This window comes from Melopsittacus undulatus, chromosome 8 (genome assembly GCF_012275295.1).
Source record: "Melopsittacus undulatus isolate bMelUnd1 chromosome 8, bMelUnd1.mat.Z, whole genome shotgun sequence".
Lineage (NCBI taxonomy): Eukaryota > Metazoa > Chordata > Aves > Psittaciformes > Psittaculidae > Melopsittacus > Melopsittacus undulatus.
In genome coordinates, this window is record NC_047534.1 from 16,949,322 (window position 1) to 17,219,082 (window position 269,761).

At 55.2% G+C, this 269,761-nt stretch overlaps 20 protein-coding genes across 38 annotated transcripts; 13 read left to right on the forward strand and 7 right to left on the reverse strand.

The window, feature by feature from the left end:
- Positions 1–235: 235 nt before the first annotated feature.
- LOC101868039 (septin-12) lies at positions 236–9,306 on the forward strand. 2 transcript variants are annotated; one of them, XM_034065256.1, is made up of 11 exons: positions 236–301; positions 2,180–3,175; positions 7,080–7,268; positions 7,611–7,739; positions 7,895–7,976; positions 8,072–8,209; positions 8,316–8,433; positions 8,511–8,606; positions 8,693–8,789; positions 8,980–9,031; positions 9,133–9,306. In XM_034065256.1, exons 1-11 carry the CDS (start codon positions 247–249, stop codon positions 9,275–9,277), a joined length of 2,097 nt encoding a protein of 698 aa, XP_033921147.1. In that variant the 5' UTR covers positions 236–246; the 3' UTR covers positions 9,278–9,306. The 2 variants fall into 2 exon arrangements, with proteins under 2 accessions (XP_033921147.1, XP_033921148.1); XM_034065257.1 differs by lacking the exons at positions 236–301; positions 2,180–3,175 and adding an exon at positions 3,364–4,719.
- A 943-nt stretch (positions 9,307–10,249) lies between these two features.
- Positions 10,250–11,396, forward strand: LOC101867875 (myeloid-associated differentiation marker-like). Its single transcript, XM_005150759.3, has one exon. The coding sequence runs from the start codon at positions 10,283–10,285 to the stop codon at positions 11,147–11,149; it is 867 nt and encodes a 288-aa protein (XP_005150816.1). The 5' UTR covers positions 10,250–10,282; the 3' UTR covers positions 11,150–11,396.
- Positions 11,397–13,002: 1,606 nt separating this feature from the next.
- LOC101867705 (cytoplasmic phosphatidylinositol transfer protein 1-like) lies at positions 13,003–19,412 on the forward strand. Of its 3 annotated transcripts, none has more exons than XM_034065264.1 (10): positions 13,003–13,060; positions 14,159–14,264; positions 15,295–15,443; positions 16,450–16,538; positions 16,712–16,719; positions 17,112–17,183; positions 17,279–17,374; positions 17,455–17,610; positions 17,687–17,750; positions 18,583–19,412. In XM_034065264.1, the coding sequence occupies exons 2-10, from the start codon at positions 14,217–14,219 to the stop codon at positions 18,846–18,848; spliced, it is 948 nt and encodes a 315-aa protein (XP_033921155.1). In that variant the 5' UTR covers positions 13,003–13,060; positions 14,159–14,216; the 3' UTR covers positions 18,849–19,412. The 3 variants fall into 3 exon arrangements, with proteins under 3 accessions (XP_033921155.1, XP_033921157.1, XP_033921156.1); XM_034065266.1 differs by lacking the exon at positions 18,583–19,412 and adding an exon at positions 18,141–18,577; XM_034065265.1 differs by having other exon boundaries at positions 13,029–13,060; positions 14,180–14,264.
- A 229-nt stretch (positions 19,413–19,641) lies between these two features.
- On the reverse strand, positions 19,642–22,520 carry MSS51 (MSS51 mitochondrial translational activator). Its single transcript, XM_005150757.3, has 6 exons — positions 22,428–22,520; positions 21,991–22,146; positions 21,646–21,770; positions 20,903–21,466; positions 19,940–20,033; positions 19,642–19,858 (listed from the first exon to the last, which is right to left on the reverse strand). The coding sequence occupies exons 1-6, from the start codon at positions 22,499–22,501 to the stop codon at positions 19,642–19,644; spliced, it is 1,230 nt and encodes a 409-aa protein (XP_005150814.3). The 5' UTR covers positions 22,502–22,520.
- A 3,704-nt stretch (positions 22,521–26,224) lies between these two features.
- Positions 26,225–49,227, forward strand: CFAP70 (cilia and flagella associated protein 70). Its single transcript, XM_031050213.2, has 27 exons — positions 26,225–26,337; positions 28,434–28,620; positions 28,958–29,053; positions 29,448–29,527; positions 30,522–30,698; positions 31,094–31,276; positions 31,699–31,790; positions 32,843–32,942; positions 33,858–33,992; positions 35,526–35,678; positions 35,909–35,992; positions 36,467–36,558; positions 37,970–38,030; positions 39,368–39,559; positions 40,177–40,308; positions 40,921–41,046; positions 41,592–41,725; positions 41,801–41,916; positions 42,054–42,179; positions 43,609–43,716; positions 44,399–44,487; positions 45,120–45,272; positions 45,788–45,949; positions 46,586–46,675; positions 48,016–48,117; positions 48,388–48,435; positions 49,147–49,227. The coding sequence occupies exons 1-27, from the start codon at positions 26,230–26,232 to the stop codon at positions 49,225–49,227; spliced, it is 3,207 nt and encodes a 1,068-aa protein (XP_030906073.2). The 5' UTR covers positions 26,225–26,229.
- A 169-nt stretch (positions 49,228–49,396) lies between these two features.
- On the forward strand, positions 49,397–97,260 carry LOC101881532 (mitochondrial Rho GTPase 2). 3 transcript variants are annotated; one of them, XM_031050212.2, is made up of 60 exons: positions 49,397–49,441; positions 50,096–50,271; positions 50,359–50,535; positions 50,820–50,943; positions 51,281–51,451; positions 52,516–52,639; positions 53,935–54,002; positions 54,096–54,199; positions 55,074–55,286; positions 55,495–55,557; positions 55,809–55,877; positions 57,995–58,105; positions 58,199–58,344; positions 58,628–58,685; positions 60,474–60,592; positions 60,761–60,922; positions 63,131–63,249; positions 64,444–64,560; positions 65,104–65,339; positions 66,067–66,206; positions 66,714–66,844; positions 67,983–68,113; positions 68,673–68,834; positions 69,113–69,241; positions 70,180–70,313; positions 70,410–70,447; positions 71,016–71,135; positions 71,547–71,729; positions 73,213–73,313; positions 74,168–74,270; positions 75,321–75,442; positions 75,972–76,131; positions 77,515–77,705; positions 78,111–78,279; positions 78,591–78,702; positions 79,344–79,515; positions 80,226–80,348; positions 80,546–80,726; positions 81,164–81,294; positions 82,019–82,162; positions 83,405–83,524; positions 83,963–84,047; positions 85,550–85,608; positions 86,448–86,529; positions 86,621–86,664; positions 87,695–87,748; positions 88,116–88,168; positions 88,665–88,773; positions 89,708–89,809; positions 90,174–90,272; positions 90,722–90,830; positions 91,101–91,221; positions 92,039–92,123; positions 93,000–93,145; positions 93,233–93,333; positions 93,407–93,537; positions 93,922–94,002; positions 94,139–94,261; positions 94,363–94,565; positions 95,836–97,260. In XM_031050212.2, the coding sequence occupies exons 1-60, from the start codon at positions 49,432–49,434 to the stop codon at positions 95,951–95,953; spliced, it is 7,269 nt and encodes a 2,422-aa protein (XP_030906072.2). In that variant the 5' UTR covers positions 49,397–49,431; the 3' UTR covers positions 95,954–97,260. The 3 variants fall into 3 exon arrangements, with proteins under 3 accessions (XP_030906072.2, XP_033921151.1, XP_033921152.1); XM_034065260.1 differs by lacking the exons at positions 49,397–49,441; positions 50,096–50,271; positions 50,359–50,535; ... (37 more) ...; positions 83,405–83,524; positions 83,963–84,047 and adding an exon at positions 85,246–85,330; XM_034065261.1 differs by lacking the exons at positions 49,397–49,441; positions 50,096–50,271; positions 50,359–50,535; ... (37 more) ...; positions 83,405–83,524; positions 83,963–84,047 and adding an exon at positions 85,276–85,330 and having other exon boundaries at positions 85,555–85,608.
- A 2,038-nt stretch (positions 97,261–99,298) lies between these two features.
- RHBDL1 (rhomboid like 1) lies at positions 99,299–104,006 on the forward strand. Of its 2 annotated transcripts, none has more exons than XM_034065262.1 (8): positions 99,299–99,379; positions 101,238–101,396; positions 101,577–101,801; positions 102,218–102,366; positions 102,455–102,567; positions 102,784–102,884; positions 103,213–103,273; positions 103,724–104,006. In XM_034065262.1, exons 1-8 carry the CDS (start codon positions 99,341–99,343, stop codon positions 103,993–103,995), a joined length of 1,119 nt encoding a protein of 372 aa, XP_033921153.1. In that variant the 5' UTR covers positions 99,299–99,340; the 3' UTR covers positions 103,996–104,006. The 2 variants fall into 2 exon arrangements, with proteins under 2 accessions (XP_033921153.1, XP_033921154.1); XM_034065263.1 differs by having other exon boundaries at positions 99,326–99,379; positions 101,238–101,369; positions 103,724–103,995.
- Positions 104,007–105,277: 1,271 nt separating this feature from the next.
- On the forward strand, positions 105,278–109,309 carry STUB1 (STIP1 homology and U-box containing protein 1). Its single transcript, XM_034065267.1, has 7 exons — positions 105,278–105,522; positions 106,084–106,282; positions 106,392–106,557; positions 106,728–106,818; positions 107,731–107,787; positions 107,966–108,082; positions 108,422–109,309. Exons 1-7 carry the CDS (start codon positions 105,334–105,336, stop codon positions 108,545–108,547), a joined length of 945 nt encoding a protein of 314 aa, XP_033921158.1. The 5' UTR covers positions 105,278–105,333; the 3' UTR covers positions 108,548–109,309.
- Positions 109,310–109,420: 111 nt separating this feature from the next.
- Positions 109,421–111,192, reverse strand: JMJD8 (jumonji domain containing 8). The gene is made up of 9 exons (XM_034065271.1): positions 111,077–111,192; positions 110,916–110,999; positions 110,716–110,764; positions 110,498–110,594; positions 110,352–110,420; positions 110,156–110,275; positions 109,993–110,060; positions 109,724–109,858; positions 109,421–109,636 (listed from the first exon to the last, which is right to left on the reverse strand). The coding sequence occupies exons 1-9, from the start codon at positions 111,163–111,165 to the stop codon at positions 109,556–109,558; spliced, it is 792 nt and encodes a 263-aa protein (XP_033921162.1). The 5' UTR covers positions 111,166–111,192; the 3' UTR covers positions 109,421–109,555.
- Positions 111,193–111,406: 214 nt separating this feature from the next.
- On the reverse strand, positions 111,407–119,098 carry WDR24 (WD repeat domain 24). Of its 2 annotated transcripts, XM_005150676.4 has the most exons (11): positions 119,037–119,098; positions 118,496–118,630; positions 117,685–118,384; positions 116,863–117,040; positions 115,338–116,013; positions 114,958–115,073; positions 113,485–113,606; positions 112,848–112,952; positions 112,425–112,762; positions 111,864–112,048; positions 111,564–111,732 (listed from the first exon to the last, which is right to left on the reverse strand). In XM_005150676.4, exons 3-11 carry the CDS (start codon positions 118,163–118,165, stop codon positions 111,564–111,566), a joined length of 2,370 nt encoding a protein of 789 aa, XP_005150733.1. In that variant the 5' UTR covers positions 118,166–118,384; positions 118,496–118,630; positions 119,037–119,098. The 2 variants fall into 2 exon arrangements, with proteins under 2 accessions (XP_030906075.1, XP_005150733.1); XM_031050215.2 differs by having other exon boundaries at positions 111,407–111,732; positions 117,685–118,630.
- Positions 119,099–121,311: 2,213 nt separating this feature from the next.
- FBXL16 (F-box and leucine rich repeat protein 16) lies at positions 121,312–124,598 on the reverse strand. The gene is made up of 5 exons (XM_005150677.3): positions 123,894–124,598; positions 122,495–123,003; positions 122,071–122,155; positions 121,680–121,743; positions 121,312–121,460 (listed from the first exon to the last, which is right to left on the reverse strand). The coding sequence occupies exons 1-5, from the start codon at positions 124,587–124,589 to the stop codon at positions 121,312–121,314; spliced, it is 1,503 nt and encodes a 500-aa protein (XP_005150734.1). The 5' UTR covers positions 124,590–124,598.
- A 14,105-nt stretch (positions 124,599–138,703) lies between these two features.
- On the forward strand, positions 138,704–141,334 carry METRN (meteorin, glial cell differentiation regulator). Its single transcript, XM_034065270.1, has 4 exons — positions 138,704–138,805; positions 139,716–140,137; positions 140,223–140,282; positions 140,795–141,334. Exons 1-4 carry the CDS (start codon positions 138,720–138,722, stop codon positions 141,100–141,102), a joined length of 876 nt encoding a protein of 291 aa, XP_033921161.1. The 5' UTR covers positions 138,704–138,719; the 3' UTR covers positions 141,103–141,334.
- Positions 141,335–145,860: 4,526 nt separating this feature from the next.
- On the forward strand, positions 145,861–149,918 carry ANTKMT (adenine nucleotide translocase lysine methyltransferase). Its single transcript, XM_034065380.1, has 6 exons — positions 145,861–145,936; positions 147,086–147,408; positions 147,479–147,583; positions 148,210–148,350; positions 148,866–148,916; positions 149,453–149,918. The coding sequence occupies exons 1-6, from the start codon at positions 145,861–145,863 to the stop codon at positions 149,642–149,644; spliced, it is 888 nt and encodes a 295-aa protein (XP_033921271.1). The 3' UTR covers positions 149,645–149,918.
- A 489-nt stretch (positions 149,919–150,407) lies between these two features.
- CCDC78 (coiled-coil domain containing 78) lies at positions 150,408–164,526 on the reverse strand. The gene is made up of 15 exons (XM_031050225.2): positions 164,492–164,526; positions 164,103–164,231; positions 163,826–163,912; positions 163,380–163,559; positions 159,837–159,977; positions 159,699–159,749; positions 158,968–159,056; positions 158,284–158,362; positions 157,080–157,205; positions 156,213–156,424; positions 155,418–155,580; positions 154,711–154,754; positions 152,640–152,706; positions 151,314–151,414; positions 150,408–150,680 (listed from the first exon to the last, which is right to left on the reverse strand). The coding sequence occupies exons 1-15, from the start codon at positions 164,522–164,524 to the stop codon at positions 150,575–150,577; spliced, it is 1,608 nt and encodes a 535-aa protein (XP_030906085.2). The 5' UTR covers positions 164,525–164,526; the 3' UTR covers positions 150,408–150,574.
- A 6,500-nt stretch (positions 164,527–171,026) lies between these two features.
- Positions 171,027–173,919, forward strand: IGFALS (insulin like growth factor binding protein acid labile subunit). Its single transcript, XM_005150749.3, has 2 exons — positions 171,027–171,077; positions 171,629–173,919. Exons 1-2 carry the CDS (start codon positions 171,062–171,064, stop codon positions 173,440–173,442), a joined length of 1,830 nt encoding a protein of 609 aa, XP_005150806.2. The 5' UTR covers positions 171,027–171,061; the 3' UTR covers positions 173,443–173,919.
- Positions 173,920–174,836: 917 nt separating this feature from the next.
- NUBP2 (NUBP iron-sulfur cluster assembly factor 2, cytosolic) lies at positions 174,837–179,450 on the reverse strand. Its single transcript, XM_013129451.3, has 7 exons — positions 179,379–179,450; positions 178,226–178,344; positions 177,380–177,578; positions 176,921–177,075; positions 176,595–176,705; positions 176,246–176,315; positions 174,837–175,727 (listed from the first exon to the last, which is right to left on the reverse strand). The coding sequence occupies exons 1-7, from the start codon at positions 179,395–179,397 to the stop codon at positions 175,582–175,584; spliced, it is 819 nt and encodes a 272-aa protein (XP_012984905.2). The 5' UTR covers positions 179,398–179,450; the 3' UTR covers positions 174,837–175,581.
- SPSB3 (splA/ryanodine receptor domain and SOCS box containing 3) lies at positions 178,812–188,827 on the forward strand. 3 transcript variants are annotated; one of them, XM_031050219.2, is made up of 7 exons: positions 178,812–179,004; positions 181,410–181,558; positions 184,041–184,218; positions 184,918–185,105; positions 186,940–187,042; positions 187,431–187,556; positions 187,816–188,827. In XM_031050219.2, exons 1-7 carry the CDS (start codon positions 178,956–178,958, stop codon positions 188,160–188,162), a joined length of 1,140 nt encoding a protein of 379 aa, XP_030906079.1. In that variant the 5' UTR covers positions 178,812–178,955; the 3' UTR covers positions 188,163–188,827. The 3 variants fall into 3 exon arrangements, with proteins under 3 accessions (XP_030906079.1, XP_030906078.1, XP_030906080.1); XM_031050218.2 differs by lacking the exon at positions 178,812–179,004 and adding an exon at positions 179,757–179,835; XM_031050220.2 differs by lacking the exon at positions 178,812–179,004 and adding an exon at positions 179,779–179,795.
- Positions 188,828–193,586: 4,759 nt separating this feature from the next.
- On the forward strand, positions 193,587–198,479 carry NME3 (NME/NM23 nucleoside diphosphate kinase 3). 3 transcript variants are annotated; one of them, XM_031050222.2, is made up of 5 exons: positions 193,587–194,572; positions 195,026–195,156; positions 195,961–196,062; positions 197,171–197,283; positions 198,081–198,479. In XM_031050222.2, the coding sequence occupies exons 1-5, from the start codon at positions 194,497–194,499 to the stop codon at positions 198,196–198,198; spliced, it is 540 nt and encodes a 179-aa protein (XP_030906082.1). In that variant the 5' UTR covers positions 193,587–194,496; the 3' UTR covers positions 198,199–198,479. The 3 variants fall into 3 exon arrangements, with proteins under 3 accessions (XP_030906082.1, XP_030906084.1, XP_030906083.1); XM_031050224.2 differs by lacking the exon at positions 193,587–194,572 and adding an exon at positions 194,731–194,747; XM_031050223.2 differs by lacking the exon at positions 193,587–194,572 and adding an exon at positions 194,766–194,947.
- Positions 198,480–209,743: 11,264 nt separating this feature from the next.
- On the forward strand, positions 209,744–235,445 carry UBN1 (ubinuclein 1). Of its 8 annotated transcripts, XM_031050300.2 has the most exons (19): positions 209,744–209,778; positions 210,132–210,548; positions 212,444–212,530; positions 213,489–213,584; positions 213,875–214,009; positions 214,525–214,628; positions 217,014–217,452; positions 220,637–220,707; positions 221,989–222,118; positions 222,349–222,467; positions 222,949–223,077; positions 223,963–224,106; positions 227,065–227,115; positions 228,275–228,317; positions 228,630–229,847; positions 231,382–231,634; positions 231,929–232,018; positions 232,731–232,929; positions 234,447–235,445. In XM_031050300.2, the coding sequence occupies exons 2-18, from the start codon at positions 210,309–210,311 to the stop codon at positions 232,886–232,888; spliced, it is 3,507 nt and encodes a 1,168-aa protein (XP_030906160.2). In that variant the 5' UTR covers positions 209,744–209,778; positions 210,132–210,308; the 3' UTR covers positions 232,889–232,929; positions 234,447–235,445. The 8 variants fall into 8 exon arrangements, with proteins under 8 accessions (XP_030906160.2, XP_033921167.1, XP_005150731.2 ...); XM_034065276.1 differs by lacking the exon at positions 209,744–209,778 and having other exon boundaries at positions 209,793–210,548; XM_005150674.3 differs by lacking the exons at positions 209,744–209,778; positions 232,731–232,929 and having other exon boundaries at positions 209,794–210,548.
- Positions 235,446–237,802: 2,357 nt separating this feature from the next.
- On the reverse strand, positions 237,803–264,778 carry PPL (periplakin). Its single transcript, XM_034065741.1, has 22 exons — positions 264,648–264,778; positions 255,177–255,276; positions 254,520–254,674; positions 253,881–254,001; positions 253,326–253,451; positions 253,017–253,058; positions 252,740–252,901; positions 252,089–252,196; positions 251,466–251,561; positions 250,324–250,446; positions 249,242–249,388; positions 248,299–248,450; positions 247,681–247,778; positions 247,231–247,388; positions 246,079–246,257; positions 245,837–245,975; positions 244,834–245,027; positions 244,045–244,195; positions 243,676–243,759; positions 242,613–242,729; positions 241,879–241,971; positions 237,803–241,394 (listed from the first exon to the last, which is right to left on the reverse strand). The coding sequence occupies exons 1-22, from the start codon at positions 264,707–264,709 to the stop codon at positions 238,710–238,712; spliced, it is 5,292 nt and encodes a 1,763-aa protein (XP_033921632.1). The 5' UTR covers positions 264,710–264,778; the 3' UTR covers positions 237,803–238,709.
- Positions 264,779–269,761: the final 4,983 nt, after the last annotated feature.

The following is a 269,761-nucleotide window of genomic DNA, read 5'->3' on the forward strand; positions in this document are numbered from 1 at the left end:
CCAGGCAAACGCCGCAGCAGCGGGGAGGCCCGGGCTGGTGCGATGGGAACAGGGGCAGCGGGGCAGGGCCCCGGGGGTCCGGTTGGGGCGGGGGCTGCAGCAGCACCTCCCCCTGCCCTCCCCCCGCTCCGGTCCCCTCCCCTTCCCTCCCTCCGAGGGCAGCCGGCGCCGTCCCGTCCCGGGGCTCCGCTGTGCTCCCCCCGGCGCTGCCGCCCCCCCCATGCGGGCTCCCCCCTCCTCCCCGCCATGGCCCGGCTCTCCGTTAAGGAGCATCTGGACGGGATCCTCTCCGACTTCGAAGGTGCGGCCGGGGCTGCGGGACCTCCGCGGGTGGGGGGGACACCCCCGCAGGCTGGGTATGAGCGGGGGGGAGGTGATGCCGCTTGTGCCAGGCAGCTTGGGGGGGATGGGATGCATCGTGGGGGGCTGTGCGTCGGAGGCAGACGGGCTGTCCCCCCCAGTCCCTCTCGATGGGACACGGTGGGGGCTGTGATCCCCCGCCCGAGGCTGGGTATGGTGGGGAGGGGAGGGGTGCTGCGCCTTGCGGGGTCGTGTTGGGGTGCTCATGGGAGGGTTGTACCCGACGGGACGCACGCTGCGCGGTGCCGGGGGGGGCTGTGGGTGTTGGCACCCCCGTGCTCGCGTTGTGCGGGCGGGCCGGGGGCTGCGGGGTGGGGGGTCCCGGCACGGGCTCGTCCTTCTCCCGCCCGCGATGATCTCCCGGCCGCTTCCCGGAGGCCGAGGCGGGAGGAGCGGGGAGCGCGGCCGGGGCGGGCGGCGAAACCCGACCCGGGGCCGGTGCTGCCCGCGGCGGGCAGGAATGTGTGCACCTACCCCGCACCTTAACCCCGGCTCTGCCGGGCTGACCCCCACCCCCTCCGCATCTCCTCCACAACCCCCTCTCGCCCTGCGCCCCTCCCTGCCGTCTCCCATCACTCCGGACACGGCCTGAGGTCTGGGTGAGGATGGGTCAGGGGCCAGGGGCAGGTTTGGGGTGAAAAGAGGCGTTTTGGCGTGTCTTGGGCAGTGAGATGGATGCGGGGAGGGGGACGCCGACCCCATGGCCTCCGGCAGCTCTGGCCGGGAGGTGGAGCAGGGCAGGACCGGCGACAGAAATACCTGCCCTGGGGAGGGCTGTTATTAGCAGCACCCGTGCCACGGCCCCTGACCCCTGCCCAGCCCCGGGCACAGAGGTGAGCAGGGGAGGGGACCGGGACGGGACCCCCACCGCCCCGCTGCCGCCAGCACCGTGGCCAAGCTAGGGGGACAAGGAGGAGGAGGGTGAGGACAGCTTCGTGCTGTTGGGTGCTATGCTGGGGCAGGCTGGCACAGAGTGGGGATGAAGAGCCCTCCACACAGCAGGCAGCCACCCGCTGCTTGGAACAGGGTAAGGAACCTGCTGCTGGCACCAAAGGTGCCATTCAGCAGAGCTGCTGCACGGCAAAGGAGCGTCCTTCCTGCGGGGGCTTCATGTGAGTCCCGGCTGCTCAGAGCTGCCGGGGGGGGTGCCAGGCAATGCTGCACGGGGGAGAGAGGACCCCCACCACAGCCAAATGTCCCATGACTTCTCTGTCATGAGGCTTTGAATGGGAGCCTGCTGCTGTGATACCCATCAGGTGGGTGGGGGGAATCCATGTGGGGGTCACATCCCCACCAGCAGACCGGGGTGATGCCTTGGGCTTGTGGTTACCACTGCTGCTGTGAAGCTGCATGGGAGCCATGGCTGCAGCCTCCTGCATGGACTGTGACCGTATGGCTGCATGTAGGGATAGCTCCGGCCATCAGCAGGCGTCAGGGTTAATGCCATGAAAGAGGGTAGGAATCCTCCCAAGTTTGGCTGTTGGGATGGATGTAGAGGGAGAAGGTCTGTGGTGGAGGATCCGGTTACTCGGGAAGGATCCCTTACAGGGGAATAAAGCAAAGGATCTCTTACAGGGGAATAAAGCGGGCAGTGTGCGGCACCGGCCGGCCCGGCACAGATAAACCGGGGAAACAATGCGGCAGTGCTGGGAGGCCGCCGGCGTCGGGCTGGTTTCCCATGTGGGGTGGGCTCACAGCGCACCCGGCTGCACGGGGGCACCTCCATGTGCTGGCACCGCTGGGGAGGGGGCAGAGCCCAGCCACGGGTGCCCTCGGGTGCCACCCTCATGCCACCATCTCTGTCTCTCTCTGTCCCCAGCGCTCAAGAAGTCGTTTGAGGCAGAGGATGGGGACGAGGCGCCCTGCTCCCCGCTGGTGTCCCCACTGCCCTCGGGCACCGGCGGGAGCCCCCGGCCGCTGCAGCCCGGCCACCTGCCCTGCTCCGGCAGCGCCGCCAGCCCGGCCCCCAGCCCTGTGCTCCGCAGCCGGCTCAGCACCGGCCCCGCCACCAGCACCGGCGGCCCCCGCGTAGCCTCCTTCCAGCCCTGCCAGGGCTCCTCGGCAGGGCCGGGCAGCGACGGCGAGAGCCTCCGCAGCTCCTCCTCCAGCCTGGAGAGCCCCGCACCCACCGGGCTCCCCCCGCCGCCCCGCACCCCTCCTGCCTCCGGCTCTGGCCTGAAGAAAGTCCCGTCCCACAGCAGCGTCTTCCCGGTGGAGCTGGAGCATCCCCTCGGCGGGGCCACCACCAGCCACAGCTCGCTGCCAGCGCTGGACCTGCACATCGCCGAGGAGCCGGGGATGGGCACCCTCCCGCCAGACCCCCTGCTATGGGGCACTGCGAGCCCTTCGACCCAGCCGCACACCCGGCAGCCTTCCTCCTCCTCCTCCTCCATGGCCCCAAACGATGGCATCGAGGCAGCGCTGGGGCTGGCCAAGGGGCCAGGGGGGTGGGATGTGGCCCTCTGTGCGCTGCCCCGGCCACAGCCGAGGGTCAGCATTGGTGCCAGCCCCATCCCATCACACCGGTCCCCACCACTGCCCCAGGGCCAGGGTGGGACAGCCCCGGCCCCTGCTGCTGTCTCTTCCCCGGGGAGAGCCGAGGGGCCACCACCAGCCCCACAAGCAGCCACCTTCAAGCTTGTGTCGCAGCCGCAGACAGTGCAAGTGAGCTCCCAACCTGCCTTCCTCGGGGGTCTGGTGCTGGTGCCAGCACTGGGGACCCCAGCAGTGCCTGGTGGAGTCGGGATGACCTCCCTCAGCGCTGGGCTGCGTGGACCCTGCATGGTGGCAGAGGCTGCAGTGACGCCAGAGCACGGTAGGACTCGCTCCTGTCTCCTTTCTCCACCAGGACTCCCTTGCTGGGCGCAGTGTTCCCCTGTTGAACCAATGTGGGGGTGAGGGTTGGTGCTGGGTGATGGTGATGCTGGGGACAGGATGATCACCGCCAGCTCCGGGGGGCCGTTGGGTGCATGGTGCATGGCGGGGGGGCTGTATGTGTGGAGCCAAGTGCGGTGCTGGCAGCGCTCCCGGCCCTGCGGTGCCTGGCGAGCTTCCCGTGCCGCCCTGGCACTGATTGTTTTCCCCAGCGCAGGGAGACAGGTCAGGACACATGTGGCCCATCAGCAGCAGCGCCAGGCCTCGCGCGTGCCGGCTATCACCACGATCTTGTCCCACGTCCAGCACTTTCTTCCCTTCTCATCCCTCTCCTCACCTAGGCACAGGGATGTATCTTGTTACTCCCTGTCTGGGGGGCAGAGGAGGTGGCAGGGGGCCAAGGTGCGCTGGGGCATGCTTGGCACACACCAGGGGGAAGATGCTCCCTGTGCAGCCGTGCCCTTGGCTCCCACCATGCCGGTGTGGGTGCAGCCAAGCCAGTGCCCTCCCCACATGTGGGGCATGGGACCCCCCCCGTGTCCTCCTTCCCGGTGGCTGCTCTGGGGAAGGCTGGGGGACGCCAGGGTGGCAGGAGACAGTGCTTGGGGCTTCTTGGTGTCATAAGAGCTGCCGTCGCCGGGCTCTAAGTACTGACGCCAGCAAAGGCATCCATACATCTGCTCCGGGCTGGTGTGAATCATCTCCCAGCAATGCCCGTGGCCGCACTGCCCAGCCAGCCTGGCTGCCCTGCCGACCGACCGGCACTGCCCGTGGCACCAGCCAAGTGCATGGACAGAGCTCAGGATGAGCTGGGGTGATGGGGACATGGGAGGACAATGCTCAGGACTCAGCTGGGGTGATGGGGACATGGGAGGACAATGCTCAGGGCTGAGCTGGGGTGATGGGGATATGGGAGGACAATGCTCAGGGCTGAGCCGGCATGATGAGTACATGTAAGAAAATGCTCAAGACCAATCCTGGGTGGTGGGGATGATGTTTGGGGATGAGCTGCATCGATGGAGATGATGCTCAGGGCTGACCCATGATGATGGCGAGGTGGCTGAGCATGGCATAGAGCGGGCCATGAGCCATCAAGCAGCATGTGGGCACCGTCTGCCTTGCAGATGGCATGGGGTTGGCAGGCACTGCTCGGGCATGGCAGTTTCCCTGCCAGGAAGAGGTGTGGATGCACTGCTTCCTCTGTGGGGACCAGAGCAGCCTGCAGCCAGTGCCACCCATGGTGTCCGTGTGGCACGTCAGTCCCACGACCCGTGGGAGGATGCACAGGGTGAGCCACCGTGTTTCACTTCCACACGGAGCGAGCCTGGGTCACCCACACAGGGCTCGGGGCGAGGAGGAGGAGGAGGAGGAGCAGAGGAGGAGCCGTAGGCTGCAGCCGCCCTCCCCGCCTGCACCCCAGGAGTCATTTGGCCTTGGTGACCAGGTCTTGGTGGCAGCAGCCCCGGCTCCGGTCAGCTCACCCAGGTAGGAATGACATTGGGCAGGGCGGCAGCGGGCAGGGCAGGGTGAGGGTCCCCAGTCCCTGGTGAGCAGGCGGTGCTGTGGGGAGTAGGGTTTCACTCCGTGGTTCACTTCTGCTTCTGCTCACCACCGGCACCCGGCGGTCCCAGCCCCGTGCTGTGCTCCCACAGCCAGGCAGGCTAGCTACGGGTCCGGCTGCAGATGGGGTTTGTCACCACTTGTCCCCTTAGGTTGTGCTTGGTACTGGAAGAGGCACAAGAGTGCCTTGGTCATGCTGGTGGGCAGAGCTGTGGTGAGCTGCTCACAGATGTGGTGGGCACCACTCCCTAAGCATCCCCAAATCCTCCATCCCTTTGCCAGAGGGCTCAGCTCCTCGTGCCCACTTGGTGGGAGTCATGCTTTTCCCATCCGATGTCCTGTTTGGTGCAGCAGCGAGTGGCTGGGATGGGAGCTCCTCTCCCAGCACCCTCCACCCCAGAGACTTATTACAGGGCAACCGGCCAATTAGCCCTGCATCAGTCATTAAATCCATGGAGGACACCATGGACCTGGGACTGCTTGTCCCTGCCTGGAAAACAAGAGCATCCTTAATGAGTCCTGGAACAGGTCTGGCTGCAGGAGCCATTAGCCCTGGAGGTGCGTGGGGATGCCAAAGAGCTTCCACGTGGCTGTGGCTGCCAGCCGTTGCCGATGGGGCTTTTCAGCAGTGAGGGCAGGGACATGGGGGGCTCCAGCCCCACAAGAGGAGGTAGCTGTGGGTGCTGCACTGCGGGGGGCACCCGGGGGAGCTGGAGGTATGATGCAGGCACCACATCCTGCCTGCGGTGAACGGCCTTCTCTGAGTGGCTCCAGGCAGTGGCTGCATCACTTGGGTCTGGATGTGTCCTGGCAATCGTTAGGGGCTGGCAGGAATCAGGGTGGGGGTACAGGGCACTGGTGTCCCCTGGAAGTGGTGGCATGCCCAGGTCAGCGTCAGGGGGGTCCTACCTCCCTGCAGAGCATCCCAGCAGCACCGGGTGGGTGCTTGCCCTTGCCCCCCCTGCTGGGCGTCACCGCTGTCACGAGGAGGCCCCCAAGTATTTCACCACTTCAGAGGAACACCCTGACCCACAGAGCATGGACTGGGGAGCCCCAGCCGTTCCCATCCGCATCCCTGTGCCAGGCTGTGGGTTTGTACCCACCAGCGGGCACAGGGTGCTGGGTGCCTGCTGGGATGCTATTGCCAAGGCAACGGGCATGTCCAGCTTCATCATCTGGTACCCTGGGCTGGCTCAGGCTGGACCCTGAGCATGTGCTCTTGTCCCTGGGTTGCATGGCACAGGGCCGCGGCCTCGGCAGGGTTTGGCTCCTTCGGCCTTCATCAAGCTGCCACTCGAGCCTCGCCAATGCTGGGAACTGACTGGCACATATGTGGCAGGCTGCAGCGTGGGGGGACGCAGGCGCCATGGGGCACTGCGGCAGCGCCACCGCCCCACACCTCACCTCACCATGCCGGGGTTACTGCTTGGGAGGCACAGGGTGCTCCCTGTGACAGAGTGACAGTGGGGATGGGTACCCACAGCCGAGCGCTCCCGTGCCCCTTCAGTGCCACCCGTGGGTGTGCTGAGTGCCATGTGGTGGGAGGAGGCATCCCCGTGGTAGGGTGGCACCGGCAGAGTCAGCGCAGGGGCTCAGCTGTGAGGGGAGGGAGGGAGCAGGGAGGGATGTTGCCATGCTGGTCATGCGTGGGAGCCGCAGCCTCGCCGGAGCTGGGTTTGGTGCCAGCCGGAGGAGAGGGGGCCGGGCTGCGGCGCTCATGGGCACGGGGATGCTGGTGGCACGCAGGGGACACCCGCTGGCCATAGCGGGGTGCTGAGAGAGGGCACCGCCGCGGCGAGGTAGGACTGAACAATGGCTGGGTCGGGCAGCAGCAGGAGGAGGAGGGGGATGAAAGGGCTCGGGGGGCCCCTCAAGCTGCTGCACAAAGGGCTGGGGCGGGTGCGGGGCTCTGGCAGTCCCCAAGCTGGGCACAGTAAACCACGCATGGCCCCGGGGTTGTGCCGGTGCCTGCGCTGTTCCTGTCCAGCACCCCCGGCACCACAGGCAGGTGCCCCTCTCCACGGCAGGCACCGGTGGGTATGATGGGGGGTGGCAGGTCCTGCCCCACGCCCGAAGCCCCCGGGTGGGCAGCCGGTGGGAGGGGCAGGGTGGCGCGGCCACTACGAGGATACTAGTGTGCCACATTCCCGTCCCCCTCTGCCCGTGGGCTGCCCGTTGCCATGCCGAGCCTCGCCGACTGCCAGGAATGTGCCGGGGCGGCTGCTGCCGGGACAACGGCGCTGGCAGAGGGGTCTGGGCTCACCCGGCTTTTGCCACCCCTGCAGGGAGCAGCCTGGAGCCTGAGGAGCGCAGCATGGAGCCGCCGGCTGAGCCGGAGGAGGAAGTGCCCATCACCACGGCACCCGGCCCGGCAGGATGCCAGCTCTTCGGTTACGTGGGAATTGAAGCTGTGCTGGACCAGATGAAGATCAAAACCATGAAGACGGGCTTCGAGTTCAATATCATGGTTGTGGGTGAGCACCAGGCACGGGGTTCATCCTGGCTGGGGCAGGAATCCTGTCTCTGATGCCACCGTGCTGGGGGGAATTGTTCTTCTAAGGGATTTGAAGGGGTTTAAGCAGCAATAAATTGAAGAGGAGCAACATCCCATACCCCATAATGCAGTGATGCTGGTGGGTGAGATCAGCTCAAACTCTGGGATGCTCCCAAATGGGTACCAAGGGGTTATTGCCTTGGGAATAAATCTTTTTGGGGGATAGACCTGAGCTATCCCAACCTCTGGGATGCTCCCAAATGGCTCCAAAGTGGGATTAATTTCTCATGGGGGACAAACCAGGGCTGCCACATCCCTGCAGGGCAGAGTGGGCTGGGGAAGTCGACAATGGTGAACACCCTCTTCAAGTCCAAGGTGAGCCGCAAAGCCTCGCAGCCCGGCCAGGAGGAACGCATCCCCAAGACCGTGCAGCTGCAGTCCATCACCCATGGTACAGTCACCACCACGGAGTCGTGATCAGCCAGCCCTGGGGAGAAGCAGGGGATGCTGTGTCTGAGGCTGCACCCATGGCCTCAGAGCCTCCACCACAAATCCCCTGCTGCTCCCCATGTTTGGTCCTAGCTGACCTACATCTCTGCCCCATAGTCATTGAGGAGAAAGGTGTGAAGATGAAGCTGACGGTGACAGACACACCAGGGTTTGGGGACCAGATCAACAATGAGAACTGGTAGGATCCACTGGAATGCAGTATCCCAGCTTGGTGAGTGGCAGTTTTGGGTGAGGGTTGAGCTCAGATACTGTCTCCCAACTCCTCGTCCTCAGCTGGGACCCCATCATCAAATACATCAACGAGCAATATGAGAGATACCTGCGTGAGGAGATACTCATCACCCGCAAGAGGAAGATTCCGGACACCCGGGTCCATGGATGTGTCTACTTCATCCCTCCCACAGGTCACTGGTGAGTCCCCTCTCACAGGACCCATGTGTGCTCCCTGCTTGGTGTTGTGTGTCACCCCGGCCTGATGGTGGTGGGGTCACCCTGGGGTGATGGTGGCCCTTGCCAGGCTGCGCCCACTGGACCTGGAGTTCATGCGGCGGCTCAGTAAGATCGTCAATGTGGTGCCGGTGATCGCCAAAGCAGACACACTCACACTGGAGGAGCGAGCAGAGTTCAAGCAGCAGGTGAGGACGGGACCACAACTTGCTCCCAGGGTGCCCCATGTGCCCCTCAGCCCCATCTCTAGCTGTGTATCCCGCAGATCCAGGAGGACCTGAAGACCCATGCAATCAGCGTGTACCCCCAAGAGGACTTTGACCAGGACCCGGATGACAGGGTGCTGAATGACAGGATTCGGGTGAGTGCTGGGATGCTGGGACTGGGGATGCCAACCCCTGGGGACTACAGCAGGGCTGAGCACAGCACCCTGCTCTGCACCGGCAGGAGAATATCCCCTTTGCTGTGGTGGGAGCAGACCAGGAGCACCAGGTCAACGGCAAGCGGGTGCTGGGCCGCAAGACCAAGTGGGGCATCATTGAAGGTGAGTGGAGCCCCTCACATCTCCAGGCATGGGGGGTTGTCTGCTGGGGGTGTGAGGAGCAGCACCTATGGGTGCATCCCTGCCGAGGGGTGCAGCATGGTGCTGTGCCAGTGCTCTGGTGGTACCCAGAGCCTGTGGGATGTGCATCTGGGGATCCCTCCACCCACTGCCCCTCTGCCTTTCTTTGCAGTGGAGAACCCGACACACTGCGAGTTCCCCCTCCTGCGGGACCTGCTGATCCGGTGAGCAGGGGATGGAGTTGGGGGTGCTGCACCCCACGGAGGGGACAGTGGGGCAATGGGGCTGTGACCTGATGCTCTCCCTCCCTGTTGCCGCCCCGCAGGTCCCACCTGCAGGACCTGAAGGACATCACCCACAATGTCCATTACGAGAGCTACCGCGTGCGGCGGCTGAACGAGAGCAACTGCCCAGTGCTGAGCCCCCTCAATGGGCTGGCCAGCAAGGGCGAGGCTGGCAGCGACCTCTGAGCCACCGCGTGTCCCCCTGGAGCCACCCCTGTGCCCTGCCCGGGGTAAGAAGCCCCCCAGCAGCACCAGCCTGCCCTGGGCAGGGTCCCTTGTCCCCCAGCACAGACCTCATTGGACCCTGCATAATGGTAAAGCGCAGCCTGGAGCTCTCAGCCTTCACCATCATCCTCCTCCTGCTGGACTCCCCACCTCTGATGTGCCACCACTCTCCTGTGCTGCTCTGGCCACTGGGACCCTGGGGCAAGAGACAGAGCCCCCTCAATGTGCTGCTGGGGTGTGGGGTGCCAGCACCAGCCAGGCACCCTGGGGCAGTGGCAGTGCTGTGGTGGTGCCATGGGTGGCTGGGTAGCAGGTCCCCTCCCTGCCCTGCCCGGTGATGGCAGCTGCCATGGCCGGACTTTGAGCCACTTATCGGTGGCGGAGGCTCCGAATGGGTGCGGAGGTGCCAGGAGGAGTGTGAAGGTGCCACCCGCAGAGGTGTGTGGGGCTACACCCAGCTGCTGCCTGCTGGGACACCCCCTGCTAGGGCACCACCATGGGGTGCAGCCCCCCAGCCCCTCAGGTGGACCCCAACCCTAGCACAGTGTAGGGTTGGGGGTGTCAGGGGTCCCCCCAGTGCTCTGGGGGTGCATACGAGGCTCCTCTGTGGCTCCTGCTGTGAGTGCAGTGTCAGGACAGTGACACCCAGTGGCTCCCTGTCCCCCCCTGCCTAGGCCCCACCGCAGGGCTCAACGTCACACACCCTTCGTCCGGCCCCATGTTAATGATCCACCCGCCTGTGCTGCCGCCAGCAGCCACACCCGCGAGCGCGCATGGTGCGGAGCTGGAGCTGGTGGCAGTGCTGGTGGAGGTGGGAGCAGAGCCGGGCTCTGCAGCACAGGCAGCTCGGGGTGCCAGCGGCTCCCTGCCCCACACCTCACCCTCCATCCCGCACCCTAATAAGAGCAGACACAGGCAGCACCCACTTCCCAGCACGCAGCGTGGCTGGGAGAACTGGTTGGGACCATGGCGGTGGCCACGGTGAACCTCAACGCCATCACCTCCTGGGTGGGCATTGCCCGGCTCTTTGCCATCGTGTTGTCCTGCATCGCCTTCAGCTTGGTGGCCTCCACCCAGGACTTTGGGAATCCCTATGGGACATGGTGCATGTTCACTTGGTGCTTCTGCTTCGCCGTGACGCTGCTGGTGGTGCTGCTGGAGCTGCTGGAGCTCTACCCCAAGCTGCCGCTCTCCTGGGATGACTTCACCTCGGCTTTCTCCATGCTGGCAACATTGATGGTCTTCACCACCTCCGTGGTCTTCCCCTCCATCTTCATCAGCAGCCCCTGCAGCGGCAGCAAGTGTGCCCGGCAGGCCGTGGCCACCACCGTGTCCTGCCTCTGCTTCCTTGCCTATGCCATTGAAGTGGGGATCACCCGTGCCAAGCCAGGAGACATCAGCAGCTTCCTCTCCACTGTACCTGGGCTCCTCAAGGTCTTTGAAGCCTACGTGGCTTGTGTCATCTTCTCCTTGCTGGATAACTTCAGTTCAGAAGCCGGCCTGCAGTGGTGTGTGGCTGTCTACTCCATCTGCTTCATTGTCACCCTCCTCATCATCATCTTCACTATAGGCCGGTGCCTCGCCTATATCCCCTGCCCTCTGGAGAAGATGCTGGTGGTGTACAATGCCCTGGCCCTGATGATGTACATCACTGCCACCATCCTCTGGCCCCTTTACAGCTTCAGGGGGAGGAGCCGTCCCCAGAGCTGTGGCAGGGACTGCTGGTGGAACAAGCACCTGGGGGTCACCTTCCTCACCATCTTCAACCTCATCGCCTACCTGGTGGACCTGGTCTACTCCACCAAGATGGTCTTCATCAGGGCACCGCCATAAGGCTGCAAGGTGGCCATGCTGGGGCGAGGGTGGTGGGATGCGGCTGGGTGCCAGTGGAGCTGAGGAAGAGGCCGAACACCTTGGAAAGCTCCTTCTCCCCATGCCGGAGTGGAGAGCCATGGGTGCTCCAGGGGGTGTGCTCAGCTTGGGGACCCCCACGCTGTCCGGGGGTGGGGAGAGGACACACCAGGGTGCTCCCAGGACCCTGGAGCTGGGGGCTTTGGGATTAAATTGCATCATTTTTCAATTGCTTCTGCTTCCTGTTTCTTCCCACTTCCTGTTTTTGCGCAGGACTCTCAGCAGCATGGGGCGCTCAGAGGTACTGGGGGGACAGCGAGGGTTGTCAGCAAATCCTCTTTTTAGCTCCTTGTTCCCTTGGAGCCAGAGGAAAGCAGGGCATGACCAGGAAAAACCTAACCCAGATGCCTTTACCTTGGCACCCACCCAGGTGGAACGGGTTCCAGAGGAATGTGGCTGCTGGAGGGGGCTGAGAGCCTGCCAAGTCCTTGTCACTAGCATCACCAGGTCCTGGTCACCACTGCTGTCCCCCAGCAAGAGCCCCACTGAATTTGGTCCTGGCTGTGCTGGTGGGAGACCTGTGTTTCCTGCATTACCCTTGGGGAACTTCCTGGGGGACATGGGAAAGGGATGGCTGTCACCCAGTGCCATCAGAGCTGGGATTGGAAGCACGGTGGCACCACAGGGTGGGAAACCAGGAAGAAGGCAGCAGCATGGTGCAGGCAGATAGCAACGGGTGCAGGCAGGTAAGGTGTGCCCGCAGGCATTGCTCCTGGCATGGCACTCCCGGATGTGGGATATGTGCCCATGGGGCACCCCAGAGGGTTTTGGAGCCACTGTCCCCAGCTCTGCTGCTGCTTGCTCTGGTTCTTCTGCTGAGGCTGAGTGCTCATCCCCACCAGCTCAGGCTGCTGAGTGCTATAGAGCAGCATCACCAGACCATGAGATGGCACAGACCAGCTGCCCAGTGGTGGTGAAAGAGCCCAGGCCCAATCTTTGTCACCACAGGGCACTCACGGGTGCCATGGTGCCTGAGCAGTACCACCTCTGTGTCCCATGCCAGAGCCACTGTGGTAGCACCGGCTGCAGGGTGGCCTGGTGGGTGTCTGCATAGTGGCCATTGCCGGGTGACTGTGGCACCCTGGCACAGCAGCAGCCGGCAGCCAGGCTGGGGTGTGCCGCGGTGCCACGTTCACACTGAGTGGCGTGGCTGGGCTGTTGCTGTCACTGGATGGGAGTTAAGTGTTCGGCTCTGGCTGACAGTGCCGGCATATGGGGCGCGATGGTGCTGGGTGCCGGTGCTGAGCTGGCAGTGGGGTGTAGGGGACTGCAGTGCAGGGGGAGGTTTGGAGAGTCCCAGCTCCCTGCACCCGGCTTGGGACCCCAGAGCATCTCCCTGCCAGGGCACACGGTGACTGCCGGGGGACCCCGGGAGCAGCCAAGCCCCGGTGGGTGCAGGGAGCCCCGGTGCCGGTCTGGGTTGTTCCACGGAGCCCCGGTGCTGTGCCGTGTCAGAGGGCCTCCCGCTGATGGTGCCCTTGTAGGGTGATGCTGGTGCAGGTGTGGTGCTTGTGCCGGTGCAAGTGCAATGCCAGTGAGGTGCCAGAGCCTGTGCAGCATCCGTGCAGTGCCGATGCAATGCTGGTTCAATGTCAGTGCAGTGCCGGTGCTGCGCGGTGCCAGTGCAATGCCGGTGCCGGTGCCGTGCCGGTTCAATGCCGGTGGGGTGCCGGTGCATTCCTGCCCCTAGGGGTCGGTGTGCCGCCGTGCGGGGGGCGGGGCGGGGGGCGGCCCGCGGGGCGGGGCGGGAGGCGGCCGGGTCCTGCGCACGGCCCGGGACGGCCGGGGCACGGCGGCGGCGGCGGCGGGGAGCGGGCACCGCCGCGGGTCAGGGTGAGTGCGGGCGGAGCGGGGGCCGAGGGAGCTTCAGTCCCGGGAGGGATGCGCGGAGAGGCCGAGCCGGAGGCGAGCGGTGGGGAGGGGGCGGCGGGCAGGGAAAGCGGTGCCGGTGCTGCCGGTCCTCGGCATCGCCCAGCGCGGCCGGAGCCCCGGGCGGTTTGTCCGTACCCGCTGCCCTCGCAGGCACAGCCCCTCCCGCGCCGGCCAGAGCCGCTCCGGTGGCGGGGCGGCACGCGCAGCCCGGCTCCAGCCCTCAGCCCTCCTCCCTGTCAGCAGGGTGCTCCCGAGTCCCACAGGGATGCCCCCGTGTCTCCCCGTGTCCTCCAGGGACGCCCCTGTGTTCCCCAGGGATGCTCCTGTGTCCCCAGCCGGACAAGCTGCCCTCAGACAGACTCAGTGTGAGAACCCATGTGCCCCCTCCAAAGCCTGATACCCAGCTCAGGGTGATTCCCCGGGGTGGTCATGTCCCCTCCCTGCTCCATGGAGCTGCAGATCACAGCTAGGAGCCCCCAGAGCTGTTCCATTATCCACCCTAAGCATCCCTGGGATGTATCCCTGGAGCGGGGACCAGGGGGGTGAGCAGGGCAGCCTGGAAATACTAGGTGTGACGGGTGCTGGGGGGCAGCCGTGGGGGGGCTGGGGAGCGCCTTCCTCGGGAAGGGACCTCCCACAACAGAGACATGAGCACGGGTGCTTCCCAGGAGCCCCGGATCAGGTGGGTGCCCCCGGGATAGGTCCCCATGGGCATCAGCATGTTGGATCCCATGCCGGTATCCCTGCTGGCTACTGGCTGGGTGTGGATGTGGCACCCCGAAGGCATGGCACCGTATGTTGTGGGGAATACGGGTGCTCCAAGACAGATGTATAGGGAGGGGAGGGGAGTGTGTTTTTGCCCGGCAGGAAAGAGGTTAACGCCAGGGGGTTCGGGGTGTCCCCAGCCGGGTACACCCAGACTCATCCTCGCACTGGTGACCTCACGCCACTGCCATGGCAACGGCTCATGAAGTCGCCAATATCCTCTATCATGGGGTGATGGGATGGGAGCGTGGGGAAGCTGCCGCGTGCTCACCACCCGCCCTCGGGCCCCCCCAGAATGAGCTGTGCCCCCGCCAGCACCCCAACCTCCGCCTGACCCTGTGACCCTGCCACCATGCTCGTCAAGGAGTACCGCATCTGCATGCCACTCACCACCGAGGAGGTGAGGAGGGATGGGGGGAAAGGGGGTGTCAGTTGGGAAGGGGGGTGCAGTGGCAGGGGGTCTCCAAGCCCCTCACTGCCCAGGATCCACCGATGGAGAGGGCTGTGGGTGAGGTTACCTGCAGCAGTGGGGTGACTGCTCAGAAAGGGGCTGGGGGACACGGTGGCCCCTTTCCCATCTCCTCATGGTGTGACTTTTGGCAGGGACCTTGGCTGAGCCACGAGGGTCAGCTTTGGCCATGGCTGCTGGGCTTGGGATGCTCCATGCATGTGTTGAACCTTATTTTGGGGTGCAGAGCAAGGACATCCCATCCCTGGGCACAGTGATCTTGGGACATGGAGCCCAATGGCAGCACCAGGGTCTGCTTGAGGCAACCCAGTCCCAGGACCACGGAATGAACCAGTGGGTGAAGGGCACCGGGGTTCGGGTGCTCCGATGAGGAGCACTGTCTCAATCACTGCTCCAGCAGGGAGCTCAAATTCCCAACAGCAAGTCAATAGCTGGCAGCCGCAGCATTCCTGGACAAAGGATGCTCCTGAACACTGACGGCTGTTTTGGGGATCTGTAGCCATGGTGCATACATTGAGCAGCACCAGCTCTCCCCAGGCATGGGGCTGTGGTCACACTACAGGGAGGTTTTCAGTGGGGCAGGGAGGGGCTGGTAATGGAGGAAATCTTCACCAGAACAATAAAGCACTCATTGCACAGCCGCATCCTCAAATACACACACATACATATCCATATCCATACCTAGGTGTAGTTTTCCCTGGCTGCCAGGTAGCTTGCTGAGCACAAAGCCTCCAGGCATTTTGCAAGGCACCTGAGCGGTGCAGAGGAGCTGGGTGGGTGCAATCCAGCTTCACCTAGGCACTGGAGCAGCCATTGGGCAGGGGTGCTCGAGAAGGGTGCCCCTGCCTGCTGCACAGCACTTGGTCTGTCACCCTTTGCTCTGTGCCTCAGTTTCCCTGCTCGGTGGTGTCTCTGGAGGGTTCCAGGTGGGGTGGCACTGAGCCGGGTGCTGTGGTTGCAGTACCGCGTGGGGCAGCTCTACACCATCAGCAAGCACAGCCACCAGGAGAGTGAGAAGGGTGAGGGCGTCGAGGTGGTGAAGAACGAGCCCCACGAGGACCCCATCCACGGTCACGGACAGTTCACTGAGAAGCGTGTCCACCTCTCCAGGTGAGGCCCTATCCCTCCTTCCTCCACAATTCTCAGGAATATCCATTCTGGGTGCTTGGCACCCTGCAATGGGGCTGCACCCATCTCCCACGGGGGCATCTACATCCTGGAGTACACCCATCTTTGGGGCCTGCACCCAACTTTGGGGGCTTCCCCTGTCTCTCAGAATATGTCCATTTCCTGGGGTGCACATCTGCTGGGGGCTGCACCCACCTCCTGGGGTCAACCCATCTCCCAGGCATGCACTTTGCCATCTTTGGGGCTTACACCCATCACTCAGAGTGAACCCATCACCCAGGGGGCACCCATCTTGGGGGCTACCCTCCGGGGTGCACCCATTTTCTGGGGTGCCCCCCTCTCTGGGGTCCGCACTCACCTCCTATGGTGTGCCCGTCTCCGAGGCACACACCCCTTCTCGCAGTGAGCCCTCTCTCCGGCGCCAGAGGGTGCCTCGGCTGCGGTGCAGGGCTCAGCGGGGATGCCCCAGCTGGTGCTCAGCTCACCCCGGGGTTGTCCCGGTGTCCCCTGGGTGCCCGCTGGCAGCCCGTGTCCCCCCCGCTCTGCGGCACACCACGGCGCGGCACCGGCAGCGCTGCCGTGACTCGGGCTATTTTTAGCGGCGGTGCTCACGATTCCCCTCCTGGGGATGGTATTTATAACGCCTGCAGATGAATCAAACCACCGCCCAGCTCCCCGGGGCCCGATCCTACCGGGGGGGCAGCAGCACACCGGGGTCCTGGCCCTGGCCGTGGAGAGGGGGTAAGGGTGCCTGGGGAGGAGATGGGGGTCCTGGGAAGAGGATAGGGGTGTGGGGGTGCAGATGAGGGTGCTGGGGACGTGCTAGGGTTCCTTGGGGTGATGGGGTGTAGGTGATGGTCCTGGAGGGATCCTGGAGTGGAAGTAAGGGCAATCCCAGATGCAGGGCTGTGTCTGGGGGAGCAGGGCTGGGTGGTGCTGTGGCCACATCCTGCCCTGAATGGACCCCCATATACTGTGATTCCTGCAGCAAACTGCCGAGCTGGGCACGGGCAGTAACCCCTCGTATCTTCTACATCACAGAGAAGGCCTGGAACTACTACCCCTATACCATCACTGGTGAGCCAGGGCAGGGAGAGGGGATGGGCACCCCCAGGCACTCTGCCCCTCTCCATTAGTGGCCATTGGGTGCCAGGAGAGACCGGCTATAGCCACTGCCCAGTCTCACCTCTCCCTCTCTCCCGCATGGTGCCACCCCCTGATGCTGCTGATGTGCCACGGTGTCCCTGCAGAGTACACAGTAAGGAGATGGCATGGGGGGACCTGGCCCTTTCCCCAACACCTGCCCTGACTGGGGAATGGGGCACTGGGGGAAGCATCCCCGAGGGATGGGTGTTCCTGGGGTCAGCTGTTTCAGGGGTGGGGTGTCCCTCGAGGTGGGTCTCCCTTGGGGTGAGTATCCTTGGGTTAGGTGTCCCTTGGGTTGGGGCATCCCACGGGGTGGGTGTTCCTTGGGACTGGTGTCCCTGGGGCTAGGTGTCCCTTGGGACTGGGCACGCCCTGGAGCTGGGCATCCCTTGGGGTGGGCATGCTTGGGGCTGGGTGTCCCTCAGGATGGGTGTTACTTGGGGTGGGCATCCCTGGGAGTGTGTCCCCCTGGCTGGGGGTCCAGCTGACTGCTGGTCCCTGCAGTGTTCCTTCCTGCCCAAGTTCTCCATCTACATTGAGACCAAGTACGAGGACAACTGCGGGGACAGTGAGAACGTGAGTCTGTGCAGCAGCTGAGACCTGGCAAACTCCTCACCAAGGAGGACATGTGGTGCTGCACCGGCACCTCTCACCCTTCCTCCCCTCCCCAGATCTTCCACAGTGACAAAATCCTGGGTGACCACGAGGTCTCCTTCCTGGACATCGCCTTCGACGAGATCCCCGAGCGGTACTACCGCAGCCCAGAGGTAACACGGAGCTCCCAAGGGCCACCCCCTTGTCCCTTGTAGCAGGTCTGGGGGCTCACAGCCCTGCTGTGCTCTCCCAGGACCCCCGTTTCTTCAGCTCGGCCAAGACAGGCCGGGGGCCACTGCGGGAGGGCTGGCGCCAGCACACCAAACCCATCATGTGCTCCTACAAGCTGGTGAGCGTCAAGTTCGAGGTCTGGGGGCTGCAGACGCGGGTGGAGCAGTTTGTGCACAAGGTGAGGGGGAGCTCCAGGCCAGGGGAGGACAGTGGGGGGACAGTGACAAGGTGCTGACCTCCATGGTGCGTCACAGGTGATCCGGGACATCCTGCTGATCGGGCACCGGCAGGCGTTCACATGGGTGGACGAGTGGTGCGGTGAGTCCCCCCAGCGCTGCTGGTGGCGGGGGACATGGGCCTGGGGTGGCCCCAGACCCTCAGGGTGGGAAGGGGCTGCGGGTTTAACTGTAATGCCACTAACCGCATGGGCAGCTCCCACTCTTCCTCCAGCTCCCTGCATCCTGCTGCCTGTGCTGCTCTACTCCCTGCCTTCGCCCCTGCCTGCACCCCAGCACACTGCCTGTTCTTGCTGCATGCCTAGGGAGGCTTGGCTGATGTGAGGGATGGGGAGCAGAGCCCAAGCACCCCTGCCTGCACCACCTGCACCCTGGTCTGGCAGCAACACATGCTGTCACACATGGACACGGGGATGGGAGCCCCTGGTTTTGGCAGTGGTGCCATCCCGGCGAGCGGCTCTCTGCCTTCCAGACATGTCCCTGGAAGAGGTCCGGGACTTCGAGACTCAGATGCAAGTGGCCACAAACCAAAAGCTGGGGAGCCAGCATCCCTAAACCCCTCTCACATGCTGTCTGCAGGGCACAGGGACCCTGGACCCCACCACACTGCCTGTGGGCGGGTGCAGGCAGGGGGGCTTGTGCATGGTGCACGCTGAGCCCCCCCTGCACCCTGGGGCAAGGGTCCCCTCTCTGCCCTGCCTGCGCATCCCCTTGCCTGCGTTGCCTGCCCGTCCTTTCCCCACTGCTGCCTGGGCTGGTGCCGGAGGCGGGGGCAGCATTCCCTGCCCTGCCAGTCCCCCTGTCCCCAGCACCCAGCTCGGTGAGGAGCCGGTGCACAGGGCGCAGGCCGCCCCGCGGTGTCGGAGCGCAGGTTTGTCCGTGCCGAGCGGCTCCAAGCCCGGCTGTGCTCGCAGGGATGACGATGGAGGAGGTGAGGCGCTACGAGCGGGAGACGCAGGAGGCCACCAACGAGCTCGTCGGGCTGGTGGCTCCCACCATCGCGGTCAGCGAGGTGGGGCAGCTCACGGCCACGCACTCGGCCCCCGCCAGCGCCCCCTCCACCCCGCTCAGCGACGACTCCCCCGACTTCCTCGCCCCCCCCACAACTCGTCCGCGCAAGAAGTCGGCGCCGGAGACACTGACGCTGCCCGCCCTGCGGGAACGCACCGGCGCCGAGTGATGCCGGCGGTGCCGCGCCGGACCGAACTGTGCCGGCCACGCTGCCCACCGCAGCCACGGGGAGGAACCCGCCGCTGGGGCGCAGGGAGCCCTGGGGAGGGTGCTGCCACCCGGAGCCATCGCGGGTGCCCGTGCAGGCCATTGCCACCATCCAGCGCCGCTGCCTGCACCGGGAGCGGGCCCAGCGCCATCAGGCAGGAGCCGGTTCGCTCAGCGCCGCCCGTCCCGGTTACCGCAGAGGCTGCCGAGGCTGCTGAGTGGCACCGCGAGGGCAGCCGGTGCCCATGTACCCAGTGAGTGATGCTGGAGCACCACGCTGCAGGATAGGCACCGGCGCAGGCACTCAGCATGTGTGATAGTGACAGGAACCACCGGGTGCTGTTGGGGGCTCCCCTCAAGACCCCCAGGCACAGCAGGTCCTGCAGTGGGGTCCCCTTTGCCATCCCTCCAGAGGCCGTGGCTGCCAGAGGAGGGCTCAGCTCTCCGTTTTCTTTGGGAAAACACAGGCCTTTTTGGAAATAAAGCTCAAGACACGCCAGCCAGCTGCTGGTGGAGGTTTATTCGATTCCATGGAGGGGTGCCATGCCTGTGACAAGGTGCTGTGTGTCCCGGAGCTGGATGTGTGCAGTGAGGAATGACTGAATCACCAGTTCTGGGATGGGGAGATAGGGTCCTGTGATGGGGCAGCGAGGGGCTGGAGATCCAGTGAGCAGGATATTGCTGGCTGCACTGGGTCAGACCAGCCCCGGGGTGATGCCCCCAGCAGCACCAGCAGCACTGGGCTCCTCTCCCAATCAGCCATCACCATCCTCCAGGTCTTCAGCACCTGGCACACCCGATGTCACCGGCCCCAGCAGGGTGATATAGTAGGAGCTGCAGTAGACGGGTGCCTTGTTGGGGCTGGAGTAGACCTGCTCGGGCCGCAGCGAGGCGAAGGGGTTGGTGGCATAGCCCATAATGTGCATCTCGAGCTCCACCAGGAGCTGCAGGGAGGACTTCAGCTCCTGCTCACTGCCAGGAGAGTAAAGGCCAGGCCCTGTTATGGTGTACCCATGGGGTGCCAGCACACCAGGGCAGTGGGGCTGTGCTCACCTGTACACAGTGAAGAGGACGGGCAAGCGGTAGTCCCGCAGCAGCAGCAGGGTGGGCAGCCAGCCTGCCAGCAGGTCTGGGCAGGCATGGAAACCTGTGGGGACACAGTGGTGAGGGTCCCACCTCTTCCTGTGCCACCCTGACACCAGATCTAACACCACCCATTCGTGCCAGGGTGCACAGTGACACTGGTAACAGTTTGTCACCCTTGGCAAGGCGGATACCATCTCCTCAGCAGCATGGCTCTGAGTGCCTGGGCTGAGCCACCACATTAAGAGCCACAGATAGGGACCCCTTTGGGAGCTGCTTATGTGGCAGGTGGGTGATACAGGCAGGACACTGAGCACCCTGAGAGGGGGACAAGACAGCCAAGCCCCAGGGCATCACTGGCTGCATGGTTGCCTGTTGTAGCTTGTTGTAGCCCTGGATATGTTGCAAGCCACCAGTAGGCACTGCTGGGGTGCCGAGGGCCCTGCATCCTTCTGGGGACATCCTGCTGCTAGTAGTGGGGTGGTGAGGGTCCAGTCCCCTCCACAGAATCATAGAATCACAGATGGTTTGCATAGGATCATCTTAAGATCATCTAGTTCCAGCCCCCTGCCATGGGCAGGGTCGCCTCACCCTAGACCATGTTGCCCAAGGCTCTGTCCAATCTGGCCCTGAATGCTGCCAGGGGTGGAGCATTTGCCACTTCTTTTGGCAACCTGTTCCAGTGCCTCACCACCCTCACAGTAAAGAACTTTTCCCTTATATCTAACCTGAACTTTACCTGTTTAAGTTTTAACCCATTATCCCTCATCCTATCACTACAGTCCTTGATGAAAAGTCTCTCCCCAGCATCCTTTCAAGTGCCCTTCAGATACTGGAAGGCTGCTATGAGGTCTCCACGCAGCCTTCTCTTCTCCAGGCTGAACAGCCCCAACTTTCTCAGCCTGTTTTCCTACAGGATGTACAGGAACTCACCCGGGTGAAAGCCCACCACCAGGTCAGGGCGGGCAGCCAGCTTGGTCTCCACGTGGCTTTCCCAAAAGTCATGGTAGAGCCCCTTGTAGCTGCTGAGATAGACCCTTCCCTGGGGCGCTGGGGTGGCCAGGGGTGGCCTCATGACGGGTCCATCGACCACATCCACCCCCACCATCACCACCTCCATGCCGCGGTGCCCTGGGAACATGCGTGTCAGCTCATCGTAGTCTGTCAGCCGGGCGTTGAGGGTCTCCACATGGGACGCTCCCACCACATGCACGGTGAGGGCCTTGGCGAGCGGCTCGATGCTGAAGAGCCGTAGCCCCAGGCCGATGGTGAGTGGCCGTGAGTGGAAGTCAGTGACCAGGCGTCGGACAGAATCACGCAGCTCCCTGTCCTCTGGCCGTGGCTTCCCAGCATTGGCCCACAGAAGGGTCATATACCGGCCAGCCAGGATGGCTCCCAGCTTCTCCTCCAGCTGCTCCTGCATGGAGAACCAGTCTTCCCAGCCCTCCACATCCCAGGGGGGCTTTGTCCAGGTCTCTGAAGGAAAGGGGATGTCTCCTGGTGGGGATAGAGAGAAGCACTGGGGGTCACAATGGTGGCCCCACAGCCCAGGCTGCCTCTCCCACCAGACCCACAAGCCAGGAGGAGGGACTCCCCCATCCCTCCAGGGGATGTGTGCAGCATTGTGTGGGGGTCAGGCAGGCCTGGAGGGGCACACACAGCACCCCCTGCCCCACCTGTGAAGACAAGCCACTCCACCAGCCGATCCAGGGCCACCAGCTTCAGCTTCTTGCAGAATTTCTTGTGCAGTGGCCAGTTGGCACGCTGGCATGCCACGCCGCAGTAGTACACGTTCTGGCACCTGGGGACACAGGCAGCGTGCCCAGACATGGCAGGGGAAAGGATTCTGCCTGCCAAACCAAGGCCCCCTGACACCCCCCCTAGAGCTGTGTCGCTGTTGTTTGGGGGATGCCCTGTAACTGGAGGTGGGTGTTGGGACAATACTCCCCTGCCTTCACCCTGCTTGGAAGCAAGGGTATGGATTAATCCCTGTGCCATCAAACCACATCCCCTTGCCATACCTCTTGCATCGCCGGAGGCTTCTGGGGTCTGGGAGAGCATCGGGGAGCTTCCTGCACTCAGCACAGAATCTGAAGGTGTCCTCCATCTTCTGGAACATCTCAAAGTAAGTTCGGATGCCGAAATCGCTGCCGCTTTTCCTCCCGTCCATGGCAGACCTGCACATGTAGGGGGAGTGAGAAGGATTCAGTATAAGCTGCTCTGCCATCACAGTGAGGCCAATGTCCTCTCTCCAAGGCTACCAGGACTTTTAGCTCCAGCCAGTAGCATCCTGTCCCAGGATGGAGAACCGGGAATGGACAGATGGAGGGGTGTACCCAGGAGCCCCATCAGAGCACCCACATACAGGCTGAGCCAGGGGAGATGTTCCAGCTGCGGTGACACACACGGGATGCTCTGTCCGTGGGGGGAAAACACGCACCCACGGGTGGTCACTCACTTGTAGTCCTCATAGCTCTTCATGTTGAGCTTCTGGAGGATGACGTTGGACAGCCCCGGCACATTGCGGTCCATGGCTTTGGAAGCCCAGCGAGTCCACGTCGGGAGCCCTCGTCGTCGGCTCCTTGGCGGGCTCCTTGGTGCGGCCGGGTTTGGGGGCAGCGCCTGCGTTTCTCTGGGTCACGGCGGTGGCTGTGGCAGACGGGGGTGCTGGTGCAGGGGCCGGTGCGAGGGTCCCCGGGTGCTGCCGGGGGGGCCCCCGCCTCCCGCCGCCCCCGCGCCGCCGGCCGCCCGCCATCCTGCTGCGCTCAAATGTCAGCCCCGAGGAAGGAGCGAGGAGAAGCCCTCCGGGATCGGGTAGCGCAGCTATTCTGGGCATCCCCTCCCCGGGAACCGGCCAACCCGAGCAGGGGCCTGGCACCCGCCCCAGCTCCACCGGGGAGGGTGGTGGGGTCTGCCCCGGAGCTGCTCCCGCACTGCACCCAGGGGGTGGCTGCACAACCCCTGCGATCTGTCCCCAGTGTTCCCAAGGGACCCCCCTCCGTGAGGCCCCTTCCCCTGGGCCCCTTGGTGCGGTGGAACTGGGTGGGCACCATGGTGTGTGCTAAGCAGGGCTGGGGGGCAGGAGTGGGGCTGGGGCCCAGCAGGCGTGAAGGAGGGACATGGTGCAAGTCCTACACCTGGGCTGGTGCTAGCAAACACATCTACAGGCTGGGCATAGAAGTGATTAGGCCCTACCCTATTATTATGGATCCTCATTCTACTATCCCAAAAGCAATCTTTCCATGCACCTTGAGTTTTTCCATTTCCCTGATAGTTTCTTTTCCCTCAGGCTGCAATGGTTGCATGAGTAATTGTTCAACTTCCTTTTTGCCTTTCATTACTGTCTCAGCTGCAGTACACCCTCCATGCTTCCTCAGTCAGCTTTTCCATATCTCTCTGGTCCTCTGCTCTAAGTTTTTGTAGTTTCTTTCTAATATCATTTGAGGATTGTCCTAGAGAGGTATCAGCTGCTGCTTTCCCTGGTCTCCAGAGGGGTCCATGGTAGGATATTTACGCATTGCTCCCGTAATTTATCAAAAAATTCTGTGGGAGTTTCACTGTGTTCTGTTTGACAGTATATAAAGCTCCCCAGTTCACGGACTTAGGAATTGCGTGCTCCAATCCAAATGCAATCCATGTTTCATATCTTTTGAGAAGTTGATAATGGTTGGGGTTATTATAATCCTATTGTGCTTTAGCTGTAGAGGCATAATCATCTGCATTTCTCTGCAACATTTCTGCAGCCATTAGTGCCTGAACATGGGTTCTGGCAGCTTTAAGTACTAGTTCCTTTTCAGTGCCTGTGATTGCATCTAACATTAAATCAATATTGTCCTAATCCGGGTCTAGGGCTTTAGTGAAGGTTTTGAACATTTTTGCTGCTCCTGCAGGATCACCTCTATAGGTCCTTGCTATCGATTTTCAACTTTCTAAGTCTCCCATAGGGAAATTAACCGAGTCCCATGGGTCTCTCAGGTCCCACAGCTTCCCTAAGGGGGGTTTGTATCACGCCTTATATCACACCCTTATCTTTTACTCTGGCTGAGCCCGCAGCTTGGCTCGTGTCCTCCCGCTTAGCAGTGAAAGAAACGGGAGCGCTCAGGAGAAGGGGGAGGAGCTGATGCTTTTTCCCTGGGGTTAACAAAATCTTCTAGCATTTGCTCAGCCCCCAGACCCCTTTTGTGTCTCATCACCTCTGGCCTATAGGGCACGATGAGCAGCACCGCTTCAATTGCTCTACTCCACGCTTTTTACTCTCTTTCCAGAGTTAACACAAATGGATCCTTGGGTGCTGTGTTTATCCCACTCTTTCTGCCACTCTGGATGCTCCCAGAGCGTGAAAAACATATCTGCATGAAAGACTTCATCCCACTTTTCTTCCCTTTGTAAGAAGGGCATCAACTCTAACATTGTATTAGAGATTAAAGATCGGTTTTCCGGCCACTTTTCTCCCCCACCCAATTTATACAACTGCCACCACTGGTTACAGTATTTCATCAAGGTTTTTTTACTTGTGATTCCTCCTGGGACATCCCCAGTTTCTTCTCAGTGCTTTAAGATGCATCCCAGGGACTTTCAAGCCTTGTGTTTTAACTTTTCCTGGTTTCCCATGTTTACTCGCCTTGCTGATATTTTGTTTTCTCAACCACAACATATTTAATTACTCCCACAACCTATACTGTTCAGGCCAAATTCTGCTCCCCGTGCAGTAAAAACCCCATTCCAATTTTACCCAGAGCTTTTCTGTTACCCTGGGTATAACTGAGAACGCCATCTGGCTCACATTCATTCCCGGGATGAAACAAACACACCTCAGCCTCAGGGTAACACATATTCTCCTTTTTGGCTCTGTCCGTCTCCGGCTGTTTCCCTCTCGGGAGAGCAGAACCGCGGATCAGAGCTCTGCACTCGCTTGGTACTTAACTGTTCACCTCACACACACTTCACACGGTGTGGGGCCGGATGAGCTTCCACCTCCCTTCCATCAAACCCCTCTGTGACTGCTGCGAGCCGCACACCCACCCCACAGCCCCATAAACACGTGGTGCAGTGCTGCCATCTCGCGAGACTTCACGGGAGCAGTGGCGTCGCCCTGGTTACCGGACGCGGGGCCCTCCCGTTGAGGCCGGTACCCCGAGGTTCGCTGCCCGGTGCCGCGCACCCCCAGCCGTGAGCGCCCTGACCTGCTGACCGCGCAGGGCGGTGCGCTGAGGCGGTTGCCAGCGTCGGGGTGGAGGCCAGTACCTCTCATCTGTCTGGGGGGGGGGCTGGAACGGGGGGGCGCGAGGCTGTGGGGTGCTGTGGGGTGCTGTGGGGTGCTGGGGTCACAGGAGTGCCCTCGGCCCAGCCGTGTCTCCAGAGGGGTGGAAGTGCTGCAGACAGGCCCATGGTGCAGGATGGAGCCATGACCTGGGGCTGCGGGAGCCCTGTGGAGCTGGGCCAGGAGCTGAGGCCTTTGGCCCCACAGGCTCCACTGTCGGTCAGACGAGAATCACAGACTGGTTTGGGTTGAAAGAACCTTAAAAATCATCCAGTTCCAGCCCCCTGCCAAGGGCAGGGACACCTTCCACCAGACCAGGTTGCTCCAAGCCCCATCCAGCCTGGCCTTGAACACTGCCAGGGATGGGGCAGCCACAGCTTCTCTGGGCACCCTGTGCCAGCGCCTCAGCACCCTCACAGGGAAGAACTTCTGCCTAAGAGCTCATCTCAGTCTCCCCTCTGTCGTTTAGATTGGGTATAAGGATGAAGGTCTTTACTGTGAGGGTGGTGAGGCACTGGAATGGGTTGCCCAGGGAGGTTGTGAATGCTCCATCCCTGGCAGTGTTTAAGACCAGGTTGGATGAAGCCTTGGGTGATATGGTTTAGTGTGAGGTGTCCCTGCCCATGGCAGGGGGGTTGGAACTTGATGATCTTGAGGTCTTTTCCAATCCTAACTATTCTATGATTCTGTCAGGTTAAAGCTGCACCAGGGTGAGCCTGGCTGAAAGCAGCAGTCACACTGAGCCCTCCCCGTGTGCAGGAGGAGCTGGGAGCTGCCACTCGGTTCCTTTTACTGAGCATCATAATTTTGGCATTACATGTCCTCCCTATGCTCCTCATGAGAGCTTCCTCACTGACAAAGCCCCGTGCTTTCAGTGGTGTCTTGACAGCCAAGCCTAAAATAATGCCAACAGCCATGGCTGCTGGGCTCTGCAGATGCTTCTGGGAGAGGAATTGAGCAGTTTCATATTTCTTTTCCACAGTCTTTTTCCTGCAGAGCCATGGAGGTCTCTACGGGGCTGGATTCCAGAAAAGAGTCCACTGTATCTGTTCCCAGTGAGTCACAGCCGACACCAGTACAGATCACAGTGCTGAGAGCGCAGGACCTGGTAAAACTCTTCTGGAAATGGTTTAATAAACAAAGCTAGAGTGATGTGGTGTGCTGTGATCCTGTTTGAGAAGAGCTGTGAGGTGATAGGGATATTGGAAGGATTGGTGGGAATATCATGGATTCAGCTATGCCACACTGTGACTTTCTCCTCCCCACTGGGAGCTTGTTTGCACAGAGTAAAGGCTTATGATTCATGTAGGCTGGGGAATGCACCTCCTCAGCAATGCTCCAGAGATGGGTTGAAATCTGTCTCTTCGCCTTCTCCACCTATCTGTGTGTAAATGGCAGCTTTTTAAAGCAAAACAGAGTGAAAAATATGTATCACTGAGACAAATGCCTCTCCAAAGATCTCACTTTTATGTAAATTTGGCTTTTCATCCCAGCTACAGCAGTTTATACCATGTTGAAACCAAGAGAGTGGCTCTAGTTTTAAGAAAACAGTGGCTCCAAGGCAGTTAGAGGAAAGACTGTGAGGTGGTTCTGATCAAACCATGACTCCTGCAGTTTCCATGTGCAGCATGATGCACCCTGCTGGCCTTAAAGTCTTCTGGAGGAACGAACATTTAGGAGGGAATGCAGAGGAGAAGCTCAGCTAGAAAATGCAAACCCCTGCTTCTGCTCTAGCAGAAGGTAAAACCAGCAAACCAAAAGCAACTCCGTGGGCTGTGGTTTTGAGTTTTTTATACTGTAGGTTTTGAGCACCTCTCACACAGACAGATTCAGCAAACAGTGTCTTAGGTGAGAAGTATGAGGTATGAGGAGGAAAAACAATGCTAGAAAGGACAGACCCATGGATTAATTGAACCTGGAGTGTTGCTTTGTGGTTTGTTATTGCTCCATCTTGAGAAACGACTCTGGCAAAAGGAGGGAAGGTTACAAAAGTGTGATAGTAAGAACAACAATATGAGAAAAAAAATCCAGCTGTAAGAAGTGTGGAATCTGCTTAATTAGAGGTAATGGGGAGAAGCATGAGAGAGGAGCCCAGGATAATTAATGGGACAGGGAAAGGTTAATTGGATTCTTCTGTTTAGCCATTCATAGACTGTATGCTCAAGGAGAATGAGAAGGACTGAAAATTAAAACCAAGTGAATAAAAGCTCCTTTTGTGCAAGAGCCAATACGGAACTCATTACCCCACTGACAAGGAGGGAGGCTGCTGAGGGTGGAGGTCAGGCATCCCTGTGGCTCAGGACTAAAGAAAAGTGGGGTTTGCATATGACAGCCTCATGTTCAGGGTGGTGGCTGCTGCTCCCTGCATGGAGAAATCAACCATGTTCCTCCTTGAAACTGAAACCTCCTCATCCCTGCTTAAAGCAAGTGGTATGAAGGTGGTGTAGCAACATATGGCAGAGCTCCCCAGAGAGCTTGCTGGAGCCCTTCTGTCATTTCAGGCCATTGGCAGCCATGTGATAGACACAAATGACCTCTCAGCTCAGCCGTGTAGCTGAGGAGACTACAAAAGTCTTGAGCTTCCTGGAAGCACAAAAACATCAGAATCATTCAGATTCCCAGACTGGTTTGGGTTGGAAGGTGTCTTAAAGCTCATCCATTCCCAATCCCCTGCCATGGTCAGGGACACCATCTACTAGATCAGGTGGCTCCTGTCCAACCTGGCCTTGAACACTGCCAGGGATGGGGCAGCCACAGCTTCTCTGGGCACCCTGTGCCAGCGCCTCAGCACCCTCACAGGGAAGAATTTGTTCCTCATATCTAACCTAAATCTCCCCTGTTTAAGTTTGAGCCCATTGCCCATTCTCCTATCAGTGGGGTATTTTAGGATTTGTTTCAGCTGTGTCTTTCACTGCTTCTCCTGCAGTGAAGCCTGGACCTCTCCCTCTCTGCTGCTGCAGATTTTGATAACCCCCAGGGTGTCACAGTGTAGTGGAGCAGGAAAGTTCCCTCCTAAAAGACAGGGAAGGCTGAGGTCTCACCATGGCCAAGCTCTGCTCCTGTTCCCCATTCCTGTAGGGAACAGCCAAAGACCCCACTGGAGAACCCTGTTCTGCGCACGGAAGTGAGCTGCCTTCCAGAAGCAACTTTGATCCTAGAGCTGTTGCCTCAGAGCCAGCTGCTTAATGTGCATTTTCTTGACAGAAAACTCTCAAAAGCGACGTGTCAGTCACTTCAGTGTGTGTGGAGTACAACGGAGTGATCCTGGGAGACTCCTCCAGGACTAATGTCCTGCCAAACGGGACAGCAGACTACAATTTCACAACCAGCTTTGACTACAGCCCCAATGGGCCCAACTCCCTGGATGACATTGCACAAACCCCTGTGCTCTGTAAGTACCTGAATGTCCCTGGTTGGAGGTGGGAATCACCAGCTGCCCTGCTCTGCTCTGCTCTGCCTGCCTGCTGCGGCTCTGACTGCAGGAGTCATACATTAAGAATAGCGCTGCAGTGGTGACAGGGTCTCAGAGCTTCTGTCCCCATCTTTTCCAGCTGGAAGGGTCTCCTTTCATGTTGGCCTGTGCTCCTTGGCTTCACTGTTCTTGTCAGCCTTGGGAGATGGAGTAGAAGCACATGCCAGAGCTGACACAGACCCTTTGCAGACACTGAACTGCTGGTCTGGAGCTGTCTGAGAAACTCTGTCACCTCCTCTCTTTTTCATCTCTCTAGTGACAGTGATAGAAATGTTGCAAAAGGACAAGAAACAGAAGGACAGGACCGTACCTCTTGGCCAAGCTGTGGTGGACCTTCTACCTCTACTGCAAGGTACAATACTGACTTCCAGTCTCTGTAACCATTTCTTACTCCCTGGCACTTTTGGATCTTTGCTTATGGATCCTTGGCAAAGGAATGGAATCATAGAATGGTTAGGGTTGGAAAGGACCTTAAGACCAGTTCCAGCCCCCTGCCATGGGCAGGGATGTCTCACACTAGGCCATGTCACCCGAGCCTCTGTCCAACCTGGTGCTGAACCCTGCCATGGATGGAGCATTTACCACTTCTTTGGGCAGCCAGTTCCAGAGCCTCACAACCCTAAGTACTTCCCTCCTTTTGACAAAATGCACTTCCTAGCATTGGGGAAGATGGGGTGACATCAGTAGGCCATGATTTCCCTACAGAGGGTCTCACTCTGTGCTCTCTCATTCCTGTTTCTTTCCAGGACAGTGTTCATTTCAGGTCACAGCTCCTTTATATGCAGTGTCTACCTCTCCATCAGAGAGCCTTCACCCAGAGGCCAAGGTATGCGGAATCTGGAACTGTTTCTTTGCTCCTTCAGCTCTCTGCTGCTTTTTAATGGGAAAATGAGCATGACTCAGCCACCTGGCTCATCACGGATGTTACAAACTCTATATGTTCCCAGCTTGGAGGTCTTTCCTTCTCCTCTTGACGTGGGTCCCTTGTTGCTATGACAGGTGAAGTCGTGCTAGGAAATGTTGATGTGTGCAGCCACCAAATCACTCTGCAAAAAAACATTTAGGATGGAAAGCCCAGTACTGAAAACCCAGAAAGAGAACAGCAGGATTAGCTGCCTGGCTTGATTAGTCTTCCTCTCTGTGGATAAAATATCTCAGAGTCTGTTATTGTACCAGCTCTGACTGCCTTCCCCACAAGGTCCTTTTTCATTCAGGTGGTTGAAAAGTACCTGGTGAAAAAAGCATGAGACTGAGAAAATGTGTTTCATTTTGCTTGGAGCCTGCCTGCAGCTAGCACCACCAGCAAATTGAAGGGGAGGGGATTGCACTAGCTTCTCTGTATCTAAGAGGTGTTACACAGTATGTATGAGAGGGACTCACATTAGGGAGGAGAGATAATAAATGCTGAGCAGCTGGGTTTCGCTGCACACCATCTATTGGATTGGGACAGGTAATTAAGACTGAGATAGGACAGGGTCAAACTGTGGCCCTGGCTCAGCATGCTCTGAATCACTGGGCGAAAAGTGATGTTCTTTTGCTGTGGCTCATTTTATGAGACCCTGACTTTCTCCCTGGCTCATTTTATGAGACCTGTGGAGCATGTGCCCTGCCTCAAGCAGGCTTCAATTTAAACTGACAAATCACAATTCAGACAAACCCATTGTGGAATTTCCTTCCTAAGCTGGTCTGTTCTCTTTCATATTTGAGGTGAGGAAGAAGGCATTATACATTCTGGCCTTGAGTTTCTGCTGGCTTCTCCTTCAAGAGCAGGAATGTTATAATTGTCAAGTTACTGGTTCTACTTTACCCTTGTTTCCTAGGGTGGCCTTGAAGTGACAGTGAGCACCAAAGAGCCTTTGGTTTCTGCCACACAGCTTTCAGACGGTAACTTCCTGAGCATCACACTGGAGGCAGCTTATTCTATCCCTGAAGCATTTGCTGTCACAGAACCTCTGCAAAACTACATGGCTTGCTTGCAAGTACCAGCAGCTGGGGAGGTGAGAAACAGTCCTGGCATGGTGAAAGGAGTTTTGGCTGCTTCAAAGTGGAGTGTTCTCCCACACTATGCAGCATGGAACAAGGCCATGGGGTGTATAGCTCCTGTGCTTGTGCAACAGCAGCCTTTGCTGTGGGTGCTTGGGGTCTCTGTGATGTGATATGTCTCTTGAACACAAAACAAGGTCTGCTCAGCAAGATTTGGATTGAAATGGCAGGATCTTTTCCATGTGGCTGTTTGTTTGGCTTTTCTCTGTTCTTTGTGTGTGGTGGAGTCGGTTTTCCAAGCCAGGCCCCTGCACTGCTGCTTTGCTTTGTTATACCCAGCTTTGTGCAGCTGGCACTTGCTCCTGCTCATGTTGGACATGCAGGTCCATTCATTCTCATGTTTCTCTAGAAAGAACTTCCCTTACTCTTCAAGAATGGCATCCTGAAGCTTGCTGGTGAGAAAGAGCCATTACCCCGCCCCAAAAAGTGGCCCCTTGCTAACATCGTGGCCCCTGGTGCTCTGAGCATACCAAACTCCTTCATTGTTGGTGGTCCCTATGAGGATGAAGATGGAGAGCTCAAAAAAGAAGAGGTGAGGAAGGACTGGCAGTGTCATGGCTGGGAGAGAACCAGCAGGTCTCACTGAAAAGACTGAGAAAGACTTGCAGAGACTTGTTACGGGAGGAAGTAGGAGGTCGGTGCTCTGCACAGTGTGCAGACACACAGATGGGTGCCCTAGGACAGCAGAGGAGAGTTCTGAGGGACCATGGGGCAGGTCTGGTGCCCAGAAAGTCAACCAGCCTTCAGCTGTTGGGCTGAGAGTTGTGTCATTTCCTTGTGAGCCAGGCTCCCAATATGAATGGGTTCTGGTGTCTGCAGGAAGGATGGCTCACTTACTGTGCTATGGTGATGGTGAGTTGGACTCCTCTGTCCGACTTCCATTCTCTCCCAGGGAACATTTTGGGAATGATGTAGATTGCTGTCCTAGCTCTGACCATGTGCTGTTTCTCATAGGACAGGGAATTTAGGATCCAAGCAGAAAGCATGAAGAGAGTTGTGTGGGACATGGAAAGTCGTTGTTACCTGGATCCTGCTGCAGTAATCACGTAAGGGACCTGAGAGCTTCCCTTCCAGCATGGAGCAGTGGGGATAAACCACCCCAGAATGCAATCAGTTGGGTAACCTAAGGCAGGGAACAGCAACATGCAGGTACTATCACATCTCTTACATGATCAAAGCGTGGCTCTGCCTCACTTCCCATGGCTCCTGCGGCTCACTGTTGGCCAGAGGTGTTCACACAAGCAAGGGAACAGTTATATGCCTTTAACTGCTGGAGCAGCTTAGTTCTACAGTGGGAGAAGATGAGCTGCCTGTAGCTGCTGTCTCCAGCTCATGCTGCCAGTAACTGGAGGTGGTGACTGCTCCCTCTGCTTGAAGGAAAGGACAACAGAGTTATGGAGGAGAGTGGCCCACACAGCTCTCCTCTGAGCTGCTAATTAAGTTTTGCTGAATTCCCAGTACATTAAAATCCTTTCACTTGGTGTAGGCACTCTTCATGTTCTTTTTTATTGGATAAATATTACTTTTAAAGGTCTGGACATGCTCAACATCAAGATGAGCACCCAATTTCTCTTTGAATCCTGGTTTGTTCTTGGCCTCAGCTGCATTGTGGCTGTGAGTTTCACAGCCAAATTAGTTCTCGTGTGGAAATACTCCCTTCTATCTGGTTTGCTATTTAATTCCTTTCCCCCTACACTTTCATCAGCCTGCCTGCTGATTTCAAAGTTACCAAGCACATTGAATGGGAGCTCAGGGTCTGCTTGCTCTGAGCAATTCAGGATTTATACCAAAGTTCATGATGTTTCTTCATATTCATTTCATTTCTGAAGTAGCCAGAGGAGAGAAGAAACCCAGCCTGTTAATCTTATGATTGTTTTATAGCTGCTTGTGCCATAAATGCACACAGCGGTGGATGGAGAAGAAAATGTTCCGAGCTTGCCCCAAAGGACATACGTTCTAGTGGCCAGAGGGTGTTTGCTGTGTCCCATGGGATCAGGTGGAAACAAAACCAAGGGGGGATGTTTGGGGCCAGAAAGGAGGGTGGTGTGGCTCACCAGCTTTGTTTCTGCCTCTTCTCAGTGCCCTTCTTTGTGTTCAGTCTGCAGAAGCGTATTGCAGAGTGCCAGTACTGGCCCGTGGAGATCTGCAGGGTATGTGCAGCCTTACCCAGCAAACGGAAAACCAGCAAAGCTGACAAGGTAAAGTGGCAAGGGATGTGTTGTTCTGGTGTGTGGAGCAGCATTGTGTTATTGAGCATTTTCCTTTCAATGCCTTTGTAATACCAAAACCAGCCTTGAACCAGGCAAAGCGAGTCAGAGAGCTACAGGCTTTGTGAAGGGATTAATCAGCCTTACAGAGCTGTTAAATAGACAAAGGATCATATTTTTTCCATATAGCATACAGAGCTCTGGCTGATGGTCTGTGGCAGCCCAGTGGGAAGGGGTCAGGGAGAGGGAGCTTTCTGGGAATTAAGGTAATTCACTGGAGCTGATGGGGTTGGAACATCTTGAAGAAATTCATGCCTGCTCTCTTGGGTGTAAATAAATTATGCTTTTGCACAAAAACTGGGGTGGTTTAACAAAGAAACAGCCCTTCAGCTAATGGTTCTATTCGTGGCAGCTGGTTGTGTGAGGGGTCCTAACCTGTTCCAAGGCAAAGTCATTTAAGTTTGTCTAAATCCCTTTCAGCACTCACTGATGTCAGAATGGAGACCCTTGTCCCTTATCCTCACCAGTCTGCTGCTACCTCAGACACTAAGACCTCCTTAGCTGCCTGATTCCTATCAGGGATGCACACCTCTGATAGGGTTACTAGGATTTCTAACCATAGAGTTGATAATCTTACGGTTGTATCTCAAAAAGACCATCTTAAGGAATCTCTTGAGAGAGAAAAGCTGCCCTGCATGCACTGAGATTGAACTGATATCCTACATATTGAATGACTCCAGTGTATTTGGCCAGATCGTGTCAACTGTGTGCCAGCAACAGAGAGCCACTGCCTCATCAGTGCAGCAGTTTGCTCTGTGGCCTCTTCTTAATGGGATTGCTGGCCTTGTTTCCTTATAGAGAATCACAGTCCATTCAGTGTCTCAGTCCCTTACTCTGTGTTTCCAGGGAGATGAGGAAAAGCAGATTTCCTTCCATGGTGTGGCTTATGTCAACATGATGCCTTTGCTCTGCCCTGGTGTGAAGAAGATCAGAGGTGCTTTTCGTGTCTGTGCCTACCAAGACAACAAAGTGTTTGAGAAGGTGAGAGCAAACCAGACAGCCAGGCTCAGCCTCAGCTCTGCAGCTGGGTTTGCACATAGTGGGGTTGGGAGCAGGCAGCACAGGCAGTGTGGTGTTTGAGAGCAGGCACATGGGCAGTGTGGTACTCAGAGGCTGACTCTGAAACTTCATTGCCTTTCTGGTGATGGAGAAAAATAAAAAGAGAAGCTTTTAGGTGAAGAATCCTCAAAGGCAGGGGATTTCTGGGCATGCATGAGCAGGTTTGGGGGCTGGGAGAGGCTCTGAATCTCACTCTACTCCTTTCTCTGCCAGCAGCTGAGCAGGAAGAGCTGTAAGAATGCTTCTCTCTCCCCAGTCTGGAACATGGGCAAATGAACTGTGCTGCTGGGAAAAGCAAACAGTGGCTCTAAAATGATGGCGTTACCCCAGGCAACAGCCAAAAAAAGCTGTCACTGGAGTTCTTTCAGCTATAGCTCATGGAGGTTTATTTGTCTTTGCCTTTCTCCCACCTCTGTTACTAAGAGTGACGGCTGCATCTCTGTTTTCCCCAGCACTCCCAGAACAGACCTGAGCTTGTTTCAGGAGATGCACAGACCTGGTTTTTCTGCCCACATTAACTGGAGTGCTGCTGTCCAGGCCACAGGAGCTGGGTGAATTACAGCCCTTCTTGCCTCCACTGCTAGCTGTGACAAAGCAGAGCTTAGCACACAGCTCTCTGCTGCTCTCTGCTTCATCCATGTGAATAATGGCCTTGTGGCTTTGTTGTTCTACTTGTCCTGGAGCATTTATCTGTCACAGTGAAGTGACACTCTGTCACTCTCATCCTCTGGTTTTGTGGATGCTTCAGACTGCTCCTTGAGTCTAGGCAGTCTCAGTACAGCTGCTACATCTTCTTCCCAGGAAGTTCTTGCTAGCCAGTTCACATAACAGTGATGGCTGGGAGGGAGCAGCCTGTCTGTGGTCAAACAGTGTGTAAACAATTTGCCAAACCTGCTCCTTGACATGCGTCAGGGAAGCTGCTCCATGCCAGAAGGTGAGGTGAGAGTCATTGCAAGGCAGGTTGGGGTACCCAAAAAGTTACAGAGCAGACCTGAGAAGTGTAGTCACATTCATCCAACAGTCTACACCATCAGGCAGGTCCATAGCTGTGAGGCAGGTCCAGGTTCAAGCGAGAAATTCAGGCCAGCAGATCAGGATCGGGGCAGCCCAGGGCTGGGTTCCAGCCTAACACATAGCTCAAGCAAGAATCAAGTGCCTGTGCTCAGTAGAAATGCAGCTCTTGAGAGAAGACAGAGAGTGCCTACAGAGATGTTCTCAGGCAGCTCATTTCATAGTCTGACCTGAGGCTTCACAGCTATATGGTATCAGAGCTGGCCCTGAGCACCACAGCTAAACTAGGAGGGGAGGATGAGCTTGTGTAGCTTTTTAATGCCTTTAGGACACTGACAATGTGTTTCGTGATGTGAGAGGTTAAGGCAAAGGGGTGGGGAAGCCCTAGTCTGGTCCTTGAATCTCTCTGTTCCTTGAATCTCTCTGTTCCTTCTGTTTTTGCAGACCAAAAGACAGCACAGTGTTTTCCAGGATCTTAGGGGGCAGCTCAGTGTGACTCGGAGAGGCTCAGGGACCTCAGAAATCGGTGCTCCTCTTAACCGAGCTGCTCCCAACAAGACTCAGAAGGAAGACAAAGAGAAAACCACCAACAAGAAGGTAAGGTCTAGAGAGGCACACTGCAACATGGTTGCTCCATTTCCCCACCAGAGGTAGCTGGAGGAACCAGGGACTGATGCTGGGGTGCCTCAGCCAACTGAGAGATTATCTTTGGGAGATAGTGTTATCAGTACCTGCTGTCCAAAATGTCAAACTCACACCCTGGACATGTGAAAGTATGAGGCTTATTACATCTCAAACAAGACACATCTCTTCTTTTTCTTCAACAGATGTCCCACACACCCAAACTTCAGTTGCCAAATGGCACAGGAGAAGCGGAAAACGCCGTGCATCTCAACAACCTTGAAGGACAGGTGATTATGTACCTCCAAAGAGAAGGAAAGACTTGCCAGACCATCATCACGCTGGTGTCTCACACCTTGCATGCAGTTAAATTCTTCAAGAGTGAGCTGGACCAGGGATGTTTTCCATCAGTGCTGTCCTGGAGTCCTCCCAGTGATGTCCAGCTGGAGGGCAGTCTACCACTGGGCTAGAAGGTCTCTCTAAATTTAAAAGGGTTCCTTCAAATTCTGGCTTATTCCTCAGAACACTGAGAAGGCAGCTTCATTCTGCAAGCAGATTGATTATCTGGGCCTCCTCATTTTTCCTAGACTGGTTTCTTGAGCTGAATTTTGCTGCAATCAATCATTCTGATGTTATAAAACAAGCTGTATCTCTGCAGCTTGAAGGGGATTTGCTGAAGATCTGTAGCTATATGCTCAGTCTTCCATCATACTGTAATGGCTCTAGACAGCACGACACTGAGACAGCAATATTTATCTTTATAGCAATACACTGAAGCAGGAACATTCCTGGTGATGGAGATAAAGCTGCATAAGGCCTTGGTACCAAGAAGACTGCGAGAGGAGCTCACCAAACAGTGCGTAAAGCCCTGCTGTGACGCTGAGGCTGGCAACTCCTTTCTGCAGGGTAGAAACAGGGCTGCACAGCAAGCTCCCCCTAGGAGAGCTCCATACAGACCATACGAGGGCCTGAGCCAAAGCCCACTGGAATCGGGGAGGATTTGACCAGACTCTTTAAGGGGTTGTATCTGGTGTGTTGGGAAAACACTTATGTTCATCCCAGCTGGCATCTCCCTGCTATTCCTCTCAAAAGCAGAGACACCAGAGAAGCACAACAGTGCCTGTGTTCCCATCAGGGCTTTGTTTCCCACTAATCCCTGTGTGCTTGCCTCTTGCATGTGCTGCTTGGTCAGGACTGGCCACCAGTTTGGACTCCCCTATGTAGCACTGCTCTGACTTCCCCATAGCATTCTAACTTTTGGGTTTACCTTTACAGGAGGTTTTCTTTTTCCCCAGTCTTCTACCCATTCCTCAACTCTTCTGTTAGTTTTCAAGTTGAACCACTGCAGAGCTGTTCTCATCTCTGCTGCTTTGATTCAAACCCTATCTATCTGATTTGAGGCAGTTTCTTCCTCTCCAGGGGTAGCCCTGCTGTGTTTCAGTCTAGGAAAGTTCTAGCATGTATCATTTTATTGACTAAAACAGAGAAAATGCAGCAAATGAATAAAGTATGACAAGTGCAGGTGGTATGTCTCTCTCAAACAGAAAGCAGCAGCCATTCCTTGCAGAGAAAGTGTGTGTGCCATCTTCCATGCTGCCTCCTCTCTCCTAGGAAGAACAGGTTGAAGAAAGTGAACCACTGTAAAACCTTCTCCTGGCCCTTTTTTCTACCCAACTGGGACTCACTTGAATTCAGTGTTCCTCCACATTGACCTGCCATGAAAAATCCACCCTCCTGAGTTGTGGGAAGGACTCTGAGTCTTGGGGAGCTCCAGCTGATTCCACATACATATGTCCTTGAAGAGGAGATCAGCAGATCTTTCTGGGGAAGGGCATTTAAATACATGCCTTAGTAGAAAAGCATGGCTCTTTTTCTTGGGCTCCACCCCAAATCCTCTGTTAGCCTCATGCAATTTGCTTTGTTAGTTGGGCAGGAGCCATCACACCTTTGCTTGGTGGGCTGGATTGTCTCCTAAGCGCTGAAGGTGTTTTGGCTATCACCAAGCAGAAAATCTTGATTAAAATCTCAATGAATTAACACTGTTTTGACACCAGTGGTTTTAATAAGTTCTCAGTAAAAGTTCTGATAATCCCTGTAGGGCTTTGATGAGTATTTGCAAGGTCAGTGTAACTCTAGTAGTGGTACAGCCAGGGTTGGGATGCCTGCCATAACCACACCATGACGTGTTGAGAAATGCTGGAGTGGTGGCCTGGGCTTTAGAGTGAGAATGTTCTACAGGCTGATCTCTTCTGTCCTCTCACTGACAGGGTCAAGCAAATGATTCCTCCTCGCCCTCCACTGCCTCCTCGGACATCAGGAGCCCAGAAGGTACATGCAGGAGCCTGTGGCCTTGCCTCTGCCACCTCTTCTTGCCCTCATACCTCTCACACAGAACCTTCATTCTCAATCTTAGCTCCATAGCAACATGTATATGGGGTTTGAAGAGGAAATACACAGAAAAGAAACTTCTGGATGTGTTATCCTTGCAGTAGTATGCCTTAGGAAAGCATTCCTGGGCTGCATCATTCATGTTTGCAGCCCATACGAAGTGGAGAGATGTAGCAAGAGCAGGAAGGAAACAGGATGCTGGAGAAAGAGTCTACCAGAACCTTAGAATCATAGGATCAACCAGGTTGGAAAAGACCTCTAAAATCATCAAGTCCAACCATTCCCCAGCACTGCCAAGGCCACCACTGAACCATGTCACTGAGGGCCTCATCTACATGGTTTGTGAACACTTCCAGGGATGGCAACTCCACCATTGCCTTGGGCAGCCTGTTCCAATGCCTGACCACCCTTCGGGGGAGCAATTGTTCCTAATATCCAGTCTAAATCTCCCCTGGCACAGCTTGAGGCCATTTCCTCTTGTCCTACCCCTTGCTCCTTGGAAGAAGAGACCAACCTCCACCTCACTGCGACCTCCTTTCAGGAGGTAAACCTTATATTTACCCCAGGCAGTCCCAGCAGTTTCTTGTCTCAGATTAGCCCATGTGCTTCCTCAGACCCAGACAAACATAAACAGAATCAGCCCTGAGCACTCTCAGGTCACCCAGAATATCCGAGGACCTTTGTGTGTGTGACACATCCTCAGGAAATGGTCTGACAGTGCTGGCTCATCTGTGCGCACAGAGCAGCCATCAAAGGAGAATGTCCCCAGGTGGCCCCTGGACGATGGTGAGTTCAATGCACAGCAAGGAAGGAGCAGCACTGCAGTGACTGACCCCAGTGCTGCTGCAGAACTGATTTGTGCTGGACTGTCTGGAGTGCTTCCAGTGCTCTATTTTGATTGTCACAGCACATGGAAGCTTCTGCCACCGAGAATATGGAGATTAGAGACTGCTGAAGAGGGTTGCCCATGGGTTTAAAAGGCTTCCAGCAAATGTTTTTCTTACAGCCAATTTTACTGCTATAGAAGAGACACCAATGACTGAAATACTGGGTTCTGATGGAAAAGTATAGCAGAAGCAATATCTAATTATGAAGGAGCTCTTTTATATTTACACATAGATGTATTCACAGCCCTCTGGCATGGACAGGAAGGGATGAGTGACAGACTAACTGGGACTTGCCTCAGGTGGAGTTCGTGGGAGGTGAAATCAAATCCATTTCAGGGTTGATGGCATGAGTGCCTTGTGAAGGGTGATTATTTCTTTATTTGTTCCTAGGCTGTGGAAGATTATCACCACCACGTCAGGAGCATTGCTGCTGCAATCCTAAATGAATGCCATGAGCTCTTTGGGAAGCAGCTGCCTGACCAAAGAACAACAGACCACCAAACCCTGGAGGAACAGAAGCGTCAGCTCAACTTTGAGCTGAACAGCTCTGGCAAATACTTTGCTTTTAAGGAACAGCTAAAGGTAAAGAGTCCATTTGTGCTTTTCACTTCCCTACTTGTTTTCTCCAGGCAGTTTCTCCATGAGGAGCTGCTGCTCCATGATGTGTGGCTCCAGACCCCATCCTGCCAGCTGAGTCTGTTGCAGGGCATGGCGGTGGGGATAGGTTCTCCCTCTAATGGAGCTGGCAAAGCTGCTTTGATCACACACCAGAAGAATCATTCCTGTCAATGGCAGGAGACTCCAAAGCTGGTCATATCCATTTGCCCCATGCTAATAGCCTGAGGAAGGCAAAACCTACTCTTACACACTCACTGTCTGTCCTTGCAGAAAAAAAGGGGTTCTGTCTCAGCTGGTCAGCCTTGGCCATGCTCCACCTGGGGACCTCTTCTGTGTGCCAAGGGGACGAGTCTTCCCACATGTTATTCCTAAAGGGACACCAGTGTGTCAGGGAGACCCAGGGGTAGGAGGTGCAAAAGGAGCTCACCCCTGCTTGCTTTTATCAGTTCTGGGCTGGAATTCTTCCTCAGAACTAAGTGGGAGCTTCAGGCACAACCAGTGTGTTGTGGCTCTGCATGATTACAGAGCTGGAGGGGGATACAGGGGGATCTGTCTTGTCCAAGAGTCTCATGTCTCCACAGTATGCTGTAGTGAAGATTGTGAGGGAGAAATATCTGAAGACCACAGCATTTGAGAGCCAGGAGCAATTCCAGGCATTCCTCAGTGAGCTCTATGTGTACCTCATGGACCAGATGCACATTGCCCTGAATGAGGTAGGAAGAAACCTGGGATACGACTTCACTGTGGATCCAGAGCTGAACACTGCATCTAGTGAAAGCCAGGGGACTTTTGCCTTCAAGGCAGACACAAGCTCATGCTTTCCTTTGCTGCAGTTATCACATGTGGGCCTCAAGCCACATTCAAAGGCAGGGGAGATTGAGATGAGCTCTTAGGCAGAAGTTCTTCCCTGTGAGGGTGCTGAGGCCCTGGCACAGGGTGCCCAGAGAAGCTGTGGCTGCCCCATCCCTGGCAGTGTTCAAGGCCAGGTTGGACACAGGGGCTTGGAGCAACCTGGTCTGGCGGAAGGTGTCCCTGCCTGTGGCAGGGGTTGGGACTGGATGAGCTTTAAGGTCCCTTCCAACCCAAACCAGTCTGGGATTCTATCATGATTCTATGAGTTGCAAGTAGTGGATATTTGCTGTCTCTGTGTGGCAGATGTACCTGGGAATGACAGAATGTGTCCCACCACAGGTCAGGATGTCTTGCCATTCAGCCCCAGCCATACCAGGCTGTACTCGGTGCAGTGCCAGACTGGGGACTGCTGCTGTACTGGGATGAACCATTCTCACCCTCTCCAGGATAACACTCTGTCTCGCTCCTTCCAGCTGCTGTTTGAGGAAGCTGCTCCTTCTGCCCCTCCATCCCAAGTGACCCAGAAGCAGCTCTGGCTCTTTGCTCATGAGGCTCAAGTCATCAAAGACTACAAGCTGGCATCTCTCTACCACCAGCAGGTAAAGGAGCCCCTGTTCTTTCCTGCCCATCTCCAATGTGTCTGGGCTGGCAGCCAGTGTGGTGGGGCCTGTGCTGCTGACAGCACTGACTATTGTGCAGGCCGAAAGGAGGAGAATGTGACTAGGATACCCAGCCTAAATGTGTGAGGGATTTTCTAGGGAGATGCTGCTCTCTGGAGGATGTGAGACAGGGCCTGGCCAGGTCACTGGGGGTGTCAGCCTCGACCCCAGGGCAAATGGAGTAAGCTGTTCCAAAAGCCATGTAGTGTCAGTACTGGGGACACTGGGCCCTCAACAGGAAGCAGGAGGATGTCAACTGAAGTTGGAGGATGTATGTTAGGTGAAGGAAGTTTAGAGGAAGCCCAGCACAATCCCAGTTAAGGGAAATCCTAGCATGTGATGTAGACGAGGGCTTGGTTGTTGCTAAACTGGGCTGGGGTAGCCAGAGGAAAGCTGTGGTCACTCCAGTATTGTCTCCAATCCGTTGTGCATGCTGAGCACAACTGCAGCACTTCTCACTCCAGCTATAGTCTTTTTTTGTCTAGAGGATAGCTAAGGACCAGTACAACATCGAGTGCTGGCTGGACTATGGGGCATTCTGCCTCCTGCTCGAGGAAACAACCAAAGCACATGAGTGCTTCCAGCAGGCTCTTTCTCTGGATCCCAATCACATCCAGAGGTGCTGTGTGCTCCTGGCGGGTGGCTGGGTGGGTGAGGGTGTCCTGCAAGGCTAACTGCCTGTCCCTGTCCCCAGTTTGCTGCTGTGTGGGATTACAGCTGCCATGCTGCAGCACAATGAAGAGGCAGAGGTTTTATTTGAGGACGCCTGCTGCTTGGAGCCATCCAGCGTGGTGGCCTGGACACTTTCAGGTACAAAACCAAAGTGTGCTTGAGGCATTCCTCTAGAGCCAAGCATTGCTGCTGCTCCCTTCTCAAATCTAAGGGCTAAGGGAAGGGTTTTGCTAAGGCTGGGTGTCTGCTTACATTTCTCTTTCTGTCTCACATAGGTTTGTTTTATGAACTGCAGGATAATAATATTCAGGCAGAAATGGCCTTCCGTGAGGCTAAAAAGCTCTTGCAAGCACAGCTCGCCAAGGAGAGGAGCATCCCTGAGGCTGCTGAGGGAGAAGGAGGTAAAAAAAAGCCCATTTCTGCTGGGTGTATGAGGTCTCACATCCCAGGCCCAGAAGGCCACTTGCCAGGTAATGCTGGGTGAAACCAGGAGATGCCCCAGCAGTGGCAAAGAGGGGGCTCAGGGCAGTGAGGGAGATGGTGAACAGTGGAAGGGGATTTGTAAGAGGAGAAATATAGAATGGTTTGGGCTGGAAGGGATCTTCAAAGCCCATCTAGTCCAACCCCCCTGCAGTGAGCAGGGATATCTTCAGCTGGTTGCCCAGAACCACATCCAGCCTGCCCTTGGATGTCTCCAGAGATGGGGCATCCATCACCTCTCCGGGCAACTTGTGCCACTGTTTTACCACCCTCATGGTAAAGAATTTCTTCCTCACATCCAGCCTGAATCTCCCTCTTTTAGTTTAAAACCATTGCCATGATACAAAAGCTAAAGGAAGATGTGGTCTGTGAGCTACAGTAAACCGCAACTTCACTAGTGAGAAACAACAGCACAAGTGTGTTGCTTCAAATGTTGAAGCTTTCTGAAAGCAGCACAGCCCATCCCTTGTCTTACCCACAGCCTACTAAAGGGACCAGTCTTTGAACTTATTGTCCTGCCCCAACCCAGTGCCACTGATAAACTGATATGTGGGAAGCAGCCAGGGTGGCTGGAGGAGAGGAGTGTGCTTCTGGAGGCTTTGGGAGGGCAGACATGCCTCTGTGCCAGTTGTACGTGACACTCACCCAGGTTCAGCTTTAACCACAGCTGTTGCTGTGACTTCCCAATGCAGCTTGGAAATCACTGCCTCATTATTTCAATGGGCAAACCAGCTGCTGGGTGGTGATCCTAAACATTGGGCTTCCTCTGGAGCCCCGCTGAATCCAGCCTAACTTTGAGCCAGACTTTGCTGTCCCAAGGCCCAAATATGTGGCCAGGCTGCAGGAAATGTTTATTTTTACTGTTATTACCACTCCATGCCCAGTGCCTCATGTCATATGCCTTTTTTACCCCCTTCTCATTATGAGGAAAGAGATATTCATAGAATCCCAGACTGGTTTTGGTTGGAAGGGACGTTAAAACTCATCCAGTCCCAACCCCCTGCCACGGGCAGGGACACCTTCCACCAGACCAGGCTGTTCCAAGCCCCATCCAACCTGGCCTTGAACACTGCCAGGGATGGGGCAGCCACAGCTTCTCTGGGCAACCTGTGCTAGGACCAACCTGTTCCAACTGTATTGCCTCATTTATACCTGTTTCTAGCTTCACGTGGTAATGTTGTACTCAAAACACTAGACCCTCCTACAAAGAAACTTCTTTCCAGTTCTGAATATCTTGTAGATCTTTTATATTTTCTCCCCTCCCCATTTCTGCAGAATCATAAAATGCTCAAACCGGGCAGTTTATGGTAAACTGTTTGCATCTAATAGCTGTTGGGGGTTTCATTGCAGAGAAGGTTCCAGATGGTTCTGCTGACAAACTGACAAAGGTGGCAGAGCCTGCCCCAGCCTGTGTGGCACCCAAGGAAGAGGTGACTGCACCAGAGGCAGCCCCAAAAGGTATGGAGATGAAGGAGAGTATCTTAGGAGCACTGCACTGTGGCCCTTCTGATGCCAAGGCAAGATATCCTGGCTTGTTCTCTCTCCCCAGCTGGGAATCTCCAGACAAAGTAGGTTCATTCTGATTCTCAAAGCAGCACATCTCGAGAGGGACAGCCAGTGGGTGAACACAGCTCTCTCCCTACATGTCAGTGCAGCCAGTGGCCTTTATTGGCTACTTAGGTATCTGCCTCCTGAGATAACAGCTCTTAAACTGTCCCTGTGGATCTCCCCTGGTTGTATGTTGTGGGATTTTCCTCCTCTACAGCTCCACTCTCCCAGGAGTGGCAAAGAGATGGCAGCGCTGGGTGCTTTGGGCCCCACTGGGTTGGTCTGGGGAGGCAGGGGCCTCAGAGTAGTTAACTCTGACAAGCTTCACTCATAAATTCCTACCTTTTCTTCCTCTGAGCTTGGACTGGAAAGTTACTGGGTGTAGAGCATCATTTCTTTTCACATCCCTCACAAAATGCAAACCCTTCAGACAGAAACACTGAGTTAATCCCTGCTTCAGCCCCCCCTGCCCCTCCTGGGTTTCACACTCTGTTGCTGGGATTCCTCTGTCCCTGCCAGGGTCTCAGGCCCTGCTCTGGCTTCTGAAATACAAACCCCACCCTGGGACTGACAGGGACACATCTTCTTGCAGCACCATCCCCTGCTTCAGGACTTGGACAACCTCCCTGCACAATTTTCATGAAGACAGTGGAATTCCTGATGAAAGCCAATGCTGTCCAGGTCAGCTCAACGTGAAGTGGAGGAGTGGGAAAGAAGGTTTCATCTTCTTCCAAAGAGCTGGTGGCAAGCTCCAGCAAACCCCCTTCTTGGGCATGGAGAACAAGCCGTGGCTTCTCCTAATGCTAAGGGAAAGAGGGAGCAAACCCACCCAGAAATGCAAACCTATTCAGCCCAAAATTCTGGTGGTGGACATGGTCCCCTCAGGTAGGTTCTTGGGGTGCTCAGCTCAGCACTGCTTGGTGCTTAGGGAGCAGCCAAGTCAGAAGTGGCAAGATGCATTAGTGTGACACTTCCAAAACTCCTTCCTTGTTTCAGACACTTGTGTATGTCAAAGTAAGCTTTGTGTCACCTGTGGAGTGTCCCTCTCCCACACAGCTGGCTCTGTGGGATCTCTCTGACTGCCACTTGATGCTGCCTGCATTAATTTTACATGGCAGAAAGAGTTGCTTAAAGCAAACCAGAACTAGAAGTAATGGAGGTAAATATTTAAAGGAGGCATAAAAAAAGAAATCTCCTGTGTGTTTTGTGTTCATGGAAGTCAAATAAGAGTGAATCACCCCTCCTGCCATGTTCTTCTGGGATGCCCATGGTTTGCCTGCTCTCTTAACATGATGGGTGTCCTTCTTCCACAGTTTGTTCACAAGGCCCTTGCCCATGAGCTGCTGAGCCTCGAGGGAGGTCCCTCCAGTGGGTACTACTTGGCACTGGCCCAGACTTACTTGCTGAAAGAAGAACTCTCCAAATGTGAAGAATGTCTCTGTGAGGCTGTTAGGATTGACTGCATGGTAACCCAGTGTGTGATCACTTGCCTCCTGTCCTCTCCCACACAGACAGGCAGCATTTCTGACTGGGGACGCCTCTCCCTGCAGCATCTGCCTTTCTTTTCCCTTTGAATGTGTAGAGCCTCTTTTATCTGTGGGTCAGGCTCTGTTTCATGAGGAACAAGGTTGCTATTCAACAGTGGGAAAGTGGCTTTGGGGAGTCAGGTTGAATGGGAGGCAGGTTGAATGGAAGGCAGGGGGAAGCTTACAATCCTGAATGCTGTTTGCACATCCATCATCCCCGGGGAGCCTGGCATGACCAGGACACTGTGCAGGGAACGGCTGGAGGGGGCTCCCATTGCTGGTGTCATGCAGGCAGCCGCTGATTTGGTTTTAACTCTGTACGTAGGAATCTGCCCTGCTATAATTAAACACTGCTCAGCTCTTCCTTTCAGCTGCTGACAGGGTCCCTGCCCCTCTCCCAGTCTCCCCCCCTCTCTTCTCCCAGCCACATCTCACTCCTGGGTTTGTGTTCACAGAATCCAAATATCTGGGCTCAGAAAGGGCACCTCTGCTACCTGAAGAAAGACTTTGGTGAGGCAAAGGAGTGCTATGAGCGAACCGTGGGGTTTATGGAGGATGCTGAGGATATGCACATAGTCTACCTGCGCCTGGGCTCCATCTACCTGGAGGAGAAATTGGTGAGGAGCCAGCAGGAGTGGCAAAAGGGAATCTGTCACAAAGCAGAAGATTCCAGACCCTGGGTAGGAAACATCATGAGCTTTTGCCATAGGCAACATAACACAAGCCAGCAAATCCTTCTAGAGTTGCAACATCTCTGGGTGCTGCTGAGCCATTTCTCATCATCCCAGACACCGGGCAACTGTACCAGTACCTGCCAGCACAGAGCCACTATAGCAGGGGCAGCAGGCAGGCACCAAGCCCCCCAGTGGGGACAGTGGTGGTCTGAACCCCACCAGAGATGGGAATTGGGTGTTTGGCAAATTCATAGAATCCCAGACTGGTTTGGTTGGGAAGGGACCTTAAAGCTCATCCAGTTCCAACCCCCTGCCATGGGCAGGGACACCTTCCGCCAGACCAGGTTGCTCCAAGCCCCATCCAACCTGGCCTTGAACACTGCCAGGGATGGGGCAGCCACAGCTTCTCTGGGCACCCTGTGCACCAGAGAACCTCAGCACCCTCACAGGGAAGAACTTCTGCCTTACATCTAACCTGAACTTCCCCTGCTTATGTTTGAACCCATTCATGAGAAAGGGGGGGCTCTCTGCAGTGATGTGTTTGCTGAGAGTAATGTGCTCGTGTACCTTCTGTGGCAGTACGGCCAGGCGAAGAAGATCTACCTGCTCGCCTGCAACAACTCCTCATCCTGCCTCACCTGGCTGGGGGTGGGAATCGCCTGCTACAGGGTAAGTGCCTGCAGGTAACCTTCCTTTAACTGGTGGTGTGGCCTGAACTGCTTTTCCCCTTGCCCAAACTAAGGATCAGCTCCCTGTGAAATGAATGCTCCTGAGGGCCATTGTGTGCCATGTGCTGCGCAGTTCTGCCTGGCACCATGGGCTGTGGGTACCAGAGATGTTGGAGCAGTCACCCCCCCAACTGCTTTGGGAGGAACGATCCTTTCCCTCATCCCACTGCCAGAGCCTTCCCCAAGGTGTCCAAGCAGCATGTAACCCAGCCAGGCCTGAGTTTTGCTCCAAGCACTTGCCTGTGACCTGTATGTCACCAGAAAGGAACTGGGCAGAATGTCAGGAATCTCAGTGCTTTCCCTGCCTGGAAGAATCCAGCATCTCTGACAGGCTGCCGAGGACACCCAGCCCCTGGCAGTGTGGTATCAAGCAGGGGTTCACCTCGTGAGGCTTCTCCATTGGGATGTGGCTGAGGGAAGAAACAAGGAGAGGACGACTTGAAATTCTGTTTACCCCTTGGCCAAACATGTACCCCCTGGGAGCCAGAGAAGTGAGTGGTGGCCTGGGAGCTGGCTGCAGCCTACTGGGCACTGGCTCCTGTGCCTCCCTGAGCCACCCTGCAGCAGGAAGAGGGATCATAAAATCCCAGACTGGTTTGTGTTGGAAGGAACGTTAAAGCTCATCCTGTTCCAACCCCCTGCCACAGGCAGGGACACCTTCCACCAGACCAGGCTGCTCCAAGCCCCTGTGTCCAGCCTGGCCTTGAACACTGCCAGGGATGGGGCAGCCACAGCTTCTCTGGGCACCCTGTGCCAGTGCCTCAGCACCCTCACAAGGAAAAACTTCTGCCTAAGAGCTCATCTCAGTCTCCCCTCTGTCAGGTTAAAGCCATTCCCCCTTGTCCTGTTCCTACAGGCCCTTGTCCAAAGCCCCTCTCCAGGTTTCCTGTAGTTCCTTTAGGCACTGGAAGCTGCTTCAAGATCCCCTTAGGGAGCCTTCTCTTCTCCAAGCTGAACAAGACCAGCTCTCTCAGCCTGTGTTCGCTGCTGAGTTCCCCAGGGCTGAGGTGTTCATACTGCTTTCCTTATGCCTGGGTCTGATGTGTAAATAGCGGGTGCTCACACAGGGGGTCAGGAGTCAGCAGTGAGAGGTTTATGTTTCTAACCAGAATGCTGGATGTTAACTCCAGGGGTAACCGGTTGTTTCTGCCTTAAATCCTTTCCCCACATCCCTGTTGGTGAAATCCTGTCAGATGCTTTTGTTGCACACTCTGACTGTTAGAGCGATTCTAAAGACCTTTCTCCCTGTTTGCCTCCTGTCCATGACTCTCCTCTCTCAAGCTGAAGGAGATGGTGGAAGCAGAAGATGCCCTCTCTGAAGCCAATGCCCTCAATAACACCAACGCTGAAGTGTGGGCATATCTCTCCCTCATCTGCCTGCACGTGAGTGCCCAGCCCACCATCCCCATGGTCTATTGCAACTGCTCATGAGCCTGAACAACATGGTGTAGATCTTGGTGGTAAAGTCTGGGGGCTGTACTGGGAGGGGGTGAAACATTTTGATGAGCATAGCAGAGCCCTCCCTCACTGCCTGCACTCACTCCTCCGGGGTCACATCCTTTGTGCTGAGCTTTCTTACCATGTGTGATCTCCCTGAGGGCCCACACCATTCCCATGGGATGATGTCCTCACTGCTCTGTGTCCTTTCCCCAGGGAGGACGGCGTATGGAGGCAGAGCAGTGCTACAAGTACGTCTGCAAGGTCAGTGTCCGCACCGCGGCAGGGTGGGCAGGGCATGGCAGTGTGTGGCCAGGCACTGGCCAGAGTGTGCCACATTATGAGTCATGGAATCATGGAATGGGTTTGGGTTGGAATGGACCTTAAAGCTCATCCACTTCCAACCTCCTGCCATGAGGGACAAGGAAGAACTTCCTTATATCCAAACTCAATCTCTTGTATTTAATTTTAAATGCATTACCCCTTGTCCTATCACTACAGTCCCTAATGAAGAGTCCCTCCCCAGCATCCCTATAGGCCCCCTTCAGATACTGGAAGGCTGCTATGAGGTCCCCACGCAGCCTTCTCTTCTCCAGGCTGAACAGCCCCAACTTTCTCAGCCTGTCTTCATACAGGAGGTGCTCCAGTCCCCTGATCATTCTCGTGGTCTCCTCTGGACTTTTTCCAGCAGCTCCATGTCCTTCTTATGTTGAGGACACCAGAACTGCGCATAGTGCTGCAAGTGAGGTCTCACAAGAGCAGAGGGGCAGGATCACCTCATTCAACCTGCTGGTCAAAGCGCTTGCCCTTTGACTTGCGAGCTGACCTCGATGGCTCAGCACGGAAGGGCTGAGGCAGGAAGCCACGGCAATGTTAAAGCTGCCCTGCCTGTCGCCCCTGTCCACGGCGGCTCTGTCGGGGGCCCGGGGGTGTGCGTGTGCGTGTGCCTTGCCTGACCCGCCCGTTTCCCCGCAGCTGGGGCTGACGAACGACTCGCTGCTGCGGGAGCTCCGCGCCGCCCAGCTGCGGTTCGGCTTCGGCAACCCGGAGCTCTGAGCGCCGGCTCCGCATAAACCCCTGGTCCCGACCGCTGCTGTCCGTCTCCATCGCACCGCGCCGGGACCGGCCGCTGGGGGGCGTGCCATGCACGTCCGGGAGGGGGGCGTGGTTTGATGTGGGTCACGTGACGGGGGGTGGGGTCGGGCGGCGCGCGAGGATTGGCGGAGGGCACGCGGGACGGTTGAGCCGGCGGCGCGCGCTATGGCGGCAGGTAGCGGCGGGCGGGAGTGTGGGTACCGGAGGGTACCGGGGCGAGCGCTCGGAGCATGGTGGGAACGGAGGTGTCACCGGGACTGGAGTGCGGGGGTGACGGGGGAGTCACCGGGGTCAAAGGGAGACTCGCGTCATGGGGGACTGCGGTGCGGAGATACCGGGGGTGCCACCGGGGCTGGGGGCTCGGAGCGTGGGAGTAACCGGGGGGGGGGGTGTCACCAGCCGTGAGTGCGACACCGGATCCTGGCGGGGGGGACACTCGGTGCACGGAGATACCAGGGTCCTCGCCGGGGTTGGGAGCGGCGCGTTTCGGATCATGTGGGGCTCCGGGCACGCAGATAACAGGGATGCCACTGGAGCTTGGGGGCTCGGCCCATGGGGGTTCAGAGCACGAGAGTAACAGGGGTGTCACTGGGTTGGGAGCACTCAGAGCTCGGCGGTTACCAGGTCTGGCACTGGGCTAGAAGCAGGGTGGTGACACTAGGGCTAGGGCCCACTTGGGGTGTAGAGGTAATGGGGCCATAACTGGGGATGGAGGGACTTAGAGCATGAGGGTAATGGGGCTGGTAACGGTCTGTCACCGGGCTCAGGGCACAAGGGTGACACCGGGGCTGAGTATATTTGGGACATGGAGATGACTGGGTGCCAGCAGGATGGGGAACCTCGGGACACAGGGACAGCAGTGGGGTCCGCAGTGCGGGAGGCACTGTCCCACCACCACCTGTGGCACCGGCAGCCTGGCAGCGGCCATACCTGAACATTTTCAAGCACTTCCGTGTGGAGGAGTGGAAGCGCTCTGCCAGGGAGGGAGATGTGGCTGCCTTCACGGTAACAGTGGGGACACCGGCACCAGGGTGCGGCGGGACTGGCTGCAGTGGGCACCTCTGACCCCCCATCTCCCTGTGGTTCGGGCAGGACACGAGGCTGAAGGGAACTGTGTACCGGATCCGGGGCTCCATACCCGGCAGCAGCTATCTGCAGCTGCCCCGCACTGGGACACAGTCACTGGGGCTGACCGGGCGCTACCTCTACCTGCTCTTCAGGCCTGTGCCTCGTAAGCACTTTGTTGTCCACCTGGATGTCACCACCGAGGTAGGACATTGGGCAGCCTCGTTAAACTGCCATCATTAGTATTGTGGCTAATGCAAGGGTTGAGGGGTGGTAGTGGTGGTCTTGGGGGGGAAAAACTTGGCTGGTCTTTGTTGTCACTGGTGTTTTATCCCAGGCTGGAAACAGTTTCCATGCTTGTGGCATCTCTGCTGGTGACAGGAGACAAGGAAGGGACAGGAGATAGGATCACTCACCTTCTCCCCTGCAGCATATCCCTGCTGAAGCCACCAGGGTGACTAAAGTTGTGTCTGTGTCTGTCTTATCAGGAAAAGCAAGTGGTTCGCATCTCCTTCTCCAGCCTCTTCAAGGAATTCAAATCCACGGCCACCTGGCTGCAGTTCCCCTTCGTCTGCAGAGCTGCTGAGGGCTCGGCCAGGGCTCCCAGGCATGGTGAGGAGCATTTGTGCTGCTGCTCATGGTGCACAACACCACCAAATTCATTGAGTTTGGGGGTGGACTTGATGTATTCAAGGAGAGTGAAGAGCAGGAGACCCTCAGCAGAGGGGGTCAAAACTGTGGCTCCCAGGAGGGATGTCCCTGCTTTGCAGCAATGAATTACAGGGCATGTTTTCCCACCTCCCATCTTGGCACAGGCAAACCAAGCCTTGTGGGAGTCATCCCTGGTGAATAATACCACTTAACCACATTAATCTTGCATCTGTGTTCTGTGAAGCCCAAGGTCTATAGCACCTTCTTCCCTTTCACCACTTGCTGCTCTCCTCCCCAGAGCTGGTGGGAGACGCCCCCACTGATGTGCGTTGGACCTGCCTCGTGCTCGACCTTTGCTCCATCCTCTCCCTCTACCTCAACCGCCACTACAGCCACCTCAAGAGCATCAGGCTCTGCTCCAGCCTGCTGGTGAAAAACCTCTGCACCAGTGACTTGGTGTTTGACCCAGGTGAGGAGCTCAGCGTGGCCTCATCTCTCCTGTGACTGCAGCCCAGTCTGGATGGAAGCCTGGATCATACTGGCTTCTGCAGCGTGGTGCTGACAGGGCTGTTAGCCCTGGTCAAGCACTTGGCTGCCATTATGGTAGGAAGCAGAAAGGGCAAAATACTTGGTCTGACGTGAAGTTTCTGTGTGTGCTGGTGAATACAACCTCCCAGCCTCCAGAGGAAAGTGTCGTCTCATTTTCCAGCTGTAGAAGTGAACAGTAAGGGCAAAGTTAAATATCTTACTGAGGTCAGAATTCTTTTTCAGGGGTAAACAATTCAAGGTGCTCCCAAGCCTTCCTTCTCCAAGGCCTGTGCTTTTATCTGCTAGAAGATCCTGTGGGTTCTTTTGTCTCAAAAATCTTCCAACCTGCTGTTTTGATCCCCCTGCTCAGTGTGGCAGAGGTACTTCAATCAAAACCTCTGGTTTTGCCTTTCTTTATTTGCACTGGTAATCTGCCCAAACTAACTGACTCCATCAGTGGAGTTCCAGGATGTTCCAGGTGCTGCTTTTGGTTTCCTGAAACTTGTTCTATCTTGGAGAATTGCATGAATTTACAAACATAGGAAGGAGAGAAGACAAGCAAATGAGAAAAGAGCCTTAACACAAATCACATGAAATTGCTGAATCACTGAATAGAGAATCTGGGGAATCTCAGGCCTGGGGGATACAATCACAGACTGATTTGGGCTGGAAGAGACCCTTAAGCTCATCCAGTTCCATCCCACTGCCACAGACAGAGACACCTTGCACCAAACCATGTTGCCCAAGGTTCTGTCTGGCCTGGCCTTGAACACTGCCAGGGATGGGGCAGCCACAGCTTCTCTGGGCACCCTGTGCCAGTCATGGGTTTGTGTTCTGGGATGTCCCTTGGGATACCCAGTGCAAAGGTGTATTGTTGTGCACCTCGGGCTTGTCCTTTTCAGGTGTTCTCAAAGCCTGAAGCAGTTTGTGCCCTTTCACTGGAAACATGAATGCAGCTCCACAGCCCTTGGAGACCTGACCCTCTTTCTGTCCCTCTGCCTCCAGGTGTGACGTTCTCCGAGGCCCGTCAAGCAGAGCTGGCATGCCACAAGGTAGCACCCATGCCACGGGAAATGGCATTCCCTGTGCCAGAGGGTGAGAAATGGCACAACCTCTATGACTACATCAGGTACAGCTACTCCTGGCGGCACTAACCCCACTGCAGCTCCAAGACCTCTGGGAAAGGTGTTCAGATAACACTGCTTAAGGAATGACAGATTCAGACAAACGTGGGGCTCAGTGCAGACATTGCCATCACCCCAAGTCCAGCATTTAGGTGTTGTTAACACATTTAGCCTGGTCTAAGCTTAATGCTGATGGGTGATGTTTTGGGGCAGGAAAATGTCTGTAGAGCACTCCAGTGTCCAGAGTTAACACCAGTCCTCTCTCTCAGTAACCTCTTGTTGGGACAGCTCCCCTGGCTAACTTAGCAACATGGACATACCGTTCCTGGGGAGAAGTTCAGCCCCTTGCTGAGTTAAAAGGGAGTCTGATGGGCTGCTGAGCTGTCGTTGGCTGTAACACCTTGTTGGGGGGCAGATGTAAGCGTACATCCCTCAGCTCCTGTGCTGGGTTCCTGCTGGTGGTGTGGGAGCCCAATGCTCTACTCCATCTGGTGAGACCCCCCTGCAGTCCAGCTCTGGGGGAACAGCACAAGAGGGATGTGGAGCTGTTCAAGCAAGTCCACAGGAGCCCACGGAGATGCTGCGAGGGCTGGAGCCAGGCTGAGAGAGCTGGGCTTGTTCAGCTTGGACAAGAGAAGGCTCCTGAAGGGGAGACCTTAGAGCAGCTCCAGTGCCTAAAGGGGCTCCAAGAAACCTGGAGAGGGGCTTTGGACAAGGGCCTGTAGGGACAGGACAAGGAGGAATGGCTTTAACCTGACAGAGGGGAGACTGAGATGAGCTCTTAGGCAGAAGTTCTTCCCTGTGAGGGTGCTGAGGCGCTGGCACAGGGTGCCCAGAGAAGCTGTGGCTGCCCCATCCCTGGCAGTGTTCAAGGCCAGGTTGGATGGGGCTTGGAACAGCCTGGTCTGGTGGAAGGTGTCCCTGCCTGTGGTAGGGGGTTGGGACTGGATGATCTTAAGGTCCCTTCCCACCCAATCTAGTGGAAGTTGTCCCTGCCCAAACCATTCCATTTTTCTATGAGGTTTTTGCCAGAGAACCCTGTTGGTCATAAACTGCAGCTCATCACAGTCATCAGGTTAGCAACATTACCTAAAGTGCGCAGTGCCAAGTTAACCCCTGGAACATGATGCTGTAGATCAGACCCAGGAAATGCTTCATTTAGGGGAGGGTGGGGCAAAAGGGAGAAATCTTACAGGACACACGAAGAGGCTTCTGTGTCAGGCCATGAGTTACCAAGTGGTATTCCTTGGTGCCAGTGCAATATCCCAGTGACATGGTGTCTTCCTCTGATTTTGCTCAGATTCCCACCAGAGGGGTCCAAGCTGCCAAAGGACTCCATCCAGAAGAGCTGTCCTCGTCCTGTGGCAGGTAGGAATGCTGGGGATTGCAGCCAGGGTAGGATGCTTTGGTTGGATGCTTTGGGTTTCCCAGGGAGCCCAATATCCTCCTTGTGTCACCCAGGTGGCCAAGCCCCAGATGATCCCATCCAGCAGCAGCCAGTGGTGCTCACCAGTGCAGTCCGTGACCGACTGTCCCTCATCCAGCAGATAACCAGTCCCAAAGCTGTAAGTGCCTCGTGGAGGAGGCTGCAACTTCTTCCCTTCTGCCTCCCATGTTTTTCACCACATCTTCTCTTTGGGGGCCTTTATTTAAGAAGCTGCTTCTTATTGTCTGTGGCTGATCTGACCCCAATCTGCGCACAGCCTGTTGACTGCAGCCCTGCAGTTACTGATGGGGTGCCTCAGTGTAGCCCAGCACAGAGTAGAGGTGAGCTTGATGCCAAGCACCTCACAATCTCCAGACACCTCCTCCACATCTCAGCTAAGGCAGCGAATAGTTGTCTTCAAATTATAGATAAGAAATGAGGGCTAGAGGCTAAAGAACCCAACCAGGTGTCCTTTGGAGCAGAACAGTGTGCGGAGTCTGGACTGCTGGGACCACAGCAGCTGCCCTCACCCATGGTTTCCCATTCCTCACTGGTGATGGGGAGCTGGTACTCAGCTGGCTGACCAGACAGCATGATGACGGGCTTTTGGAGAAAGATGGGGAGAAGCAATCCTTCTCACACTGTGGAGAGGGAGAAAATGAGGAGTGTGACCACATTCCTGCTCTGAACTGGGGAGTGCTGAGCTGGTGCTTTTAGCTTCTGCTCAGTGGAGAGCAGCTCTTTGAGTCTTTTCCAGGCTGGATCTCTTGTGGGGCTCTGGTTTGCTCTCTGGAGGAGATGAACTGTGTATGGACAACATTGGGAGCACAGGGAGAGCGGCTGGTTAATGTACCTGGCCAAGCTGGGTACCCACAGGAATACTCTGCCTCCATGCTGCTTTGTGTATGGCTATGAAGAGTCATTTGGGAGACATGTGGGTGCCCTTGTCTCTGCCTTTGCAGCGGTGGAAGGTACTCGAGGGCTGATCTCACTCAGGCTTTGCTCTTTCTCAGATGCCACACCACTGTCCTGTCATTCCAAAGAGCATCCCTGAGGTTCACCTGACAGCTGTGCCAGCTGGGGACCAGGAGCTAGAGCAGAATCAGAAGTCACACAATGTGGGGGACAGTGGCCAGTCTCCAGCAGTCAGCGACGGAGGCATCCACGTGTATGCTCACCAGAGGAGCAAACGAGCCACCCGAGCTGTCCGTGCTGCCTCGGAGGAGGTGGGTGAAGCACTGAGCAGTCACAGCAGCCTAAGGGTGGCTTTGGGATGCTTACCACTGATGCTGAAGCAGCAGAGGGAACACAGGCTTCCGGATGGAGTTTCAGTTAATCCCTTTTGCTGGTGTTATTTTCCTCCTTTCCACTTGTTCACCTTGAAGGAGGGACCCTGATCTTGAGCTAATAATGTGTGTGTATTGATTTGCCCAGAGCACATCCAGGAAGGGCCCTGGACCAGGTGTGCTGCCCAGAAGGAGAGCTGCTGCCTGCAGGGTAAGAGTCTGGTGCTTACCCCAGCAACCACTGCAAAGTTGGCTGTAACCAAGCCTGGGTGGGAGAGCTGCTTAACACTGGAAATCCCAGCTCTTGCTGACAGATTTGGCTTCTGCCAAGTTAAATACTGTAAAGCCATCCCCTCTAGCAGGAAAGAAAGCGTGCTTTAGAGAGAAACCAGCAATGAGGACAGAGGGTGGAGGACCTCAGTCCAGCTCTACATACAACAGCTCTGTCTCTTTTAATTCCAGAGGCTCTTACCAGATCCCATCCTGAAGCTGAGAATGATTATTGGCTTTGGAGGCTGCAGCACCAAGTGGGTCAGTAGCTCGGATGGTTTGGGGAGCTGATCTGTAATCCCATGCCCAGGGTATTGACTTTAGAGGTATAAAAGGAAGTTGAATGCGCTGCTCGATAGGGAAAATGACCCCAAAACAGATGAGTACAAGCTTTTGTTTGTGCATGAGTCTTCTGGTGTTACGATGGTGAATTAGAAATCAGGGGACCTTTTAGATCTCATGGCTTCTGTGTTTTAACATGTTAAAATAGAGATGCTTTGCAGGAGTCTGGAGGGGGTTTCATATTGTTTCCATGTGGTGCTGTGCCTTGCAGGAGCCCAGCTTGCAGTCTGTGTTTGGGTAAAGAAAAGGTCATTTTGGTTCAGTCATAGAATCATAGAATCAACCAGGTTGGAAAAAGCCTTTAAGATCATCAAGTCCAACCCTTACGCCAGCACTGCCAAGGCCACCACTAAACCAAAATTCCCATCTTGGGAATTCCTCCCCATGTGAGATCCCCTCCTGCCTATAGACTACTGCAGTTCACACTGGAGGCTCCTGTTTTCTTGGCTTCACAGCTGGCCATGGTTACACCTCATAAGCTCAGCAAGCCTTTGGGGAAGGGATGGGATCCCCTGGAAATGACACAACCCACCTCAGTCAGGCTGAGAGAGCTGGGCTTGTTCAGCCTGGACAAGAGAAGGCTCCTTAAGGGGAGTCCTTAGAGCAGCTTCAGTGCCTAAAGGGGCTACAAGAAACCTGGAGAGGGGCTTTGGACAAGGGCCTGTAGGGACAGGACAAGGGGGAATGGCTTTAACCTGACAGAGGGGAGACTGAGATGAGCTCTTAGGCAGAAGTTCTTCCCTGTGAGGGTGCTGAGGCACTGGCACAGGGTGCCCAGAGAAGCTGTGGCTGCCCCATCCCTGGCAGTGTTCAAGACCAGGTTGGACAGGAGCCGCCTGATCTAGTAGATGGTGTCCTTGCCTGTGGCAGGGGGTTGGAACTGGATGAGCTTTAACGTCCCTTCCAACCCAAAACCATTCTGATCCTATGATGGGAGCAAGGCAACGACATGGAGCAAGCCTGGAGAGGGGAATAGGGTAAACAGACAAGGAGATAAGGCAGCAGCATCAGTGTGGGGATATATACAGGACTGAGCTGTAGGTAACAGCCCACACACCAGCTGTGGGGGCAGGAGAGGAGCAATAAGGCACAGCACAGCCCCACATCTGCTCCAGCCGTCACTCTCCCTGACCAGAGCTGGTTATCCCAGCACACTGCTTCCTGGTCACTTACTCCACAGCCTCAACTTCCAGGCATCAGTTCAGAAGAGATTAAACCACAAATGACCCACATAGATGGCTTGCAAAGCCATATCCTCTCTTGTTACAATACACCAGGTTTTGTTCAGTGTTGGATGGGAGACTGTTACGAGTTGGTGATCTCTCCGTATGAGCACAGGAGCAGACTATTGCCTTACCAGCTGCAGGAAATCCATACTATCATGTCTCAAAGTACCCTTGGCCTTTCCAGAGACAGAATGACATTTCATTTTACTGGTGACGAAGAGGTCATTAACACTCACTGGCTGGGAGCAGCAAAATCAAGTCCAAACGCTGACCCCATTATCAGCCCTCAGCAGCTCACACCACAAATACGTCTACTGATGACTGAGTATCTGATGGCAGCCTTTAACTAAGAGAGACCCAGAAATAAGCCACTTCTTCCCATTGCAGCAGGCTCTATCCCTGCATCCTCAACCTGATCTATAATTCAATTTGGTTTAACCCATCTCTTTGCTGAACATCCTGCTAGATGGCCAAAACCAGGGAACACGCACCTTTGCATCCCTCTCTGCAAACTTTGTGAACACGTTGGCATAGATCCTCCAGTTCCGCTTGTCCATTCAAGACTGTGCCAACATCATTTTCCTTATATCTGCTGTTCATGTAGTAGACATGATTGTACAATCAATCCACTGAATGAAGTAGGATTTTAGCTAGGCTCTTAGTTTTCCATTGTGAGTTAGAATAATACTCGTATGCGATGTGCACATGTGTGCAGAGCTCCTGGGGAAGAAATCCCTGCAGGTCCAGCCCGAAGACCTGGGGCACCTCTGGAGGATCTGCAGCCCTCTCATTCCTGTCTGGGTCCTGCAGGCACTGTGGGCTCAGAAGAACACTGCAGTGGTCTACCCCTGCCATGCGGTCATCGTGACCCTGGAGATCCGCTCCAGGAAGCAGAGGTTCTTCATTGGGCATACGGATAAGGTGAGTGTAACTCCTTACAAAGCCCCGTGGCAGCACTGTCCATGTACCCCAGATGTACCCCCAGTCCCAGCTCTATCCCGGTGCTTCCTGCAGGTGTCAGCACTGGCCTTCAATGGGAGCAGCACCTTGCTGGCTTCCGCTCAGGCTGGTCCTCGGAGCATCGTGCGCCTCTGGGACTTCCCAACGGGAAGCTGCCTCTCCATGTTCAAAACCCACATCCACTCCCTCTTGTCCTTGAGGTGGGTTTCAGCCTGAGTGCAGGGATGTATTTGTGTGGGTACGGTGTTGCAGCACAGCAGCTTTCCCATGCTATTCCTGAGTGATAAATGAGGGGTGAATTACAGCTTCTGCTTCAGCCCTGCTGGCAACTGGCCTGGAACAGCCAATATGCTGCCAGCTCCCTCCTGAGCTTATCCCTCAGGTCTTGCTGTCTCCTCATCCTCACAACTTGTCTCCTTTTATTCCCTGTTGAGATGCACCTGGGGTACCAAGAGCTGCATTTCACTGTGTCTCTTCTTGCAGCTTTTCCTACAGTGGAGCTGTTCTGTGCGGCGTCGGAAAGGATGGGCATGGCAAAACGGTGAGAGCTCGAGTTTGGGTTTGGAGATTTCCCTGCCCTGTGAGTGAGCAAGTGCCAGGATTCTGTAGTTATTTTGCAGACATACGTCTGCTCTGGGCTTTCCTAGATGTGTTCTTCACTGCACTCAGAGGGAGTTCCCTTTCTCATTACCTCCTTAGAAATCACTTACCTTCTGCTTGGTGCTTGTGAGCATTCACACACATGTTCCTCAGCGGTGAGCAAACAAATTCTTTTGGAAGCAGCTCAGTTTGAGCTCTGAGGCTGTTTCTCTCCCTGGTGTGGTCCCAGCTAGGAGCCCAGGTGGGGTGATGAAGGCAGCTGTGTGATTCTGCCTGTATCCGTTGCCTCCACAGCATTCCAGCCCACTGGGCTGAGGGTGACATGTTTGTGTGGCATTTTGAGCTGGAAGGTTTGCAAGCATGTAGGGGAGGAGTGGGAATTGAAATGAGAGGTTCGGCACTGAGCAGAGTCCCAAATCCTTTGAGGTTTTTATAGCATTTAGGGCAAGATGTGAGGTTTAATCTTTCAGTCCTGAGCCTCACAGGCATCACTGTTGGGAGGGATGCTGGGCACTGGAGCTGCCATACACCATTGTAGGTGGGGGATGAGGTAGAGTCCACGTGTAGCAGTCAAAAATTAAATTGTTTCATGGGACTGGGGGTTTGCTCTATCAGTGGGACTGTTGTTATCCACTGATCCCTTTCTAACCACCACCAGCAATTAGCTGTGCTGTTGCTCACTAGGTGCTGCCTGCAGGAAAACCAAACACTGCTCCCTTATTTTGTCCCAGGACATGGCAGTGCTCCCTGAGCTGCGTGGGAGCAGGCAAGCTGCAACTGGGGAGGAGGGACCCATAGGGTGAAAACAGGATGGGAGAATGGGGGGGCCCTTGGTGGGGGCTGGCCAGGACCACCTCTCCTAGGGTGATGCTTCAGCCCACCCCAGCCTCTGAGGTGGATATAACACTCTTCTGAATGCAGAGAATCAAATCACCTACAGTTCTTACCCCATCTATCTCTTTTCTTTGGGAAAAGGAAACTTGCCCCTCGTGATGGGCACTGTGAACAGGTGACCCCACATCAGAGCAAAGTCAGTGCAGCCAGACTTGTGCTACCTCCAGCTCCCACAGACCAGCTCAGCCCTGGTAGAGATCTCGTATCTCAGCAGCCAGAATTCCCACTCTTCTGGATTTTATTTCCAAGTCTGATCCCTATTGCCAGGCAGGCCTTGGATTCAGAACCTGTAATTATGGATGCTAGAGAAGCATATTACCATGAAGCTTTACAAAGCTGTTGGACTGTCCTGAACCCTCTGTGTGAGGGGGTTTTATTTCCCCTGCTTCAACCCTGTTACTAGTACTTTGTGTCCAGCTCTGGGGATGTTCCCATGTGTGCAGCTGGTCAGCTGGATGACAAAAAAGCTCTTTTGCTGCCAAGGTTTCCACGTTTGAGCAGCTCTGCCAGTAGAGAATCGCAGAATCCCAGACTGGTTTTGGTTGGAAAGAACCTTAAGCTCCTCCAGTCCCAACCCCCTGCCATGGACAGGGACACCTTCCACTAGACCAGGTTGCTCCAAGCCCCATCCAACCTGGCCTTGAACACTGCCAGGGATGGGGCAGCCACAGCTTCCCTGGGCAACCTGTGCCAGCGCCTCAGCACCCTCACAGTATATATACCTTCCTTATATCTAACCTGAACTTCCTCTGCTTTAGTTTGAACCCATCACCCCTTGTCCTATCACTACAGTCCCTGCTGAAGAGTCCCTCTCTGGCATCTTTTCTTGCTTCAGATGGTGGTGGTGTGGAATACTGCTCAGGTGACCCGAGGTGGAGAGGTGGCTGTGCTGGCCAAAGCACACACAGATGTGGACATCCAGGCCTTGAAGATTACTCCTTTTGATGATACCAGGTAAGGTGCAAAGGAAATAAATCAAAAACATTGGTTCTGGCACAGCCTGGGGGGTAGAATCATGGTGCTGTGTTTCTGTTCCCAGTCCTCACTGGTAACTGGTGGCCCTTGGGGCCTGTCATTGGGAGAGTCCCTGCCCTGGTGCTCATGCAGCCTCTCCCGGGACAGGATGGTGTCATGTGGCTGGGACAACATCAGGCTGTGGCGAGTGCGGAGTGGAGTGCTGCGCTCCTGTCCTGTCGATGTGGGCGAGTACCGTTCCCTGGAGTTCACTGGCCTGGCCTTCCAAGAGGGACACGCAGCCACGCGGGAACGCGAGGACCACACATTGTAAGGGCCTGAGGGAATCACTGGGGTTGCCACCCAGGAGGGATGCTTGGCATTCTCTGCATGAGCACAGGGTTTTCCCTCTAGAATCAGGTGCCTCCTGGAGATGGGAGAGCTTCTCTCCTGTTCAGCACACTTTGCTTCCCGAAAGAGATTTGACTGCTTGAGAACAGCTGTCCTGGTTTGAGCAGTAGCAGTCATTTTTCTCCTTCTTGGTAGCTGGTGCAGTGCTGTGTTTTGACTTTCAGGCTGAGAACGGTTGCTGATAGCAAGTATGTCTTGAGTTACTGCTCGGGTGTTTGGTTTGTCCAAGGCCTTTTCTGAGCTCATGCTCTGCCAGGGAGGAGGGGAGGCCGGGAGGAAGGAGAGACAGGACACCTGACCCAGGCTAGCCAAAGAGGTATTCCATACCACAACACGTCATGCCCAGGATGTAACGGGGAGTTACCCGGAAGGGCTGGAGCTCTGGGGGGATGGAGGAGGTATCGGTCGGTGCTCGGTCGGGCAGAGTGGAGTGAGTTATGGGTCGGTGGCTGGTGAGGTGTTGTATTCTCTTCACTTGTTATTGGCTTTATCATTATTATTTGTAGTAGTAATGGCAGTAGTGATTTGTGTTATACCTTAGCCATTAAATTATTCTTATCTCAGCCCATGGGGGCTACATTCTTTGGATTCTCCTTCCTAACTCTCCGGGAGTTGGGGGAGCAAGGGGGGGAGTGAGCGAACGAGCTGTGTGTGGACTTGGTTTAAACCACGACAACAGCCCAAGAAACATTATTTTCTTCTTGCCATTCCCTTCATTATGGGCTGTAGCAATAGGACAAGGGAATGGGTTCAAACAAACAGGGGAAACTGAGATGAGCTCTTAGGCAGAAGTTCTTCCCTGTGAGGGTGCTGAGGCTCTGGCACAGGGTGCCCAGAGAAGCTGTGGCTGCCCCATCCCTGGCAGTGTTCAAGGCCAGGTTGGATGGGGCTTGGAGCAACCTGGTCTGGTGGAAGGTGTCCCTGTCCATGGCAGGGGGTTGGAACTGGAGGAGCTTAAGGTCCCTTCCAACCCAAACCAGTCTGGGATTCTGTGGTTCTATACTGATGTTTTGCCATATTTATCATAGAATCATAGAATAGTTAGGGTTGGAAAGGACCTTAAGATCAAGTTCCAACCCCTCTGCCATGGGCAGGGACACCTCACACTAAACCATGTCACCCAAGGCTTCATCCAACCTGGTCTTGAACACTGCCAGGGATGGAGCATTCACAACCTCCCTGGGCAACCCATTCCAGTACCTCACCACCCTAACAGTAAAGAATTTCTTCCTTATATCCAATCTAAACCTCTGCTGTTTAAGTTTCAACCCGTTACCCCTTGTCCTATCACTACAGTCCCTAATGAAGAGTCCCTCCCCAGCATCCCTCTAGGCCCCCTTCAGATACTGGAAGGCTGCTATGAGGTCTCCACGCAGCCTTCTCTTCTCCAGGCTGAACAGCCCCAACTTTCTCAGCCTGTCTTCATACAGGAGGTGCTCCAGTCCCCTGATCATTCTCGTGGTCTCCTCTGGACTTGTTCCAACAGCTCCATGTCCTTTTCATGTAGAGGACACCAGAACTGCACACAGTGCTCTAAGTGAGGTCTCATGAGAGCAGAGTAGAGGGGCAGGATCACCTCCTTCAACCTGCTGGTCACACTTCTTTTGATGCAGCCCAGAATACGGTTGGCTTTCTGAGCTGCAAGCACACACTGCAGGCTCCACCTGAGGCCTGTGTTTCGCTTTCTGTTGGCAGTGTGGTGCATAGCCTCTTGCATATAGGCAGATACATGCTTTTTTTCCCTTGTTTTATTTTAATCATCAAAGTCAGACCTTTGTTGCTGCCACATACTGTTCCACAAGCAGAGCTGTCAGCTCAGCTGGCCCTGTCTTCCCTGGGGCTGTGTCCTGTGGCAGAGAGGTTCCTTTCTGAGATCTATGCTGAGCTTTAAGATCTTTTGTTAATTAATCTTTCAAAAGGACAGGAAATAGAGTGGGAATCCTTGGTTGTAGATTTGCCCTTGGACCTAGTTGACCAATTACTTTACCATGAACCAGAATTGGTTTCCATCAGGCGGCTGAATGGCTGAACCAGGCTGGGTTTTTACTAAACCACACTGACACAGCCCCTCTTAACCCTGGTTGAGCGGAGCTTAAGTGCCAGAGCAGGGATCTTTCTCCTCTACAGCTTTGTCTGCAGCAAGAGCGGACACATCTTGGAGGTGGACTACCAGAATATGAGTGTGAGGAGCGCACGGCGGCTGCTGCCCGCGCCGCTCCGGGACTGCCAGCGGCTGGACAAGGCAGGTAGGAGCATCTGCAGGGAGGAAGGACCAGCCAGGAGCACCCTACCATCATCTGGGGGCAGAAATGAACTCGCCTCCCTGGTAAAATAAACCAGTGGTTTACCTACTGCTGAGGGTTATTTTGGGTCAATTAGAGCATTTGTAGCTATTTGCTTCTTAAGTACCTCAAATAATCCTCCTTAATACAGCAAAGTATCATTTTAAGAAAGAATTTTAGCATTAAAATGCTGATTGCACTTTCAGAGAAACACCACTTTTAGAAACATGAAAAAGTCTTAATTTGCTGATGGGAGACTTAATGTAGAGATGGAAAAAGATCTAAGCAGTCCACTAAAAAAAGATGAATTTGGGGATGTTTCTCACTTGTCAGCCTGTGCAGAATGCTTGGGAAGTCTTTGTTGCTGTGTACAAAGCTTTGCAGCTTTCAGCTCTTCCATTGATCTTTAGCAGCAGGAAGAATTCACTTTCAAGTGTTATTGCTCTCATATCTCAAAACCTAGTGCCCAGTTTGCTTTGCAAATTGAGCTGATTAATGTAGGGCAAGCCCCTTTGAGATGTGTATAACTGTGGTTCTCACTTCATGGGTGAGAAAGCACCCAAGAGGAGATGAAATTATGTCCTTGGGTGGCCTCCTGGTACCGGTGCTGGCTTTTGCCAGTGAACTTTATACCTGAATCAAACCCACAGTTTTAGAATCACAGAATCCCAGATTGATTTGGGTGGGAAGGGACCTTAAAGCTCCTCCAGTTCCAACCCCCTGCTACAGGCAGGGACACCTTCCACCAGACCAGGTTACTCCCAGCCCCATCCAACCTGGCCTTGAACACGGACAGGGATGGGGCAGCCACAGCTTCTCTGGGCACCCTGTGCCAGCGCCTCAGCACCCTCACAGGGAAGAACTTCTGCCTAAGAGCTCATCTCAGTCTCCCCTCTGTCAGGTTAAAGCCATTCCCCCTTGTCCTGTCCCTACAGGCCCTTGTCCAAAGCCCCTCTCCAGGTTTTCTGTAGCCCCCTTAGGCACTGGAGCTGCTCTAAAGTCTCCCCTTCAGGAGCCTTCTCTTGTCCAGGCTGAACAAGCCCAGCTCTCTGCTGCTGGTTCAGGTGGACTGTTGGACTGTTCTGGGATGGCACAACCCTCAGTCTGAGTTTTCGTTTTCCGACTGTACAAGCTGCTGTTGTTTTTTTGTTTTTTCAGGTGCTGGGATTGCTATAAACAGCATTAGCATCTCCTCACACTTCTGTGCCACGGGTTCAGAAGATGGCTTCCTGCGGCTGTGGCCACTGGACTTCTCGGGCGTTGTTGCAGAGGCAGGTGAGTAGAGCTGGGAGCTTCTGAGCTCCACATCTCTTTCAGCCTGCTGCTGTGAAGCCAGAGCTCCACTGCCTTGTCTCCTGAAGCTATTCTTATGAATGCAGTCTCTCTCCTAAAGCAATCCTCAGGCATCTTTTGTGCTTGCTGTCAGTAGGGATGACTGGCTTGGAAGTCTCCTAGTCCAACAAGCTTTATTGATGTTCATCCTTGTAACTTATAGGAGAAAGGCATGATCTCCTGGGTGAGCACAGGCACTCTGTCTTGATTTCTGCAACCTTGTACCTATGGTTCATCTGTCCATGGAAAATTAGGGGAGAAATCAAGCAGTTCTTCACAATTCTTGAAACAGTCACCATAACAGCAGAGCCCAGGGCCTTCTAGAAAGGGCAGAGACAAATTCATCACTAAACTCAAACCTGCAAGCATCCAGTCTTCAGACAGTGGGATGCTCATTACTGAATGTGAATCTGTTTTCGTAGCTGTGTTCCAGCTGCTCCTGCTCCTTTTCCAGGGGGGGTTGCTGACTCCTGGGTCTCTCCCCAGAGCACGAGGCTCCAGTGAGCTATGTGTGTATCAGCCCGGATGGCCACAGAATCTTGTGCACGACGGCTGCTGGGTACCTGGGCTACCTGGATCTCCAGTCCTGGGACTCCAACACCCTCATGCGCTCTCATGAGGACTCTGTTCTGGCTTTCTCCATGGAGGGAGTTGGGAAGCAGATGGCAACCGTGTCTCAGGACAGCACCATCCGGGTTTGGGACCTCATCTCCATGCAGCAGGTGGGTCAGATAAGACTTGGAAGGTGTCTTATATGTATTAATAGTCTTCCTGGTCTATGTTTGGTCCAGTTACCAAAGGTCCACAGTTCAAGAGCCCTTAAATGTCCTCCCTGGAGCATAAGGGCATGGACAAGAAATATTCTGGAAGAATGGAATTCTGAGAGGTTTAGCTTAATGCATAGTTTCGCTCTAGCTCCTGAAGGTTTTGTTAAACAACAGTATTTCCATTTCCTCCGTCTTTTGAATCACAGACAGATTTGTGCTGGAAGAGACCTTAAAGCTCATCCAGTTCCAACCCCCTGCCATGGGCAGGGACACCTTCCACTAGACCAGGTTGCTCCAAGCCCCATCCAACCTGGCCTTGAACACTGCCAGGGATGGGGCAGCCACAGCTTCTCTGGGCACCCTGTGCCAGCGCCTCAGCACCCTCACAGGGAAGAACTTCTGCCTAAGAGCTCATCTCAGTCTCCCCTCTGTCAGATTAAAGCCATTCCCCCTTGTCCTGTCCCTACAGGCACTTGTGAATAGCCCAAATTTCATGTAGAATATTGCTTTTCAATGAGGCGTAATAACCAAGGGTTTTATCTAAGTGCCAGGACTTACTGGGCTTCAGCTCCATCCAGGCAGGACCAGATTTCTGTTGTAAGACATGCTTACGGTGGAGGTCTGAGGCTGTTTAGTTGACCTTTATCCAGCTTCACGCCTGTGGTGTGTCTCTTCCCCACAGCTGTACGACTTCACAGCTGCAGAGGGAGTGCCATGTGCTGTTGCCTTTCACCCTACCCAGCAGATGCTGGCCTGTGGCTTTGACAACGGAATGGTGTGGACCTTCAGCCTGGCCACCTCCAGTCTCCTGGTGGAGCACAAGTAAGGGCTGCCCTGGCAAGAGCCACAGTGATAATCATGGAGGTGGGAAATGTGCTTTTCTTGGGCTTGACAATGCTCATGTACCAGCTGAGTGGTGTTCAGGCAGAGGTGGCCAGCTCTGGGTGGGAAAAGTCCAGCCTGGGAAGGCTCTGAGGGCTTTCTTTGTGACATCCCAGTGGACAGTTGGCCCACAGTAGGAAAAGCTTGTCCTAGGGAGCAGCTGAAGAGGGAGCCCTTGCAAGCCGCAGCATGGGAAGCAGAGGATGGTCCAGAGACAGGGAGCACATCCCATGGACAGCTGGAGTGCTGAGCTTGCTGCTCAGTTTTCTATAAAGTTTGAGTGTTGATTGCCCTGGGCTGCTGCAGGCATGAGCATGGTGGGGTCCTGCCCCTGCTTACTTTGTTCTCCTGGGTTCTTCAGTGTGTTGTGCTCAACATTGCTTCTGTTTCCTGGCAGTTGGTTTGTTCTTTCCCCACCCCTGTTTTATGTTTTCCACCTTCTTTCAGACAGCACTGCACTGTTATCACTGGGCTGACCTTCTCTCCAGATGGCAATTTCATGTTCAGCTCCTGTTTGCAGGGAAGTCTGGCTCTTTACAGCTGCATGGCACAGAAGAGCCACGTCTTGCGAGTCCTGGGTAAGACTCTGGGGCTGTGGGTTGCCTTTCTCCTTTTATGAGCACAGACATCCTAGCACCAAAACCAAACCTGACTCGGAGAGCTTTTCTGATGAATCTTCTGAGCTGTGACATTTGTGTTAATGTGTGAGCAAACCCTTGTGACTGCCACCCCTTCCCTACCCCTCCTGATTCAAACACTCTCCACTTGCTTGGCATTACGATTTTGTGAACAAGCTGGAATCACAGTGACTTGCTCATGCCCAAGCCCTGAATCCTTCCATCCTGTGGATGTGCAGTTTGTTTAAACTGCTTCATTCCCCTAATCCTGCCTTCAGCTGTGCTGATGATCAGAGAAGGTGGAGAGCTCCAGGCAGGGGAAGCAGTACAGGGACAAGGCAGTCTGGAAATGTTAATGTCACGTTTAATGCACCCTTTTGAAATGAGCTGTGGCAGCAGGAGAAGCTTGGGCAGGGGAAGGGAGTTCCATTATTGTACAAAGAGGAGGATCCTGCCCCAAGAAAAGTGTTCTTGAAGTAGGTGAGAAGGAATAGGGGCTTGGAGAGATAAATCACCCGAGTTTGGCATCAGTGCTGCAGCTGGACCTTCGCATGTTGACTCTGCTCTGAAACCCTGTTCACTGCCTGGCCGTGTTCCAGGGACAGAACAGTGGAATTTTGGCAGCGGAATAAAAACCAAGGATTGCTGTGATTTCGGTGAGTTTTAGACCTTTGGGTCTTTCTGCCTGCTGGGCTGACATCAGCACAGAGGAGTTTGGCACTGACTTCATTCCACACAGGGGTCAGATGCCCAGGCTGCAGCTAAGACCTCACATTCACAGCTTCTTGTAATGTTAAAAAAGAAACACTAAAATTCATTTTATTCCCTTGACTTTGTTCTGCTCTCCTTGAAAACACCACACGTCAGGCAACGAGCCATGACTCTAGACCTTGTCTTTGAGGTCTGCAACTTTGAGTGTTGCAGATAAAATGTGTAGTATCTTCTATAATAGAGGCTGCTTCTTTCCAAGGCCAAAACCTTAACCCAGGGCTGATTGAGAGGCAGGAGAAGCTGCAGGGCCAGCAGCACCATCACAGAGTGAGTTGGCTGCAGCATGGGCTTTGCTTCTCACTTCACTTTCTCTGGCTGTGGCCCTCAGGTAATGTGGTGGCTCAGGATGCTGGGAGCGGTCCGGATGTGCTGGTGGTCAGTGGGGACAGCCATCTCCTCGCCTTTGTGGGACCCTCCAAGTACATTGTGACTGTGATGGAGGCCTGCTCACTGGATGAGGTACCCAGCAGGCTTCCCTAGTCCTGGGAGAGGATGGGAGGGCAGCATGGGTTGCAGAGTGCTGTGAGCAGGAAAAGCAATTCCCATGAGCTGCATCAGATGGGATGGATCAAGGGCTTTGGGCACCAGCAGGGTTGGAGAGGGCCCTTACTGCACAGTGGACACTTCCTCAGGGTGCTTACAGTGAGACTGGTTTTCCATTCTTTGAGACAGAAACAACAAAGTCAACCCCCTCCATGGCAGAGGGTTGGAACTAGGTGGTCTTTAAGGTCCCTTCCAACCCAAACCATTCTGTGGCTCCATGGTTTCTTCTCCAGCTTCAATCTCCTCTAGAAAGATAATTTGAAGAAGTATTGTGTAGACTGTCAGCTCCAACTTGTCTTTGTGAGCTGCTCTCCTGGGCAGCAGGGACATTGTCTGGACCCTGCAGCCCCTCATTAGGGGGGAAGGAAAGGGCCTGAGGGGTTCCATAGCCTCATGCTGGGAGAGCCACGAGAGGAGTTCTGAGGCTTCTGCAGTATTTGCTCCAGTATTTGTTCAGTATCTCCCTGTTTGACAGCTGCTGAGGGTGGACATCAGCATCCTCAATTTGAACAGCACAGCCTTGGACTCTGCAGTGGGAGTCTGCTTTGCTCCTGTGCCTCGAGACGAGCTCCTGGTGGCCACTTCTTCCAATAAAATCCTTGTGCTTGATACAAAGAAGGGACGACTGGTGCGAGAGGTAGGAAACTGAGAAATTCATGCACTGAGGTCTTGTGTCACAGAAGCCTTGGGAATGTCATGTCACTGTAGGAGGGGAAATGAGAGAAGAGCTCATTCTGGAGTTCACAGGCTTCAAAGAAACACAGGAGTTGTCAAGCCTGTAGCTATCCTGGTGCAGTCATGCTCAGGGTGAGCCTGAGCTCATTTTCAGTGTTGCATTCCTGCCTTCTTGCTGAAGCATAAGTAAGGACGTGAGCTAGCTCAGTTAATGCTGCTGGTGGTGTTTCTTGTCCTCAGGTGTCTCCCGTGCACAAAGTGTCCTGTTCATCCTTGGCACTGAGCAAGGACGGCAGGTACCTGCTCACTGCTGGTGACAAAGTCATCAAGGTGTGGGACTATCAGATGCACTCCAATATCAACTTCCAGGTACTGCCCGCAAAGGGAGGAAAGGGGGTTGCTATTGCATTTCTGAACCTCTGGGGAAGAGAGCAGCCAATACCCTCTGTGGGACTTGGCCCAGTGTCCCTGTTTGTGCAGCTGGAGCAGCTCTGCTCTGGAGCCAGGCTGAGAGAGCTGGGCTTGTTCAGCCTGGACAAGAGAAGGCTCCTTAAGGGGAGACCTCAGAGCAGCTCCAGTGCCTGAAGGGGCTACAAGAAACCTGGAGAGGGGCTTTGGACAAGGGTCTGTAGGGACAGGACAAGGAGGAATGGCTTTAACCTGACAGAGGGGAGACTGAGATGAGCTCTTAGGCAGAAGTTCTTCCCTGTGAGGGTGCTGAGGCGCTGGCACAGGGTGCCCAGAGAAGCTGCGGCTGCCCCATCCCTGTCCGTGTTCAAGGCCAGGTTGGATGAGGCTTGGAGCAACCTGGTCTGGTGAAGGTGTCCCTGCCTGTGGCAGGGGGTTAGAACTGGCGGAGCTTTACAGTCCTTTCCAAAGCAAACCAATCTGGGATTCTATGAAATGCAGCCCTATTCCTATGTTGTAATAACGCTCAGCACCAAGCACAAGCTGGGCTGCCAAAGTACCGAGCTTAGTGAGGCCCTCTGTGAAGGAGATGTAGGTGTGATCTCTGTGCTAGGGACAGAGACTCCCAGAGAAGAAAATGTCTTTCCCAGTGTTTCAATAGCTGTTGAGAGCTAGTTTTAGATCTTGGGTGGTTTCGGGTTCTGCTTGCTTCTCCAGATGGGTGTAAGGACGTTCAATCCTAGGTTCATCAGCCCTAGGTCTGAGCACTTGCAGGTGTGCTGCTGGCCTCTGAGAGGATCTGCTGAGCTGTGTAGACACTGGCTGTGAGGGCACGGAGTGGAGTAACCACCATGCTGATAGGACAGGGTGGTGCTGAAGTTCAGTGTGTTCTCTCCCAGGTGTACATTGGGCACTCGGAGCCAGTGCGCCAGGTTGCCTTCACCCCAGACCAGCGGCATGTCATCAGTGTTGGAGAGGCCGTCTTCCTATGGGATTTCCTAGCCCTGCCTGAGGAGAGGTCACCACTGGCTGCGTAAGTGCTCAGTGCTGGGCAGAGCCTTCCCCTGCCTCCCTTTACTCCCCTGCCCCATCCTCGCTTGGTGTAATGCTGCTCTCCTGCCTTTTCCAGGCTTCGTTCCTCTGAGTTTGTTCCACTGCTGGGACCAGGTGAGTTTGCCTCTTCCCGTGAGTTGACACTGGCAGCTCTTCCACCACTGCTCATCATGGCAGAGGGTAGGGGTTGGGGTTTTTTGGTTCCTTCCTGTAGGGATTTACGTAGCAGCAGGGTGGGGAGAGGGGTAACCAGCTAAGAAGCTCCAAAGGATGGTCTCTAACTCTCAGCAGGAGTCTGCCACACAGGGGATGTTTTGAGCAGAGCTGCTCTGAGTTTTCTGTTAGGTCTTTCAGCTCTTGCCTTCTGTCTTTCCCTGACTCCATCTCTTCTGTCTTCTTTTTCTCTGCTCGCATTGTTCCCCTCCATCTTTCCATCCCTCTCTTTAGTGACGTGTTTTAGTGGTGATCTTGGCAGTCTTGGGGTAAAGGCTGGACTTGATCTTAAAGATCTTTTCCAACATAGTTGATTCTATGATTCCTTCTTGAAGAGCAGAGGAAAAATGGCTTCTCTCATATAGGAGGAAGCTAGAGAAATGAGCTTAGAGGTGTCATCATTGATCAGCCCAAGGGGATGAGGGAATCGGGGATGAAGGAAATTGTACAAACGCTTTTATTTTCACAGAAGGCAGCTCTGAGAAGCTGAAGGATGCCTCTGAGACGCCTCGGCAGGCAGTGCCTCTTCCATTGCTGTCCTCACCACCGTGTCTGGATGTCAGCTCTGTCCACGAAACAGGATGTCAAAGTAAGAAGAGATGCTTTCAGGAAAGGGGGAAATAATCTTGTTTTAGGAAAAACTCTTTGTGTAGTTGAGCGGTATCCTTGGAGCCATCCCTGCCTGTGATCCCCTTACTGCAGACTGACAGACCAGGCTACGCTTTTTTTTCCCTAAGCTGGATAAAGCCAGCCATAGGCGTTGCACTTCAGCACTGCTTTATCCTCTGCTCCCCTCCACACACTAAGCTGCTGGCACAAGCTTCTCCGAGGGCTATAGTAAATACCTTGTTGGACATACCCAGTAGGAAATGTCTGCTTTGCCCTCCACCTGAACAGATGGACTGTTACATGTAGCAGGAGGATGACACTGGCAGAAATCAAAGGGTCGGTCACATGTGAAGCAGCCCTGAAGGACACGGTGGCTCTCTCCTCCTACCAGGTAACTTCTTCGAGTCAGACAAAGAGGAGGAAGCAGATCAGCCAGGCAGCAGCAGGATGGTGGTGAATGGAGACAAAGATGCGTCGATCCTTGTGGTGGAGCCAGTGAGGAATGAGGAGCTCATTGCAGTGAGGCCCAAAGAGAGGCAGGAGAGCTCAAGGTCTCCTGGAACATTGGCAGGTGGTAAGTCAGAGGTATTGCCACCTTGTACAGAGCATGGCCCATTTGGGACACAGTATGCACAAGCAGCTTAGTCTATCCCTGAAAAATAAGAGTTGTGAGGTTGTGAGGTGAAGGGCAGCAGCTCTGGGGCTCTCCCTTTGTGTGTGATTTACCAAGAGGAGTCAGTATTGAGAGAAGCTCACACTAGTCCCAAAGACTGCTTGTTTATTCTGGCTCTTTCCCTACTATTGCTTCTAGGCACACCAGAAGCACCTGTTCAGCTTGGAGCCAATATCATCTCTAAGTGGCACGTTCTGTTAAAGCTCCCCATGTCTCTATTAATAGATGTACAGCCTCAAAGCTGCAGCAGTTGCTGGCAAGCTGCCAGAGCAGGCAGGAGCTGTTGGAAAGCTTCAACACAAAACCGTGCCTCTGCTTCTTCTATCAAGGATGTCTTTCTAGCTGAGTGGCTTATGCTTTCACAGAGATGCTCAGGGGACAGACACAGCATGGGTGCCCAGAGGCTGGTTGCAGTGTGGTGTGTCTGAGCAGGGTGATGGGGAGATGGAGGTTCCTCGTTCACTCCTGGAAAGGTGGTGTTCTTCCTACAGCCAGTTGTGCAGGAGCACATCTGATGCTGCAGTCTGATTTTTGCCTTGTGTGTGTATATGCACACACATAGAATCCAAGACTGGTTCAGGTTGGAGGGACCTTAAAACTCATCCAGTTCCAACCCCTGACACAGGTAGCGACACCTTCCACCAGACCAGGTTGCTCCAAGCCTCATCCAACCTGGCCTTGAACACTGCCAGGGATGGGGCAGACACAGCTTCTCTGGGCACCCTGTGCCAGCGCCTCAGCACCCTCACAGGGAAGAACTTCTGCCTAAGAGCTCATCTCAGTCTCCCCTCTGTCAGGTTAAAGCCATTCCCCCTTGTCCTGTCCCTACAGGCCCTTGTCCAAAGCCCCTCTCCAGGTTTCTTGTAGCCCCTTCAGGCACTGGAGCTGCTCTAAGTTCTCCCCTTCAGGAGCCTTCTCTTGTCCAGGCTGAACAAGCCCAGCTCTCTCAGCCTGGCTCCAGAGCAGAGCTGCTCCAGCCCTTGCAGCATCTCTGTGGCCTCCTCTGGACTCTCTCCAACAGCTCCACATCCTTTTTGTGCTGTTGCCTCCAGAGCTGGATCAGGACTGCAGGGGGGTCTCCCCAGAGCACAGCAGAGGGGGACAATCCCCTCCCTCTCGTGCTGCTCACGCTCTGGGGATGCAGCCCAGCACATGGCAGGGTTTTGGGCTCAAGCACTTGCTAAACCGGGTCATGGGGAGCTGCTCATTGACCAACACCCCCAAGTCCTTCTCAGGGCTGCACCATCCAGTTTCCTCCTGCCTGTGTTTGTGTTTTGGTACATACACAGCATATGAGCAGCTCACAAGCCACAGCCCAGGCACTGCTCCCAAACCATTCCCGAGAGCAGCATCCCAGAGGTAACAACTGTTTTCTGTGTGGCAGAACCCAGAAAGGAGAGCACAAGCCCCAAGCCTCAGTGCTCCGTGCGCCCAGATTCCTACCGGCATTTCACTCCTCGCTTCAAGGCATCAGTGCTCCCCAAGGTGAGAATTATACCTGGGCAGGTGGTGAATGCACATTTTTTGGGCTGGGATAGGTGGATTTTCCAAACTATTTCTGGTTTATTCTGTTTGAAAGCAGTTTGTGAGATGTACCCCTGTATCTGATGCTCTATTACAAACTCCTCACGTTAGTTACCCTTTCTCCTCTACATGCGGCTCTTTCCAGACTAGTGGAAAGTGAGTTGTGATCAACTCTTTTTCCGTTCAGCAAATCTGCATACATTTTTATTCCAAACAAATGCAAATGGCATGTGCTATTGAAAGGGAAAGCCGAGTGAGCAGTGGAGTGATTCATCTCAAACCCGTGTTTGCGAGCAGCTGCGTTGGCAGAGCAGGCTGGGGAAGGCAACCATTGAGCATGGGGAGGATGGGCAAAGCCCAGCCCTGGCTCTATGAACAAACAGAGCAATAATAAACCAGAGACTTAACCTTTTCCTAAGCTCTCAGCTGCTCACTGTGCTCCTCTGTCCCTCTACACAGCAGCATTCCCCCTCCCCACTGTCTACATCCCAAGTGAGCAAAACCCACCAAACTCTTTCCCAGCAGGATTAGCAGCTGCTAATCAGTTGCTGCCAGCCTGGTTTGTGCCTCATCTGAAAGCACCTGTGCCTGGTTTTGCTGGTGCAGTCTCCCTTTTGTGTGTGTAAGTGTGCTTTGGTACTCGTCTGTTGATGTGTTGAACCTGAATGCTGTGAGTGCTGGCATGAATTTGGATGTTGTGTGCAGGACGTGTGTCTGTGCTTGCACTCGGGCTTTTTCTCATGTGGGTGTTGAATGCACCTGCTTGGGCCATTCCTCTAGAGCTTATTTTAAACCAATGTCTTTTTTTCTTGCAGAATTTCTTACCTCCTCCAGCTGGCAGTGAGGTCTTGAAGCTGAAAGCAGTGATCGGCTACAATGGGAATGGCAGAGGGAATATGGTGTGGAACCCAGACACAGGTACACCAGGAAGGCTCTGGAGGGATGGGAGATGTTTGCCAGGTTATGATCTTCTAGCTGTTGGGTTGGGATCTTTGCTTTAACACAGGGATTCTTTTCATTGGTAAAATGCAGTAACAGGATTAGAACTGGACGATCTTTAAGGTCCCTTCCAACCCAAACCAGTCTGTGAAACACTGGCACAGGTTGCCCAGAGAGGTGGTGGATGCACAGTCCCTGAGAGGTTCAAGGCCAGGCTGGATGTGGTTCTGGGCAACCTGATCTAGTTGAAGATGTCCCTGCTCATTGCAGGGGGGTTGGACTAGGTGACCTTTGAAAGGTCCCTTCCAACCCAAACTGTTCTATGATTCTATGATTCTGACTCTGCTTTGTTCAGCTGGGAGAAGGGGAGACCTTATTGCAGCCTTTCAATACCTTGAGGGGGACAACAAGAAATCTGGAGAGGTCCTTTTTAAAAGGACATGTAGTGGCAGGCAATGGGGAATGGATTCAAGTTAAACAAGGGGATACTTAGATTTTATCTTAGGCAGAAGTTCTTCCCTGTGAGGGTGCTGAGGCGCTGGCACAGGGTGCCCAGAGAAGCTGTGGCTGCCCCATCCCTGGCAGTGTTCAAGGCCAGGTTGGATGGGGCTTGGAGCAACCTGGTCTGGTGGAAGGTGTCCCTGCCTGTGGCAGGGGGGTGGAACTGGAGGAGCTTTAAGGTCCCTGCCCGCCCAGACCAGTCTGCGATTCTTTGCTGCTGGCAAATGTTAGCTGGGACAGGCAGGTCAGGCTTCAGTTGTTGAGTGGATAGAGCAGAAGGGAAAGCTTTCACCAAGACCATCTTCCCTCCTTCCTCTAGGCTGGAGGGATGCCCAGCAGTTTTGCTCAGGTTAGGGGAAAGGAGATTTTACTCCACCCCCAACCTGATGGGCAGGATGCTGACACACTGTGTATCTACACAGTCAGCTTTTACCTCTTACCAAAACCGAGAATTTAACTGAATTGTGAGGCAGTGGATGCTGTATGTGAAGCCTTTACGTGAAAACATCCCATTTCCTCCTCTGCAAGGCTTCTTCGCTTACACCTGTGGCTGCATCATCGTAGTGGAAGACCTGCACTCGGGATCACAGAATCACTGGCTTGGCCATGCAGAGGAGATCTCCACACTCACTGTCAGCCATGATGCCCAGGTAGGAGAAACTTCTGCTCCTCCAGGCTCGGTTTTGTCCATGTCGCTTTGGGATAATGGAATGTTACAGGCTTAACGCCTGTTTGTCTGTTCCTCCTTCTGTGTGGATACCTGGGCTTATGGAAATGCAATAAATGGTTTTCACAGAATCATAAAATCAACCAGGTTGGAAAAGACCGTGAAGATCATCAAGTCCAACCATTCCTCAGCACTGCCAAGGCCACCACAATACCATGTCACTTCATCTACATGGGTTTTGAACACTTCCAGGGATGATGATTCCACCACTTTCCTGGGAAGGCTGTTCCAATATTGGAGCCTCATCCATTGTTCTGGCTCAGTGCGACATTAAAGGCTACTCCCTCCCTCCTGGTGATGGTCCATTTCCTCCTGCCATCAGCTGACGGTTGTTCTCACAGGATTTTCCATGTGCCAAACATCACTTTAATTTGAGGCTAATTGTTTCTAAGACTAACAAAGTATCTCTAATTACTTACCAAGGTCTCAGTGACAACGTGTTGTTCTGTTAGGTCCTTGCCTCTGCCTCAGGAAAGAGGAATGGAGACTCCCATTGTCAGATCTGCATCTGGAACGTCCCAGATGGGCTTTGCACAGCAAGTCTCTTCCACCATGAGACCCAAGTGCAAGCCATGGCATTCTCTCAGGATGATCGATTCCTTGTCACCCTTGGTGAGTACACCCATAACATGGGGTGTGGGGCACCAACAGCAGACATCTTGTGGGAGGGTGATGCTATAACTGTGCAAGACCACGACACGTGCATCAGGCTTGTGGCTATGAAGCTGTTCCTTGATAGCCTTGGGGCAATGCATAATGCAGCATGTAATACTGGAGGTGATCTTGGATCTTCTTGGGAGTGACCACCTGCAGAGGCACTTTTTCCAGCTGAGTGTGGTCCAGGACACTGTCACCAGTGTTTCAAGGGGAAGCATGCATCCTGTGCATGAATACAGAGCTTCCCCAGCTCCCCTTCAGTTCTTTCTCATTGCCCCAGCTAGCTCATGTTTCTTCAAGTTACAGCTTGATTCTGGCTCACAGGTGCTTGTTAAACCTGTATAAATAGTTTCCCATTACTATATATGGTGTCCAGAGGGAAAAGCCTTCTTCTGGACTTATTGCTGCATAGGTGGCATTGCATAGAAGTAGCCAGGCTTCAAACTGTGAGCCTCCTGCCAGGCAGCAGTGCCAGCACAAGATGGGCACTCAAGCTGTCTGTTTAGTTTAGGCAGGGGACATTTAAAGGACAAATATGTAATTAGTAAGCTCTTGTTTTGCATGAGAGAGGACCTGTGGAGCAGGCAACAGGCTCACTCTGGGCTGATGAGTCTGCCCCTGGAGCAAAGCAGCCTTGGCTGGAGAGAAAGAGCTTTGTTCTCTCCACAGAGCAGTGTGGGAGAGCAGCCTCCTTCTCCAGCTCCTGTCTGGGCTGCAGAGGAGAGAGAAGCTGGGAGTCTCCATTAAGTTTGTGGAGCTTGAGCAAGGCAGCAGAGAGCACTGTGCTCCAGAGCTGTCTGGGAGCTGGGGATGTTTGCCATCACCAAAGCTGGTGCCTTCTGCCACCCAGATACAGTGGCTTCCATTCAGGTCAGCTCCCATCTCAGCTGTGACCTCAACAGAGGTGACATCCCTTTCTGATTTCCAGATTGTTGTTAGCCCTGAGTGCACAGTACCACTGAAGGGCTTGTGTGGGGCACACACGAGGTGTGCAGTAACTCATGAGGATGTAAAAACAGCAGGAAACCTGCTCTTGCCTTGAAATCCTTACTGAGCACTGGCTGCAGACGCCCTGCTGGGCCAGATCTGCTACAAACTCCACTGTGAAGTGTGATAGTTGCATCTGTCCTCAACTTGGATAAGGACCCATCACACTGTGCAGCAGTGTGCAAGGAGCTGTGTCCACTCCTGGGATGGTGTTTGCAGCAGTCATCTCCAAACAACAGGATGAACAACAGGACAAGGGAGTGGCACAGCTGATGCGGGAGCACAGTGCATATGCTGTGAGCAGCCCGAGGCTGCAGAATTTCCTCCTGCTCTCTTTCATGTTCTACCTAGGGGACTACAGCGATCAAACCATCGCTCTGTGGAACACCTACACTTACGAACTCATGTGGTCAGCTTGTATCTCGGAGCCAGTCCATGACGTGGCTTTTAGTCCTTTTTCACACAGAGAACTGGCCTGCGTGGGGAAGGGAACTGTGATGTTCTGGCTGTTGGAGCAGCTGGGAGCTGATGTCCACCTCAAGGTAAACCTCAGTTTTACCTTCTTTTATCATTCCTGATCACAGAATCATAAAATAGTTTGAGTTGGAAGGGAACTTAAGATCATCCAGTTCCAACCCCCCTGCCATGGCTGGAACTAGACCAAGTTGCTCCAAGCCCTCGTCCAGCCTGGCCTTGAACACTGCCAGAGATGGAGCATTTACCACCTCTGACTTCTTTCCCAAGCCCCTCATTGAGTGTGATGGAGGCTCTACCCCAGAGTCTGTGAGAGCTGATGATTTCTCTTAAGGAGATGATGTTGGCTGGTCATGAGTGGCTTTCAGTTATATTTGAGTTATATAATACATGAATTTAGGAGGGGAGGAGGGTTATTTTACCTGATGTAGGTAAGCACCATGTTCTCTTTGACAGTGTATGTGTTCCTGCAGGTTCATCGTGCCCCTGCCCCGGATGTGCTGGGGCCAGTGGAGCTGACCTCTCTCTGTTACGGTGCTGACACTCTTCTTTATAGTGGGACCAACTCAGGCCAGATCTGTGTGTGGGACACTGAGACTAATTGCTGCTTCATGATGTGGGAGGCTGACGAGGGCGAGATCGGTGGGTGCAGGTGCCCTGGGCATCTCTTGGGGCTGTAACAAGACAAGAAGCATTGAGCTTGCAGTCCTCCAGTTTCAGCTATGCTTGGAAAATGAATTTGCTGTGTCAGATGCAGGGTACATGGCGTGGTAATGGCTCTGTGTCCTGGGTTTCCTCAGGGTCCTGGGTTTCCTGGGGGGTTCACCTCTAGTCTGTGAAAACACTGCCTTGCTGAATGAATCGGTGGCATGGCTATGAGGAACACATGGTGGGTGATGGCTGGGAGCAGTGGATGTTCACAGGTGCCCTTTGTCCCCTCCCTGGTCTCCCAGGTGTGCTGGTGTGTCGGCACAACAGGCTGCTGAGTGGCAGCAACACGAAACGCATCCGCCTGTGGGCAGTGGCTGCTGTGCAGGAGCTGAGGCTGAAAGGTCCCGATGCCAGGTAGGAGGTGGTGGCCCTTGTGCCTGTCTCACTGTGCTCTGGAGATGCTCTTCCCCTCATCCAACAGCTCCCTGGACCTGTCTGAGAGGTGGCTTTTCACAGACAGACATCAGTCTGCCTGCAAGCACGCTGCTCCTGTTGCTCTTCATCCTTAGCTTTTTCTGTCCGTGCTGTGACAGCTGATGCTTTCTGTCTGAATCTTTTTACTGAACTTTTGCCACAGGTAGTGGAACCCTGTTAATACTGGAAATGGGTGGAGTTTGGCATGCCTGAAGCTTGTGGCAGTGATCTGTAGGAATTCCTTGTGAAATAGGAACTGGTGAAAATACATTGCCTCTGTTTGTTCTCTCACGCTGCTGCGTGCCCTTTTTGGGTTTTATTTTCTTTCTTTTTTTTCCTTCCTTCTCTTCCTTCTTTCTCTCTTCCATTTCTTCCCTCTCTTCCGTCTCTTCCTTCTCTTTCCTATAAAAGATGGTTGTAGTGCAAATGCAAGAGTAGTCACTGTTAATGTAGAGGAGCCCTTCACTGAACCATTTACCCACAAACACATGACTGGGCTCACTGGAAAGTTGCATGTAAAGGAGGCAAAGTGGCCATTCCAACATCTGAGCTCATCCTTCTCACATCCTTCTGTCCTCCAGATCTGACTTGGTTCTGCTAGAACATGAGATCACCCTCGATGGGACGATAGTCAGTGCAGCCTTTGATGACTCTCTGGAAATGGGAATTGTGGGCACCACGGCAGGAACCCTGTGGTACATCAACTGGATGGAGAACACGAGCATCCGACTGATCAGCGGCCACAAGAACAAGGTTAGAAGTGGTTTGCCCCACAATGCAGCAAGTGCTGTGTGTGCTGCCCATGCTCTGGGAAGCACGTGTGGGCTGCAGCAGCACTCCCTGGTCTGGCCATTGGAGAGGTCAGGGAGCTACAGGGCTGATGGGATGTCATGGAGGAGTGTACAGGGAGCTGTGCACACTGAGGAGTCCAGCCTGAAGAAGTCTGAACTCATCCACTCTTAGCCCTCAGTGTTCAACAGTCTCAGGCTGGGAGCAGCTGTGGGCCTTTCTGCTGGAGCACAGATATGCAGTTTGCAGTTACTAAGGTTTCATTACTGAGTACTGCAGTTTCTGTGTGCCAGCTGGACATCCATAGTGAATAACATTTGCTTTGCCAAAACCAAAAAAATCCAAGCCCAGGTGAAGAATGACTGTTCTGACTTCTGCTGTTGCTTTGCGGTATCGTTATGCCCTAGAAAAAAAGGTTCAGATGGTAGAAGAGAAGGTATTTTATGCAGACCTATGCTGCACAGTGCCTGGTCCTACCTTTGGGGTTAGGTTTACTAATTTACATTACAAGCTTAGGTATCAGCCCAGAATTTAAGTGCAAAACCAAATCACCCACCTCTCTTTGCCTTTAGGGCTTCTTGACTGATGCTTCCCATGGGAGAGGTCCTGGGGGGGGTGAGAGGGGGAGAGGAGCATCTGTAGATCCCTGTTCCCCATCTTGTTTCTCACTGCAGGTGACTGAAGTGTGCTTCAGTCCTGATGAGACTCACTGTGCAACGTGTGGGGAGGACGGCAGTGTGAGGATCTGGTCTCTGGGCAGCATGGAGCTGGTGGTACAGTTCCAAGTGCTCAACCAGGTAATTGTGGTACATTAATTTCCTCCTGGCAGAGGGCACAGGAGGAAAGAATCCTTGCTTGGGGTTGCAAGGACTGCTATGTCCTCACAGAGGAGATAGCTGGGGAAATACTTGTAGGTGGAGTTTGTAGTGCACTGGACTGCACAGTCCTGCTGTCCTCACTGTGTCATCATGTCTCTGCCCTGGTTCCTTTGCAGAGCTGCCAGTGCCTGGTCTGGAAGCCTCATCCTGTCGTAGCATGGGAAGCTGAGAGCCAGCACGTAGTGGCAGGGTACAGTGATGGCACCATCCGTGTGTTCAGCATTTCCAGGACAGAGATGGAGCTGAAAATGCAACCCCATACCCTAGCACTGACCGCAATTGCCTACTCCACGGATGGTGAGGCTGCCTCTCACACAAGTGTGGAACATGGCTTGGTTGTGCCTGGGTTACCCTGACCTGTGTGCTCTGCACACCATCAACCTGCCCAAAAACCTGGGGCCGGGGAGATCCAGGGAACTTGTATCAATGAGCTTTGGTAGCTCTTCCAGCTGAGCATGTGGTAAATGGGACACAGGAGGAATATTTGCAATGGCATAGCAAAGAGATTTGGGTATAACAAATACGCCTTTGTCCTCCTGCTTATGATCTACTGTGGGTCTTCTTCAGTGTCTAAGGATGTTTCTGAGACATCTCATCATACCCAGCCCTGACTCAGTTGTTCCCAACCTTTCAGTGTTTTGGGACACTGGTATCCATGATCTCAGACCTTTCTCCTGTGAGCTCTTTCTACTCCTACAAGAAGTGTCACGTTCTTTTTCTCTCTCTGCCCACAGGAGAAATGATCTTATCGGGGGGCAAGGATGGGCTCGTGGCCATCAGCAGCCCTCGCACTGGAATGACCATCCGCATCCTTGCTGACCACAAAGGCTCCCCCATCACTGCTCTGCAGTGCACCATGAAGCAGGTGAGACCTCACCTTTGCCCTGACCCTCTGCAGCAGCAAGTCCCTGTGGGTCACTGCACAGCCATGTCAGTCAGTGAGTCTGCCTCTTTGTCCCTTGCTTTTCCTCTTCTGGCCATCAACCCCTCCAGTAGCTACTGTTCAGTTTTTCTGGCTCTGCACTATTCCTCTTTGGAGCTGGGAACACTTGGCTATGCAGCATTGTGATGGTTTTAGCATCTCCTTTGTTCTCCTCTTTATTGGGAGTCTTCTTCCTTTGTGCAGTGGAAATGACAGTAATTTTGCCTAAGTTCTCAGGCTTTAAAATCATCCACACTGCAAGGCTGGACTCCCTGGGGATTATAGATCTGGGAGATCCTCCTCAGTTTTAGGTAAAGGATGTTGTTAGGGGACACACAGTATTAGCAAGGATTGCCCTATGACATGAGCAGGTCCAGAGGGCATCTCGGTTAAGAGATCCATGTTGTTCAGGCCAGGCACTCTCCCTCCTCCAGCAGCCTCTTCTGCTGGGTCTTTCAGCCCAGAACATGCTGCTGGTTCCTACACGACAGCATCATTCTCCTATTGGATTCTAAGAGACTTTAAGCACTGCCCAAATTGAAGTGCATTGATCCCCTGTGGCATAAGGCCTGAGTTCCCACCAGCTCCTGCCCCACACTCACTCTGCTGGCAGCTTCTGGACTAAACTTCAAGCTTAAACTCACAGCACTGTGCTCATCTTCTGCAGTACCAGGACTTTGGGGTGGAAGGAAGCGAGCTCTGGCTGGCCACCAGCTCAGACCGGCGGGTCAGCATCTGGGCCTCTGACTGGCTGAAGGACAAGTGTGAGCTCCTCGACTGGCTCAGCTTCCCTGCTCCTGCCAGCCCCAAGGTGAGTGTTCCACTGCCAGCCTCTGCCTGTTTGTGGCACCGGTCTGATGGCACAGGTCTCAGAACCAGCAAGCTGGAGAAGGAATGCCTCAAGGCTCTGAGCACAGTGGGGCCAAAGAGAGAGGGTGAACTTCATTAATCATAGAATGATAGACTGGTTTAGGTTGGAAGGTACCTTAAAGCTCACCTGGTTCCACCCCCCTGCCATGTACAGGGACACCTTCCAGCAGACCAGGTTGCTCCAAGCCCCATCCAACCTGGCCTTGAACACTGCCAGGGATGGGGCAGCCACAGCTTCTCTGGGCACCCTGTGCCAGTGCCTCAGCACCCTCACAAGGAAGAACTTCTTCCTTATCATTTTAGTCACCTTTGTTAATTCTACTGCTTGTAGAGTATCTTGGCAATGCACTTTCTTGTCTGTTGAAGAGCAGTGGGAATTGGAGCAGTGCCTGACTCCTGGGAAGCACTGACTTTGTAAGCGTGAGGAGACAAAACTGCATGTGCAAAGAGCTAACACCCCTGTGCTGAGCAGAACAGAGCACAGGCAGCAGTGAGCACAGCACCCGGGAGAAACAACTCATGAGCATGCTGCCAACTTTGACACTCCCAGAGAGCATGAATACTCAGAGCCAGGAGCCCAGGGACCAGCTCATAGACCAAGTACTCAGCCTTGTGCGTCTGTGATGCTTTGCAGAACCCTTTGGCTCCAACCCAGGTGTGAGCCTTAGGTGGCAGAACACTTGCTAGAATGAGAGGAAGGTGTGTATCAGATATGGAGATGATCCCTAGTTCCCAAAACACTGGTTTTCCTCTCCATGAAAGAAGCTCACTACAGGTTTCCCCACAGTGAACAGGGAAAGGGTTGATCTTGCATCCACTACTAAAGATCTGTCTTATGGGCCCTATTTTCTTGTGTTAAACTGATCTATAACCCAATCCCACCTTCAAACGCATGTACCAATGATACCTTGAAGGAAATTCAACCCTCCTGTGTCCCACTCCTACAACAGTAAACAGTTTGATTTAGGTTTTTGTGGCAGTGTGTGGTTGCTCATTGCTTTGCCATGAGCATGTCTGAGATGGCAATGCAAGAGGGAGGAAACAGCCTCCAGCATAGTAATTTCATACTGCTCAGACACCACAGCCCCAGGACAGGTGTCCTCATGCTCTCCTTTTGACTCCCACTGTGTTGGGTCAGGCTGGAGTTGGCCTCAGTTTTGTTCCCTTTGGTTTCCCTCACCAGGGTCTGGCCACTCTTCCACCCAGCCTGGCCGCGTTCTGCCCATGGGAACACGGCACCCTGGTCTACGTCGGCTTTGGGAGGCAGAAGGAAGCCTTGTTTTACAGTCTGCACAAGAAACAGGTACTTGTGCCCTGCCAGGGCAGCTTGGGGCTGTAGCCCCATGGAATGGAGTGCAGTGGGGAGAGGCAGCACTGCCCTGTGTGTAAAGCCATGCCTCAAGGTGTGAGGTGGGCCCAGGCAAGCGGCTACTCAGGGCAACAGCTTTTCATCTCAGAACCTCCAGAGGCCCTGGTGTGGGCAGGCTGCCAGCCCTGCTGCTGCCTTTCCATCCCAGTGGAGAGGAAGGCATTTGCTTTCAGGAGCACCACCACTAAATCTTTGAGTCAAGTCTCCTCTGGAAAGTCAATGCCTTTGGCAGGTTTCCGAGCTCTGAGAGGTGCTGTGCATCTGTCAGCCTCCCCTCTGAGAGGAGCCCTTTGCCCTCCTAACAACCATCATTGCAGCAGCTCTAGTCTCCTGCCTTCTTTCTGAGGTGCTGTTTCTCTTGCTGGAGCATAGGTAGTCATGAAGATCCCCTTGCCATACTTTGCCACGTCGCTCAGCCTGTCTCCTGCAGCACGCTTCATGGCTGTTGGCTTCGGGGGTGAGTACCGGAGGGTGCTGTGGACTCTGCTGCCCAGGCTACCTTGTGGTGGGGAGGGATGTCCCCTACTTCCTGTGAGTAGAGGAAAACAAGCGTCCTCTCTCCTTTAGACAAGCAGCCCGTATCCTCAGAGCTGGGAGCTGTGGTCCTGGGCAGAGTATGCATTGGGCAAGGAGAAAGCTCTGGGCAACTCATAGGTCAGAAATGAGATGCATGAGCTCAGTCCTGTTTTGTCAATGAGCAGGGTTTGTTATTTGAATGATGACTTGGGGTTAGGAACTGTCGTTATCTCTGGCTGTGTGAGCTACAGCCCAGGAGGCAGAAGGGACTTGCCCACAGCCAATCTGGGACAGTCAGCACCCTGCTCCTCTCAAGGGCACCTTGCTCCTATAGCTGTTTGTACCTGCCGGAGGAGGCAGCACATGTCCATGCTGTGCTGAGCTCCATCCTAGCCCCAGAGCTGTGGGGCAGCTGCTGAGCCCAGGACCAGCTGTTTTAGGGGGCTGTGAGCTAGCAGAGCTGTACCAGTGTGTGCTGCCATACCCATCCCTGCCCTTGGACAGCCTGACACACAGCAGGAGCTGTGCCATCACGCTCTCTCCCTGTTACCAGCAAGTAGTTGCCTACTTGCCTCAGCAGGAGCTTGTCCCTGCCTCTCCCCTGCCTGCCTGTCAGCTTAGCACTGCGGTGATGGGAACGGTGCTGGTCCCGGCGCTCCTGCCCTGACCGCTGCTCTCCCCACAGCCCGGCTGCTGCGGCTGCTGCGCTGCCCCGGCGAGGCGCAGGACTACGCTGGCCACGATGACGACGTCCATCGCTGCTGCTTCGCCCCGTCGGGCCGCCGCCTCCTCACGGCCTCGCACAGCGCCGTCCTGCTCTGGGAGCTCACTGGTGGCTGAGCCGCAGCCGCGGGCCCGTGGCGTTCTGCGGGCGGTGCGGGTGTGTTTGCGGCTGTGTTTGCGGGTGTGTTTGCGGGTGTGCGTGCGGGTGTGCGTGCGGCTGTGTTTGCGGGTGTGCGTGCGGGTGTGTTTGCGGTTGTGTGTGCGGCTCCGGCCGCCCCCCCCCTTGGGTTTTGTTTAATAAACACCGACAGCGGACGGGTCTGTGGTGTTGCGCACCGTGCTCCGCCGCCCGCCGGGGGGCGCCGCTCCGTGGCCTGAGCCGCTCTGCGCCGCAGCTCGCTGGTGCGGCCGGAAGCGGGAGGTTGTGTCGGGGAGGGGGCGGCCCCGAGAGCGGCGGTGCCGACATGAAGCGGGACGTGAGGATCCTGCTGCTGGGGGACGGTGAGGCCGGGACCGGGCGTCCCAGGGTGCGGGAGGGCGGCGGCGCCAGGCTCCGGGGGGCAGCGCTCTGCCTGCCGCGGCGCCGGCGGTTCCGGCGCCCTCTCCCTCCCCGTGGCTGCCTCCGAGCGGGCCGGGCTGCGCCGTCCTCCGCCTATGGCCTCCCGCTGGGCCAGGGCCCCATGGCCGGGCCGGTGCCAGCGTGCTGCCTTTGTCTCCTAGCCCAGGTGGGGAAGACATCCCTGATCATGGCCCTGGTGGGAGAGGAGTTCCCGGAAGAGGTGAGCGGCAGCGGCAGGACACTGTGTCCCGGGTGGCGGCCGTGGGGCTGCGGCCGGAGCGGTGCTGCCTCCGGTCTGCGCTCCAATCGCTGCCCTGCGGAGGGGTGTAGGTACCGGGCAGGCCTCGCTCCCGGCTGCTGGGGTCTGTGTGGCGCATTGGGCACAGCCTTGGCACACAGAGTGGAGCCATTTGTTCCCCAGCAATGACCTTCCCCTGGTGACACCAGCACCTTTAGAAGGGGTTGCACCACGTTCCCTGTCCTGTGCCCATCTGGAGACAGGCTTGGTGCTTTGAGCTGGGCCACTTCCAAGCAGCAGCAAACAGCTGGCCCCATGGAGCCTCCACATGGGCAGCTTGCTGTCCCATCACGGTGTGGGTAGGAAAACGGGATCGTTCTGGCCAGGTGTGTTTGCCCTGTGCTGTCAGGTGGCTTCCCCCACTGCCCACGAGCAGATGGTGCCCTCTGCAACATTCCTGCTGGGAAAACATCAGCTCTGCGGGCTCAGGGGAGGACTGGCCCTGAGCACCTTCCCGTGCTCTCATGGCAGAGCCTGAACAATCAGATTAGAGCTTCTCCCAGCTGCCAGGAGGTCCGTCTGGAGAGCTGGGGGAGTGCTGAGGGCTTATCTCTGGAGCAGCAGTGTGGGCAGCAGCACTGGAGAGGCAGCTTTCCCAGCTTCCTGCAGCAAGGGAGCCAGGAGAGGAGCCATCCCTGGTGTGGAGCTCATGCCATCCCAGCATCGAGGGAGCTGGGGAGCAGCCATGCTGGGCTCTGAAGTCCGTTGTTGTCCGTCCTCTTGTTTGTGTTGGGCTGGAGCAGAAGCTGTTGGCTTTGCAGGTGCCACCTCGTGCGGAGGAGATCACAATCCCGGCTGATGTCACCCCGGAGAAGGTCCCCACACACATAGTGGACTACTCGGGTACAGCCTGTGTCCCCTTCCTTCTCCACTCCCTGCCTGACTGAGGAGAGCAGGCAGGGGTCCAGATGATGATGGGCTCTTCTCCTTTCAGAGTTGGAACAGACAGAGGATGAGCTGCAGGAGGAGATCTCTAAGGTGAGCAGGGCTGGGCAGGGGTGTTGCAGCACTGCTCACTCTCCCTCTTAGCCAAACAGACACACAGATTAATGCGATGTGTTTGTTTAATCCTTCCCTGTATGTCATCTGGTGTGTGTGGCTTGTCCCAGCTCTCTGGGGATTCTCCAGAAGGAGAGCAGCAGGGGGCAGCCCACCAGGAGGTGGAAGAGGCTCCTGAGCAGAGGACATGCTCTCAGCCTCAGGATGTTCCCCATGGACTCAGAAGAGGGGAGAAGTAGTTACTGAGCTTGGGTGAGCCTCCCCTGCTCCTTTCATTAGGTCCTTGTGGCTGCCTGATGAAGCAGTCACTCAGAGGAGTTGGTTTGGGAGCTGGAGCTCTGGGCAGGGAGGAATGAGGGCTCCCATGTGTTTGGGAGCAGCCATGGAGCAATAATCCCCTTGGCTGGCTGGGGTGGGCCCAGCTGTTCTTCCCTGCCCTGGGATTAACCCTGGCTCTGCAGAGGGGAAAACCTCTTGATTATGGATGATAAAACTGCCTCTCTTCTGCATGTCTCACATGCAGAGCAAGAGCTACTTAATATTTCCCTCTCGATGACTGAATGGCCAGGGAGGTGAGCACAGGAGTCTTGTTTCCCTTACACAGGCTTAAAACGGCTCTGGGAAATCCTGCCTAAACCCTTGTGTGTCCTCAGGATTAGCACTGAACTCTCTCCTGAAGGGGCCAGTGATCCCTCCTGTCTGCTTCAAACACAGAGCCGGGGTCAGCACTGCATGCATGGGGTCAGGAGGGGAGGGGGACAGCGGCCCCTGGAGCAGCTCATCCGCCGAGGGGCGGGAGCAGGGGACCAGGGCTCAGGCCTGCAGGCAGATGTGCTCAGGGGTCTCCTGGAGCAGAAGAGCTGGTCTGTGCTCCAGCACCCCCTTGTAGAGCTTGTGTTGGTGGTGGGTGAGTGTTTCTGGGTCTCAGTGCGAGGGCTGTGCCGTGGGCTCAGGCAGCCTCACTGCTGCAATGACCCTCGCTCACCACCCTCTGCTACTTCTGTTGTAGGCCAACGTGGTCTGTGTGGTGTACGATGTCACCAAGGAGGCCACGATTGAGAAGGTAAGGGGGGTCCCACCAGAGTGCTGAGCTGCAGTACCGGGGGGAAAGGGGTGCCCAGTGCTGGGTCCTTGCACCCTGCCCTGGCTTTTTGCTGTGGGTGGGTGTTGGTGCCCCTCAGCCTTGGGGGGGGGGGGTTTGAGGTTTTGAGACCACTCCAAGCAGAGGCAGGCTGAGTACAGCCTAAGTGTGCTCCCACACTGGCTGTTACCCTCATGTGCTGTGGGACAAGGCTTGCTGGATCCTTCTGCTGGCATCCAGCATCCCTGGGGCTGCTGATCCTGCTGGTGCAGGGGAATGCTGGGAGCAGATGGCTGCACAGATGTGCTGGGGCTGCACTGACAGGCTTTTCCCTGTGCTCACCTTCCAGATTCGCACAAAGTGGATCCCCATGGTGAATGGAGGAGCTGAAAAGGGTGCCAGGTAACGTGTCTGGTGTGGTCTGTGTGTGTACATGTGGGGGGTTACGGAGGCTGCAGGGTGCCCACCACCCTTCTGTGGTTACTGAGATGAGACGAGCTCTGTGGCTTGTGACATGACCACTTGTAGCTGAATAACACGGGGACTTTTGTCCTTCATGGATCTAGCTGGGGGCTCCAGGAGATGGTTCCTTCCCGTCCTTGATCTCTTCTGAGCCAGGCAGGGAGAGGAACCTGCAAAGGGAGGCACAGATGCCTCAGTCTGTGTGTGGATTGCTTGGGCAGAAGGCTGCTGTGCTCGATTAAAGGCTCCTGAGCATATTGTTGCTCAGTGAAAGCGTAAGCAGGATCAGGCAGCCTGTTCTCCAGATGGATGCTCCCAGCTGCTCTGGACCTCGCAGAGGAGGGGGGGGTTGCTCTCAGCCTGCTGCCCGCGAGCACATGTGACTGGGGCAGCACTGGCTTCACTCATGCTGTCTGACATTCCATCTCTTCTCCAGGATCCCCATTATTTTGGTGGGAAACAAGTCTGACCTGCAGATGGGGAGCTCCATGGATGTAATCCTGCCCATCATGAACCAGTTCTCAGAGATTGAGACCTGTGTGGAGGTGAGGGAACTCCAGAGCCTCCCTGAGGGGTAGCAGCACTTATCTGGTGTGAGTCAGGGAGTGTTTGTGCTTGTAGAGACCATGCTGGGGCCTCCAATACAGGAGCTGTTGGGGTGAGCTCAGAGGAGGCCACAGAGATACTGCAGGGGCTGGAGCAGCTCTGCTCTGGAGCCAGGCTGAGAGAGCTGGGCTTGTTCAGCCTGGACAAGAGAAGGCTCCTTAAGGGGAGACCTTAGAGCAGCTCCAGTGCCTAAAGGGGCTCCAAGAAACCTGGAGAGGGGCTTTGGACGAGGGCCTGTAGGGACAGGCCAAGGGGGAATGGCTTTAACCTGACAGAGGGGAGATTGAGATGAGCTCTTAGGCAGAAGTTCTTCCCTGTGAGGGTGATGAGGCTCTGGCACAGGGTGCCCAGAGAAGTTGTGGCTGCCCCATCCCTGGCAGTGTTCAAGGCCAGGTTGGATGGGGCTTGGAGCAACCTGGTCTGGTGGAAGGTGTCCGTGCTTGTGGCAGGGGGTTGGAACTGGAGGAGCTTTAAGGTCCTTTCCCACCCAAACCAGTTGGATTCTGTGATCTGCCCTGCTAACCCTGCTCTGCAGAAGTCCCTGTCTTGAGGCCTGTGCTTTAGGAATTCTGTCCTTTAGGCATTCTGTTCTTTGTCTTCCTTGCCAGGGGTAGCTGTCAGTGTCTGTCCACTCTGGCTCTTGCTGTAACTGATGTTGGAGCTATGAGCAGCCCCTGTTTGCTCTGAGGCTGTGGAACAGGCACAGCAAAGCCAGAGCACAAGCAGGTTTACCTCTTGTGAACAGACATTGCTCTGTTCTTCGGTTCACAATCTGTCTGGTTCAGTGAGCTTGTGTCCTCCTCCCTCTGCCCTGTGTCACCAGGCCATTGCCTGCCCTCATTCACAGGGCTGTCTCTTCCTTTGAATCCCCAGTGCTCTGCCAAGAACCTCAAGAACATTTCTGAGCTCTTCTACTATGCCCAGAAAGCTGTGCTGCACCCCACTGCCCCCCTCTATGACCCGGAGGAGAAGCAGGTAGGAAGGTCTGCTCACAGCCCCTTGGAGGATCTCCTTCCCATTACAGTGCCCTGGTCTGGGGCTGTGCTTTTGCCTCTGGAGCAAAAGCACAGTCAACACAGCTAAACCAAGGGGAAGGCACCCATCTCCTGTGCTCAGTTGAGCATGGCCAGGCCAGAGAGAGGCCATCGTGTTCCAGGCCATGTTAGCCATGGTGGGAAGGGTCCAGGAGAAGACTTCCCCTGAAGCTGTGATACTGGCATAGCTGGACTGTGCTCCCAGCCAGCACAGGAAGGCAGCCCCTCTGCATACGGGGTTTCAGGAAGCAGAGCCAGGCTGATGGTGTTGCCTTGTTTTTGTCACCATGGTTGGTCCCTTGCAGCTGAAACCTGCGTGTGCACGAGCACTGACACGGATTTTCAACCTCTCAGACCAGGATAACAACCAGATCCTTAGTGATGACGAACTCAACTACTTCCAGGTAGGGCTGGCTGCAGAGCTGAGATGATCCCCAGCCCCTCATGGAAAGCTGTAGTGTCCCCTTTCCATCCAACACCAGGCAGAAAGGCAGACACAGCTGTCTTGTTTGCATCCAGTACTTCTGCTGTTGGGCAGCTGTAGCTAAAGCGCCCTAAGGTGCATCTTGGACCATGTGGGGATCCACAGGTCTTCCATCTTCACTAAGTTTGGGCTGAGTTTGCTCTGCAGTGGGAAGAGCAGGAGGCACTGGAGCTGTTGAGAGTCATATATTACTGGGGTGCTGAAGAGCAGGGGTTTGGTAAAGGTCCAAGGCAGGAATCCTTGGTCTGGGTAGATTTTCTCTCCTAGAAACTCCCATTCCCTTGCCAGGGGAGAGGGATGCTGGTGAGACAGAGGCTTGGGCTGTCTGAGTGCTTTGCTGACAATGACCTTCTTTCTCCTGGGAGGCAGAAATCCTGTTTTGGAAACCCACTGGCTCCCCAGGCCCTGGAGGACGTGAAAGTGGTTGTGTGTAAGAACACCACAGACGGAGTGCAGGACAACGGCCTGACCTTGAACGGTAACAGCACAGGGGCTCTGTGCCCCATCCCAGCAAGATATGGGGACCCCCCCTTCACCACATTGTGAGGGGCCCTGACGTTGGTCTGAGCCTCCCAGCTTTCATTCCAAGCCTAGTTAGTCCCTCTTGTCAAAGCAAGTTGGAGCCTGCTCTGGCTACTAGAGCAATCTCTGTCCAGCAGCCTGTTTTCCTAGGGAAAGCATGGTCCCAAGGAGTGGATCCCTGAGGCTGAGCCCCTGCTGTGTCTGAGCCACCTGATCTCTCCTGCAGGCTTCCTCTTCCTCAACACGCTCTTCATTCAGAGGGGCCGGCACGAGACCACGTGGACCATCCTCCGCCGCTTTGGGTACGACGACGAGCTGGAGCTGACAGATGACTACCTGTACCCACAGTGCGTATCCTGTCTGGGGTGGGGTGGCCAGGGTGTGACACCCCCATGGGGCACAGCTTCAGCTCCCCTGCTCCTTTGCTGGCTCCTGCCCACACCCTGACGTGTTGCTCAGCTGAGGCTGAATCTGCTCCCATAGCTCATGATCAGGTTCATGCTCCTCCATCTTCTCCTGTGGGCAGGAGCTGACCAGCATAGGGTAGGCAGTGAATATAATGGGCCTTGGAGCTGCTGGCTGTGCTGCTGGCTCTGATGTAGGCAGGCAGGGAGGTGGGGAATGAAGGCCTATCCCTGACTTCACATTAGCAAGGGGTTTTTGAAGGCTGCTCTGTCTCTGCCTGAGCTGAGGCAGAATGGCTCTGTCAGGAGCAGTGAGCTGTCAGCATGGCCCTCCCTGCTGATTCTGCAGCTGCTGCCTCTTCTCTGCTCCCTGCCACTCTGGAGGTGGTGATCCAGCAGTAATGAAAGGGTTTGTCTTGTGAGCTGCCTTGTCTTCTCCTCAGACAGCAGGCTATGCAGGGAGGCAACAGGGTGCGTGCTGGTGGCAAGCACCCCAGGGGGAGTGCTGTACCCTGCTGAAGCCTTGGGTGTGAGGCTCCATCATCTCCCTGGCTGCTTGGGATGTGCTGAGGAGAGGCCACTCTGCACCCTTGAGGGCTTCTTCCCAAAACAAAGGGCTGTGGCAAGGAGCCACCAGGCCTGGAGACAACTACTGGTCTTGAGCAGGAAGGGAGTGGGAACTCTGGGTTGGCTGCAGACTTGCTCACACTGTGCCCTTGGTTCAGAGCTCATGGAGGGTCACTTCGGTCTCCTCCACCAGGTTCCGGCTGCCCTCCGGCTGCTCCACAGAGCTCAACCACTTGGGCTACCAGTTCCTGCAGCGGCTGTTCGAGAAGCACGACAAGGTGGGCAGAGTGTGCTGGAGCTGCCTGGGAGGGGGTGCTCTGCTGGGCCTGCATGTTGAGGGGCCAGTTGAGGGCCTGCCAGTTGAGGGGCTTCCCTCTGCCACAGCACTGCCTTCAAAGCTGCTTGCCCAGGCTTTGGGAGCAGGAAGTGGTCAGAGCAAGTCTGATGGCATGACAAGGAGCTGTGATCGTGACCCTTGACCAAAGGACAGCCAGTAAAGTTTGGCCCTACAGGGGCTGGGTCCAAGTTAACAAACTGGTGCCTGGCTGCAGCATGAAGGGAGGCAGGGAAGCAGGCAGAGCTGCTGGACTGCAGCCACAGACCAAGAACGAGCATTCACACAGCTGCCAACCCTATTGAGGGGGTGCCAGGCTGGAGAGGGAGAGAAAGCAACTGATCTGTGCCATGCTCTGGCTCTTTGGAGAGAGGGAGAAGGGGATGTGCTGGATCTGCCATGCACCTGCACACAGTAGTTACTTGGATGTTGATGTGCACTGGGGTACAGCAGCTCTGTGGCCACGGGGAATTGGAGCACTGAGCTGATGCACATCCAAGTGTGCCCAGTGCTGCAGATCCTGTGCTGGTGGCCACACACAGGCCTTGGGTGCTACTCTGCAGTGTTCAGGACCAGGCTGGACCAGTGCAGGCTGCTGTGGGGTGGCTGACACTGGGGAAGCCAGGAGCAGCATCTCAGGGCTGTGGGATTAATTTCTGCTATTGGAAGCATCCCTGTGTTGTTACACAGCACAGCAAGCAAGGTGGCTTGTGTCCTGGTGATGCTCCCTGGACCCTGTCAGTGCTTGGTGTGGCCGCACAGAGCTTCTGGCTCTACATGGGCCACGTCCTCAGCTGCTGACTCCTCTTTGTCTCTGCAGGATCAGGATGGAGCCCTCTCCCCCACAGAGCTGCAGAACTTCTTCAGCGTCTTCCCCTGCATGCCCTGGGGTCCTGAGCTCTACAATACGGTATGCACCACTGATAAAGGCCTGCTTTCCCTGCATGGATTCCTCTGCCAGTGGACGTAAGCTCAGTCCCTCTCCCTGCCTGTACTCACATCTCTTAGCCCTTGCTGATCCTGTTGGCTTCCTGGTGTGCTCCATCTCTGCAGGCTCATGGCTTACCTGGACGTGCGGCACTGCCTGGCGTGCCTGGGCTACCTGGGCTACCCCATCCTCTCGGAGCAGGACTCCCAGACACAGGCCCTCACGGGTACAGCCATGCCCTCCCCTCCTGTCATGGCTCAAGTGCCTCCTCTCACTCACCCAAACTCTTCTCCTTCCAGTGACCCGGGAGAAGAGGATTGACCTGGAGAAAGGCCAGACCCAGAGAAACGTCTTCCTCTGCAAGGTGCTGGGAGCCAGGGGAGCAGGCAAGTCTGCCTTCCTGCAGGCCTTCCTCGGCAGGAGCCTGGTGGTGAGTGCTGCTCCCCTCTTAAGAGGGGAGGCCCGGTGGAGAGCCCTGAGGCCCTTGAGCTGGCTAAATCTGCCCATGGCCAGGTCCCAGCAAAGGGCTTCACACCCTGCTCCATGCTGGTTGCTGTGGCTCTTGAATCCTTAACTTTGGCAGTGGGCCAATCCCCTCTGCTTGTCCTCAGGGGCTGGAGGGGCTGTGCCTTTCCCAGGCTGCCGCACCTCCCATATCTGGCTTGCTCTGCATTACAAATAGCCCCTTGTCTCATGCCAGGCACTGGCTGGCCTTCCAGTGGCTGTTACAGCACGGGGACCTGGGGCAGTGTGAAATATTCTCCCTCCCTCAAGCTCTTGCTGCCGGCCCTCTGAGATGGTGTTTTCATGGCAGGCTCAGAGGGAGAACCCAGGAGAGCCATCCCTGTATGCCATCAACACAGTGCAGGTCAACGGCCAGGAGAAGTACCTTATAGTAAGTCGGGGCGAGGAGGGAAGGGCTGCTGAGCCTGTCTGACAGCAGGACTGGCACAGTACCTGGTGCTGGTGTTGGAAGTGGCCCATCCTGGTGACACGGTGCTGTGCCACATGGCCTTTCCCTCCCACTCCAGCTGTATGAGGTGGGCACCGACACGACATTCCTGAAGCCATCAGACACAGCCTGTGACGTCGCCTGCTTCATCTACGACCTGAGCGAACCCAGATCCTTCAGCTACTGTGCCAGTATTTATAAGGTGGGTGCAGGGGCTCTGGGGGTTTTCAGCCTCTGTAGCAGCTCCACATCTCCCAGGCTTGGTGGCCTACCCCTTGATGGCACTTCTCCCTGTCTCTGCAGCAACACTACATGGACAGCCAGATCCCCTGTGTCTTTGTGGCCTCCAAGACAGACCTACCAGAAGCAAGTCACCAGCCCGGCCTCTCCCCCGCTGAGTTCTGCTACAAGCACTGCCTCCCACCACCTTTCCTCTTCTCCTGCCACAGCCAGGGGCCACCCAGCACTGCTGTGTACACCAAGCTGGCCACCGCCGCCACCTTCCCGTTAGTATCCTTCCCATGGAGGGTGCTCTTGGAGGGGAGCAGGGCTTGGGGGGCCAGGATGGGCTGTATCCAAACCCAGCCTCTGCCACAATGCCTCGGGTTTGGTTTCTCTGTAAGCTTCTGGTGTCATCTGCTCATACAAGTAGTCAAAACCAAAAGGGCACTTTATTCCCTGCTTGGAGTGGGTGGCAGCTGTCTTCAGCCTTGTGTGTGTCTCTGGCAGATTTATTAGATAGATCCTGCCACGGGAGGTTTTCTTTCTGAAGCCTGAGATGAAACTGCTGAAGGGGAGCAGCCAGCCTGGTTTGCCAAGGCCCACAGAGGGGGGTGGCAGCTATTTTCTCCCGATGAGGTGGATCAGACTGAAAAACGAGGTCAGCAAAGTGAGACCTCTGCTCACACAGCCTCCCTTTGGGAGGGAACAGCACCTGAAAGGGGCTGGATAAGAGGACAGGACACGGCCAGGGACATTTGGGAAGAGGAAGGAGTCTGTGTGTGGCATCACCCTGCTCGAGGAGCAGAGGAGGGGGCTGAGGGTCGGCTCAACACCGTGGGTAGAGCCCTCCCAGGGAGAGTGCGTGGGTGCCTTGGGAGCCAGGCTGGGATTACCAGTGAGTGCTTTTCCCTCCAGCTGCTTTTCAATAAACAACTTTATTTTTAGAACTGACACTTTTTATTTTTTTCCCCTTCTGCAGTATTAAAATTTAAATATTCTTAATATATCTTAGGGTATGTGGTATAAATAAATAACAGCGTAATGGAGGGCCAGGGATTGGCTCTTCCCCCTCGATTTAGTGGGGAATGAATAATGGATATCTCTTTCCTCCTCGGAGAGGAGCATGTTGATGCTGGACAGCACATGTTTAGGAGGGGAATGTGTACACTGGGCATGATGGAGCCTTTTCTCTCCCTGCCCTTCGGTTGGTCTCTGCCTGCATCTGCTCCTGGGTCTGTGTGCACTTGGAGTTGGGAAAGCAGCTTGACCTAGAAAGGCAGCTCCTACCTCATACCCATTATTAGGGGTTGCTGTGCTAGTTCCAGGATGGATAGAGCCACATCTGTCCCACCAGAGGCTTGATGATGATGCTGGGTTCTCCAGTATGCAGGGCAGGGGAGGCTCTCAGTGCTTTCTGCCTCTGTCCCCAGCCTGGAGCTGGCTGTGGTCACTGTCCTTCCTGGGACACCCCAACCTCACTGCATGGGCTGTGGGGGATCTTGCTGTTGGACAGTGTTGCTGTGCACCTTCTCACCAGCCTCTCTTTCCTTGCAGTCACTTGAATGCCGTGGAGCTGGGAGCTGCATCCTTCTGGCTACGGGTGGCGCTGGGGGCCGCAGTGACAGCACTGGTGGGGTTCACACTCTATCGGGTGCTGAGCAAGAACAAGTGAGAGGCCCCTGCAGCCCATCCTGCTGTGACATCAGCCTCCCCCTCCCCAGCACTGCCCTGAGGGGCCCTGCCTCAAGCTGGTCCCTGGTAGGAAATGCTCCTTTTTGCCCAGCCTGGATTGCAGGACCAGTGAAACCAGAGCTCCCAGCACCAGCAGGATCGATCCCCCAGCACTGGCCACCCTGACCCTGCCGTCCTCGCCGCCCCTGCCCAGCTGTCAGGCTGGGGCCAGGCAGCTCCACTGGGGCTCTGCGTCGCTGACACTGGGGGGATCAGCCTCATCTTTTATTCTGTTAATATTTTTTAATGTTTTTAAGCTCAAACGTCAGTGTTTCAGTGGCTGTGGGGCCAGGCACATCCCTTCCCCAGGGGGCTGGGCTGGTGCACTCATTCTGGGGGGCAGCACTCCCAGCAGCAGCACAGCTATCCATTGGGCTTGTGGCTTCAGCCACTGGGGTCACACCTCTGTCCCCGGTCCCTGTGTCACTCAGCCAGCCCTGGGAAAGGCAGACCTCTGTGTTTCGGGGTTAGGATGCTGTGGCTGCAGCCCTTCCTGCAAGGGGAGGGAGTGAGCTCCAGGATCTGTCCCAGGCTCCTGTCTCTTGTTCCAGCACAAACCCACTCTGAGCCCTGCAGTGTGCTAGGCTCCCGTCCCCTTTGCTTTTCATGAGGGCCTGGCAAGTCACAGGACTCATCCTGCTGGCCCCGCTGTGGCTGTCCCCAAGCACAAGGCTCTGGGTGTTGCATCTCCTGGTGCAACTGGAATCTGTTTTCTCCACTGTCCTCTGCCCTCAACCGTGTTAATCCTGTCACTTCAGCTCAATGCAGATCTGGGGCCGGGATCCAACAGCATCCCCTTCTCCATGTCCCAAAGAGCAAGACCAGCCTGTGCCAGCCCCTGCTCTCTCAGCATCCCTGGGCTTCAGGCCTCCTGCAAGGAGTCTGGGTCAGCTCCTGCCTGCCTGACCCCAGCTCCTGTGCTGTGAGCACATTCAGGACAGGTTTTGTTGCCAGCAGCTGCTGGGACAGCACCAAGGTCACTGTCAGAGCTGCTTGTTTGCTGTTTTGTCTGTTGAAACTCCTTGTTGGAGCCTGGAGCCAGCGAGGCAGGTGTCTTCATCCCACTGCCGGTTGGAGCTGCTCTACCATCGGGCTCTCGTTGCTGGCCTGGGGTTTCCGTATCCCTTCTCTGTGTGTGGCTGTTGGCCAGGCCCATGCCCTGTGCTCTGACCCTGCTCCCAGCACCAGTCTCTGCCCGGCAAAGCCACACTTTTAGGTTTGTTCTCTACAGCAGAATAAATTTTTACACACCTTCTCCTTGCACAGTGTGTCCTGTGTGTCCTGGGGAGATGGATGGATCCGGGCTGGGAGTGAGGGCACCCCGAGGGGTGTGCTTTGGGGGTTTGCTCCTGTTCGGAGTAGTTCCAGGGATTTAGGGAGACTGAAGCCTGGCCCTATGGGAGACAAGACCATGTGTGTGTGTCCCAGGGGTGGGAGCCAGGGCATCCAGGAGTGCCGGTGCAAAGATGGGAAGCAGCACTGCCATGTAGGACAGAGTAGGAGATGCCAAGGTGGATGGGACACGTTGTGCTCCCTGGTGAGGCCAAACCAGGCTGGGCCCCACGGGAGCAGCAGGCCCGTGGTGAGTTATTAATAGTGCCAGTGTGCTGGGTCTGTGTGCATGGTCCCTGAGGAAGGAGCCTGGGAACTGACCCCCTGCCTGGCATTCCTGCCTGCACAGGGTGGCCCCATGGCCTGCAGGGCTATGAGGTACTGAGCTCCCCACTTGCAGTGGGGATGAGCTGCAGCCTACAGGTGATACCTGTACTGGGATGGTGGTACCCATGCTGGAATACTGGTACCTGTACTGGGATGCAGGTGCCAGGCACCATACTAGGATGCATATTCTTGTAGCAGGATGCAGGTGCTGTACTGGGATGCAGAAACATGTACCAAGATACAGGTACTATACCAGGATGTGGGTACCCATTCTGGGATGCAGGTATTTACCAGGATGTGGGACTGTACTGGGATGTACATACAAGTGGTGGGATGCAAGTACCTATACTGGGATGTAATAACCATACTGGGATGTCGGTACTATACTGAGATGTGAATACTGTACTGGGATATAGGCACCATACCGGGATACAAGTGCTGTACTGAGATGTGGAAACCATTACTGGAATGTAGGTTCCGGGACTGGGATGTGGGTACCCTACCGGGATGTGAGTACCCTACTGGGATGTGGGTAACCTACCAGGATGTGCGTACCCTACAGGGATGTGGGAACCCTACCGGGATGTGGGTACCCTACCAGAATGTGGGTACCCTACCGGGATGTGGGTACCCTACCGGGATGTGGGTACCTTCCAGGGATGTGGGTACCCTACTGGGATGTGAGTACCCTACAGGGATGCGGATACCCTACCGGGATGTGAGTACGCTACCAGGATGTGGATACCCTACCGGGATGCAGCTACCCTACAAGGATGTGGGTAACCTATCAGGATGCGGGTACCCTACCGGGATGCGGGTACCCTACTGAGATGTGGGTACCTTACCGGGATGTGGGTACCCTCCCGGGATGCCGGTACCCTACTGATATGTGGATACCCTACCGGGATGTGGGAACCCTACTGGGATGCAGGTACCCTACTGGGATGTGGGAACCCTACCGGGATGCGGGTACCCTACTGGGATGTGGGTACCCTACCGGGATGCAGGTACCCTACTGGGATGTGGATACCCTACCGGGATGTGGATACCCTACCAGGATGCGGGTACCCTACAGGGATGCGAGTACCCTACCGGGATGTGGGTACCCTACCGGGATGCGAGTACCCTACCGGGATGTGGGTACCCTACTGGGATGTGGGTACCCTAACGGGATGCGAATACCCTACCGGGATGCAGATACCCTACCGGGATGCGGGTACCCTTACAGGGATGTGGGTACCCTACCGGGATGCGAATACCCTACCGGGATGCGGGTACCCTACAGGGATGCGAATACCCTACCGGGATGCAGGCACCGGCTGCGAGTGCCGGGATCCCTCCTTCCCTCCCTGCTCCTTTCCGGGAGGGCCGCGGGGCGGGTCCCGGTTCCCGGCGGTGGGGGGGGGGCAGTTGTGGGGGGGGCGCTGCGCCGCGCGCTGCGGGGGGGGCGGCTCCGCTCGGTTCCGCTCCCGCCCCCGCCGCCGCCGCCGCCCCGCTGCCACTGGCGGCTCCCGGCGCCGCCGCTGCCGCCCGCTCCCGGGCCCGCCGCAACGCGGGGCTGGCGGGGAGAGCAGCCCCCCCCGGAGCCCCCGCCGCCCGCGCCGCTCCCCTGCCCGGTTCGCCGGCCCCGGGCGCGGGGGAGCGGCGGAGCCCGACACCCGCCGGGTGCATGGACAGGAGCTCCCTGCTGCAGCTCATCCAGGAGCAGGTGAGCGGGGGGGGAGCGCCGGGCTCCACTCGCAGGCGGGGGGCGCCGGGCTCCGCTGCCGGTGGGAGGACGCTCGCCCGCACCGGGCAGCGCTGACCAAGGCTCCGGCAGGCATCGGGCAGCGCTGCCCGCCCAGGGCGGCTCCCGCTCCCGCTGAACATCCCCCGGTGCCCCCGGCCCTGCCCTGAGACCGGACCCCCTCCCCCTGAGACCGCGCAACTCAGCTCACTTGTGGCTGGGTCCCGCCGGGTCCTCCCTCAAGGACGAGAGGTGCTGGGTCCCCCCAACCCCGCCGTGTGCCGAGCGCCGGCGCCGGGCGCAGGATCGGGCCCGGGGCTGTCGTGGAGCTGTGCCCCGCCTCGGTTGGGCTAGGGGGGCCGCATCCAGCCCCGTGACCTGATTGCAGGATCAGGCCGTGGAGCGTTGACGCCTCGCTGGGCTCCGCTGGGATGGGGGAATCGGCTCCTCCGCCGCTGGCACCCAGTGCCCCGAGCGTCCCCCCTTGTGCTTGGCCACCTCGTCCCTCCCTCCTCGCCGGCCCTAGGCCGAACCGGCTGCTCTGCCCTGGGGATGGGGACGGAATTCACTGGGAGTCACTAATATTAACGGCCCCCCTCGCCCCCAACTGGCTCCATGACCTTGGTCTTGTTCCCCAGCCCAGGAGCTGGGGTGCACCCCCGTGTCACCCCAGTTTCACCATGAGGACTCTGGGTGCCTCTGAGCCACTCAGGGATGGGCAGCATCTTCCGAGCAGAGAGTGGGAATTGGGAGAGCTGGGAAGGGCTGGGGGGGGCTGCAGGGCAGCTGCAGGGAGGCAGTGGGGGGAGATGCACCCCAAAAGCAGAGAGGGGTTTCCTGGCTGCTGCTTGGGCTCAGGGGACCATCGAGCTCAGTGTGTGCCAGAGCATTGGGAAAGCATGTGCCAGGTCCCGGTGTGACACATGCACGTGACTCCTGTGGGGCGGCAAGGGGGGCATGTGGGATGGGTGGCACCAGGGAGCTCCTGCACCCCAGCACCTTGGGGTGCTCTGAGGATGTGTTGCTTTTACCCCACATCCTGCATCCCACAGACTGCACCCTGCGTCCCACCCTGCACCCTGCATCCCACCCTGCACCCTGCATCCCACCCTGCATCCCACACCGACCTCAGCAAGGCTTCAGGTAGCCATGCCAGCCTTGGGAAAGAGGCTTTGGCTGTTCCCTGCCTGGAAGGGATGGTCTGCACACCGGGATGGAAGTACGGTCCTGCCCATCCCATGAGGATGAGTTTCCTCGCCTGCATTTCATTCCTTACAGGAGAAAGGTTGAAACCCAACACTCATTTCAGGGTGATGCTGGGGGGTGCAGGTGGTCCACCCCCAGCCATAGGTGCCTTTCTCCCCATCTCCATCCTACTTGTGCCACCCCACAAGTGGGACCACACTAGATGCTCGATGGTGCTGGGTATCAATGGTGCATGGTGCCTGGAGGGCTCAGGGTGCCCCGGCACAGGGTGCCTGATGTGTTGTGTGCAGGATGAGGAGGAGGCTGGTGCCAGGGCTGCGCGTGTGTTTAGCATCGTGGCTTCCTGGCTGTCAGGCTGCTGGCGGCAAGAAATAACTGAGTGGGAGAGTATTGGCTGTGCCATGGGGAGATGGGGATGGTGATGGGGACGCCGGCAGGGCACCGGGGCACCCGCATGGCACCCGCACCATGCTGGGTACAGGCTGTAGCCTCCTGCTAGAGAGGCAGGGGCTGGTGGTGTTGTGAAGCAGCACATGACACCTCCAGGCTTGAGGCCAGGGTGAGAGGCACTGGGTGGTCTCCCTGGGCAATGAGGGAGCTGCATCCTGGTGATGCCTCGTGCCGTGCCCCGCAGCTCGACCCTGAAAACACCGGCTTCATCGGGGTGGAGACGTTCGCCAGCCTCGTGCACAGCCATGAGCTGCCCCTGGACCCTGCCAAGCTGGACATGCTGGTGGCCCTGGCGCAGGGCAACGACGAGGGGCAGGTCTGCTATCAGGAGCTGGTAGACCTGGTCAGTGCTGGGGGGCGCTGGGATGGTTTGGGCACCGGGCACCTCCCTGTGTCCCTGGGGATGGGGTGGCGGGTGCCGGTGTTCCCCAGGGGCTCCCCTGACACGGTGCAGTGATGGGGGTTGCCCAGGCTGGGCTGCAGCACGGGGCGGCCATGGGCAGGGGCTGGGCTGTCCCTGCAGATGAGCAGCAAGCGCTCGAGCAGCTTCAAACGCGCCATCGCCAACGGGCAGCGTGCGCTGCCCCGCGACGTGCTGCTGGACGAGACCGGCCTCGGCTTCTACAAGCGCTTCGTGCGCTACGTGGCCTACGAGATCCTGCCCTGCGAGATGGACCAGCGCTGGTACTTCTACCAGCACCGCGCCTGCCCCCCCCCAATCTTCATGGCAGCCGTCACCCTCACACAGGTACAGCTGCCCTTGGGTGTGCAGGATGGGTGACCCTGGTTGTGATGTGCCAGTAGCCATGGGGGGATCAGATCTGGCATGGAAGGCATAGATGACTCCAATTATGATGTCCTAGTGGCCATGGGGGATGAGATCTGGAGGAGAGGAGATGGGTAACCCCAGCTGTGATGTCTTGACGGCCATGGGGGGATCAGACCAAGGGTGGAAAGGATGGATGACCCCAGCTGTGATGTGTCAGTGCCCGCAGGGGGCTCAGATCTGGCATGGAAGGGATGGGTGATGCCAGTTGTTACGTCCTAGGTGACCAGACAGGGCTCAGACCCAGGGCAGAGGGCATGGATGACACCAGGACAGAGAAACGATGAGGGTGGTGGTCTCAGCGGTGTGTCTGATGGTGGCTGTGGGCTTTGGTGCAGATCATCGTGTTCCTCTGCTACGGGGCCCGGCTGAACAAGTGGGTGCTGCAGACCTACCACCCCGAGTACATGAAGAGCCCCCTGGTCTACCACCCAGGGCACCGCGCGCGTGCCTGGCGCTTCCTCACCTACATGTTCATGCACGTGGGGTAGGTCCCTGCTGCTGGGGTGGACACAACAACAGGTCTGGGGGTACACCCATGGGCTGAGGTGTCCCCTCCTGTGCTGCCCACGCAGGCTGGAGCAGCTGGGGTTCAACGCACTCCTGCAGCTGATGATTGGGGTACCCCTGGAGATGGTGCACGGCATCCTGCGCATCAGCTTCCTCTATCTGGCCGGGGTCCTGGCAGGTGGGTGTGTGGGGCTGGGGGGACAGGACTGTCCCCATTGGTCGCCATCATCAGGGAGATGCCCCCTGATGGGGATGTGGGGCTTGGCTCCTGACTGCTGGGTACCAGCAGCATCGTGTGCCCCAGGGAGGCATCACAGCCCCTGATTGATTAACGTGGACATGATTAATTAATGGCGTGGGGGAGGCCCTGCGCTGAGCCCTGCTGTGCCCACAGGCTCCCTCACCGTCTCCATTACGGACATGCGGGCGCCGCTGGTCGGGGGCTCAGGGGGGGTCTACGCACTCTGCTCAGCACACCTCGCCAACGTCGTCATGGTCAGGCAGTGGGGGGCACTGGGTGGTGGGAGGCAGTGGGGTGGGATGACCTGGGAGGGGGGGATGGCATGGGTGGGTGGCATTGGGTGTCATTGCAGGGTGGGTGACATGGTTGGGTGGATGACGCCTTGGGGTGGCATCACAAGGCGGGCACCATCACGTGGGTGTCATCTTGGGATGAGTGCGGCCAAGAGAAGAGGGGATGCTGGGGGGGATCCATGGGGCCAGAGCACAACTCTGTTAGGGCACACTGTCCCATAGTCCGCCTGTCCATCCATCCATCCATCCATCCATCCATCCATCCATCCATCCATCCATCCATCCACAGAACTGGGCTGGGATGCGCTGCCCCTACAAGCTACTGCGGATGGTGTTGGCGCTGGTGTGCAGTGAGTACCAGGGGCCAGGGTGGGCAATGTGGCATGAGGGGATGTAGTATTGGCTGGGTTGGGCAGTGTGGGGTGGAGGGTGAAGTGTGGGGCAGGGGGATACAGTGTGGGGTGAAGGGTGCAGTGTGGGTCAGAAGGTGCACTGTGGGTCAGAGGGTGCAGTGTGGGGCAGGGGATGCAGTGTGTGGCAGAGGGTGCAGTGTGGGCAGGAGATTCAGTGTGGGTCAGAGGGTGCATGGGGCAGGGGATGCAGTGTGGGTCAGAGGGTGCAGTGGGTCATGGGATGCAGTGTGGGGCAGGGGATGCAGTGTGGGGCAGGGGAATCAGTGTGGGTCAGAGGGTGCAGTGTGGGTCAGAGGGTGCAGTGTGGGTCGGAGGGTGCAGTGTGGGTCGGAGGGTGCAGTGTGGGGCAGGCAGTGCGTGCCGGGGCGCGCTGACCTCCACCCGCAGTGAGCTCCGAGGTGGGCCGTGCCGTGTGGCTCCGGTTCTCGCCGCCGCTGCCTGCCGCGGGGCCGCAGCCCAGCTTCATGGCGCACTTGGCCGGGGCCATCGTGGGCATCAGCATGGGCCTGACGATCCTGCGCAGCTACGAGGAGAGCCTGCGGGAGCAGTGCGGCTGGTGGGTGCTGCTGCTCTCCTACGGCACCTTCCTCCTCTTCGCCGTCTTCTGGAACATCTTTGCCTACGACCTTCTGGGGGCACAGATCCCCCCCCCGCCATAACGTCCCCCCCCCAGCCCCTTTCTGTTGCTCCCCAAAAGCCCACAGGAGGATGAAGGGGGGGGGGTCACACGCGTGTCATGGGGACAGGCCACCCCCTGCCCGCCTGCCCCTCGGTGCTAGCGAGCGCGATGCCCCCCCCACCGCGGGCTGTGTCCACCCCATAACGTACCCCATGGACCCCCCATCGGCTGTGCCCCCCCTCACCCCAACGATGCTCCAGCCCTGCCCCGGCATCGCCCCTCCCCGGGTGCCCGCAGGGCTCTGATGTGCCCCCAGGGATGGAGCTGAGCAGTGGAGACACCCGCTTGCTCCTGCACCCCCTTTCCGGGGGAGGGGGGGCTGAGCTTGCCCCACAGGACCTGCACTTTCACACCAAGGACTGGTGCCAAAATAGGAGCCATTTATTTTTCTATGCCAAAATAACTATAAATAAGAGAAAAAACAGAATAACGGGGGGGGGGGGGGGGGGGGGGGGGGGGGGGGGGGGGGGGGGGGAGGGGAGGGGCGCAGCCGGAGGCGAATGGGCTGAGACCGGCACAACTCGTTTCAGTAGTGCCCCCCCCCACCCCCCCGCTTCGCTGCCACCGCCCTCCCCGTGGCAGGGGCTCGCCCCGGGATGGGGTCTCGGGGGGGGGGGCCCGCTCCGACCCCGCACCCCCCAGTTCCCAATTCCCAGTTCCCAATTCCCAGTTCCCAGTTCCCAATTCCCAGTTCCCAATTCCCCCTTTCCCAACCTTTTTGGAGTATAAATAAATATTTTGCACACTGTCGGGGTGCGTATTTGAAGAAGGAGGGGGGAGGGCCGGGGTGCGTCCCCATCCCTGGTGGATTCAGTGTGGGAATTGTAGCTGGAGGACCTGGGAAGCGGCGGGGGCAGACGGGGCGCTGCAGCCATGGCTGGGCACTGACACCCCCTACCATAAGCACCCAGCCCCAAGCAGCCAACACCTCCCCATTCTCTACACCCCCCATCTGCGCCACACAGCCTTTGTAGGCCCCCTCCCCCCGCTTCCCTTCACGCCCCCCATCCAGCCCCGCACCCCATAGCCCCGTTCACCGCCCAGCGCCCCATAACCCGCATCCAGCCCCACAGTCCAGCCGCCAAAGCTCACCCCCACCCGCCTCCTCCGTTGGCCACGCCCCTTCCCTTGGCCCCGCCCATCCTCATACTGGCCCCGCCCCTTCGCCTGTCGCGCCCCGCCCTCTCCCGTGGCCCTGACCCCCGCAGAGGCCCCGCCCCCCGCAGGCCCCGCCCCCGGAAGCGGCGCGGCGGCTGTCGCAGTGCGCGGCCGGAGCTGTCTCAGCCGCCGGCCCCATCGGGCCGGGCCGGGCGGTGCCATGAAGGGGAAGGAGGAGCGGGAGGGCTGCGCGGCGGGGCCCGGGGCGGCGGGGCCGGGCGCGGGGGGCGCGGGGGGCGGCGGCAGCCCCGAGAAGAGCCACAGCGCGCAGGAGCACAAGGAGCAGGGGAACCGGCTCTTCGGAGGACGCAAGTACCCCGAGGCCGCCGCCTGCTACGGCCGCGCCATCGTAAGTGTCTGCGGCACCCCCACCGGGGACGGGACAGCCCGGGACGGGTCCCCTCCGGCCCCGGGATACCTCCGAGCTAGGCCTGGGTACCCCCGGGGCGGGACCTGCCCTGGCCTGGATCCGCCCCCGGGCCTTGATCCCCTGCCTGGCCCCGTCCCAGCCTTCCCCTTGGCATGAACTGCGCCCCCCAGGCCTGGCTGAGACAGCCCCGCCCTGGGCCTGGCTCCGGCCCCATCCTTGCGCCTGAGTACCCCGGCCTGCCCCGTGCCACGCTCTGAACTGGTCCCCACGGTAGCCCCCCATCATCAGGCTGCCCCCCGGGGTGCTCCCAGGCCGGGCATGGGGCCAGCGGCGTGACCCCCCACAGGGCTGCCCTATGGGGACTGGCCCCGGGTTGTCCTACATCCATCTCAGCAGCTCCCTCCAGGGTGCAGGCTGGTCACCACAGTGACAGTGTTGCGCAGCCGGCTCATCGAGTCACCCTGCTGTCACTGTTGTCACCACATCTCACCCGTGCCAGCAGTTGCCATCCCTGGCCATGACACAAGCGTCTCTTTGCAGAACCGAAACCCCTTGGTGGCTGTGTACTACACGAACCGAGCCCTCTGCTACCTGAAGATGCAGCAGCACGACAAGGCGCTGGCAGACTGCAAGCGAGCCCTGGAGCTCGACGGACAGTCGGTGAAGGCTCACTTCTTCCTGGGCCAGTGCCAGATGGAGATGGAAAACTATGACGAGGCCATCGCCAACCTGCAGCGAGGTGAGCAGGAACGCTGCCAGAGCACCCACTGTGCCCTGCACCAGGAGGCGGCCAGGCATGGCAAGGGGGAAGCCAGATGCTGGCTCTGAGGTGCTCATTCTGCCCCCAGCCTACAACCTCGCCAAGGAGCAGCGGCTGAATTTTGGGGATGACATCCCCAGTGCACTGCGCATCGCCAAGAAGAAGCGTTGGAACAGCATCGAGGAGAAGCGGATCAACCAGGAGAACGAGCTGCATTCCTACCTGACCAAGCTGATCATGGCGGAGAAGGAGAGGTAAGGTGCCAAGGAGCAGCACCCAGAAAAGTCTTTTTAGTGCCGCAAAGCACATTGTGTGTGGTGCCTCCTCCTTCCTTGAGGCACCCAGAGCCCTGCCGCTGGGGCAGCAGCAGGGAAGGGAGTGGTGGTGTCTTCCATCCTGTCCTGATGTCCCTGCTCTGTCCTAGGGAGCTGGCTGAGTGCAGGAAGACTCAGCAGGAAGAGAACGCCGACGAGAGCCGGAGCCGCGTTCAGCTGGCCAGCATCGAGGCCAAACATGTGAGTGTGGTGGTGGGGCTGCTTGTGGGGGCTGAGATAAGCTGGGGGACAGCCTGGAGGAGAGGCTGCATGGAGACCTCAGAGCAGCCTTCCAGTATCTGAAGGGTATATATATAAGGATGCTGGAGAGGGACTCTTCATCAGGGACTGTAGTGACAGGACAAGGGGTAACAGGTTCAAACTAAAACAGGGGAAGTTCAGGTTAGATCTTAGGCAGAAGCTCTTCCCTGTGAGGGTGCTGAGGCGCTGGCACAGGGTGCCCAGAAAAGCCATGGCTGCCCCATCCCTGGCAGTGTTCAAGGCCAGGTTGGATGGGGCTGGGAGCAACCTGGTCTGGTGGAAGGTGTCCCTGCCCATGGCAGGGGGTTGGAACTGAATGGGCTTTAAGGTGCCTTCCAACCAAAACCATTCCGTAATTCTATGATGTCCTTGCCTCATCCTCATGCTGTGGTCAAGGAAGCTGCAGGGCTGTGCAGGCCAAAGTCAGGAGACCCAGGGGCAGAGCATGGCCTCTCAGCCTTTACTGTGTGGTTGGAGCTGCTGGTGCAGGGCTTTTGCATCCCCATGTGATACTGCCCCTGCTCTGTCACCTCAGGTCCCAGCCCTGCCTGTTTGTACTCCTTCAGCTGCTGCTCCTGTTATTCTCCTGTTGATGTCCCAGGGCTCTCAGCCACATGTGGGTCTGGGTGCCAGACTGGCGCCGGGCACTAATCCTGGGATAAAAATAGCCCCTCCTGGAAAGTTATTTTTAAGCTGGATCACTCCTGCTCTGCAGTTCAGCCTGGCTGGGGCTGTGAAGGCAGAGGGGCCACCAGGACCTGCCACAGCACCCATGGGTGGGAGGCCTCGGGGCTGTCCTCTGGGGACCCCCATACACCAGGGTCCCCTTCTCCTCAAGGCCTTCTCTTTCAGGACAAATACCTGGCAGACATGGACGAGCTCTTCTCTCAAGTGGATGAGAAGAGGAAGGTGAGCGTGCCGCGGCCTGCGCTCCCAGCTGGAGCTGCTCGCCATAAACCTGCTGCAGTCTGTGCTCCCACCTCTGCCACATTCCCTGCTCCTTGCTCTGATCCAGCACTACCTCCCAGCCCTCTCTTTGACGCTGGTCTCCCCCAGCCCCTCCTGACCCAGCTCTGCTTCTCTCCAGAAGCGAGACATCCCTGACTACCTGTGCGGCAAGATCAGTTTTGAGCTGATGCGGGAGCCGTGCATCACACCCAGCGGCATCACCTACGACAGGAAGGACATCGAGGAGCATCTCCAGGTACTGCTGGGCTGGGAGAACTGGGGGCTCCCCAGGTCCTGTCCTGCCTGGGCTTGAAGGTAGCTGCCTGCCCAGCCAAGGGCTCAGAAGCTTCCTTGGGCTTGGTCGCGGGTGCCTGCCTGGGCAGCTCCTTGGGGAGGTGTTGGGACACGCAGGAAAGCAGCAGGCCCTGCCCAAAGCGGAGGTGGCTGTTGGCAGGGCCTTGGCCCTGCTCTGGATGGCACTGTGGGAGGGGATGGTGCCTCTGTCCCCTTCCTTCCTCCCCCGGCATGCTCTGCTGGATGCCCCAGGGCTGAGCACGTGGAGTAACCTGTTCACACGGAGGTGTCCTCCCTGCAGCGCGTGGGGCACTTCGATCCGGTGACAAGGAGTCCCCTGACCCAGGACCAGCTGATCCCCAACCTCGCCATGAAGGAGGTGATCGACGCCTTCATCTCGGAGAACGGCTGGGTGGAGGATTACTGAGGGGCCGTGGTCCCGTGCCTGGCACCAGGCCTTAACTTGCTCTCTGGCTCTTCCCCCTCCACTCTGGGTACCCAGAGGCCTGGCGGTGGCTGGGTGAGGGCACACTGTCACCACCTCCCCTTCCTGAGGAGCCGCAGCGGCTGGCTGGGAGCGAAGGTTCCCCAGGCTCCCCTCTCCACCAGCTTTTGTTGACTATGGAGAAGGCTGGCTCATCGCAGCGGCCTGGAAGGTCTCACCATCATCTTCATCGCCCAGAGAGCAGCGTCCCCCTCAGCTCCGGCAGCTGACAATCCCCAAAGATCCCATCCTGCTCCAGGGAGGTGCTGTGAGGAGCCTGCCGGGGTGAGCACCTGCTGTTGGTTTGGCCCCCTTCCTCCCCATGTACATAGTTGTTTCCTTCTCCTGCCTGGCCAGGGTTGAGTCCTGCTCTTCCCTGGAAACAGCCACTTGTGAGAGTGGCAAGGGATTTGCCTTGGCTTTTCCTGGGAAACAAGACCCCTCGGGCTGGATGGGGCTGGCTCATGTGTCCCCTCAGCCCGCTGGGACCGTGGTTCCCTGCAGACAACCACCCGAGTTAAAAAATTATTCTTCCTTCTACTGAAGTCCCTTTGACAAAGACCAGAATCCCACCAGACCTGCACCCGACCCAGGCTCCGGGTGTTCGGGTGGCTGCCGGGCTTCCGAGCACCTCTGGAAGGGGCAACTTCAGAAACACATATATGAAAATAAAATTACTTCAGCAATAAATGTGGAAAATCCAAAGCTGGAGTGGTTCATGGCAGACAGGCAGGGAGAGCCTGGTCTGGGAACCAGGGCCTGTCCCCATGGGCTCAGGCCACCCTGGTGCCGGTGGGGATGGAGCAACACACAAAGCACAATGGCAGAATTACAGCTTTAATCCAAAGGGGAGGGAAAAGACCAGTAAAAAACAGAACTTGAGGTGCTTGGTCCCAACACCTGGTGGCTGCAGGAGCAGGAGGATGGGGATGTATCCCTGTGCTTCCAGCCTTACCCCAGGAAGGTGGAGATGAAGACGCTGGTGTCCAGGTTGAGTGTGGCGTGCCACCAGCGGTCAGGGAAATACAGGACCTGCCAGGAGTGAGCAGGGGGACCCAGTGGTGTCCCCCCCCAAGGGGAGTACAGAGCTGGGGTGCTGTGGGGCCGGCTGGTACTCACCTCCCCGGGACGGAGGGTGCACTCCAGTGGCTGCTCAGCCGGTGGCAGTGTGGGGTACGTGCGGTGGAGCCAGGCCAGTGTTGTCTCGTTGGGGTGGAAGTGGGGTGTTTTCTCAGGTGGGTACAGAAACCAGCGCTGGAAGACACCAGAACACATCCCCCCATCCCCTATTTCCCCTCTAGCCCCTCAGGCTCAGCCATTCCCCGTGCTGGGGGATGCCTGGTGTGGTCTTCACTTTCCCGCCCCTAAACACACCCCCCAAAGCTCACCTTCCTGCCGAAAATCACCTCAGAAAAGCCAGGGCCGTGCCAGTGGAAGGGAACACCAGAGCCTGAGCCTATGGCAGGAGTGGGGAGGTTGGGTGCTGGGGAGAATCCCCCCCACCCTGGGGCTGCCCATACCCACTGTCCTGGCCGGCAATCCCGATCCCACCTGCGATCCCAAAGCTGTAGGCGAGGCTGGTCCCTGGGATGCGGAAGGGGGGGGGCACGTACTGCTGGAAGAGGGGGCCCCACTCCGTGAGGTTGTTGTCCCCGAAGAAGTAGAGGGTGTCTGGGGGGCAGAGGGGGCGGTTGAGCCCAGCGAGGCAGTGGGTACCGGTGGTGTAGAGCGAGAGGATGCTACCCACCACTGCCCAGCCTGCCCGGATCCTGCGGCTCCAGCAGCTGCTCCACGTACTCCGTGAAGGGCACGTCCACTGCGGGCAGGGGCGGGCGTGAGGCCGGTGCCCCCGGACAGGCTCTGCCCGCCGGGTCCCGGACCTCTGCTGCTCACCCTTGCGGTAGGAGTAGGTGTTGGCCGTGCTGAGTCGCACCGGGGAGGACCCGAAGGCCGCCAGCAGCTTCTCCCGGGTGCACAGGGCTCGGAAGGCCTGGGGAGGGAGCGCACAGCAGGGATGGGGTGATGCTGCCGCCGCCGCTCCCGGGGCACCGGGGTGTGTGTGGGTCCCCCAGTCGTGCCCGGACCCTCCCGGTCCCTGTCCCGGCACTGACCGAGTTGTCCGTGAGCCCTTGGAGGATGACCGGCCGGGAGAAAGCGAACCTGGGGAGACAGGGCAGCCACAGCGGGTCCCGCACGGGCGAGCGCACTGCGACCTGCCCCACAGCCGACCCCGGGGCACCGGGACCTGCCTCCCTCCTTCTCTCCCGGCACCCCCGCCTGGGACCCCCTCGGTTCAGCGGCCTGCCCGTACCGCTGAAGGAAGAGGGGGTAGGTGAGGGAAGCGTCTGCCCGCTCTACGGTGCACCGCTGCTCCTCCGGCACTGTGCCCGGCTGCCTGCAACGGGAGGCTCCGCTCGCCACCGGGCTCGGTACCGGCACCAGCACCGGCCCAGCTCCATCCCACACGCTCACCAGCCGCCGCCCGCCGAGCCGGTGCATGCCGCGGGCCGGGCCAAGGCCAGCGGCACCAACAGCGGCAGCAGCCGCCGTGCCGCCGACATCACTGACCGGCACCTGGGACACCGGCGGACTACGCTTCCCAGCAGCCACCGCGGGCTACTCCGCGCACCGCCATTGGCTGGGCGCGCAGCTACGGGTCCCCGCGGGGGCCACGATTTAAAGGAGCCACGGCACCTTAAAGGGGCAACAGGAACGTGTGCACCACAGGCTGCAGAGCAGCCGGAACCGGGCCCGGGGGGAGGCCCCGCTGCAGGCAGGATACGCACAGACAAGTGGCAGAGCTCAGTTCAGATGGTGTTTTAATTCAGTACAAAAGTGCCGGGCAGGGGGCTGGGCGCACACAGGGCCCCTATTTACACACAGTAAATACCAGGGAGAGGCACGGGGCGGGGGGAGCTGTGCCCGCCTGCCCGCAGCCTCCCCGGCCGGGCAGTGCTGCTCAGGTGTACTCGCAGAGGTGGCCGCAGCCCGCAGGGCAGTGGGAGCTGGTCTCCAGCCACTTCATGATGTGCTGGAGGTGTCCACCGTGGCTGCAGCCCTGGCACCACACGAAGAGCCCCTTCACGACGTGGTGGCAGACGGCACACATGCTGGCACACTGGCGGCATCTGCATGGGCAGAGCAGGGAGCATGGGAGGGGCAGCCCTGGGGGGGGCAACACCGGGGAGCAGGAGGCACCTACCCCATCCTCCTGCCCCCCTGGGCCTCCCCTTGAAGGTCCCCACCTCCCTGCCCTCACCGATCACAGATCCAGCCCCTGTTGCTCATGGGCCGCTTGCAGTTGCTGCAGTTGATGTGCAGGGTAGTGGACGCCTGGTTGAGGCAGTTGATTGCACGGCACGTGCTCAGCTTGATCACCTCGTTGGAGATGTTCCAGAGCTGGAAGCGCTGCAGCAGGTCGATGTAGGACGTGTACCAGTGCTCCTGGGGATGGTTGCACACATCTAAGCCTTGACAATCCCCCCCAAAACCTCCTGAGGACTCAAGCCTTGCATCCCAAAAGGAAGGAAGGAAGTGCTCTGTGGGGATGGGAAGAGGCATCCTTCCCCACATCAACAGGCCAAGGCCACATCCCCCTGCAGACAGCCCCTTGGGTCCCTGCTGGAGTCCTGAAGCTGCCCACCCAAGGTCAGAGCCAGCCTGGAGGAGAAGGGAGGTGCCCAGAGGCCAGGCAGGATCCCATCCCATTGGGATACACCACCCCTGGGTCCCACCACGGAGCCATCTCACATCACACCAATTTCCCTGGAAGGGAAGGCTCAGTTCTGACACAGCCAGGAAGGGGATTCCCAGGATCTACCTGTGTCTGTTCATCGATCTCCTTGCGGATGCGATCCCCCAGCACGATGAGGACAGACACGGCCGTCTGCACGTCCCCCTGCTCAGCATAGAAGAGGAGTGTGTCCCGCACGATGGGGTTGAAGAAGTCTGAGGGCAGGCGGTTCTCATACAGTGAGTGGGAGATGGAGATGAGGGAGAAGGACTCCACGGGGGTCAGCGACACCGTCTCAGCCTCGTTGCCACTGACGTGAGGGGAGTCAGCCTTGTCCTGCAGGTGGTCCAAGGCTGATGGGTTGTCCACAATCTCGTGGCGCAGGGGAAAGGCTTCCTGGGGAAGGCTGTATTCCTGCTCTTCAGCTGCAAGGAGTTTCAGGAATGAGAAGGGAAGACCAGTTCCCTGCCTGGTGCAGGGAACAGCTCCAAGCACCCGCTGTGCACTCACCGTGTGGGTTCTCATGGTCCATCATATACAGGTCATCCTCATCCGCCTCCACATCTCCCAGCAGGTAGTCTGCAGGGACATCACTGCCCTCCGTCTCTTCGTTGTCTGTGTGATGAGGGAGAGAGAAATCAGCTCATTTCCCCCTTGGACACATGGCTGGATCATAAAACCACTGAATGGTTTGTGTTGGAAGGGACCTTAAAGCTCATCCAGTTCCAGCCCCACTGCCAGGGATGGGACAGCCACAGCTTTTCTGGGCAGCCTGTGCCAGTGCCTCACCACCCTCACCGGGAAAAGCTTCTGCCCAAGATCTCATCTCAATCTCTCCTGTCAGGTTAAAGCTTTCTCCTTGTCCTGTCCCTACAGGCCCTTGTCCAAAGCATGCTCCCTTGTGTCCTGCCCCATGTCCAGGGTTGTGTCCAAACTCCACACCATGGTTGTGTTCCTGGCTCTGCAGCCACCACCACAGGCCTCACAGGGGCAAACTGCCTGTCTGCAGCACACCGGGCTCACATGCTGCATGTGGGGGCTACAGCAGGTCTAAGCCCCATAATGTGCAGGGTAAATTCACTGGTTTATCATATACCTACAGCTAAGGAGTGTAGGACCTGGACTACCCCTGCCCCATGAACATTACCCTCATTGTTCATCAGGGTGGAAGAGGAATCCATGAGGATGTTTTCCGAGCGGCTTTCTCCTTTGCTACGGTCCAGTCTGGACTCACTGCCCAGCCCGGAGGGGATATCCTTCAGGTTAAAGCTGGGAAAGAAGTCAAATTTCAGTCTCAAATGTTTACAGCTTCTGCTCTAGCCAGCAAACAGCCCAGATAGAGGTCTACAGTTGCAACTTGAATAGTGAAATTTCCCCAAGTGCACAGAAGTCAGCTGCCCCACTTGGCATCTTCATGAAGGTTTGTGAGCTCAGCACAGGTTCTTGACTCCTTCTTTTAACATTTGCCTTCACCTCAGAGGCAGGTTCAAGAGCTGCCTTGCTACAATGCTCCCCACCTTCACAGACACTGAGAAGGAATCATGGAATGGTTTGAGTTGAAGAGACCTTAAAGCTCATCCAGTTCCACCCCCCTGCCACAAGCACAGACACCTTCCACCAGACCACGTTGCTCCAAGCCCCATCCAACCTGGCCTTGAACACTGCCAGGGATGGGGCAGCCACAGCTTCTCTGGGCACCCTGTGCCAGCGCCTCAGCACCCTCACAGGGAAGAACTTCTGCCTAAGAGCTCATCTCAGTCTCCCCTCTGTCAGGTTAAAGCCATTCCCCTTGTCCTGTCCCTACAGGCCCTTGTCCAAAGCCCCTCTCCAGGTTTCTTGTAGGCCCTGTAGGCACTGAAGCTGCTCTAAGGTCTCCCCTTAAGGAGCCTTCTCTTGTCCAGGCTGAACAAGCCCAGCTCTCTCAGCCTGGCTCCAGAGCAGAGCTGCTCCAGCCCTCGCAGCATCTCTGTGGCTTCTTCTGAACTCACTCAGTCATGGAAGGAAATGGGGCTGAAGGACAGCTGAGCTCTTCAGCATGCTGCCTGTAGTGTTGAAGTCGGGGACAGGCAGGAACTTGCTGGATGCAGGGCTGGGTGGAGGAGAGTATTTCCTTTGATGTTACTCGAAGATTTGCCACTCAACCTGGGAACTCGGACCTGCAAGGTCTGACAGCTAACATGGAGTCCTCACCCCTCACTTTTAGGTCATCAAGAAGAAGAAAAACAAGTCTTCCTGCTTCATCAGCCCACAGTGGGGCTCTCCATGCCAGAGAGCAGCTCACACAGCTGTCCTCTCCCTTTGAAAGGCAGAAGACAACCTCTCCACGACAGCAGTGAGACAGTTTACGCATCCCCAGCCCTGACATGGTCACTAATGAAGTAACCAGAAAGCTGGTTTCAGCCCCACACCCCACCACAGCTCCAAGCTTTGTTTAAGGAGGGCAGGGAGCAGAGCACAAGGGTGCAGGGCTCAGGCCTGGACTGGCCATCACTTCTCACTCCCACATGGGGAATGGGCTGCATTCAAACGATGCCAACCTGCAAACCAGCAAGACCTGAGGCTGGGGAGAATGTCCCTGCTGCCATCCCAGGGCTGGCTGCAGCTCCAGCACCCCTGTTACCTGTTCATGAGGGGGAGGGTGGTGCTGCCCTTTCCCATGCTGTGATTGAGGTTGGTGGATGAGACGGTGCCGAGGCTGGAGTAGATAATGCGCAGCATTGTCCAAGTTTGAGCCACCTGCATGAGAGAGCAGAGTCAGACCCTGACAAATTACCAACCCTGTGTAGCCACGTGACTGACAGCAAACTCCCACCATCAGCCAATCTAAAGCTGGACAGGCTCATGGGGGGCTCAAACTCTGAGCAATGATCTACACTTGTTGTAGGTGATGGGTTTGGTGCCAGGCAGAGGTCACGGAGCTGCCACCCAGCTTGGCTTGAGCACCCTTCAACCTCAGCACCAGCCCCCGTCTCAATGGAGAGCCTGCAGTCCTGGCCTCACCTGGTTGCGGTCCAAGCCCTTGGCCACCTTGGCATTGTGGTCACAGAGCTCAGGCAGGGGCCGGCCAGCCAGCGCGTACTGCTTGGCCGTGTGCACAAACCAGTCCATGCTTCCGCCCTCCATGTCTGTCTCGAAGATGCTGAGGGCACTGGAGGAGGAGATGTACTCAAACTGCTCCGTGGGGTCCAGTTTGCGTTTGAAGAAGATGGGGTGCCGCCGGTCGCCAATGTAGGGCTTGCGGTTGGAGTCGGAGGAGATGAGGCTCTCCTTGGCGGCGAAGGCCAAGTCCCCATAGAGGCTGTAGCATAGCCCCTCAGGGTTGGCCCTTTCAATAGGCTGGCTGGCGTCCTTGAATATGTGCTGGTAGAGGGTGCTGTCCTTAGAGCCCGACAGGAGGAAGTACGGGTCGTGGAGGTGACGCCACACGATGCCCGTGGTGACGTCCTTGTGCTCCTCGAACATGGCGGAGGGGATGAAGGGCCGCCGCACGTCCCAGACGTAGATGTTGTGGTCCACCATCATGGAGCACGTGGCGATGTGGTGTTTGCACTCTGGGCGCCACTTCACCCGCGCCACCGAGGCGATGGTCTGCACACAGTAGATCTCCTTCGCCCGCGTGGTGTTCATGTCCCACACCTTCACCATCTTATCCCGTCCGCCCGTTGCTAGCCAGCCCCTGGAAAGGGTGGAGGAAAGATGGTTAGATGCCAGCTTGGGCCAGGATCTGTGCTTGTACATCTCTTCTTTCCCACAGTGGCACAGGAACACTCACAACACAGATATGCTAAGGGATTGTTCCTCTCAAGTGCTGCCCTAACACCTCCACTCTCCAGAACCAGGTCAGGCAACTCCTCTCCTCCCTGGCCCCATTTAAGGCACTGCATCTTTAAGCCACACTCACCTGAAGGGCTCTCAGCCAGATCAGCTCCCCCTACCCCTGGTTTCCACTTGCCAGGGCCAGCAGACAGGGAAAAGGCCCAGTATGAACAGACTTCAGGGCCTCTCTAAGCTCATGAGGAGTTGCAGCACTGCCTGATGGGGAGCAAGGAGGGACCCACACACCATAACAGCTATTTCCACACACACTCCAACTGCCTCCAGGCAAAGGCAGGAGGAAAAAACGATCAGACACAAGCAAGGCCTGATCAAACACAAGGAAGCCATGTCCCAGAGCACCTATGCAGTGCTCTCCCCAAATCCAGCACCCAACAAAAGCCTGCCCTGGCGTGGGGACAAATCAGCAGCCTGCTATTCCCAAACATTCTGAGGCCCATCCAGGGCTCATCCAGGGCCTCAGAAGTGCCCAATTTGTCAAAAAACAAGCCAAAACACCCCAACACCAACCCACTGCCCCCCAGATCTTTAAAGCAATCACTGCTCCCATCATCCATCAACAGCCCATCGCCTGACACAAGGAATACACCCCTTGATACAAGAGATCCTGCTTTTCCCCCAACCCCATTTTTAGGGCGTCCCTCGCCTGTGCTGAGGCCGGGGAGCTGGCAGGAACCAGCCCCAGACAAACCTGTCCTCTGGGTGCCAGTCGCAGCAGAAGACAGGTCCATTGTGGGCCGTGAACATCCTCTCGTAGCGGTCGGGTCGGCGGATGTCCCACAGCTGCACGTTCCCATTCTCAAAGGTAGCAGCAAAGGTGAAGTAATCCCGGATGCTGAACTGCACATCCCGCACGCTCTCAGACTGGCCTGAGCGGGCACAGAGGGTGAGGTGTGGTGGGATAAGCTCCAGCAAGGCTAAAAACCCCACTGGAAGAGCCATGGGGGTCCCCAACCCAGGGAGGAGAGGAAGCAGGGAGTGATGCGGCCACCTTCAACCTCCCTGCAGAGCCAGCCCACCAAGCAGCCAAAACTGTCAGAATCATGGAATGGTTTGGGTTGAAGGGACCTTAAAGCTCATCCAGTGCCAATCCCCTGCCATGGGCAGGGACACCTTCCACCAGACCAGGTTGCTCCCAGCCCCATCCAACCTGGCCTTGAACACTGCAAGGGATGGGGCAGCCACAGCTTCTCTGGGCACCCTGTGCCAGCACCTCAGCACCCTCACAGGGAAGAACTGCTGCCTAAGAGCTCATCTCAGTCTCCCCTCTGTCAGGTTAAAGCCATTCCCCCTTGTCCTGTCCCTACAGGCCCTTGTCCAAAGCCCCTCTCCAGGTTTCATGTAGGCCCTTTAGGCACTGGAAGGCTGAAGAAAAACCCACCAAAAAGCTCCTCCCTGCCTGCTCCAGACATCCACTGCAGAGCAAAGCTCCCCCTGGGCACAGGGAAAGGGCAAAGCCACAACCTCTGCCTCTCAACAGAGTAAGGGGGCAAATAACAGCCCATGTTCCTACCAGAGAAGGTGCTGACAGAGTCCTTCTTGCGCAAGTCGAAGCACTTCATGTAGCCATCCTGGGAGCCGCTGAGGAGCATGTAGACCTCGGTGGGGTGGAAGCAGACCTTGTTGACGGTGCGCTTGTGCTCAGTGAAGAGCTGGTCCTGCTTGTTGCGGGACGGCTTGCCCAGGTTCCAGGTGACCACCACGCCATTGGTGGCAGCGGTGGCCAGCAGGTTCTCGTCCATCTGGTGCCACACCACGTCGGCGCAGCTGAAGTTCAGGGAGGGTTTGCGGCCAACGCGGAGGTTCAGCTTCTCCACAAACTGCTCCTCCTCGATGGAGTAGATCTTGAAGATGTTGCGGCCGGCCACCACCACCTGGGCAGCATCACGGCACACGCTGATGGCGTTGGCAGGGGCGTCCAGGTGACAGAACATGGTCCGGCCCGTCAGGGCATTGCCCCCCAGGGCTGTGGTGACCCTGGCCATCTTCTCCATGGCCGGCCTTGGGGCACACTCCCCTCTCCAGGAGCTGGCTCGGAGGCTCGTGTTCTCACTGGCTGCATTCACACTCGCACGGCTGCCCTGCTCCACCTCAGCCAGAGCTGGGAAGGGACAGTCTTGGCTCCCGTGGCTCCTGGCAGGACCAGGCAGCTCCAACCACAGCTTTTTGTAGCCACATCAACAGGAGGTAAGAGGCTAAAGCCCGGCTGAGACCTGTGGGAATAGAGATATGGCCCCACACTGGGCTTCTCCTCCTGCTGCCTTCTGTAACTGCCTCCCAGAGAGTTCTTGAAACCTTTCCTGGGTTCCTGGTTCCCTCCTTACTTCAACGGCTGTTGGTGACACTAAAGGATGCCGACAGCAGTGTCGTGGGCTGAAGGTGAGCAGCGTCTCCAGCAGGAGGTTGGGTGAAATGAGCCCGCAGTCATCTCCATGAGGCGCTCCTTGTGCCCCAAAGCCCTGCGGGAGGCAGAGGGGCTCACCCTGCTTCCTAGCAGAGGGGGCAGCAGCTCCCCTTGGGCACCAGAGCGAGCCAGGGCACTGGGCAGCTGCTCTGGGATGCCCAAAGGCCACCACAAACCAACCCCCCCCGAGCCGGGCTGAGCCCCTGCCCTGGCACTGCACCTTCCCCCCACCCCAGCTCCCCCGAACCCACAGCCCCCTCCTCAGGGCCCGCCCCTGACTCAAGGCCTCCCCAGGACCCCGTGCAGCGTGCTCAGAGCCTCCTCAGGGCTCCCTCTTGGCACTCAGGGGCCCCTCGTACCCCGATCCTGCCCCACAGCCCCCTCAGGGCCCCTTCAGAGCTCTCAGAGCCCATCCGGGTCCTCTGCCACTGCTCACTGCCCTCAGCCCCCCGCTGCCGTACCCGCTGCTCGGCCCCAGCAGACGCCGCCGCCGACACGGAAACGGGCGCCGCGCCCCGCCCCCTTCCGCCGCGCCCCGCCCCCATCCGCCGCGCCCCGCCCCCCTCCGCCGCGCCCCGCCCCCTTCCGCCCGGCGCCCCGCCCGTAATTCGGGCCCTGCCCCCCGGCGCGGAATGGGGGGTGTGGGACGAATGGGGTGAATTGGGGGGTGCGGGGGGAAATGGGGGTGCTGAGGGGTACGGGGGTGTCAGGGGGACATATGGGGAGAACTAGGGTGGGGATGTGAGGGGGACGTGGAGTGCAGTGTTTGGAGGTACCGTGGAGAGAACCGGGGTGTCAGGAGGGTATGAGGTGCGTTGGGGTGAGAGTGCGTTGGGGGAATGGGGGTACTGGGGAGATATGGGATGAATTGAGTGTGGGGGTGCAGGGGGAAAATGGGGGTGTCGGGGGGATATGGAGTGCATTGGGGTGGGAGTACACGGAGGGGAATGAGGGTGTCAGAGGGATATGGGGTACATTGGGGATGCAGGGATACACTGGGGGGATATGGACTTGCACTGAGGTGTGGGGCTGCTTGGAGGGTTTGGAGGAGCTCTGGGGTATGGAGGTACGAGAGGGTTTGGGGTACATGGGAGGCTGATATGCAGGCAGTTACAGGGCTACACTGACGTGTGGGTGTGCAGGGGTTGAGGGTACAAGGGGGAGTGTGGGGGGGTATGTGGGTGCACTGCCATGGGGGGCTGCAGAGGGGGGTATGGGGACACCCAAGCCTCAGCGCTGTGCCTGTTCTGGGTATGTGGGACCGTGGGGGTGAGCAGGGCTGATGACACCCCCCAGCTGCAGCTGTCCCCTGCTGCTGTTCCCCCCTGCCGTGGAGGGACCCTCCGTGTGCCACAGCCCTGTCCCCAGCCCCTCACACCCATGTCCCACGGGCACCGGTGGGTTTTGGGGTTGCAGGCTGCTCCCTGCCTCACAGCCCCGGTGGCTCCAGAAGCACCCTAAACCCTATTCCAAGGCCACGAGGATCCTTGCACCATTTTGGGGCCAGAAAGGAGCATTTTGGACAAAGGAGGGAGCGGAGGTGGTGGTTGGTGCAGCAGTTCCTTCCCGGCCGGTACAAAGGCAAAACAAACCGAAAGCATGTCCGTGCCCGTGCCCGTGTCCATGTCCGTGCAGGCAGCCGGTGTGGCAGCGGGGACGGCCACCGAGCCCCGTCCCGCGCCAGGTCCCCGTGGTCACCCCAGCCCCGTGCCCGTGCTCGGCTCCTCCTCTGTCCCCCGCTCGCAGCCGGCGTCGGGTGATGTTTTTCCGCCTGGAAGCGTGCTGGCGGTGGCAGCGTGTCCCAAGTGCCGCCTCCCACCTCCGCTCCGTGCTGCCGGTGTCCCCTCGGTGGCTCAGAGCTGGCCCCGGTCCCCTGGATGCGCCATCCCAGCCGGATGGGTCACTCGTCGGCGTGGATGTCACCCCACCAACCCCACATAAACCAGGGTGCAGCGGCGTCCCCAGGGCGAGGGGGGAACCAGGAGAACCCGGAGGCAGGATCTGGCCTCGTTGAAGCCATATGCAAGAGCCAAGTGGAGGCTGCCACTTGTCACCATCCCCTCGGGTACCCCAGAGCCTGCTGTAGCACAAGACTGAAGCAAGCGAGCATGCGAGGGCAGCGGGCGGGCGCAGAGAAACATCCTATTCACCAGGAGAAAGCGCCGGGCATCCCAAGTGCAGGACTGGGGGCTCGGGGGGGACACGCAGCACGAGGGGGGGTGGCTCAGTGACACGCTCTGGGACGCAAGGGGACCCATCCAGCCTCCACCACTACCCATGGGTGCCAAAAATAAGCATCCTCCTCTCGCCCATCCCTGGGAGCATCCTTTGGTCCCCAAGATCATCCCTGGCGGCAGCGCTATGCACCCATTTGGCGCTGGGGCAGAAGGGGAGCAGAATGCGGTCAGAGGGGGTCACACCACTGTTGCCTTCCCACTTTGGGTTTCCATGATGTCCATTCGTCTGTCCAGAAGGGATTGGCAGGACACTGGGTGGAGGACGGGCGATGTTGGCAGTGTGGGGGGAATTTACAGGGTGCCCGGAGGGGCTCTGGCAAGGGGTGACACTGTCCTCATGTCCCCCCGGAGCCGCACGTCCCTCGGGGTGTCAATGTGGGGGATGTCCGGGGTCGGTTGTATTCGACAGTGTCTTTTGCATCCCCAAACAGACGGAAAGAAAAGGGAGTGGGTGATGTCAGATGGGGCGGCAGCGGGAGCGGGGCGGCCGGGGCCAGCACTACTCGATCACCATGCAGCACGGGAGGTGCTGGGAGAAGTACTTGAAGAGCTCCGGGGTGGCACCGGGGCAGTTGGTCAGCTCCAGCTCCTCCAGCTCCTGCAGCTGCACCAGCCCCGACAGCCCTGTAGTGGTCAGCAAGGGGCAGCCTGCAAGGGGACAACATGCACTGTCACCCCCAAAACACCAGCACCCAAATAAACCGGCACCCCAAGAGCCCGGTTATGGACCCACCCCCAGGGAAGATACCTGGGAGGATGCTGGCTGTCCCCCAAGCTATCCCAAGGTTGTCCCCACATCCAGTGTCTCCCCAGCCCCATGGGGTCCTGACTACCCCATTCCCAGGAAAGCAAGGGAAAGGATCTCACCAGCCAGAGAGAGGAGGCGCAGGCTGCCCATGCTCAGAAGATGCTTCAGGCCAAAATCCTGCACCTGGCAAAGAAAACAGAGAGGGAATGGTGGGGATAAAAGGGAGGTGACCACCTGGGGGCTCAGCAATACTGAGGCAGGTTGCTGGGTGCTGGGGCAGGGAGCCTGAGCAGGGTGTGGGATGCTGGGGCAGGGAGTAAGGAGCTGGGTGCTGGGGCTGAGTCCTGCTGAGCTCATGGGAGAACCCCACTTCCCAGCACCAAGTCATGAGGGCCCCAGCTGGTGCAGGGCACCCACCCTGAGCTCATGGCCTGTCCCCAGGCTGGTGCTGGCCACTCTGCCCTCCCTGCCATGCCAGCAAGGATGGGCACAGCCGTGTCCCCCACCTACCTGGCAGCACCAGCGCAGGTAGAGGCTCCGCAGGGACGACATGGTGGACAGGTAGCTGAGGCCAGTGTCGGTGATCCGAACGCACCTGATGGGACACAGGGTGACAGGACTGGTTGGGAGCAGGGCACCCATGGGTGTCCCAGACCATGGCCCCATGTTGCACCCATGGCTTCCAGCATGGCACGGCATGGTTTGACATGGCTCAACATGACTTGGCTTGGCATGGCATGGCTCAGCATGATGCAACATGGCATGGCATGACATGACATGGCTTGACAGGGCACAGCATGGCTTGGCTTGGCATGGCATAGCTCAGCATGATGCAGCATGGCATGGCATGGCAGGGCTTGACAGGGCACAGCATGCCAAATGTTAGCACGGCACAGCACAGGTTAGCACAGCACAGGTTAGCACAGCACCATACCTGTCGAGCACCAGCTCCTCCAGCTTGTGCAGGTCACAGGCGATGTATTCCAGGGCCATGTCAGTGATACGAGGGCACCAAGAGAGGTCAAGGCTGCGCAGCTTCCGCAGGTTCTCGGCCACCAGTTCCACGCCATCATCGGTCACCTTGGAGCAGCCCGAGAGGCTGAGGACGCTCAGGTTGGGCAGGCTGTGCACCATGTTGACCACGCCGTGGTTGGTGATCTCCCAGCAGGAGTTGAGGCGCAGGGTGTGGGTGGTGTAGCCTTGCTTGGCGGTGAAGTAGGCAAGCGCTGTGTCCGTGACGTGGTAGGCTTGCAGGTTGAGCTCGGTGAGGTTGGGCAGGAGCTGCGAGATGGCGGCAATGGCATCGTCGGCCACGTTGATGCAGTCGCTGACGCTCAGCGCTGTGATGCGGGCGTTGAGGCTGGACCAGAGCCCTGCCTCTGTGAAGTCGTTGCAGCCTGACAGCTCCAGCCGCACCACACCTTGCATCTGCTCCAGCATCACCTGTGAGGGGCAGAGCGTCAGGGCACGCTGGGCACTGCTGTCACCTTGCACAGCACTGGCTCCCTTTGAGCCTTTCCACTGCCACCAGCCTTCACTGGGTCCAGCTTTTGCAGTGGGACTGCCCTGGTGCCAGAGCAGTGTCCTGCTCTAGGCCATGGGGGTTGGACTAAATGACCTTTGAAGGTCCCTTCCAACTCAAACTATTCTGATTCAATGCCAGTATTGGTGGGGAATGGGAAGGAACAGGCAGGGATCCCTGGGCACAGCCCCTGCTGTGTACATGGTGCTGTAGATGGGAGTAGGATTAATCCCACTCCCAGCATGGGCAATGCTTGGGCAGGAACTATGGAGCAGTTGGTGCTGTGTTAGGCCATGGTGCAGGGCAGGGGACCTCTGTGGGGATGTTGCTTGGCTCTGTGCAGGACCATGAGTTGCCCCATCTCTATCTGACCCACAGCCCCCTGCCCGCATGACCCACCATGGCCAGCCAGCAGGGATGTCCTGTCCCCAGCATCCAGCTCATCGCCCACTGCCACATCTGTCACCCACTGTCATGGCCACCTTATCTGGCTTTGCTTTCCTAGCAGCATGTGCAGGAAGCATCAGTGGGCAACAGGGATAAACCTTCCCTGAATGCATCCTCACCCCGTGCCTGTGACCACAGCACAGGCTGCAGCCCATCCCGCTGCCCTGACCACATTCAGGGACTCCCAGTCCTGCCTGCCTGCAATGCTGCTGTGGATGACCATGTGGATGAAGGCCATGACACCTTCCTGCTCCATGCGTGTGGCTGGTGAAAGCTCTGCCCATGTGTGTGTCCCCAGGGCCACAGGAAGGACCCACCATTGCCACATCTCAGCCACCCTGATCACCACACTGGGGTCACCTACCTCCAACCCTGCATCCGTGATGGTCGACCTCTTAAGGCTCATGGACTTGACCCCCTTCTTGGAGAGGGGATAGTTGTCAATGAACTCACAAATGTCCAGGTCAGAGACACCCACGAGGCAGAAGCCTTCGAAGCCGCGGACGGCGAAGCCCTGCAGGCTGACAAACTCCTTCTCCCCACCAGGCAGGACATTGTAGAGCTCTTTGGTGTGCAGGACGGGTGTCAAGCCCACCCAGAACTTGGGCTGGTAGAGCACCCGCCGCCATGCCTTGCACACCTGAGCCAGCACGCATTTCTCGCACGCCGAAAAGTACCAGAACAAGCGGTTGAGGATCTTCTCATCCACCGCCAGCTGCCTCTCCGAGGGTGAGCCGGGCAGCCGCTCTGGAGAGGGCTGCTCCGAGCCTTCGCTCGTGTTCAGTCCCACCAAGGAAGCGCCGGGAGGGGAGGAGACACCAGCCAGAGTGGCCAAGGAGAGCGGGGAGGCCAGGCTGGGGATGGGCAGGTCACTGCGGTGCGCTAAGGCCGGGCTGAGGATGGCAGGCACAGAGGAAGGCTGGCACAGGCGATTTTTGACAGCGGGGGTGCCTTTGGTGATGCTGGCAGAGCCGAGGCCGTTGGGTTGCGTGGGGATCTTCACCAGTCCATTGCGGGGCAAACATGGGGGCTTGGTGTCACCGTTTCTCGGGTTCGACATCTTCCACAGGTCTCTCTGCAACACAGGGATGAGGGCTGAGAGGCTGCTGGTCTGGCAGGGAGAGCAGGCAGGAAGAGTGGGAAGGGCTGGGGGACATCATGGCACCAACAGGGTGGGAGACCCTGGAGGTCCCTGTGCAGGGTGGCACTGGGGACCAGACAGTGCAGGGGTGCTGGGCCCTGAGTGGTATCCTCCAGGAAGATGTGTGGCCCTGGTGTCCCCCATAATGGGCGTGGATGGGGATTTATCCCCAGACATTCCCATCCCTCTCAGAGCCTGGGATCCAGCAACCAGTGGCAGATAGAGCAGAATAATAGAATCATGGAATAGTTTGGATTGAAGGGACCTTAAAGCTCCTCCAGCTCCAACCCCCTGCCACAGGCAGGGACACCTCCCACCAGACCAGGCTGCTCCCAGCCCCATCCAACCTGCCCTTGAACCCTGCCAGGGATGGGGCAGCCACAGCTTCTCTGGGCACCCTGTGCCAGCACCTCAGCACCCTCACAGGGAAGAACTTCTGCCTAAGAGCTCATCTCAGTCTCCCCTCTGTCAGGTTAAAGCCATTCCCCCTTGTCCTGTCCCTACAGGCCCTTGTCCAAAGCCTCTCTCCAGGTTTCTTGTAGCCCCTTCAGGCACTGGAGCTGCTCTAAGGTCTCCCCTTAAGGAGCCTTCTCTTGTCCAGGCTGAACAAGCCCAGCTCTCTCAGCCTGGCTCCAGAGCAGAGCTGCTCCAGCCCTCGCAGCATCTCTGTGGAGGGCAGATCAGGCAGTGGTTGTGGCAGAGCTGCCCATGCTCACTGTGCCAGGCAGGCAGTGGGCAGTGAGCCCATGCCTGCCATAGCCCTGCTGAGCCCCATGCCAGTCAGGCGGCTCTGGCAAACCAGGCCAATAAATATTGCAGTGGCAGTGCCTGGCTTTCAGTGCCCCCGCACCCACCATCCATTATTCAACACATTGTCCTCTGTAAATACAGAGGTGAATAATTGATGGGGGTTTGGTCCCCCCTCCTGCCCCAGCTGGTGCCTGGGGAAGAGCTGGAGCCCAGCAAAAGTGGCTTCCAGCCCAGGGACCAGGAGACAGGAACATGGTTCCCAAGTCCCAAGGGATGGCTGGCACATCATCTGGATGTGTCTAATGTGACCTGAGGACTCCCTCCATTGCCAGCTTCCCCCAGACCAAGCTAAAAGTGAGAGTATAATTTTAACCACTTGATTTGGGATGGAGATGGCCAGGCCCTGATGGAGAGGCACCGAGGGAGGAGTGTCCCAGCCAGTGATGCTCATAGCCCAGGTCCATGGGCTCTCTGGATGCTTCAGTCTGGGTGGGGGGTGTGGCTCCCAAGCGGGGTGCAGCCTAGATCCCTGCTGCCCCCAGACCACCACTTTCTCCCTCACAGCCTCCACACAGCCCTCCTGGGTCAGCAGAGGGGTGGGGAACAGGCACCCAAAAGGCATTGCGAAATTGCTGGCACAGCCAGACAACCCCATGGGATGTGTGGGACATGGCATCTCCTGGGGATACCAGGACAGGGCTGTGGGACAGGGCTGGTGGGAGCTGCTGAAGCCTCTCCATTACTGTGAGTGGCAGACAGCCCGGCCTGGTGGCCTCTGGGGATGGGCCCGGCCCTGTGCAGACAGTCTGGCGCCGCTCCCCACTCGGATGCAGCCTCTGCTGCCTCTGCTCACTCTGCCCAACAGAAGAGCTGGGCCTCTGATGCTTGGACATGTGTTAAATTCTCTTGAAAGCAGTAGAAGAGGAGGGGAAAGAAAGAAGAAACTTAAAACCAGCAGCTCGGTGCTTGGCAGCAATTAGGGAAGCAAACAGAACATGCACCAGGGTGTCTAACACAGCCACACAGCACAAATCCAAACAGATAATTACCAGGCGGCACGGGAAGGCTGTCTCTCCAGCATGGAGCCCACAGCCAGAGCCGTTCAGCACACTGGTTGTCCCCAGGAGAGAGGGCAGGTGGTGGCACAGGGGCAGCCCGGGGCCTCGGGAGCCCCGGGTGACACTCATGGGAGGAGACAGATGCTGACAAGTAGCTGGTCTGAAATGCAGCCAGCGGGAGGGGCTGGCAATGGTTCCAACCAGCTCAGACCTCGGCTGGTCCCTGAGGCCGGGCTCAGGGGGGCTGAGTGGATTTAGCAGCTTTCCCAGTCCTGCTTTGGAAAGCTGAGCCAGGTCCCCCTGCCCCAGGCACTGGGGCTGTCTGTCTGGCTCACAGAAACCCTCAACTGTGAGTGAGCTGGGAAGTCACTTCAAATAGAAAGACGGGGATTCAGGGCTTCTGGGCACAGGCAGGCTCCAACCAGCAGTGGTTGGAGCCTAGGCAAGGCTCTACATGGCCAGGGAAATGGGCAGGCAAGGTTCCGGGGATTCCTACTACTCCAAAAGGAGCAGGACTGTGCTGGGGGGAGGACCCCAGCTTGGAGAAGGTGGTCTGAGAGAAGGTGGAGAGTGGTTTTGCACTGTCTGTCTCTGGCACCATGGGGCAGCGCTGGGATCTGCCTGCTACTGCAGCAGGAAAGCCCTTGCCTGCAGCCCCAGGTTCCTGCACTCTGGGGCTGAGTCCACATCACTCCAACGTACAAAGTACAAGTACCACATCCCATGGAGACCAGAATTGCTCTATGCTGGGATACCCAGCACACATTCTGCCCTGCCCCAGGTCCTCCCTCCAACCCACTGAAACAGCAGAGGGAGAGGGAAATACAAAACTGTCTGCTTGGAGATATCAGTACAAATCCCATCTGATGTTCAGGCACTTCTATGAGCACCTCCATAGGCTTTTTGGTCACCGCAAAGTTGCAGGAGAGCAGAGATTTGGCCTTTCTTCCTCACCCCATAACTCACTGTTTGCAGGTTGCATGACTGGGCCAACCACAACATCATCAGGAAAGGTCAGCACTTGGTACAACCATCTTTACTCTGGGATCCCACAGGAAGGGCCCAGCTTTGCACGTCCCCCCTAGATGCTCACTGCAGCTCTCACAGGCCACAGATCATGCAGGAAGCACCTGCCAGCAGTAGAGTGCTAGCTCCCAATCCACAGTGGGAGGAACCCTGACAAAAGCAAAGGGAAAAGTCTTTCAGTCTTCCAAATTCACTCCAGGGTGCACATTTCACAGAGAACGTCATTGCCACAGAAGTCACTCCATTCATAAGGGTTTTGTCATCCACAATGAGCAATGGTGCAGTGGTGGGGGGCGGATTTGACGCAGGAAGAGAGAAGAAAGAAGAGGGTCGAAGAGCCTGTCACTACAAACATTACACAGACAATGAAGATGCTGGGAAGAATAGGATGAAAGCTGCCGGGAAGACAGTGCTTGTCCAAGCTGTTGGTGATTTTACCATCTCCGTGTAGTGTTGAAGAGGAACGAGGGCCTCAAGAGAGAGGCAGGATGATCAGTCACCCTGTTCGTGCCACCCCTGTGCGGGTGTTCGTTGGCAGACCATGGGCTGTGGCAGATGAGACCGGCTGGTCAGAGGCTGTGAACCGGTCTGCCCTGCTGGCCGGGTAGAGCGGTTCAGCACCGCGGACAGCGGCCGGGCCGCGTTCAGCACCGCGGATAGCGGCCGCCGTCAGTCCCTTGGACAGCTGCACTGTGCCTGGGGCCGCGGCGCCCTGCGAGGGCACCCCGCAAACGTGTCCGTGCGGGACCCCTGCGAGGATCCGCCATTCCCCACCATGCCCCTGTGAGGACCCACCATTACCCTTCAGGTCCGTGTGGGATCCTTGCTATGGCCCCAGCAGGTCCCTGCAGTCCTCTCTCTTGCTGCAAAGCCTTGTTATTGCCCTGCCAGAATCCAAACCTGCTGCAAGATTCTTTCTGTAGAGCCACTGTTTCGATGACAGAACTGCTCGGCAGTAAGCAGCCATCACTCACAGCTTCCTGCACACACACACACGGAGTCACCTCGTCAGAGCTCCAGGAGCTGGTGAATGCACCTGATGTGAGCCTTGGTGCTCAGCGGCACACATACATGCACACATCCACACACAAACAGAGAAGCGCATGCACGCACACACACACAGAGGGTTGCATCAGCTGAATTCATTAGCCCATCTATTTTTACTAATGCAGCAAATCAAGTTGATCTACAGGCAGAGAAAACACACCCGAGATGTGGTGCTGTGGCAAGGCTTTTGTCCAGCACTCTTGCAGGAACAGCTTTCCAGGACTCCCTCAGCTCTACGCGACATCCCAACCAGCAGCAATGCCAGGCAGGGTCTTGCTTTGGAGGACTGAACCTGCAGGCCAAAGTGCATGGTAGTAAAGAAGACATCTCACTACAAAGATCGCCTTCTCCAGCAGTGCTTGGTAGGGTGGGAGCTGCCTCCTGCTCTTATCCACCAAGTCTGACCACTACCGGGCTGTGAGTAGTGTGCGTATGACCACTGGCCTCCAAAGCCAGGTCACCTCAGAGGGCTTGGATCACTCCAGAAATGTGAAGGAACTACAGAAGACCCTGAAGAGCCACCGGCTCCCCTGGAGTTGGAGGGGCAATGGCTGTGTTTGGGGGAGAGAGAAGCTGTACTTGTGTGTGCAGAGGTGGATCTGCAATCCAGGGCTCAGCACTCACACAAGTCAGCTGGGAGAGAGGCTCAGAGCACAGCTCCAAACTCCGTGCCGCCTATTCCCCCTCCGCACAAGCCAGGAATTCATGGTAGGGAAAGACCTTGCTGCTCCGTGTGGCCCTGGAGACCTGCCATTTGTGTGATGGGAGCCAGGAAACTCCTTCCCAAGATTACCCTGAGAACTCCTTGGGAGTCTGGAGGTCTGAGAGCAGCTTTCCTGCTCCCTTGTTGGCTCCCAATAACACCAAAGAAGGTATCCCACTTGCAGTGGACAAAGAGGCTGGGAAAACAACTGGTCTGAGTCCCATTCCTGTTGGATGCTGCTGTCAGTGGTGGGCTGGGTCGTGAATCCATTGTGGAGTCTCAGGCAGCTCATGGCCAGGCAGTGGAGCTGTCAAAACCAGGCGTCCCCAGCACTGCTCTGCCCCAGGTCCCACAGCTTTCTTAACAGCAAGACCTGGAGCCAGGTTCTGTGGGGCCAGCCTTGTGCCCAGGGAGCTGGGAAAATGCTGGCTGAGGGGCCAAAGCCAAGCTCTGCTCTGAAACCAACACATTCTGCTTGGCTGAGAGAAAAGCTCATGTCCAGGAGCATCAGGAGACGCAGCTCCTGAACCCAAGCCCTCAGCATGGGAAGCTGTAGGGAGGAGGCAGGGCACTGGCCCCCCCAGCCTGGCCAGGCAAAACTTCCTTGCTCTGGCTGCCACAAGCCCTTCCTGCAGCCGCATTTATCTTCTCTGCTAAGACCTAAATCTCCCAAGACATCAAACCCTGACCTCCCCCCCTACCCGAGGCAGCCCCACATGCCCTCAGGAGGAACCCCTTGCCCAAGTGAAGCACAGGATGCCCAGATCAGGGCAGAGCTGGACCTCAGCCTCCTCTGGAGGTCCCAGCTCTCAGCACCATGGGAGGATGCTTGTCCTTCAGCCAAGCTTTGCCTGGTTCCCCACGAGCTGAGGACAGGGGAAGAGGGAACAGCTCCTCTTGTGCCAGCTCCTGCCCAGCCTGGCCTCCCCTCACTACAAACCCAGCCAGAGCTCAACTGACAGGATCGAGTGTGTTACAGACCTCCTCTTTGTCCCTCTTAGGCCCAGGAAAGGGGTGAACAAAAATGCAAGATCCCACAAAGAGAACGGAGACCATGGCCCATGGCTGCCACTGAGCCCCCTCTCCCCAGGACACAGATGTCCCCTTGGGCACTGCTGGGACTTGAGTTTCTTCTTCAACCCCCTTCATCCCTGCAAAGAAGGCAACAGCCATGCAAGCAGCAATGCCCTCTGCCCTGGGGCTCAGGAGTCTGTCCAGGAGCCAGGGTTGAGCCAAGGTGGGCAAGCATTTTCCAGCATGGAGCTAACAGCACTAAGCTCGTGGGACACTGGGGCATGCAGAGCTCCTTTCTGCAGGCAGCTGTGAGTGCTAAATGCCAACACAGGCTCCAAAAAGCTGCACCCTGGAAGCAAAAGCAAGAGGCTGATCCTGCTCCCCCAACCAGGAGCTGGGCACAGGTCCCACTTCCAACAGAGAGAAAGCCTGGAGAAAGGGCTTCTGATATCCTGAGCCCTCAGCACTGCTGGCTGTGGAGCACCCAGAACAAGTGTGGATGGTCCCCGTGGCGGGTGGGCAGAGGTTGGCTGCAGGTGGGATGCTGCTGAAGGAGCCCTGCGCACCTGCGCACTCCATCCTTCTCCCTCCCACACCATCGACACCCACTTGCATCCAGAATCCCCTTTTCCCTTCTTCGGGCGCTGCTCCATCTGCACAGGCAGCGATGGGGAGCAACAGGCCATGGCTTGGAGATGCCTTGGGAAAATGAGGTATGGGAATGGTGCTGTGGTTTTGCCATGGAGCTGCCAGATTCTGAGCCAGGCAAAGTTCAAATCTGCAAAGCATGAAGGCAGGATCCAGCCCGCCCCAGCTCAAAGTGATCCCACTCCAGCCCTTCTCCTGGCTGGAGCATGGCCACATCCCCATGGGATGGTCAATATGGAGGTGACCCCACCAGAAGGGACAAGGGGATCTTTTCCCTCCATCTGCCATCCCATATGTGCCACATGGCCCAAGAGAGGGTCCTTCCATCCCCAGGAGCAGGATCTGAGGATGCAGGAGGTTCCCAGCACTGGGGATGCTCATCCTGCTGCTCCCCACTGCATGGAGAGCTGCTGGCACGGGGAGGGGAGCAGGGCCGGCGGATGGCAAAGGATCGATGTGGGGGAAGCCAGCTCGGGGAAAAATAGATATCTAGCTCATTAAAAATGGATGCTCAAACGAGTCCTCCCCACTCCAAAGCCACCTCCCTCCCTCTTCCTGGTAGCCGGAGTGAAATCAGCAACCAGCTTTCAGAGGAGGGGAGATGCCAGCACGGCACAGCGCTTGCTCTGCGCCTGCTGCTCCCATCCTGCTGTGTGCCAAGACCCTCTGGGTACTGGGGAGGGGACCCAATGGCCACTGCACCCTGGGCAGAGTGTGGTTATGGAGCAGGACCTCTTCCCGGAGCATTCCTGCTGCAGGGACTACCACACTCCAGCCTTTACTGCCTGGGCACTGCCACATCCCACCGGCACTGGTGGATGCCCAAGAGCCGGAGATGCCCTGGCCCAGTTCTCCATGGCACCCATGGAGACCATGGCAGTCTCTCCCTGGCTGCTGCCACAACCCGTGCCTCAGTTTCCCCCATCTATGCCTGGCCCAACTCTTCCATGGGGCTCAGCCTGCCTGGCCCTCAGACCCACTTGGCCTCTATCACAGACCCCTCCATTCGTCCCCATCCCCTCCCCTGCCCAAACAACCTGCCCTGATCCCTCGCCCTCATCCGGATTGCTGAGATGTCCCCAGCACCACACTGGGCTCTGTGGGACCTTGCTGTGGGGCTCAGCCCCCTTGGCCCTATCCCAGCCAGGACCTTCCCTTCCTCTATCCCATGGGCCTGGGGATGGGGGTGGAAGCCCCTGTTCCTCCCGAGCCTGTGTCACCCTACACCCAAGAAAAGCCCCACCAAGGTGCTGGGGGCAGCTCTGGGAGTCCCAGTGGTCCCATGGTGCCACCAAGGAGGACAAGGGGCAGTTTGGAGTGGGGGGTGGGCAGCAGCACCCCCACACCCGGGTGACACTGTTCGTACAACGATGTCCCCCTCACCCGCACCCCAAAACATCCCGTGGTACCCACCCTGCACCCCCCCGCTGTTGCCCACTCGGTGATGCTCGGCCATACCGGGGGGTATCATATTAACCCCCCAGTCCCCAGCATTCCCCCGGTCCTCAAACCAGGGCGCTGAGGGGGGGTGATGCAGCATCACTGAGGGGGGGTCACACCGACCACCATCCCCACCGTCCTCGGTTGAGCTACTGTTAGCCGGTGGGAGATGGAGGGGGGGGGGGGGGGGCGCTACCGGACCGGGAGCCCCGGGGCCGGGCCGGCTCCGCCGCCGTTATATAACGAAGCTCCATGATGCGGGATGCGGCGGCGGGGGGTGGATGCGGTGCCGGTGCCCATTTCAGCAGCACCGGCACCGGCTTTGTGTTGTGAAGGGCTTTCCCGGGCGGCTCTTACCTCCAGCGCCGTCTCCCGTAGCTCATGCCATGCCTTGTGCCCGTCCTCTCTCGGTAGCAGGAAAAAAAACACCGGGAAGAAAACCGGGAAAAATTCTCCCCCTCCAAATCCCCGCTGGAAAAGGGGACGGATCCTGCCCGGCCCCCGCCCCAGCCCCGCTGAACAACAGGAAAAATAAGAGGGGAGGGGGGTGGGAGTGGGATGGGGCCGGATCCGGGGAGGATGGAGAAGGGGGGTTCCTCCTGCCCGCCAGCCCGGGGAGCCGGAGCTGCACACGCACACGCGCGGTTCACACACGCACACGCGTGTCAGCAGCGGAGGCTGTTAAAGAGACACGGTCGTCGGGAGCGGTAATGGATCGAGGTGGGATGGCACCGGCACCAGGAGCGGCGAGGTGAGCGGCGAGGCCACCGGTGAGAGATGAGGGGGGGAGCGGGCAGGGCTGGGCTGGCAGCAGGGTGTGCAGGCAGGGGGAGATGGTGGGGGGGAATGCAGGGGTGGGATGATGGGGGGGATGGAGGGAGGGATGGGTGGTTGGAGGCTGGGATGGAGGGACGGGAGATGGAGGGATGGGAGGATGGGGAGAAGAATGGGTAGATGGGAGAGGGATAAGGGGTAAGGAATAAGGGATGGAGGAGCAATAGAGGGATGAAAGGATGGAGGAGATGAAGGGATGAAGGGGAGAAGGTCTGCTGGAAAGGTGGATGGAGCAATGGAGGGATGAATGGAGGGATGGGGGGTGGAAGGAGGGCTGGAGGTCCAGGTGGAGGGGTGGCTGGAGGGCTGGAGGGCTGGCTGGCAGGCTGGATGGACAGACAGATGCTTGCTCTGGCTCTCTCCCCAGCAGGGCGCTGGCAGCCGGAGATCCTGGTGCAGACCCCTCGCCCCAGCAGCCAGCTCTGGCTCTGCTTGAGAGCGCCCAGGGCACAGCGGGGATTGTCGCTGCAGCTCCAGCACCACGGGGTGCTGCGGGCACCCAGACAACAAGGGGTCTTCAGCTGACCACGCCATAGCTGGCAGCAGGACCTGCAGCTGGGGGGTGCCCCATTGCTGCCCCCCCATTTCCCACCCCCCTAGGTCAGCACCCACCCAGCAGGACAGGGCCCAGCTACATCACTGCTTCCCAGACTGCAGCGGACCCGTTAGCTGCCACATTTAGTCCCTTCCCTTGCCCCTGGGGAGGCTGATGGAGCTGCCTGGATCCGGCGCCTGGCTCCTGCCTCCATTATTTATAAGGCAGGTCAGATTTCGCACTGGCAGCTGGGAGGGAGCCTGTGGGAGGAGACTGGGCACATACACACACACTCACACTCACTCACACCCTGCCCAATGGGTGACCAGTGCAGATAAAGATGCCCTCCAGTGACTGTGGGGACATGTAGGTCAGCGTCCTCATCCTGGTGATGCATCTTCTCCCCATCACATAAGGAACTGGAGGTCCTTCACCTCGTAAGCCCTTGTCCTCACCAAGTGAGGTGTCCCAGGGCAATTGCCAGTGCAAGAGCAGCAGGTGGTGGTCCTGCTCCCCGAATGATCTCAGTGATTCCAGGCACAGGGAGGCAGCCGGGTCCCAGAGGGTCCTTGCTGTCCTCTTGCTCCTGGCACAGCTCCGTTGTCGCTAACTCCTGCCAACTCCAGGCACAAGGTTAGACATGTTGGGGTGGCCCCATGTCCTAGGCACATTTTCATAACAAGAAGGTTCACAGCTGCTGGTGGAGCCCTTGGGCAGGGGGATTCTTCATGCACAGGTTCCAAGTGGAGGAGCACAGCTGGGTGGTGGTACCCACATCATGGGGTGCCTAGTGGGGTGTCCTAGCTCACCCTGCAGCCACTGGTAACTCTGTGCTGTGGCAGACCTGGACCCTTGAGCCTCCCTGATCCATGGCGTTTGTCCCCCCCGGGTACCATCAAGGTGGTGGCCAATATCCCCACACTCAGGCTGGGTCAGCAGCCGTGAGCCAAACGACACCACTGCTCCACAACTCATCTTTATGCAGACTACCAGCACCCCACTGGCCCTCCAGCAGCCCCACGACCCTGGGGGTGCTGACGGGTCTCACCCCACACTCCCATCAGAGCCCCATGACGACAGGATCCTGGACCGAGCATCACCGGTCCGTCTGCCGGCCCAGGGGTGCGGAAGCTGGACCGCAGTGCGCCGGGGAGGGGGCCGTCACCGCGGCAACCGCCGTCGCCTAGCGCCGGCTGTCTCCCGGTAACCCGTCGCCTAGCAATGGGGGATTTCACAGCTCGGGATGAAGAGTTGAAAGTTATTTTTAGCCCGGGCTGTGAATCAATAGGCAGCTCCATTCGCCGCCCCGCAGGATGCTTGCGCGGGGCCTTGCTGTGGTGGTGGCAGGGGTCTGCTATGGGGACTGCATGGCCTGGCCGGCTTGGGGTCACCACCCTGGCACAGCCCCTCGAGGGGACACCCAGGGCTCAGCCTCTCTTGGCTTCCCCCAGTGCCCTCCATAGAGTTCAGTGCCCCTGAACCTCCCCCACCAAGGACCTGACATCCCCCAGGCCCTATGCAGGGGAGGGTTGGTGAGGGCAGGGTACCAACTGCACCATTGCTTTGCTATTAAGACCCTCACCTCACTGCAGGGGTCCTCTTTCAGTTGTGAGCACCCCCATTGCAGCTGCTGGGAGCCACATTGTGCCATGGGGACCTGCTCCCACTACTATGATCCCCCACTAGTCCACAAGGGATGTGGACATCCCTTGCCATGGAGACACTTTCCTTGCCATGGGAATCCTCTTTATGCTGTGGAGACCCTTGCCTTGACATGTGAACTCCTCTTGCCCATTGCATCCTTGCCCTGCCACAGGGACCCCCACCTTGCCATGGGATCCCCACCTTACTACAGGGACCCCATCCTTGCCATTTCACAGGGACCCTAACTCTATGTTTCCCCTCTTGACAGCCTCGCTGACCTCCTCCAGGTCTCATGTCTGCCCTCAGGAACACCAGCCTGGGGGTCTGAATACTCAGGGTTAGTAGGAGGGGCTGGAGCCTGCTCAGCACACGGGTTCCATGGGGAAGGGCTGGGGGTATCCCTGATTGCCCCCCTGCTAGGATGGGCGTTGAGGTGAGGCTCCTCAGCTATTTTTGAAAGATGAGGTGGGTGCCTGGCACAGCTGCTTCTCCTTTGGGTGCGCAGCTGAGCTCCCACACAGCCGTGGGAGGCCAGGCAGCGGGATGCAGAGGATGGGGAACCCCAAAAAGGGGGCTCCGAGCCTCTGAGCAGCTCCTCCCGAGTCCCCTTTTTGCTTTTCCAGGAGGGTTTTTGCCTCTGGGCCCTGCGCTTGCTGTCACCCACCCACAGCACAGGAGCACTCAGGACTCCTTGGTCCCCACTGGTGAGAGACGCTCCATCCTGGAGCACACGTTTAATGCTGGAGTTCCAGCACGAGGCAGAACTGGAGCTGCCAGAGTGGGTCCAGAGGAGACCATGGAAATGGTTGGGGCTGGAAGGTCCCTCCTGCAGATGAAGGCCAGGAGAGGTGGGGTGGGTGAGCGTGGAGAAGTCATTCTGGAGCCTGGCAGTGTATGAGGGGCTGGTAGGGACGATGGAGATGGGAGAAGGGATGATAGCTTTAGGCTGGAAGAGGATGGATTTAGGTTGGATATAAGGCAGGAACTGCCTACTTGACTGAGGGGAGATGTCCGTGCCGAGGGCAGGGCTTGGACCAGGGGATCCGTGAAAGTCCTATTGGATGAGTCCATCCCCTGCCCCGCGGCAGGACATGGCTACCGCCACAGACATCCCGTCACCCGGAGACCCCGGCGTGTCCAGCCCGAAGGGGTCCCCGCCGGGGGCGGCGGGAGGAGCAGCCGCAATGGCCGTGGTCACAAGAGGGCACTGCGAGATCGAACGTCCCGGGAGCCGGACAGGGGAGGCACCGGTGACCGGAGCGGCCCGGGAGCCGTTGCCGGGTCCTCTACACCCTGCTCGGGCAGGTTCGGGGGCAGCCGGTCCACGGCCCCGCAGCCCTCCCTCCGGCAGCGGGGACAAGGGGACACGGCCAGCAGGGACACGGGGTGGCGGCTCCTGTGAAGCCCGGGGGTGCTCTGCCCCACGGGGGTGGGGCTTTGCCCGGTCCCAGCTCAGCCCCAGCTCCAGTGGCTGCTCACTGGGTGCTCCGGTCCCCCCAGGGCATTGCCCGAGGCCAGGAGTGGCCCGGGGTGGACACGCTAGGGGTGTCCGCGGTGGCTTTGTCCAGCTGGGGCCGAGGTTCCTCCCAAAACACCGCGTTAAGGTGGATCGGGGATTTCCTCCCCGTCCCGGGTTGGGGGAGCGGGTTCAGGGTGCAAACCCCCTCCGGGTTGCTGCAGTGGGGCTGGGGCACACTCGCTGCCGTGTGCCCACGCGGACACAGGGGTCCAGCCTGCGAATGGCAGCGTCCCACGTCCCCGCACCCTCGGGTGTCCCAAGGGAGCCCCTCCCGAGGGACCCCACGGGACGGTGGGAGTCAGTCTGAGTGAGGTCCCTGCCTGGGGACACCAGCGCCTGGTGCCAACTCACCGCGGTGTCACCTGGCCCCCGGGCACCCGGCAGGGGCTGGTTGTGGGGTCCCTGTATCCCGGAGCACACCCGGCCCTGCTTCCCCAGGAACCGGCCCCGGGCCACATCCCCCCCTGCCGGGGTCACTGTGATCCGCAGTCGGGCCCTCTCTCCCCGACACCCACGGCAGACCCCAGCACAAGGCTCAGTGGGTACGGAGCCCCCCACCTAGACCCCTCAGCACCCCGACCCGCTCCACCTTAACCCGCAGCCCCTCCGGCCCCTCATTTTCCACGGATTCCAGCAGCCTGACTCGTTTCAGCATCGCTCCATGGCGGGAGGGCCTCGAATCCCCCTTTCCCGCCCGGCCCCTTCCCCCCCTTCCCCTCATTCTTTCCACCCTCCAAATTTACAATCCCTCATTTCCATTCCGCTCCACCCTCTCGCTAGGACTTTGTTCCCGGCCTGTATCATCCCATCCCAATTGTTCCCTGTTTATTTCAAACGTTTTGGCGGGCTGTCACGGGATGGACACTTAATTAATTGTGGGGCTGGCACAATAGCGGCTGAGGGGTGTGTGTAAAATACCAAGGGAGGTTGGGGAGGTTGGAAGTGGGGGTTCGGGTGTGCAGAACCCCCCATGACAGACCCACACCATGTGTCTCCATGGCCCCAGATGAGGGTGTCCCCGTGGGGAGGGGTGTGCTGCTGCTGGAGGGGTATGTATGGAGGTTGAGATGTATGTAAAGTCTTAGGGTGCACAGTTCTAGTGGTGCACAAACCAGGCGGCTGGATTTTGGGGTGTGCAGCCTGTGGTGTGTGTAAGTCAGGTTTTGTATAAGTTTGGGGTGTACACAGCCTGAGGTGTGCACAATTGGGGTGTGCATAGTTCGGGTGTGTATAGCCTGGAGTTCCTTTTGCCTGGGGTGTGCATAACTTGAGGTGTGCATGGCCTGAGGTGTGCATGGCGTGGGGTGTGCATGGCGTGGGGTATATATAGCTTGAGGTGTGTGTAGCCTGGGGCGTGCATCAATTGGGGTGCATATGGCCTGGGCTGTACATATCTTGGGGTGCACATAACCGGGGTGTGCACAGCTGGGGTATCGATACCTGGGCTGTCCATAGCCTGAGGCGCCTGTACCCGGGGTCTGCATGACCTGGGGTGTGCACACTTGGGCTGTACTTACCCCAGGGAGCACCACGCAGCCCCAGCCCTGCCCAAAGGCTCAGCCCCTGCCCCCCCCCCGGTGTGTCCTCCCCGGTGCCGGGAGCCGCAGGGGGGTCCGGGGATGCCGGTGCGGGCGCTGCCGGTGCCCCAGGCAGCGGGTGCGGGGGGAGCTGCGGGGGGGGGGGGGGTGGGGTGTCCGGCCCCGCCCCGCCGCCGCCATTGGCCGAAAGTTTGGGGCGCGGCGCCGGGTGTCGGCCCCGCTCCCCGCTCCCTGCCCGCGGCCGGTGCGGGCAGCGCGGGCAGGGCCGCCCCGGGGCCGCCGCGGCCGCGGCCATGTGGGCGCTGCGAGCGCTGTGCCTGGCCGGGCTGGGCGCGGCGCTCGGCGGCGCCTCTGCGGATCCGTGCAGCTGGAGGGGCAGGTAGGGACCGGCACCGGCGGCACACGCGGGTCCCCGGCTCAGCACCCCCCCTCCAAACCCCGCTGCCCGGCTCGCAGCCCGCCCCCCACCAGGGAGCATCCCCCGGTGCAGGGGCTGCCACCGCCTCCTGCGAGGCTCGGTCGCGGTGGGATGCTAGGACCTGCTCCTGCCTCAGTTTCCCCATCCCAGGGATGCGCGGGGTCCGGGCCCGCCTCACCGAGAGCCCTTCCCGCAGCCCCTTCCCCCGTGAATCGCGGCCCCCGGGGCCCCTCGGCAGTGCTCGGAGCGCCGCTGGCCGCGGTGGGGAAGGCACCGAGCTCCCGAACAAAGGGCCGGGGCTGCCGCAAGCCCCACGCGAGGCCGTGGGGGGCACGGGCGGGACACAAGACCCGGCAGCAGCGTGGCCGGGACAAAGCAGTCCCCCGGCTGTCTCCGCTCCCCCGGGCAGGTCTTTCCCGCTTGCCCCTTCCCCTAAATATTCAACAGGCAAGATGTGGCTTCGGGCACCGGTTCCACGCGAGCCCGAATCCCACGGGGGGTGGTAATCCCCCAGCTCCCACAAGGGATCCCCCAAAGTTGGGTTGTGCAAGGAACAGGCGACCCCAAGGCTGTGGGTCCCTTGGCTTGGGAGGCTGGGGAGTCCACTCTGGGTGCAGGGGGGGTGTGTGCTGCTGCGGCTTCCCCCGGCACCTACCCAGGGGGTTGGTGGGGCCGAGCACCCCCAAACGATACACATGCAGCCGGTGGCATCGAGGGTTTGTTTGGTGCTATTCTTCCCTGTGTTCATCCTGCACAGCTCCATGGGAGAACAAGGGCTGGGGGGGTCCTCATCACCTGGGGGTACACAGGCTGGGGCTGGGGGTCCCCATCACCCGGCGTGTCCCGGTGACGGGGGTGCTGTGCCTCGCAGCGGGCTGTCGCAGGAGGCGGGCAGCGTGGAGCAGCTCTCCCTGCCGTGCGCCGAGGGCTCTCTGGAATGGCTGTACCCCACGGGGGCCCTTCGCCTGCGCCTGGCCCCCCGCCTGCCCCCCGCCACCGCCGCCGCCACGGGCGGGAGCCCCCAGCACGTCACGGCCTGCGTCAAACCCGCGGGCACGTCCCGTGGGGCTCAGCTGTACGTGGAACGGGACGGGGCCCTGGAGCTGCTGCTGCCCGAGGCGCCGCGGCCCCGCGTGCGCTGCTTCAGCTGGGCGCCCCACGAGAGGGTGGCCCTGTTCCTGCAGGCCACCCCGCACCGCGACATCAGCCGCCGCATCGCCGCCTTCCGCTACGAGCTAAGGGGGGACTGGCTGGCCCGGCCCGCGCTGCCTGCCGCCAGCCTCACCGCGGAGGGTGAGTGCCCAGCTGCCGGGTGTCCCCCGCTGCGCACGGAGGTCACCGGTGGCGGGCGGTGACAGGCTGTGCTTGGCTGTTGCAGGGGCTTGTCGGCCGTGCAATGACACCGAGATCCTGATGGCCATTTGCACTAGTGACTTTGGTGAGCGCAGCCCCTGCCCCGGTGCCGGGAGCCCACGGGAGGGGAGGAAACTCAAACTGGGGCCGAAGCCCCCCTAGGCGGTCCTGGCCTGCCCTGCCTGGGCATCAGTACAGAGGATGCTACTGGATGGGGATGGGAACAGGGATGGGGATGAGGATAGGGATGGGAACAGTTATAAAGATGGAGATGGGAATGGGGACAGAGAGGTCTATGGGGGTTGGAACAAGGATGGGGACAGGGATGGGAATGGATGGCAATGGGATTGGTGGGAATAAGGATGGGAATGGTGGACAGGGATGGGGATGGGGATGGAGATGGAAAGGGGAACATGGAAGGCTATGTGGGTTTGGACAAGGATGGGGGTGGATGGCAATGGGAATGGTGGGAATGAGGATGGGAACAGGTATGGAGATGGGGACAGGGAGAGGGATGGGAAAGGCTACAGGGACCATGACAAGGATGGGGATAAGGTCAGGGCCATGCTGACACCCGTCCCTCTCTTCCCCTTGCAGTGATCCGCGGCAGCATTCGGAGCGTTTCCAACGATGTGGAGCTGCAGGAATCCATCATCGGGGTGAGCGCCGCCCGTATCCACCGCCAGAAGTTCCCCCTGTTCCAGGCTGGGGGGCGGCTGGCGGGCAGCATCCACACCCCGCTGCGCTGTGGCGTCAGGCCAGGCCCTGGCACCTTCCTCTTCACGGGGTGGCTGCACTTCGGCGAGGCCTGGCTGAGTTGTGCGCCGCGGTACCGGGACTTCCAGCGAATCTACCAGGGGGCACAGCGCACACGTCAGAACCCCTGCGAGTTCCCCATGGACTGAGTGGCTTGGGGGTGGGGAAGGACAGCTCGGCCCCACAGGTGCTGGGGGGTCCTGCAGGCAGCAAGAGCATCCCTGGGGTTGGACGGTGCCTGGAGAGGGGAGCAGTGATTTGGTCCTCATCGTGCAGCTGGGCTCCAGCAGCATCCACCGATGGGCTGGGGGGGTCCTGAGAAAATCCTGCTGGAAGGGAAGGGGTTTTCCCAGGGAACTGCCCAGGTGAGGGATGCTGTGGTGTGGGGCAGGGTTTAGGGGCTCTCAGGGGGCCGGGGTGCTGCAGGCTCAGGGGATGCTGTGGGTGCAGCACAATGGGGGTGGCTGTTGTTCTCCTTGTGAGGGCACGATGACGGGTGGCCATGGCAGTGGGTGCCACAGTGGGGTGTGGAAGGGCCAGGAGGTGATTTGCAATGTCAGGGGTGGAAGTGGGAGCAGGATGGCAGCAAGCCTTGCCCTGACCCTGCCTGCAGTGGAGGGCATGGGCAGGGGCCATGGAGTGGATAATGAGGAAGAGGAGTGTAGCTGAAGGAAACGAGGGGATGGTGAGGGAGGAGGAAGGCTGGTGCAGAACCAAAGCACCGATGCAGGAAGGTGCCATGGGAGTGGGGAGAGGTTGGGACAGGCTGGGACGTGCTGCCCATCCTGCCACCGTGGCTTCGCGATGGCTGCTGGGTCATCCCAGTGGGTCACAGCCTGCCGGCCAGGGGGAGTGTTTTGACCGTGGGGGTGGGGGGCATTGTATGTGCACTACAGTGATAACGATACCAAATGTGTGACCTTTTTGATAAACTAAGCTGTCTTTGTAGAGCACGTGTGTGAGACTCCTTGGTTTGTAGGCAGCTGAGCAGGATGGCCTGTGCTTCCCCATGTGTCAGCTCCAGCCACTGACCCTGCCCTGGAAACAGCCCTACTCTCTATATATCTCCCTCCATGAAGTGATAGATTGCTGTTTCTGAGTGCTGCGTCCCTGGGATGGGTCATTTTGAGGTTCCTCTCCCTGGGTATTGGTGGTGGCCCCATGCCGGGGGGGTGAGCAGCCCCTGTCAGGGCTCATTCTCATCAGAGTCGCTGGCCACAAGGCCTCATTGTGCTGGGCTGCACTGTGCTGGTGTCCCAGCCTCACCACTTCCCCCCTCCATGGGGTCCTGTGGGCTGCGTGTCATGGTGGGCAGGGGGCCCAGACCCCAGTGGGGATGGGGCACAGGAACCCTGGCCAGGACCTTTCCTCCACATCAGTGATGCCCACAGGAGCTCAGTGCTGGAAAAGCTCAGCCCCGAGCACCCAGAGCAGAGCTGCTCCAGCCCTCGCAGCGTCTCCGTGGTCTCCTCTGGACTCACTCCAACAGCTCCACGTCCCTCTTGTGCTGTTGCCCCAGAGCTGGATCAGGACTGCAGGGGGGGTCTCCCCAGAGCACAGCAGAGGGGGACAATCCCCTCCCTCTCGTGCTGCTCATGCTTTGGGGATGCAGCCCAGCACATGGGGGGGTTCTGGGGAGCTGCTCATTGACCAACACCCCCACATTCTTCTCCTCAGAGCTGCTCCATCCAGTCTCCCCCAGCCTGTGTTTGTGCTGGGTATTGCCATGGCCCATGTGCAGGACCTTGCACTTGGCCTGGTTGGACTTCATTTGATGCCCTTGCTGTCTACAGTGGACTTTTCCTTGCCGGGGAAACCATTTCCAGTGAGTGCTGTAGGCTTTGGAATTCAAATATGTACATGTAAATGTGTGTGTGTATAAAATGATCTGCTTGTGATATGATCCTGCCTGTGAGGTGGTGGTGGGCTCAATACACAACACATGTTTTCCCAGAGAAGAATGTGATGCTTATTTTATACTTTCCTGCCAAAGGGCTGGTACTCATTTTGGGGCCAGGCTGGGCCCAAGGGCAGGATCCATCCCTGGCAAGTCTGATGCTCCATGTCACGCTCTTGAGGATGCCAGAATCCCTCTGGATTTTGGCAACAGGCAGGAACTGAGCAAGCTGTGGGAAAGAGGAAGGAGTGGGAAACCCAGTGGAGGAGGAGAGAAAATGGGGATGGAAAAGCAATAAATGAGGTGCAAAGGGAATTGTGCTGCCCACGGCATCCTCCACACACATCAAGGGTAAATCACGGCTGCTCCGACCCCACCGAAATCCTGCACATTCCTCTCAGCTGAAGAACAGGATTTAATGTGCTGAGCATCCGGCGGCATCTGCCCAGCACCAGAATCTCCTGTTTTGCTTCAAATCTGTTTGTTTGGCCAGAGCAGCTCGTTCTGCTGCTGCGGAAAGGGCTGCTCTGTGCCTCGCTCACCGCTGCGGGTGTTCGGACTGTTTTTGGTGCCCTCTGCCCTGGGTCACGTTGGGTTGGCTGCTCTCACTTCCCACAGCTGGGCTCCAGCCAGGGCACAAGCACTTCCTATGGGACCATCCCACAGGGAACCCAGGCAGCCAGTGCCTCAGTTTCCCTACTGTAGGATGGGGATAACAGCCCTTCCCTGCTGCTCAGGGCTGCATCCTGCATCCAGCAGCCCCATCATCCCCATCTCCCCAGGGCTGATTATCCCAGCAATTCCCCGAAAGCAGAGCCCAGCCCCAGCCAAGCCAAATTCCTGTCCAGCCTCTTGGCCACAGAGGGTAAAAACACAATGAGCCAGACTCCATCCCGGTTAATATTTCCTTGGCAGGATGGAAAATGTGGTGGAGTGAGGGGGAAGCGCTGGGGACCATGTTGTGACAGGGCTGCTTTGGGAGGACCAGACAGGAGCTGGAGGGCTCTGGGGGGCAGCCGGAGCCCAGCTGGGCTTGGTGAGGGCAGTGACAATGGCCAAAGGGCTGCAGGGAGCACAGGCAAGGATGCCCCTGTGGTGCTCACCTGGACAAGGGTGCATGCAGCACCCACAGGGATGAACCTGACAGACCCGCTCCAAACCCATCCCCTGCTATGGGGCATTTAGGGACACCATGGAGGGCAGCACCCCCAAACCGTGTCCCTAAATGACGTGCCCAGGGAGGTGCCCGGGGGTCCTCATCCCATGGGATCAGCCGCACTGTGGATGCAGGTGTGCAGGCAGGGGGGACACACAGAGCCCTTTGGTCACGCTGCGATGGGATGACAAGGCACAGAGGGGTGGCACTGCCGAGGTGTCCCCGTCGCTGTCCCCAGCCCGGTCACACAAAGGCAGCGCAGTTTCCCGCCATCCCCCCCACCCCCAGCTCTTCCTCCCCCTCTCCTGCCCCTTCACCCTCCTCCTCCCCGGCTGCTGCCGATGAAAGCCCAAAGCAGTGAATCGAGGGGCACAAAGGGGAGGCACAAAGGGGAGGCCCTCTCAGCCCCCCTGCAGCCCCCTGGGATGACCGGTCCTGTCCTGCCCGTGCTGCCCATCCTGCCCATGCTGCTTCTCCTGCCTGCCCTTCCTGCTTTGCCCACAGTGCCCAGGAGCCAGCACGGGGCAGGAGGATGCTCCTGGAACCTGAGTGGGCCCCACAGGGTCAGGATGATATCCTTGGGGTTCACAGATCTTCTATAGGGGTGGAGAATGTCCCTGGGACCAGGGAGTGCACTACAGCCTCAGGTCCATGCCCCAGGGCCAGGCGATGGGCCATAGGGTCAGAATGATGCCCTTGGGGTTTGGGAGTGCCTCATAGGGTTGGATGATGCTCCTGGGACCAGAGATGCATCACAGCATCAGCATGATGCCCTTGGGGTTCAGGAATACCCCATAGAGTCAGGATGATACCCTGGAGCCAGGGGAAGCCCCATAGCATCAGAATCCCCATCCCTTGGGACTTGGGGGTGCCCCACAGGGTCATAATGATGCCCCTTGTGGTTCAGAGATAACCCAAGGGTCAGGATGATGCCCTTGGGCCAGGGGAAAGCACAGTAGCAGATAGGATGAGGCAGTCTGGGTGTCCTCATTGGGCAGCAGAGAAGAGACCTGAGTGCAGGACCCTCAGCAACAAGAGAAGTGGGAGTCTGGTGGCCCCAGAGACACCTTGGGGAGGTGTGCCCCAAAGCCTACCCTAAAGGGCTGCTTTGAGTGCCCCATCTGGATGTGTCAAAGCCAAGCCAGCAGCATCCCTCTGGCTAGAAGGGATGCTGGGGGCCCCAAAGCCCCTCACCCCGCTCTCCTGGTCCAATACGCCTGTGCCTGGTGGGTCCGGCTGCCAGCAGCTGTTGGGAAGCAGCTTTCCCAGCGCATAGTGACAAATTCTTGGCGGCTGGGGCTGCTTTGCAGTCTTCGTGACCCCACTGGGGAGAAGCTGCCCTGGAAAGAGGCAGATTAAAAGCTCTTTGGCTCCAGTGGCACATCCCAATGGTCCCCTCGCACAGCTCCTTCATATGCTGCGGACACTGTGGGCTGGGGCAGAAGTGGGATGCTCCCACCCCTCACCATGTCCCAGGGGCCCAGCAGGGAGAGTTCATCCCTGCCTGGGAATTGCTTCCTTAATTAATTTGCTTTGCAGCATCACGGCGGGGCCTTGGGCTGCCCCAGGGACCAGCTCGTCCACACAAACCATCCTCCTCCTCCACAGCCCCTGCCCCCTCTTTTCCCAGCTCCTATTTCCCTGCATTTTCTGCTCACTCTCATCCTTGACGGGCCCCACCAGAAAATCGGAGCAATCCCCATGGCCCCCTATTTGGCTGCAGCCACATCAGGGTATGGAGGGGGAATACCTCAGGACAATATCTCTAGGCTCTACAGCAGCTGCATTGCTGCCCCTGGGCTGTGTTTAATGGGGTCTGGTTGTTGTTAAGCACCCCGAGCTGCATGGTGCGATATGAGGGTAGAGCACACATGTGCTTATGTGTGCATCCTCATTCCAAGGGTGGAATATTTGGCTCCCACAAACAAAGGTGAGACCAGAGCGGAAACATGTGCTTGCCTTTGGCAGCTCAACCCTTGGCCACTGCCTGAGTTGATCCATTGGCAAAGGGGGGCTCCAGGGAGGCTGGTGCCTTCCACAGGGCTGGGGAGATGGGAATCCTGCTCCACAGTCACAGAATCCCAGATGCTTTGGGTTGGAAGGGACCTTAAAGCTCATCCAGTTCCAACCCCTGCCACAGACAGGGACACCTTCCACCAGACCAGGTTGCTCCAAGCCCCATCCAACCTGGCCTTGAACACTGCCAGGGATGGGGCAGCCACAGCTTCTCTGGGCACCCTGTGCCAGCGCCTCAGCACCCTCACAGGGAAGAACTTCTGCCTAAGAGCTCATCTCAGTCTCCCCTCTGTCAAGTTAAAGCTATTCCCCCTTGGCCTGTCCTACAGGCCCCTGTAAAAAGCCCCCCCAGTCCCACTCCCCTCCATCCCAAAGCTGGGGCTGCCCACACGTAGTCAGTGATGAATGTCCCAAAGCCCTGGAGAAGGCTGATCACCCTGTGGGGTGCCACCGGCCATGGCACAGACCCCTGGGGCCATCCCCATCTCCCAGGGGACACCCCAATACACTGCTGGAGGGGACCCACAGGCAGCCCTGACTCAGAGGCCCGAGGAAGTCCCATGAGGAAGGTGACAGCGGGGCCGTGCGGGCTGGGAGCTGCTGTCCTTTGTGTGCGGCTGCCCTCCTGAGCCGTCATTGTTCCCATGTTGGGGTTGGGTTGCGGGAGGGTTAATTGCGGGTGGGCAGGAGCCCAGCCCCCCCGCATCCCACAGCCTGGAATTTTCCCACAGTCGCGGCTCCCTCGCAGCAGGAAACCCACCGCCTGTGGCACGCACAGCCGTGAACAACCGTGCACACCACTGCTCACAGCTGTGAATGACTGCACAGCCATGCGCAGCCATATACACCTACACAAAAGTGTGCACAACCACACACAGCTGTTTACAGCCACACACATCACCCTGCACAGCCGTGCACAGGCATGCACAGCTGCCCCAGTCTGCTCACAACCATGCACCACTGTGGCTAGCTACGCACACCCAACAGCAACAGCACCCAACCAATGCACAGCAGCACTCAGCTGTTGGCGCACAACCGCCCGCAGCGGTGCTCACATGCACAGCCCCGCACGGCCGCAACAGGCGGCGCCGCTCCCCCCCCGCACACACAGAGCCGCCGGTGCCGCCGTGCCCCGGCCCCCTCCCGGTGCGGGCAGCCCCGGACCGGCCCCGGCGGAGGGCGGGAGCTCCGGAGCCGCCCCTTCCGCCCGCCATGGAGCCGGGGGAGCCGGGGGAGCCCGGGGAGGAGGCATGGCGCGGGCCGGGCGGGGCGCCGCTGGGCGGGCGGGCACTGCTGGAGCTGGCCGTGGCCAGCGGGGTGGCTGCTTGGGCTGCCTGGGCAGTGCTACTGATGCCAGGCTTCCGCCGGGTGCCTCTGCGGCTGCAGGTACCGCCGGTGCTCCCCTCCCCAGCCCCGTGCCCTCCGGTACCCCCGGCTCTGACCCCCCTCTCCCCAGGTGCCCTACCAGCCCGCCGGCCCGCAGCAAGCGGCCAACGCGCTGGCGCTGCTGCGGGGACGCTCCGGGAAGACGGTGGATCTGGGATCAGGAGATGGACGGCTCGTAAGGGCGGGCAAGGGGGCTACGGGGAGGACAGGGAGGAGGCTGCTCAGCAGGAGGGTGGATGGGAGCCCCCCGAGCAGCTGCTGCCCTGCGCCTGGCTGGGGTTCTGATGGCCCTCCTGGGTGGCCCTACATGATCCTAGGCAGTCCTAGCTGGCCCTAGGTAGTCCTAGATAAGCCCTAGACAGTGCTAGCTGGCCTTAGATGGTCCTGTACAAGCCCTAGATCTTCCTTGACAAGCGCCAGGTAGTCCTGGTGATCTTAGACTAGCCCTAGGTGGTCCTAGACAGTCCTAGGTAGTCCTAAACAAGCTCCAGGTGGTCCTAGGTGGCCCTAGGCAAGCCCTTAGTAGCCCTAAACAGCTCTGGACAGTCCTAGGTGGTCATAGACAGCCTTGTACTGTTCTGGGTGGTCTTAGAGGGTCCTATACAACCCTATGTGGTCCTTGATGGCAATAGGAGACACCACATGCAGTGAGCAGGGTGGGAAGGCACTCTAGGAGGAAAGTGCCAAGGACTGAGGCCACCCTGCCTGTCAGGAGGAAGTGAGTGGAGCTGCCCCCTGAACTGTCCCCCAGACTCGACCCTGATGTTCGTTTTAGGTGCAGCTCTCTCTGTCTCTCCTCAGGTGCTAGAGGCTTATAAGCAAGGTCTGAGACCAGCCATTGGCTACGAACTCAATCCCTGGCTCCTGTGTCTCTCCCACTACCGGGCCTGGAAGGCTGGTTACCATGGGAAGGTTTCCTTCCTGAAGAAAGACCTGTGGAAGGTAACAGTGTCCCAAGGTGTGGCTGTGCTCAGGCCAGCGCTAGGGCTTGGTCTGCAGCCCCAGCCAGGGTTTGCTGGTGGTTGCTTGCTCCCTCAGCCCACGCTGCTCCCAGGAGGTGGGAAACCATCCTCCTTCCTAGGGGAACGCCAGCCTGGGCAGCCTGTGGCTGGCTGCTGGTTCGGCAGGCAGCAGTGCTCCTTCTCAAAGCAGCTCTGATGAGAGGTATGAGGTGCTGCTGACACATGGTGACCTTCAGAGCTGTGCTCTTAAAGGTGCCTGCAGCCTGACCAGGGAAACCCAGTGGGGAAGGTGGATCTGGGGTGATGCTGGAGGCAGGCACTTGCGAGTGGTGCTGCTCCCAGGCACACCAGCACATCCTCATCTCACATGTTGTGGGGTGTCTCTGCTTCCTCCAGGGTTCAGAAGATCATTCAGAAGGTGGTGAGACACTCAGTTTCCCCCTTCTCGCCCTCTGCTTGTTGCTTCTTGCATTCCCCTTTTCCATCTCTTTTAAGGTGGATCTTTCTGATTGCCACAATGTGATTGTGTTCCTGGCCCCCAGCGTGGTAAGTCTGTTGCTCCCTCACACCCCAACTTGTTCAGAGTGAACCCCAGGGAGTGTTTTCTTAGAGAGATAACCTGGGACAGTGGCAGACTCTTTAAAAGATAAGGCTCTATGAGTGGCTTGGTGCTCAGCACCATCCACATTTATAGAATCATAAAATCATTTAGATTGGAAAAGACCTTTAAGGTCAAGTCCCACCATTACCCCAGCGCTGCCAAGGCCACACTAAACTGTGTCCCTAAGTGCCACATCTACACATCGTTTAAATACCTCCAAGGACAGTGACTCCACCACTGCCCTGGGCAGCCTGTTCTAGTGCATGACCACCCTCTGGGGAAGGAGTTGTTCCTAGTACCCAGGTGCAGCTTGAGGCTGTTTCCTCTTGTCCTATCTCTTGTTATTTGGTCCTAGTCCCAGCCGTATGTTTTGGAAGGGTCATTGGTTGATGGAGCCTGCTTGGGCCCCACCAGCCTTCCCGAGAAGCTGTCCTGTGGTCGCTGGTGGCACTGGACCACATGGCTGTTTGTTTCTCCCCAGAAACCTCCCCTGGCCACCAAGCTCCTTGCAGAACTCCCTGACGAAGCCCGAGTGGTGGCTGGACGCTTCCCCTTCCCCTCCTGGACCCCCACCAGCACCCTTGGGCAGGGGCTGGAGCAAGTCTGGGCATATGACATGAAGGAGGTGCGGCGAGCGGCGCAGAGCAGCACAGAGGGAAGCCGGGTCCAATAGCAGGCTCCTTAAGCATTGGAGCCCTTCCAGTCCTTGGGCTCAGCTTAGGGCTGCTTGGCCAGGCTTTTGTCCCAAGAACTTGCAGGCTGGCAGTCCCTCAGTTTTCCAATGAATGGGCAGTTTGGGGGAAGCAAGGGAGGGGAAAATCAGACGTAGAAATCCTGGAATTATTGCAGGATTTAAGGGCTAAGCCTTCAGTGCCTCTTTCTGTATGTTTGCTACCTTATTTCTAGTTCAGTTTTCAAAATAAACATTTGGGTGGTTCTTCCCTTGAGACTTTTGCTTTGCCTTTGAGCTGCAGGGTGCACCTGGCCTCAGGCTTTGCTCTGCTGGCCCTTTGGAGGCAGCTTAGGAGGCGGTTTGTCCAGCTCCCTTCCCGCTGAAGAATCAGTTTGGTCCTGCTCACTATGTATAATATTCCATTTTTCAGGAAAATGGAATGTAATGAGACAGGAAAGAGGGGCTTTCTCACCATAAAAGAGCAGCTCACCTCCTTTCTCTAGCCTCTTAGACCAAAGTCTGGCTCAAGCCAGCCCTGGCCTTACCTCTTTGAGAGGGGAGTGAAGACAGGAGCAGAGCTAGCCCTTGGACTCCAGTCTACATCTGACCCAGGAGAAATGTTATCACAGGAATGGGAACCTGGAGCCGCTCAGTAAAAAGCTGCCTGGGAAGCTGACCCTGTGTCCCAGGCGTGATGTGCGCAGGGAACAGCAGAATTCCTGCCACTGAGGGGTCAGGACAGACCAGGCACAGTTGTCTTGTCTCATGTTAGTGCTGTGAATTTGAGACCTGGAACACCCACGTGGTTGCTCTCCCTGTGCCTCCCAGCTCTCAGCAAGGGAAGGATATGCGCCCTGGCCAGTCCACAAAGCAGAAAGCTCCTTCCTTTGGAATGCTGCTCTTTCTGCTCCTCGGAGCCGTGGCGGAGAGCTATGGTTCATGCCTGACAGTCCTGGCTCTGCGCAGTGAGTGAGTATTGGCTGCCCCAGCACTGAGCGCACGTGGCTTCCTCAGCTGGAGGATCTCCTGCTTGTACCTGCAGTGGGGAAGCAGCACCATAGTTGCCTCTGGATTCACTATCCTGAGTGATTTGTTTAAAGGGATGCTGCACCTTGTGTTTGCCAAGGACACACAGTGTCAGTTAATGCAGAGTAGCCACCCCAGGCACGGAGCCTGCTGGGAACTGGGTCCTGGCAGATACAAAACCAGCCTTTTCCCAGGGAAGAGGCTTTTGCCAGGTAACAGACCTGTGAGTCTGACTTGAGTTAGAGCCGGCACAGCTGGACCATTGCTCCAACAGATGTGCTCTGCTTTTCCTCACCCTTGCCCAAGCATGCTTTGGGGCATGATGAGCCACAAAGGGAGAGAGGACTGTACATCAGGGGCTGCTGGAAGATGTCAGCTAAGAGAGGGATTGCTTCTCTTAGCTTCCAGCTAAGATTCCTCTTAGATTCCTCCACAGGATGAGTGAGCACACAGGTAAGGCCAGATGCTGCCCTACTGCCCTACAGAAGGAGGGCTGGTGACAGCTGCAGCACAGCTGGATGTGCTGTGGGACATCAGCCCTGCTGGCAGTGCTGTGGGAAAGCAGTGGCTATTGTTCCTGGAGCACAAAGAAACTTGGGAGCACAAAGCAGAGAACATGTGATGGGGAATCCCACCATCTCACCTCGCAAGATGGTTGTCTATGTATTCCTGCAGCTCTGACACCTGCTCTTCTGCCACAATGGCCCGAGTCAGCAGCTGGCTTCTCTCCTGCTCCAAATCCTTCTGGAGGGGCAAAAACCATAGAGAAAACTGAGATGGGAGTGACCACTCCCCCATCACTCAGCTCCAACACCACTTACCATAAGGCTACAGAAGCAACCCCAAACTGATGTGCTCAGGGAAGGGAGCCTGGTGATGACAGTGCAGTTTTCTGCAGGTGTCATCGGCTGGGGTCCCCTCCCTCACTGGAGCACAGGCTTGGGCACCAGGGCCACCACAGCACTGCCAACTGTGATTTCCTGCTCCAGAAGCTTCACAACTGGTGCAGTGATCACTGGATTTGGCACACAGGCAGTTTTCACATCTCCACACCAGTAGTTGCAAAGGGAGCCCTTTGAACTTAACTTTCCTTTTTAGATGGAACTCCAGTTGTTTTTGCACAGTGTCTCTGGGCAGTAGATGACCACCTCACCCAAGGTAACCGTACAGTCCCTGTGTCACCTGGAGGACCTGAGGTGTTTGTCTGAGTTCACTTGCAAAGTGCACAACAGAGCCAGGACCTGCTCTGTGTGCGGTGCTTTGCCTCTCAGTCATAGCATCTCCATTCTTTTGGTCACAAAGATACACCCAAATTGGATGCTCATCTTTACCTGAGCAGACAATGGTGAAGCACTTCCTTAGGCTGCTGTGGGCGACATGGAAGGCGTCTGGGAGCACAGCTATAGCTTTGTCTACCACAGAAAACCAAATATCTGCTTGGTTTCCAAACCCCTGTTCCCCAAGTGTGGCAGGGACCCCAGCACCACCTCTTCTTCCCACTGCTGTCATCATTAGCAGACAGAAAACTCCATCTTAGACAAGCCTGCTCACATTACCTCAGTTTCCTCCCCACACTGGGCCAGCCCATTCCCAAGTGTGGCACAAATATCCATGTGCCCGGGGGAACCACACTGGGAAGCTGATTCATAGTCAGCCTAGACTTGAACCAGCTTGAACACAAACCCAGTTTGTTGTACAGATGCCTTAATACTTGTGCTGAAACACAGGAGGGACCAATATGGTCTAGCAATGAGCAGACATAAAGGTTGCTATCCTTCCAGTAGCAGGGACAGTACAGCCTTGAGAGCATCACTTGGGCTGAGGCCAAAACCACAGCAAGGCTCTATGGAAAGCCTCCCTGCTCCAGGCAGGAGCAGTGTGTTGGCCCCAGCAGCTGGCTGGGGCAGCCCACCTTTGCATGTGGGCTAGGAACAAGCTTTTATTGGGATGGGCTGTTCGAGGCCTTTACCTGGGTGGTGTGTGTGAACTCCTGAAGCTGCTTCCTGACCTCTGCCCAGCCCTTCTCATCCAGTGGCCTAGGAGGGAAAAGTAGCACTTGATCATGTCCAGGCATTCAGATCCAGCCCAGCCATAGGTCACACAGCTCTGGTGAGGGGCTGGACACAGCTCATGCCCATCCAACCATAAACCCCAGTGCTCTGAACCCTTTTTTCTCCTGATGCTGCAGACTTTGGGGCATGCAGCATTGTCCCTGTGCTTGGGCACAAGAGTCACAGCCCTTCTGCCAGTCTGGGATGCCACGCTGCGATGGCTGGGTTTGTTCCAAGAGCACATCAACACTCATACATCAGAGCACTCCGTGCAGAAAGAGTCCTTATCCTGACACTGAATTTGATGGAAACAGAGAGTGATCAATGCCAAATGCTGCCACTTTTCACGTTTGGGAGCACAAACCGACTTGTTCTGGTCACCGAGCATGATAGGTGCTGAGCTGTCTGTGCAGCCCAGCGTGGGAAAGTTCTTCCTCTTCTGTCCCTGTCTGAATAAGCAAGATACAGGTCACATCTGATGCTGGAGGAATTTGGGTTGTATGAAGGAAGGAATGCATTGTGCTCCAGAGCTGCGACTGCCCGAGTTCCCTCTGGTGGCTGCAGCCTCCCAGTCCAGGCACACAGGAAATCGTGGCCGAGATTCCATGGGAGCAGAAGCAAAGGGAACAATAAACAGAGAAGCCACACAGCTGATGGATAGAGATGAGAAGTAGCAGGAATTATAGCTGGAGGGCTGCAGTAACAGCAGCTAGAGGAACAAGGTAACAGCATGGATAAACCCATTAGCACGCAGAAAACAAATATATCAGGTGGTCAAGTCTTGTGACAGCTAAAAAGCAGCACCTCAAGAGCTAGATATATCATTAGAATTAAGGTGCTGGACTTTCTATGTGTTTATTTCCTGTGGTGAGTCTGCCAAAATTAATGCATGTATTCAAGGACAGGTACATTCATATCTATATGTTCAGCTTGGAGAAGAGAACGCTCTGAGGAGATCTTGAAGCAGCTTCCAGTGCTTAAAAGGGCTACAGGAAACCTGGAGAGGGGCTTTGGACAAGGGCCTGTAGGGACAGGACAAGGGGGAATGGCTTTAACCTGTTTAAGTTCTTCCCTGTGAGGGTGCTGAGGCACTGGCACAGGGTGCCCAGAGAAGCTGTGGCTACCCCATCCCTGGCAGTGTTCAAGGCCAGGTTGGATGGGGCTTGGAGCAACCTGGTCTGGTGGAAGGTGTCCGTGCTTGTGGCAGGGGGTTGGAACTAGGTGAGATTTAAGGTCTCTTCCAGCCCAAGCCAGTCTGGGATTCTATGATGCTCTAAGGACTACAACTACTTTTCAATGTGGAAAACATGGCAGAGCCTGGGTAAGGCTCCAGCTCTTCTCTGAGAGACTCCAGCTCAGACACTGACTAATCAGTGCTGACACCCAGTTAGTGAAATACCTGACATGTTTTCTAGGGTGCCAAACTTTTAAAAGGCTGAAAAATCCCAGCTCAGATTTCTTCACCATTTTGTTCCACCTTTACACAGATATGGTTGATAGAGTCTCAACGGAATAACAGAGCAGGGGGATGAAACCCATCAAAAAGGAGCAAATAAAGGGCACATCATGAAGCTAGGGCAGTATCGGGGTTACTGAAGGGATCCAGCCTAGCTTCTGCTTGGATAGGCAAAGAAGTAAGATCATCCTAAACTGATGGTGTTTCACTTGCCTTCCCCAGGTTGTGTTCCACCAAAGCACTGGGGCGTATGTTTAACTTCAGCTTCTAAAGAGATCAGTGGGACTAAAACCATGATGAAATCAAACATGAGCTTAAGAGCTTTCTTGGACCAAGGCCCAAATGACCAGCTCATTTCATCCCAGGGAACACTGCACTGAGGTGACAGCTGGCTTTTCTTCTCAGATGAGCCCCTATCAGCTCACTTTCTCCCTATGTATTACCATCTCCAAGTAAAGAAGAAAAGACTTCTCAATCCACACAGCAAGGAAAAGTCTGAATTAGAAATATCCCAAGAAACAAACAGCACTTACTGCTCAGGAGCCAGTGGAAAGGTTGAGGTTTCTTTCAGGCTTTTCTAAAGGCAAAGGAAGAAGAGTATTCCCATAAGCTTTAAACCATTGCAGTCTCACCACAGACTGCACCACTTTGAAGTGGCACATCATATCCTCACACTCCAACAGCCACCAGTGCCCTGGCAGGGAATGATGTGCAGTGGATTCTTAAGGTTTAGGTCTCACATCCTCTGAACTGTTAAATAAATGCATTTTGTGCAATTTAAGAGACATGTCTCTGCCAAGGCAGACGCAGTGGGAGGACATGGAGGTGACTGGTGGGTTTCTGACTGGGGTCTCCTGGTCAGTTAGCAGAGGCACTCAAGAATAGAAAGCCACATTCTACCCTCCTTTCCTCACCTCTTCTTTTAGCAGGGAGCGAGTCTGCTGGCCTGGTAGCTCTCCCATAACATCAGCTACTCCTCAGCCCTCCCAGAGCTCAGCAACCCCAAACTATGGGGTTGCCCAGCCAGTAGCTATGACTCACTCATACATAGCAGGGTTGAAGCAATGAGGGGACTGCTTGGACATTCCGTCTTCTCCCAGAATGAGAAAGAGAGCAAGCACTACCCCTGCCTGTGCCGCAGGCACAGCAAACCCTCAGAGAATGCCTAAGGAAGGGGGTGGATCTGGCTTGTGAGACTCTTCCCCTCCACCCCACAGAAAGCCAGCAGTGCAGCCAGCACCTCATGTAGCTGCATTTCCAATTTTGCTTTGTCCTCCCGCAGCCGGTTTAGCTCCCGTGTGGTGTTTGTCAGCAGCTCTGGATCTGTGATGGAAAAGTGGAGCTCGGCAGGGCCACAGTCTGCAGCGGTGCTGCCTAAGGACCGGATCTGCTCTCGCTGGAGCCTGGAACATACCAGAGGGTTAGTGCCTGGTATCTTTGGTTAGGTCACAGCACTGAGTGTTTCTGCTGCTGATGGAAGTACCATTTGCTTGAGAGCTGCTGGCTTCTGGCCACCAAGAGCCAGTTCCCCTGCAAAAGGTAGGCAGGAGAGCCCAGCAGGATGCATTATATTCCTGGGAGTGTTTCTGAGGGGAGCTTGTCCTAGAGCTATTTGTGGCTTTTATGCCACAAGAATTTCTGCTGCTTCCCACAGCCCAAGCTGCTGAGAGCTGTGGAGCAGAGCTGAGAGCACTGCAGGAGCAGGCTGGGAGGCAGGAGTTATTTGTGGTACCTCTGCCTTTCCACACCATCCAACATGGAATCACTTTCTCACCCTAAATTTGACACAGGAGAGACATACGTGCAAAGCAGCTCCAAGGTGTCCAAAGCACCCTGAGGTGCAGCTGGAAACACCTTGCTCCTGGCTTGTCAAGAGCAGGGAGATCAGCATGTATTCCAGATCCTCTGCTCCACCTCGGAGCCCTGTTTGCCTCTGTCCCCACCACAGGTGTGCGTGTTCCAGGGCACTTCCACTTAAGCCTTTGCAACAAGCAGAAGAGACAGAGGAAATCCAGACCCTGGGGCTTAGCCCTACCCGTAAGCAATGAGCAGGTTCTCATGCTTCTTGACCAAGTCCTTCATGCGTTTCTTGTAGCCACGTGCCGCTCTGGCTAGCTGCTCCTCCCGAGCCCTGTAGGAAGCCCTGATGTCCTTCAGCATGCTGTCCACAAAGCGTTTCATAGGAGCATGAGCAGCTGGGGCCTTGCTAGGCCCCATGACGTTGCTGGATTTGCTGTCCATGAAGTCCTTTGAGCATGCAGAGAAAGATATCTAGGTAATTGAGTCATTCCCTGAGGTATGTAACCCATTTCCCACAGAGAAGCTCCAGGCATTTATATGCTCACAGCACAGAGGATAAGGCATATCTTCCATTTTCAAAGAGAGAAAAGACTAATTAACTTCCATCATGACCCTTCAAGACAGAGAAGGCATCTGTGCTGTACCAGATGTACATCTGTACTGTACTGTACTGTATCCCTGCCTAGGGAAACTCAAGTCAGTGTTGGGAGTTATCATTTCTAATCCATTCCCTTTCCCACTCTCTCTGCTAGCTAGGACATGGTTCAACATTGTCCTGTTGGGAATGAAACTATTCTTAACAGTAAAGATTCCTTTGCTGAGTGTCCTGATCCATTACCACACTGTGTTCTTTGGTACCAGCCTTCTCCCAGCACAGAAGCTCTTGCCAAAACCTGCTTACAGCTAACGAGGGGGATGGATAGAGGGGGGCTGGAATCTCCTCCCCAGGCCAAGACAAGGGCACAGAGCCCCCTTCCAGGTGCAAACATTGCCTCCCCAAGCCCCACAGCCAGCAGGAAGGGGAAACAGCCTCCAAGAAGAGGGCGGCCAGCACAGAAAGGCTTTCCCTGTAAGGAGAACCCCTGGGGCTGGGGGTACCCACCGCCACATCCTTGATGTACTGTGCCAGCCGGGATCGGTATTCCTCATTCAGCTCCTTCAGACGGAGCTGCAGCTGAGAGTTCTCCGCCTCCACCTCTTGGAGCTGGCTCTGGGAGCTGAGCAGCACCTAGGCACAGCAAACATGCTCACTCCTGCCCTCATCCTCTGGCCACACAAGGGGCGCGAAAAAGTCCCATTAGAGATGGGTGACTTCATTGCTAAATATCCTGCTGCGTTAGAGCTGGGAATAACCTGGATTTTCACAGGATCCCACTGGAAATGTTCATGATCTCTATTCCCCTGCTACCTGCTGTCATTTACAATCCCCCTTTGCCTTGTGATTACACCAACTCTTACTAAAGAGCAGTGAACAAAATTCCTCCCACCACCTGTGGCAAACAGAATCTTCCACCAGCACTGCATCCCTGCAGAAGGAAACAAGCATGAGTAGCAGGTCGAGAGAGGGGACTGTCCCCCTCTGCTGCGCTCTGGGGAGACCCCCCCCCCCCCGCAGTCCTGATTCAGGTCTGGGGCAACAGCACAAGAGGGACATGGAGCTGTTGGAGAGAGTCCAGAGGAGGCCATGGAGATGCTGCGAGGGCTGGAGCAGCTCTGCTCTGGAGCCAGGCTGAGAGAGCTGGGCTTGTTCAGCCTGGACAAGAGAAGGCTCCTTAAGGGGAGACCTTAGAGCAGCTCCAGTGCCTAAAGGGGCTCCAAGAAAGCTGGAGAGGGGCTTTGGACAAGGGCCTGTAGGGACAGGACAAGGGGGAATGGCTTTAACCTGACAGAGGGGAGATTGAGATGAGCTCTTAGGCACAAGTTCTTCCCTGTGAGGGTGCTGAGGCACTGGCACAGGGTGCCCAGAGAAGCTGTGGCTGCCCCATCCCTGGCAGTGTTCAAGGCCAGGTTGGATGGGGCTTGGAGCAACCTGGTCTGGTGGAAGGTGTCCGTGCTGTGGCAGGGGGTTGGAACTGGATGAGCTTTAAGGTTCCTTCCAACCCAAACCAGTTTGGGATTCTATGATTCTATAAAGCAGTGCAGGGAGAAGTACTTTGATATGACAAACTCCCTGGAGAAGGAAATGTGTTGGAATACCTCAATACAAGACACCCACCCCCTCCAGCTCATGGTGCCCAGGAGGAGCTGATGAGCAGAGGCAGTCCTGGAGCCAGGGTGCCATGGGCTGGAGGGAATCCTGCTCTTACCGCTGACTGCTCCGCCAGCTTGCGCTGCGTGTCCCCAGTCACGCACTTTGCCTCCTGCAGCTCCTTCCCCATTGCCATCCTGGACACACAGGAATAAGCCATGTTTATTTTAACCTCCCAAAGTTCTCTGTAGGTCCAATAGAGCCAGTTTTGAGCAAGAAGTCACTACGGGATGACAGAAATCTCTCTGCGGCAGATGCCAGTCCCCAGATGTGTGCCAGCCAGTGGACACAGAGCTCTCACAGCCAAAGGTGACTATCCTCCCCAGTCAGAGGGTCTAGCTCTGTAGTGTCCCTGCTGGGGCAGCCTTTGCTGGGACACCAACCTCATCCTAGCCTGTCAATGGAAGAACAGCCATGGGGGCAAGAGCTGAGGCTGGGTTCATCTCTGGGATGTCACACATGTGCTGTGTGCATCACAGAAGATGGATTTTCAAAGTTGCATAGGCCAGTTCAGCACTTAAACACAACCCACTTCTAAGCAGGCAGTTAAACCTCTAAAGAGCATTGTAAACATCAGGTTTTGCTTCCAGGCCTCACTTCTCCCAAGAGTGAATCACCATTTCCCACCCTGTACCCCACCAAAGGCAGGCTGTCTCCTCTCCTGTTCCCAAGGATCAAATTCAGCTGCAACAAGCTCCATAAATGCCCAGCCAAACAGAAGGATGTGCCCTCAAACACTCACACTCTCTCTTCCATTTTCTGTTGCTGCAAATCATAGGTTTTCTTCAGTTTTTCAAGCTCCACTTTTATGTGATCCTGGTTTCCAAGCAACTGAGGGACAAACGAAGAGGAAGATGAGACAGAGAGCTGAGCTAAGAGAGGGATTCATGAAGGGGGAAGAAGTGAGGATAGCCTCCAGCTGAGCAGTGACATACAGGGGAAAGGACAGGTTTCACTGGGAGTGACCAGCTCTGTAGGACACTAGAGCCTGTGTGTGATCTGGAGACAGGGCACACGTGTTTCTCTCCCATAGGAAATTCTCACACCGAGAGTCAGATTCCCAGCAGGAGCTGGTGGCAGAGCCCAAGCTGGTTTTGCATGGGCTGCAGATGGGAAGGAGGCAGGGAGCATTTCTGTGCTCTCAGCTTTGGGTTGCTTTATCACCCCCGTCTTTCTCAAGTATTGGCAAGAAGAAAAGAAGTAGGTGTCCTCTGCACTTGTTGGCTTGTAAACCTCTGCCTCTGTTTAGCCAGGGACACTGAGGGAACCACAACTGCCCTCTCTCAGCTTCTGCCTGCACAAGATTAGTCTAGCCTCAATTTTTGATTGCACTGCTTAAAAAGAAGTAACTTATAATCAATCAAGGCATCATTGAACAAAATTCAAGTTAGTACCAGGAGGTGCCAGCCACAGTTGGAATAAATTCCCCCTCTTCTTCCCCAAGGATCTGGCACCAGACCCCCGCACACTCACTTTTCTTTCCAGTATTTGTTGCTCATGTTCAGAGGCAGTAATATCTTCTGGCTGGTTTTAGTAAGAGACCAAAGAAGATGCCTGTTAGACCCTTGTCCTCCAAGGAGCTGGTGGCAGGGCAGAGAAGTCTGTCCTTACCTTCACCTTCCGAGCAGAGAGGTGACTCACCACTGCCCTTACTCTTCCCAGCTCAGCAAAGGATTCACCAGCCATGGCAGGGGAGTGGTTGGCATTGGCCAGGTTGAGCAGCTCCCGGCTGAGCTCTTCATTCTTCATGACCTGCCAGGTCAAACAAGAAGAGAAGAGCTTCTGAAATGCTGCCTCTCCAGCTCTGCGCAGTGTCTGTTCAGCACATACCCACTGCTCTTGGTGTGTGCACAAGGCAGGCACTCACATCCCCTCCTGAAAGCAAGCTTTATTCTTAGTTGTCTCTTATACGGCCAAAGATATCAAGGATTTTCTAATCCTCATGGAAATGCAGGATGCCATCATAGATTAATAGAATCATGGAATAGTTTGGGTTGGAAAGTACCTTCAGATCATCCAGCTCCAACCCCCTGCCACAGGCAGGGACACCTTCCACCAGACCAGGTTGCTCCAAGCCCCATCCAACCTGGCCTTGAACACTGCCAGGGATGGGGCAGCCACAGCTTCTCTGGGCACCCTGTGCCAGCGCCTCAGCACCCTCACAGGGAAGAGCTTCTGCCTTATACCTAACCTGAACTTCCCCCATTTCAGTTTAAAGCCATTCCCCCTTGTCCTATTGTTAAAGTCCCTGATGAAGGCTTGTTCCCCAGCATTCATTGCCAGGCATCAGGGTTATTCACATGGAACTTTTCTCCCTCTGCCCATCTCATCCTGGCATTGAAATCCACAGCACAGTGCCTGTCCAGCCCAGTTCTGCCACCCCCCCTCCATCCTGATCTCCATTCTCCTTCTTCACCCTACCCCTGCACCATCCACACAGCTCCCCAGCATTTCAGCCACATGTTTCTCCACACAACGGCTTTGAACAGTGCTGGATTCCATGTGTAAAAGAAGGGCCAAATCTCCATCCAACCATCCATCCATCCATCCATCGAGGCTGCTGCCACCCAGCTAATTCCAGGTTTGTTTGAATGCATTCCCACAGCAGCAGCCAGCCCACAGCACCATGTAGGCAGCGAGATTCAAAGTGCTTCTGGTGTGAAGTGACACATTTCCAAAAGATAAATATGATCTGAATGAGAAAGGCTCTGTTACAGGTGATCTGGAAGGAACACTGGGGGAATTCATGTCTCACGGGAGGGTTTCTATGTAGATAACAAAGCTTTGATGGGGTTTATGACTGGGGACAAGCTTGAGTAATTGTTACCATGGCAGTGAATCGGGAGGATGGGAAGCAGAGGTCATCTGAGTCATCCGTGGAGAGAATAGCTTATCAAAAGATAGCACAGGGTGGGCTGAGGGGGAGAGAGGAGAAAGGAGGCTGACAAAGAGGTGAGATATACAGCTGTGAAAACTGACAGCTATGCAGAGACAGGCTGCTTGTTCTCCAACCGAAAATGATCCAGCTGCAGCTGCCTGCCCTGACAATTCGATCAGAGGGGGTCACACGGGCACAGAAATATCAGCCTGGAGAAAGAAAGAGGCAGTCCCAGGTTTGCAATGGGCATCGCTGCCTTCTCTGTGTTCCCAAGCCTGGCCTGGCTCCAGGGAAAACCCCAGTGTGGAACTGGTTTGCAGCCAGTTGGGTTCCCTCCACAGCCTCACTTTGTACCGCCGCAGACGGCGTGAGCCTGCGGAACAAAGGAGAAGGAGGAAACGGAGAGTCAAGGAAAGGTCAAAGGCTTGAAAAGGAAGAATTTACAACGAGTTAGAAAACAGGCCCAAAGTGCCTGGCTGGCATCTTCTGGAAAGCACTTCCACACGGACAGGCAAGGCCAGCTCCCTGCTCCTTTGCCTGGGACGATGTGTGAATCAAGCCATACAATGAGCACTAAGGACAATCCAGAGACTCTCACTGCTCCTGTACAAGGGACCATGAATGAGCTCGCCGAGCTGCTGCTGCGCCAAGCAGCCATGACAACATATTGGCAAGGTCACAAGTAGCACTTGTAATTGGGAATGTGTAAAAGGTTCATTGTCTCCCCCGAAGAGCGCCGGGGAAGGGGAGGGGGCAGAACCACAGGCTGCTTTTCCCATTTCCTTTGGGAAAGTCCACACTGGGAAAATAATGAGCAAGAGGCCCATGCCATGACGAGGCCCATGCCATGACAATTCCCAGCATGCCAAGTTGGAGCCTCTTTCGCTTCAGGCAGGGATAGTTGGTAGTCAGAGCCAAGAAACTGGGAGGAAACCCTCAGCCTACCAATTACAACCATGGATTCACCTTTGGCTTCTGGATCCTGCTCCACCACCTCTCCAGGATGACTGAACCCAGGTGCTTTCACTCTCTTAAACATTCCAGGATCCATGTGAAGCCCGTGTGTTATTACTGCTAACCTGCTAAACCCATCATTGAGAGACATCAGCCACCTCAAAATCCCACTTTTGACAAACACGTTGCACCCCCTTGGGGACAAGAAGCAGCTGAGACTGCTGAAGGCAGAGCTGTTCCCTGGTGAGCATGGCAGTACCGTGTCCCAGCAGCGTGCTGCCTTGCTGGCAGTCGGCTGCACGCGTGCTGCCTCGTGCTCTGCCAGGACTAGGGGGCAGGTTCACACCCCTGCAAGAGCTGAGCTTGCCTCCTCCTAAGACATCTCCGTTTCTCAGCTTATGGGAGACAAGTGATAGCTTCACGAGTCACTAACTTGCTTATTTGTAACGGGTTGATGATGATCTCATATCCTTAGAGCTCCCCCGAGGAAAGCTCCCCATAAAACCAGACCAGACACTGCCAAAACCAGCATGTCTGGGCCCAGCCCCACATCTCCCCATCACGGCTCTGCACAGGGCCAGCATGGGAAACCAGGTCATTTGGCTGAAGCAGCTAAACTATCTGCTGGGGGAGGGTGGCAGGAGGGTGTCAGTCATTCAATCCAATTCAAAAAGGAGAGAGCAGGAGGGGGAGAGGGAGGGGAGAGAGGAGCAGCTATTCTTGCCAAAGAATTGCTCAAATCGGAGTCCAATAACTTCATTAATAATTGCTAATCTAACAGTCATCGGGAAATTTACTATATTTTAAGGAGCAATCAGAAAACTTGCTTATATTCAGTTTTTTTCTAAACTTGCTGACCCCAAAAACCTCCAGGGCCCTTCCTGCGGCTGTCTGAAATGAGAGTGACTACAAACAGTTCACGTGCAGCCTGCTCAAGCCATGCAGAAGGAAAGGGAAACAAAGAGTGCTGGCAGTCAGGAGGGACCTGCAGCATGCACCCAGACCAGCCCCACAGTGACCCCCTCGGTACTGCCGGTGACGGGCCCTGGGATGGAGTGAAGAGAGGAGGACTCTGACAGCCGGGTGCCTGCATGACCACAAGGTCAGCGTGGGCTCAGCACTGTCCCTGCCGAGCGGGACGGGTTCTGCAAGCCCTGTGAGAAGGTGGTAACCTTCCATGAGCCTGAAAATGAACCCATGCCCAAGCTCCGCTGGCTCACAGCTGACAAACCAGGCTGGCCCCAAGCTGTGTTACACAGCCCAAAGCCAAGCTGTGTGTAGATCAGGTGAACTGGAGAGCACCAGAGCGAACAGTGTCTCACCTCCTGGTCCAGCTCTTTGCCTAGGGCTAGGTAATTGCTTTTCAGAATGATATACTCATCCGCCAGCTCCTTCCGGCTGGTCTCCAGGGCACGCAGGCCTTCCCGCAAGGCATCTCGCTCCCCAGTGACCTTCTCACTGCAGAGCTCCAGCTCCAGCACACGGGTCTCCAGGGCCAGGATCTGCAGAGTGGAGGCAGCAGAATTAGACTGTGGCAGAGATTAGTAGCGGTCACAGGGTATTTATTTGACCTAACAGGTTCTGGACACTCTATGACTTAAAGAGAGATGAGTTTCATGTGAGTTTCTGGCCATTGAGGAGGGATCCCTTGCTTTAGCTAAAGCTAGGAGAATATGCCAAGCAAAATAAAGATGAATGTGCAACAGACTGCAGTTCTGGGTAAAGGTGTTGGCAGAGCTGAAACCAACTACTTCAGTCTTTGGGATACCATGTTCTTCAGTTCAAAGTTCTCCGTCTCGTACTGCTCCTTCATTTTGTTTGTCTCAATCTGGAGATCAACGAGGCCTTTGGAAATCTAGGAGAGAGAAAGTATACTATAAAGCCATGGATCCTGAGGCCAACACATTGTTCCAACAAGGAATTTGAGCACAACACACACTGCCCCTAAAAAGAGGCATTTCCCACCAGGTTTTCCACCACAGCTCTACTGGTCTCATGTGGCTTCATGGCTCAGTTCTCTCCAGCTCCCCAGGTATTTGTTTTACCTTCAGTTTTTCCTCTTCACTGAAGCCCATTCTGGCTGACAGATCTGGTTTGGAGCCAGTCAGCTTCCCCATCCTCTCAGGCAGGTCTCCGAGCCATCCCAGCCTCTCATCCCTATCCTGCAGCTGCACCTAGAGACACACAACAGCTCCCACAGCTGGTATCAGCCAGCAGCCCTCTGCTCCCACCGCAGCGCTGCTGGAAGAGCACAGCACATCCAGCTTTTCAGAGCCTGAACAGACTGCAGATGGGACTTTTGACTGCCATTTTCCTCCTGCAATTCAGATTTCATTTGCAGAGTGCTGGTTCCATGAGCTAGGAAGAGGCTGCAGCCCTTCATACTTAGATTTTCATTAGCAAGACACTGCACGTGTTCTGTCAGAGTACTTACATTCTCCTTCTCTGCAACAATTCCAAAATCCATGTGTTTGGAGGCCAAGGTCAACTTGCACAGCAGTGACTGAAGAGCAAAGGCAGGATCTAAGGATCTCTATGGCACCAAATTTCCCCTTGAGGTCCGGCACAAGCCAGGTTGCTATCAACTTTGGTTACCAGAGGGTGTAGCGTCCACCTGGGGTTTAAGGTGGAGCCAGTTGTTGCAGTCACCACAGGAGGGGTGTGTGTGTGCCTTTGCTAGAGGCAAATAAATGATGCCTGTCAAGAGGCTTCTGTATTCATAAGACATCACATGGCAGAGACTGAAACAAGAAGCTTAGCAGATACCTTCAGTGAAGCAATATTGCTAGCTAGGAGGTACCACTTTGTATTAAGGACCACTCCTAAAACCCAGCTGTGGGGATGGCCTTCATCTCTATTGCAGGCATCTTTAGAGAATTTAGTATCTGATTAACTCATTAATTAAACCATTCATCCAACCACCCAGTAGCATCTATCAACATGTTTCCAAGCAATACTCTCTCGATCTCTGCCATCCTCGTATCTCCTGTGCCAATGAGCCATCCAAAGGGTGCCAGGGTGTTCGAAAATAGCCAGTTCTTCATCTCCTCACTTCAGGCTGATTATTGCTGCTATTTCTGGAGAGCGGGTGAGTTTAGGTAAGAATCTGTCACAGAAGAAAAACTTTTGATTCTGAAGAACTCCTTAGTACCTGTCAAAGCTAAGAGGAGGGAAGAGGGAGATCAGCTCTCTGCTGAGCAGGGTTTACCAGCTCCTCACCAGCAGTGCCTGGTTCAGGCTGTTGGAGATCCTGTAGTCTGTTGACATGGATTGCATGGATCATGCAAGTGAAACCCAGGGGCTGAGTTCTTTTGGGGCTCAGGGAAGAAGAAGCTAACGAAACATGCAATTGTGTTATATTCTGCAGAAAAACTTAGCAGACCTGAAGCGATTGTATTAAGGTAATGAAAGTGCTGATGGGAGCTCACATTCTCTTCACACCCACTGCTGAGCAGAAAGCCAAATTCACACACCGCCCACAGTGCTGGGAGGCTCACAGGTCTCCTACGGGTGCTACAGCACGTGAAGGAGCTGAGCTGCAGCTCCGCTCCCAGGCTGCTCGCTGGCTCCTCCAGCGCCCGAGCCCAGCCCGGGCCCGCCGAGGACAGCGGCTCCCAGCACACACTGCCCGGAGAGGGGCAAGGTGGCTCCTGCCACTGCCACAGAGAGCCCAGCGCCGAGCACTGCGGAGACCCGATTGAGGAGAGCAAACAGCCCAACCCCAGCTGGGTGTGCCCTGAGCTGCAGTGGGGCCTGTTTCATAGAGTCACAGAATCCCAGACTGGTTTGGGTTGGAAGGGACCTTAAAGCTCCTCCAGTCCCAACCCCTGCCACAGGCAGGGACACCTTCCACCAGACCAGGTTGCTCCAAGCCCCATCCAACCTGGCCTTGAACACTGCCAGGGATGGGGCAGCCACAGCTTCTCTGGGCACCCTGTGCCAGCGCCTCAGCACCCTCACAGGGAAGAACTTCTGCCTAAGAGCTCATCTCAGTCTCCCCTCTGTCAGGTTAAAGCCATTCCCCCTTGTCCTGTCCCTACAGGCCCTTGTCCAAAGCCCCTCTCCAGGTTTCTTGTAGCCCCTTTAGGCACTGGAGCTGCTCTAAGGTCTCCCCTTCAGGAGCCTTCTCTTGTCCAGGCTGAACAAGTCCAGCTCTCTCAGCCTGGCTCCAGAGCAGAGCTGCATCTCTGTGGTCTCCTCTGGACTCTCCATGTGCAGGACCCTGCACTTGGCCTGGTTGCACTCCATGAGGTTCACACTGTCCCACCTCTCCAACCTGTCTAGGTCCCTCTGGATCCCATCCCTTTCCTCCAGAGGACTGGCTTCAGCACACAGCTCCATGTCATCAGCAAATGTGCTGAGGGTGCACTCAGTCCTTCACCGTTTCACCTCTCAGACAGCAAGATAAGACACGTTAACAATATAATAATACAACATATATAGTATAATTAAAATACACATAGAGAGTGTTACTTATGCTCCCACAGTGCCTGGGAGGCTTTTGTTGTATGTGCCATCCCAGCACAAGGAATGACAGCGACCACTTTTCCCGTGGTTTGGAAACACGAAGCAGGTTTTGCCCCATTGGATGTCCCTAACAGGAAAACGAATGAGGAATGAAGCTTCAGGGAGTCACTGCAGCCCCGAATCCCGCTCCACGTGCTTCTAGCGCCAGCCAAGGGAATCCACACCCGCTCCGGAGCCGCAGACACCCCTTGGTGCTGCGGAACAACCGCGGTGCCCCCATCCCGCCCGGGCCTCCGCCCCGGTACAGGCCCCGCCGCGTCCCGTTTCCCGGGAAACGGTCACTTCCGGGTGAGGGCGGCGGAGCCGCAGTGCCCCCTCTCGGCGGGAGGTCTGGCTGGAGGCTTCAGCCCAGCCTTGAGCCGGGGTCCCCTGCCCCCTGTTCCTGCCTTATATCCAACTTAAATACATGCTCTTCCAGCCGAAAGCTAACACACTCCTCCCGTCTCCACAGGTAAAAAGCAGCCCTCCATCATTCCTACCAGCCTCTCACATGCTGATGGGCTCCAGAAAGTCCTTTCCAGGCTCACCCACCCCACCTCTTCCAAGTCTTTTTCCCCAGGAGAGTCCTTCCAGACCCTGGCTGCTCCCGTGCTCCCCTCTGGATCCGCTCTGCCTCATGCTGGGACCCGGCGCTGGACGTGTGCTCCAGGATGGGGTCTCAGAAGACTCAGTGAGGAGAACCATCTCCCTCGTCCTGCTGGGCACACTGCCTGGGATGCAGCCCAGGAGATGAGGGGTTTGCAGGACTCCAAGTGCCCACTGATGGCTCATGTCCCATTTATCACACCCTGGCACCTTCAGCTGCTTCCCCATAGACTCCCATCGTGGGGATGCTCCTGCCATCGCCATCAGCCTTGGAGCAGCCTCTGTGGGGCTTGAAGGAGCCCACCACAGCAGGAAGGTCTGGAGAGCTTATATCGGATATGGAAAATCATAGAATCCCAGCCTGGTTTGGGTTGGAAAGGACCTTAAAGCTCATCCAGTTCCAACCCCCTGCCACAGGCAGGGACACCTTCCACCAGACCAGGTTGCTCCCAGCCCCATCCAACCTGGCCTTGAACACTGCCAGGGATGGGGCAGCCACAGCTTCTCTGGGCACCCTGTGCCAGCGCCTCAGCACCCTCACAGGGAAGAACTTGTGCCTAAGAGCTCATCTCAGTCTCCCCTCTGTCAGGTTAAAGCCATTCCCCCTTGTCCTGTCCCTACAGGCCCTTGTCCAAAGCCCCTCTCCGGCTTTCTTTTTTTGGCGCCCTATTACTCTTCCTACCCCCCAGCACACTGGCACTGTCATGGCGAGGAGTTAGGCAAGGCAGCTGCTTCCCATCCCTCTGTTTGCCCCCATATCCAGCTTCATTCTGCCTGACAGCCACCTCTGGGATAGGCTTTCCTGCCGTTCGCTGTCCCCATGTGCCTCCAAACCTTCCTCCCAGTGACAGCTCTTTTCCCCCAGACCTCAGGGGTTGGGACACTTCTCACGTGTGGCCACACTGAGTCACAGCTCTGGGCTGTCCTTATTTTCCCTAGTCCAACCAGCCCAGCCAGGCAGGAGCTGGTGACGCAGTTTCACGTGGACACACGGGCCACCGTGGTAATGGTGATGGTAATTGTAATTATGAGGGTGGTAATTACCATCTCCAAGAGCCAGCAGCACATCAGCCACCTTGCCCAGCTCCCCACAGGAGCTGTGGTAGTCATGGCACATCTCCACCCAGAGGTGCCAACAGGGACCTCTGCCAGCAGCTGCCAAAACCTTTCACCACCACTGCCAGGTTCCCATCTCCAGGGACATGGGACCTTTTGAGTGCAGGACCAGGAAACCAGGCAGAGCTCATCTCCAACTGGATCTTTTCCAGGAGGGAGGTTGGTCCCTGCTGGTGTCCCCAGGAGATCAGCACAAGCTCTGGGATGCTGTTGTCACCCATCCTGGCTCTCTTGGGCAGTAACATCAGGGCTCTGGATGAGGAGCAACACCAGTTGCCCTGGCAACGCAAGATGTTCTCCTCTGGACCAGGACAGTATTTGGCCAGATTTGCTAAGAGTACTCCCTGGTGGCACCACCTGTGTCACATCCCTGCTCCCCACAGGGCTCCAGCCTGGTCAGTGCTGTCCCTGCTGGTACCCAGAGCTAGCCCAGGGACATGCACCCTGTGTAGGATGGGCTGGGATGCTCCAGGGGTCCCACAGCAGACCTGGCAGGGCCACCAGCACCCATGCCTCTGGGGCAGCTGGGGACACAAGAGGGAGCTGGGGACAGCCAATGGCATCTACACACATGATGGGATGTGGAGGGAGTTCCCAGGGAGGGACTTGTAGGCCCAGGAGGGTAAATGACTCCTTAGAGTTTAACTAGGTTTAAAAGCTATTATGTTTACAATTTTGCTGCTTTTCCTAATACCATTACAGCCTTCTCCATGGCAACCAGGTGGGACAGCTCAGACTTTGGTCCCGGACAGGGAGATTAGCTGCCAGAGCTGAAACCATGGGGGATAGGCCGGGGAGGTCCATGCTGCCCGGAGCCACCAGCACACCCGTGGTGGGGTCCCACACTGGGGTCCCCATGGTGGCTGTGGTGCTGCTACACAGGGACGAGGTCCAGGTGTGCAGGATGGGCTCCCGGTGATGCTGGAGGGACCAGCTGGGGTGTCAGAGCATCCCCTGCTGCAGTGGTGGGACACGTCTGGAGGAGGTGCCCTCAAGAAGGTTTAAAGGTAGAGACAGGTCTGGCTCCTCCCTGCACCCCAGCCACGTTGGGAAGGGTTTGTTATTGACCCTCCTTTTTTTCCTTTGAGCTCTTTTGGTGTTTTCCCTGGAGAGGGTTGATGGAGGCAGGGATGAACCCGCTCCCTGCCGCAGGAAGGGCTGGTTTAAACTTCCCAAAGAGGTTGTGTGGGTTTTGGCTGGCTGGCCCGTGCTGGTTCAGCTCTTTTCAGCTTCCAGATTGATTACACCTTGTGTCAATATGTGCTTAGTGCTTATTAGTGAGTGCGTGTATCTCCATCTCTCATTTCGCCCTTCTGATCTATAATTTCCCAGAAGAGAGGATTAAAATAGAAGAGGGGGGAGAGCAGTGCTCGGGTCCTGAAAAGAAAGGGAGAAACCAGTGCTTGTGGGAAAATTGGGTGGCAAGGCTGGAGCTTGGCTGTCACTCTCCAGCACCTCTTCCCATGGGCACGACGCTGCTTTGGCTGCTGAGATGGTTGCTTAAAACCCCCTGAGTTCTGTGGTGAAGAGCTGAGATGTGCCCTGCAGAGCGGAGGTGGTGCCAGGCCCCCGTGGGGATGGGTGAGGTAGGAGCATGGTGGGGGTGCCCATGGCATGGGGCTGGTGGTGGAGAGCATCCCTGCTCCATCTCCATCTCACCATCGATACGGGGAGAGCCAGGGGTGGAAAGAGCAGCTCCAGTGGGAGACAGTCCTGGAGACGTGGATGTGAGCAGTGCCAGCCCCACCTTGGTGCATCTTCATGGAGGAATGGTGCTAGCAGGACATGGGGAAGGGTTATCCCCAGCAGCAGCTGCAGGGCTCCTCTCATTGGGGCAGAAGTGGCTTTTAATCTAGCTCTTTTTTGTTTTCTTTCCTGGAAACTGGTAAAAGATTCTGCAGAAACCATGTTGGACCTGGCTGGGGAAATGACCTGGGACACAGAGCGAGGTCACCAGCCTCCCTGGGCTGGTTTGATGAGCTGCCAGGCAGAGAGTGCGAGCTGCCAGCCCTGCAGCATCACCCACCTTCACCCCCACACACACAGGGATGGAGGAGCCGAAGCACCTTCACAGCCATCACCTTGCCAGGGGACCCAGCTCTGTGGCCTGCTTCCCCTTCGGCATGAAAGAGCCAAGCCAAGCAATGCATAGAGATCCCGTCACCATTCCCCAGCACGGGACAAAGATCCACCTGTAGGAAGGGGCTGCAGGCTCAGCCCCAATGCTTCTAATGCCACATGGAGAAGAGCCTTTCCCCTTTCCCAACTCATTTCCTACTGCATCACCATAATGCTTCAGGTGTTTCACCCCACACCTCTACTCCCCTGTGCAATACAGATGCTCCGAGCCCCATGGTGTGTATTTAGGTCCCAATGCAGCATCAGGAGTAGCTGCCAGGGCTCACCGTGAGCACCCCCAGCTGAGCAGGGTCAGTGCTGCTATTTGGGATCCTCAGGAGCACAGCACATGGTCATGCCCCATCCATCCCTCTCTGCTTGCAGCTCCATCATAGCCTGTCCTCCTGAAGCATTTAATTCCACCTCCCTGTCCCATGAGGGGGTCTGAGCACTGCCATAGAACCAGTTACAGACCAGTGAGGAGGAGCAAGGAGCCCATCCCGCTGACACCAGTCCCGGTCATGGCCCGTCCCAGCAGCAGTGGGGTTAAGCCCGGCCGGGCGGGCGGCTGGACAGGCGTCAAGGTGGTTGCTCCATCCATCCCTGCGCAGTCCCAGGGACCGGAGCGCTGAGAGGGAGCTCTGCCCTGCCCGGGACCATGAGCACAGGCAAAGGTAAGGCAGGGAACCCACGGGCAGGGGGCTTGGAGGGGAGACCCTAGAACCCTGCCAGGGCTTCACACCCAAGTCACCCTTCTCCCCCCTCCCCTGCTAATAAGAAATATAGGGAGCCCCTGTGGTGACTGGGTGCATGCAGAGCCCAGAGCTGGATAGGGGCTGCAGGGATGGCCAGGAAGCATCAAGACCCCTCTGCCCTGAGGAAGAGCAAGTTAATGGTGGGCAAGCAGAAGGAGGGAGGAGAGGAGGCTGAGGACCTGTTCCCCTGAGAGGGAGAAGCTGCTTCTGCAACACAGGTGAATGTGTGTGGGGGTCCATGCACCCAAGGGGTCTGAGCTGCAGCAGGAGCGGGGGGTGGACCAGAGCCCTCTCACAAGGGTGAATCCAGCTCCCCACCCCTCGTGCAGCTGCTCAGTATTGTGCAATGGGCTGGGACTGACCCCTCCCATGGCCCTGGCAGCACAGGCAGCCAGTGGGGGGGTCACATGGGGGTCCCCATGAGCACCAAGTGTTGCACTGATGCATCCCCTTTCCTCTGCACCCCGCAGTGGGCATCATCCTTGTGCTCCCCTTGGCTCTGCTGCTGGCCATGGCCTCCCAGCCCCCTGGGGGGGACACCCCAAAGGAACAGGGGGATGCGGACCCCCCCCGCTGCCCCAGCCCTTGCGCCTGCAGCTTGGATGACTACACCGAGGAGCTCAACGTCTTCTGCAGCGCCCGCAACCTGACGTGCCTGCCCGAGGATGTGCCCCCCAACGCCAAAGCCCTGTGGCTGGACGGCAACAACTTCACCCTGCTGCCAGCTGCTGCCTTCAGGAACCTCTCGTCCCTGGACTTCCTGGACCTGCAGAGCAGCCAGCTGGCTGCTGTGGAGCAGCACGCCTTCCATGGGCTGCGGGGCCTCTACCACCTCCACCTGGAGCGCAACCGCCTCAAGCACTTGGCTCCCCACACCTTCCTGCACACCCAGAACCTCGTGTCCCTCAGCCTCAACAACAACCACTTCAGCAAGGTGGAGGAAGGGCTGTTCGCTGGGCTCTCCAACCTCTGGTATCTGAACCTGGGCTGGAACTCGCTCGTGGTCCTGCCTGACAAGGTCTTCCATGACTTGCCCAACTTGAGGGAGCTGATCCTGGCCGGGAACAAGCTCCCCTACCTCCAGCACCAGCTCTTCTGCAGCCTTACTGAGCTGAAGGAGCTGGACCTGAGTGGGAACGCACTCAAGGGCATCAAGATCAACATCTTTGTCAAGCTGCAGAAGCTACAGAAGCTGTACCTGAACCACAACCAGATCAACGCCATCGCACCCCGTGCCTTCATGGGCATGAAGTCCCTCCGGTGGCTGGACCTGTCCCACAACCGGCTTGTCTCGCTGTTTGAGGACACGTTCCTGGGCCTCCTCAGCCTGCATGTCCTACGCCTGTCCACCAACTCCATCACCAGCCTGAGGCCCAGGACCTTCAAAGACCTCCAGTTCCTGGAGGAGCTGCAGTTGGGGCACAACAGGATCCGGAGCTTGGCAGAAAGGACCTTTGATGGGTTGGGCCAGCTGGAGGTCCTCAGCCTCAACAACAACCAGCTGCAGGACATCAGGGCTGGGGCGTTCTTGGGGCTGTACAACGTGGCAGTGATGCACTTGTCTGCCAACTGCGTTAAGGTGCTCCCTGACTACGTGTTCAAGGGGGTGACCAAGCTGCACAGCCTCCACCTGGAGCACAGCTGCCTGGGCAGGATCCGGGTGCACACCTTCTCCAGCCTCACCAGCCTGCGGCGCCTCTTCCTGCAGCACAACGCCATCGCCGTCATTGAGGACCAAAGCTTCAGCGAGCTGCACGAGCTCCTGGAGCTCGACCTCAAGCACAACAGGCTGAGCAGCCTCTCACCGCAGCTCTTTGTGGGTCTAAGCAACCTGGAGTATCTCTTCCTCTCCTCCAACCAGCTCCTGGAGATCTCCCAGGACACCTTCACCCCGCTCCAGAGACTCTTCTGGCTCGACCTCTCCCATAACCAGCTGGAGACACTGGATAACTCCATCATCTCCCCCCTGGCCAACCTGCGGTACCTCAGCTTGAGGAATAACTCACTGGAGACCTTCTCAGTGGGCTTCCTGTGCAGCCCCTTTACCCTGGAGCAGCTGTGGCTGGGGGGCAACAACTGGCACTGCAACTGCTCCTTGAAGGGCTTGCGGGACTTCTCCTTGCAGCACCCTGTGGTGGTCCCACGCTTCGTGCAGTCTGTGGCCGAGGGGGATGATGCCCATGTCCCTGTTTACACCTACAACAACCTCACCTGCCTCCACCCCCCGGCCGTGGCAGGCCTGGACCTCCGTGACACCTCTGAGGACAGCTTTGCTCACTGCTGAGCTGCGCTGGCCCCAGGGATGGACCCTCAAAACCTGCCACCACCCCGGCCCTGGCCCAGGCTCCAGGGGCAGCAGCAGGAGCTCTGGCTTTGGGGTCACCCCAGCTCAGGCCACGTTTGCCACCACCTCACCTTGGTGCTGCTTGGGCAATGCCTTGTAGGCACTTGCTCCCCAGGCTTCAAACGGAAATGGTTCAGGCCTTTACTATTTAAACAGGAGCCCCTGGGTCAGGAAGGTTGCTCCCAATGGGAGCATCCCCCAACCTGGAGGCTTGGGGGGATGGGGGAAAGCTGCACCTGCAGCCTGGAGCCCTCCCCACAGCAAGGGACAGTGCTGCTGGGGCTGCGACTCTGCAGTGGGACAAATGAAAGCATCTTCCTGCCATGAGGAGCTGAGAAATCCTCAAAGCCCCTGGTGAGGAGGGGGCAGACCTGCTTTACTCATTTCTTGCACTAGCAGGTGTAGGCAGGTTGCAGAAAGCCACACACGTCACCTGATAAACCGTAGCAGACAAATAAACCTTTGGAGCTATCGCAACCCATCTTGTAAGTATGCTCTTTCCAAAGCACATGCTGCACCCGCCCCGGGTTTCTTATCGGAGTCCCTCAGGGCTTGCAGCTGCAGGGCAAGTTGCTCAGGGTCCCTAGGGTGCTGGAGGAGCTTGCAGGAGGATAACTGCAAGCCCTGGGTGGGTGACACGTGCCCAGGGTGGGAGGAGAGCTGCCCAGCCACCCCACAGTAGCCAACAGCCCGGTCAGGCTCTGCTCCTGGCCCTCCAAAACCCAGATAACTGACCTTTGGCCATGCAGCAGCACATGGGGAAACCTGGTCAGGTGAGTTCCTGCTGTGGGCACAGCAGGAGCAGGGACAGATGCTCCTCCTGCTCGCTTCCAAGTGATGCTGCCAGCTACAACCCAGTTTGGTCATTGGAAATCCTAGATTCCCCCCATCTCCCCAAAACAGCATTGTAAAGGTTAAGTCCCAAGCATGGACAGACGTTTGGAGACCAGGAGGGAGCGAGGTAAGAGGCAACGACCCCAACTTTGTCTACTTCACCAGCTCAACTCAAGCCTGCAAGAGGAGGCAGGTCCCACAGAAGCCATGACAGCGTAAAAGACAGAGCAACAAAGCAGGAACCATGTGGGGACCAGAGGAGCCTCACGCATGGCAGAGATGTGGAGAACAGCCATAGCAATACATGCCCCAGGCCAGCTTCCAACAATACAAGGGACCAGGAGGATCTCAAAGCTGGGATGAAAGGAGGAAAGATTTAGCTGAACCCCAGCAAAGAAAGGGCAGAGCAGGAAAGAACTGGATGTACACATGGTGCTCCTAAGTCCAAGGCTCAGAGCTACAACAAGCCTGAAGCCATGGAAAAAACTTACGTCACAGACTTGGATTTTAAGAAAAGTATTTACTGCTTGGAGCCTTTACAAATATTCCTGAGTGATGATAACCCCCAGCAACCCAAAAAGGCCTCCTTTCCAGCAGGAACTCAGCACTCAGGAGGGTGCAGATCCCCTAAAGACCTTTTCTCACGTGAGGCATGTACTGCATCCCCACTGGCCCATCAGGAAGCAGCGAACTGAGACTTCACAGCAGGGTGGCCTGGCTTGAGTCCACCTGGGAGCACCCAGCCACTGAACCAAGTACCATCTAATTCATCATGCAAGAAAAGCAATAGAAGGCAGCAGCACATGGAGCCACGATCCAGATGATTGGTGCTGGTTGGGTTCAGTGAGTGAAGAACAAATTGATGATCTTTTTAGCTGTACCAGGCAAAGGCCAGAAGCACCACAGCATACAGAAGACTGGGGACACGGACTAGAGCTCCCCAAGCCCCTGCACATGGGCAGAATGCTGAGGAAGGCACCAGGAACAACTGTACCATCTGGGCAGAGCATCATGTCAAAGGCAGGAAGCAGGCTGTTGCCCATACAGGGGCTATTTGGATCCAGAGGGATGGAGCAGAACTTCCCTTTTTGGATCACTGCAAGCAGCATCAATGCTGTGCTCCCTCCCTCACCTCCCACTGAGACAGTTCATAGCTTAGCAGCTTCCACAGCTGCTGTCCCATCACCACGGGCTGCTGGTGGTGCTGTGAGGGTCTCAGCCAGCAAGTCCAGCCCCACACTGTCCTCAGGAGCTCTGCTGTGATGTACCATCCAAGATCTGCTGGGCAATATGAGCCAAGGCAGGGAAGGCAGGGCTCTTGGGAAAGTCTTGGATGAAGTCTCTGCCTTCTTCCGAGCTCTGGCTGAGTTGGGGATCCAGAGGAACACAGCCTGTGGGATAGGAGGAATGGGGAAAATGATTGCTTGCTCACCATAAGGCAGAGGCCTGGAGTCAGGATTAAAGAAATTCCCTGGTGGAGCCAACTCCAGGAGAAGCAGCTGGGAAGAGCACTACCTTCACTGAGCTCTCCAGGAGCAGCTTTCTCTGCATGCACAACTCCCCCCACACCACAGTGCTTCATGAGAGACATTCTCCCTGCACCCCAGCCCAGAGCCCTCAGCCTCATTTATCGGGGAGGCTCCAGGGCATTTCCGGACAGCTCTTGTGCAGCCCCAGGCAAGCTGCCCACCATCACCTCCTCTGCCCCAGCAGGGCCAGGTGCCCACTCAAAGCAGTTTGGATGGCAAAAGCAGCAAAGCAAGAACCACCCCTCACCTCTGAGAGGGTGCCATGGCTCACAGGGACAGAGCCCAGCCTACCCACCCCTCCAATGCTGTATCTCTGATTGCACAGCACAACACAGACACCACATCTGACCACAGAGAGCTCTGCTCAGGAGGCCACTCACCCAAGAAGGGGACCCCAGCGTGCTTGGCCAGTTCCTCACCTCCTCCTTTGGAAAAGATGTTTGTGCACTCCTGAAGGAGGAAGAGCAGAGCAGTGAATCAAGAACTCCAGAGCACTGTGCAGGCGCTGCCTGCATGTGAGGAGAACCAGCTCCCCTCTGCATTCCAGCCTCAGGGCACTCTTCCATTGGGAAAGGGGAGCCAGTGGCCTCTTCCAAAGCTGACACACAGCAGCTCATCTCCCTACATCACCCTCATGGCATTTGCACATTTTCCACCCCAGGCACTACATCCTGAACACCACATCACAACTGAGGCCCCACACCAGCCCCAAAGGCATGACAAACTCACTGAGCAGTGCGGGCACACGAAGCCACTCATATTCTCCACAATGCCGAGAACTCTTAAGCCTGTTTTCTTGCAGAACGTCAGCTCCCGCCTCACGTCTCCCACAGACACAGCCTGCAGGGAGAGCAGCAGGGGTTAGGGGTACCTGCCTACCCAGGCTGACCATGGGTCTGGAGCATGCATGCATCACAAGGCAAACGTGTAGCACAAGCAGCCACACACAAGCTGGTGCCAACGCCCACCCTGGGTGCATATTTTCATCCTCCCACCATGCCTGGAGGCAGAAGCCTGCCCAGGAGCTCCAGTTCAGGCCAAGGCAGCTGCCCTACCTGGGGTGTTGTGACCAGGATTGCTCCAAGCAACTTGTGAGGCCTCAGGGCCTCCACTGTGGAGATGTGCTCATCAGATGTGCCCGGCGGTGTGTCCACAATGAGGAAGTCCAGGTCCCCCCAGGCCACATCAGCAACGAATTGTTTGATCAAAGCTATGGAAATAAAAGGGGAAGGAAATGAAACCCAACAGGTCTTAGCGGGTGCTGTGGGAGCTGTGGACCCAGCGGAACAAGGATCGGGAGACACTCTGGGTAACAAGGGTGCAGGGAGAGATTGCAAGGCACACAACACATGCTGCGCTCTCCTTATCTAAGCAGTCTGAACCCACTCCTGCAGAACAGGAGCCTTGTTTCTCCAAGGAATGACCTGCCCCCAGCAGGATCCAGCCCCACTTCCAGGAAGTTGGACACTTCCTAGCACTGGGAAGCAGCCAGCACCAGCAAAACCCAACGGTACCGTTTTTCTTGGGTCCTCTCCATACCACAGCATCATCCGGCTTCTCCAGCAGGAAGCCGATGGACATGAGTGAGATGCTCTTGTCCTGGTCCACATAGACTGGTACCCAGCCGCTGTCACACTGGTGCACATCACTGTCCTGCACCTGGAACATGCGAGGTATGCTGGGGCCACACAGGTCCACGTCCATGATCCCCACCTGCAGCAGGAGAGAATGCAGAGCCCTTCAGCTTGAAATGAGCCTGGTGGCTGCCCCCATCCATGCTCCTTCCCAGGGCAAGGGAAGGCAGCATCTGGATTTCAGCTGCTCACAGCACTTTACTTCAGCAGCCGAATTTGAAACACAAAGAGCTATTTAAAGTCTCACTACCCTCCTCATCCCCTTTCCTCAGAGGAGCATTTCCCAGGTATTTCCAGGTGCTTTGGAGAGATCTTTATGCCAGACACCTATCAGGATCCAATTGCGGCAGAGAGCCTTTAAGAGAAATCTTCAGGGAATTCTGCCTGCCCCATGCCCATACACAATCCCCTTCTGTCCCCATCTTAGATCTGTCCTTCGGCTCCCTCTTTACTTTGCAAAGGGAGTGTGTGTTACACCACAGAGCATCAAAATCATTTCTCAGCACCAAAACCCAGTAAGTTTGGGGTGATTTTAGCCTCTTGGACGAGAGGGGAGTGAACCTGTGTTGGATCAAGTGAACACAGATAAAAGGATTCACTTGAATTGCTGTCACAAACAGCATTTTCACACGCTGCCCACACAAGACACACAGGTGAGCAAACACAGGCCAGGTGGAGGTTGGGAAGGGTTAGACAGAGCTCAGTGCCCCACAGCCCCTCACTCACCCTCCTCCCGGAATGCCGCAGTGCCAGAGCCAGCTGGGTGGAGATGGTGCTCTTCCCAACACCGCCCTTCCCGGAGAGCACCAGCAGGATGTGCCGCACCCCGGCCAAATTGGTTCTCTCTGGGAGGAAGAATAAGGAGGCATCAGAGCTTCTTCTGATGCAAGACAGGAGTACCTGAGGGGTCACCCTGGAGCCACGGTCCTCACTGAGGGCGACAGTGGCTGTCACTATCCCAACAAGTCTGGTTTAAGCATAAGAAACAGGGAATGAAGAGGTGGACGCGCCGTGGGCCTTTCACCATCGGGGAAGGGACAATATGAGCAGGGGCAGAGGCTTTGGCCCCATGACCTAAGCGGCTTTGGGGCTGCGCTGCAATAAACACCTACAGGTCACGCTGCGGCAGCGCTGGGCAGAGCCCTCCCGGGGCCACGCTGAGGTCAGGCCCTTGGCGTTTCCTTCCACCACACCGCCCAAGCCGCCTCCCCGCGGCCATGGGCTCCTCTCCAGCCTCCCTGCAGCGCTGCTCAGGCTCATCGCTGGGGAACACTCGGGGCCGGCTGGCCCGGCCGGGGCTCACCGGTATCAGCGGGTTGGGCTGGGTCGGGTCGGGTCAGGTCGGGAGCCCACCGGGTCCGCGTTCCCGGGCACCTCGTCACCGCCGGACACTGACTCACCGAGCCAAGGTCTCACCCGCCCCGCGCCACTCCGGCCTCATACCGGCACCGGCGACATGGAGCCTGCACGCACCATGGCGGACCTCATCCGCACCTCCACCGACGGTAAAGGGGAAGCGGGGAAAGAAAGGGAGGTGGGGGGGAGGCGGAGCCCCGCAGCGAGGCGCTCCCGGGATTCCACCCGCTGATACCGGCGGCCCCGGCTCCTCGGCGCGCCCTCAAGGGGAGCCTGACCCGGGACTCCGGTAAGGCACAGCGACACCCCCTCTCTTCCCCCGGTAACCGGGCCCCACCGCTTCGAGGCCGCGGCCCTGACCGAACACGCCGGGGCTCCCCTCAGCAGGAGCCGAGGCCATCACCGCGGCCCGGTGACTCCGGAACAGCACCAGAGGTCGGGCCCAAACCGCCTTAGAGTGGGACGGGTCGTCCCTCCCCGAGCACTCCGGCCTCCCCCGTCCCGCGGCACCACCGCCGCTCACCCCCGGCTGCCTCCTCCATGCTGCTACCCGGGGCCGCCCACTTCCGCCTTCCGCCGGGTTAAAGTCCCGCCCCCTCATGCTGGCGGGCACTGACGCCAATCCCTCATAGAGAGCCCGCCTCTTAAGCCTCTGCAGCCAATCAAATTTTCTGTCCCCCCCTTCGCCAGCCAATGGGCTTAGTGACTTCGCTCTGTGACGGGTGCTCACCAGTGGTCACCCAATGGCGCGGCTCTTCGAGGATTGACGTTCTGCGCAGCCAATGGTGCTGAGCTGCCCTCTGACACCGCCCCTCCGTACTCCTGCAGCTGTGAGTGACGGAGCTCTCAGCCAATCGCGAGAGGGAACAACGCAAGCTCAGCCAATGGCTGCTTGAGGGGCGGTGTCAAGAGAGGATTGTTTATGTCTTGGGAGGGGAATGTAGGTCAGAGCGCGGCGGCGGGGCCGGGGCAGGTCTGGGGTAAGGCGGGGCTGGACGCGTTGGGCAGGTGGGACGGGACCGGGACCGGGAACCGGCACCAGGACGGGGCCGCGGGTGGGAACCGGGGCGAGGCCTGGCCTTGCCGATGCGGCGCGGCGCAGTCCGGCCCGAGGCAAGCGCGGCGGCCTGGCCTCGTAAAGGCCCAGCTGGGGCCCTCGGTCCCACAGCCGCGGGCTGCCCCTTGTGCCGCCGGTTCTGCCCACCCCCGCGGTGTGCTCCGCTCGGGGAGCAGCGGCCGGGGCCGCGGCCAGTGAGCTGGTCACAGCCTGCGGGAGGGCCCCAGCAGCCCTTGGTGCCAGAGCACGGCCCGGGACAACCACCGCACTGGGTCAGCGTTACCCCGGTGTAGCCGGCCGGAGGCCTCAGGCAGGTGCCGGGGAGCGGAGCTGCTGCGGGGGGCGGAAGTACAGTGTTCCGAGCGGAGCAGGGCCGCTCTGCCGCCGTGTTAGCTGCTGTTCTGGCAGAGCTGTGCTCGCCAGTGGTGGGACCCTCTTGATCCGGGGCAGGGAGATGCCCGGAGCCATTCAGAGCATCCGTGGGCACCAGCACGACCTGTCGTGGCTCAGCCTGTTTTGCTTTTCCAAGAGCTGCCATCCCGTCGGGGAATGGGGCGCAGGACGAATAGGAACGGTGCCGTTTGGCAGGCACCGGCCTGTGCTGGCCCACCACATACTCGCAGGATTCACATGCTGTTAGGGCAGCACCGGAGCCAGTGTGGGTGTAGAGTGTCTGTCTGTGGAAGGCAGCAGCCCCAGAGGCTGAGCAGAGGGAGTGGGTGCAAGGGGTGGGAGAGGAGTTTCAACCCTATGGGTGCCTCTTGCTGAGGAGCTGTTATTTGTGTCGCCCCGGTGCAACGCTCCTGTGGGGTGGCTGGGAGCTGCTGTGGTCTGTCAGGCTTTACACAGGGAAGGAGCCTATGGAAATCTGAACAACACTCGCTGGAGTTGGGAAACAGAGGGCTGCTTCGCTTCTGTCTGGTGCCCTTGAGGCAAGTCAAGACAGGTCTGTGTAAAGGCTGGTTTTCCTTCAGCAAGAAAGCAAGTGATGTCTGTTGCACCTCAGCCACTGACAACAAAGTCTTCCCTCCGTGGGCAGTTGCTCAGAGGTGAAAAAACAGCCTTCCCCACAGCGAGACACACACAGGCTCAGCCACCCAGGGGACACGGTGGTGGCCAAGCAGCACCCAGAGTCCAGGAGGGTGACAGGCACTGGGGAGGCCAAGTCTAGGTGGCTGATGATCCTGGTGGAGCCAGGCCAGCAGTGAGATGCTGGAGAAGGAGCTGCTGCTGCTGCCAGGTCTTGAGAGCGTTTCTGGGGTTGGTTCAGCACATGGGCTAAGGAGAAGTTGTCCTTGCAGGAATGTTTGTGGTGCAGGAGGAATTATTTTGCATCAGTTTGCTGATGGGGACTATGGAGACCTGCGTTTGTGCTGACCCTTTCCTGGTGCTCTATGGGGACCTGGGAGGGGTTGCTTCAGAGGGCAGAGCCCAGTGGGGGGTGAGTGTAAGCAGGCCACGAGTGCTGTGTGTAAACTCTTGTCCCTTGTCCTGCAGCTTACCTGTCTGGAAACAGCATGGCGCGGCGCCCGCGGAGCTCCAGGGCCTGGCACTTGGTGCTGAGCGGGGTGCGGCGCGAAGCGGACACTCGGGCACTCACCCTGGCTAGTGGCACGCGGGGCTGGGGCTACGACTCTGACGGGCAGGTAGGCTGCTGTGACACTGAGCTGCTGTGACACTGAGCACTGCAGTGACATGCGGGAGAGGTTTCCCTTCCACGTAGAAACACATAATCAAACACGTTGGATCATCCAGTCCATCCATTCCCCAGCATTGCCAAGGGCACCACTGAACCATGTCACTGAGGGCCTCGTCTACACCATTTGTGACCACTTCCAGGGATGAGGACTCCAGCACTGTCCTGGGCAGCCTGTTCCAATGCCTGACCACCCTCTGGGGAAGAAACTGTTCCTTTATCCAGCCTCATCCTCCTCTGGTGCAGTTTTGGTCCATTTCCTCTTGTCCTATCCTTTGTTCTTTGGGAGCAGAGAGCAGCCATCTCCTGGCTCCATCCTCCTTTCACGTAGCTGTAGAAAGTGATAAAGTCCCCCCTGAGCCTCCTCTTGTCCAGACGAAGCCCCACCAGGTCCCTCAGCTGTTCCTTGTCAAACCTGTGCTCCAGGCGCTTCCACAATGTCCATGTAACTGAGGAGCTGGCATCTGGCCCAAATCAGAACAGACTTAATGAAATCAGAACACAAATAAATAATGGGCCTCATCCAAGCTTCAACATGGGCTGTGGAACTCCCAGCATATCTTCCCTAGGCAGGGAATGCTACACTGCTCCCCAGCCTTGCACCACAGCTCTCAGCTGAGCCAGGGAGTTAGTCAACACTAAGCTAAGGTTTTTTTAAGCGTATAAATTGTGTATGATGTATTATAGGTACATACAATAGATTTGAAATATTATTTGTTAAGTAGTGATCTACATATGCGTTAAACTGGATCAGTTCTGAGCTCTGGCTCGCTGTAGGGCAGTGCTGACATCTGGTCTTTGTGCAGTGGTGGAGGGAGCGAGGCTGCTTCAGTCTGCGATGTTACAGCCTCACATATCCTCAAAGTGAAATTTCTGCTCTGTAACGTGCACATCACTTCTGAACCTGGCCCTGGAAGATGGGAACCCAGCGGGGAGGAGTGGTCAGTAAAACAGAGGTGTGACTTGGGTTCACCTCCACTGCCTTTTCCTTTTCTCCCCAGTTCTTGAGTGCATGAGTTCAGGTCTGTGTGCAGCAGTGTGGGCACAAGGAACTGCTTCTGGAGCTTCAGAGCTAGGCTCAAGCCTTGCAAGGCCCCTGTCAGAGCTCAGGCCAAACCCAGGCACTGTGCTCCCAGAAAATGAGTTTTCTGTGCAGCCAGAGCAGCTTTGTGTTTCTGCAGTAATGGGAATGGTGGGATTGCTCCATAGCACTATTTGGGAAGTGCCAGTGAAAGATGGAAGTCAAGCTTCTTAGTATGTAGGCGAGAGAAGGAGGGGTGGGCACTACCTAAGTAAGCCCAAGTCATTTCCAGTCCCACTGTCTTAGACAGCCACAAGAACATGAGTCTAAAGATGGGCTTTAAATACTGTCTGCAAAGTCTGCCAGGGTGTGAATGATGAGCAAGTACACCTGACCAGTGTGTAAACCCAAAGTAACTCACTGCAGTCTGTCATGAGAGACTCCATGAGGTGACACCAAGCCTCCCATTGTGGGAGTGAGATGGGGCATTGACTCTTACAGCATCGAGTGAAGGGACACTTTGGTTTCATAGAATCAGTTAGGTTGGAAAAGACCTTTAAGATCATCAAGTCCTGGGGTGGGGGAAGAAGAAATCAAGTTTTTCTGTTCATGCATAAAAGTCAACAAAAGCCTTTTGATCCTCCTGTGGGTTCCCTGTGGGTCTTTCTGCTGGCACAAGGAGCTGCCGCCCTGCTGCTGAGCTGCTTCCCCTTTGTTCTGCCCTCTCCCCTATGTGGCCTCCTGGCCCTTTTCCTTGTTGTCTTGTTTGCCTCCCTCTCCTCTCTCTCAGCTTCCAGGCTCTCCAGAGCAGCAGTTTCAGCTGTGTGCTCTGCTGTTCTGACACCTCAGCTGGGGTTTCCAGCTGGCCATAACCTGCCCATTGAAAACCACAGCTGTGTGATTAGACATGACCTGTCCCACTGTGTGCAGGCTATGGCAGCTCCTCACCCCTGGAAGGCACAAAGAACATACCCCCATCGTAGAGTGACCACTGCTGGGAGGTCTCTGTGGCTCGGACACATACTAACCAGGTCCCAGAGTGGGGTAATTTGCTTGGCACAGCCCCTCATGTCCCTGCATGGTGAGCCTGGCCAGGGCACGATGCAGCCCTCTGCCAGCCCAGCTCCATGAGCCTGGGCTCCTTCAGTAGTGACCGGGGGAAGCAGTAAACAGGGCAAGTTCAGGTTAGATCTTACGCAGGAGTTCTTCTGTGTGAGGGTGCTGAGGCGCTGGCACAGGGTGCCCAGAGAAGCTGTGGCTGCCCCATCCTTGGCAGTGTTCAAGGCCAGGTTGGATGGGGCTTGGAGCAACCTGCTCTAGTGGAAGGCGGCTGGAACTGGATGAGCTTAAGGTCCTTTCCTACCCAATCCACTCCATGATTCTAATGCCATTCCTGTGTTCTCTCCGGCAGCACAGCGACTCTGATTCGGAGCCGGAGTTTTCTTCCCTCTCACCTTCCATCCCAAGTGCCATCCCTGTTACTGGAGAGTCTTACTGCAACTGTGAGAATCAGAGTGAAGCACCCTACTGCTCCAGCCTGCACGGCCTGCACCGCATCAAGGACTGCCAGTGCGGCGAGGAGGATGAGTGTAAGGAAGGGGTTCCCCATCACTCCACCATAGTCCTTTGGCCCTGAGGATCCAGCGTGGATCCTTTGGCTTCCATGAGAGCCCTTAACTCTTCCCCAGCTGTTTGTTTACACCTCAAGGCCATACAGGCTGCAGGGAGATTACAAGCATGTGCCTTGGTGGTGTTTCAGGGGCTAAGTGCTGAGCTTCTTAATGCCTCAGAGTTCACCTCTGGGGAACTGCTTGCAAATCTGGCTTAGGCCACTGGTGAAACAGGCTCTTGTGGTTATAACCCTCTTTGCCACTGATCCTAGCAGGGTGCTCAGAGCAGGGGGGAAAGGTAGGGAAATGGTAGGCTTGAGCTGGCTGTGAAAGCCTGTGGCATGGTGGAGCTGCCACTTGAGCCTACAAGGAGTGTAAGATGGAAGAAAAGAGGGTCCATCTGGGTCTGTGGAGGTTAGTGTTGGCCAAAATGGGAAGATGTGAATGCCAATAGCTTCAGGTTCAGAGCAGTGAACCCTTCCCACTGGGACAGCACAGAATAATTCAGTCCCCAAGGAGCCCTGTGCACAGCTTAGGATTTACCCTCTTTAATGGTAAAAACCTAAATAAATAAACCCCACAACAGACCTTCTGACCAAACACCCACTTGTGCTTTGGCTTGGGGATCACTGCCTGAGGGCCTTTGTCAACTGTGTCCCCTCTCTGCTTCCTGAGCAGATTTTGACTGGGTGTGGGATGACCTGAACAAGTCAACGGCCACACAGCTGACATGTGACAACCGCAAGGTGAACTTCCATATGGAGTACAGCTGCGGCACCGCCGCCATCCGTGGCAACAAGGAGCTGGCTGAGGGGCAGCACTTCTGGGAGATCAAGATGACCTCCCCCGTCTATGGCACAGACATGGTATGTGCAGCAGAGTTGTTTATGGGCATGTAGAAAAGTCCAGTATTTCTTGAGCAGGAATTGTGAAAATGAAGTATTGAAGTAGGAGAAGATCAGGTTTGAGACTAAGGAGCCTGAAGATGCACAAGTCACAGAATCATAGATTCACAGTCCGGTTTGGATTGGAAAGGACCTTAAGATTATTCCGTTCCAACCCCCTACCATGGGCAGGGATGTCTCTCACTACACGATGTTGCTCAAGGCTCTGTCCAGCCTGGCCTTGAACACTGCCAGGGATGGGGCATTTATCACTTCAGGTCCATGGGACATGTGTAGTATCTGAGGGTCCTGAAGAAATTGGCAGATAAAGTGGCCAAAGCCACTGTCCAGAATATTTGAGAAGTTGTGGCAGTCCAGTGAGGTTCCCACTGACTGAAAAACGGGAAACACAATGCCCGTTACCAGAAAGGTAAAGAAAGGAAGACATGGGCAACTGCAGGCTAGTCAGTCTCACTTCAGTGCCCAGCAAGATCGTGGGCAGATCCTCCTGGAAACTATGCTAGGGCACATGGACAATAAGGGGGTGACTGGTGACAGCCAACACGACTTCACTAAGGACAAATCATGCCTGACAAATCTGGTGGCCTTCTGTGATGGGGCTGTGGCCCCATGGTGGGTAAGGAACAAACAACTAAATGGACTTGTGCCAAGTATTTGACTGTTCTGCACAGCAACCGTGTCTCTAACCCGGAGAGACAGGGATTTGACAGGTGGGCCATCACTGTATAAGGAATTGGCTGGATGGTCACACTCAAAGAGTTGTGGTCAATCACTCAGTGTAGGGGTGGAGACCAGTGATTGGTGTTCCTCAGTTCAAAAGGCCAAGTGCATGGTCCTGCACCCAGCACAAACACAGGCTGGGAGAGACTGGATGGAGCAGCCCTGAGGCAAAGGACTTGGGGGTGTTGGTCAATGAGCAGCTCCCCATGACCCGGTTCAGCGAGTGCTTGAGCCCAGAACTTCCCCATGTGCTGGGCTGCATCCCCAGAGCGTGAGCAGCACAAGACAGAGGGGATTGTCCCCCTCTGCTGTGCTCTGGGGAGAACCCCCCTGCAGTCCTGATCCAGCTCTGGGGGAACAGCACAAGTGGGATGTGGAGCTGTTGGAGAGAGTCCAGAGGAGGCCATGGAGATGCTGCAAGGGCTGGAGCAGCTCTGCTCTGGAGCCAGGCTGAGAGAGCTGGGCTTGTTCAGCCTGGACAAGAGAAGGCTCCTTAAGGGGAGACCTTAGAGCAGCTCCAGTGCCTAAAGGGGCTCCAAGAAACCTGGAGAGGGGCTTTGGACAAGGGCCTGTGGGGACAGGACAAGGGGGAATGGCTTTAACCTGACAGAGGGGAGATTGAGATGAGCTCTTAGGCAGAAGTTCTTCCCTGTGAGGGTGCTGAGGTGCTGGCACAGGGTGCCCAGAGAAGCTGTGGCTGCCCCATCCCTGGCAGTGTTCAAGGCCAGGTTGGATGGGGCTTGGAGCAACCTGGTCTGGTGGAAGGTGTCCTTGCCTGTGGCAGGGGATTGGAACTGGAGGAGCTTTAAATTCCGTTTCAGCCCAAACCAGCCTGGGATTCCTTGAACAGGACAGCAAACTTCTCCAGCAGTTCAGCTGGGCCTCATTTAGGAGAAGAAATTGGATCTGGGAGCCTCCAACTCATGAAATCTCTGTCTTGGCTTCACCAAAACCTCTGGGTGACTTGGACTGTCCCAGGAAAAGTTGGGGAAAGCTGGAGGCAGGGAGTCTTAGTTGTATGTTATTGCTTGGAAAGACACTAAGCTTGTGTTCTCTTCCTGGCCTTGCCTCCCAGATGGTGGGAATTGGGACATCGGATGTGAACCTGGACAAGTACCGCCACACTTTCTGCAGCCTGCTGGGCAAGGATGAGGACAGCTGGGGACTGTCCTACACAGGTGACACGGGCAGGGTTGTGGCAGAGTGGTGGAGGGGCAGCATCAGGAGCAAGCATTTTCTTAGGGTGTTGAGAAACACTCTGAAGGGGATTGAGGCCACCAGACCTCTTAGTCCTTTTGTTAATGAAAGCCAGGGCAGGTGCCAGCAGCTCACATCAGTCCAGATGCCACTGGTGAGAGTTTTGTGCTGCTGCCTCCACTCTGGTGTTGCAAAATCTCCACTTACATCCTTCTTGTCACCCCACTCTGGGGTGGGAGGGATCAAGGAACAGAGGGGTTTTATAAGCACTGGGTGAGGCTGGAGTAGTGGGAACTCGCAGTGCGGGAGTTGGGATGAATTTGCAGAGCACAGTCTTTCCACTGAATGCCTTTGTGTGTTTGTTTGAAGGACTGCTGCACCACAAGGGAGACAAAACAAACTTCTCATCGAGGTTTGGGCAAGGCTCCATCATTGGGGTGCATTTGGACACATGGCACGGGACGCTGACCTTCTTCAAGAACCGCAAGTGCATAGGTAGGAGTGAGGGTAGATGCTGGCAGGGGACATGTGGCTGAGCTCAGAGTCAGGCTGCAGCAGGAACCACCAGAACACAAGCAAAGCATGGAGCAAGTGGGAGGAAGGCTACAATTGCTGTTTTATGGATTGGAATTTCCAAGAGCTGTTTTCCAAGTGATTCAAACAGCTCTGTAGTTAACAGGTTCAGGGGAGCTGGGAGGAGTGAGGTCACCTGGTGAAAACTAACGTGAAACCTGCCCTTGCTGTCCCCTGGCAGGGGTTGCAGCCACAAAGCTGCAGAACAAGAAGTTTTACCCCATGGTGTGCTCGACAGCAGCCAAGAGCAGCATGAAGGTGATCCGGTCCTGTGCCAGCTGCACATCCCTGCAGTACCTCTGCTGCTACCGCCTGCGCCAGCTCCTGCCCAACTACGTGGACACGCTGGAGGTGCTGCCCCTGCCACCGGGACTCAAGCAGGTGCTACACAACAAACTGGGGTGGGTCTTGAGCATGAACTATAGCACATCGAAGCCTTCCTCCTCCTTGTCCTCGGGAAGTGACTCAGACAGCTCCTGTGGCTCAGACGCAGAGGCCTGTCAAAGGAAGAGGTGTCGGAGGACATAATGTCTCTGCAGAGGAACTGCTGTGAGGGACTCAGTGGGGTTTTGTTCTGCTGTCTGTGAGGGCTGCCCAGGCCCGACGTGCCTCTTTCTTCACAGGGACATCCATTTCTGCTCAGTTGCAAAGGTTTCTCTGTTGGAAATCTTTAGTCTAAAGATCCATCACATGCATTGAAAAGCCTTGTTTGACTCAAAGAAGTCTCAGCTCTATGAGCGAGGTAAGCTGCAGCCAAATATCTGTGCTCCATCTTCTGTCTTGCTGTCAAAGCCATTGCCTCTTCCAGAAGGATCTCTCTTCTCACCATTGGCAGAGACAACTAAGGTGATTTCCTGGTTTCAAAGTGCACCAGACTCTTGTCAGATAACAGACTTGACTCATCAAGAGACAAACTCAAAAGACCAGTCCATGTCCTCCTAACTGTTGTGTGTTGGTTTAGTGTTTGCCATGAACTCCTCACGCTGTGGGGCCCGATGGAGCAGCAGCGTGTGGGGACATGGGCTCCTGGGGCTGCATCTGCATCAGTGCTCTGCGGAAGCAGTTACCTGAGTCGAGCTGCGGGTGAGCTCGCTTGAGCCCCTGATGACTTTAACTGCTTTGCATGTTGGCTCCTGCTGCTTCTCCTCTATCAAAGACTGTATTAAAACATAATAATAAAAGTAGAAACTGTCTTTGGTTCCTCTTGTGGCCATTGAAGGCAGGAATCTGAAGGTGCTGGTCAAAAATAGCCACAGTGGGACAGCTAAGAGGCTGGTGGGGATGTTACAAGTGCCACACTCGTGTGTCCCATCTGGAGGAGGTAAAGGCAGAGGAGATTCCTGTGCCTCTGCCCTGGGGAGGGTTCTTATGCTTCCTGCTGAGGCTCCTGGTGTGCTGGGATGGATCTTCAGCACAGACAGAAAAGTGCCTGTGGCTGTGCACTGGAGGAGAGGGAGGCTGCAGGATTTTTGTCCTCAGCTCAGGACAACCCCCCCGCAAATTCAATTCACAGAGCAGGATCAGAGCAGCATCTGCACACAGAACAGCTCTAACCGAGGCTTCCTGCAAGGGGAAGTGCCAGCTTAGAGCCTGGGTGAGCCACTGATGAAGCAGGGCCTGATTCTGTTGCCTGTCTGCTCTTTGCAGCTGAGCCATCCTCAGTTTTATACAGGGAAGAGGAAGGGAAAATACTTGAGCTGCTCCTTGCAGAGTGGGACACAAACTGCTCAGGAAGAGCAGGGTGAAGGTGCTTCAGCAGTTCTCACTGTCCAGCTTGTGCCATGCTGCTGGGACAGGCCAGCACCGGGAGCCATCACAGAGATGATCTGGTCATGGCCATGTTTGGCACCTCCACTTCCTCCTGTTTGCACCCCTCAAAGCCACAATTGCACTGCTGTGAGAGCAGATGGGTAGGACCCTTAGAAGTGAAATAAGGAATTAATAAATGTATTTATGAAATAAATATGATGCTATAAATGGCTTTTAACCTGTCTTCTCCACAGGATTCCTCCCAGCCCTGTCACTGAGAACACAGAGCTCCAGCTGCTGCCTTTTCTCCTGCTCCTGTCATGGACGGGAAACGCTCTGGTAGAGCTTTTGCTCCGTGTGCATTTATTCCCCATGAAGCCACATGACTCCATGCTTTTCCTTCCCACACCCCAGATCTTTAAGCAAAGGTGGCTCTCGCTTCTCTTGTGATAGGCTTTGAATGAGAACATGAATGAGTAGGACATAAAAAGTGAGGACATGCTGCAGGAAATACATGGCTCATTGAACATGTCAGTGAAAGGCAGACCCCAGATGCTGCAGCCTTCCCTGAGCATCAAGCAGTGGCCAAATATTTTCCCCAACTCAATTTTCTTTCCTTTCCTGGAAAGCTCCAGAACGGAAAGATTTTCCTCAGGCTGTCATTTCCCCTCCACTCCCAGTGCTGAATCACCACTGAGTTCACCACAAGAATAGAGGATTTTCATCAGCACAGAGACTGACAGTCATCTTGGGATACATCTAGTCTGGGCCTTACACTGATGGCATTGAGGACAGGTGGGCAGGCATGGATCCATGTTCCTGTAACTTCTGCTGAGGCTTCCCAAAGCTCTGGGATTGAGAGGTGACCGTCTCCAGTGACACAACTCACTTGCACGGGTGTGTTGGTATTGCTTTCATCAGTGCAGGGACCTGCTGGCTGAACTCCTGACACACGCTGAGGAGCAACACCCTGACGTTACCCCACAGTTGCAGCACCACTGGGGCCAGGAGGAGAAGTGACAGAGGTGAGACATGTAGCACAGCAACCAGTGGGACACAGGCAGGCATGGGTGGGACAGACCCTCACCCTCCTGTCACCCCTCAGCCAGCAGCACCGGTGTCAGCCCTGGCCACCAAAGGCACCCAGTGAAGCAGCAATGGAAGCACATGGGTAGGACACATCCCTGCGGGGTGAAGCTGGGCTTGGCTCGCTGCATTAGCTCTGTTTACACAGAGCTGTGGTAAATCCTGCTCATCCTTCTTGGCTCCCAGTAAGCCAGCGAGTCATGAGCCCCTTTGGGGCATACTGAGGCAGGGCATGAATTTAGTCCAAGGGATATCAAGCAAGGGTTTAGATGGTATTTGACCTAGTTTATGGCTGCTGAGGCATCACAAGGAGTGTTGCTGATCTGCCATGGGACACAGGCTCTGCAAGGCAAAGACCTGAGCAAAGACCAGCTCCTTTCACAGAGACACAGGCAGTTGTCGGTGGGGCTGGGGAGGGGAGGCTGGACCCATTCTGAATCGGGTTTTTAAGAAGAAAAGGCTCCAAACTGTGCATCAAAGCCTGCAGTCCCTCTTCAGTGCCACTTCTAGGCAGGGTGAAGGATGATGGAAGCAGATGTAACCTGGTCCAAGCCAGCCACCACCTCTCCTGGCAAACCATTCCTCACACACAGGAGCTCACCAGTGGAGCATTCTCCATACAGCTCAACCCCAAGGAACATAAGCCTTGAAGGACTGTAAGAAGCTTTGCCTCCAGTATCTCACACACAAGCTCAATGTATTCACACCTCGGACTGCTGTCTGATAAAGAGGAAGAGGCCAGACTTTACCTACCCACATCTGCCACCTCCCAGATGAGCTTTAAGGTCTCTTCCAACCCAAACCATTCTATGATTCTATAACTGGGGAACTTCTCAGCACAGCAGCACAGGCTGCCTAGACAGGTATAAATGCTGAAGGACCGCACACAAATCTCTCTGCCTCAAAATGTGAGTATCTCCAAGGGCTGTGGACTCCCAACATTTCTTTCAAGCAAATCTTTTATGGACTCTCTGAGAATGGAAAAGCTAAATGCAAAGAAAGGCAAATCTGGCCTGTCCAGTCTGCCCTGTCCCAGGGTTAAAGGCAGGAGCCTACATATATCCCTAAAGACCTGCACTTGGATACCGCTTCCCCACAAGCTCTCTCAAATCGCTGCCCTCTGTCACACAGCTTTGTCTCAGAGTGCAGCAATGGCAGTTGTGAGTGAATCCTCCCCCCCCTTTGGTGTTCACTTCGCAAAGTGACTCTGCTGTAGAGCACTTTGTGCTGGTCTGGCTCCGAGATCTGTATTGCCAGGGTTAGGGAAAAGGTGGCTCTACCACCACCACCTCTGTCACCTCCTCAGCCTTCACCATGGGACCATCCTAAATGTCATGGTTTAAGACCAGTCAGCCATGCAGCTCCATCTCTCACTCACCAATTCTTCCTCCCCGCCCCTGCTCCCGGAGGGATGGGGAGGAGAATTGAAAGAATGTAACTCCCACGGGTTGAGATAAGAACAGTCCAGTAACTAAGGTATAACACAAACCACTGCTGCTGCCACCAATAATAATAATGATAAGGGAAATAACAAGAGAAGAGAATACAACCGCTCACCACTCACTGACCAATACCCAGCCCACCCGAGCAGTGATCTAGTCCTTCTGGGTGACTGTCCCCAGTTCTACATCCTGGCCATGACATGCTGCGGTATGGAATAGTTTGGGTCAGGTGTCCTGTCTCTGCTTCCTCCCGGCTTCCCCTCCTCCCTGTTAGAACATGAGACTCACAAAGTTCTTGGTCAGAGTAAACATTACCAGACAGTAACTAAAACCATTGGTGTTATTAGTGCTGTTTCCAGGCTGAAAGTCAAAATACAGCACTGCACCAGATAGTAAGGAGAAAAATGACTGCTACTGCTGAACCCAGGACACTAAAGAAGATGAAATCATTTTCAGCAGCAGCTGGGTTGAAAATCCCAGAAGCAATCCCAGAAGCTTTCGAAATGAGAGGCCTGGCAGCAAATTCACCTGTCAGCTTCCAGATGTGCAGTGGTGGTGGCATGCTGTGCCACACATAGCATTCTGGCTGAAAATGCAGCTCAGTACCCCAGTGAAACCTCTGTATGAACACCTTGTGGTGGGCTCATTCATGCTTACTACCTGTTCCCAGGCATGGGACTGGGCCGTAAGCAGTAATGTTTACCCAGGTACACATCTGCTGAAAGCAATGGGGTGTAGATGTTTAGAAGACATTGGCTTTGGAATAATCTGTGTGAGAATTGGTCCCAGCTCCATTGCCCAAGCTAGCTGGTCAGGTTTCTGAGGCTCCAGTATCCAGCTAGAGAACTAAGTCCAAGCTTTCTTCCACCAGCACCTCAGTTGCCAGCTCACATGAACAGAGAAGAGGAGAAGGATTCACTGGACTGAACTGTGCTTGGAATGTTTCTCCTCCAGGTTATGTTGCCTGAGGAATTGCCTGAGGCTCAAAAGAATATTTACAGTCCAATGAATTTCAAACCTTCACCCCTGAGCCAGGATCCTTGAGGAGACCTGTGGAGAAGGACAGAACAAAAGAGGTATTTCATCAGCACTAAGAAACACACTAGTGTGAAACAAGGAATTCTGCAAGCATTGGGAGGGTGGTTGCCTACAGCATATGCATGTGCTGGCTGGATTGCTGACTCCGTCTGTGACCGTCTCTGCAGGCACCTGTAAAACTGTCCTTCCTTCCTTCAGCCAAGTACCTGCGACAGTGACTGTGAAAACCTTCTCATGCATTCTAGGTTGCCAAAGGCAAACTTCCAAAGCCAGCTCTTCTGGTCACAAAGAACAAAGTTTATTGCATTTGTAGAAACTTAATCTCTGTGTGTGCGCAAGAAGACTGAACTTAGCCAACAGGCTGAACAATTTGTGGCCAGGAAGCTGGTTCCGAGATCACGCTGCTTACCCACCCTAAGAACATCAGCACCTTCTTTTATGAGGGAGCTTTGCTAGCTGGACAGCCCAGTCCAAGGGGTGGACCTCGGGGCACAGGCAGGGTACAGGGCTGTGTGCCACCGTGTGCCTGACCATGCAGGGAGAGGAAAGAAAAGCTGGTGAGGTGAGGTGAGGAGTAGAGAGGGTTGTGAAGGCAGGAGCAGGGCTGAGACCTGAGGAGGAGAGAAGCAACAACTGAACTGATCAGCTCTGGGGCAGAAGGGAACCAAGTGAAACCCAGGGACAGAGAGAATCTCTGAGGATGCAGTAGGCACTGATACAGCTATAGTGGACATCACACAGCACGTTCTTGGGCTGTGTGCTAGGTTACACCAGCAGCCTGCCTCACCAGGGCACCTTCCTCCAAGGGATCTCTCACCTGAAGAAAGGTTCCACTTGTGGAACCTCCACCATGTCCTGAGCACTGGCTGTACCCACCACTTCACAGCAAATCCCACAGCAGAGTGGGTGACAACATTTATCCTACAAAGACTTTTCTACTGGCAGAATAGTCAGCACAACTGTGTTGGAGCAAACGGGGACAATCTTCCTCAGGCAAAGGCATGCTACAGACCCCCAGAATATGACCTCTAGTTATTTTATTGGTGCAAGCATGGTAATAATTTATTCAAAACCATGTCAGATAAAGTAACAGGGTTCCTGTTGTACGAAGAACCGAGAGTACTTGCCCAAGACCTGCATGGAGGAGAGCGAGCAGACCAGAAGTCTGAACATTTAAGGATACAAACCATGTATCCTTAAAAAAACGTGCTTAGTTAAACAAATCTTGATGCTAGCAGTTAGCAGTGAAGTGAATGAGTTGTGTAGGGATAACGTAATTAGCAATACTGGCACATGACAGATGCTAATGAAGAGAGCAATTCAAGATACAGTCAATGAGCAGCTCCCCATGACCTTACTTCAATGAGTGCTTGAGCACAGAGCTCCCCATGTGCTGGGCTGCATCCCCAGAGCGTGAGCAGCACGAGAGGGAGGGGATTGTCCCCCTCTGCTGTGCTCTGGGGAGACCCCCCCTGCAGTCCTGATCCAGCTCTGGGGCAACAGCACAAGAGGGATGTGGAGCTGTCGGAGCAGTTCACTCTACAGAGATGCCAGCCGGGGCTTGCCAGCCCCAGAGCCGCAGGAGCTCCGGGGGGCTCGGGAGCAGTGCGGGCAGCGCAGCAGGTACCTGCCGCAGTCAAACCACAGCTCGTCTGCAGCCGCGACAGAACTAACGGAGCCAGACGAGGTTAAGGGACAGGCTGGAGGCTGTGCACAGCCGAGCGCTGGGAGCCGGGAGCGAGGCCGCCCGCAGCCCTTCCGGCCGCAGCACCCGCTGCTTCTCCAGCGCCCCCCCGAGGTTTGTCTCCGCGGGGCTCCGGCACCAGAGGGACGCGGCAGAGCAGCGCTCTCGGCCCCGCCGCTCTCGCCCCCGGTGCGGTCTGTCCGCAGACCACGGGGCGGCACAAGGGGCGCTGTGAGCCCTGCGCGGCCCCCTTAAGAGCGGCGCCGCCATGATTTGCCTGGTGTTGGGCCTCTTCGCCGGCCTCTTCCACAGTGGTGCGGAACGGGACCGGACGGACCGGGAGCCCGCGGTGGCTGCCTTCACCGCTGTGACACCTCCCCTTGTCTTTGCAGGCTGCGGCGGGATCAATGAGCGCACGTTCGTGGCCATCAAACCGGACGGGGTGCAGCGGCACCTGGTCGGGGAGATCATCCGGCGGTTCGAGAGGAAGGGGCTGCAGCTGGTGGGGATGAAGCTCCTGCAGGTGAGGGGCCGGGAGCCCAGGAGCTCGGGACAAGCCCTGTTCGGCTCTGCCGGGGGCTCTGCCTGCTCGCCGGCTGCTGGGGGCATTCGGGTAATAACGGATCAGCAGGATTTTGGCATCCAGGGGCTTAAATCATTGCTGAAGAGGTGGGTGCTGAAGAGAGACTGTTCATCAGGGACTGTAGCAATAGGACAAGGGGTAATGGGCTCAACCTTAAACAGAGGAGATTCAGGTTAGATACAAAGAAGATACAAGGGCCTGTAGGGACAGGCCAAGGAGGAATGGCTTTAACCTGACAGAGGGGAGACTGAGATGAGCTCTTAGGCAGAAGTTCTTCCCTGTGAGGGTGCTGAGGTGCTGGCACAAGGTGCCCTGAGAAGCTGTGGCTGCCCCATCCCTGGCAGTGTTCAAGGCCAGGTTGGATGGGGCTTGGAGCAACCTGGTCTGGTGGAAGGTGTCCCTGCCTGTGGCAGGGGGTTGGGACTGAAGGAGTTTTAAAGCTCCCTTCTAACTGAAACCACTCTTTGATTCTATGCCAGCTGTGGGGTGAAAGCTTGTCCCTTGGGGTGTCCATGCCCCAGGACTCTCATGCATGGCTGCTGTAAGCCTCTCCTCTGACCCAGAAACTTCTTCCCTCTGTATGTCAGGCTTCAGCAAAGTGAAGCTGTTTTGCTCCTGGAAGAGCATATCTGTGCAGGAGCTTAAGTTGAACAGGCACTGTCCAGCGTTTACATGTCTTAGGTGTAACCTTGCCCAAGTCCCCACCTGCTCTGGCAGACTAAGATTTGTGCTCTTTGTGCTCAGGCCTCGGAGGAGCTGCTGAAGGAGCACTACATAGCCCACCGTGACCGACCCTTCTACAGCCGGCTGGTGAAGTACATGAGCTCTGGGCCCATTGTAGCCATGGTGAGTGCTGGCCAGGTTCTCCAGAACCAAGGAACAGAAAGTAAGTGCAATGAGTGAGCAGCACTGGGGTGTGGTATGATGGAAACAACGTGTCCTGTCTTTTCAGGAGACCTCTTGAAGTTGCACAGGACTGCAGGGATATTTTCTGTAGTAAATTTGGCCTGTGCGAACCTTGTGAAGTCCAACCAGGACACGTGCAAGGTCCCTCTCGTGGGTTGAGGCAATCCCCAGCACAAACACAGGCTGGGGGAGACTGGATGGAGCAGCACTGAGGCAAAGGACTTGGGGGTGTTGGTCAGCAAACAGCTCCCCATGACCTGGCTTCAGTGAGCGCTTAAGCCCAGAACCCCCCCATGTGCTGGGCTGCATCCCCAGAGTGTGAGCAGCACAAGAGGGAAGGGATTGTCCCCTCTGCTGTGCTCTGGGGAGAGACCCCCTGAAGTCTTGATCCAGCTCTGGGGGAACAGCACAAGAGGGATGTGGAGCTGTTGGAGAGAGTCCAGAGGAGGCCATGGAGATGCTGTGAGGGCTGGAGCAGCTCTGCTCTGGAGCCAGGCTGAGAGAGCTGGGCTTGTTCAGCCTGGACAAGAGAAGGCTCCTTAAGGGGAGACCTCAGAGCAGCTCCAGTGCCTAAAGGGGCTCCAAGAAACCTGGAGAGGGGCTTTGGACAAGGGCCTGTGGGGACAGGACAAGGGGGAATGGCTTTAACCTGACAGAGGGGAGATTGAGATGAGCTCTTAGGCAGAAGTTCTTCCCTGTGAGGGTGCTGAGGTGCTGGCACAGGGTGCCCAGAGAAGCTGTGGCTGCCCCATCCCTGGCAGTGTTCAAGGCCAGGTTGGATGGGGCTTGGAGCAACCTGGTCTGGTGGAAGGTGTCCCTGGCTGTGGCAGGGGGTAGAACTGGATGAGCTTTAAGGTTCCTTCCAACATAAACCCTTCTGGAATTCTGTGATAAACTAAATCCACAGAAAATTATGATTTTCCAAAACCAATGTTTGAAGACTTTCCAGGGACCCTTTTCTGTCTCTCACCCAGGTGTATCTGATATGGAATGTAGAGGACTGATGCTATGACCAGTTAAAGCTGATTCTTGTTTTGGTGTCATGTAGGTCTGGCAGGGCCTGGATGTGGTCAAGACCGTTCGCACGATGATTGGGGAGACTAACCCAGCTGATTCCAAGCCTGGCACCATCCGAGGAGACTTCTGCCTTGAAGTCAGCAAGTGAGAGCTTTGCCTTTTTGATCCCTCAGTATTCCATGACATCCTCTCCAGGCTTTCCTGAGCCATGCGAGTCCGCATCTGCAGAGCAGAGCTGCTCCCTTCTGGGCTCAGAGCAGAGCTGTCTTCCTTGACAGTGTGCAGAGCAGCCCTCACAGGATGAACTGAGCTCTGCTTCTTGGGGCTTGCTTTCCAGAGCCTGGGTTTGTGCTTCTCCTGCCTCCTCAGGCCTTCTCTTTGGAAAGCAGGTGGGATTTGCTTGTCTTTCCCTCAGCATCTGAGGCTGTAACAAAAACTAGGCTGGAGCTCTACCCGTGCTGGGGCTGTTCGCGGGTGAGGATCCACAAGTAGTGACCAGGGGTGGCTACAGCCTGGCTTCTGGTAGACAGAGCTTGTATCAAATCCTCCCGGCTTAGGTGTCCATTCTGTGGTGTCTGATACCAAACCTTCTTCAACAGGGGGAAACCTGGAATGGGGGAAGTCTGGAGGCAATACTTGAATTCCTGACATAAATCCGAAGCAATCTCCAAATCAACAGCCATGGGCAGCTCTTCCTTTAGCAAACAAATGGCTTCTCATCGTATGCAGACACATCCATGGCCTAAGCCACATTCAGCATAATCATAGCCAGACGCTGAGCTGGAGGGAGAAGGGCTCTGTGGTGAGAAGGAATGTTGTAGGATGTAACTGGATCAATCAGTTTAATCAAATCTCTTAGGGTGAAACTACTCCAAACTGCAGCTTCCCTCTCTCACCTTTCTATGCTTAGTGCTGGCTGATTCCTTTTGTCTTCCCACCAGGAATGTGATCCATGGCAGTGACTCAGTTGAGAGCGCCAGGCAGGAGATCTCCCTGTGGTTCCAGCCGGAGGAGCTGACCTGCTGGCAGGACACAGCTGAGCACTGGATCTATGAGTGAGAAGTACACGCCAAGGAGTTGCATCTTCCTGACTGGGCATGGAGTGTTCCCATCCCTGTGACCTCAGCTGCTTGAGCTGGTTGTGGATCCTGCTGTGGGAGTTGTGCTGTGTGTGGCTGGAGGGGTCCTGGGAGCTGGTCGCTGGATGAAAGCTCTGGTTCAGCTCCCTGCAAGAGTAGTTGTGTCTTTTTTTTCTCTCCTCTCTCTGCTATAGTATGTAGTTGGTATTGTGGCTGTTTGCTGCAGCGTCTTAAATCCCAAATAACTCAAGGTGATTCACTGAAGTGAAAAGTGGAGCCATTCTGGTGGATTCTCTGATCTGCCTGGTGCAGAGCATGTGCTCCTGCTGGGAGCTCTGGTCACTACAAGGTGATGTGTTTGGTGTAATTGTATCTACAGTTCTATGAGGCTTTTCACCCAAGGCTTTTAAAGAACTGGGCTGCTGTGGGATAAGGGGGCAATGCCCCCTGGGGTAAGAACTCATTCCAGGGCAAGCATTAAAGCACAGGACAAAATACTCAGTCTCCCTTGGTGGGAGTTCTGTGTGCCAGGGTTAGCACTAGTTCACCTGGTTTCAGCTGGAATTAGCGAGTCTCTGGAAGGAAGAATCACCAGATGCTGTTAAACACAGTTTGTGAGTGCTGGAGCAGCTCCTTCTGGTCCACTCTGGTGGGCCTCACTCCTGGCTGCATGGCACTGGTCTTGTCCCTCCATGGCACCCACCAGGCATGAGTGAAGCAGCAGCACTGTGCACAGCACAGTACTCGGGGAGTGACAGGGAGGTGGGGAAGGGTTTGTACAGCTGGGGCTCAGGAAGGACCAGCACTGTTCAGTCCTCTCCTTTGTGCAGTGCAGGCTGTGTAGCACCGAGCATGGGGGATCCTGAGGTCTCTCAGGGTGGAGTTTTCCTGTGGAAGGGTTTGTGGAGACCCCATTTGTAATCGGTTGGAGAACACCTTGACCCTGCTGTGAGTCTCCTGGAACACCTCACTGCTCCCGTCTGTGTCCCAGCTCCAGCACAGCCTTGCATGTTATGTGGCATCCTGCTATGGAACAGGGCCAGGCTGGCCTGTACGAGGAAGGCCATGTTCTGCCTGTGCCCTACAAGCCCATCTGTGCCTCTCCAGCTCTGTATCTGCTGAACGAGCACAGTTCCCTGCGGGCAGAGTGCGCTCAGCCCAGCTCCCTGCTCCGGGCGGCCCCAGGGTGGTGGTGCCGGCAGTGACTCGGCGGCAGGCACTGAAGGGGCTGAGGGCTCTGCTGCCCCCAGGCCTCCCGCAGCCCCCGGCCCCGGCCCCGGGTTGCCTCAGGTGCGAGGGAGGCTCATGGCCGCGGATTGGCCCGCGCTTGTGACGTGGGCGTGGCCGGCAGCTATCGGCTTCAGCGCGAGCGCAGCGCCCTCCGGCGGCGGTTGGCGGCAGTGAGAGCGTGAGCGGCAGCGGTACCCTCAGCCCCCGCGGTACCGGCTTCTTCCCTTTCTCTTTTCCTTCTTTTTTCCTTTCCTTCTTTTTTTTTCTTTCCTTTTTTTTTTCCCTTTCCTTCTTTTTTCCCTTCTTTTTTTCCTTTCCTTCTTTTTTTGCTTTCCTTCTTCTTTTCCTTTCCTTCTTTTTTCCTTTCCTTTTTTTCCTTTCCTTCTTTTTTCCTTTCCTTTTCTTTTTCCCCTTCCCTTTCGGGCCGGGGGAGCAGTAGGGATGCCCCTTGCAGAGCCGGGGGTGTCCGGGAGAGCTGCGGCCGGAGCGGGGCCCGGGGCCGTGCTGCCGGCGGGGTCCGGCGGTTCCTCCCGCAGCCGTTCGGAACGGCGCGGGGCGCAGCCGGAACCCCCGAGCGGGCAGCGCGGCGGGAGCGCCTGGGCCAGCGCTGACTCTGTCTTTACCGCTTGCAGCGAGAGCAGCGCCCGGCGCTTCTCGGGAGAACTTCAGCACTATCAGACTTTTCCCACCCCGACGTGCTCCGTTATCCGCAGCCGGCCCGTGACATTGTCCCGATGCGGCCATGGCCAAGCGCCGCAGGATCGAGCTCACCACCCTGGACACCGCACCGAGCAGCAGCTTCAGGCTGAGCGGGAGGGATGGCCAGGACCAGGCGCAGGGCTCCCTCCCTGCCGGGGCAACCGTGCGCATCAGTGTGCCGCTCTTCCAGTCCGATGACCAGCGGTATCCCGAGTTCTACTACCCGGATCTGGTGGAGACCTGTCAACAGGGAGGAGAAGTCGATCCTTGGGGAGACAAGGTGAGTGTACTCTGCTGCTGGAGTGAGTTTGGAAGCCGGGAGATGCATCACTAAGGTTTTCTTGGGTTTTTCCTCTCTTTTTATTGTCTCCCTTTCCATTACAAATATTTAAACGTTAATATCATATTTTATATCAATTAGTAGCTGTTCTTATCTCAACCTATAGGTTTTCCTTATTTTCCTCAATTCTCCTCCCCATCCCATCAGGAGGTCCCAGGCAGGGACCGAGTGTCTGCCTGGTACTTAGCTGCCAACTGAGCTTAAACCACAACAGCATCCACAGGAGGAATACTTCTCCAGGACGTGGCTGTTTCTTTTTGGGGCCCCTGCTCTGCTGCATGTGAATATTTCCACCTTAGTGCTTGGCATCTCCTTCCAGCTGGCCAACGTGGTGCTGTGAGGAACTGCCTGACAATGCTGTTTGCCTGTTGAAAGGCATTTCTCAGGATACAACAACATGCAAACATTTGTAGCCACTTTAACTGTATTATAGGTGTTCTTCTCTGGAAGGAAAAGTTGACTACTCCGCTCATTTCTGCTGTTGCTCTTAAGAACTGTTTAGCAGTTGATTGATGGTTCTTGCTGCTTGGCTTTGTATTGTCTGTTGAGAGTCAGCAGAAGGAGAGACAAGTACAGAATAGTCTGAGAGAGCACTCATAACCTAGAGTCACTCCCAGAACACTGTACTGAAGGTTGATGTTTCAGAGGTTCCACCTGGATGCTCTGGTTGTGATGGGTTTAATGCATAGGGTTGTGGTGGCAGCGTGACAGGATTGATTCTCCTGCTTTTGTCTCCCATTTCTATAAAAGAAAGACCTGCCTGATCCGTTTAACATCAAAGAAAAGGAAAGGCAAGAAGTGAAGGATCTGGGGAGGAAGTTTGTGGAAAAAAAATATGCATGTTTTTGTTCTTTATCTTATGTTACTCCTCAGAATGGGCAGTGCTGCTCAGATCTTAGGCAGTTAATGCTGGTCTAGTTCTGCTGTTTATCAGAGCACAAAAGATCTTGTTCCTTTTCCTGTGCTGGAGACAGTGTCAGTGTCCTGTGCCGGGGCTCTCTCGTGGGAACTGGAAAACAGGCTGAACACTGTCAATCTGTTCTTGTTTAGGGTGGCAAGAGATGCAGGAAGGACTGGTTTCAGGACTTGATTGACATGGGATATGGATATGATGAATTTGACTCCATCGATAACTCTGAAGCAGTGAGGCTGGGAGCATTGGGAGGGTGGTTAAATGTGCTGCTGGGTCTGAGCTGGCACCTGGGGGGAACCTGTGCAGCATGTGAGCCAGGAGTGTGCCAGGGCTGGGAACAGGAGATGCTGGGGGAAGCTCCCAGCAGGAGAACACTGGTTACCAGGTGTGTGCACAGCCTGTCTGTTCTTGGGGAGCACAAATCCCACTCCGTTCTCCAAGCAGCTCAGCCTCAGAATGAAGTAACAAAGCTTAACAGCACCAACAGAGTGCTCTCTCTCGTTTCCAGTACAATGAGTTTGTTCCAGCTTCTCTTGATACAAAGTATCAAAGGGCTTTATATCAACATGGGAATACTGGAATTTCAGCAAGTGTCTGAATCTGAAGATGACTACGTGAAAGAGAAGTGTCCCCAGGTCAGCAAAGCAGCTTTCTCAGTTGGTTCTCTGTTATGGCTCACAGGGTTTGCTGCACAAATGGCATGTTGACATTCAAGTAGGGAGACCTGGACTGGTGTGGACATCATCCCTATTGGGATGGTGAACACTTGAAATCTTATTCTGTTCTTGTATTGTATAGTAAAAGGCCAGATATCTGGTGTGGATGGGTTTTGGTTCCCAGAGTAGAGGTGACAGCAGCCCCCATCACCCTGAAAGTCACTTGGCATTATCACAGAACCAGTAGGATTGGAAGGGACCTCTGGAGGTCATCCAGTCCAACGCCCTGCCAAGGCAGGGCCACCAGGAGCAGGTTACACAGGAACATGTCCAGGTGAGTTTGGAATGTCTCTGGAGGGGGAGGACACCACATCCCTCTCTGGGCAGCAGGTTCCAGTGCTCTGCTACCCACAGTGGAAAGAAGTTCTTCCTCATGTTGAGGTGAAACTTGTGTTTTAGTTTATGGTCATTGCACCTCTTCTTGTCACTGGGCACCACTGAAAAGGGTCTGGCACCGTCTTCCTGGCACCTGCCTTTGGGATACTGATCTGCATTGATGAGATCCCCTCTCAGTCTGCTCTTCTCTGGACTAAACATGCCCAGCTCCAGCAATATCTGCTTGTAAGAGGGATTCTCTGGACCCGTGAACATCCTTGTGGTCCTGATGATACAGTTGCCAAAATATCTTGTGAGGGTTCTTCTCTTGCATCTGCTGGAGAGAGCACTGATTGTGTGATGCTGAAGCAAGGTGGCTAAAAGGGGAAATAGCATGAACCTTTGGCATCCCTTCCCCTTTCCCAGTGGGATTATTGCTTGTGGAAAAGGTAGATGCGCTGAGCAGTGTTGAAGATCATAGTCCTAGCACACACAGTGACCGTGTGGGGTTTGGGTTCATGTATCCAGTGGGGAAGGAGTTGGTCTCCTGTTCCTGGGCTCTGGGGGTGCAGGGAGCATTGTAGAAGACACTTAATCATGACTTGGTTTAAACCCTCACTAGAAGTGGATGTGGGAAGATGGAGGGAAACAAATGAAGAAGAAAGATGAATCTTGCAACAAGGTAAAGAAATCCATTTCCCAAAGCTGGGTAAGGAAGGGAGGGAGTGCTCCCTGCTGGATCCTTTGCTTCAGGGTCACAGTGTCATTTGTCACACTGCAGTGGTACCTGTTGCAGTGCAGGTGGCCTGAGTATGAGCAGTGGAACCACCAGCCTGTAATACCCCATTGTTTCACAGTAGGTGACAAGAGGCAGCTGGATCAGGGAGGGAGCAGAGCTCCACAGCAATGGTGTGTGAGCACAAGGGCCACCACTGGAGCAGTGGTGGTGTGTCCCGGAGCTGTGTTGAGGTGGTGATGGTTGGCATAGGGATTGGAGAGCCTGAGGAGCAAGAGATGGAATTTGCTCTCCTGGTTTCAGTCAGCAGAAAGCTTCCAGTTGCTGTCTTGCTCACTCTGTTGCCTCAGTTCTTCTGCATTACTTGCATTTCCCAGCCTTCCTTGCTGCAATAATGCACATAGCTAAATAAGAATATGGGTTGGCGGTGATGGTTCAAGCTCCATCCCACTGCTCAACTACCTTGCAGTGAGAAGGTACTTGTACATTAAGGTGGGTCTCGTGCTGTGGGAGCCCTGTCCCTGCTGTGAGTGAGTGATTGCACTGGTAATGAACCTATAGCATCACTGGTGCATGAGTCTTTCTGCTTCCCCCACTTTCAGATTGCACAGCCGAAAAGGGCTTTCCATTTGGATCCTCAGGGTAGGCACCATGGATAGAGAGATGATTGCTCTGTGGAGGGCAGCTACACTCTATACCTTAAAAAGAAAGCCATGGCTCAAATCAATCATGAAGTTGAGTTGAGAGTCAGAGAAGTGTGTGACCAATAATGTTGTGTGTCCTCAAGGCACAGTTTCCAGTACATGGGAACAGTTTTCTCTGCTCCAGCAGAATCTGCTTTAGTGAAATTCCATTTAACATCCCCCAACTTGTTATTGTTCCACGGGCAATGGATATGAAGTCTGAGAGGAGTGTGCATTCAGACAAATGCGTACAGAGAGCAGAGAGGATTCCAGAAAAAGAACCGAAACCTTAACTTTGAAGTTGGGAAGTGAACATCTGATGCTACTAAAGAGAGACCTAACTGAATGAAGATGCTTTGTGTCATTTAGGGCATCTGGTACCAGGGGAAGTGTTGGGAATTCAGTCTGATCTTTAGCTCTCAGTATGACCTTAGAATCATAGGACAATAGAATATCTGAAGTTAGAAAGGCCCTGTAAGGAACATCAAGTCCAACTCCCTGCTCCTTGCCAGACAACCGACAACTAAACCCTGTGTCTAAGAGCATCATGCAGATGCTGCTTGACCTCTGCCGGGCTTGGTGCCATAAGAACTGCTCTGGGTAGCTTGTTCCAGTGAGCAACCACCCCTTGGTGGAGAACCTTTTCCTAATGCCCAGTCTGCACCCTTGGCCTCCTACCAGGGGAACAAGCAGAGGGACCTTAAGAGCATCTTAAGAGGCAGTAGAATGTTTTTCTTGGTGTAACTGGTCAAGGGGCTGAGCCTTCCCAGGAGATTGGTGACTATGGCTGAAGTGAGCTGGGATGAAGGTCTCCTCCTCTCTGCCCCTTCATCTTGTATTCAGTTCCCTTTCCTCCTCCCTACTTTACAGTTTTATGGCATTAAATGCCAGGAAGGAGGAGACGAAGAAACAGCATGCTGAAGCTGCTGATGAACAGGGAGATGTTTTAGAAGTTTTAGAAGAAAAATGTTTGGAAGAAAAAAGATGAAGAGCAGAAAATGGCAATTTTATTGTGCATCACTTGGGTTTATTGATGCTTTCCCCCTTTTGGTTTTATATTCTCTCCCTTTGTTATTTCCCTTATTATTATTTATATATCATCATTATATCATTAGTAGTAGTATTCACAGAATCACAGAAACCCAACGGTTGGAAGGGACCTTGAAAGATCATCTAGTCCAACCCCCCTGCAAGAGCAGAGTAACCTAGAGTACATCACACAGGAACTTGTCCAGGTGGGCCTTGAATATCTCCAACGTAGGAGACTCCACAGCCTCCCTGGGCAACCTGTTCCAGTGCTCTGTCATTCTTACAGTAAAGTTCTTCCTGATTCTATTGTACTTTAGTTACTAAACTTTTCTTATCGCAACCCATGGGGTTTATACTCTTCCATTCTCCTCCCCATCACATCAGGGGTGAGCGAACAGCTGCTGGTGCTGAGGCTGGGTTAATTGACTGGGTTAAACAACCACAAACTCCTTTTGGCATCACTGTGTGGCCAAAGGGTTGAGCTAATGCCAGGTCTGACCAGATGTGTCCAACCAAATTCGTTGCAGCGGGTTCAGTCTCTGCTCAGTGTCTGATTTGCTCTTGGAGTTGTTGCTCTGAGTCCAAGAGTTGTGTTAGGTCCCACCTTACACACAGTGTGTGTTCCTGCAGGGACATTTCTCCTCCACGAGGCCTGGGCTGAGGTTCTTCTTCTGCTGTTTACTAATGGCTTGTGATATGATAGAATTGCTGGTGTGATGCTACTCTGGGCTACGTACTCAGCATTGCGTCACCTCTGTGCTTTGGGCTCAGAGGATCAATCTCTGGAGAAGACATTCCACCCTTTCCTCTCCCACCAGGCTATTTACAGCAGCATCAGAGAATTGTAGTACCTTTTGAGTACCTTTGAGTCTTTTGAGTACCTTTGAAAAAACCTACTCCTTTTGATGGGAACCAGCATGTTGCTGCACATGGCTCAGGTCTTGTTTGAGGTTAAACATTTCTTAGAACAGCACCAGGAGATGTTCCTGAGCTGGACAGTTGTGAGTGCAGGTGTGTGGAGAGTGTGAGCAAGGACCTGACCAGAGGCACCTCCAGAGCTTTGGAACTTTACCCCTGGACAAGTGCAGAATCCAGAATAACCAGTACAACACTGGGAAAAGTCTGCTGTGTCTTGGTAATTCCAGAGAGGTCAAACCACAGCAACAAGCTGGGGTAAGCCCTGCCACTGACCTGCTCAGCAGCAGCCAGTGCCCTCGAGGGGGAGAGAAGTTCTGGACATGATGCCAAAGCACAGGCACTGCAGCTACTCCAAACACAGCTACATAAAATAAGCTGCTTCAACCCCAGCTACAAGCACTGTAGCTACTCCAACCGGTGTGTACCTCAATAGGATTTGATTTGAGGTGAGAGTAATCAGTGAGTTGAGCTGTGTAATGCCATAGAACATTGGATATTGTTGCTTTACAGTGGCTACACAACCCCTCACTGCACTGGATACCTTGTGGTACCATCTGCACTGCTCCAGATTTGGGGATCTGAACCTGACTCTCTTTGGATCCCCACATTCATGAAAAATGGACTTTGCTAGAACTGGACAAGCACAGGAGGGGTAGGATCAGGATGAGCTTCAGCATTCAACAACTCATTCCAACACCACATACCATCATCCCCCCTGCCCAAGAGACTGGTGTGACAGATGGAGCCCCCCCCAGGGGACCGAGATCTCTCTGTGTATATATCTGTATCTCTGTCAAAAGACAGAAAAAGTGCTGGTGGCAAGTGTGAGGTCTGGTGTGATGCGACTGGGATGGAGTAAGGGGTGGATGCTCTCCTGGTTGGGCTGGGATAGTTGATTTTCTTCCTGGCCACTGTCCCACTGCTATGCTTTGCTTTAGGCTGACACTAAAGCCGATCCAGCTCCTTAGCTGCTGCAGCAGCACTGCAGCATCAGCTGCAACTGATTAGCTGATATATGAGCTGAATGGGAAAGAGTTCATGGAAAACACCACCACGTAACTGTGGATGCATTTGGAATTGTCCAATATAATATTGCTCTGGCTTTAGCTGCATCTAAGCTCAACTGTGGCTACCATCATAAGAGAGGGTGACGAGGGCACCTCAGCCACTGAAGTTCCAAAGTGATCTGAGACAATGTGGTTGAATTGGAAAGAGAATTCCAATGCTGGTAACACCAAGTGAATTTGACTTATAAAACACGGACAGGAAAATCACAGCTTGTGTCCTGACAACCCGTGATGCTTCAGTATATACCACAGACCCAACAATTCCCCTAGGATTAAATCAAACTCTGTTCATGACAGCAGAAAGTATGAGTCCAACAACATGGAGATAAAAGGCAAACTGTTGATGTTGGTGTGCTCTCAGCATTAGTCTCAGACTAAAACCAAAGCGCTGCACCAGCAACTAGGGAGAGAATTAACTCTGTCCTAGCTGAAACCAGGCTAGGAAACACCACGGGTTTATTTGTAACAGTAACATCATTAAGGCCCAAGACATTTGTCCTGACACTGACCAAAGTGTTCATCATTTTGCAATGATGAGATCCCTGGCACTGAACTTTTACATATTGGAACTGGGATTCCATGTTTATGGATGACACTGATGCAGAAATACCCAAGCACTCACATACCTGGAGATGGGACTTTACTAAAATCACAGGATGAGACTTTAATTTTTCAAGTCCTGTTCCATCTTTCCAACTGCTCTAATCTCATGCTACACCCCATCAGGATTCTGGTAACCCATTGGAATGAATCTCACGTTGGTGAAGAACCTGTTGCAATGTGATGACCTGAATCAGCTGCTGAAGCAAGTTCAAACTAATGGACACAAGGCTGGTTACAGTGTACCACGATGTAGAAAGGACACACTATGTCCTAGAAAGAGTGAAAAAGGACAGAGAACATCAGTGGTGGGAGACCCTGTTCAGATGGTCACCAACAGCAACTGCGACTTTAAATCCAGTGTTACATCTTAGCTTAATTTAACTACTTTCTGCTAGCTTAATTTAACTACTTTCTGCTACAGTGGGGTTGTTGCTAAAGGTTCTGCTATACATTAGCACATGGAGATGAGCTGGACAAGTGACATGACTGCAAAATCCTCCTCACGTGTTTAATGTTGCTTAATCTCCTCTAACAAAATCTTAACAATTGAATAAACAGGCCAAAAACATCCCTCAAATTGTAACTGGAACCCAGCACTGTTCATAGCACAGAGGCAAGAGGCCACCATACCACCATGCTGTGAGAAAGGTGGAGTGACTTCAGTCACAGGGCAGGCTGTGGTGGTTCATACCTCCCTCCCCTCTCCTGGACACCTCTGCTTCCCCAGGGAATCCTGCTAGGCCCCAGCCTTTGCACAGTACAAGGAGTTGGGTGCTGGGTGCTCCCTGGCCCTGTCAGGAGCTCTAATTGCCTAACACAGGCAGCAAGGACCACATAGCTATCAGGAAGGTCAGATACTCTGTTAACTATCAGGAGGTCTTTTAGGATAGTCAGTCATTCCCTGACAAAGAACAGACGCCAGGAGGATAATTTACTGACTAAAGCTAACCCTCTTAAAGCATGTAAATAGCTATGCCAAGAGACACCCTTTGAGCTCTCCTGGACCCAGTAATCTCCCTTGGAGTGGGATACCTCTGAGACCCCCCCAAGCTTTCCAAGTCCAGGAAATAGGGAGATCATTTGCTTGGGGTGTTCCTGCTGCTGGCACCTTTGCCTGTGAGGAGTGCTGAAAGGGCTGATGTGAGTGTATTATCAGTACTGTACAATACACTGAATCCAAGAGAAGTACATGTATATAGTCTAGTATAGGTATAGGTATGTATATATATGTCTACACATCTCTATATCCATCCCCATTTGAGTGTGTTGTGTTAGCTGAGATACTCCATTGTAAGTGCATGTACATGAGCTTCAATAGCCCTGTGGTTCACTTGAACAATACAAACTGCTGCTCAAAGACATCTGTAATCCCTCAGACATGAACTGCTCTCCAGGCCTGAGACCAGGACTAGGTCCAGCCACACCAAGGCTGGGTCAGGATAAAACTGGGTCTAGTCTGAACCTTGTGACTTTCTGGGAGGTCTCCCTCAGTCCTTTGTATTTTCAGCTTCTATACACATTATTTCAGTTCATTTCTGTATAAATCACTGCCAATTTTGACATAATCTCTTTTGTGTGCAACAGTTCTGTTGAATCCCACATGTATAGATTTCTATCAGAATTACTTTTGTAATTCTGTAATTCTTTTGTAATCAGAATTACCCTTGTTACTAGCTCTGATGGCGATTCTTCCAGCGATCCTGAGCACTCAGCTCTGTGACAGTGCTCCAGCCCTCACAGCATCTCCTTGTCCTCCTCCGGACTTGGTCCAACAGCTCCACGTTCCTCTTGTGCTGTCGCCCCAACATCACTAGCAGTATTCTGTTGCGCTTTAATTACTGTTCGTATCCTCACCCCCGGGGCTCACGCTCTTCCATTCTGCTCCCCCGCCGCCGGGGCCGAGCTACCGCCTGGGTTACCCCACCGCAGGTGGCCGCAGCCTCCCGGCGGCTGGAGCTCCCGTGCCAATGATCTGTACCGGGCTCCGCTGAGCGCCGCTCGGACACGGCCGAAGCGGCCCCGGTGCCGGCAGCGACCCCCGACCCTCCCCAGGGCCCCAGCCCACAGCAACAACCGGAGCCCCGCCGCCGCCGCCGCGCAAGGGCTGCCGGGACGGAGCGGCACCGGCGGCGCTGATTGGCTCGCTCTCCTCACGTGGGCCGGGCCGGCCGTCAGGACGCCGTTCTTCCGAGGCGTGGCTTCGGCGCCGGCCGCGATTGGGTGCCGGGCGCGCGGCTTTAGCGCGAGGGCAGCGTCCCCCGCACGTGACGTGGGAGCGGGGCTCGGAGTCGGCCCCGGGAGCCCGGCAGCGGTGAGTGCGGCCTGGCCCCGCCCGGCCAGCGCCTCCCCTCAGCGCCGGGCCCTGCGGCCCGCTCCCCTCAGAACGCCGGCCTCTCTCCCCTCAGCACCACGGCCCGGTGCCTCTGCAGCTCCGCGGCCCGCTCACCCTCAGCTCCGGCCCCGCGGCGCAGCCGGCTCCCGGGCTCCGCGCAACGTCCCGCGGGTGGGGGGCCGGGGTCGTGCTCGTAGGGCCGGGGGTTGTCCCCGGCTGGGCCCGTCGATTCGTCCTGCAGCCGTTCAGAACGGAGCGCTGGGGGGGGCAGGAGCAGCCCCTCGGGGGCTACCTCGGGGCCAGCGCTGACTCTTTCTCTCTACCGGCTGCAGCTAGCGGGGCCTCTGCTGTTTCCCAAGAAAACTTGAGAATTAAATGGCTCCTTCCACTTCTGATGTCCTCCGTTACCCGTAACCAGCCGGTGACATCTGTACTTGTGTGGCTGGGGCAGAGCTCCTCTGGTGCAATGGGAACTATGCCATGAGGAGCGGTAAGAGTTGGCCATAGCCATGACAGAGCCCCACAGGGTTTCGTTCACCACTCTCCATGGTCCACTGAGCAGCACCTTCCTGAAGAGGTCTCGGAAGGACGATGCAGAGCAGCCCCAGGACGTGGAGCCGGCTGCCACTGCCGTTCGGATCACACTCACCCTCTTTGAGCCAGACCACAAACGTTGTCCTGAATTTTTCTACCCGGATCTTCTGAAGAGCTGTCGAGGGAAAATAAAAGGTGGTTCTTCGGGAGACAAGGTGAGCGTCCATGTGGCCTGTGGGGACCTGTCTTGTACCTGAAGATCATAGAGTCATGGAATGGCTTGGGTTGGAAAAGACCTTAAAATCATCCAGTTCCAACCCCCTGCCATGGGCAGGGACACCTTCCACCAGACCAGGTTGCTCCAAGCCTTATCCAACACTGCCAGGGATGGGGCAGCCACAGCTTCTCTGGGCAACCTGTGCCAGCGCCTCAGCACCATCACATGGAAGAATGTTTTCCTTATTTATATCTAACCTGAACTTACCCTGTGTCAGTTTCAACCCCTCATCCTATCACTATAAGATTTGAAAGGCTTGTTCAGCATTGTTGGAGTGTGTGTTGAAGCTGGGAGATGCTGGAGGTGGAAGGTGGAGGGTCAGGCCTCCTGCAGGCAGAACTGGCATGCAGGCAGGAGCTTGTCAGGCCCCACCATCTCACTCCTTTTCCTTGGCTGGAAGTTCATGTTCCAAAGGGGATGTTTTGTTGGCAGAGCGTGGGACATAATGCTCTTTTTGTTTGAAATTACTTCACAGTGATGTTTGGTACCTGGCTTGCTGGCAGCCATGAGGAAAGGAGAGATGCTTCCACAGTATTTGGTTGTGCCCTTTGGGGACCCTGCTTTACTGCATGTGTAGGTGTTTTCTCTGAGGTGAAAGTGGTTTGGGTTCTACCTGGGATCATAAGTTCTTTTCTGAACTGTTCAGCAGTAAATTCATGGTTCATGCAGCTTAGTTTTGTGTTTTCTTTTGAGAGTTTGGAAAAGCAGAGGTGGGCGCAGAATAGGCTGAGAGAGCACCCACAGCCTTGAGACACTCCCAGAGTCACAGACAGGTCTGGACTGGAAGGGACCTTAAGATCATCCAGTTCCAACCCCCTGCCACAGGCAGGGACACCTTCCACCAGACCAGGTTGCTCCAAGCCCCATCCAATCTTGCCTTGAACACTGCCAGGGATGGGGCAGCCACAGCTTCTCTGGTCACCCTGTGCCAGCGCCTCAGCATCCCTCACAGAGAAGAACTTCTGCCTAAGAGCTCATCTCAGTCTCCTCTCTGTCAGGTTAAAGCCATTCCCCCTTGACCTGTCCCTACAGGCCCTTGTCCATAGCCCCTCTCCAGGTTTCTTGTAGCCCCTTTAGGCACTGGAAACTGCTCTGAGGGTCTCCCCTTAAGGAGCCTTCTCTTGTCCAGGCTGAACAAGCCCAGCTCTCTCAGCCTGGCTCCAGAGCAGAGCTGCTCCAGCCCTTGCAGCATCTCCATGGCCTCCTCAGGACTCTCTCCAACAGCTCCACATCCCTCTTGTGCTGTTGCCCCAGAGCTGGATCAGGACTGCAGGGGGGTCTCCCCAGAGCACAGCAGAGGGGGACAATCCCCTCCCTCTTGTGCTGCTCACGCTCTGGGGATGCAGCCCAGCACATGGGGGGGTCTGGGCTCAAGCGCTCACTGAAGCCAGGTCATGGGGAGCTGTTTGCTGACGAACACCCCCAAGTCCTTCTCCTTTGAGGAGAAGGACTCCTTCATTCAGTGTCTGCCAGCCTGGGGAGACTTGTTTGTGCTGGGCATTGCCTCGATCCAAGTGTAGGACCTTGCACATGGCCTTTTGAACTTCATGAGGTTTGCACAATGCCACCTCTCCAGCCTGTCCTGGTCCCTCTGGATCCCTTCGTTTTCCTCCAGTGTGTCGACTGCAGCACACAGCTCTTGCTGATGGTGCATGATACTGATTCTACTGTCTATGTTGTTAGTGAAATACTAAAAAATACTCTATGCTGTACTGAAGGTTGATGTGTCTGGACTTCACCTGATTGCTCTGGTTGTGATGGATTTACTGCATGGGATTTTGGTAGCAGCATGATGGGTTGATTCTGATGCTTTTGTCTCTTTTCTTTCTCTAGAAGAAAGATCTGGCTGATCCCTTTAATGATGACGAAAAGGAAAGGCATAAAGTAGAGGCTCTGGCAAGGAAGTTTGAAGAAAAATATGTATGTTTTTGTTCTTTGTCTTGTGTTATCCCTTAGAATGGTCACTGCTGTTCACCTTTCAGCCTGTAGTATTCATTCCATGGCCACTGGCTCTCACCTTCCTGTTCTGTGGCAGTCCTGTTCTTGCCTGGAAGCTGCTGTTTTCTTGTTCTTTTTCTGTCTCAGGCCCGTGGTCTCCAAATATAGTTCTGCTCCGTTCCTCAATCAGATGAGTCTGATGAAATTGAACAACCTTCTCGCTTGTAGTGGCAAATAACTTACTGTAATTTATAAAATTTAATTGTCTTAGGCAAAAAAGAATTTCTAGGCCTGGTGGCTGTGGCATGATGCAGTCTGTCAAGTCTCTAAGTTCAGTGTGTGGTGGGTCTTCTGCTGTCAGGAAGAAGCTGAACTCTTTCTGCATAGCTTGAGAGAAGCAGATCTGTCTTGCCTGTTTCCTCTCTGTTTTTCCCCTCCCTTCTTGTAAGTGGCAATAAAACTATGTTCTGCTTTACAACTGGTACTTTGGATAGTGAGTTGTATTGTTTTGTGATACAAATCAGACCCATGGGTCACTCTCATGTGCTTGATGTGTATAGTTTGATGTGTCTAGTACCATGTTTGTATGGACTATGTAGCAGTTCTGGAAGAACACTCCATCCCTGCACTGGCAGAAGTGTGGAAGGGGTACAGTTCAACCTAAAGTCTGTTGGCACAACATCAGTCTGTTGGGTAGCCCACTGTTTTGTTTCATTTGGCTGCACTGGTTTTGTTCTGTATGACAAGGCCTAAACCTGGATTTACGATATCTTGAGGTTACAGCATGGTGGGAGTTACTGCTGGTCTGGTTCTGATGCTGCTTGGAGCACAAAAGATTGTGTTCACTTTCCTGTGCTGGCATCGTGTCAGTGTCCTGTGCCGGGGCTCTCTCGTGGGAACTGGAAAACAGGCTGAACACTGTCAATCCGTTCTTGTTTAGGGTGGCAAGAGACGCAGGAAGGACCGGATTCAGGACTTGATTGACATGGGGTACGGATATGATGAATCTGACTCCTTCATCGATAACTCTGAAGCGGTGAGGCTGGGAGCATTGGGAGGGTGGTTAAATGTGCTGCTGGGTCTGAGCTGGCACCTGGGGGAAACCTGTGTGGGGTGTGAGCCAGGAGTGTGCCAGGGCTGGGAACAGGAGATTCTGGGGAAACAGGAAATCCCAAGGGAAGGGGAGATGCTGGGGGAAGCTCCCAGCAGCAGAACGGTGGTTACCAGGTCTGTGCACAGCCTTTCTGTTCTTGGGGAGCACAAATCCAGTTTGTTCTGTAGCTCAGCTGCTTACAGTGCTAATGGATTGTTCTGGTTTATCTCCAGTATGATGAGCTTGTTCCAGCTTCGCTTACTACAAAGTATGGAGGGTTTTACATCAACTCAGGAACGCTGCAGTTTCGCCAAGCATCTGAATCTGAAGATGACTATGTTAAAGAGAAGAAGAAGAAGTGTCCCAAGGTCAGCAAGGCACCTTTCTCAGTTGTTTCTTCTGTTAATATTCAGAGGATTTCATAGAATCCCAGACTGGTTTGGGTTGATGGAACCATAAAGCTCATCCACTTCTACCCCCCTGGCATGGGCAGGGACATCTTCCACTAGACCAGGTTGCTCCAAGCCTTGTCTAACCTGGCCTTGAATTTTTGCTTATTTCCTGTCTGAATGGTGTGTGGACCTTCAAAGTAGAGCAAGGTTTATGAATTGGTGCAGACAGAATAGGGATGAGCCTTTGAAATCTTGTTATGTCTCTGTATTTGACAGTAAAATGAGGGATGCCTGGTATGGATGAGACTCTGGTGGTGTTGCTTGATTCTGAGAGTAGAGGTGACAGCAGCCCCCTGTCATAGTAGCCATGTGTGGGGTTTGGGTTCATGTATCCATTGGGGGAGGAGCTGGTCTCCTGTTCTTGGGCTCTGGGGGTGCAGGGAGCATTGTAGGAGACACTTTAGTCATGACTTGGTTTTAATCTTCTCTAGAAGCGGAAGTTGAAAGACGGAGGTGAAAAAATGAAGAAGAAAAAGAAAGATGATTCATACGACAAGGAAAAGAAATCCAAGAAATCGAAGTTTCCCAAAGCTGGGTAAGGAGGGGAGGGACTGCTCACTGCTGGACCCTCTGCTCCAGGGTCACATTGCCATTTGTCACACTGCAGTGGTACCTGTTTCGGTGCAGGTGGCCTGAGTATGAGCAGTGGAACCACCAGCCTGTAATGCCCCATTGTTTCACAGTAGGTGACAAGAGGCAGCTGGATCAGGGAGGGAGCAGAGCTCCACAGCAATGGTGTGTGAGCACAAGGGCCACCACTGGAGCAGTGGTGGTGTGTCCTGGAGCTGTGTTGAGGTGGTGATGGTTGGCATAGGGATTGGAGAGCCTGAGGAGCAGGATAATGACTACAGGGACAAAGCTGGTGGAGGAAAGGCAGGCAAGAAGGGCAGGAACTCAGAGCTGTGTGAGGGTCAGGCTAATGGGGAGAAACAGGTTAGAAGGCTTTGGGTGACCATAGCAGAAAGAAAGTTATGTGTTGCTGCTCTTGCTGGCAATTGTTCGTACCCCTGCCTGCCTGAAGTATTTCTTGGATGAGTGATCACCCTTCTGTATTGCTTCTCTTCTTCTGGCTATAAACCTGAGTGGCTAATTGTCTTGCTGAGTTCTTTGGTTCTGTTGCTTTGTGCTGCATGGCCTCTCTGTTTCAATGTCTGTATCTGTTGTTTTTGTCTGTTTTCCTACATTTTCCTCCTATCTTTTTCCTTCTTTCTTAATTATTCTTTTGGATTTCCTTTTTTCTGCATGGATATTCTTTCTAGCAGCACCAAACCACATGTCTGACATGGTACTGTCAGTGCATGGTTCCTTCATAGTGAGCCGGGAAAAGTAATTTGCTCTCCTGGTCTTAACAGGCAAAATGTATCAAGCTGTTGTCATACTCCTGCCTCAGTTCCTCTCCACTAGTATGTTTCCCAATATGGCATGCTGGAATAATGCACGTAGCTAGTAAGAGCATTGCTTGGTTGTGATGGTTCTAGCTCCATCACCTCTCTGCAGTGAGGAAGAGACCAGTCTTCTCTGAACTTAACAAGCAGAGGGACCTTAAGAGCACCTTAAGAGGCAGTAGAATGCTCTTCCTGGTGTGACTGGTTGTTGTGTTAAGAGTATAACAACCGGTTGTTGAGAAAAGATAATTCTTTTGGCAAAAAATACCCCCTCCTTGCCTTCCAGCTGGTCCTCAGATATTAGAGCAACTGGGTGTGGCGAGGCTTAGATTCTGGGTGATGCACAATTTACCACTTCCAGTCCAGTTGTGTTTGATATATTGAATTATCACGATTCCGGATGCACTAATAGCACACTGCATCTTCAGCTTTGTCGTGCTCAGGAACTAACACAGCCACACTTAAAAGGATTTGGTCATGTTCAGTGAGAAAACTATTATGATTAGCTACTTCAACAGTGCAGTTTGTTGAAGCAACAGATACAGGTTCTTATGGATTGCCAGTGATAAATACACTGTCTGCAGAAAGCATGTGCAAACGATAGGGTTGTGAATTGTACAAACGCACAACGAAGTTATGAGTAATGCAGCCTGGCTTCAAAATGTAGAAGTAGAATGTGACTCTATATAGAGATTCCTAATTTTCTTCAGAATCACTTGGTACAGTGCAAGTCTTACCTGAAGGCATCCCTGGGGGGGGGTAAGGTCCAGCCTGTCGATCGGTCCCAGGAGTCAAGGGTAATCTGCTTATAGAATCTTCCTCGACTTCTCCACAGTGATATCTTCCCTGATATTCCCCCTTCCTCGGGCCATTTTTATACTGTTTTTCCCCTTCAAGGTGGAGCTTGAGCAGCTCTAGTCATACATACCTTTATTATTATTGGTGTAAAGTTCTTTCGCTTTGCTTTTAAAGGTATATACCAAAAATAATTCAGAGAGCATGCTTGAGGAGGGGTGGTCTCACCTTGGAGGCGGGTTGCATTGGAGATGGAGGTGTGGTTTTGTATTAAAATATATTAAAATGAAGCAAAGTTTGCACAAAGGACAACATTTCGTCAAAAGATGACAGACTGTTGGCTCAGGGTGGCAAGTGTGCAGCTTACCCTTATCAGTTTTTTGTACCACCTAGTTCCCATCTCTGCTTGTGTTATGACAGAGCTTGGCCGCAGAATCTCCACGTGGCCCCATCCTAGTGCAATGTTGCCACAGGAACCACTGTAGAGTGAGTTCCTTGCATACCAGGTGCAGTTGCACTTTACCCTGAAGGTCCAGTTAAATTGATACCTTTCCGTTATGTGTGAGCAATGCTACATTTTCAAATGTAAGTTTTATTTCTGAATCATGCTCAGTAATTATTCCACACTGGTCAAGCGGCTGAGCCTTCCCGGGGGATTGGTGCCTATGGCTAAAGTGAGCTGGACTGAAGGTCTTCATCTTGTATTCAGTTCCCTTCCCTCCTCCCTACTCTGTTTCCAGCTTTACGGCATTAAATGCCAGTAAGGAGAAGAAGAAAAAGAAATACTCTGGAGCTCTTAGTGTCAAGGAGATGCTGAAGAGGTTTCAGAAGGAGAAGGATGCACAGAAGAAAAAAGATGAAGAGCAGAAAGTGGCGACTCCTTCACCAGCAGAACCCCCAGCCCCAAGGGAGGGGGAGGCAATGGCCGACCCTTTGCTCTCACTCTTTGGCCACGCCAGTGACAATGACCTGCTTCAGGCAGCGACTGCCATGGACAACTTAACTGACCTTGACCTGGAGCGGCTCCTCAGTGAGTCCCCAGAAGGGAGCCCCTGTCCTGACGTGGAGGATGGGAGCAATCCTGGAGGGACAGGCTTGGAGCAGGATTTCAAGCAACCGCCCTCTCTCCCAGACGGCCTCCCAGCCCCTTTGGAGAAGCGCATCAAAGAACTGGCTCAGGTAAGGCACCTTGCTGCAGGGCACTGGGGTTGTGGGGTTACCAGAGAGGGGACAGCCCTGCTAGGTTGGGGTAGTCGCTCCCATAGTGGAATGGGGAAGCATTCTCCAGTGGGATTGTTCTGCAGTATTGTGTGGGATCACACCTTTGTGTCACCCAGGTTTCTCTGGTGGCCAAGTTGATTTCTTGAACACCCATGTCAAGGAGTGTCAGATTTCTTGGCATTCTTACCTACTGAATGTAACACTCAATATCCCACCTGGCAGCAAGGCTTCTTTACCTCTCCTGTCAAAGTGTGGACCTGATGCCAGAGGTAATTTCCAAAGTAAGTTGAAAATAAACTAACTTAAAATGCAAACTGAGGCTGAAGGGCTAATTCCAGTGTAATGGTTTTAATGTGCTTCTGACAGTCAGGATGTAGTGTATGAAGTGGTGTGGGGTGTTCTGTGTGTGTGAAATGAGTGGGTGCAGCTGGAAAGCATTACCTGTTCTGCAGTGTGAGAAGGCACAAGAAGCCCTGTAGATGGGGCTTGAGGGTTTGTTAGAAGCATTTCCCGTGTCATATACAGGCAGATGCCTTCCTGAAACACAAGTTCCAGAGCTGTGTCACTGGCATTTTGGGTTCTTTACTCGTCTTTAACATCTCAGTGTTGGGGTATTGTTTAGGGAGTGGAATATATTCATTTCTAGAAGGGTGCCATGTAGCTTCTCCTGCAGCTGGACTCCCGTGGGACTCTCCCATCTTCTCCAGAATGTTGTGGTATTTTGGGAAGTGCAGTTCTGGAGGAGCTTGGAAGTAGCTGGTGCTGGTCAGGGATCCCTCTCCTGGCCTGTCAAAGAAGTGTGCTTTCAGAGCTGCTGTGGGGCTTCTCTGCTGTGAGTGCTGTCCCCATCAGCCTGACAAACACCGAGATGTTTTGTTCCTGCTACTAGTGATATTTTGGAGCACTGATCTGTAAGCTGTAAATGGTGCTCTCAGGCCTGTGCAGTGGTTTGTGTTCTACCTCCCAGGGCACATGGATTTACAATACCTGCTAACTGAGCAGCTCTTAGTAACTCCTGTTACTAAAGACAAGCTTCTGTTAGAGATCTGTGTTCTGCTGAGAAATGTGAAGTGTATGTAGTGGTGAGCTATGGAAGGGAAGGAGGAATTGAAGAAAGTATTGCCACAGCTGATAAAAATAATGGTCTGTTCATGGGTTTCTGTTTGCTATTCAGGCTGTTAACAGAAAACCCTGAAACAGCTGTTCTGAACTATAGCTGAGTTAAACAAGAATGTTATAGAGGCTCTCATGATACCAAGTTGATTATTATGTTGCTGCAAGATAGGCTCATAGCACATTACCCACAGATTTTCCTGCTGCTGTGCCTGTTGGTGGACTATATATGTTAAGGGAAGAAACTAGGGTGGAGAAATAAAGATTTAACAAACTCAAGCCTCTGGGGCAGTTAGGAATCTGGAAGGTAAGATCTGTTGGAAAGAAGAGGTACCAGTCCTCTGTCTGAGGGAAAGGTCTCTTCATCCCAGCAGGTGGGAGCGTCTCCTGAGTTAAATGGAGCCTCCAGGCATTCCCTCTTCTACTTGAATTGGTTTGACTTTAACCCTCTCCTTCTTGTTTGAGGATTCTCTTTAGCATTGAGCCTTCTTCTTTGATATCACAGCTGTGTGTGACTGGCTGCTGACAGAATGTGCCCCTTCTGGGCATAAATCAATCACTTCCTAGCCAAACCTTGGAGTCTTAAATCGGGGATTTCAGAATTGGGCCCTGTCCTGCTCTCCTGGTCTCCTTTCCCATGCAAGGAATCACTAACTTGATGTGACGCCTTGTGGTCAATCCCAGTTTTGTTTACAGCCCCACTCAGAAGAGCCTGAAAACTCTTGGCAGTTTTCTACTGTCTTGTTCAGCTCTTGGAATTATTCCCCCCTGGACATGTTTTCCATGGGTGTGATGTTTGGGCAGCACTGTGTGTGCTACAGTCATAGCTCAGGAAGCTTCCTGAACAGAATTTATTCATTAGTTTCTTTTTAGTTTCCATGGTGTTGATTGGGAATAACACATCCCCTAGGGCTGCTATTCTTTCTGTTGGTTTCTTGGCTTAGTGTCCAGATTGAGCTAGAAAGCCTGGGGATAAGTATCCCTGACCCTCATTCAACATGACTAGGATGATCTTTCCTGTTCAGGGAGAAGCTCTATGCTCACATGAATTAATCTAACAGCTCTAATGTGGAATTATAACCATGCCCTCAAACTGCCCGTTCTCCCCTTGGGAAGCATGCCAAAAAGCCAGTTGCGCCCAAGCCATCCCCTTTGCCCCATTCAATGGAGAAATCTTTACTCCAGTGTAGTGACTTGAGTGCATCTGGATAGCAGAATCCTGAGTGCAAGGGTCTTTGGGCAGGATGTGGTTTTACCAGTTCAGCTGGCAGGGTTGGACTTGAACTCAGGATGCAAAAAGGAAGAGACACAACCTCTCTTCTGCCTGTTGATGGGGACAGCTTTTAGCCCATCTGCAGCAGGTAGCTGCAGAATTTGGTCAGTAAAACTGTGCTCTGAAGTGGCTTAAAAACTGCTGGATTATCATAGAACATGAGGTTGGAAGGGATTTCAGGGATCATCTGGTCCGGCCTTTCTAGGCAAAGCATGACCTAGAGTAGGTGTCCCAGCACCCTGTCCAGCTGAAACTTAAAAGTGTCCAAGTGTTGGGGAGTCACCACTTCCCTGGAAAGTTCATTCTCAGTGGGAAAAATTACCCTCCTATATCCAGTCAGAATCTCCCCAGGAGTAACTTGTGCCCATCACCCCTCCTCTTTTCATGTGACTCCTTGTAGAAAGGGGGTCTCTCTCTTCTTTGTAGCCACCCTTTAAATACTGGCACATGGTGATAAGGTCTCCCCTGAGCTTTCTTGACTTAGTGTCGAAGAAGTCCAGCACTCTGCCTTTCCACACATGCTTCCCAGACCTTGGATCATCTTTGTGACCCTTCTCTGGATCTTCTCCAGCCTGTGCACATCTTTTTTGTGTATAGTGGGGGCCAAGGCTGAGCACAGTATTCCAGGTGTGGCCTGACAAGCACTGAGCAGAATGGGATAATATTTTTATCTCTGTTGGTGATGCCCTTGCTGCTTGCTTGTGTGTGTCTGTGTATGGGAACTGATGGTGCCTTCTGTTATTTCCTAATGTCCAGGCTGCCAGAGCTGCTGAGGGAGAAGGCAGACAGAGATTCTTCACTCAGGACATCAACAACATCATATTGGAGTAAGTGCTGCTGGGGAAGAAGAATACAAAAGGAGGATATTAGGCAGAGCATTTTGGGTAAATTCAGGAGCAGGAGTTGTGGGGTTCCTCCACACAGAACATGCCTAGAGTAACATGAAAGTCTCCTGGAAGTGACTTTCAGGTGAAGCATGATGTATGTCTGAGGCAGGAGAATGTTGGAGTGGCTATATCCAGGCCTTCTGGTCTCAAGATGATGCTTGATATCCATGTACTTAAATTTGGTTATTTGACCTGTGATTATAGCTTGATAGAAGAACAGTAAATCTGTCCCTGTCAGAAATATCAGGCATGTTGTTTGCTGTTGAAGTTATATGCAGTATATTTTCATATAAGCTAATATATATACCTATATAATATATATTTATAACTAGGCTACAGCTGCTCTGTTCAACTGGCTTTCTGTGCAAACTGGAGTTGCTCCATCACTGCTGTGTGTCATCAAGTCCTCCAGTTACAGAATATCAGTGTTGCTTCATGCAGTTGTTGATAATGGTTTAATTCTTCTTCAAGTGCCCAGAGAAGGTTGCTGAATGCACACAGCTTTGTGATGCTCACAGAGTAATAACACTTACACAGATGCTTTAATTTCATTAAGGTTTATCAAGCACTGGAAGGGAATTGATGAAGGAAAGGTTGGGAATCTGTTTCCCTCATGTTTCAAGTGGTGACTGCTACCTTTCAGCATTCCAGTGCTGACTGCACAAATAGTCATCAGTTGTCAAACTGAAAACTTTAAGCGCATTCAGAAGAGATTTATATTTGTATGACTTTGCTGTAGAATCAGGTCCAGATTTTTACACTTAGTGACACTGAGAGGTGGCATAAAGGGCTGCTCTCTAAAATATATAACTGTATAGATGGATTTAGTGCACACTGGTACCTCTGACCTTCTCACTGGGAAGTAAGTTCAAGGCCAAGGGGTAAAGCTTGAATCTATATTCTCCTGAGTTAGACTGCTGTAGATTCTGACATCAGCAGTGCGTACCACTTGAGTCTCCAGGAAGAGCTGCAGAATAAATGAGGGTGTTGACATCTTTTTGTTCCTTTTCAAGATCCTCTGAAACCAGATTAAAAGCCACAGCTTGGGACAAGGCTTTAAGTCTGTTGTTTGAAGACCTGAAGAACCATCATGCATGCGGCTTGTACTTTATTCCTCTTTCCCTGCCTCCATCTCTTTAGGTTGCATTGGGGCTGCATTTATGTTGTGCAGAGAACCACTGCCAGGTCTCTGCTCAATGTTGTTTTTGTCTTGTTCCTCAGCATTGAGCTGCAGACCCGGGAGCTGAACAGCCAGATCCGGTCAGGGGTTTATGCCCACCTGGCTGCTTTCTTCCCCTGCAGCAAGGACACTCTGGTCAAGCGTGCCCGTAAGCTTTATCTCTATGAGCAGGTGAGTGGCTTTGGCAGCACAGCCCCATTTAGTGTGCAGGTTACCCCTGATCTCTGGAGCACATGTGTTGTCTACCTTCTGTGGTGGGGTGGTGCCCTACAGCCAGCACTGTTCAGGGCCTGCATCTGGTGATGCGGATCTGGGACTGGGCAGGTCTTGACCTGCCAGGTTTGGGTGTCCTGGCTGGAAGATGTCATGTGGAACATCAGCCTATTTGGTGATTGCTCTAGGGTGGTCGGTTGAAGGAACCTCTGCAGAAGCTAAAGGAAGCCATTGGAAGGGCCATGCCAGAGCAGATGGCAAAGTACCAGGAGGAATGCCAAGCCCATAATCAGGCCAAGTTTGCCAAGTAAGCCCCTTGTTTGCATGTTGTACATCTGCAGCTCTGCTCAGCAGGCTCCCTGTCACCTGGAGGCTGCTCTCATGAAGTTTGAAACCTGTTTTTATTCTGTAGTCAAAAATTGCTGATGGGCATTAGTTGGCCTCATCAAGCTGTGTGTGGTCTTTGTACTACCCATGGCAATACCAACTGCAGCAGCACTGATGGGACCAGAATCTGGCTGGTGTTTCACTTCTGCTGGGTGTGCCTTTAGGATCATGGCAGTCTGGGAACAGGAAGGCTGCGTTAGTCCCATGGTCTCTATTTCACAATACTGGGAGATTTCTTAACCTTGAGCACTTGGCTCAGCTTGCAACCAAAGCAAGACATTTGGGCCCTCTTTCTGTGTGTGTTACCATTGACTACTGAGACCTGAACAGTGTTGTTCAGAGATACTTAACCCTCTCCTTGAACCTCCAGGACAATGACTTCTACATTGTCTCCATTTTAGAATGCTGGAAGAAGAAAAGGACAAAGAGCAGCGAGACCGAGTTTGTTCTGATGATGAAGAGGATGAAGAAAAGGGAGGAAAGCGCGCTGCGGGACCACGGAAGAAGTTTCAATGGAATGATGAAATCAGGTTTGCATAATTTAGATATTAAGTGAACCTGTGACATATCTTACTCTGTGCAGTTGGAAGTGGAGCATTTTGGTACCTGTATCTTGTTTTCAGAGCAGTGCTGATCATCTGTAGTAAGTCAGCTTGGAGATTTGTGGCAGACTGTGCTCTTCATGGAAGCCACTGATTAAATCTCACCCTTATATAAATTGCTGATTTTAGGCTCAAGCCAACTCTGAGAGAAGTGCAAAGAACCCTCTGTGCAGAGGCCAAAAGAGTGACAGATCCTTGGGGAAAGAAGGAGCTCAGCTGAATTGCTGAAATCCTACAGACTAGACTAACCAAGACCAGATTCTGGTTCTGAAAGCAGTTACAGCTCCTGGGAATTGCTGCCTCAGGAGCCCAGGACTCTGACAAGAGAGTGCTGGAAGAAGGGAAGAGTGACAAAAGATAATGAGACTCAGTCTCGCTGTCTTTTTTTCTCTGCTTCTGTAACAAGTTGGGGTGCTGGTCTGTAGGTGGCTGATTCACTTAGAACAAAGCTTCCTGCCTTCTCACTGCCTCTAAGTACAGAGGTCAGCAGAGAGGTTCAGTTCTGTGGTTGTTAGTGCCACAATTACAGGTGTCACTGGTTTAGTACCTCTGCTGGTTCAGGAGATTAAAATGGGAAAGGGTAACATGTCTCTTCTGCCCTGACACATGGATGTGTGCACACACGGAGCAGGGAATGTGCTTTTCCCTTCCTCTTTCCTGTGGAGGCAGCATAGGGTCTGTTTTACCAAAGCAAGGTGTTGTGCAGAGCCAGGCATACCTAGGTGTGGTTATCCAGCCCTGGATAAGCAGAATGACCTCCAACTGGGGGCACCCAATCCACATAACTGTATTTAAAATCTTCCTGTTCTTCAGGGAGCTGCTTTGCCACTTGGTGAAGATTAAGTTGGATGGTTATGACCTTGACAAGAATAAGGCTCAGTCTCTAGAGGATTATGTGAAGACCTTCCTAGATGGAGAGGTGAAGCCCCTTTGGCCAAAAGGCTGGATGCAGGCCAGGTGAGCAAGAATCAAGTTGTACCCTAGGGATTCCTTGTCCTGAGGGACCTTAGAAGGTCCTGCCCCTGCTCAGAGAATGGCTAGCTTCAAAGTTAGATCAGAGTGCTCAGGGCCTTGTCCTGTGGAGCTTTGGAGATCTCCATGAGTGGAGATTACCATAGCATCTCTGGGCCCCTGTTCCAATACTAAATCGCTCTTCATGAAATCTTTTCTTGCTTCCACTCGGAATTCCCCTTGCTGCACTGAACTGGATATTCCCTCTTTTTACTTTTGACACTCTTGAGAAAGGTCTGGCTCCATCTTCTTCATGGCTCCCTGCGGTCCACATTCTTTAGGTAGTGGAAGACTGCCTTTATATCCCTCCTTGATCTTCATATTTTCCAGGCAAAGCAAACCAGTTCCCTCAGCCTCTCCTTGTATGTGTCCCTGTTCCTCAGCCATCACAGTGATTGTGGCCAGTTTGTCAGCATGTCTCTTGTATTGTGGGGACCCTGAAACTGGGTATTGCATCCAGATGTGACCTCACAAGTGCTAAACAGAGGGGAATAAGTGCTTGAAGTGTGGGCCATGCTCTTGTCTAATACCTGCAAGTATACAGCTTGCTTTCAGCAGTACACCCTTGCAGCAGTGGTTCATGTTCAGCTTGTCCACCAGGACCAGGTCCTTCTCTGCACCCCCAGGTCCTTTTATGCAGGGCTGTTACAGAGCCAGTTAGTCTCCAGCCCATGTTGCTGCCTGGCATTATTTCCATCCCGCCTACAGGACTTCGCCTTTGGCTTTGTTGAAATTCACAAGGTCTGTGTTGCCCCTTTCTCCAGCGTGTCAGTGTCCCTGTGAACAGCAGCCCGGCCCTGCAACATATTTCTCCTCTCTCTCTCTGTTTTCACATCACCCCCAAACTTACTGAGAGTGCAGCCATGTTGTAGTCCAGGTTGTAAATGACTGGGTTGTCTCAGCCCCTGTATTGACCTCCGATGGATGCTACTGGTAGTGACAAGTTACAAGGCAGAACTGAGGCTGAGGTGAGGCTGACTGGCCTCTGGTTTCTTGATTCTGTATTGCAAAGTGTCACTTTGTAATCTGTCTCACAAAGGATACATTTTTCAGACTGTTTGGAAAGTCTCCTCTGGGGTATTCCCAAAAGAAAGCAAAGTAGAAAGTTTTATGGGCTTATGGACTTGCACTGGACACGTCAGAGTCAGTAGAGTAAGTAGGATTTTAGTGTGGTTTTCTTTACCCTGTCTGGTGTCTTCACTGCTGTTTCCTGCTCTTTCATACCCTCCAGTGTCCATGCCATTGAGCTGGCAGTTGCAGAGTGTCATTCTGGGACTGTCATCAGTGTCTGGCCTGCTTTGGTTTGCTCCATAGTTTTAAAGAAGGAACAACTGTACAGTCTTACTGCTGGAACTTCCATCTTTTTGTTTTTAAAGAGCTGGGCAGCCTTGTCTTCTCTCTGCTGAATTTGCTTTTTGGGTTTCATGGGGCTAAAGGAAGAAGTAAGTATCAGTTCTTAAGAGCAGTGAGTAGCATGTTACAGATGTGTTTGGAAAAGTCATGAATGGCCATTTATTGCAGGTGCACATGAAGTACATAATGTGCATGGTTGTAGTGTGGTGTTGTAGTGTATGGGAGCTGAAAGATGGCACTAGGAGGTTGTGGGTGGAGTTTCCTACTTAGTTAATGAAGATGTTACTAGCTTGAGGATCTGAGCTTGCCAAGTTTGAAAGGTTCTTTTCTTTGAATAAAAAAAATTAAAGTCTTTCACCCTTAGTTTGTAGGTGAAGTATTTAGGCATAGAACTGCTCACCTCAGAGTTGGTGTAGAAAAGCCTTCTGGTGAAGTTAACTGTAGAATGACTGAATAAAACCAGTTTTCCTGGTAATTTTCCAATGGCCCAAGGTCAGTGTTTTTTCTTGCTGGGGCTTGATGGAGTTGGACTTGATCTTTAGGGGCCTCTTCCAGTTTGAGATGTTCTATGATTTATGGTTTAAAGACAGGGTAGAGTGACAGCCACATGGAAGGACAGAGGAAGGATTGGCAACACTAGAAGAACTGTGAACAGCCTTATGGACATGTCAGCTTGAGTCACTGTCATCACATCATAGAAGCTCATCTTTAAGAGGAACCTGAAGATGGGCAGAGTAGCAACTTTGCATATGAGTTCAGAGAGGCTCTGCCATGCTTTTTCAGCTAGCACAAAAAGGTGATTAACAGAATAAAAGGCTAAAATAAGCTTGCTTTTTGAAAGAGAAAGGATGGCAAAAGGCGTCAGGCTATTAGCAGCAGATGGGAAGTGTATTCCACATGCCAGTACTGAAGGCTTATTTATAAGCATCTTGCCCTTACAGCTGAGTGACAGCTAGTTTAGGTGAAATAGTTTGAGATCCTAGTTTACTTGGCCTCAGGGATAAAGGAGTTTGGCTGAAGCTCTGTTTATTGATGGTGGTTAGTCAGTTGTTGGAGCTGGTGGTGCTTATTGAAGAAGTCACCTTGGCTGTTTGCTGGGGATGTGAAGGCATCAGAGATGCAGCATGTGAATATTTCTCATCCATGTTATTTGAAGCAGGGGAAGGTAAACTTTCTTCCTTGAAGTTGGTGAAGAGCTCTTGTATGATCTGCCAGCTCTTGGGGATTCATGGCAGTAATAATGCCCAGCTTGAATGACTGTGCTGCCTTTCCATTTGGCTGTCAGCTTTTCAAGCTGGCAGAGCTTCTTAGTTATTGACCAACAACTGCCTTAATGGCCTTTTCAGCGCCTACAAGCATAGCTCCAGAGAGGGAGCTGTGTGGGGGAGTTCAGGAGGATCTTCCTTGAAAAGGGATGAATACCTGTTTGCTCTCTGTGATTTTAATTTCGCCAAGTCCCCTGCTGTACTTTGCAGCTCTGTCTCCAGTGATCCCAGCTGCTCTACTGGGTCGTGCTGGATATCACTTCTCATTGCTCTCTTCCCTTCTTAGGACACTGTTTAAGGAGAGCAGGCGTGTACATGGACATCTCACATCAGTCCTGTGAGTATCATGTAGCATTCCTTTGGAGTGATAACTGGTGAACTCCATTCCCTGGGGCTTGGGTGGATCACACAGGAGCACCAGAGCTTGCTTGGCTCCCATCAGATAGTTTGGCGCTGCTTCATTTGGGGAGGTCTAGGAAGGGTAGTTGTTCGTGTGTGACATCTCCCAACAGCCTTCCTGAAGTGCTTTAGCCTTCGAGTAAGCTCAAAGAGAAAAATGTTGAAGCCAGGTTGCCTCCTGGCCTGTTCAGCAGACTGGAGTCTGTGCTAGTCCCTGGGAGGCAGATGAAGGTAAAGTGGAGTGTGGTGCAAGCAGTCTGATTATTGCTGCTTGTTCAGTTGCTCTGATTCTGGATTCCCTCTTTCTTGTTTCTTTCTCCTGGTTGAAGGAGGGATGCAATGAGCTCAAAGTAGTGAAGATAGGTGCAACAGGCTTGTGGGTGGCAAATCAACAATGCCCTCAGAATCCAGCTGGGCAAGTGCTTTAGTGCCAAAGTGTCTCATGGATCTTGCTATAATAAGTGCTTATACAGACTGAGGCTGATGTCTGTTGGACAGACGGTCGTTTTCGTGGCACTGGGTAAGTGAGGGGAAGTGTGAGGAACAGTAGGAAATAGTGTAGAGTCATCTTTCCCTCAGCCATACCATTACAATAGTTCAGGGATGCTTTGTACCAGAGTTTGCATCTGACCAGACCAAATGTTCTGTTTTCTCTGAATTTGGCAGATGCTTTTTCATCCTTGACTTCTTCCAGGAACCTTAAAGAAATGTGTAACTTTGCTCCAAACCAGTCTCTGTATCATTTTCTCTATGGGTATTGCTGTAGTTAGGCCAAAAGTGGGTTCCTGCAGTAGCTCTGAGCCCTGGGGCTGGTGAAGGATGTGTCTGTTGAGTGTTTGCACTGCTCTGCTGCTGTTTCAAGACTCTGCTCCACTCCCTGATTCATTCCCCTGTGTGGGAGTTGGGGAGTCCTAGAACAGCAACTAAATGTGATATGGTTTTGAATCCTAGCAACCTGAAATGCTGCCTCTGTTCCCTTGGTTCTTTGCAAAAGCCTCAGTGGATTGTAACTAACAGGGCGGATATGTAATCCCTCATAGGATGCTTCCATGTGGGCATTCAGTGAAACTGCGTTTCTTTTGTCTCCGTCAAAACAGGTCAAAGAAGAAAGTTACAGCTTCTACTAAAGTGAAAGTGAAGGTGAGTTCTTTGTTTTCTGGTTCTCATTGTTGACATATATCAAAAATTAAGTGACTGCTATCAAATCCTGTATTTGAGCTTTGTATTTATACACTGGATACAAGGAATTTGTACTGTGAAATAACTCTAGTCAATATTAGCCTTGAAAAAACAACTAGAAAATTGATGGCGGCAGCAGCAGCTGGGAGGGAGGTGGGTGACCATGGAACATGCTTATCCTGCCTTTTATCCCCAAACCAGGATCCCTTCCCTTTCCAGCAAGAAACCCTGCCTCTGTCCTGACTCTGCCTTCTCTTGTGACTTCTGTTGTAGGAATCTTCCTGCAAACCAGATAAAAAGATGTCAGTTTCTGTTCCTTCAATGCACTCAAGCAACACCTTAGCTCTGTCTTCAGAGCCCCAGGGAGGAGCTCTGGGCATCAGTGCCCAAACCAGAGAACTTTTGTCCCTTGGGACAGCCCAGGCAGCCAGCAGCACTGGCACTCCCACTACCTTCATGGATGACTCCTTGGATGAGGACTTAATTCATAATCCCACTTCCTCACTCGAAGCAGTCTCTAAGGAACTGGCTGTGCTGAACAGCAGAGCAGGAGGGAGTCCTGACTTTACTCTTCCTGGAGCTCCAAAAGCTCCACCAGAAAAGATCCCATCTTCAGAGGAGAAGAGGACATTTCCAAAGTCCAACCCTTCCCCTACATCATCCTCTGGTTCCCTTCAGTCTCCTCTAAACTTCCTGGCTGAGCAAGCCCTGGCCTTGGGCCAGTCTTCTCAAGACAAAAAGACAGAGAACTCTAATTACAAAGAGCTCTCCTGCCAAGCTTCCCCCAGCAAAATCCTTCCTGATGCACACCAGGCTAAACAGAAACACCACAGCCTGGTCCGGCCAGGCCATGGCCCTCAGACCTCTACGCCAGTGCCGGCTTCTCAGGTGAAGGTCTTTCACTCAGGCAGCCAGCTACAGAAAACATTCACCTCCCCAGCTCCATTTGTCAAACTGCAGAATCCCAAGTCCTCCTCCCCACTGCCCCAGCGCTCCCTCCTCCAACAGGTCAAGTCATCAACCAAAGCTCAGAGCTTCCATTCCTCTGCAACACCAGGCAGCACCCAAAACTCAAGCAGCTCCCACAAGAGCCCAGGTTCATCATCATCATCTCTCAGCTACACAGGAAAGCACTCAAGTGGCTCTAGCTCATCAGGACAATCTTACAAATCGCCCTTCATTTCGGGTTCTCTTTCCAAGCACGGAGCTTCTTCTAGCAGCGCCTCATCTGGAGCTTCTGCAAACCAGGGCTGCTCCTCTGGGAGCTTGCTGCCCAGCGTGCAGACACCCTCCTCAGGCCAGGCATCCAGCCGCCAGTCCTCAAGCTCCTCAGTGAAGAAGACACCTGTTTCACAGAAGCTGACATTGGTGGCACCTCCGGGAGGCTCAAATGGAGATTCTAGTGGGGGCACTCAAGGGGTGGCCAAGTTGCTGACCTCCTCCCTTAAGCCAGCTGTCGTTAGCAGCACCGCATCTTCTACCTCTGTGCCGGTAAGCAGGGCTGCGTGGGGCCAGCCTTGAGCCAGGGAAGTGCATGGTGTTGTGTCAGGCACGTCCTGCTGTGTTCAGACCTGCTGTAAAGCATTGACTTCAGAAGAATTTCCTGAAATTCCTGACCGACTGTCTGGATCTTGGCTGCTTAGGCTGGGAAGTCCTGGCCTTTGCCAGGGGGCTTGCATGCCACAGTTCCAGCTTTCATTTTCAGCTTTAACTACTAAGCAAAATACCTTCCAGACTGCAGTTTTTGCATAGGCTGTAGAATGTTCTTGCCCTGCCTTTGAGACTTCCAGGAGCAGTAGAATTTCCATTTGGGTCAGGAGAAGTGCAGTAGGGCAAGTCATCACTAGAGCTAGAAATCATTCCATAAACTAAAATGATAGTGATTGGTTTGCTGTGAATTGGGTCTGCAAGCATGACTTTTCTTAAATTATTGCAAGTAATCGTAGTATTATTGCCACTTTTTTCATGACTGACCTATAGAATAGTCTCTGATTCTGGGCTATAAACTCAAATCCCAGCCCAGCTTTGGTGGTTCTGTGTCCCTTTTCTGTTGCTCCTGTTACTTCTATACGCTGCTGAAGTGGTGTTTGGAATTGAGCTCAGTGGTGCACTGTGGAGTGCTGGGTCTCACAGTTCATGGGGTTATAATATCTCCTGAAGGATTCCTGGGTTACCTCTACAGACTCATATTTCTCAGCCATTGGATTTAATGGTATAAGTGCCTTAATTTTCACCTATAGCAAAAAAGGAATTGTAGAATCAAGCAGGTTGGAAAAGACCTTTAAGATCAAATCCAACTCTTCCCCAGCACTGCCACCACTAACCCATGTCACTGAGGGCCTCATCTACACGGTCTGTGAACAATTCCAGGGATGGGGACTCCAGCACTGCCCTGGGAAGCCTGTTCCAATGCCTGAACACCCTTTGGGGGTTCCTAATATCCAGTCTAAACCTCCCCTGGTGCACCTTGAGGCCATTTGTCATGCTGTCATATTAATTCGTTGTTGGCTGTTCATACCTGTTTTTGGTAGCACATGGAAAGAGCTGAGCAATTAAATGCATGTATTTAAATGGGCCTGAAACTCATATGCTGCTCAGCCCATGTACCTTGATTGTTACTGAGGCAGAGAGCTCAAAAGCACTCACCTGTGGTGTCCTCAACCTTCTGGGGTGCAGGGGTCCACCAAACCTTGGTGCCCTGAGTTATCAGCAGTGATGTGCTGCTAAAACAGAGTAGGAAGCATCCTCCCTGGATCTCACAGGCTTTTCCTCTTCCTAATGGAGACACAGTTCCAGAGTAAGGAAGCAGGAGTTTAATTCGGTGTAGTCCATTCAGAAGAGCCTAGATAGCATGTATGATGTGTCCTGGGCATTTTCAGGGTTGCCAGCTCTTGAGCTCTGGCTGGGAATGTGCTTCTTACAAGGAGGAATTCTTGAGCACTCCATGTTTTGCAGCTCTTTAAGTATGGATGATACTATACCTTGGCTTTCCCACTCCTGACTGACCTCTTTTGTTGCTTTTCAGAAAGGAACTAGTGGAGCTGTGCTGCTAACAAGTTCTTCCTCATTAAATGTGCTGGCTCCATCCTACAAGTCCAGCAATCCAAAGCTGCCAGCTGCTCTGAGCTCCACACCGTTAGGTATTATTTCTCCTATTCATTCCTTCCCTCTTCATGTCATCTCCTTCAGTTCAGACTCCTCCCCAAAAGCAGGAGTATCAAAAGATGCAATAGTTACGGGACCTGCTCCAGGAACTTTCCACCATGGCCTTGGCCACAGTGAGTATTCTCCTGGTCACATGTGTGTGTTACTTGTGCCTGTGCTGTCAAATAACACCACCGACAGTGCTCTGCTGCATTAACCCATTGCAGACCAACTCATCTCTCTTGCTGTTGCTTCATGCATTTTTATCTCCAGCAGTTGCATTTGGAGAACCTCTGGCACGTCCCGGTAGCTAATGCAGAAATCCCAATAGCTGGAAGCTGAGCAATAGGCAGCTACTCTGCTCATTTCTGTCTTCAATGCACATTTGTTCCTGTTTTCCCCTGTCCTTTCTTTGTTTTTCTCTCTAGGTCTTCTAGCTGGCTTGCACTCCAGCCCCCACCATGCCGCGCCACTCCCACACTCTGCCCTGTCCACTCATTTACCACAGAGCTTGCCAGGTAACTTGTCAGTCTGTCGCGGTGTCTCCTGCCTCCTGAGCTGTCCTCTGTCTCAGCAGATGGTTCTTCTAGGGGTGAAAGCAAAGTGATTGTCAGGCCAGTGTGGTCGTCACTAAAGCCAACGGCCATCCCGAGGTTCTGTTTCATTAGCCAGGGCAAACCTGGGCATTTCTGGAATGAGGAGCCCTGGCTGCTTACAGCAAGCATTGGTTCCTGGAGGTACTCAGCTTTGCTGCTTGTGTCATTATGAAGAATTATCCAGCCAGGATTAAAGCTGCAAAGTTTATGCATAGTCTGCCAGGGACTGCTCAGGAATGAATATTTGGGTCTTAGAGAGTTTTGTTACTGGTGACCTACATAAAATGTGTCAGAGCAGAATGCCCGTGTCTGTGCACTGAGCTATTTGCCTGCATCTCCTTTGCACCATGTTTGTGGTGTAGATGGAGTTTGCTTTACTTGGTGTGGACAATGGCATGATTTTGCAGTTAAGCCTGAGTGTGATGCCTGCAAAATCAATGCATAAAGCAAGAGTTACCTGAAGAACACCTTCTCTGCTTGTAAGTGGAGTCCTGCCTGGTGAGCTGTGCTCATGTGTAAGGGGGATCCATGCAGCACTTGGAAAATTGAAATGCAGGACCAGCAGATTGGGTTTATTTGCTTCAGGGAGTTGCTTTCCCTGTTGGTAATCACTGTTTCTGCTTTCTTAATTAAGTGCTCTTCAGCACTTCTGTGCAGTTCAGTGCTGTCTTGGTGTCTGCCCCTGTTGGATTGTCTCCTTGGGAAATACGAGCCTGCTTTAGGAGTGGATGTGCTACTGCTGCGTTAGATGTGCTGGGGTTCAGGTGGCCTCCCATGGCCAGCATAGGCTAAAATGCCCTTGACTGTGGAGCTGCTCTTTGTTGAAGAAAGAAGTGAGTACTGTGCGCTGGGGAGATGGAAAGGATTTGTTGTCTTTGCTTCTTTGGCTGAAGTTGGTCTCAAGTGGGTTGTTACACTGCTCCAGTGTGGTAGAGCAGAAGCAGCAGCTACTAGCAGCAGTCACTTGTGTGACAGCCCCTTCCTGATTGTAAATCCAGTTACTGGAGAGTGAGATAGCTGATTTCAGTTTGAACACGGCTTGTGAAATATATTCTGTGTCACTGAGAAGTTTTTTGTCCCATTACCTGAGGGAGTTTGGAGTAGTTACTTCACTGTTGCTTACAGGGCTTCTAACAAAAGAACTTCTTGATGGCCTCCTGCTCTTTAGCAGGATGTAGTGCCAGAAGTTGTGAGTAGACAAAAGGTGACTAGAATAAGAGGAAAACCAGATCATTGAGACAGCTGCATCAGGGACCTGCCTTCTCACTGTGTGTTCTCTCATAAAGATTAGAGATCAAGCCTCGTGCTGTCATCTCTGGGAACATTACCAGTTGTGGTGTTCTGGAGAAGGACACAGTCGATACTGAAGCGACCACCATAATCTTAAAATGTATTGATTTATATTGTGGCATAAACTGTGCCTGGCTGCCTGAGCAGGTGGCCAGAACCACATTGCTCTGTCTGAAAGCTATGAGGACTCCGGTGTGTTGGGAGGTTGCTACAAATGCAATACAAATGCTGATGTATCTCATGAAAATGCTTATATGAGCATTCATCACACAGCACCTGAGCAAGGAGCAGTCAGTGCTTGCTTGTGTGTCTCTGCTGCTGGGGGAGGTGCTTGTGTGCTGGTGCTGTGGCGATGATTCTGACTGCTTGCTTCAGAAATGTGATGTGCTGGGGCTGAGGTCTTGCATGGAATGGACTGTCCTTGTCCTGGAGAAGAAGCTGGTGTCACACTGGTCAGTGCTGCTGCAGCTTAACTGTGCATCTTGGTACGCCCATTTGTTCATCATTGATGGTACTTTAATTGCTCCTGGAAAACTTTTGCTTCCTTAAACTTTCTTTTTCTTTCTTCAGTGCATTTTCTCTTTCCCCTCCACTTCTGTTCCTTTATGGTACTTCAGTGATTACATTCCTGTTTCAGTGGGCACCTAAAACCTTCACTACAGCAGCAAAGGTGTACTAACGGTGTTATTTCAAACCACTTTCAGATGCAAGGCAGCCAGTACCATATATTTCTAGTTTCCTGAATGGGGAGACATGGTAGAGTGGCTATTAGAGAAGGACATAGGGTAGCTATCAACCAGCAATCTGAATCTATGCTGTGGTGCCTTTGCTGTGAGGCCACAGGAGACCCCCAGTGCTTCCCAAGTCTCTAAATCAGGTACAGAGCCAGGGCTGCTCTCAGTTGTGAGATGTCTCCAAGCACATCCTCTTACCCCAATTCCTTGGAGCTGGTAGGCAGAGGGAGTGCTTTCTGTGCAGAGGGATCTGGCTGCCTCAGCTGCACGCAGCTCTGTGGAGCTGATGCTCAATCCCCTTCCCACTTGGTTTTCTTTTCTTTCAGATGCTTCTCAGCTTCACAGCAAAGGGTCCAATGCTCAGCAGCGCAAGTTGTGATGTCTGCAAGGAGCATAGGACACAGCATGCATAGGATAAAGCCAAGAGGAACAGATCATGGACTTTAAATACCGGCGGTGTCTTTGGGTTTTTTCCCTCCTTTCTTTTTTCCTTCATGACAACTGGAGACTGAACCACAATGAAGAACTCATTGGTGTGTTGGCTCAGAGGTGCTCAGAGCTGAGCTCCACACAAGGGCCACCTTGCACCATGCCCTAATGAGAGATGCATTTTGTAGCACTGTTTTATTGCTGCTGCCCTTCATGCATTCCCTGGCACTGGCAGGAGCTGGAACTTGCAGGGAGATGTGGGTGGCTCAGCTTCTTGCAGGGGATTCTCACCCACCTCTCTCTGTACCTGCCAAGTACCTCCAAGTCCAGTTACCTCCTTGGTCTCCCAGTGGAGGGTATGAAAGGTGCTTCTTTCTTCTGCTTTGGATTTACTTGGATAATTCTAGCACTGCCAGTGCTTTCTGAAGACATTTGAGGAACTGTTCAAATTGTACTATAAAACACTGCTACAGTTCAATGGAGAACTTAACGTTTCCTGTGTGGTGAATCTAATGAACCACCTGATGTTCCCCTCTGGAGGAGAAGGAAGACTCTTTATAGAGAGACATTTTTAGATGCAGTCTTTGACTGAGAATTCTTCTTTTGGGTTTTGGATTTTTTTTCCTCCAAAGGGATGCTTTTTTCCTGCTCAGTTTTATCCTCATTACCATCGAACGCATTGGATTGTTTGGGACACTTCTCAGCATGTCACATGTATAGGAAGACATAATTCCAGTGCCTTTTATGGTGGAGCAAGAATGGACTAGCGACACACATTTCAGCCCTCTTTTGTGTGCTCCTTACCCTTTTTTAATCATTCTGTATTTAAAATGTATTCTGTTTATTTAATAGAGCTTTTTATGGTTGCACATCAAAAAAGAAAAAAACAAAAAGCTGCACTGTCTGGACTTCAGTGGTGTCCTGGTGCCTGTGAACACAGCACCAAACCCAGCAAGAGCACCAGTTTGTAGCTGAGGACGTGCAGGCGGGTTCCAGACCCTCCCTTAAAGCCATTCTTTCCTAGGGTCGCCAGTTAGGATCTCTTTGGTGGGCAGAGGGAATGATCTATATTAACCAAGGTCAAGTGAATTCCAGAGAGTAATACTGCTTTCCTTAATGACTTCTGCACTAGGATCATGTGCTTGTTGCAGCTGCAGGAATGGGACCTTCTAGAACTGGGGGGTATATTGTCTTGTGAATTTGTAACTTTCAGACCTAAATACTTCTCCTGAGCACTCTTTCAGTCAGTGCACTAAGGGCAGGCTGTGGATCCAGTGGAGCAATGTGGCATCTGATTTTTCTGCTCTCCTCCCAGTTTGCCTTTTCTCAGCCTCCCCGCCCCCCCCCCCCCCCCCCCAGCCACATCTGAATGGTGCAGTAGTTGTGCTGATCCACATGGATTTCACTGGTATTTCAAGCAAAAGGTTGTCACCTTCCTTTGGAAGCTTTGGGAAGGATGCTGACATGGACTATACCAGCAAATCTTTAGTTTTCCCTGGTTTTGACTGTTTTCAGTTTGAGCTGATAACTTCCCAAGATCAGTGCATTGTTTGTATTTCAATAGAACAAGCAGCTCAGATTTAAATTTTTTTTACAGAAAATACATAGGTTATAGCAAAAGAGCCAAAGACAGAACTAGATACTAAAACTAAGCACAGCAGTTGTTGATGGCCTCTGAACAGTGGATGTCACATGGTTCTTGTTGAAGGCCTGATCCTGCTTCCCCTGGTAGCTGACAGAGTGCTCAGGTACCTGCAGGATAGGGACCCTCAGCGAGTGACTTGAGGTACTGGTTCTACTCCCTCTCTTTGCTTTCACTTGACTGCTTCTGCTGGGAAGCACCATGTGTGTGGCCAGAGCAGAAAGCCCTCCTTCTAGGAACTTAGCGAAGCCTCTTGCCTCAGGGAAATGTTTCTTTGGTGGAATTTCTGTGGGATATTTTTTCTTTACATGCTATAATGAATGAGTGAATGGGATGGAGCAGAGTCATGGCAAGGCAGAACTGTACAGAGGCCCAGCAGTGGATGGGAGCCAAGATTCTGGCATCTCTGCCTTGAAAGGCAACTTGCAATGCTCCCATGGCATGTGCTTCAGACAGCAGCTCCTTTTGGGTGTAAGAGCTGTAGGTTATTATGGTATTTTTTAGCGTGTTGGGACTATCTTGCTGAAGATGGTGGGGGTGGTATGCAAATTATTCATCTTGTACAGAACAACTGAATAAATTGTTTCAAGTTTCCAAAACGCTTTTTTTTTCCCATCTCCTTACCTCTAGTTTCATGATTTTAGGTCCTTTCCAATCCTAACTATTCTATGATTCTATGATTTTGTTTTCAAGCATTTCAGCTTGGATGATCGTCTCTTGATCATCTGTTTCTTGATTAATTGTTTTAACTAAAGTCTCTTACATAGTCGGTAAACTACAGCTCTGTTTCTAGCCGTGGTGGTGGTAGATTTACATATTCTCATGCAATGTGCTCCTGCTGGTGCTTGAAGTTGACATCTGATGGAAAGAACATGTGAGGTTCAGCCCCTGCAGCAACAGTGTGATCCTGTGAGATACTTTGACTCACAAAGGTAAAATAATGGTGTTAATCCCCAGAGCCTGGTGGCTGTGCAGTGAATGCTTACAGCTGCTTCTGGTGACAGCAGAGTTTCATGGAATCACTGAGTGGTTTGGGTTGGAAGGGACCTTAAAGCTCATCCAGTTCCAGCCTCCTGCCACAGGCAGGGACACCTTCACCAGACCAGGTTGCTCCAAGCCTCTGTGTCCAACCTGGCCTTGAACACTGCCAGGGATGGGGCAGCCACAGCTTCTCTGGGCACCCTGTGCCAGCGCCTCAGCACCCTCACAGGGAAGAACTTCTGCCTAAGAGCTCATCTCAGTCTCCCCTCTGTCAGGTTAAAGCCATTCCCCCTTGTCCTATCACAGTCCAATCCTTATCTGTTTACTGAGGCTTGGGTATTAGCTGAAATTTGGGGGGAAAGAATGTGCTCTAGATGTGGAAGCCCCTGGTACCAACCCTGTGTGATGCTCTGTTTTCCTGCAGCTGCAGGTCCCATTCCTTAGTGCACTTCACTCTCATCTAATACTAATTAGTCACAGCTTTAATGCTGCTCCAGCAATTTCCCTCTTGGGAAAATAGTCAACAGCTAAAACGAACAGTCTCGGCTTTTAACTTTGACTCTGAAGTGCCATCTTCTTGTAAAGCCAAAGATGAAGAGACTCTGTAACCAAAAAAGAAAACCCAACTTCTGATTGGAATCACTGCCTTTTTATTTTGTACTATAAATAGAATTCCCCTCTATTTCCCATACCCTTACACGAGTAAATGAAACATGTAGATGTGTGTAACTCCAACCAGTAAAATACCAGCACAAACGGCTTTGAACCATGAGGTGAACGAACTGTTCTGAAGGCACTCTGCATTTGGGTACAGCTGTTTGTTCTACACGACCCTCTCGTGTTGGGCAGTACTGCCACCTCTTCACATACTTTTTGTTGACCTCTCTGGTCTGTGAATGCTCCTCCTGGATCTATAGCTGATGCCATCAAAGTATATCTACTTCACTGTTCCCCAGCAGCACAGGCACGTAGGTGAACAAGAGGATGGTGTTTAGGTGTTGGTGTGGTGACACTGAACTGAGATGTGTAGCACACCTTTGTTTTTACACAGCTGGTGTTCTTGGAAGGTGATCCCATCGCTCATAGTGAGTTGTGCATGACGGAACTGTCTGGCTTACCAACATGCAGCTGATGGAACCAGCTCCTGCTGGTCACCTCAGCGTCATCTTGACTTTCAGTGTCTAAGGACTGCGATGTATAGCTTTTTATGCGACTATGCTGAGGAAACTGCAGGTTCTACCCAGTCTTTGGACTTCAGGTACTTCACTGTCCTGAGGCTTTTGTCTTGGGTTTTGTTAGGTTGAGTGAGTAGGTAGGGATGAAGAGGGGTAGAACGTTTTGCTGTTGTCCTAACAAACATGTTCTCTACTGCTGGTGGTGCTTTTCCGCAGTGTATGACAGCAAGCAGTGTGGCTTCGTAGCATGACTGGGGCAGAGGCTCTAGCATTTTGGAAGACGCAAAGGAGGGCAAGGATTTGCAGTGATCTGGTAGGTAACAACTGGTGCAGCTCTGATCAGCTGCTCTTCAGGAAAGTTTCTAAAGTGGAGGGAGTGCTGTGTAGTTACTTCCCGACACCAAGACTGCCAACTCCTGGATCGACATCTCCTTGTTGAGGTAACTGTTGTACTGAGCTGTGGTTAGCCTCCCACTCTTCAGGGCATCCTCAATTGAGAACTCTCTACCAGACTTCCTGTCAACGATCACAGACGATTCCCCATTGGGACCCTTTATGGAGATCTCCTCCCAGTCACATTCCTGGTTCTTCAGTTTGACAAACAGGCTCCACTCAATGAGGCCAAACACATGAGCTTCCTCTGGAGACATTTCTTTTCCTGTATCAGGGTCAATGACGACAATGGAGCGCCTCAGGTGGTTCTCTCTTTGTTCCCTCTTGATAGCCACTGTCTTGAGGCGATTTTGGAGTTGCTCGATCTCTGCATCTTTTTCTCTGGATAACTGCTTCAGATCATCTAACTCTCTTTCCAAAGCTTGGAATCTGGAGTCTAGGTTTATTCCACTGTCCACATGGGTCATGTTTCTCAGATCCTGAGCTTCTGTTGCTGTGAGTTCAATCTCTGACTGCAGTCTCCTGGTTTCCATCAGCAGGTTCTGTTTCTCAAGGTGTAGTTTGTGATTCTCCTCCCTTAATAAGTCTAACTCCTTTGATGACTTGGAGTTGTTGAATTCCACCTCTGACAGCCTGGTTTCAAGGCGATTAATATCTGCATCTAACTCCCTCTTACGCCTGCTTTCTTCCTCCAGATTGCTCTTCAGCTTTTGAATCTCATACTCAGTGTCTCCTTTGTCCACCTGGACACTCTCTGAAAAGACCACTTTCTCTTTGACCTCCATCTTCTCCAAAGAAAGGAGCTTCTTTCTCAGGGCTTCTAGTTCAGTTTGCAGGACTTGTCTCCGGTGCTTCTCTTCTTCTAGCTCCAGCTTGAGGAGGGAGTGTTCCTTCTCTTGCTGGGGATCTTGCTGAAGGATCACTTTTTGTTTCACAGTTACTCGTTCTGTTGTCTCCCTTTCCTGTTCTTCTAACTCATTCAGCCTAATTCTCAGCCTCTGCACCTCCAGCTCGGCCTCTCTGCGTGCCTGTCTCTCCTTCTCCAGTTCTTCAAGCTGACGCTCCAGCTCCGACCGCCTCCTCTGCAACTTGCGGAGCTCCTCACGGAGGCCGTCAATCTGCTTCAGCTCGCTCTCGATGCTCTGAGAGAAGGAGCTGACTTCGGCTTTCAAGGCAGGATCTTGCTCATATTTCACTACTTCCTGCTGGACCACCTTCTCCTTCACTTGGGAGAGCTCTTCCTCCTTCTGTCTTACTTTCTCTTCTTGAAGAAGGCGCTCCCTCTCCAGGTCAATGTGTTTAATCTGTTCATCTGCTAATTGCACTCTCAGGGACTCGACCTCCTCTCTAGTCTTGGGGTCTTCCCGAAACTGCAGAATTTCTTGAACAACTTCTTTCATATGCACTTGAGGTTTGGTGTCTTTCAAAGCTTGTATCTCTTGTTTCAGCTGGTAGATTTCAAGGTCAGCTCTTTCAATTGCTCCTGTCCTCTCAATTATTTCCTCACGGAGCCGCTGTAGCTCCTTTTCAGTTTCTGGATCATTCTTGTATTTAATGACTTCCTTAATGACTTCTTTGACTTCTACCAGTGGCCCTCTGTTCCTCAGAGCAGCCAGCTCGTTCTGGCAGCTCTTCAGCTGTTCGTCACCACCTCGGTATTTCCTCTCCTGTTCTACCAGCTCCAACCGAAGGTTGGCAACTTCATTTTCAGCCTTGGGATCTGGGCGCACAATCTCACGCACTTTCTCCTGGACGACCACCTTGGAGTTCTCTTCCTCCAGCAGCTGGATCTTCCTGAGCAGCTCAGCCTTCTCCCTCTCATTGGAACGACCCTTGGACTTCTCATCTTCATATTGGCGCCGGAGCTCATTCACCTCTCTCTCAATGGCCAAGTCTTTCTCTACCTTCAGCACCTCCTTGACAGTGATTTTGCCCTCGGCGATGGCCCGTTCCTTCTCAAGACGTTTGAGCTTGTCCTGGAGGAAGCTGAGCTCTTCCTCGTGCTTCTGACGAAGGGCGCTCTCCCTCTGCTTGCTCTCTTGCAACATCCGGAATTCCATCTCCAGCTGGGGGTCGTTCTGCAGCTTCAGCACCTCCTTCTCTGTTACCTTCTCCTGCTCTTTGTTCTTCTCGCTGGACAGCACAGCGATTTGTTGGCGTAAGAGGATGACTTCATTCTCTCTAGTTCCTTCCTGCCTCCTGAGCTCTTCCAATTCTTCTTTGAGCTTCAGGATTTCATTGGCTTGAGCCTTGTCTTGTTCAATACGCAGTACCTCTTTCACTATATACTCCTGCCCTCCCTCCCTCTTCTCGTGCTCCAGAACACACAGCCTGATTTTAAGAGCCTCCAGCTCATCCTGGAGGACCTGGTTCTTGCGCTGCTCTTCAGCCAGGTTTTGCTGCAGTTTGTGGAAACTCTCCTCCAGCTGAGGGTCAGGCACTTTCTTCAGCAGTTCTTTCTTAACGACAGTTTCTTGGGGCTTCTGGTTTTGCAGGTAGACAATGTTGCTCTGAATGGCTTTGATCTCTGCTTCTAGCTGCTGCCGACGCTGCGTCTCATCTTCAAGTTCCTTTTTCAGCTTCCAGACTTCTTCCACAGGCCTCAGGGATTTTTTGCTCTGAACAAAGTCTTCTGTCACTTGAACCTCTGGTTGCTGTTGAGAAAAGAATGTGTAGTCAACAACTACCAAACAATCATACTTTCGGTGCTCATTTCCAGTGCCTCCTGTGACAATATGACAGGGGGATGTTGAGCTTGCTTTATGGCGGTTGCTTGTGGCCAATGCTGAACAAGAGGTATATGCACACAGGCTGCCCTTGAACAGATCTGTGGATTCCCAGCATGAGAACTGCTTTTGCAATGCCCATTGCTGTCAGAACAAAGCTTTTAGCCACGAGGGACACTAATGCTGACCTGGTTTGGCAAAAGTGTTAAAAATGATGCAAAGCTTCTTAGGGTGAGTGGGAGATGGGGCTGGGAAACACAGAGAGGTTGTCTGCCTGATGTGTCTGCTGATTAATGACTGGGGGCTACAAAACACTGCATTTGTTTCCAGTTCAACTTGTAACACAAAGGCACATGTGTGTATTATTTCCATGCCTCCTTTCAGTATCACAGTGCTCCTCGTCATCACTTACCTGCCGCAGGAGGCTCTGAGCAAACTCCAGGTTCTGCAGCCTCTGTTTGTTCACAGCATTTACTTCGGTGAACTTGGCTGCCAGAACAGCTTCCTGTGGATCAAAAATGCATTGGAAAGAGGTGGTAGAACCAGGGGAGCTTGGGTAAGACTTACTTCATAGAAACAACAGGCCATAAAGCAGCAACCCTGGGTGCTCTGCTAAAAACCTTCTACCTTCTTTGGGGGAGCTTTAGGGGAGGAAGAGTGATTCTCAGCCACACACATTTGTTGTACTGTATGTTTCCTACTCAAGATATGCAAAAATTGCAGCTGAGGAAGAACCAGGTGGACACTTCCTTCAATAGGCAGGATGAGTTTGACGCAGACATTGAACGGATCCTGCATAAAGAAAGTAGCTTGTGGCCTGCTCTCACTGTGTTTCTGTCTAGCATGTGATCTTTGGTGGTGAAATCTCACTCTGAAAGTTTGGAGGGATGAAAACTTTCAGGGTTTGGCTTTTCTTCCCCTTTTCCCCCTTTCAGAAAGTGCTCCATCCAGTGTCTTTATTCTGGCCAGTCCAGCCTAGAAAATGGATGCGTTAAGAATGATGAAAAATCCCTTCTTCCCCTGACTCTCTGCCCTCCCCTACAGTCCCTTCATGATTAAAGTCACTGACAGTAACTAGAACTGCCTGCAAAATCCCCACTAGTTCCAAAAGCTGTCATAGCTCTCTGTGGGTAACCCCTTCTTTACCTCCTCTTTCACTTTTGCAGCTGGAGACTGGAGTCTGGGCTTCTTGCTCATATACCCATTGCGGCCGTTCTCCAGGTCCAGGATGGACCGCAGCTTCTCAGCCTCCAATTCATAGTCCTGTGGGAAGGAATTCCCAGGCAGAAAGTGAGATCACCAGGTCCCCATCATGCACAGATCTCTCCTAAACCCTGGCTTTAACAACGTCTTCCATTGACCTGTGTTTTAGGCGAGTTGCTGAGGTTGATGGGACCCAGAGCACTGGAGGCAGAGCCTACCAGCAGTCTGGGTCAGGTACAGTCGCGTGACCATAACAGTGCAGCTGCAGTGTGTGCTGACTTTGGAGTTACCCCTTACTAGTGCTGGGTTTAGAGTGGAAATCCTCCTCTGCCGGACAATAACTCTGAGCCAGTTGCCATGCTGATGGCCATATGATGTCAATGTTAGAGTAGATACAACCTGTGCTGACTGAGCAAGAGCACTAGGCTTGCTTTATGGAGCTCCTTGCAGGATGTAGGTGATTCTCCCCCTCTACTCTGGTGAGACCCCACCTGCAGTTCTGTTCCAGCTCTGTGGTTCTCAGTACAAGAAAGATCTGGACCTGTTAGAGTGGATTTGGAGGAAGCCATAAAAATGATCAGAGGGATGAGTACCTCTTATGAGGACAGGCTGAGAGAGCTGGAGTTATTGAGCCTGGAGAAAAGAAGGCTCCGGGGAGACCTTATTGTGGCCCTTCAGTACCTAGAGGGAACTTAGGAGAAAGCCCTTGCAGGCCCTTAGCAACAGGACAAGGGATGATGGTTTTAAACTAAAATAGTGGAGATTCAGACTAGATATAAGGAAGAAATTTCTTACAATGAGGGTGCTGAGGCACTGGCACAGGGTGCCCAGAGAAGCTGTGGCTGCCCCATCCCTGGCAGTGTTCAAGGCCAGGCTGGATGGGGCTTGGAACAACCTGGTCTAGTTGCAATGGGGTTGGTCTAGATGGTCTTTAAAGGACCCTTTCAACACAAACTATTTTGTGCTTCTGTGTTAGTTCTCCCAGCAGCAGACTTGCAGTCCTTACCTTCACTGCCTGCTGGTACTGCTGAGCTGTGGCAGAGACCTTCTGCACCTCCTGTTCCTTGCTTGCAATGTCACTGAGGAGCGCCTGGCATGCACAGAGACACACATCAGAGGGAACACCAAATCCAAACACATTGTTCAGCCTTTTTGAGGGTTGCCATTTTAAAGTTACAACCCTGAGAATGACAACCTTCTCAAGCTGCCCTGCTATGTGTAAGCAAGGCACACGTAGGACAGTGGGACCTTATAGCATAAAAGCATATAAATCAAGTAACTATTTATAATTTTCTATTTGACATTCGGGAGCTATCTCAGTCCTATTCCTTATCTTTTCCTGTGGAGCTCCCAGAGTGCACTCAAACAGAATTACCGCTTGGTTCTTCAGCTTGATCTCCACTTGCTGGATGTTGTCAGTCTCCTGCGGCTCATAGTTGGGGATGTTGCACAGGAACTGGTTGACTTTGTCATAGTTGCTGCGGTAGTTGGAGTAGGCACTTTCTGCTTTCTGCAGGGTCTGCATTCTGCAGGAAAATTGGCTCAGCTTCAGCACTGTCACATCTCCTTTGTCTCCTGCAAACACCTCCTAACCCATCCCCACTTCCCCTGCTCCCTAAAGACAGATTTGAGACAGAGTTGTTCCCTTGCCAAAATCTCCATCTCTGTTGTAAAAGTGTTTAATCCTACAGACTGCCCAGATTGACCCAAGCATGCCAGAAACCTCCTTTCCTCCTTAGGTCACCCTGGAAGCCCTTCTGCAACTCCTCATTCCCCTGATAGTGTTATGCCTCTTCCAGATTCACAGAAACCCAGATGGGTTTTGGTTAAGGACCTCAAAGCTCCTCCAGTTCCAACCCCTGCCACAGGCAGGGACACCTTCCACCAGACCAGGTTGCTCCAAGCCCCGTCCAACCTGGCCTTGAACACTGCCAGGGATGGGGCAGCCACAGCTTCTCTGGGCACCCTCAGCACCCTCACAGGGAAGAACTGCTGCCTAATGTCTAATATAAATATGCACTCTTTCAGTTCAAAACTACCTCCCCTTGTCCTATCACTACATGCCCAGTGGCATTCCACATTCGGTGTAGTTCCAACTCTGCTGTAAATATTCCAGCTCTCCAGGTTGGTCCAGTCGTGGCTAGATTCTGTCCCAGAGTCTTACCTGTGATCAATCTGCTTGCTAAGGTTGTTGAAGCGCTGGTTGAGTTTGTAGAGCTCAGCTTCCTGACGTTCAATGTCAGGGCAGTGCTCCTGGAACTTGCTGGCCAGCGTGTTGGAGCACGTCTTTGTCCTCAGCAAGTTCTGCTCTGCTTCATTGAGCAGGAACCTTTTGGACTGGAGCTCAGTGCTCATGGCCTGTGGAAAAACAGGAGAGAGAGATTTTCCAGGGCTGCACACGTGCCAGACTTCTGCCACTGTTCCCCAGCAACTTCAGCAACTGCACTGGAGCTGCAGAAAGTTGAGCTGCAGTAGTGCTCTGAGCTGTGGAGAAACAATTTAGAGGCCTGCATTGTAAGCAGAGCCAGCTGATAAACCTGATGGGGTGAAAAGCTAGCCCTTGCTCCCTTCTCCACCTGTTAACCCTTAAAAGCAAGCATACTATGTGCAAAATATATTTGGTCCTCCTTATGCAAGCCTGAAACCCTGTTACTGCCAGTGTAACAACACCAGAAGGAGCTGCGGAAGTTTTGCATGCTGCTCTGAACCTGGGGACTTGATGGAAAAGCTAAAGAAGGTCAGAAAGCTCTAGCCTAACCAGTCCTTGGCCTTTCTACATTTTGGCTGGTAGCTTTTCCTAGTGGTGTTTGTGGAGCCTTGCTAGGTCCAGTTTTCCAAGCATCAGGCCACTGTGTAGCTTTTTTATCCTATTATCCTTTTTTATCCTAAATAGACTATTTTATCCTTCACTCCTCTATTAGTCCTTTTATCAGATCACAAGTATTCAACTGGCATTTGATTTCTGGTTTGGGACTGGAAATGGCTTGTGTTTAAAGTAGGTGAGATTACTGCAGTTAGCATGGTCTCACCTCCAGCTGGGGTGAGAAATCCCTTTACCAACTGAGTTGAGCTTGTGACGTGAGTAGCAATTGCCCCAGCTGTTGGAAAGTGGTTTTGTATGTGGAGCATGTCAGTAGGGCAGAAAACGCCCTGGAGAAAACACTCACCAGCAGCTCTTCTTTCTTACGGTCTACCACGTGCAGGTCCTCTGGTACCGTGTCATCTGTGACCAGCTGGTTCTCGTAGGTAGACAACAGATCTCGGCCTTGTTGGAGGCTCCTCTCAAGGTGTGTGGCCACCTCAACTCTGTATGGACACAGGAGGAAAGGTGTTCATACACACCTGCACCTACTTCCTGCAGGACCCTACGTTATCCCAGGCTCAAGCCATGATTTAAGCCGTGACTTACTTCTCTTGGGCAGCGCTGAGCAGCTGGACAACGCGGTCGTACTTCTTGTTGGTGTTCTCCACCTTGTTCTTTACTAAGGTGGCGCTGCCGGTGTTGGGCACAGACTCAATGAAGACCTCACACTCCTGGATCTTCCTCGTTTTCTCGGGTTCAATGCGACGGACCTCATTGGTGATGTTCTGCAGGAGGAGTAAAGCCACTATAGCAACTGAACTAGGGCCTTCTGCCTACAAAGCAGCTGACCCTTGGCTGTCCAGTGTGAGAAGAGAGGTCAGGGCTGAGGGCTTGTTTGATGGCAGGTGCCTTTCAGCCCTGTAGGGCTGAAAACATACTATTTGGGCTATTTTCTGTTGATTTTTTTCTCTTCTGGGCAGTCTAGCTAGCCCTTAGCAAAGAAACTGGCTGGGGAGTGGATCCCAAGAGCTCCAGCTCTGTTAGGAATGTGCTGGACTCCTGTGGATCACTGGGCTCCTCAGCCTGATGGATGAATTTTGGCCTAAGCATCAATGAGCTGCAGGCAGTTGGAGCAATTTGCTTTCTGTTGTGGTAGCACTTGGATTTTTACACAGCCCGTGGCAGGTGATGTAACCAGGACCTGAACTTCCTCCTAAACCAAAGGAGGTTTGTGGCATGGAGTATGGCTTAATTAGGGTTCTGAAGGAGAGGAAAGGATTGGGATGCTACCAGCACTGGACCCAGCAGAGCAGGTCCACAGGGAGAAACAATGCCCTGAACCATAGGTGTTTTTCTGCTCCTTTCTGAGCTGGTGATGGTGGTGGCAAAGTTTAACAGCTACTTGCTGAGACAAGGGAACAGGGCACAGGACAGGGCATATGGGCAGGATCAAAACTCAAGGGCTTCCCTCTCTTCCTCACAGCCTGCACTCTGCAGCCATCACTTTCTTCCAATTCAACCTTTCTGTGACCGAGCTGGGCCAGGACCAGGGCAAAGGTTTATGGCTTGTGAGGCTGCTCAAAGGGCTGCTCCCCATCCGCTGGAAGAGGCAGCAGCTGTAAGCATCACTCCATCCCTGTGTGTTCCTGGCTCAGGGAGAGCTTGCAGCACCCAGCATAGTGAGGACCACCCTGCAGACCCCCTGGGAGGAACATGGTCCATGTACAGAACTGTCCATGGGCTGCCACAGCCCCATACCTTGAGGTCCTTGGAGCGCTCAGTGCTGTCCTGCACAGCCCGACTCTGCTCCAGCGGTGGACGGAGGTTTGCTGTTATGGCTTTCTCCTGCTTGTCCAGGTCGCTGTTCACCTTCTCCAGCCCTGCCAGAAGCTGGCGCCCCTGAACCGATGCAGCATCTGCATAATGGGGGGGACCGGGCTCAAGACGGTTGGAAGCTGGGTCTAGGCTAATCCCACTGGTGAGTGCAAACCCGCAGCTTCCTCCTCTCCCTGAGCCCTGCCTGCTGCAACTGCAGCCTGGCTGTTCTGCCCCTGCACCCAGCCCAACACTCTTGTCCCAGGACCGTTAGGAGATGGAAAGCTCTCAGTGACATCCCCCTAGGATGGACCACCACCTAAGCTCAAGGCTACAGCAGCCACCTTGTGCCTGGGAAGGGGCAAGCCTCAGGCTGCCCTTCCAGAGCCTCACCTCCAATGCTGTCTGCCTTCAGCCCCTCGTAGCGCTGCTGGAGGATGTTCTTGCAGTTGGTTGTTTTCTCCTTCACGCTCACGTAGCGATTGGCAATTCTGCATAACAGGACAGCATGGACATGAGATCAGTCAGGCCCTTGGTCCCCTCCATCGCCCTGGTGCTCATCTCAGTGCTGATCCGGGAAGGAGATGCAGCTCTAGAGGGGCTTGTGGGACCTGGCCCCTCTCAAGGCAGCCTTGAAGCAAGGTGGTGAGAGGCACCTTCACACTGTGTTGGTGATGGGGTAGAGTGGTGTGGTCACTGGAGGGTTGAGAGCAGGGGACAGGCAGCAAAGGCAGCCACCTGCCTGCTGAGAGAGACACGGGCAGCTCCCCCTGCCATAATCCCCCTGGAGGAGGGGGGGACCTGGATGTCTCTGAGCTGACCCCACTTTGCCAGGTGTGATCTTGTGTGCAAGAAGGAGGGTGCAGGAATTCCTTCAGGAGGAGGAGGAACCTGCTTAGGCTGCAGGAATCGAGGCAGGAGCCCCCCATCAGCACTGCTAGATGCATTGTGCAGCACTGGTGGCATGGCCTGGGCTGGTGGAAGCAAGGGCAAAGGCTGTGGGGCACATACTGGTCTGCCAGCGCTATTGCTTCTTCATCAGGCGGGGGGATCATGAAGCAGACCCCTGGGGCGCTGATCTTGTCTCCTGAGCCGTCTGCCACTTCCCAAATGTCTCCGCTGTTTTTCTGCAGGGTGTAGTGGGCTCCTCGGTTTATCTGGCCCTAGGGAACAGGAACCAGTCACAGCAGCAGGTCAGGACACACCACCCACCCTCCTCCACGCCGGCAGCCCTGGGGAGCTGCACTGCAGGGAGGCAGGACTGGCATAAACCCTGATCTCTTTGCTTGGCACCCTCTTGCCGTCTCCAAGTGTCTGTGGCTTGCCAAAAGCCCATGTGCCTGCTCCTCCCTCCCCAGAGCCTCCAGGTATGAAGCCATGCCTCCTCTTGCAACAGCCACAACAAGCAGATTCCCACTAGGGCAGAGATGAGAAGGCGTTCCTAAGGCTGTGCTCGGCTTTCCTTTCTGGAGAGGCAGGCAGCTGAGTCAGCTGGAGCTGCTCACTCCATGCCAGGCCCCTGCCACTCCTGGGGTGGCTGCTGGCTTTGTTGGCCTATCCCTTTGTTCAGCTACCCAAGACTGATCCCATGATGGTGGGGATGAGGGGATGCCTGCTGGGGCTCTGCCAGTGACAGTGGGGAGTTCATTTGATCAGAAACATGTCTGGACATCTTCATCCCAGTGCAGGGAGTGTTGGAATGTGACAGCCGAGCTGTCACAGCCTCCTGAAGGGTGTGTGATGGGCACGCAGTCCAGAGGCTGTGTTCCTCCCAGATCCCTCCTGAGCTGCAGAACCCACTTTCCCCCCGAGGTGAGCACCACCTTCACCTTATCCCCACTGCAGAAGACATTGTTGCTTGGGCACTGGCAAAATCTCTTCCATCCCCAGTGGCCCCCAAGGAGCCGTTCCCTTACAGCACCCCTGCACTGCTCATGGGATGAGGGGATGTTACCTGCTCGCCTTCATACTCGCAGAGAGCCTCCACGGGGATGGGCTGGAGCGGCGTCTGGCGGCGGTACCGCAGGGGCAGGATGTGCTGGCTGCGCTCCTGCAGCGACTTCACCACCTCCTCGTACTTGTCCAAGGCCTTCTCCTGGTCCTAGCACAGGGCAATGACCAAAACCAGTAGGGGAATGTGGGAAGATTGAGCTTTTGTGTTTTCCCAGCTGGGAGGAAAGTGCACCAGTGTACAGCTGGGACAGAGGCTGTGGCTTCTCCTTTGCTTATGCTAGCGAAAATGGTTCCTGGGTCCTGCTCTGCAGCTGTTGTTTCTCCACCTCTGCTCCTGTGCTCTCCTGCTTGCTTTTGCAGCCATGCTGAGGACTGAGATTATGCCCACAAGTTCCCATGTCTTAGCACTAACCCCCAGGCAATGCCAGGCATGCCCCAGTTCGTGGTCCACATTGATGTGCCTGCATGTTGATGGGTAGCCCCCTTCCCAGCTATTAGCTCTACTTCTAGAGTCTACTTCTAGACTAGAGTCCCAATGAAAGGCTCTCATCAGCTGCTCTATCTCTAGCTGTGCAAGTGGGTATCCTGTAATGTGGAGTGGGCTGGAACAGGCAGGAGGAGAGGGACATCTCTGAGTAACAGCTATCAGCTGTCCTGGGACACGTGCATCAGCTGGGCCTGCTGCAGCACGCTGGGGCTGGGGCTGGGCCAGTGGCCAGGCTCAACACAGCCCTTCCCGAGTGGGTGATCTCTCTCAGCACCAGGCTCTCGCAGCACAGCACGTTCCACACCTCCTCTGGCAGCAGATCTAAATCTGCTCCCACCCTGAGTGAGCACTCACTGAGAGAGAACAAATAAAAACCAGCCCAGCAAGCAATTAGGTTGCTATGGGAGAGGCAATCTCTTAGCTGGAGGGGAAGGAAGAGATGTGTGAAGGCCAGGCAAAAGGAGGCAGCGGTGTGGTTCTGATGCTTGCCCTTCTGAAAGCTGGGCTAGATGCCTGCACTGGCAGGGATGTCCCTCCCTTGGTGCCTAAAGGACACCAGCTCCTGCTGCTGTGGACCTGCCTGCTCCAATACTCACATCCAGCTCCCGGAGGAGAGACTCCAGCTGGTATCTGTCCTTGAACTCTGGGCTGAATTTTTGGTCCAGGTCTGTATCTACCTTCTTCAAGAGCTCCTGGGCATCCTTGGTGTCCTTCTGAAACTGCAGAAAGGCCAAGCCTCTTGTGAGAGAGGGTCCTGCTGGAACGTGGAGCAGACCCACCCCAGCACCATTGTCCTCTCACTGCCTAGAGCAGGGACAGCCACGGGGAGCTACAACAGGCATGTGGACACCTGGAAGTACATGGAGAAAGGCAAGGATTTGCCATTTCCCATGCTCAGGGCAACAGAACTGTCATGACAACCAAGGGCAGCTTATTCTGTGTGTGTGTCAGCTTCTCCTGCAGTGTGGTTAAATCCCACCTTTCCCTGCCCTCACTTCTGTTTCAGTTGGACAGCATCACGATGGTGTGTGATGCATCACGATGGTGTGTGACGCCTCTGCTGAGGAGGCAGAGCCAAGCCCTTCCACACACAAACCACCCCCGGGGGCAGTTATTCTGTCAGATCCCCACAAAAGGCACTGCCTGGGCTGGGCACCACAGTTTAGCTTTGGCAACAGACTCATCACGTCAACACACCCAGGCTGTGGGAGAGGAATCCAGCCCGACCTGCTTGCTGCAGAGCCTCCCTGGCTGGCGGATGCCATTTATCCACAGACATCTGTCTGCTGAGCTCAGCCGGGTGCTGAGCCCCAGCACAGGGCTCCCGGGGCGCAGCTCTGCTTTCTGTGGGTGTCATTTCCCCCTGTGGACCTGTTCCACTGCCGAGTGGAGCATACAAAGTCTCCCTTTGCCTTGGTTTGGGGGTGAGGTGCCTCTGTGAGACACCTCTGCTGTACTGCAGACAAGGATGTCCTGCAGACACCTGACCCTCAGCACTGAGCGGATGCTCCCTGCAGGTCATACTTTGCCCAAGCAATTATTGGGTTTTGAGCAGCTATGACTTGTGCTATAGCAGCTCAGGGTGGTCCCTCCTAGCCTTAAACCCCCATAGATTAACTAGAGCACTCAAGCTCTTCTACTCTATTTCCAGAGCAGCAGGAAATTGTTCATATTCTCAACTCAGCCCCTACTCTCTAGGCTGCTCAGAGCAAACACCAGTTTTGCTGGGATCTGGTACCTTGTGGAAGTCCTCCATGAACTTCAGGTGGCTCTCCTCACAGATCAGCAGGTTGAGGTACTCCTTCCAGTCAGCGTGCACTGCCTCGATGTGAGCCTGCAACACAGGGGTGGGAGCTGGATGTCAGCAGGACACTCTACAGTACCCCAAGCCGCCCACCAGAAAGTACCAGTTTCCATCTTGACCAAACAGCCCCTTGGCTGCTTCTGAAGCCACCCAGATGTTGTCAAGTCAAAGCTAGGATGGGAATAGCAGAGAGCTAGACCAAAGCTGGGATGCTGTGATGGGAATGTGGGGCTGGGTGGAAGGAGGTGGCAAATCCTGTTGCCTTATGTCCATCTTCCCATCAAAGGTGGAATTTGCCACCATAATTTCTCCTTTGTAGGTAGGCACAGAGTAATTGCCACAGGAATGAAGAAGATGAGAAGAGCTCTTTACATTTATCTCAGCTCCTCTGATGGTGTTTACACACTTAGAGGTGAAGGAGACTATTTTCTTACTTGGCATCCCAAGAAGCCAAGACAAGAGTCACACTGGCACCAGGTCCCACACTGGAGAAGGGCTGGGTGAGTCCCCTGAGCTCTAGGGTGGGTGGGAAACTGGAACCCATTCCTGATGCTCACCTCGATGGCGTTCTTCCCAGGGTGATTCTGGGCAAGCAGCTGATCTCCATCTGCGTGCAGCTTGTTGATAGCTTCCTCCTTCTCCTCCAGCCTCCGGTGGATGAAGTTCTAGATGGAGAGAGGTGAGATAATAACGATCCAAACGCAAATAGAGGCGATCCTGCCTGCATCCTGTGGTTGAGCTACTCTGAAAGGGCCTGAACAACTCCACAGGACAGACAGCGTGAAGTTCCCCCACTGCAGCTTTTGCTTTTCCTTTCCTTGCAGATGTTGCTAAAGATGTGACTCTTGCCAAGTGAATGCTGAGATAAGGAAGAGAATAAGGAAGCCACTGAGCTTCCTCCTTGTGTTATCTTTGGCAGGAGGAAGAATTAACCTTACTATTCATGCACTATCACCTGCACATCTCAAAGTGCTTCACAGAGTCACAGAATGGCTTGGTTTGGAAGGGGCCTTAAAGCTCATCCAGTTCCAGCCCCCTGCCATGGGCAGGGACACCTTCCACCAGACCAGGTTGCTCCAAGCCCCATCCAACCTCCTTCATGATGGAACAGGGGAAACTGAAGCACGGGATGTGTCCAGCCCCCAGCCCACTCCCCAGCTCTATGCCCAGCACCCAGCCAACACGGGGTGCGGCGAGTGCACACACACCTCATACTGGCGGCGCCGGCTGGGGTAGTCCAGGTTGTGGTCGCTCCAGTCGTAATGGGTCCTGTCCTTTGCCTGCTGATCCAGCCAGTAGAGCTTGTTGGTGCAGCGCTGCATGTAGTCTTGCAGGGAGTTCAGATCCTGCTGCCGCTGCTGGGAGCTGGCCTGGGAAGGGTCAAAGTGGAGAGCTCAGCCCAAAGGTCCTCTCTGGCTGGGCCACCCAACAAGGGGCCCCTGCCAAAGAGGATCCCTTGTCCCCAGGACTCCAGAGATCTCTTACCAGCAGCTTCTGGTACTTGTCTTGGAAGTCGCTCATGTATTCCTGGTAAGGGAGGAGAAGCAAGGCAAGAATTAGGAGGGTGACTCTGGAGACTGGTGGCCTGGCAGGGGCTTGCTGATGAAGGGGGATGTGGGGTTTATGGAATGTGCTTCATTGTACAGCTAGAGTTGGTGTGTGACGCTGAGCTCTGAGGTGTGGATCTGGGCACCCACCCAGTCTGGGTATAGCAGCTTGGGTGGTGGGATGCCCTCATCTTCAGGAGCAGCCTGGGGCAGAGGCAGCAGGGAGAGGGCAGGAGGCAGAACTGACCTTGCTGCCTTCCTTGGCGATGTGCGGGCCAATGGCCATGACCTCATTGTGGAAGATGTTGTGCTCTTCTACTTGGCTGTTGACCAGCGGCAGGTCGGTCCCAAAGCCCTTGCTGCTTAATGCATCCTGCAGTGCACAGGAGCTGGGGTTAGTGATGAGGGAAAGGGATGGGGTGGCTGAGACCTAGGAAACACTGCTTGGAGGTGGCTGTAGAGCTGGGCTTGGATGGGCTCCAGTGCTGGCAGTGTGTGGATGCTCAGGAGCATGTGGGTGAAACTGGCTGTGCTGGAGGGCAGCTGTGGGAAAGCCAGTTTGGGGTTTTCTAAAGCTTTTCTGGCTGGAAGAGTGTAGGGAGTAGGTTAAAAGTAAGGGCCTTGTCCTCTGCACCCTCCCCTGCCACCCAGCACCCTAGCTCCTTCCCATGCTGACTGCTGCTCCCACCATAAAGATGCCAAGAAGGTTTCCAAGAGCCTGTTTCTCCGTAGGGAGATGCATGAAGTCCTGCCCAGGCCAGGTCCCTGGCACTGATGGTGGCACTGATGGTCCCTTTAGTACCTGTTTCTCCTCAATCACTGTTGTCCAGTTGACCTGGGGCTCAATATGCTGCAGGGGGAAGCTGTAGATCTGGTTGTGTTTCACACGCAAGTTTGCCACTCTTTCCTTCAGCTGCCGGATGCTGCAGGAGGGGAAAGATGAGGGTGGGATGTAGGATGTGGGTATGGACCAGCATTAGCACTGGGAGCTGTAGGTGATCCTCGCCCAGGCCCTCATGGAGGGGGGAGATTGTCCTTAGGGGCCCCTGGATAGACCAACACTGCAGGTGGGCTGCAGCAGCTGCGTTGTGCAATGGGCTGGGGAGGGAGAGGGCAGAGGTTCCTGTGCAGCCATCCTGTGGTTCCTGTACAGCCCAGGGCTGCTCAGAACATTCACCCCCTTGGGGCAGGCTGGAGCAGGGGACAGCATGGTCTGCCCAAACCATGGGCAGATGCCACCCCTCCATGCTCTGTGCAGAGCTGCCATCAGCAGGCATGGAGCCGTTCTCACCCTACACATGCCCAAGGATCGCTGCAGGTCAGGCACCTTCATGTGAACTGGGACATAAAGAAGCCTGTGGTGACCCACCAGCTGCAGGCAGGAGCTGAGCAGAGCCCCTGGAGAAGCATCCTTCCCCCTGCGAGACTCTGGGGTACTCACTCTTCTGTGATCATGTCACCCTGGGGGTGCTTCATGTGCCGGGCGATGGCTGCGTCCCCATCCAGCACATAGAGCAGCTTGTCAGACTCAGTGAGCTTCTGTGCGGTCAGGTCTTTGTACTGTGCTACCTGGCAGGCCTTGATCTTGTGCAAGTCCTGCCCAGGAGAGAGCAGGAGGAAGGGTCACCAGGGGAAAACAAACGAGAGGTCATCCCACCACACTGTGCCTGGGCACCAGAGATGGACAGGAGCTTTGCTATCTCACATCCTCCCAGTGATGTATTTTGCTTTCCCTCCCCTGTGTTAGCCTTGAGGCAGGGCTGTGGCTGGGGGGCTGCATCACCTTGGGCTGCATTATACTCTCTCTCAGAGGAGGATGGTTCAAGCCCACTCTCTTCCATCCAGCTGCTTGCCTGCTGGGATGCACATCCAGGAATGCACATCCCAGCTCTGCCCAGCCCTGGCTAGGGAAGAATTCTGGGGCCCTGTTGCACCCTGCCATGAGCTGGGGGAACCCACGCACCCCTCATCACAGCCTGGAGCCCCAGCACAGGGAAGGGCAACCATACACATGTGTACCGGGGGAGAGGAGATGGCAGCAAAGCGGGAGAGCTGCAGCAGGAGGGACAGGGCTGCTCGGAGGAGCCCGTGTGCTTACATTTTGCATCCGGGAGTCAGTCTCCACAATGTTTTTCTCCACCTGGTCGGCATTTTTCTGCAGGCGCTCGATGAGCTCAGTCAGCTCCTTGCTGGAGATGCTGGGGACAAAGAGGGGGACTCGTCACCCCACAAACATGGCCACAGCCCCAGGCTGCTGCTGGGGGCTGCCCTGGGGGTGCTGTGACCCTGGGGGTGGCCAGGGGCCAGTGGAGCCTGCCAGGCCCTGCAGCTGCCTGTGACTCACTGCAGCATTCCCAACACTTTCCAAAATACTCCGCTGTGCCAGGAGGGGGGTGGCGCGTGGGGATGCAGTGTATCCCACACGGGGAAATGGGAGCGATGCCATAGGCGAGCCTGAGCCTCCCCTGGCTTTGGAGCACGGAGGAAAAGAACAGTTTGCAGGGGACAGGGAGAGAGAACCCAGACCCCATGCACACAGTTTGAGGCTGTTGGCCATGCCCAGGGCAGTCCCTGCCTTGGAGCCCCTGCTGTGTCCCTCCATGACATGGCCAGAGCCTCCTTGCTCTGTGAAGAGCTCTAAGCAATTCAAACCAAATAAAGGGATAGGACAACACATGCTGTATCCATCTTTCCGTGCTTTCTCTCATGCTAGGCCCCAGATTTTGCCCCCAGGGTGATGCTGGTCCAAGCCTCCCTGTTTGCAGCCTCAGCTCGAGTATCCTTATCCCTGTTGCAGAGCCAGAACAACCCATGGCACAGCTCCTGCATTGCTGGGTTATTGTAAACATTCCTCCCCTTGCTGTCACTGGCTGCAAGGGGAGGTCGCAGCCTGCCAGAGCTGTGTGCCCACAACAATCCCACTGCAGCTCCAGAGGCAGGGAGCTGGGCAAGCTCCTCAGCAGTGGGACAGGAGGGTTCCTCCTGCCGAGGTTGGTGGGGAGCCTGGGGCTCATGTTCCGGCTGAGCCGCTTTGCCATGCAGGCTTAAGCCAAGGGCTGGCTCACTGCTATCCCAACCACTGTGGAGTGGAGATAATGAGCCTTAATGGCCTTGTTATGTGGTGGTAGAATTAATCTTTAGATGGCACTTGGAAGTGTTAACAGCTGTTACAGCTGCTGGTAGGTGAGTTGTGTGTCTCCTGGGCAGGCTGGGGGAGCACAGAGGTGCCTGGTGGAGCACCAGCATCCCAACCCTGCTCGTCATGGCACAGAAAGCTCCTGCATGGACATCCTCATTCAGCAGCTGGGTCAGCCCAGCTCCGAGGCATCCTGCAGCACCGAGGTCCCTCCCAGGGCAGGGGTCGAGCCTTTCCAGGACAGCACCAGGCATGTCCTCCTGTCTTTCCACAGCGTGGTTGGCCAAAGCTGAGAGTGGACGTGGCTCATCGACCGAGGCAGCCCTGGTGCTTTGCAGTGGCTTCCTTGGACATGTCCTAGTGCTCAGTTGTCCGCAGGTAAAAGCAGTGCATGGCCTTGTCTGTGCTGTGCAGCTTGGGGACGGCATGCAGCCTCCAGTGAGGACACCTCACCTTGCTGCCTTTCCAGTGCGGGCACTGGGGCACAAAGCTTGGCCAGTCTGATCTGACCAGCCTCCCCCTGGCACTGGTCTGAGCTGCAGGACACACTCCTGCCTGCCATGTGTGCTGTCACTTTCAGTGCAGCAGAACAACACAAAACCCAGCTCTGGGCTCGTTCCTCCCACCCTCAAACCCTGCCCCGGGCTGCAGGAGCCTCGTAGCATCCAACAGCACCACAGAAGTTCACACTTTCCCAGAAAGATTTGGCATGGGAAGGATTTACACTGATTCTCCTCTTTTAAGAGAGGCTGCATCATGAGGACAGTGCTCATCATGGCTGATAGTCTTGTGTTCATCGCTGCTGCTGCTGGCACCTCCTGATGAGCAGAGGGATTGCTGTGGTTCTGGGCCCTCTTGCATCAGCAATGATCCAGGTTGGTGTTTCCAAGCAGAGGAGCAAACGCAGGGGTGGTTGTGAGTTGTGTGGCTGGTTGCAGTAATGGCAGGAATGAATTCCATTTTCTGTTCCATAATCACAGATGGAGGGTGCAGGGGTGGCTGGATCCTACTGCAATGCTAGAAGCAGCTCCTCAAAATCCGCTTTGGGGTTTCTTCTAATCTGCGTCATCCCATGTAAACCAGGGAAGACATCAGATGAAACCAGGGAAGAGAAAGTGGTTTGAAGCCAGGTGACTAAGATGTGCTGCACGTGTTGGTGTGTCTTCAGATGATGGCTGCTCTGAGCTGGCATCTCCTGCATCCTGAGAGAGCTTCCAACTGCTATGGAGCCTTCCTCATGTCTCACCAAAAAGTGGAGGCCGCCTGAGCTTTGAGCATGGGAGAGGCTCATTATCCAGGTGGGAGCTTGGGATGCTTCACTGTGATAGCCAGGAGCTGAACTGGCACTGAGCGGGGCTGGGGGTGGGCTGGCAGGGCTTGCTGGTTCATCAGCATGTTCCCTAACTTGGTCCTGGTGTTTCCTAGCAAGCCCAAGTGAATCTTCAAGGTTTTAGTGTATCTACAGCATGGAATGGAAGAAACATCCCAAAAAGCACAGGAATCCAGGGGCTTTTCTAGTTCTGATTTTGACTGAAGCTTCTGAATTGTATTGAGAATATAAAATTAAGCCAGGGGTCACTGGGGATCTGTGGCCATGCTATGTTTCAGCCACAGCTTCCTGAGCTGTTGCTGCTGGTCTGGTCTAGCAGAGCTGAGCCTGGAGCCTCTGCCTGGCCTTTGTGCTTACTTTGCATCAGCAAAACTGATCTCGGGAGCTGGGAACCAGGGAATACCCTGACCGTCTTCCTCAGGTACCAGCTTTGGCAGGCCACTGTGCGATGGGCGTGACGTGTCAGGGCGAGGATGACTTCTTGTGCCCTTCTACCCCAGGTCTGAGCCACAAGCTCTAATCGCCCCCATTAACCTCCCTGCTGCCGAGCCAGTGCTGCTTGCTCCCTGCCCAAGCTGATGGTGCTGCCCCCGGCCGTCCCTCCCTCCTTCCCACCCACCCAGTGCCGAGGAGCCCAGCGTCGGGGCAGAGGCACCCTCCAACCCCATCCCAGTGGTACCTGGGGGGTGAAAGCCCCTTCTCCAGCACTGCATGCGCTGGGGCTGGGGGAGGGCGAAGGGCAAAGGCTGGGGTTCCGCTGTGTCAGAGAATGGTTTGCCTGGTAACCCAGAAACTGCTGCTTCAATGTGCAGTATCGGAGTGACCAGGGAAAAGACGGCGCTTGCTTGGAGCAAGCAAGGACATGCTCGGTTGTAATGTGGGCCCGGCTCTGCTGCTCAGCCCCACTCCCCTGACGCACACAAAAGAGCTGCTTGCTCTCTCCACCTCTGTGGTTTACACAAGAGGTTTACACCGGCTGAGGTTTTGGTACAGGGAAACCTAATATAAACCTCCCATGGGAGCTGGGTTTCAAACACCTGCTGCAGCAGCAGGGGAGCTGCTCCTCCACACCTCAACCTGTGCTGAACACAGTGCAGGACCATGAGCAGGGAGGTGCTCCTGCTCACCCCACTGCTGCCTGAAACACAGAAGCAGTTAAGTGTGCAGAAATAAGCACAGAAATAAGAGAGCTAAGAAAGGAAATAATAGAGATCTTATTCATCACACTTATTACTTCTGTGCCCCTTAACCAAGCAACCTGTACATTACTGATAGAACATCAGCCCTCTTAATAAACTGCCTGACCATAGTAGGGTCTGTGTTAATGTCCCATGATGATGAGCATGATCCTTGCATCTGTCTGGATGTCAAGCAGGGTTCCAGAGGGACTGGCTGGGAAAGCTGAAACCTGGCTGAAATCACCATGCCAGGGAATGGAGGATGTCAACTTCCCTGTGCCCTTCATCTGCTGAGAGGAGGAAGATGCAGAAGAAACACAAGGTGATGGGTGAAGTGGTGAGGAAACTTTGGCTGGACCAGGAAAGGTGTGTGGATGGGATCCCTTTGGGAAGCTGCTGGGAAGAGTCACTGGTGACTCTGGAGCAGAGCTGCAGGCAGGGTAAGGCAAAGGGCAGCCAGAGCCTGAAACCAGGCAGGAGGGGATGTCCGGAGCATGGAGCAGAGTGAGGAGGGTGGGATTTGGCTGTGGCCCAGCTGGGAAGAGCAGGAGCAAAGGCGCCCGGGGCACAGCCCTTGTGAAGCAAGGGGGGAATGCAGAGCTCTTGTGCTAACAGATAAGCCTTTGTCTGAAGGATGAATAAATAATAATAATAAAACCCGCCTGGAAAACCTGGCTTTGCCATTGCTGCAGAGCTCCAACCTTTTCTGGTGAGGGAGGAAGAACTGATGTCACTTTGAAAAGCTGCACAGGGCAGAAGGGTTATTTCTCTCCAATGCTGCCTTGAGCATCATCTGTCTGGCACGAAGGACCCACGATTATTCCCATGAGGACTGGGAGAGTTTCTCCCAGCTGCTGCTCCATGGCAAATATCACTTCATCCATGCACCACATCCGACCTCAGGTGATGCTCTGTTTCTGAGGGTTTTCCTTTGGGTTTGCGGTTTTCTCTTCGGGTTTTGTTTGTGTGTTTGGTTTTTCGGTTGTTTGGTTTGGGTTTTTTTTTAAGAGAGTTTCTTACTAACACAATGACAATTATTGTGATATGGAAACTGCTGCTAAAACCTGGCCTTTTTTCTTTATTCCTACCTTCCTATCTCTTCCCATTAGGTTGCACCCTCACTGGTAATAGCACTTTTTGGAGCGAACTTCCCCACAGCTGACATCTCTGGGCTGTCCCTGGCTTTGCCCTTCTGACAGGTGGTAGGAAACCCCTTTCATTGCTCAGTTTCCTTTTCTTTCCCCAAACAAGGAGGCAATTTCACTAATCCCCAAAGTGAGGATGTCCAAATAGATATTCCTGGAGTTCCGGCAGCTTCAGCTGTTCCTGGGAAGGCTCCTGCTGGGAGCTTGTCCTGTGGGTTAACAGGAAGGGCTCTGTGCTGGATCTACCCCTTCTCTCCTGCTGGGAAACCTTCCCATGCCCAGAGCTTCTCCATGGTGGGAATGCTCAGCCAGGGACAAATGCTGGTTGAGAATGGAGTCTGTGCATGGATCCTGGTCCTGCTTCCTGCATCCCACTCCTGGGATGCAGTGACTGCTGCTCTAGATTCCATTCCCATTTAATTTCCATCCATACAGGTTTCATAAAGCCTATACCCTCATGAGCACTGCTGCTGGAGACTGGACTTAAACTGCACAAATCCTTCAGAAGGCCACAGCACAGAACCATCAACACCCTTAAAGTTCACTGAGCCACAGCTCCCACGGCATGATACTTGTGCAGCTCTGATACTGGAGTGAAACTGCAGCAGGGCAGAGGACAAGGGCTGGGCTTTGGCTTCAGTAATTCAGGTTTGGGAGAGATTAAAATCTGGCTCAAAACTCTGGAGCAATGTGCCATCAAGCATCAAGTAAGGGCGTAGCTGGACAGCATGGTTGTTGTGCTTAGTCCAGCTTGTTTAAATTGTATTTATCTTCCCTCGTAGCAGTGGTGATTGTAATGTACATGGAAATTAAAGCAGAAATAGGCCAAAGCAATGATGGTGAGGTTTGCTCCGGCGTAAATACAGAGCAGGTCCCCTGACTCACGGGCTGTCTGGTCCCTAGTGCTGACTCCAGCCCTACCACACAGCCTCAAGACATAATGCCAACCCTGCAGGCAGAGCTCCTGCCCCCCTCCTCCATGGGCACTGGGTCTCCTGACACTGTTAAGGGTCTCCAGAGTCCTCGGTGATGAATGCTCTCACCAAGGATGAACATCTTTCCTGGTGGTAGGAGCATGAGTTCTAAGGCTGTGAGCTCAAGGCTGAGCTGTGTTTTATACTTCTTCTGTCTTAGGCTGGACTATCTAGGAGAAAACCAACCTCCTGTTTTCCAAGCATGGCAAAGAGCTTGGTAAAGGTAATGGGAAAGGAGGGAGAGGGTATTCCCCCCAGACTATGTCCCTATTCAAAGCTTCTGCCTTCCCTTCTAGGGACACATATACAGTCTGCTAACAGCACAGTAGTCATGGGCAGTGCCACATGAATCCCCAGGGCCTTATACTACTGGGACGGGGTGAGCAAAAGCATAAAGTAATCAACTCCCTGAGACAAAAGAGATGTCATCATCATCATCCACATTCCCCAGACAAAGCAGGGAGATGTCCACATGTCTCTGGTGTGCCCAGGATCGAATGGAAGTGGCTACTGAGCCTGGAGACCACAAGCCCTAGCCAGAGCTGCAGCAGATATTCCCACGAAGAGACTCAGACACTGCTCCTGCTGAGGAGTGCATCAGAAACCAAATCCTGGGGAGTGGTTCAGGAGCATCACCTGCACTGGGGATAAAGAAACTGCTAGTGCTGTGAGTGGTGCTGGGAGGTGGGCAGATGGATGGGGATGTGGTCCAGGGTGCTCAGCAAAGGGCTTTGCCAGGGTTTTCCTCTGGTGCATGGCCAGTGTGCTCCAAGACTCAGCTGGTGTTGCTGAGGATGGCCGAGCAGTGGCAAGCCACAGAACTGGACACCAAGTCATCTTCAAATCCTTGCAGGATTTTGTGCTGCTCCTGTTCTTTCCCCACTGTTGCTGTATTAGAGCTGCAAAGCAGGCTGGCTTCCCTTCTTACCAACACCAGCGAGGGCTGGCTGGCCTCGAGCTGCAGAGGTGGTTGCATGGAAGCACACAGGCTTCCAACAGCTTTGGATGGGAGGCTGAGTTCAGGGCTGGGGAAGTGTGGCTGGCTGCATCCAGAGTTACAAAGAGTGTTTTCATGGGCAGATTACAGTGCCTGTCTTGAGCTGCATGGACTTACAGAATCCTGACTGTCCAGAGCTGCTCATCAAGATGCCGCCAGCATGGAAAGGGCTTGTTCCCTGGCTGAAGAAGCCACCAAGACTCACAGGGGCTCTTCATCAGGCTGCGATCTGCTGTAGGATGGTGCTTCCTGGTAAACCACTCATTGAATCAGCTGAGCTCGAAGCCTTGGCTCCTCACTGCTTGCAGGAAACATTCCAGCACCACGGCACACTTGCCAAACCGGAGCTTGGTTATTGCCCTATCACCACTGCACTGCCAGGGCTTGTCACCAGCAGCACCTTGCACTGAGCCCTGGTCTGAGGTGCAGCCCCTGCAGTCCCACCGCAGCCTAGGGTGAGCCCAGGCCATACCTGGTGTCGAAATCTCCATCCCTGTTCCCAGTGGGGTGGTCGGTGGGTTGATTCTAGGAGTGTTGCTCTGTTTTCCTGGCAGCAAAACCAGGCAGGAGCCCGGCAGTGCCTGGAGCAGGGGTTGGGACAGGAGCTCCTCACTGCTGCTGCTTCGCAATCCTTCTCCAGCAAGTTGTGTAACCGGTCCAAGCACCGGCTTCCCCATCTTGATGGTGGGGCTGTTTCCACACGGTGGGAGTGTTCCCTGGATTCACAGGTGTTTGTAAACTCCAACACAGGAATTAACAAATTGGGGCTAACGAGCAGAGCCCTCTCTGAGGTGTGCAGGGACAACCGGGTGCAGGGGGGGAGGCTGGCCTGAGGCCTCAGCCCTGTGCTGCCAACTCAGCCACCAACAGCCAGAAAAATGCGGATTTCAGCCTGGCCCGAAGCCTTCAGAGGTGCTCTGGCACCGGCTGGAACTGCTGGGCTCTCAGGCAGGGCGCACAGGGAAGGACACCTTCCGAAGCTCCATCTGTTCTTGGATGCTGTAAGCACAGGGTACCCAGTGCTAGCAAGGCTCAGGGTGCAGCAGCAGGGACCCCAGCCCCAGTCCCAGGGTGGGGATCACAGGGTGGGTCTGTCTCATCTTGCCTCCCAGCATCCTGACATTGCTCAGAGTCCTGAGCTACCAGTCCAGGTGTGGTGTTTCTCGTTTTCAAGCCTTCCACTAACACCCCCAAAGACCAGAAATGCAACCAGGCAGGGACACCCTCCACCAGACCAGGTTGCTCCAAGCCCCATCCAACCTGGCCTTGAACACTGCCAGGGATGGGGCAGCCACAGCTTCTCTGGGCACCCTGTGCCAGCGCCTCAGCACCCTCACAGGGAAGAACTTCTGCCTAAGAGCTCATCTCAATCTCCCCTCTGTCAGGTTAAAGCCATTCCCCCTTGTCCTGTCCCTACAGGCCCTTGTCCAAAGCCCCTCTCCAGGTTTCCTGTAGCCCCTTTAGGCATTGGAGCTGCTCTAAGGTCTCCCCTTAAGGAGTCTTCTCCAATCTGAACAGCCCCAGCTCTCCAATTTACACCATTATTCGACCATGGGAAAACTGGGGCCACCAGTGAGGTGCACGCTGAGCCTCAGAGGGCTCAGGGCCACCCCGTCTCCTCCTGCCAGCCTGCCCCAGAGCAGGAGCTGTCAGCAGAGCGTGCCCCAGGCTCTGGGAGCAGCAGCCTGGGCGTCCCTGCTGAGCCAGCCGGGCTGGGGGGAGCCGGCCCGAGGGCTGGAGCTGGAATCCCAGCCCGAGCAGAGGAGCTCAGCGAGTACCGCAGCCTGAGAGCGCCCCGCGTGGGGCAGCACCCTCCTCCCTCGGGGAACACCCCTCCAGTGACCACCGCACCCAGGGGCTCCCCGCACTGGTAGACGTCAGTCAGACCCTGCTGGGTCCTCAAAGACACCTCAGCCCCTACACCAGCTCCCCGGTTTCCTGCCAGAGGGAGATTTCTGGCTGGTCTGCGTCCCCCGGCCAGGGCAAGTACCTCTAGAGGGGAGGACGAACAAGACGAACAAGCCATGGGTTTCAATGTGCGCCAGCCATCCCGCTCCGCATGCTCCAGAGCCGCTGCAGCTCTTCTGGGAAACACGGGCCACGAGTCTGAACCGACGCAAATATCCACTTCTTTGGGAAAAATGTCCCCTGTGCCACCCGCTTGGTGCAGGCAGGGGCTGGGGCTGCCCAGTCTCCAGCCCCCTCCCGTGCAATGTACAATGGGGCTGAGCCTGCTGGGGGGAGGCCGCGATTTTTTTATGTCTTTTCCTTTTTAACAGCGACTTTCCGTAGAATGAATCATAATCAAAGAACGGTTTGGGTCGAAGGGACCTTAAAGCTCATTCAGTTCCAACCCCCTGCCATGGGCAGGGACACCTCCCACTAGACCAGATTGCTCCAAGCCCCGTCCAGCTTGGTCTACTCAACACGTTGCTCTCTTTTTTACGACCAGAGCAGCTGAAACGCGTACCCACCCCATCAGACAGGGCTGAGGGGAGGGCGATCGGCGCAATTCTTGGTCCTATCGGAGCAAGTGGCTGAAGGCTAAGGACAGCCAGGTTTGTCTTCCCTGAGAACCGACCCAGCACACCCCTGGGAAGTGAAGGAACCTGCTCCCGGAGCTGCCGCTGCTGCGATGCGAGGGGACTGGGGAAAAACCCTCCCTGTGTCCGCACGTGGGCGGAGAGGTGCGGACCCGGCTCGGAGAGGAGCCGACACAGCGGCCGGTGCCCGGGATCCGTGCAGGGATGCTCTGGGCTGGGAGCCGCGGGATCGCGGCGCTGCTTGTCCCGGCCTGGGGGTCACTCACCTCTTCTTCTGCACGGAGGGGCTGTATTTGCCTTTGTTGCGTTTCCTGAAGAGCGAGTGCATCGCGTCCCCGGCACGGCGCCCGCCGCGCTCCGCCTGCTCTGCCCCGCCGCGCCCGCAGCCTCTGCGCCGCCACCGGGACCGGGCGGGCCGCGCCGGGAGGCGGCCACAGGGTGCCCCGCCCCCTGCCGCAGCACCGCCCCCTGTGCAGCCCCGCGCTCCTGGACAGGATCGGGCCCCCCGAAACGTGGAGGGTCAACAGTGACCTCCCCCCGGAGTCAGGGTATAGGTGCACATACACCGTGTACACCTATATATAGTCAGGTATATATATGTATGTGTGTGTATGTATATATGTATACACTCTCAGTCCCGACGGGCCGGGGGTGATAGGCCCAGGGCGCAGGCATGGAGAGGTTGGATGTTCCCACTACCAGCCACCCCCACACGGTTTACTTTGCTCCAGCACCTCCCGGGGGGGTTCTGGCTTTGGGAACAACCACGGCTCCTTCCAGGGACTTCCCTGCAGGCTGCAGCCAGTGTCAGTGCTGGGGCAGATCCCCCTAAAATGTGGGACCCCCCTTGCCTGGGGGCTTAAGCCTGGGCAGCAAGAAGGCAGAGATGCCTCCCTAGCCCACCCCCCCGGCTTGCTGCAGGCTAAGAGGTTTTGCTCACACACTCAGAAGCACACAGCAGTCAGCAATTAGGACCAGCTCTGGCCTTTTTATCCCGGGATTTTGTGCCCATGTGGGATTAAAGGCCTGATTGTGGCTTCCCCACCAGCCCCAAATCCTCTGCTGATTTTCATTCTGTGGGTAAGGAAGTGCATGTTGTGACCTATTGATCCTGATCCCCTGTGTGTATCAGATTGTCTCTGTCAGAGAGCACGGAGCACTTCGACCAGGAGACATTCCTGCACGGATCCAGCTGCACCTGCCTTGGGTTGCTGGGGGGCTGTGGGTCCTGACAGCGACAGGAAGGCCAGTGCATGTCTGTGGGTGAGTTTCCTCTGTCCCGGTTCAGTGAGGGTTGCCTTGCTAGCTGCTTCTGGGGGGTGAGAGGTGGTTTCCTTGCAGGGGCTGAGTGCTCTGGCATGCAGCGAGGAGGCTCTGTGGTACTGGGGTGGTCTGAGGTGCTCCCTGCCTTTGCCAGCTGCTTCTCAGTGGTGGATTAGGCATCAGAAGCCAGCTTGTTGTGAGGCTGAAACCTGTAGTGGAGCCTTGGACCCGCTCGGAGCCAGGCTGTGCCGCTGCTTTGGCTTTCCATGGCCTTGTCCAGCCAAGCACCTTCAGGTCTTTGGTGAGCAGAGGCAGATTTTACATGCTCACCCCTGACCTGGGGCTGCTGGCCTGGCCCCATGAGGGTTGGGGCTGTGCTTCACCAGTTATAGCCATGATGACTCTGGTTTAAATAGAACTGAGGTTATAGCTTTGTCTTCAGGGTGCCCAGCTTCAAGTTTTGCTTCCAAATAGATTCCTTTGTAGAATAAGAACCGTTTATCTGATCTCTGTGGGATCAGTTAATGTTGTAAGACTGGCACATTCCCTGCCATGGCCACGCACCCGTGCTGAGCTCCTGCCCAGGTGAGGCGCAGAGCTGGTTTTCCGTATCTTTTGTGGGGGTGAGGATTTTCCCAGTGCTGCAGTGTGTTGGGAGGCTGTGAGCATCACTGCAGTGGCACCCACATCCCTCATCCATCCTCCCACCCTTGGGCAGCATGCACTGGCTCTGATCCCAGAACAAGGTGAGGGAGAAACCCAACCTACCTGCTTTTATTTTACCACATGAAGTTCAGAGCATCTTTATTTACTCAAGAAACACTCTCTGGTTTTCATGCAGTTCTATTCCCCCCAATATCTATTGACAATGCATACCCAGGTGCTCAGGGGACTGGTTGTTCCTCTGCCACCTCTCCCCCATGAGCTTTATGCATCCCAGAGCCCCCTCATTCTTAAACCCTTTGTGAGGTGAGCTGCATTTGGGATGAAATGTCTTTGCCCATGTGGAGTGGGGGGGTGTGCACTGCATCTTCTCTTGTGCCAGCTCACTCCTAATCTCCCCACATCTTTGGCATGGCTCATTTTTGTGTGTGAATGCCCTTGAGAGCTGCAGAATTGCAGCTGCTGGGTGAAACACGGGGTGGAGAGAAACTCTGTTGTAGTGGAAAACTATGTCTTATGTAAACTGCCCAGGTATTTTGTCTTTGTGCTGGCTTGGGATCAGAGGCGTTGTACAAAGCTGTGTTGCACAGTGCTTTTTGGGGGGACTCAGGCCTGTGGTTTTGGGGTGCTGGTGGTTCATGTCTCAGCTCCAGTGTCTGCCCAAAGCACTGTGTGCCCCATGCTGAGATTTCCTCCCCAGCTGGGATCTGCTGGAGCCTCAGAAGGGTTGTGGGTTTTTTTGCACCATTTATTCAGTAAATGAACCTTTCTGTGGCTTTACTGATGCAGCCGGTCCCCTCTGTGCTCTGTGCCCCCCTGCGCTCTGTGCCCCCCTGCTCCTGCTGTCCCCATGCTAGTACTTGGACCTGGTGCCACTGGCTCCTCAGAAGCCTCTTGAGTGTTAAGAAGTAGGGGTGTCCTGCCAGCTAGGAGCCCATGCTGCAGAGTGGCTTTGGCTTCGTAATGCTCAGGGTATGTGAGTTAATAGGAGGGTGCTGAGCCCCAGGGTGCTGCTCTGTGGCCCTCTGGGAAGCTACCCGCAGGGCTGGAGCCCACCCAGCCACACTCCCTGCCTTCCTTCCAAGCTCCTAAAACACCCATCAAGCTCCTTTCACGGGGGTGAGCCCCTCAACAGGCAGCGATGTGGCAATATTGACTTAACCTGAGTAAGGAGCTCTTGAGCGGGAGGGGACCATGTTTTTATGCAACCGGATTGCATTTTCCTGGCAAGCCCTTCTCCGGTGTGGATCCCACACCCTGCCGAGTGTGCCCTGCTCCACCCTGCACCGGCCCCATCACCACTGGCCACCCTGCTGCCGACTCCTGCTGACACCTCCACCATGGGCTTGGCCATCCCACTGCGTCCCACTGATCCAAGCCCATCTGGACTTGGGAAGGCATCAGGGCTTGCTGGGCCAAGCCAGCATTGTGGCAGTTGTGTCCCCCTCCCTGTGCACCCCAAAAGGCACTGTGGCCCCAGCATGTCCTGCAGTGCTGAGCAGTTTTGGGGATCTACTGCAGCAGTCACAGGGATACTCAGCCCTGGGGGCTTTTCCCAATGAAGAATTTAAGGATTTAGCTCTGGATGGGGTGGTAGGGTCATTAAAGAAGAGTTAGAAATGCCTCCCAGAAGCCAAGGCACGTGGTGGAACACAACCAACAGTGGGGGGACCAACACCTCATTTGTTTCTGGGTGGGACTTCATGGCAGCCCTTGGAAGGGCCAGTGCAAGCCACTGCTCCAGCAGCAGGGGTTTGCTGGTGTCAGGGTGGGAAGGGAGCTCCTGCCTGCAGCCGGTGTGGTGCAGGAAAGCAGGGCACAGAACACCTCTGTGCTGCTGCTGCTTCCTCCTCAGCAGCTCCCACATGCACAGGAATGCAGCCGTGCTCGTTCCTCACTGGTCCTGTGCAGAGTGAAACCTCCCTCAGCTCCGTTTAAGGCTGGGTTTGCTCTGAAAGCATCAGCTGGCTGGCTACTCCAGCCTCACCCTGCAGCCTCTGTGAGCCCCCCCAGCTTTCAATGAGCCTTGTGGGGTGCTTGAAGGATCAGGCTTCATCCATCTGTGAGAAATAAATGGAATAAACAAGTGTGTCACTCCCAAGAGGAGCTGAAGGGCAGGAAAGCTCCTGCCCCAGCAAGGAAGCGGCTTTTGCTGCTGCACTTGCTAGTTTGAGTCCAAGTGCCAATAAGGGAGTTAAATATTGAACAAACACTAAACGAAAGCCAGTGCTAGCAGCCAAGCAAAACAAACGCCGAGTGAGGCCAGCTCTCTGACTCATTTGGCATGAAAACATAGCATGGAATAGATTAAATTTGGCTCTTCCTCATCCTCCTGGTACAGAACAGAGCAGAGGGGCCGTGAGAGAGACACTGAGCACATTTACCAGCACTGGTGGCATCAGAGGTTTTAAGGACCGTGATACGATTTTAAAGTCTAAGGTGGCAGCAGGTCCTTATTCTCCTGTCTCAGGGGATGGAGAGGGATGGAGTGTTCCCAGGGCGGACACAGGGGTTCCCTTCTGCCTCCTGTGTGGCATGGTGAGCCATGCCCCCATGCAGCACCTAACCACTGCAGTGCTCCTGATGCCCACAGCAGAGTCACTCACAGTGGAGGTCCTGGCCAGGATGTGCCAGGCAGGGTCCACCCTGGCAAAAGCCATCGGGATGGAGAAAAAGGTCAGGGCTCCATGGCAGACTTTGGACCATGATGCAAAAGCTGGGAATTTCCGGGGTGTAACTTTTGCATCTGTGTAAGTATGCAGATGGAGAGCACCCAAGGGCAGCTGCTGCCGAGGGGTAAGGGAGTTAATGCTCTGCTTCCACCAGCACAGAAGGAAGTACTTGGAGGAAAGTGCAAGGCAGAGCCTTGCTCCCGCCACATCTCCATGATCCACCACACAAGCCTGGCTCGAGGGATGCTCTGATCCCCCATGGCTGTGGGCAAGGGGGGAACACATCCATGGGATGTCCCTGTGGGCTCCTGACCACTGTGGGAGCGGAGGTGGAAGTGAGGAAGTGATGCCTCAAGGCACCAGGTGCCTTTGCAGAGCTGGACCACTGGCACCAGGGCAGGATCAGGGTGGCCTCTGTGTCCCCAGGGCCACAGGGCGCTGTCACCTCCCAGTGCCCAGATGCTCTGACACCACCTGTGATAATCCTGACCAGTGAGACTGGGAGCGGCTGGGCCAGCGCCTGCTCCCAGCGGTTTCGGCAAGCCCGGCTGCCCGTCCTCTCCCGGCGGCACAGGCAGCCCTGGGGCTCCCTCCCGGCCCCGCCCGCACGGGGTTGCGACAGCGCTTGGGAGCGGGTGGCTGTCCCCGCACCAGTGTGCGCCCAAGGGGTGCCCCATGGGTGGGCTCCCGGCCAGGGATGCGTGTCAGAGGCACGGGGCAGGGTGTAAAGCAGAGCTGCACCCCTAAAGGTGTGCAGGGATGAAGCCCCACTGGTGGCAGCT

Coding starts and splice junctions, on each gene's coding strand:
- LOC101868039 (XM_034065256.1), top strand. CDS start 247: ATGGCCCGGCTCTCCGTTAAGGAGCATCTGGACGGGATCCTCTCCGAC. Junction 7,977..8,071: donor CAGATCAACAATGAGAACTG/GTAGGATCCACT, acceptor CCTCGTCCTCAG/CTGGGACCCCATCATCAAAT. Junction 8,607..8,692: donor TGCTGAATGACAGGATTCGG/GTGAGTGCTGGG, acceptor CTGCACCGGCAG/GAGAATATCCCCTTTGCTGT.
- LOC101867875 (XM_005150759.3), top strand. CDS start 10,283: ATGGCGGTGGCCACGGTGAACCTCAACGCCATCACCTCCTGGGTGGGC.
- LOC101867705 (XM_034065264.1), top strand. CDS start 14,217: ATGCTCGTCAAGGAGTACCGCATCTGCATGCCACTCACCACCGAGGAG. Junction 14,265..15,294: donor TGCCACTCACCACCGAGGAG/GTGAGGAGGGAT, acceptor CTGTGGTTGCAG/TACCGCGTGGGGCAGCTCTA. Junction 17,375..17,454: donor GGTACTACCGCAGCCCAGAG/GTAACACGGAGC, acceptor GTGCTCTCCCAG/GACCCCCGTTTCTTCAGCTC.
- MSS51 (XM_005150757.3), bottom strand. CDS start 22,501: ATGGACCGCAATGTGCCGGGGCTGTCCAACGTCATCCTCCAGAAGCTC. Junction 22,147..22,427: donor AAGAGCTATGAGGACTACAA/GTGAGTGACCAC, acceptor CTACATGTGCAG/GTCTGCCATGGACGGGAGGA. Junction 21,467..21,645: donor GGAGTGGCTTGTCTTCACAG/GTGGGGCAGGGG, acceptor TATCCCCACCAG/GAGACATCCCCTTTCCTTCA.
- CFAP70 (XM_031050213.2), top strand. CDS start 26,230: ATGGAGGTCTCTACGGGGCTGGATTCCAGAAAAGAGTCCACTGTATCT. Junction 29,054..29,447: donor CCTTCTACCTCTACTGCAAG/GTACAATACTGA, acceptor GTTTCTTTCCAG/GACAGTGTTCATTTCAGGTC. Junction 29,528..30,521: donor GCCTTCACCCAGAGGCCAAG/GTATGCGGAATC, acceptor CTTGTTTCCTAG/GGTGGCCTTGAAGTGACAGT.
- LOC101881532 (XM_031050212.2), top strand. Junction 84,048..85,549: donor CATGGCTGTTGGCTTCGGGG/GTGAGTACCGGA, acceptor TTTGTCTCCTAG/CCCAGGTGGGGAAGACATCC. Junction 87,749..88,115: donor AGGAGGCCACGATTGAGAAG/GTAAGGGGGGTC, acceptor CTCACCTTCCAG/ATTCGCACAAAGTGGATCCC.
- RHBDL1 (XM_034065262.1), top strand. CDS start 99,341: ATGGACAGGAGCTCCCTGCTGCAGCTCATCCAGGAGCAG. Junction 102,885..103,212: donor ACCTCGCCAACGTCGTCATG/GTCAGGCAGTGG, acceptor ATCCATCCACAG/AACTGGGCTGGGATGCGCTG. Junction 103,274..103,723: donor GGTGTTGGCGCTGGTGTGCA/GTGAGTACCAGG, acceptor CTCCACCCGCAG/TGAGCTCCGAGGTGGGCCGT.
- STUB1 (XM_034065267.1), top strand. CDS start 105,334: ATGAAGGGGAAGGAGGAGCGGGAGGGCTGCGCGGCGGGGCCCGGGGCG. Junction 106,558..106,727: donor ATCATGGCGGAGAAGGAGAG/GTAAGGTGCCAA, acceptor GCTCTGTCCTAG/GGAGCTGGCTGAGTGCAGGA. Junction 106,819..107,730: donor CCAGCATCGAGGCCAAACAT/GTGAGTGTGGTG, acceptor CTTCTCTTTCAG/GACAAATACCTGGCAGACAT.
- JMJD8 (XM_034065271.1), bottom strand. CDS start 111,165: ATGTCGGCGGCACGGCGGCTGCTGCCGCTGTTGGTGCCGCTGGCCTTG. Junction 110,061..110,155: donor CTACAGCTTTGGGATCGCAG/GTGGGATCGGGA, acceptor CTCCTGCCATAG/GCTCAGGCTCTGGTGTTCCC. Junction 109,637..109,723: donor GCACCCTCCGTCCCGGGGAG/GTGAGTACCAGC, acceptor CACTCCTGGCAG/GTCCTGTATTTCCCTGACCG.
- WDR24 (XM_031050215.2), bottom strand. CDS start 118,165: ATGGAGAAGATGGCCAGGGTCACCACAGCCCTGGGGGGCAATGCCCTG. Junction 115,074..115,337: donor AGGGCTTGGACCGCAACCAG/GTGAGGCCAGGA, acceptor TCTCTCATGCAG/GTGGCTCAAACTTGGACAAT. Junction 112,763..112,847: donor GGACCATGAGAACCCACACG/GTGAGTGCACAG, acceptor AACTCCTTGCAG/CTGAAGAGCAGGAATACAGC.
- FBXL16 (XM_005150677.3), bottom strand. CDS start 124,589: ATGTCGAACCCGAGAAACGGTGACACCAAGCCCCCATGTTTGCCCCGC. Junction 123,004..123,893: donor TCACGGATGCAGGGTTGGAG/GTAGGTGACCCC, acceptor TGCCCCTCACAG/GTGATGCTGGAGCAGATGCA. Junction 121,461..121,679: donor GCGCCTCCTCTCTCTGGCTG/GTGAGATCCTTT, acceptor GTCCCCTTGCAG/GCTGCCCCTTGCTGACCACT.
- METRN (XM_034065270.1), top strand. CDS start 138,720: ATGTGGGCGCTGCGAGCGCTGTGCCTGGCCGGGCTGGGCGCGGCGCTC. Junction 138,806..139,715: donor CCGTGCAGCTGGAGGGGCAG/GTAGGGACCGGC, acceptor TGTGCCTCGCAG/CGGGCTGTCGCAGGAGGCGG. Junction 140,138..140,222: donor CGCCAGCCTCACCGCGGAGG/GTGAGTGCCCAG, acceptor TGGCTGTTGCAG/GGGCTTGTCGGCCGTGCAAT.
- ANTKMT (XM_034065380.1), top strand. CDS start 145,861: ATGAGGGTAGAGCACACATGTGCTTATGTGTGCATCCTCATTCCAAGG. Junction 145,937..147,085: donor TTTGGCTCCCACAAACAAAG/GTGAGACCAGAG, acceptor TCACATGCACAG/CCCCGCACGGCCGCAACAGG. Junction 147,584..148,209: donor GATCAGGAGATGGACGGCTC/GTAAGGGCGGGC, acceptor GTCTCTCCTCAG/GTGCTAGAGGCTTATAAGCA.
- CCDC78 (XM_031050225.2), bottom strand. CDS start 164,524: ATGGATTTTGGAATTGTTGCAGAGAAGGAGAAT. Junction 159,750..159,836: donor TCTCTGCTCGGAAGGTGAAG/GTAAGGACAGAC, acceptor TACTAAAACCAG/CCAGAAGATATTACTGCCTC. Junction 154,755..155,417: donor TGGAAATGCAGCTACATGAG/GTGCTGGCTGCA, acceptor CTTTGCCTTTAG/AAAAGCCTGAAAGAAACCTC.
- NUBP2 (XM_013129451.3), bottom strand. Junction 177,076..177,379: donor GAGAGGACCCAAGAAAAACG/GTACCGTTGGGT, acceptor TTATTTCCATAG/CTTTGATCAAACAATTCGTT. Junction 176,706..176,920: donor TCCTGGTCACAACACCCCAG/GTAGGGCAGCTG, acceptor CTCTCCCTGCAG/GCTGTGTCTGTGGGAGACGT.
- SPSB3 (XM_031050218.2), top strand. CDS start 179,778: ATGTCTTGGGAGGGGAATGTAGGTCAGAGCGCGGCGGCGGGGCCGGGG. Junction 181,559..184,040: donor GCTACGACTCTGACGGGCAG/GTAGGCTGCTGT, acceptor TCTCTCCGGCAG/CACAGCGACTCTGATTCGGA. Junction 184,219..184,917: donor GTGCGGCGAGGAGGATGAGT/GTAAGGAAGGGG, acceptor CTTCCTGAGCAG/ATTTTGACTGGGTGTGGGAT.
- NME3 (XM_031050222.2), top strand. CDS start 194,497: ATGCCAGCCGGGGCTTGCCAGCCCCAGAGCCGCAGGAGCTCCGGGGGG. Junction 194,573..195,025: donor CAGTGCGGGCAGCGCAGCAG/GTACCTGCCGCA, acceptor TTGTCTTTGCAG/GCTGCGGCGGGATCAATGAG. Junction 196,063..197,170: donor CTGGGCCCATTGTAGCCATG/GTGAGTGCTGGC, acceptor GGTGTCATGTAG/GTCTGGCAGGGCCTGGATGT.
- UBN1 (XM_031050300.2), top strand. CDS start 210,309: ATGACAGAGCCCCACAGGGTTTCGTTCACCACTCTCCATGGTCCACTG. Junction 222,468..222,948: donor AATCAGGCCAAGTTTGCCAA/GTAAGCCCCTTG, acceptor TCTCCATTTTAG/AATGCTGGAAGAAGAAAAGG. Junction 224,107..227,064: donor AAAGGCTGGATGCAGGCCAG/GTGAGCAAGAAT, acceptor TTCCCTTCTTAG/GACACTGTTTAAGGAGAGCA.
- PPL (XM_034065741.1), bottom strand. CDS start 264,709: ATGCACTCGCTCTTCAGGAAACGCAACAAAGGCAAATACAGCCCCTCC. Junction 254,002..254,519: donor GGTGACATGATCACAGAAGA/GTGAGTACCCCA, acceptor CCCCTCCTGCAG/CATCCGGCAGCTGAAGGAAA. Junction 245,976..246,078: donor CTCAGCGCTGCCCAAGAGAA/GTAAGTCACGGC, acceptor GTGTCCATACAG/AGTTGAGGTGGCCACACACC.